The sequence below is a fragment of the Pseudopipra pipra genome, chromosome 6, assembly GCF_036250125.1.
Source record: "Pseudopipra pipra isolate bDixPip1 chromosome 6, bDixPip1.hap1, whole genome shotgun sequence".
In the NCBI taxonomy this organism is placed as follows: Eukaryota; Metazoa; Chordata; class Aves; order Passeriformes; family Pipridae; genus Pseudopipra; species Pseudopipra pipra.
The window spans coordinates 56765045-57026215 of record NC_087554.1 but is presented as its reverse complement, the minus strand read 5'-3'; the positions used below and the strand labels follow the sequence as shown (position 1 = coordinate 57026215).

The 261171-nt window shown below is 45.2% G+C and overlaps 4 protein-coding genes and 1 long non-coding RNA gene across 12 annotated transcripts; 2 read left to right on the top strand and 3 right to left on the bottom strand.

Annotated features, from left to right (window-relative positions):
* The first annotated feature begins 52229 nt into the window (after nucleotides 1-52229).
* Nucleotides 52230-126340, top strand: LOC135416312 (protein AHNAK2-like). Of its 2 annotated transcripts, none has more exons than XM_064659349.1 (7): nucleotides 52230-52372; nucleotides 101975-102051; nucleotides 102801-102890; nucleotides 103663-103719; nucleotides 104316-104457; nucleotides 105230-105405; nucleotides 106246-126340. In XM_064659349.1, the coding sequence occupies exons 1-7, from the start codon at nucleotides 52318-52320 to the stop codon at nucleotides 126196-126198; spliced, it is 20550 nt and encodes a 6849-aa protein (XP_064515419.1). In that variant the 5' UTR covers nucleotides 52230-52317; the 3' UTR covers nucleotides 126199-126340. The 2 variants fall into 2 exon arrangements, with proteins under 2 accessions (XP_064515419.1, XP_064515420.1); XM_064659350.1 differs by lacking the exon at nucleotides 52230-52372 and adding an exon at nucleotides 75123-75255.
* A 6294-nt stretch (nucleotides 126341-132634) lies between these two features.
* On the bottom strand, nucleotides 132635-147469 carry PLD4 (phospholipase D family member 4). The gene is made up of 11 exons (XM_064659351.1): nucleotides 147354-147469; nucleotides 144330-144419; nucleotides 142352-142560; nucleotides 141492-141675; nucleotides 140003-140123; nucleotides 139517-139644; nucleotides 139148-139348; nucleotides 138600-138739; nucleotides 135503-135668; nucleotides 134390-134486; nucleotides 132635-133100 (listed from the first exon to the last, which is right to left on the bottom strand). The coding sequence occupies exons 1-11, from the start codon at nucleotides 147354-147356 to the stop codon at nucleotides 132892-132894; spliced, it is 1548 nt and encodes a 515-aa protein (XP_064515421.1). The 5' UTR covers nucleotides 147357-147469; the 3' UTR covers nucleotides 132635-132891.
* A 4949-nt stretch (nucleotides 147470-152418) lies between these two features.
* CEP170B (centrosomal protein 170B) lies at nucleotides 152419-211004 on the bottom strand. 6 transcript variants are annotated; one of them, XM_064659342.1, is made up of 21 exons: nucleotides 210900-211004; nucleotides 209495-209630; nucleotides 197613-197702; nucleotides 194552-194630; nucleotides 192054-192112; nucleotides 190631-190769; nucleotides 182119-182220; nucleotides 180594-181070; nucleotides 178307-178369; nucleotides 176679-177442; nucleotides 174486-174674; nucleotides 174181-174289; nucleotides 170989-172761; nucleotides 167450-167699; nucleotides 165119-165278; nucleotides 161254-161292; nucleotides 160549-160692; nucleotides 158967-159055; nucleotides 158315-158408; nucleotides 157344-157395; nucleotides 152419-156618 (listed from the first exon to the last, which is right to left on the bottom strand). In XM_064659342.1, exons 2-21 carry the CDS (start codon nucleotides 209597-209599, stop codon nucleotides 156383-156385), a joined length of 5013 nt encoding a protein of 1670 aa, XP_064515412.1. In that variant the 5' UTR covers nucleotides 209600-209630; nucleotides 210900-211004; the 3' UTR covers nucleotides 152419-156382. The 6 variants fall into 6 exon arrangements, with proteins under 6 accessions (XP_064515412.1, XP_064515414.1, XP_064515415.1 ...); XM_064659344.1 differs by lacking the exon at nucleotides 161254-161292; XM_064659345.1 differs by lacking the exon at nucleotides 178307-178369.
* A 37713-nt stretch (nucleotides 211005-248717) lies between these two features.
* On the bottom strand, nucleotides 248718-255115 carry ZBTB42 (zinc finger and BTB domain containing 42). Of its 2 annotated transcripts, none has more exons than XM_064659341.1 (2): nucleotides 254881-255115; nucleotides 248718-253487 (listed from the first exon to the last, which is right to left on the bottom strand). In XM_064659341.1, exon 2 carries the CDS (start codon nucleotides 253471-253473, stop codon nucleotides 252046-252048), a length of 1428 nt encoding a protein of 475 aa, XP_064515411.1. In that variant the 5' UTR covers nucleotides 253474-253487; nucleotides 254881-255115; the 3' UTR covers nucleotides 248718-252045. The 2 variants fall into 2 exon arrangements, with proteins under 2 accessions (XP_064515411.1, XP_064515410.1); XM_064659340.1 differs by lacking the exon at nucleotides 254881-255115 and adding an exon at nucleotides 254225-254322.
* A 454-nt stretch (nucleotides 255116-255569) lies between these two features.
* LOC135416310 (uncharacterized) lies at nucleotides 255570-260798 on the top strand. The gene is made up of 2 exons (XR_010431535.1): nucleotides 255570-257465; nucleotides 258119-260798. It is a non-coding gene; the product is annotated as an uncharacterized LOC135416310 (long non-coding RNA).
* The last annotated feature ends 373 nt before the right edge of the window (nucleotides 260799-261171 follow it).

Here is a 261171-nt window from a genome sequence, read left to right as displayed (position 1 = left end):
AGAACCTTGAAGAATAAGGTGATTTGAAAACTTCAGATTTTTGAGTTTATTGCTAAGGCCTGGATACTGTTCTCCCTACAGTCAGTGAGATCAGTTCATTAGCTATAATTGGAAAAAAGATTGGGTCCTCTCTTTTGAAATAATGACACCAAGGTTTCTATATTCAAATAAATTTATATGGAACGGCTCGTCGGCAAAGGTATTCTGAAATACAGAGAGGATGAACTGAATATATTGTGAGAGTGTTAGTATTTTAGATCTTTGCCTTGTTTAATTTTTAATGTATTAATTTTGCATTTCTATACGGCATCTTTCAACACAGAAGTACTGGGCTAAATTTAGCTCCAGGTAATGGAAAATCCGCTAAGTAAGCAAGGGCCATGAATGCATTTGACAACATCTGTATGAGGGACTGTGACAGCACAAAGCTCCTTGCAGAGAGTCCCAAATGGAGGCTCAGAACCCAATGACATCCAATGGCAAATGCCTGCAGTCAGCAAATCTGGATCAGCACATCCTGACACCATTTGTTGCAGGGTCAGCCACAGTCAGGTTCAAGCTGCTGTTTTCCAGGCTGAATCCTTGTGGAGGACAGCAATGGAATTTTCCTAGGCCCTCAGCTGAGGCTGCTGGTGTATTATATGTGTGTGTTATGGTATCCTGTTTCCCATACTCCCCCACGGGGGTAAATTATGACTAGAAAATCTCATTGCAGGACTGCCGAGTACTGGAAGGGCCATTAGTGACATGGGAAGAGAAAAGCAGCAAGGTAGACCCTGTAGAGGAAAAAGCATCTGAGGTGGTTCCACAGGCTGAAAACAATCTTCAGACATAGCATGGCAAGGGAGATGTCAGTGCTGCAAGGGAAATGTCAGCTTAGCCAGGGAGCCACTGTGGTGGGAGATCTCTGTGGCTGTGGTTGAGCCATTGTTGTGCTCTGGCAGCTGCATTGCAGCTTTGCTGGGAATGTTTTGTGCCATGGCCATGGAAGTGGGTGGCAAGGCTGACTGCTGCTCCTCTTGCTGCAGGGATGAGGAACAGGCCCCCTGACACCACAGTCTACACCCAAATAGTTGGTTGGGTGCCTGCTGCCCACCCTGGAAGTCTCAGGATATTTGCTGGAAAAGATGATATTCATGTTGTTCACTCTTTGTTAGACGTGATGAGAAGAACAGGCTCAGATCTGCTTCCAGCTGGCAGTGCAGGTGAGAGAGGCTGACCCTCTTGTCCTGTGAACCACATGCCAGAATTTGCTGGTCTTACATCACAGGCATCCAGAGAGCTGGAGGAACTCCATCCCTCCATCCTACTTGACACACTGAGCAAGGCTCAGGGGTACTACTGGGCAGACTGGTTAGCTCAACTTGGCTCTGCCTCCCAAACTGGGGATTTTGCTAAGCCAGCAGAACATGAGCTCTAGGTCTGGGGAGGATCTGCACTCCGTCTGCTTGGATGTGGCTGCTGTTTGATCACACCCTGGGCACAGTGCTGTGATCTGCTGCTCAGGTTTCACCCAGCCCTGTGTGAGGACACCTCGTGCCTCAGGCATGCCCTGTGCCCCTCATGGGTTGTACACCCTGAGGGTGGGCTGTGAGAAGTTCTTTCCTTTCTCACTTTGGGCATGAGGATAAAACCATGATTAAGCCTCACTTGCTCCCTTTCTCAAACTTAACTATCCATCAGACGGTGCTTCATCCAAATGGATGCTTTGCACCTCATTCTCCAGACAGCCACACCAGCAGTCTGCAATCCAGAGCACTCCTAGTGAGACAATTGTCTGTTCTGTCCTGGTTTTGCTGTTATTTTTACCATTTTCTTTTACTACATCTCCAAAAAATCTGGAAGTCTTAGGTAATTTGGCTTAATTTACTGCAAGGATTTCAACATTCAGTGAACCAGACCAAATTACTGATTTCAAATGTCTGGTCTATAGCATGGAGAGAGTCTTGAATCAATTACAACCAGCAAAAATTATGTGTGTGCAGAAGTGCAGGCTGGTTCTAGCAACCGACCCCTTTCTGTCCTTATGCTTTTCCAGGAAACTGAAGAAATTTTTTCAATAAGACACAGAATCCATGATTTTACAACAGTGCTTTCTAGAGATCACTTTGCTGGAAGTCCTGAAGTCCCTGACACTAAGAAAAAAGGCTCATCAAGTGACTTGAGATCACTGTGTCTGACTGGAGCATAGATGTTGTATGAGGAGACACCCAGGGATACAATTTTCCTAAATTTTCTTTGTGAACAGGCAGTTACCTTCACAGCTGTCAAGAACCTCTATGAATAAAACCACACAAAGTGTAACTGGCCACTGCTGTAGTAATTTAAAGCAGTTTCAGCCATCAATAGCTCATGCTGCAAAACATTGGCTTTCTTAGAGCTCTTCCAGATGAGAAGCACGTGAGAGATTGAGTTGTGGCACCTTAATAGCTTTTGGTGCTTGTCCATACCTTTCCAATAATGGTGAGTTGTCAAGGTTGACCAGCTCATCCCAATCACAAGTGCTGTGTTTATAACAAATATATTCTGTGGCTACAGAGCTCTTCCCTGTGTGTTTTGATAACAACTCTTCCTTCATGTGCTTGGATTTTCTACCAGCTTTATCACAATTTTGTAATAGTTAAGATCAGGAAAAAGATTTGCAAAGACCATACTAAAATATTCTTCCCTCTTTTTAGGCAGCAATTTATTCTAACATAATATATGAAATAACTGTGTGATAGGATACATTCACATCAAACTTTGGTTGTTCCAATTGACCCAACAGTTTCCTCCAATTAATTTTTCTGTAATATAAAAATGAATCAGGCCATTTTATAGACTTGCAAGATGAGCTTTTGAATTAATTAATCCAGAATTTTACATTTCTGAGATGGATTCGTAGTGCTAAAAGTGTAGGTGTATGTGCAGCAGTTTAAATAATCAGACTAAATGATTCACAGTGTATATATAAAGTTGCAAAATAGTAATCTTAAGGAAAACACATGTTTGAAGAGCAGTTAATGTTTATTTTCCTATTATTTGAGTAATTTTGAAAGGCATTTTTCATGGATACAGAGTAAGAAATATTGCAGTAAGAAATATTACAGTATTTTGCCTTAGGGGGATCGTGTTCTTATCTTCTGACTTGCGAGAGGCATGGGGTGAAATGTCCAAGCTGTTCTAGCTGTCACAGCCACATAATATCCCTCTGAAGTATGTTAATATTCTCTCTGAGCTGTTCCACTGAAACCCTCCCACTACAAGTTGTCTTCAAACATGAGAAACAGCTCAAAGAACCCTGAAGCTGCAGGACAGTGTGATGCTGCTTTGGACATGTTGCAAAAGGGGACAAGAAAAGGCAAGAAATTAAAACTAACTGATGTGGTTAAACTGTGGAAATTCATGTGTCTCGAATTCCATGGGTTTACTTTAATTGGTGCTGCGATCTGTTTAGTTAAGCTGTCGTAAATCCTAGTGTAAGCAATAGGAAGGGCATTTAGCAAGGCTAAGACAAGGAAGACTTGCTTCTCTGGGCTCTTTCCACAGTCATGAGAGAGAGAAAAAGGCCTTTCCAAGAGAATAGCTTGGGCTGTGGATCCGCTGAATTGATCCCATGGAAAGAGCAATGTCTCTTCCTCCAGCCTGTCCACTCCCTCCAGTTTGCTCTTGTACTCACAAGCACCACCAGTCAGACCAGCTTTCTAACACCAAAGACAACAATGATCTGTTTTTCAGCTGCCAGGCTGGTGGTTGAAGTGGCAGTGGGGTGACCTGGCCTTCTCTAGGTTAGGCTCCCCCTCACAGGGTGATGAGCAGTGCTTTGAGTCACTGAGGATCTTCACAGAACTCTGACTTACAGGGCATGACCACTATTCTGCATTACACATATGTTCCTATAAATATATGTGTATATATACATACAGATATATACCAATATGTATATGTCTGTTTAAATACTAACTATGGAGACACACATCCCCATGTTTGCCTAAGAAGGGATTACATAAATATGTAAAAACTACATTGAGGAGCAGTTTGTTTAAAGAAGTGTTGCTATGGCTGCAGTGGCTTTTGTGTACAGTTATTTAAAATACGGGCTTATGCAGAATGAAGTGACAGACAGATTTGTATCTTTGTGTGGTCAAACTGCCACTGGTTCAGCTCTGCTTGTTAGTTATGACAGAGGACAGCATCTCTTGTGTCCTGAGTGAGCAAGACTGGAGCTCACTACTCAGCTCTCTTCAGGCAGCTGTGACTCAAACAACTCCTCTGAAGCTGTTTGTTTGCTTGAGAAAGGAGGTGGATGTGTGTCATTTCCTTGCATAGACACATAAGCATAATTTTCCTTTCTCGTTTTGTTTTCTCTTTTCTTGGTTTGTTTGTGCTTTTGTTGTTGTTTTGTTTTTTTTTAATGAGATGGCAAATCACTTGGGACAAGCAACGCAAACTGCATCAGAAGGACAAGGTTTCTGAGCACGAAAAGCTGAAGGATCTGAATTTTTTAATTGGTCTTCATTTGAACCCCTAAAAAAATGCAAGAGGCACCTGAAATGTCAAGGCACTTAAAATTGTTGTCCTTGGATTACGCAAGAGTGAAGCAGTCAGTGAGCCTATCAAACAAGTCATGAACAATTTGAGAAACACGTGAAGGAAATGTGGCGTGGAGCCTGAGGTTGAAGGGACTACAAAGGAAGTGATTTCAATGAAGAGCAAGTGAGTGTTTGGCAGACATGAAAGAAATACTTGTTCATCCCTATGGATAGTTCAGCCTTACCCATTTGTGATTCTGTGGTGCTCTGTACACACCCTCATCTTCCCCAGGAGTCCATGGGCAAATGTTGTGTGCAGCAAACAGATTCCAACCCCATGAGCTCCTCTCTGGTATTTCAGATCAGTTCTGCCAAAAATGTCTTCCAAAAGTCAATTTGCAATTGTTTCCATAGCTGTGTCTTTATAATGGGGTCATTAATTATCCTCCATGTTATTTATGGAACAATTCAGATTTGGCCTTTCTGTGCTGACATCTGTGCTCCAGAGACATATTGACCATTGCTCTGATGCCTGTGAGCTCCACCTGGGCAGAGTCTTGTCCAGGTGACCTCTCTGGAGATGTAGACCCTCCACTGAAGCAATCACACTGGACCAGGGCCCAAAGGTTTTGCTTCAAGAATTTCTAAGTGGAACATGCCAGAGCTGGGCAGAGGAATGTCAGAACAGCTGCTCTCTACTTGCAAAATTAGGAGAAAATGAGTGATCTTGATTTTATGGAGGAAATTCTTGGATGTAACGTGTATGGTGCATCCCTAGTGCATGCTCTGAAAGTTCATATGCCACCATATGAATGGAATATATCATGATCTGTTAAGTGCTGACATTTAAATACTTGTACTAGCTGAAGGTGTTATATCTTCTTTTAGAGTTGCTCACCTTCATAATTACAACCAGTACTTGTATTTCTCATTCAAAACTGTGAAAGAATGTTGATTTTTTTCACTTCCAGCCATGACATTATCTGTTGGACTCATCCAGCTTTTCCTCTCTGATGGGTACCTCAAGCAGAATTTCAAGTAGAAAGGATTTGTTCAAGCTGATCACTTTTTGGCAACAGAGGCAGAAGCACAAGTATGAATAAATTCCCAAGTAACTCCTAACTTAAGAGACAGGGATAGAGAGATCAGAAAGATAGTACTTAGTTGGTGAGGTTTTAGACTTGTTTGGCTAAAAAGGGACCCTTCTATCCACGAAAAAGATACTGCCTGTCATCAAGGACTTTACAACTTGAAATTCTGATTTCATTTGTGTGGGTGATAGTCTGTGCCCACAGCTGTGCCAGAGTTGCTATGGCTGTTATTCACCATCAGATGTAAATACTAAACATAAATAAATAAAATTTATGTCAATCTTTATCTGGGAGGAAGTGTAGCAGAAACAGAACATCTCCCAAGGGACCTTGGCACACTGTGAGGTAAACCAGGCACCTCCCTGAATAGACGCACGAGCCTCTGTAGTCTGAGCTAAATATTCGTTCTCAGTGAGTAAATAGGGTAAGAGCTGTGTCTGAGCACTGCACATGGTCATCCTCAACACTAAGCTGCTGATGGGCACCATGGCATGGTTTTTTCTGCCCATGTTCAGAGTTGCCAGGGTCAAGACTGCTCCTGCAGATCCCTTGATCACAGCCAACATGTCCCAGGCATAGAGAGAAGTGAGCAGTATCAATGAAGACTGTGGCACACCATGACCAGGAAACAGCCTGTGCACCATTTTATCTTCCTGCTTGGATGCAGCCAAAAATCCAGTGCTGAAGCTGAGCACTGTGGGTGCTCCTTGGCCTCTGTGTATTGGGTGCCACCTGGGAGATGGAGCAGATGGTGGTGTCCATCACACACTCAACACATTGGGCCAAGTGCATGAGTGAAACTGTGGAGCCTATAAAAGGATAACTTGTCTAAAATCCTCATTGGATATGGGTCTCAGTCACCCAATAAGATACTGATTAGGCATTTAAACGAGTAACTGTGGCTCTGAAAATCCCCCCTCAGTAGATACCAAGGTCCAGAGTATCTGAACATCAAAGATCCTTCATTTCCTGACATTAAAGTTCCTCTGGCTTTTGACCATCATGCTCTGGACCTGCAGATCTATAAACAAGGCACTTGTCCATGTACATCTCATGATCTTGACACAGGAGGCTATCACAGTACACTGAGGAGACTGACTGTGAGCTATGGGCACATATTGCTGTGATAATGACACACTTCCATCAGCTCCTGAGCTCACAGTGCTGCAGGGGTGCTGAAATGTGCTGGCTGGATGCAACCAACACAAACCAGAAGTCTACATCCCAAACCAAAGTGTGTTTTTCAACCTTAATAGGGAATTACCTAATTTATTCATAAAGCACTGTATGAGCACTTGGAGTTGTTAGTCATTGGAATGAGCAAAGACAATACTGTTGACTTGTCTCTTTTGCCCATCAGTTCCTCTATTGGTTATTAAAACGGTAAATGCCCACCGCAACCAGTTGAGGCTCCTTAATATTGCCTTTGTCCCCCTGAAGCCAGGGTAGGAAGGACACATGTCTGGATCATATGCAGCCCTTCTCTGTATATGTTTGTGTCTGTATGTGTGCACATATGCCTGGACTGACAAACACAGACCATGTTCTGGTTTATGTTTCAATACTGTACCACTTACAGAGTGATATTATCTTATTCCAAGCAGGCAGTATTTTGTAAGAATCAATAATCATCTTAATTAATAATGGCTAAAACCTTTACAGACTTTTTTCCAAAGATATCAAAGTACTTGGCAAGCAAAGAACAAAATCATGCTCCTATATCATCATATTGACTTTATTGGAAATGCTTATGTAGAGGAAGGTATAGAAACTTTAGCCTATTTCCTACCAATGGCAGCAGAAAAGGTGAGGGAACCTTGTGTAGTTTCTTTTCAGAAAGGACCTGGCATTCCTGGCTTGACTGAATGCAATACTGGCAGGCCATTTATTCTCTTCTTTGCTCTTATTTCTGTGAGACAGGGCTTCTGCTGGATCTTACCTTTCAGTGCTGTTGGTATTCTGCTGGATTAGACCATAAGTTTTACTAAATCAAGAGAGGTGACTCAAGATCCTTATCTTCACATTTGGCAGTGTGCTGGAGTAATCAAAAGGAAGAATTGCACTATTGAGAATTACACTGTCGAGAGAAGTGTATGAAGGCAGGATTAATGAAACTGCTCCAGACATCTTCTACTAGTGTGTGGCACTGCCTCCTTTCCTCTTATCAACTTGTGTAACACCCATCCTATGATTTTTTTTTTACTGCTGTAGTATCCCAACAGAAGTTCTCAGAGATCGGAAGGTCAATTAAACAAGCAAGCCATGATTTATAAGCAAGACATTTGTGAAGGTGAAGGATTGATCACTTTTGCTGGATGCCAAAATCATCATTCAGTAGACCTTCAATCTGGGCCAGACAAAATTGCTCTGAACCTCATCTAGGTTTTTGCTGTCTTCCAAGATGGATATTTACCATTCTCTGGGCAGCCTGCTTGCCCAGTGCTTGTCTGTCCTCCTAGTAATTTTCTGTTCCTTAGTAAGTGAGCTTCTCACTCTCCTACTTGTGTCCATTGCTATTTGTCCTATTGCTGTGCATATCCAAGAAAAATCTGACTGCATCTTCCAATACCCTCCCATAAGGTAGCTGAAGACAGCAGCAAAATCACCCTCAGTTTTTGCTTTTCAAGGCTGAACAAGCCCCGTTCCCTCAGTCCCTCCCTGTACATCACGAGCTCCAGACCCCTACCTATCCTATCTGCTGAGCCCCCTCTTCTCTCAGGCCTTTTTGAATCAAGGACAGATCAGTGCAGCTGGACAGCAACCCACTGTCCAAATTGTGCCCTGCTAGAGAGAGGAACAACTACACTGAGGTTACTGGGGCATTGTCAGAGCTATCTGGGCTCCAAAAACACTCCTAAACCATCAATTTTTAAAAGGCAGCAGTCTCTGGATCCAAAGTGCTCATGAGTGTGGCTGCCAAGGTAGTTCTAAATTTCTGCTCCTTGCAGTTATTGCTACGGGAACATTGCTGGCGTAACATTTTCTCCTGGAGCCTTCCTAGAGCACCTGCTTCTTTCACCGTGTGCGCAAACATCAGCCAGGACAGATGCTCAGGAAAGAGCTGAAACCCCAAAGCTCACAGGGCTGACACCCTTTATCAGAAAAGAGGCCACCCAAGTTCTTGATTTAAAGAGGGAGGCAGGAAAAAGTCTTTGAAGAAGAAGCAGCTTCCTTAAAGTGTTTAAGGAAACCCTTTCCAGAGAGAATATTAAAAATGCATGGGTGGGGTGGGAGAGAAAGAATTCTTATTTATGTATAAAGTTACACATGGAGACAATGTCCAAAATCACTGAAAAAAAGAGTCTGTGTGTCTCTGTTTTCCTGAGTTATGACAGCATGTGTTTAGTATTATGGCTAATACATTTTAGGAGCCAAAGTTAACATCTTCCAAAGCATAAAGGGTTTTTTGGTGTTTTTGGGGTTTTTTTTAAAGCTCAGTTAAATTCTAGCATTTCAAACCTACTTAAACATAGCAAAATAAAAATCTCTGAAAACTCTTTTTGTGATCAAAACAATTATGTAATTGGATAAGCAATTCGGTCAGTTCAAATTGGCGAAATTCTGCATTATGGGGCAGAAAAAATTAGATTTGAACCTGCAGAAAAAATTAATATAAGAAATATAATGGAGGGGTTTTTTCACTAAGAAAGGACAGCCACACAGATCTAGTCTAAGGGCACCTCAATATAGCTTAGGGAAGCAAACCTAAAGACTTCATGGGATGATGCATCGTGCACATCCCACAGCACAGAGCTGCCACAGGACAGTTGGATGCAAGGAAAGGTGGGTGTAGAGGGTGTCTTTGGAGGCTCTGCAGAGTTCTTGCACCCCACTGTATGACATTTCAGCTGCTGAGGCTGTTGTCTGTGGGTTTTCTGTGCTCAGAGTGTTGGAATGAGCAGGCTCTGGAGGCAGCAAGGGGGGATAGGAGCAGTTTGTGCCTCCCCACCCAAGCAATGCATCCATCAGATCAATAAGATGGTAAGGCATATGTGTTTCCCAAATGACTTAAGTAATTTCTCTTTAACTCAAACTTCTTTTTGTTTGTGGAATAAGGAATTTCACTTTTAATGAGATCACTTCAAATCAAGCTGCTGGGAGCTGAGAGTGTGCGTGTTTTGTCAGGGAAATTTTGTGGAGCTGCTGGTAGGAAGGTTGCAGAATTGGTGTTAGGAGGATTTCTAATGTAGGAGAGGGCACAAAGCTAAAAGGACGCTGCTTTCCCCAAAATCAGTTCTCCCACATCCTCTCCCCTCTGATGGCCTTCAGCTCTGAGCTGGCTGGTAGTGGCAGATCCCTGCTATGATGTCATACTGCCAGGAGATGTATGTGAGACACTGTGGGAGCAGTGGGCAGGACAGGCTCCATCCCCCTGGCTGGCTCTGCCAGGACCAGGTTTTCTGCAAGGGTCTTTGTTCAGGACTAACAGATTTGGCTTCTTTTTTGGGGGTATTAATTGCCCAAGAAAATATAGAACTTCTGTTTATTGTTGACACAGGGGTTTTCTTTAATGACTTTCTTGTCTTAGGGACTTAAAAACCAAGGCCAGGACTCAGTGCAGCACTTCATAATGCCTAGAGAAGGGGCCCAGTGACAGCAGGAGCCGTGATCCCTTCCAGGAGTCAGTTCTGGTAGGAGAAGGAAAGCACAAAGCTGATGGAGTTTCTCACCTCATTCCTCCCTCATCCAAGGACAGTTAATTCCATATGGTTGAAAGCAGGGAAATTGGACAAGAAGCGAAAAGGTCCCTTAATTAAAACCTGAGGGATTCGGCACGGACTCAGTGCCAGCCAGTGTCAGAGTTCCCATCCATCCAAGCTCGATGGGATCTTCCTGTAATTTGTTTCATCTCACCAAAACAGTGCATAACAAATCACCTTCTCAGATAGCATGAGGAGATAAGCTGTAATTCCACAACAATTGGAAACAAAATGTTATCAAGGACTCTTTGGGCAAAGAGCAACCCAAGCAGAGAGAAGATGAGTTCTGGTGGTTTTCTTTATGAGCTGAGCAATTCTGTTTTTTAATCCAGCAGAATGAGCGAAACACTGAACGGTTAACTTGATTGATGCTGGCATTGCCCAGGCTGCCAAATATCTAGCAGCTGATAGCTAATTTGTACAGCTTCTTTCATCTGACTAATCAAATAACTTTTCCAGAGTTTTAGGGGGTAACATGGCCAGATCCCATTTCTATGTTTTCAGAGAACTGACAGAAGAGACAAGTCCAATAAAACATGGGCATATCCTTTTTCTTCACAAAAGGCCAGGAGAAAGCAAAACAAAGGAAAACCCATGATTTGTCAATGCTTTCTGAACTGAATGGATCAGCTAATCTCTGCCCTACGAGCCAAGGCAAAGAGATTGGAGAACGTTTTACTACAGATCATCACTGTAATGGCAAAGACTTCCATGGAAGAAGATACACCTCACTTGAGTGTTTGCTTGGTTCTCAGCCTTGGCCCCTGAGTTTTACCTGTTCACACCTTCCTTGCCATTCCAGTCTCTCCACCTCACTCTCTATCTGAAACTCAGAAAGGAAATATTTTTGACAGCTGAAGGCCTGTCTGCTATGCAGGGATGTTTGGGTTTGTAAAATATTAAGATATTTGCTCTCTTCTGTGGTTATATTATTAACCCTGCACTTACCTGGCCACCATTTTCCAGTGTTATATACTCATAATTTGCAGTGGGAATTTGGATACACTCAGATGAATTTCCTCTAGGAGAATAAAAGCAGCAGTTTTGTAATGCTCACTGTTTCTCAAGCCCAGCTGCAAATCTCCCCATTCCCCATGCAGTTCGAGGCAACTTCAGATATAAAAGCTTTATAAGAACTTGTAGATTTGATTAAACAGATTAAATAGACACAAGGATGAAATTTGCAGTGATCTTCCTGGAAGGCTGAGCAGTGGATGTGAGCAAGAACCTTCTTACAAATTTGAGGTCTAATCACTTTAACCCTTCTGTATTTCAGAGGCCCAGCCAGCAGGCAGAGATGCTGGAGGAAAACCAAGCCCTCCAAAACTTCTGAGGGTCCAGTGAGTGCTCTACAACACTGAGCATCAACCTGTATTTACATAGCCTATTATAAATCACTTATTTAAGAGCCAACACAGCCTTTCCTCCCTTCACTCCCCTCTTAGAAGAACATTAAGTAGCAAAACTAGCTGGCCCCTGGCCCTTGGCTGAATGCTCTGCCTTTCCCCATCACAGTAAAACCCCGAGTACGTGACAAAAGCAGCACTCCTCAGTTGTGATTTTGCTCACAAAAACCTGTCACACAGCCTGGAAGCAAAGCAGATAAGTAATGGCACTCCCACACATAACTGACCATTGGTTTATTCCATACAATAGGAGTGCACACAGATCCCACACTCACAGCAGGCCCCCTCACAGAAATCTTCCCCTTAGGGGAGTCATCAATACAACCACCATTAGTTTCACAAATAAGGCTGTGTTGCAAAATACAAATGCTTTCTAAGTCAGAAAGTCCACCTAGCCTGGTCTCTTCTTTCTGACAGCGACTGGAAGTAGACTCCTGAGGGAAGAGGTAGGAAACACAGTAAGTACTAAGTTATCTATTCCCTACTTATGCTGTCCCAGCCTAGATCTCTGTAACCAGTGCTTTAGGAACTGTGAACTATAAGTAGTATCTGAACCATCTTATTCAATTGCTCTCAATGGACTTCTTCTCCCTGAGTTTGTCTAAACCTGTGTAGGCTTTTGGCCTCCACAACATCCTGCAGCAATGAGTCATGACTCAGTTATGCATTGTGTGAACAAGTACTTCCCCTTGTTTATTTTAAAATAAATCTGTTACTTGCTCTTTTCACTGGACACTCTTCAGACCTCATGGATGACAAATAATGCCCTGTTGTTCCTCATCCACTTTCTCTTGGTGACTGCAAAACCCTCTTTATTTCCCCTGCTTAATCATTCCTCATATCCTTCCTATTTATTGCAATTTGCCCCCCCTTGTACCAGGAATCTAACAAGATCAGTGTCCTCAAATATCATCCCATATTTTCTGCCTGAACTAATAATGATCCTTATGAAGTGGAATGATCACTTTATGACCCAAAGGTAGAAGTAATCATGAAAAGATGAAAAAGATTTCCTGATGTATCATTTTTGGATGGCGAAATGTGTAGAAAGATGTAGGGGCGGGCCAAAGGTGGCACAGAGGATGTGCCAGGTACAGAGCCCAAGGAGCATGCCCCAGAGTTAGTAAACTGGTTGGTTAAGAAAGTCACATGATCTGTAAGGATAAAAGGGCGCGCGAGTTTGAATTAAACCTCTTTGTCTCACCACCGCACGAGGAGCATCACTTATTCCTTGTTATACAAGGGTCACATGCTACATATGGCGCTCGAACGGGACAAATTTAGCTTATATTAAGCGAGATAAATATCCTGAATCAGGAGATTAGCCGGTGACTCCGGGATCGTCTCGATTTTTCGGAGATGGGAGTCTTTACCGCAAAAAACTTTGACGTCAGTAAACCCCGTAGTCTTAGTGGCATCTAAGAGACGGATAGTTAGTTAGCGAGCTCAAAAAAGATTAGGTAGTGCACGGAAGAAGAGAAGAAAGAGTTAAGGAAGAAGCCGAGAGGTCAGAGCAGGCAGCCGGAGAGAGCGGAGTGGGTCAACGCAACATCAAAGCCGGTGAGTCTGTCTGGAGCGAAACCGCACGTCTAAGACTGATCCCTGGGCGAGACGTGGCTGCAGCTCGGAGCCCCGAGCTGCGGAGCACCTTAAGATCGTCAGGGAAAAGCCTGTTGATTCCCTAAGTGTCGGTCGTTTGGTAAAAGCGGTATTCCGCTACCGACTGCTGCTGGATCACGTGCGAGAAGCTTTCGCTGCCGCCCGTACCATCCCAGCCCCACCGCGCGACCCCCGCATTGCCTTTCTGCCCAGCGGAAAGCGCAGAACTCCGTGCCCGCTGCACCGCCGGCCGGCACCTAGTGCCTGTTGCCTAGCAACTACTAAACCCGTAGTTTGAAAGTACCCGAGAAGCGGCCGAGCCAAGCACGTGTGCTGGCTGGCCCTGCGCTGTCTTGCGCACCGGAGGAGACTTGGCCAAACTCCTGCCGGCCCCTGCCTGTTAGTGACGATAGTGTAGACCCTTCAAGTTGAGGAAAAACCTTTCAGAAACCGCGGAAACCCCAAAAGAACTTTCCGCCGCTTTTCGCCGCCGGCCCGGCGCTAGGACCGCCGCGGCCCCGCGCCTCGCGGCGCCCGCCGAGCCGCGCGCGCCGGGGACGCCCCGCGTCTGCGGACGCCGCCCCGCGCGGCCCCGGCCCGGGCGCTAGGACCGCGCGGCCCCGAGCACGCCGCCGGAGCCGCCCCCGCGGGTCCTGGCCCCCCCGCCGCCGCCGCCGCCGCCGCCGCCACCGCCGCCGTCCCGAGCTTGCAGTCTGCGCCGGGACACCAGCCGCCAGCGCCGGAGCCCCACGGTCTGCCATCGCCGAACCAGCATCTGCCGAGCCTGCCCCCGCGCCGGGACCTGCCCCGAGCTGCAGCCGCCTCCAGCCGTGCGCAGAACCGCCCACGCCGCCGGAGCAGCACCCCCCTCGCCGCAGCCGACACAACCCAGACCTCCCAAAAGCCGCAGAAAAAAGACTGCAGTTAACCCAATCTGCTACAAAGGGACTCAAAACGTGTGCTCCCAGCCCCTCGAAATAAGGTAACATAAGACACCTGTTTCCATAGAAACCTCTGATACATTGAAACAAAACTCAGACTCTAGAGTTTTGCTAAACTTTGCAACATAAAGCAGTTTTACTCTGATAAACTCTGCCTGCACGAGGCACACAGAGAAAGACAAACAACCCACACCACACCCCCCCCGCACACACTGCTGAAAGCAAGCACAGCACAACATGATAACACAAACTCAGGAATCATACCGGGAGACACGTGAGCCACGTAAAACAAGTCGCTGGGAAGAGACAGACACTGCCATGCGAACTTCTGACCCCCGGGTCCACACAAGGCAGTCCTGTTACAGTGATGGGGAGAGTAATTTAAAGTATTCATCCCCTTTCGCTGCAAATGATCAGCGACCGCGTGCACAGCCATGGCCGCAGCCATTTTCCTCCCCCACTCAAACTGTACTCCAACCTTTCTTTTCCGGCCGAGAGCCCAGCCCCGCCCCCCACTCGCCACCTGCACCGACCACCATCCCCCCACAAGGAACCGGTTTTGCCGAAACCGAAAGGGGGGAGGGATGGGAGGAATGGAGGGAGGGGGAGGGGGAGAGGGAGATGGAGGGGGAGAAGGAGGGAGAGGAAGAGCTAAACATAGTTCCAACGGGAGGGATCAATAGGGCACAGGAGGAGAATTCAGCTAACATGTGGGAACAATGTCTGGACGAGGCAATACGAAAGGAAAACCTGAATATTATTCAGGCTTGCCCAGGCGATATGAGCCTAAGCCAGCCCCCTCAGAGTCGAGCCTTCTATGAGGCCGCAGAAATCCTGAGGCAATTGGTAAGTGGTTCTGGTCTGTCCTTAACCAATATATTTAAATATTTGGAGGCATTGAGTTACACCTACCCACTCACTACATCTGACTGGAAAGAACTGATAAAACTAGTTCTCAGTAACACCCAATATACAGTCTGGTTAGCTGATTTCCAGAAAAATTGTTCTATTCATAGGAAATACCTACAGGCAGACACCACGGCACACCAGTCAAGCGGGAAAGCAAATTATAATTTAGATTCACAATCAAAATACCATAAAGAGATAGCCAGACAAGCCCTAAAGGCTATGAAAAACATTATCACTGCAGATCAAAATGATTATCTATCCAACAGTGAAGGGTTACAAAGTTATACTGAGTTGAATTTAAGATGTTTGGACCAGCTACAGTCGACTTTAAACAAGCAAATTGAATACAATGAAGCCAGAGAGATGCTGTACAAGCAATTGGCTTTTGAAAGAGAAAATGCAAGAGCCTTGCAGAGCTCTCCTGCAAGGGAGAACTGTGACTTTACTGAGCTAGTGCAACCCTATCAAAAGGCTAGCTCTGAGAAGCAGCTACCTGCCTCTCTAGCTGCAGCTTTAGATGCCCAGATGAGAACACACAAAGAAGTCAGACACACAACTAGTTGTTTGAGTTGTGGAGAAATAAATCACTATCAGGAGAGTTGTCCCTGGAAACCCCTAATTACAACATTCCATAAACACCCTAGCAGCAGAGAAATGACTCAGTTGTACCAAGGGTGCCATAAACAAAACAAAAGATGTGCTACAAGTATTGTATTGCTTGTAATAGCATTGCTAGCTGTACTCTTTTTTAGCACTACTGTTCATGTGCAAAAGAGAAAACTACTTAAGGCAAGCCACACACCAATAACCAGCCCCCAAAATAACCATGTACCCTGTACCCCAAAGAAGGGTGACAGGTGGAAAACATTACAGATGCTAACAGCAGAACACGCAGTCAAAACACATGCAGAAGCCTTGCAGATTGGACTGCCTCTATTTAAAGGGTTTCTAGCAAATTTGTCACAAGTGGTAACTGATTCAAAAAACCTTTCCTTTACCATTCTCTGTCACCCTGAGGATGCCCAGAAACCCCTCTTTCCCATCATGGTTTTAAGCAGTGCACAAACTATTCAAACTCACTGCTGGGCTGTACCTCCTCAGGAGATGCAAAATACCTCGATGAAGTATCAGACAGCCATAATACATCATTATGCAGAAGACACAGTAATAACCAATGCCACGAGAAATGAACTGCTAATTGTTCCTGCTGTTTTAACCAAAACTGCCCAAGGTGCAGATCTTCAGTTTGTTTCAGGAAGGATCCAACGACCACAATTCTGGACTTGCCATGGAAAAGACAACACAGCAAAAAAGTTCTACACAAGTGACGCAGCTCGAGGTAAAAAACATTTGTATTTACAGGAGTTGCAGAAACCTCAAAGGACTACCAGTTGCTTAAAACCGGTTTTAGCCATAAACAGAGGGAACCTACAACCTCTCTTTGTGTTGCTAGGGGAGAACTCCAACTTAAAGTCTGACAAATTGTTGATTACAGAGGCAAACCAAAAATTAGAGAATCATACCAAGGTAACAAAGAACAAACAAAACAGGGGAGATCCTGAAAAGCAAATCTACCTAGTTTTTGTTTCCAGCAGGTATGAAGCATTGCAGCTTTGTTTCAGTGGGATCAAACTGAGAGAAGCCGCTGTTAGTTCTAAAACAGCTCTCTCAGTCATACCCCACCACCTAAATCTGTGTAAGTTGCTATTGAGTTTGTAAGCTTGTCATTTAGGGCAGAGCACAACTGAGGATCTGGACGGAAGAAATCCTGCCTTTACCAACATTCCAGCCTTGAAAGGACAATTTGGATAGGATGACAGCTGAGGACGCTGGATTTCAAGATGCCCTGGCAAGTTTTAGTGGTAATATTTTAATCCATCTCCTTAAGCACAGATTGTGGCAGAAATCAACAGTTTACCTTTAAAGGCCACACCAGATGCAAAACTGAACCAATGAAAGGCCTCAGGGCCTTCACATATGCATCTAGGAAAACACAATATGCTGCAATAGACTTAAATAAATCCTACCACGGAACAGTGAGAAAACTACAAGCCATGAACTAAGCTTCTGTATAGTTCTGGACTGATTGTCATTACCTTGGAAAAATTTAAAACAATCCTTTGATGTTATAATTGTGCTTATTATGCTATGAGGTTGATAATCTGTTTTGAAAGTTAATTTCCTTGAGATATTGTTAACCTTTACCTGTTTTTTGAAATGCGTTCTGATTGGTTCCTGTGAGTTACAAAAGGTATGATTTGTATACAAATGCACACAAAATCACATCCTGACCTGCCACAGCCAATGACTGACAGAAACAGAAAGCTGCTAAGCAGCAATGTTTAACACTATACCCAGAGTTTTAAAGCAAGCAATTGCTTCATTCATTCTCCATCAGAATACAGGTTCTCTAAGAGACCATTCAAATAACAATCAATAAAGCTACATCATCAAAGTATGCCACACTGTCAGGAAACCACCCTAGAGAGTTAAATGCAAATGAGGCTTGGCGATCAGAGATATACATTTTGAATTGGACATATTGAAATTGTACATGCAAATAGATATACATTCACAAAACATAACTGCCACTACATTCACTAGACAAAACACAAAAGTGTAAAACACATAAGTTAGTTGCTTAGCAAACCTTTGGTACTCTAAAATGGATTAACATTAATAATAAGCTGTTAACTTCCTATGAAATAGGAAAATTCTCACATCAAGCATTTCACACTAATCCATAAAACAGTAAAAACACATATTGAAAAACGTGCTAAGTTTAAACAAAAGGGGGGAGAACTGGTGTAACCTGTAAGAACATCTGGAAAAAGCTATGTATGTTATCAAATTTTGAGTTGTGACAGTGCTGAAAGAAGCAGGTCTGAAAAGCAGCACACACCTCAGGCGTTTGTTTCTCCAAAGTTGCTAATCATAGTAAGATTTGATTTCAGGACGATGGATGAGATACCTAGGTTTGTGACATGGAGAGAAAGCTATGCCTAAAAGTTATAGAAAAGAACTCAAGCAGGTTTCTTCCAGGTGTGTAAAACCCTATTTAATTATGTGACCACAGCAACAGGAACCAGAGCAACGCAGAAGTTTGGAAAAGAGTTATGTTATGTTTTCAAGTTTACATTAGGAAAGGACCAACGTGGTGAAAAGCAGTCTCTGGAGTGTGTGTGTGTGTGTTCATGTGTGTGTTCAGTGCGGTGGCCACCGATGTATGATATGAGTGTGTGAATGAAAATAGTTGTGTGATTGGTCAAATAATAAAAACCAAACACCTCACAAATAACACTACCTCAGCCACAGGTCGCTTTTGAGAAATTGTAGTTTGCTAAGATTACCCTGTTCTTAAATAAAGTTTGAAATCCCCAGTTATAAAAACCTCAGATTAAAAAGTTATAAGTTTATAGACAGTTAAGATAAGCCCCAAGTTAATAAAGTAATTATCCAAGTTGCACTACCCTATAGGAATATAAGAAGGTTTTAAAAAGGTTTACATTAGAGTTAAGAAACTGAGCAAGCAATGTGCCGGATCACTGCGAAGCTTAGTAGTTTTATAATGTTTTGATTGTTAAAATTGTTGTTTGCATTGTTGTTTGCATTTTTGTTCATACTGTTTTTGTGACTTCTTAATATAATTAAAAGAGGGGATGTGTAGGGGCGGGCCAAAGGTGGCACAGAGGATGTGCCAGGTACAGAGCCCAAGGAGCATGCCCCAGAGTTAGTAAACTGGTTGGTTAAGAAAGTCACATGATCTGTAAGGATAAAAGGGCGCGCGAGTTTGAATTAAACCTCTTTGTCTCACCACCGCACGAGGAGCATCACTTATTCCTTGTTATACAAGGGTCACATGCTACAGAAAGACATTCCTCACCTGCTTCTAAATGCACCAGCTCTTGTACCCCCTCCATTTTGCTACAGTAGTATAACCACAGGAAAACTGAACACATCAGGGTGAATCATCTGAATACTGGAGACAGAACTGTGTCTCCTGGCTAAAACAAACCCACCTTGACTTTGTTTTGTTCAGTAACGAATCCTTCGACCAATTAGTCCAAAGTACAACTCAATAGAATTCAAAGGAGTTATGGATGCTCAGTTATCATGAACTCTGACTCTACTTGTCTTTGAGTCACATAAATATAAGATGTTGGAAGTTTAAGGTGTGGAACTGCTATCAAAGCCCCACATCCCTTTTTGTTGTAACTGGAGCATCCTTTGGCTCGAGGGTTTGCTAAAAGAATGGAACAAACATCAAGCAACACAGAAATTTTTTGGGGCTGTATAAAATTAGCTAGTTATCCAACATGGGGCAAGGATTTTTTTATTAGAACAAGCAAATGCTTGCTTTATTGGCATCCCATGGCCTGTTAGCAAGCTGTAACACTCTTCTTTCAAAACAGTTTGACAATGCAATTTGAAATGAGTGTGAGACATGGGAGTGACCTCATAAGACAAATGGAAAATATTATAAAGATTATACCAAAGGAATCTGATAGATGTGCAGAAAAATTTGTCTGCCCTCTATGCCTATTGTGTATGTGCCCATATGAGGCAGCTATTTTAACAAAACTATTTTTTTTGCACATTCATTATCATTACGGCCAGGCTGAAGAAAGCAAAACTATAAAAATATGAAAATATTAAAAAATTATGAATAGTGGCAGCTGTAGATGAGCCCCTAAAATACTGTCAGAGGTCAGGTAGCATAAAGTAATCTCCTAACCTTAATGGCCAGGAACTGACAGAATCCAGGCCTGAAGTTTGGTAAAGGAATTTATTCTCCAGAAGTGATGGATTGAGGTTACTTTTCAGCAGCAAGGTCACAGCACTGAGATAAGGAAATACAAGGGAATCTGTTACTCATCATGGGTTTATCTCACTGTACCACAGTGTTGCTACTCCTAATTTACACCAGCACAAAGGTGAGCTGAAGGAGTTCACCACTGTGTGAGTGGTGTTGTAAATAAAGTCTTATGTGTTTCACCAGTTATGCCAACACTGATCTCTTCTTATGTCAATGTAGGGATTCCCCTCAGGGGAACGCTGGGTACAGAAGGGAACTGTGGTGCCCAAACAGATCTCCTGCTCCAAACAACGTGGGCTGTAATGGTGAAGTGTCACAGATTGACCTATGGCACAGTCTGGGCACAGCCCTCATCCCAGAGCTCTGCCCTGGTCCTGGAGGAGTTGTCACCATACCACAATTACAACCTGCTGGTGGTTTTTACCTGAGCTGGCAAGCCAGTGATGAAATCCTCACTGGAGAGCTGCGCCTGGCACCTGCAGCCAGTGGCATCTAACGACCCCATTCATGGTGAACTGGGTGCTTGGGCAAGGGTGGGATTTCCCCTGTGGCTTCCTGGAAGGGACCAAGTGAGTTTAGATGCCATAGGGATGGGGCAGCTAGAGATTCTCTGAAAAAAAAATACACGAAAAAATATTTTCTTACTTCACTCAGAGGAAAACGGGGTGACTGGAGACAGAAAGGGGACCAAGAAGCAGAGTTCAGATGGTTTCTACTGTTCCCAAAAATGCAGCTTTTCCTCTCCAGCCTTCTCAGGTTTTTCTGAGCCTTTCTATGCACTGTTAGCCTGTGGACCTGGGCAGAAGGAGTGGAACTTCTTTCATTTTCCAAAAAGCAAGAGCAGACTGTGCCCAGTGCTGGGAAACTCAGTATATTAACCCCAATCCTGTTCCCAGTGAAGCTGGAACAGAGTTAAGGCCCATAAAATAAGGCATACCCAAAAAAATGAAGGATGACTGAAATAGCCTCTACTCTGGATAGAACTAGAAATGGCAGAATTAAAAACTGCAGCTCCACAGCTTGATCCAGGAAGCTGAAATCTGTGATGGACTTATAACTCTTAGCCTTCAGCAATGGAGAAGGATGCCATGTTGATATTCTACTTGCCAGAGAGATCTCTGAATTCACTGCCCTGGCAAAATGCTGCCAGCAAGGAGTTTGATTGGTTTTATGTGTTGGGGTTTTTTCCCCCTCTGCTTTCTTTGGTGGAGAAAGTAATTTTTCTGTTTTCTGAGTTTGGAAGTTTCTGGCCTTTGACCCCCATCTGCACATGGAGCAGTTCAGGGTCAGCCCCTGGATGGGGAAGGGGTCAGAGCAAGGGATATCAGAAGGATAGCTCTGGAGAGCATAATTGCAGAAATTTTTGAAGGACACTGAAAAATGGTTCCTGCTGTGCCTGGTGTGGAGCCACAGCAGCCAATGCAGACAAGCTCTCGTGCTAGAGCCAAGGGTATGGCAAGGAGCTGATAGACAACTCTGCTCTACAGCTGGCAGCCCTTGTTCTCTCAGAGAAGAAAAAATGGACTTTCCCTTAATTTCTTCTGTCCATTCTCTTTGTCTCTCCCAATTCACCAAGATTACATGCTGGAGGATATACTTGGTTTGGTGAGGGTGGAGTTAATTTTCTCCATAGTGTCTCGTATGCTTACTGCCTGCCAGGGTCAAACTGTGAGAGAGGGAAAAGCTGCAGTTCCTCTTGCTTCGCTCTGCATCCTCACACCCCTTCCAGATCCTCTGGGAGGTCCCAAAATCTCTGTCTCACTGCTGGAGGAAGCTCCTGCAGGCAGCACCGTGGAGTGGGATAAAGCGTCCCACACCTCAAACTCTCTGGAGCTGAGAGCAGCCGTGCACAGAGGAGGCTTGGAGAAGCTCATTTTTAAGTCTCCTCTGGAATCTCTACTGCTCTACCCTAAATCAACCAAATGCTGGTTGAGAGCTCTGCTCCACCAGGGAGCTGAGACCCCATGCTAGACAGGATGGGAAAGCTTCCATCAGGCTACCCTAAGAGTATTTTCTTCACCTGTGAAAAGTCACTGACCTGCGCACTTGTGTTGGTGTTGCCATGGGAAGAACAGCTCACCAGGAGGAGAAAGCTTTGACGAACTGGCCCCAAAGAGTCAGCTCAGGCTGATGTTCAGCTGAAGAGCAGTCCTAAAGGGTTTTTGACCCCCAGAGTTATGCAGACCCATCTGTAGTGTGGACAGTTGCAGGGTGATGACTAAGCAAAGGCACTCCAGGAGGTATGTTTTGCTTTGTTGTCATACTCAGGCAGCATCTCCCAGGGGAGCATGGGCTCCCCCTGTGCTCCCTTATGGAGGCAGCTATAAGCAAACCACCACAAGATTCACTGGCCAGGACTTAAGTGCATCCTGGGTACTCTGGATATCACCAGTAGTGCTTCCTGAATGTTTGCTGTAGTTGCCAGCTTTGAGTGACAGCTTCATAGAGGGGTTCCTCAGAGGAACTCTCTGTGGATGCAGCAGCAGCAGCAGCGGGATTAAGCATTAGGATTTTGAACACATCCATATATAGTTGGCTGTGTGGAGGGAGGGAGAGTTGCAGAGCTCACTGGGGCTGAGGTTTGTGGGGGATGCACCAGAGGGATTTGGTACACCTCCATGGAGAGCACCTGCATCCAGGCCAGGCCTGGGAGAAGTAGGATGCTGCTGCACCTCCAGCCAGGTCTGTGCAGACAAGCTGGCCCCAGCAAGCAGCCTCAGCACCACCCACACAAATTGTGGTGCCTTCCCACAAGATCAGAATCAATCCCTTCAGCATTAGACTGTCATCTTGTTTGCTTTCTTACCCTTTCCCTGTATATCCCAGAGACAGTGCAGGGAAAAACATGTTTTTTCTGGTATGGCCATGCCTATGTGCATCTGAGTAAGCTGACATGGTTCCAGCCTCAGCCATTATAATGGCTTCAGGTTTAATCATAAAGCACTGTTATAAATAATGGATTGTGAGAGACGACATCTTCCAGTAAATCCCGCTGTGTCTGCTAATGTTTGGATCACTGCATTATGCTAAAGTCAGCTGCTCAGGAGCTATTGATATGGGGAGGCACGGAGTTGATGCAGGAGGGAGGGAGACAAGCATTAATTTGCTTTATTGGGTGATGATTTAGGGGCAGTTTGATACTCAGAGTGGCCTGACTCTGCTTCATGACAGACTGTGGGCAAAGCCAAGTCTAAGTCCAGTAGGAGGTGGATCAGGCAGCTGCGTGCTTTATTTGTGGTGTAAGAGGGATTTAAATTGTTGATGTTTGCTGGGATCTCTGGCAAAGGTGTCATTTAACTACTAGGTGAGGGACTGAATAGCAATCAGAGAAGCAGGAATATGGCAAGGAACTTCAGTCAGGGATTAAAGGATACTCCCTTCCACTTTTACAATGGATTCACAGGGATTTCAGGTGAGATCTGTTATTTCATCATGGCTGGGCTTCGCGAACGAAGATTCAGGAAAGGTCTCTACCCACGTTTGTCACAAGCACGCTGGTGGCTAAAAAGGCCAATACGAGACAGGCATGTCCGATTGCAAAAGGCACAGCAGAAAGACTCCTTAGGTGGTAAATTCTGCAAGGCACGACTCTTTCTGCGTTGCCTTTTCTCCTCAAGAGTGATCCTGCTGCATTCTCAAAGGCATCAGCAGCGTTATAGATGGTGTGTCTCCAGACCTCCCGATTGGAGGCCAGAGTAGACCAGTTATGTTGATCAATATGGCCAAGGCTGAGATGTTGTTTTAGAGAGTCCTTGTATCTCCTCCTCAGGGCTCCTCTCATGCGGCAACCGGTGGCAAGTTCACAATAAAGCAGGATCTTAGGGAGGTGGGTGGTCCTTCATCCTTGAGATGTGCCCTGCGCAGTGCAGCTGTGTTCTCAGCAACATGGCCTCAATGCTTGTGACTGCTGCTTGTTCTAAAACAGATACATTAGTCACATAATCTGACCAGTGGATGTTTAGGATTGTACAGAGGCAGCGTTGATGGAAGCGTTCTAGGAGTCGCAGGTGGTGGCAGTAGATGACCCATGATTCAGATCCGTATAAGAGAGTAGACAGCACTATGGCTCTGTAAACACTGATCTTGGTACTTTTCTTCAAGTGTTCTGTTAAACCCACAGTGAAAACGTTCATATTGTTCATACAGCTGGAACACACCACTCCTCAGGACCAGGGTACACAGGATCAGCAGCTGGAGCTTGTCCTTGCTAGGAAATGTCTTACATTACACTGACTGCTCTCTGAAAACAACACCATGATTAGACAAGGCCTGAATAGAATTAAACACAATTCATGAAGGGATTTCCACGGCCTCCTTTGAGCAGCACCCTGAGTTTTGATGGATTTAACGTAAAAACTCCCATGCAAAGTGCATATCCTACAGCTCCCAATATGTTACTGAAGAGCTGAAACACGAGTTGCTCAGGCACTGGCCCAGCTCAGCTTTGCAACACCTGCCTGATGCTGGTGAGCAGGGGTAGACCCATCTGCGTGACAGATGCTGTGCAGGGATCCAGAATGAGCACAGGCTGTGCAGGCTGTAGGACTGGAAGCCGTGTAGCCGGGATGTAGCACTGCTGTTCCCGAGGGAGCATCTCCCGGTGAAGGTGGGCTGTGCAGCCCCAGCCGAAGGAAGTGCATGTCCTGCAGCTCCCTGCTCCTCTCTCAGCGCTGTATGTGCTGCGCCTGTATCACCCTGACAGCCCGCCTGGCTCACTCACATCTCGCCGCACACAAATGCCCTGAATCTCCTCTTCAAAGGCAGCTCGGTGCAGGTCCCCCACCTCCAAAGGTTTGCTTTCACAACAACCCCGCGCACCGAGCCATGGATAATTAATGCCGATGGAAACAAAGGACTTCACAAGCCTACCCAGAAGTGGATGGATTGGAAACTCCTGCTGCTCACTAACCTGCTTTAATGACAGTAAACGACTCTAATGAAATCTCATGCTGTGAACAATCGCATGCTGGCTCTGGACTGACTCAGCACAATTCCTGGGGCTCTCTGAACCCTGCATGGCTGAAGGAGGCATCACCCCACCAGGCAGGCATCCTTGCCTCTGGCTGGAGGTCCAGTTCACAGACTCCTTGTTTCTGAGACGTGCACCCTGGGCCAGGCCATCCTGCTCCTCAGCCACTGCTGCCAAGGGGTCACTGTCCAGACTGGGGCCAGAGCCACAGGTAATGCTCCAACAGTGCAAGGCAAGGAATGCCTTGTGTTTCCAAATATCCCATATCCCACCTCCCTGAGTTTGACTCAGCCCACACCTAGTGACCTTAATTGTTATAGGAATTTGGATGGCAAATTATTGTAAGAACCTGAAATATCGTCAGTGAGCAGCGCTTTTAAAACAAGAGCAGCTGTGCTCTTGTGTTTGCTCTTCCAAACAGCACGAGAGCTCTGGCTATTTATTTACTTGTTCAGCACTCTCAGTTTGCAAGTAAAAACTTTATTCAATTTTGATGTAGAATGAAACATTTCCTGGTGTTTCAAGGCCATTCACATTTTTCACTTATCTAGATTTTTTGTGGCTGTTCCTCCTCCACTTTTCCATCCTGAATCCTCCTATCTGCCAATAATAAAACCTGGAGAAAAGGAGTTAAAAGTAAAGAAAACCATTTCATTTTTGTGTTGAAACACAGCTTTACTGGAGATTGAAAACATTCCAGGGGCAGTGCTAGATGGGTGGGAAGAGAAACATAAGTTGTTATAATCACCTTCTGACTAGGACTGCTCCCATTTCCCCCAGCTTCCAGTTCCCGAAGCCTTGCTGAGCAGGCAGTCCCTGTACCTGCTGAGGGCTGCTGCAGTGTCCCACACCCCTGTCTGCAGCATTTCAGCCTCCAGCCAAATGGAGAGAGCTGTAGACCTGAGTATTTAACCTTTCCAAAGGTTCCTCTTGTCTTGGAGATACACTGTACAAATCTTCACTACTTAATGCAAGTTCTTGGCCTGGCCCTGAAATATTGAGTGGTTATGGCAGAGAAGGAGTCTGTGATGGGTGATCAATTAAAGATGGCAAACAGGCTGTCAAAGACTGTTCCAGGAAATAAATTTTTATGTGAGAACATGAGGAGGGTAAGTAGGGAAAGCTAACAAGTGCATTCGCTTGGAATGAATAACATCTGAGTGAGATACACAGGCTTCCCATTAGCAAGCAGTAGAGCAGGGACATCCTCGAACCTAGTCTTTAAGAACAGATTAAGAATATCAAAAGCAAGTGATGTAACTACTGCAGAAAATCAGATTTTTTAAGACAGCATTCACCTCTGAGCCTGGGCATCAGCTTCCAGTTCACCAAAGCAAACTTCTCTTTGGGATGGCATTCTATTCTCAGGTCAAACCACACTGGGCCTGGAAAAGCTAAAGCCTCAGCTGGTTCAAATAAGCCATATCTCCACCCAAAGCTAAGGGAGTTAAGGTATTTACGCCTGTGAAGTCTTCCTCTGGAGATTTGATGACTGGTCTTAGGGAGTGCAGAGAGCTGAGAAAGGGCTGGACAACAGCAAAGGGTTTCTGACCTCCTGTCCTGACCCTGAAAGTTGCACCTAGTTAAGCGAAAACATAGGTATTAATATTGTTTCTCTCCTTTATTTTTCCCTTCCTTTTTCTCAGCACCAAGCAACTAGGGGCCCACAATGGGCTTCTGAGCCTTCCTCTACATCCCAGGGAGGGATGTACCTTCCCTCATCCAGTATCATGGGACTTAGGCCTTTCCTTAGGGCACAGCTCATCTCCTGGATGCACTCCCTGGCCAGCCCTCCAGCTACTGGAAAACAGGATCTCTTAATTGCTTTTAACAGTGAGCCTGGAATGGAAGCAGCATCAAACAGCAATGATGGGAGTGGGACAGCACAGCTACCAGGGGTGCTGGACCAAAGGCTCCCCAGAGCCCATCAACCCAGAGCTACCTGCAAGTGAGAGTTGCCTCAGGACTGCGAGCTGACACATATCTGTAGGCTGCTTGTTTGTGTATTTCTCTGTGTTAAATAATTTGAGGAATTTGTCAGTAACTGCTACAGTGAAAGCAAGTCAGCAATGACGTGATGCAATGTTCAGATTTATTTAACTATCTAATATTATCACAGGGAGATTTTCTCTACTGTTTACCGCCAACCCTCTTGCTCTTATCTGTCATTGTTCTTCGCCCTCTCTGGATCCTTCTTTTGCCTTTAGGCCATATTTTCTCTTTAATCCCACACTCCCTCATACTTGCCCAAGTGTACTGCCTGTCTTCTTCACCCTGACCTTCCTTTGTGCCATCTTCCATACCATCCCCTCCACCATGAGCATCATTTCCAAGGTGTGCTGGTAACTCTTCCATGAAACATCATCAATACAGACCCATGTGCCATTCCTCACTCTCGCTGGTTTGTGCTGTGTTTCTCCTCTACCTTTCCCCCTCTACTTCCCTTCTAGAGGTCTTTTCCAGCATAAACAATTTTATGATTCCTGTGCTCTCGATGAGGCGAGTGCACAAGCCAACCTCTTTGAACTTTGCAGCACAATTAGGCAATGACAGAGCTCCAGGGAGAAGGAAGCTCTGGATCTCTTTGGTGAGAACCAAGGTGCCCTTGGGCAGGAGCACAGCCAAAGCTGAGGGAGCTGTAGAGTTGGAGTGGGGCTGTGAGGGGTGTAACAGGAGGCCCTACTGCACAGGGGGGCTGCATAGTGTGCTTTACTCATCCTCCCACTTCCAGGCACTTCAGTATGAAGTATTTGTGATAATACTCTATTCCATTAATGATGCCACTGCTGCAACTTAAATAACTCCTCTTGGATCAGAGCCTGCTGTCTTCTGGATGTGACCCACCCACTCAGAAACGCTAAAGGAAACTCATAACAACATATATGTCTTTTTCATCAGTGAATCTTGTGGTGCTCTGTGAAATATGCTCAGACAGTCTCTTTTGCATAAGAGGGAAGCTGAGGCTGTTAAGAGTCTTGTCCAAAGTCACCCAGAAAGCCAGGATTCAAATCTAGGAAACCTACACTTCAGTGCAATGCTCTGAGTTGTAGGTCTTTAAACCTACATGAATGCCTACATGACATGAAATGCCTTTTCCTCAATTCTCACCTTCCTGGAATAACAAAAATTACTTTGAAGTCTCAGGTCACATTTCACACATTGCCTGCTCTGTGAGTGTCTGCAGCCACCCTCCCCTCTGGACTGGGACCAGTAGGATCATTCAAAGCAGCAGAAGAGACAATTTCATGGACAAAAGCCCCTGGCATGGACACATTAGGGTTATTGCAGGTTCAAAAGCCCATATGTTCTGCTGGCACAATCTGGGCAGGAAATTTTACAAACATGCCAACTTTCTTGTGTAACTTCATCTCTCTTGACAGTGTATATATGCATGATTCATTCAGACATATCTTTACTCCATAGTTTTCCTATTCCTTTTTAATTTATTTGAACTATGTCTCTCTCTTCTTTCTTCCAGAGAATGCGCTGTCATTTCACTAGTACAGAGGAAAAAAATGTGATTTTTTTTTTTTAAGCATGAAGGGGAAAAACATCATATTTCAGTCTTTTTTTTGTGAGCATTATGATGATAGAAACCATCATGAACAACTTACAAATCAGGAGTCACAGAATCACAGAATCAATTAAGTTGGAAAAGACTGCCACAGTCAAGCTCTTGACCTCTTTTTTCCTTTCTTTTTTCTTTTTTTTTTTTAATATCCTCATTTATTCATTACAATCCCTTCTTTAACAGGTTCCTTTTCCCTATAAACACATCTTTTTATACCTTTTGGATCGCATTGTAAGTTTAGGTATGTATTTCTGTTTTCTTAAGGTCTGACACTGTACAGTCTAATACTTGCCATGGAGAATGTTACAGCTAGGGAGTTCTTAGCAGCCAATTAAGGGGGGATTAATTCCTCACCCACACACTTCTTGCAGCAATCCAGATCTGCTTATCTGTTTGGTATGATGACCTGGCAAAACATGCTGTGAGCTCTTGCTGTGTCTGTCTGTAGGGATAAGCAGCAGCTGCAGCAAAATGGCAAGGAAGGATCACTGGAGGTGGCCCAGCAGCAGAAGGCTTGTAAGTGGGACATTGGTTTGGACAAGTGAAACCTCAAGAGGTCTAAACAGGGTTAGTCACTTCAGAGGTATTTTTTTAACAGCTAGAGAGGTGACCAAAGGTGTATAAGCCTTCCATGACAACATCTTGTTTGACTGACTGTCAAAGACAGAAAGTTTTTCCACAGTAATAATTAGCATGTATTGCCTAACGTCTTTTTTGGAGGCAGATATTGTCTAGGATTTTGCAGGGGAGAAGCAGGGAGAAGAGTGTTTGGAAACAGAAGTTACAGCTCCCAGATGCCCAGTTTAGCTTATTCTGTCAGATACCAGAGCATCCAACCTGAGCATGGATCTCGGCCCAGATGACTGAGGCGCAGTACTGCTGATAACCTTTTGCCTTCTTCTGGCCAAGCCAGCTCCTGACTCAGTTTCCCCATTTGTAAAACAGTGCTAACCATATGTTTATTCCCTTTGTGAAATGCTTTGAAGCCTACTCGTAGTGTATGTTACCTAAAGGGCTGGTAATGGGCATTATAATGAAATTATAATCAAATTATATATACATATAATTTGTATATACATCATAATTAAATTCTAATTAAAACTGCTATTTAAATGTATTTTTTGCATGACTTGAGACAACTTATACAACAGTTCACTGTAGGCCAGAAGATCTCACATTCTTTCAGTATAGAGCAAAACTGCCATTTCAACCTGGAGTTTTAGTGTAAGCAAACCAACAAAGGAAAGCCTAAATTAAAGAAAAAGTGTCAAGGGATTCCAGGGTTGTTAGTATTCTACTGAACATCTGAGTTATTAAGCAGAGGTGCTTTTCAACATTGTTTTGACAAACACATTAAAGTAGAGGTAACCGAGTTCAGTCCTCTGCATCTAAACTGGAGATCCGGATCTGGTTTTGTCCACGTTTTGTCTGGTTTTTTCTACTTCAGCTCAGTATCCCTAATTCATAATTCAGACAGATGTGTTGACATTTTGTGAAACTGGCAAAAGGTTTGATTCTTCCTTAATTTAAGTGGCTGTTGGCTGCCAGTCAGAGGGAACTCTACTCCTTCCCACTGGTTTGCAGTATAAGACTAATTCAAGCTTTGCATTAATTTGAAAGCTCCTTCTTAAAACTCTAACTTCCAGTAGTTGTTCAATTTAAGAAGAAAAAAATAAACTGACATGTAAGACAGGTTGATTTATATGTGACTCAAATTCTCTGGGAACACGTTCTCCAAAAAAGAAAAAGAAAAACATTAGTATAATGCAGCAATGTCAGATGCAGGACACAGTTCTGTAGCTGAAGATGGAGCGAATTGTATTTCCAATTTACCAACACATCAGTCACCTTTGTTTCAGAGGCTCCGTGATATTTAATGAGTTTTACTTCTTAATGGGACACTGGACTCATTACAAAATTAGGGTTAGAGCCAGAAATTCATTTAGCTGCCTAATGCCTAATTCCCGTTAATTTCAGTAAGAGTGAGGTGCAAAAATATTGTTGTGAGATCTGTTTGCATTTAGCTGTGATGGCTTATGTGTTAGAGGAACAAAATGCAACCTTTGCTTAAAGTGTTCAACTCCCCACCCTTTTTTGTTTTTCTGCATTGCTCTGGCAAATTCACCAAATCCCACCCCAGCAATGCCCTCAAATGGGTGGATTCCCTTCAGACCCCTGGGCTCCCCAGCTCCCTGGCAAGAATGTGAAGGACAGAATGAGGGCCACAGTCATTGCTAACAGATCGTGGGACTCCCTTTCCACAGTCACCACCTAAACATCCCCCAGCAGTGGGTTGTCTTCACCATCCCTAATCAGACCATACCATGATGCTCCCTTGGCTTGCAAGCCTTGGATTTGTGCAGAAATTGGGCACAGTGAACAGGAAAATGATGACCATGCTGTGGTATCACTTTGTTGTGAAAAGTCTGTAGTTTGTGCCATGGACCACCCAGACCCCAGGGCTGAGCCCTTCCCACCCGCTGGATGTCACCTAAAGGATCTGGGCAGCAGCCACAGTGCACATAAAGCCTTTTCCAGCAACAGGCAGAGAGAGCTCAGCTGGACTTGGCTGCAGCTCTCAGGAGTTATTTGTAAAACACTTGGTATGTTTAGAAAGATGCCCTCAGCTCACCTGCCTTCAAATGCCTCTCATTTTGCACACAAGAGGTGCTGTGAAATCACACCAGTTCTCCTGAATTCTCAGTGAAGACAACACAGTTCCCACAGTCACAACCCGAATGTTGCTATTACTTTAGGAGAAACTCTTGACATGTTTATCTCTTTGTGCTGAGGCAGCTGTCAACATGGCTCTGCTCTACGGCTATGTGATTAGATAAATCACTGTCTTGTGGAAACTACTCCTGGCTCACACTTCTGGCTCAATATCTGGGGGAAAACTAAGGCTTATTTAGTTTATCTGCTGCAAGGAGATCAAGTGCTCCGTGCAATTCTCGAGTAGGCATGAAAGCTTTGCCACCATCTGCAGTTTAGGACTGCTGTGTTGTGATTGAAGGTGTTTTAGAGCCCCAAATTGAGCCTAGAACTCACCTTTGGTGGATGCTGCAGTGAAGACAGTGTCTGTCACCCAGTCCAAATATATCTAAATAAGCAAGGAAGTCATCAGGAGAAAGGGAGGACTGCACAGGCTGGGCCTTGAGGCAGAGTTGGACTACTGCAGGGTCAGTACATCCCGACCTAATTCAGTGGGAATTAGGAACCTGGGAATTTGAGAGGAAGTTTGGTCTAAGGGACTTGCTGAAGATCACACAAGGAACCAGGGATACAACTAGGAACTGAAAGAAAATGCCAAATTGTTGGTCAGGGCCTGGACCACAAGGAAATTATCTGATAATGTTCTTTATTGTGCTTTTACAACGATTTCACAGTTGCACAATAAAGAGGTAGAGGGCTGGGTCTGACATAACCCCTGCCAGCTTTGCTCTGTGAGAATTTGCCCTTTAGGTTCCTTCTTTCTCTTATCTCCAGGGGTACCTTGGCAACCATTAATCCCGAGTAAGTGCTTCCAAGATGTAATTTCTAGAAATTTAGGCAATTATTTTTGCCTTGAGTTGCTTTTTCCAGCAACAGCTGCCATTGGAGAGTTTTGCAGTGGCTCAGGTAGGAGAGACTTCAATGGGGGAAAAGGTAAAGAGGGTCCTGGGAGATCTGTAGGGCCTCTGGGTTGAGAAATGAGTTTTTGAAGAAGGAGCAAAGATGACTTTCTCCATAAGGAAGGAGTGTGAGCAAGCAGGAGCCACACACTGCAGCAAGAGACTACGGGTAACAAGAGTTGAAAAAGGTGCTTCATTCTGTTGAAAACTACTTTATTTCACTGAAACCCAGTCAGGAGGAAACATCACTTTGGATGAGTTTCTTGTTCTCAACTCCAAGCGAATCTTTCACAGTGCCACTAGGCTACTCAAGATTTGAGTCCTTTCAAGGCTCAGGAATACATCAGGTGTACCTTTAAAATGGAGAGAGGTTTTGCAAGAACAAGGAGAAACCAAGATTTAGCATGTGAGATAAAGGTGGAAGCTGCTTTAATTATAGATTCAGAGCACATTGCATTAAGGATTACTCAATGATGAGATGACCACTCAGTCCCCATCTAACCTCATTAAAGACTGATAGGCTTGTCTTTTAAATATGTGCTTTTTCCTGTGCCAAATCTTAAATGCTTCTCTCCCGGTAATGCAGCTGCACCTGTTCAGCAGACCTTTAGCTTTTTTTAGGTTATTGAAGACGCATAAAAAAATTGATCTGCAATGCTTCAAATCTGGGATCTTAAACGCTGACTGCTCAGCCTCTCAGAGGGCCTGGGGAGCAGCTGCTGGACTTCTAAAGGTTGAATTCTGCAAACAAATTCCATTATGTTTTTAGCAACTGAGCCTGGCTGGCTCAGTTACCCTCCTGATGAGTGCTGCAGTGGCAGCCCTGCATGGTCAAAGGTTTGGATCATGCCTCATGTCTGCATTTCTGTTTGCAGTTGCTGTCCCTGGATCTCTCAAGATCTACAGAGTCTTTCTTGGTGGTTGTGAAAGGACCACAGGGGATGTGAACCAGCCATGACCTAGTGAAAACTCCAAGAGAGTGGAGGAGAAACACTGAATGCTCTCCACTAAACAATACCTGGGTGTTTCAATCATCCTGAATGAGCTTAGCACATTTCTTATAGGAAGAAAAAAAAGTCTTATGCATCTAGGACACTGTATCTAGAGGCAATGCCACCTTTTCCACATATTATTCCTGTGACTTCAGACAAATAAGTTACCTTTTTGATGCCCCTTTCTCAGGTAAAATAAGAATAACAAAATTCACCTATGATTTGTCTCCATCCGAAGTTGAGGTAAGCCAAGAGCATCTCAACTGGAGTCAATGGATTTTCAAGGATGTAAAAACAGGAGAAATAAACAGTGATCAGCTACGAGTCTACTCAGAGTTGAGGTGTCCCTGGCTGTGTTTACACCTTGGTGCACAGTGTGTATATAATACTTGGCACACTATGTCACAATCTCAGCTGGAGTCATTGGATGATTCTATCCTATAATTAATAAACACTGTTGTCTAAATATGACATGCAAAACTTCTAACAGCAGAGTATTTTTCATCCAAGAATCTCAAAACACTCTCAGAACAAAAACCTAATTTCTACTTAAAAAATCTGCGCTCTTCACTGGTCTCATGGAAAGAAAACAGACCTTCCCCTTGTCTCTCAATCTAGAGAACATAGGGAGAAATGGCATTTATATGTCTTTGCATTCCTGCCAAAGTGATTATCAGTGTCTTCAACATTTACAGTATTTTGAAGTGAATCACCAGCCTACATCTCATCTGAGCATCTATTTTTTCCCCATAATCTGCTTTTAGAGGGGCTTTTAACTGCATCAGGTTTTTCTTTCCCATTAAAATGCTGTCTGGATGACTGAAAAATAGAATAGCCTGTCCTCATTGCTTAGTTTCCATAGTGAATGTCTGGAGCAAAGGTCTGTGGGATTATTCAATTACTGCAATAATGGCCTTTGACCTGGTAAAAACAATCCAAAAGACAGAATTCATCTATTGGATTATTTTTAACATTAATCATATTCTACTTAGAAATCACAGTAGAGCAGCTAGGGTTGAAGACAGACTGCAAACTATTTGTGTGTACTTTATTGAAGTGGCTTAAAGTTTTATGTGCATAGTTACAGAAATGACGTCTTCAGGGATTTTTCCCCCCCTCCCCACATTTATACACTTTGCTAAATGTGCTTCAGACTGCAAAGCCTCCTCTCTCAGCAGCATGTTACTAAATGCAATGACCAGCGTGATCCGAGCACTCTGTGTAGATATTAAATTGCAGATAAAGAAATGTTCTTGATCCTGAAACTGCAGAAGTGAGGGAAAGCAAAAACACCTCACACTTGAGGCCAAACTGTTTGTTTCCATGGACTAAATGAAGAGCGAACAGACTCAAACAACTGTGTCCCCCCTAACTTTGCCCCATGTCCACATGCCATAACCTTCCCCATGACTCCACCTTTTGCAAGACACGACTTCGGAAACGAGTGAATCCCTGCTCGGAAAGAACTTGTCCCTGGACAAACTCCAGGGAAAGATTCCTGGGATCACCAACATGTGTGTCATCTAGACCTGCTCCCCTGACGTGCCCCGAGCCACCGACTGCCACCGCAGCAGAGCTGTGTCACCACTCCCAGCACACAGAGCTTACTGACTCAAAAACCAGGCCCTCCCAAGGCAGGAGGAAAGGCACGGGGCTAGCTAAAGAGGTCTACGGGGCTGTAAATCAGGATTAGGTTTTAAGTTCAAGTACCAGTTGAAAAGCACTCACTATTCTTGCAACCTAACACAGGATCAGATGCCCTTGCTGAAATTTCGGGAGGTTTTTATTGGCACTAAGGCTACACACATAGCAAGGACGCATTAAGGACACTGGCAAAATAAACAAACATCCGAAAAAGGAATTCACACAGCAGTATCAGCTGCTGGCAACACGCAGCTTCCCACCCAGCTGTTTCAGAAACTACAAAATACATCTGCTTGGAAACCTGGTGAGTGTAAAGAACAGGAGCATAGTGCCTGTTTTAAACACCTTCATCCTGCTGTGGGAAGAAGTAGATTTATGTTTTGGCAAGGGAGGCAGTGATACCACGGGCACCTATCTCTCCATACAGTCCCTCATGACAGGAATCACCATCCAGCTGCTCACAGCACGTTTGCTGGATGCCCGACAGACTTGCTGAGTATATCTCACTGGTGGTATCATCATGTGGCAGTATGTCTGTTACTGTAAAGGCAGTGGTCCCACTGGGATGATTGAGAAGAAGGGATGGGAGCACCCTTCCCTTCAGTGAGATCTCCCTCCTGCCACGTCTGCTCATATCCAACAACCTCTGCTGGCCTAACACCACTGCTCCTGCTGCTCCTGCTGCTCCTGCACCCCTGTGACCACCAGGACTCTGCATGTGCAGATGTGGATGCTGCTTTTGTGTTGTCTCATGACAACAAACATTTCCAGTGGAAACTTCCCCATCAGGAGTGTATTTGAGGGAGATGTTTACTTTCAGACAGACAGTGAAACGAAACCTTCATTGGTACAAACAGAGGTCTGCCCTAGAGCTCCGCCCGGGAGCTCCTGAAATAAAAGGTGAGAAAAACCCTGCAAATCGCCTACTACCGAGAGATCTTTACACTGCAACGTTGTGACTGCATGGCTGTGCCCTTACACTGGGGCCAAGTAGAGTCCAAAAGGGTTTAGATGCTCAGTCTGTCCTGGCTCTGCCCCAGGGCTGGATGACTTTCAGAAACCCTTTCAGCCCTTATTTTTGATGATGCTGATGCTGTGATAAAATTTGAGAGGATGAAGAAAAAGTATAACTTTTTTTTTCCTCTGAATGTAAACGAGTAATTTCTTAACAGAGTCATTCCCAATAAATCAGGAGTGCTCACTCTGACAGCAGAATATATGGCACCCTGTGACAGGTCAGTTACAAATGGCCCAGCAGAAGTTTACGCTGGGTGAAATCAGAAATAATTCAGTCAGAACAGGTGACATGAATTTGCTGAGGGGAAAATCAGATGTTAGAAATATGCAGTTACCTGGAGGAGGAAGAGCTGAATTCAAAGGGGTTCCTAAAAGCCCTGTTCTTCCCTGAGAGGCCTCCAGGTCCCTTCCAGCTCACTGGCAGCTTCACCGCTGCCTCTTTCTTGGCACGAATGAGTGTGTGCATGCACGTGTGTTTCTGAGTGTGTGGCCAAGATGCACGTTAACACTGCCCCCAACGGCACAGCCCTGGTTTATCAGTCAGCCTCGCTGCTGATAAAGGCTCTGTGCTGAGAGCAAGGAGGTGGAGAGGGAAGATTCACATGATCTGAGGGGATGGATGCACAGAGCACGGTTTTGCAAAGAGATGGTTTTGCTTTACCCCCTCAAACGCAATGGGATGGAAAAAGCAAAGGAAATAAATCTGAAGCTCATGGCAGTGTGCTGCAGGAATAAACTCCAGGGAAGAAAGGGTGAAAGTAAACCTGCAATGTCATGTCCCTGCCTGAGGAATTGCCCCACGAGTTTCAGTGGTGCAAGGACGAGAAAAAACAGCTGATACACCGTGCCAGGCTGGTACAAATGGAGTGCTGCCAGATCCCAGGCTGGCCATCCTGGGATGAGCCCCTTGCTCAGCTGGGGATGGAATTAAAAACCGGCCCCTGCACAAGTATTGTGATGGTTGGTGCAAACCAAGGCTGTGTCCCAGCCCATGGGTTGCAGACAACCCTCAAAAACTGGAGTCTTGCAGCCCTTCCCAAAACTTTGGGCCCCGTGGCAGCAGTTACATGCTGCCTCCACCCGTATGCTGCTTTCCAAACCCAGCACTGAAAATGAGACTTCTGTCCCCAGACTGCTGCAAGCAGGGGTTGAGCTGCTGAGCACTATCAGTTTCTCTCTCGGGTTCAGGGCTAACCCAGGGATATTTCCATTTAAAGTGATGGCAACTCACTATGAGCTGTCATCACTTGATGTCCAAAAACTCCTTATCTTGGGACTGGGAAGTTCCAGTGCCCTGCCTCGGAGCAATGACTTTGCAGCACCTCTGCCCAGTTACCCAGCACCACACCCAGTGCTCTTGGCCATCCAACTGTTGGAAGCAGTACTTGGAAAGAAATCAACGGCTTCAGGATGGGAGATGTACAGACAGATTATAAAAGAGCCAAGCAAGCACACACTAGCACAGGCTTCTGTAAAAGCAGGGAGAGCCAAGGCATCTCACCGTGAAAGAGCTGCTTTTGATAGGGCTCTAATTGGGAATTTTTATTCAGCGTTGACTCTCTTTTATCAACTCCTTGTCTGCATGAGGTTCTTTTAGGCATGGTAAAATGAGATTCATATTACCACATTTCTGCTCCTTCAGGCATTTTCACATCATTTTCCCCCTCTGCAGATGAAAAGCAATGCAGTAATAAGTGGCATTTCTGTAGAATATACTGCCTCCAGATACAAACTGTATGCACGATTACTTCTCCCATGGGGAAAAAAAGGTGACTGAAGATCTAATGATAACAGCACCTTGCCTTCTCTAGGCTGCTTTGATCCCAGAGGATCTCACATATTTCCAGAAAATCTCATCCTGAAGCAATAAATCATGTGAGCTGGGCAAAGCATTTCCAGGATTATTTTTTTAAATACAAACAGTGGTCATACACGGACAAAGCCCAAGAGGCTCCGACTGTCACATGTCTCCCATCACAGCTTTGCACAAAAAGAGTGAGAGAGAATGAAAAATACCCATGGATTACCATATACTCAAACATTCTGTGTTTTTCTTAAAAACTGAATCCCTTACTTGAGTTTCCTACATTATGGCAATCTGCTGCTGACTAGCAAGAGATGTGCAGGTAGGGAGCATGGCCAGCACAAGGATGCAGCAGTAACGTACTGGGCATAGCACAGAGATTTGAAATAAAACCCTTTTGTTTCCTCTGCAAGGGACCTATCTAACTGTGGGGAGACTTGAGTGCCCATCTCTGCTCCTGGAAAACCCTTATCCCAAGTATCGTATGGCCTGGAGGCTGGAGAACTACCCTGCTGGAGAACTACTAGAGAGCTGTTTGCATTGTACCGTGTGGAGAAGGGCTTTGGGCATGTGTCTTCTGAATCCATAAGTACAAACTCTCTGAGAGCAGCTGGAGCTCCATCCCTCTAAGTTCTTGTTTTCAGGGCACAGGTAGACCTGCACAAGCCCAGAAAGAGAAATGTACATGATAGAGAGGATCAGATTAGGCAAGAGCTGAATGCCAGTGGAATTACACTTTTGAATGTCTGTTTCCTTTATTAACCTAGATGTCAAACTGATGCTTTGCAGTCAAATAACACAAACTTAGTGCCTGGGATATCCTATTGCAGTAGTTCTAGCTGTAGTAATTCAGAAAACAGCCTGAACCACCTACCCAAGTCACTGACCCTATCTAGTATTTTAGGAGCAAGCTGTAAAGCAGAGTAGGGTGATCTAATAAAAACTTCTGGTGATCTGGCTCTCCTTGAATAATAAAATAAATACAGAGAGCCTGTGTGTGAACAATATACTTCACAGCCAACTGGAGTTTCTGACCACCGAGTCATGAAAGGACATGCTGTAGAAACGCAGAGATGCTGCATGCAAATTCTGCCATCAGCAGAGCTACAGGTCCTAGAGTTTCCTTTGGTCTCACACTGTGTTGGTGGAAAATTTTACTTCCATCCCCTAGCTCTCAGCCAGATTTCTTTTCAACTTGCTTTTAAACAGCCTCATTAAACCATTCCTTAGGTGGCTTTGGTTGGTACAGCTTGGCTTCCTGAGCTGAACTGAAGTGAGAAGGGAAAGCCTAAAAGGTAAGGCAGGACGATTTTTCTTATCAGCTGCAAGTAGGTGGTTTTGCAGGCCCGACTAGGAAAGTCTTCCCAAAATCTGATTTCATAAGCTCTCCGATCTGCTTTCCGCTGGCTGGCTGGTGGATACTTTGCTGGCTCGGTAATGAGCTGTTATAAGTGAGACTCCTGTAAATCAGATGACTCTGTAGTCATTTGATGCTTATATTTGGCGTGCTGAGTCATAAGGACAGGGGTTACATCATGTCAAGCTAATCATGCAAAACGAATTAAACAAGATAAAACAGCAGCACTGGGGTGCGTGCAGGGAAGGTGCGTTTGTGCTGCACGGGTGGCCCCGAGGTCTGGGAGCTGGGCAGCCACGGTCCTGCCCTTCCTTACCCCCTCCATACCTCTCTGTCAACGGGGCTGTGTCCCCCACTTGTGCTCCTGGCACAGCCCTTCTTCCTCTGGTAGGAATGTCTCCTGCAAACAGTATTTATGACAGATCTCTACAAGTCCCCCGCCAGATAATGTCTGGTCACACGCCCAGGTTCAGAGCAGGGTCAGACAAGGGTGTACACGGACTTACACAGAGGACACTGTATTTTTCTTTAAAACAGAATGGCCATATTATGTTGTTTTGCAGCGCAGTGTTCCCTCTAACAGCCCGTCCCTGACCCCGCCTGTTGGCTGTACACCTCCCTTCTTGAGCTACAGCTTCATCCCTGTCATTCCTCCTCTTCTGTACTTTCTTGCTCATGGAGTGGTCCCCAGCCCTGTGCCCTCTGTCTCCTCGTCTTCATACCCATGTGCTGACTCTTACCCTCTGATAAATGCTAGGCAACCTTTAGACTTCCTATAGATAACCTTCATTTAAGGGCTTAATGCAGTAGGGAAGCCTCTCTCAGAAACATCTCTGGATAATTAGAGTCACTGTTAAATACTGCCCTGTGCTGCAGCTGGAGGTACCCACCTTTCCCATCGAACTGTGGGATCTCTGTACCTTTGGCTGCTCAGAGTTCACACCAAAACCACGCAGGCAGGCTGAGTGGAAAACAGCAATATTAACACCTCTATTTTTCATAGGGGTGGGGCAGTTTAGAAGAAAGAGCGTTTCACTGCATTTGTCTTAGGGTAGTCTTCCATCATGAAATAACTCAAAAACCTGCAAAAATCCCATAAACTCACCAAAAAGCAGTGGTATTGGATAATGCTATTCCAGTATTCCCCAGTGAAATATTTCACAAGTTACCTCTGACAGGACACTCTTTTTTTCTTCAGATTGCAGAAAGCAAGAAAACCTCAGTGCAGGCAGCAGGGGAAAAATGATGACTTTGATGGTTTAGCAGTCAAGCCACTCACCTATGAGAAGGGGCACTCTGCTCCAGAAAACCATTTCCTTTTTTTATGTGCTAAATATTTAATGCAAAATGCACAGCGAGGTTTGGCAGCCACCAAACCTTGACCAACAAATCACAGTCATATTTGCAGTGGTGCCCTCTCTATCTGATCACAGTCTGAGTTCCTTGCTGAACAGCAGACCCATTTTCAGAAATAATGATGGGAATCCTCACTAGCCCCCACTGGACTAAGTGGTGAGCAAGCATTTGAATCCCTTCACTCAGCAAACATGGCTCCCCCAGTTCTTGCATCAAAGCTCCAAACTCTGTGTAATCACTGGAAAGGAGGAATAGATTAATTTGGAAAGGAAAGCAGCAGCTCTGGTGAGGTGTGGGAAAGGTGGTGTGTCTACACCTGCCTTCAGGGAAGGGCTCTGGGTGGTGGATCCCAGCTGGGTGTAGATGTCTCCTCGCAATCCTGAAAAGGACACTAGTCCCATCGAGGGGCAAGTGTTCAGGTATTGCCTGTGCTGGGTGGTGAAACCCCTGTGGCAATGTCAGCGACTGACAGTCAATGTGAAGAAATCAACGTGCTTAATGGGCCACTTAAAGAAAGTGGAAATGGGGAGAAGGGCAGAGGACAGGTGGCCAGCAGACCCTTGCTGGCTCTTGGACAGGGCTCTGTTCCAGCACAGTCACAGAGTCTCTGCCTGAATGCTCAGAATCTCTGCAAGGCACAGTGTGGTGCTGATGCACCCTCAATTTCCATGGAGCAGCAGGGGGTTATTTCTTAGGGAGTCCCACTATCTCTGTTGGTACTGGAGTTACCTTCCCTCTCCACAGCTGTTATCCATACTCCAGACATACACATCTTTCAGTTATGAGACCACTTTCGTGTTTGGGATCACCCTTTGGTTCACAAGCAGAGTATTTTCCTAGGGAGATCAGTTCAAGATCACATGTTTTGAGTTTTGTCCCTAATCTCTGGAAAACAGCGCAGCCTGCCTGGCAGTGTCAGGCCAACGAAGGAGGAGAAGAGCCCTCCCTGTGAGCCCTCCCAGCTGGCTTGTGGCCTGAGACGATGCTGTGCGCAACCACGGCCCCTGTTAACATCAGAGAGGGAACAGGTCCCAAATTTTTATGGCAGCTGATGAGCAGTGGCTGCAGCTGATGGTGTCTCCATGTGTGCTGGTGGCGTGGCCGTCCCTCCCCTGTGCCTGGTTGCAGCTGCAAATCCGTGTGGCAACAGCTGAGTCACTCTCATGCTTTCCCTTCACAGAGGTACAGCACACAGGAAATAAAAGGCAGCAGCCCTGCTGAAAGGCTTCTGCTTTACTGAGGACCAGGTCAAAACCCCAGTCAGCAGCGGGATCACCCCTTCTCTCCCTCCTCAGAGCTTGCTCTCCCTGCTCTCCTCTGTGAGCAAAGAGGGGGCCAAAAATCCCACTGCCACGGCCAGTCCCCATCCTGCTGGGAGAGGGGATGCCTGGGCTTGGAGGGGCACAGGTCTCACTGCCAGGGAGAGGTATGAAAGTAGAGTAAGGTCTGAATGAAACCTCCTTCAGGGCTTCAGGATTTGGCCTCTTTTAAGCAGGGAAAAAAACTCTCTCCCCTCAACCCTCTGAGAGCCCCTGGGGCGGGAAGGGTTTTGCAAACACACAAGATGTGGCAGCTCCACCCAGAGAGATCAGCAGACATCGGCCCCAGAGCTGACCTGAGCATAAGCAAGCAAAAAAGAGAAGATCCTTGCACACAGGGAGCAGCCACAGTGCTTGCTGCAGACCAGTTCCTGGTCTCCAGGAAGCTGAGTGCATCCCATGCTCTGAATATCCGATCCCATGTGAGTCACAACTCTCTCCACTGTGACATTGCCTGGCGAGCCCACAGCAAACAGCTCAGTTGGATGCTACAGAGGTTTCAGCACTGAAAAGATCCTGCAGTCCTGCTCTGCGTCCAGGTCTAATAGCAGCCCTGGGCGCTGTCCCTCCTCTCTCCCCAAGCAGAGGTACTGTGCAATAGGGAAGGGCTCTGGTCTTTGGAGAAGAACACCATGTGCAGCTCGATCTCCTGAGGATAAGTAATTATAACGTTGTCTCCTGGTGCCTGTGGGGACCAGCAGTGCATGTCTTGGCAGCGCTCATGTGTTGTTCAAGGCAGATTTCCTGCATAGATCTGGGCTCTGGCTGACAGCCACAAATAGGAGACCAATGCACCCGCTCAGGAAATGACAAAGGAACCAAGTGAACATTTTGTTTATGAAATATCATCATTTGGAGACCCATGAGACCTCCTTCCAGAGGCAAAGGCAAGACATGGAATCACCAGCAGCTCCTAACCCCATGTCATGTGTTGGGTCTGTGAGCAGCGTGCAGGAGCAATGGCTACCACAGTGATGGCAGCATCCTGAGCTGGCCATGGGGCAGAGAATTCCCTTGCCCCTCTGCCACTCTCACCTCTGCCAGGGGCCCCATCCCAGCCAGTAGGGATTGGTGTCAGCACCATGAGCCAGTTCCATGGAGTCACAGAGGGACACCACTGCTGTGATGTTTTGTGTTCAGTGATCAGCAGTGGGAAGAGACTGACTGCAGGTCTGTATTGGTTGAGGTCCCAATGCTAAGAGCTCTTATCACCTCAGCAGAGGAGTCCTGAGCAGGAATGAATTTCCTTGCCAATACCTTAACCATTAGACAGTTTTATCTTACATTAGCACTTGCTCTGGAAGCCACTGGCTTGAGCCATAACAAAGATTTACTTGAGGCGTTGCAGGTATTTCTATAATCCTCAGTCACTGAGGGTGGCTCCTAATTAGCTCAGATGTTACCTTTTGCTGGCTTTTTGTTCATTTGTGCAGTTTTCTTCTGGCTTACTGGGTGCTTCTTGCCACCTGATAGGCACAGACTGAATGTAAAGTGCACACACAGCAAACCAAATCCATCAACCTTCCCTGCCTGGTCACTGAGGAATTCCGGTGACTCCATGAGCTGTGCAGGCAGGGAGCCAGCACAAGTGCATGGCAGTCAACTGGCACTCAAAGGGCATTAAATGCATTGTCACTCCTGAGTGGTGGTCCCTTTGGGAATCCCACTGATGAGGAAGGGAGGTGGCCAAAAGGATCCACCTGTTATGAACTCATCTCTGTAAAAGTAAAATATTTTTCTTTTTTACAGAACCAACCCTGGGAAATCAGGCACGGATGAAGCTGAAAGAAAGAGAGAGCAGATGCAACACAGGCTAATGAAGTGGCATATAAGTCTACAGCAGATAGAGAAGACGTATTAGCAAAGATGGACTGGTCAGATTTCAGCACAGGCCTTTTTCATGTGGGAGACTACTTTGCAGGGGTGAGTCATGAAAGACTCTAATCAGGCATCCTCCAAGCCAGCAAGCTCTGGAAGACTGTCTCTGCAACACCAGAAGAAGAAGAGATGCCCACCAGCCAAAGCATTGTCCCAGACATGCCAGAGCCCAGCTCAAATGCTTTCCCTGCTGGGTTGAGGGATGTTTTTATGCAGGGCATAGTCCCTCTTTCCTACTGCACCACTTCTCCATGGTGTGGCCAATGCTCACAAGGCTCTTGTACAGTAAGAGGTCACCTTCAGGTGCCCTTCTCCAGGAAATGGAGGGAATTGCTCTTCAGCTTCTCGCCTTCCAGAAGAGTCCTGCAAACGCTGAGCTACTGGACAGCTCCCTAGCTGTGCTTTGTGGCAAAAGGGTGGCTTGGATATGATCTCCAGGAAAGAGTTTATGGTTACAAATCCCAGGTGTGAGCAGGTACTTCTACACAGAGCTAAGTGTCTATATCATTTTGCAGGTCCCTGCTACTCTCCTTGCCATTTCCTGCAGGCTAACTTAGGTGATTGCTCCTTGTTTTCTTTGGTGAATCCCACTTTTACATGTCCAGCTCTCCCAGAGTCTGCACAGGATTCAAATAAGAACTGGAGAGGGAAACATAAGAGGTACAGCCTTGAAATACTCAGCCCTGCAGCCTCTGAATCCTTTCTCTCTGGGCAATGCATGTCACCCAGGTAGGTAATTACCATTACCTTTTGGCTGGTTAATGGAACACCATCTGATCTGACCACTGTGAAAAAAGAGGTCTTTCTGCACTGATATTTCCTCTTCACTGGGAAGAAGAGATTGGGAAACAGAGCTGTGGAAAAGTAGCAGATTTTAGGTAACCAATGGACATTTTTTCCAAGCTCTCAGTACCTCTTCATACCTTTTCATAGGGAAAAAACAGTGAAAAATGTGTCCTCATGAAAGGAAAGAAATTTCTGTAATGGATTTTCTGGGACTTAAATGGCTGAGACAGAAGGAGAAAAATGAACTACCCTCCTAAGTAGACAAGTCAGATATGCAGATAGTTTCTTGTAAAAATGAAAGGTTTGATATAGTTAAGGTTGATATATATTTCACTCAGAAATGTTCAGATAAAAAATGAAACTTTCAAAGTACTTTTAATAGAACATTAAGAGTCTTTCTGGGTAAAACATTGAGATGTTACACCTAATTGTCTCAAAAAGGAAGCCTGAAAGTGAATGTATTTTACTAGGAATATCTGTAATGCACTTTTGCATTACTATAGTGTAACCACAGTGCAGGAGACTAAACCTGGTCTAAGTCTTTCCCACAGTTTAAAGCAGTGAAATCCCTTCTGTCCAAGCCTTGATCTCTGCCTAAAGGCTTAATCAGAGAAGGAACAAAGAAGGAACAAAGAGCAATAGTAGAACTTCTCAAAAAAAAAAAAAAAAAAGAAGAAAAAACTGGGCAGAGAGGGCCCAGTTAGCAGCAAAATCCAATATCTTTACAAATAATAACCATGGAGGGATAAGTCTCTACAAGTCTTGCCCAGTCCTCAGTCAGCCTAAGACAAATGCTGAACTATATTGAGATGTCCAATGTCTAAATGGCTTTGAACAGCTGGTCAGTAGAGCTTGGCCAAAAGAATGCCTGAGTCAGGACATCAAAAAATGACCCTACAGAAATTCACTGGACACTGCATATTTTCTTTCTTCCCTGCACCGTAGGTGTACCAATACATGCTCACATGCACGCACCAAATATGTACACAGAAAAGAAAAAGGACAAATGCACATAACAAGATCCTTTGCAATCAGGAACCATATTCTGGAGTCTTTGCTCAGTCTAGCGAAGTGGTGTGGCCCCAAGTGACTAAAGCCTGGAAAAGATCTGAGGCCAGAAGGAAAACAGCAGTGCAAAGAGCAGTCTCAAATTTTCTTAGAAAAGGTCCATTTTTTTCACGCATCTGGACTGTGCATGGTAAAGGCCAGTGCACCTGGGCTCCTTTTGCATTGGGGGGCTGCAGCAGAAACCATAGGTGTCTTGGATGTTTGCTTTGGATACTCCACATGCACAGCTCCAACAGCTGAGCAAATCACAGACTTATTTGAAATGGAGGGATGGGGATGAAAGGCAGAAGTTTAGAAGGTATTTTTTTATTTAAGGCAAAACATTTTAGTGTTTTGTATCTATTTTTTCCATGCAGAAATATTAGCTTTGCTTGCCTGTAGGAACAGTTTCAGACAACTTCTAAACTTGCTCCTAAGTTCTCCGTTCTGATCTTCCTGTATTGCTTAAAGCAGCAAGACATGGCAGGAATGAATGACACCCGTTTGGCTCCAGAAAACTTTGTTGTCTGACTTTCCCATTGCATTTGTGCCAGGAGAGGTTTGTGCATCTGAGATGAGAGCAGCTCCCTAAGCAGATTTTTACCTTGGGGGAGTGATGAGCTGGATGTTACCAGCAGAGGAGATTGTGCAACTCAGCAGATACCAAATCACAGAAGTGAGGTGGGAAAAGTCACTGGAACTTGTCCATGTCACGTAGACTAAAACATCTGATCATCTAGAAAGTTAAGTCAAACATCCTAGAAAAAAAGCACAGAGGCAGGTATAGCTAACAAGACAACTGGTAATTCAGGAGACATTGCAGGATCTCAAATAACTGAAGTAGCCAGGGTATTAATCCAAGCAGAAGACATCCAGCAAATAAGAATGATCGCACTTCAGGAGGCCATTGGAGCGGAGAGACTGAGGAGGGGCTAGCTGGACCTTCTATTGGTCTGGCACTGTGAACATGTTTCCCAGAATAATGCAGCTCCCCTCTGACCCCAATAGACCTCAGTGGAAAAATCTCCTGACACCCATTTTCCATAACTGTCCATGGAGTGGCAGCACCGTCTGACCAGTAATCAGCAACTGTGGGTCAGTGGTAAGGAACAGACCCCTGCTCTGAGAATGAGGAAAAAGGAAAGGAAGAGAGAGGGATCAGGACCTTCAAAAGAGGAAGGGCATTAATTTGGAGTTCAGCGTGCAAATGCTGAAATGAGGGTAGGAATTGAGGCTGGGAGATAGCTGTGCAACCTGGAAAGTTATAGTGCAGAGTGACAGTGACATCCAGTCCCATGGAAATGAAGAAGCTGCTCCCACCTCAGAAATGTATCACTGCAGAGCAGCTGGAGGGCTGGAGAAGACACTGCAAGTCTCACACAGCTGGCCCTGCTGAGAACAGATGCTGGTGGCTCACCAGCCTTCCTCCAGCTCTAAGTTTCAAAGGCACTAGCTGTGTTCCTCATGTTTTGCCCATGTAATTGACGATCAGGGAGGCATTTGGCCCCATTAACCTTTCAGTTAAAGGAAACTGCAAAGCAAAAGGACAGCTGAAATTCTTCCTCCCATACACACGGACCTACGGCAAAGTCATCTGAACACACGGGTGTGTGGAGACATGGTGAGGGCTGACCTAGCTGACACTTGGAGGAATTGCTCAGGATACAACATGGACCTGCTGGAGTGGGTCCAGAGGAGGGCACAAAGATGATCAGAGGGCTGGAGCACCTCTCCTATGAAGACAGGCTGAGAGAGCTGGGCTTGCTCTCCAGGGAGACCTTATAGCACCTTCCAGCACCTAAAGGGGCTCCAAAGAGATGGAAAGGGACTTCTTACAAGGGAACACAGTGATGGAGCAAAGGGGAAAGGTTTTAAACTAAAAGATTAGATATAAAGAAGTTTTTCACAATGGAATTGGTGAAATACTGGAACAGGTTGCCCAGAGAGGTGGCCCATGCCCCATCCCTGGAAGTGTTTAAGGTCAAGTTGGATGGGGCTTTGAGCAACCTGTTCTAGTTGAAGATGTCCCTGCTCTTTGCAGGGAATTGGACTATATGGCCTTTAAAGGTCTCTTCCAGCCTACTCACTTCGCTATTCTATGATTCTGTGATACCTGTAGGAAGTATATTTCTAGCCCTTACTTTCTGGTAGCATTTATATTCATGGGAAGACTATGGTGTTATTGTGCAAATCTGCGAGCTGGGGAAGGAGACCAGGTGTGCTGCAGCCAACGCCAGCCAGCGGCCGGGCTGTGCCCTGCTCTCACCCTGCCATCGTGCTCCTGCTCAGGCTGCCCTGCTCCAACAATGCAGAGGGAACATGGTGTGCCTGGACAGAGCCATAAATCCTACTGGAGGAGTCTCAGCTGTGAAATGAACTAGATCACATGTCCAGAGAAGGAAGTTTCTAACAATAAGCCAAAGTAGTGTTGCTATTGAGGAAGCACATACGGAGATAACAGAAATACAAGCTCCTTTGAGGAGCCATCTTCACTTGTGCTGCAGTGTTTGGAAGCACTGAACTGCAAGGGAAAGAGGAAATCAAACAGAAGAAGTAGGACATAATGTAGAAAAATAAATATGCATCTCAGAACAATTTCAATCCACCCATTATTTGAATTGTCAAGATCCAGAACAGATGTGTTGACTCAGCTTTAACAATGTAAAAGTGCAGCCTCCTTGGCTAGGTTCAGCTGTCCAAACAAAGGCAAGTGGTGCTCTCTAGGGTGACCATGATATCCAGCCCTGCCTTGGCTGGCCTCTCTGGAAGGGGACAGGTTTATCCTGGGTCCTGTGTCGGATCTGCCAGACCCATACAGATGTCTGGGAGCCCTAAGGTGGCTGGATGGGCACTACATACCCATGTGCACACAAGGAAATGGAGAAACTGGACCAAACCCACCTTCCAGGCTCTCTGTGCAGTAACTGAAAGGTATGTGTGTCTTCAACACTGGTGGTAATCTCCCCTCAGAGGTGCATTTCTCTTTACAGAGACTATTAAAAAATACTTGAAAATTAACTTGCAGTGTATGTGTCCCTCCTTGAAAATTAAAGTTATTCCCTTCCTTAGTCATGCAAACATGCTCCCTCAACACCTCGCTTTTGGGTCTTTGTAGACTCAGTGGGAAACATAGGGCCCAGAAATACCACACCACCAGACTTCTGATAGGTGATGACTTTGCCTTGCTCTGGGACACTGCTCAGCTGGTGGCCTGGTCAGGCCTTGCAGCTCTGCCATACCATGGCCAACTCAGCCTGGTCTAGGGGACATGACAAGCAGTAAAGGGACACAGACCAGCACGGCTGCACAGCAGATGGAAAAAGGCCCCCGGACCGGCAGTTTTCCCAAACTACATCTCCCTGGGGTACTTGCACCAGGGGCTGCTCCTCCCCCACCCCAACCCTTCTGGGGTACAAAATGTCACGAGAAAGGTCTGGCATTGTCTTTTTATCTTATTTTTGTTCACAGCCCCAGAGGGAGTGTTAGCACATTGCAATTGCTTTTCCCTATTCTTCTGTCATCTGTGCATATTTCCATGACACACTTTCCCTGAGGCCATCAGACCCAGCTGCCAGCCCTGAGGGCTTCTCCACCTGGCTAGACATAATGAGCAATGGAAAGAGGACATTTGCAGAGGATAAGACACTTGGATTTTACAGAAAAAGGGCGTGCTCAGAAAACTGCAGTGTTAGTCCTATTCACAGGTTGCAAATGCTTGCAGAGAGCAGCAGGAAGGTTGAGAAGAGCTTTGGGAAGACAGGCTGAGCTTTGCGCTGGCAGAGGTTGGACAGCAGGTCTGTGTGGTTGTGCAATTCCAAATCTTGGTCCTTTCCAGTAGCATGTCAGATAACCCCACGTTTCAGCAGTGACTGCCACCGTGGTGACATCTGGTCCAAGAGCAAGGAGCTGCTGATTTATGGCCATTTCATTCACGAAGGAGCTGTCACCTTCCCTCCATCTGCATTTGTGAAGACTCTGATGGAATGCATTCAGCAAGAGATATGGACCTTTCCTAATGGTATCAAGAGAAAATATTTTCTAGATCCTATGCAGCTCCATCTTTATGTCTCTGGTTCTTCTGAGATAAGGAAAATGTGGATCCAAACTCTCACCCTCACAAAGCAAGGACAGAACTGAACCCAGACCACCTGTGTGCCAGGAGAGTGCTCCATGGACTGGTTTGTTATGACAAAAGTGGGTGCCACTCTAAACCACTGCAGGTGGACAAACCCAAACCTGCTACCATGGATAAATTATGCTCCAAAGACACATAACAAAACATGTCTGGAAATCCAGTCTGGATCCTCAGATCATGTCTGAAGCCTCAGCAGGCTCAGGAGACCAGATCGACTAAACTTCTCCCATAGGACATCTGTGGGCCCATCCAGGAGAGATCCAATCTCTTGGGCAATAGAAATTAGGTATCTCCAGAGTGTATTTGTGTTCAGCATGAGACAGCAGCCCAAGCAGAGAGCTGGGGTGCCTGGCAGCACAGTGCTGGACTAATTTCTTCACATGTCATGATTCAAGCTCTGAAACCTCATTTAAATCTAGTCTCCAGTTATGGATCTCTTCCAGGTCCTGCCCTGCTGCTTCCTGTGCTGGATGGTGACATATTGGTGCATTCTGTATCCTGCACACTTTCTGCATATTACAGGAATTCACCACCAACATCAGAAGCAAAAATAAAGCTAACCAAAGATGTCTGCAACAAAAAATATTTTGGCTTTGTAGGTGCAAACACATGGCTGAAATGAGTAAATTAGGGGATCTTCCAGCTGAGCTGTTCTCCTGTGTGTGCATGCACATGTGCTTGCATCTGCATTTTTACTTCAACTGTTGTCATCTTCACTAAATATTTTACTATGTTCAAAAGCATATTTTTAAAAGGGCTTTCAACAGTAGGAAACAACACATGGATTTTTATTCCCCTGCTGCACTAAGAATAATTCACTTGTCAGATGCCACACTGCTCTCTTCATCAGCTGGTTCTGCAAATAGAAGAAACCACATCCTATGCTTACAGAAAATCCCTGAGTCACCACTCTATGTTCTGATCCATCTTCTCCATGTTTGAGCAATGACAAGCTGGGGGCCTTGGACTGCTCAAGGATTTATGCCATCAGGTATAGTTAGCAGAATATAAAGCTTAGAGATATAATTAACAAAACATTTATCAATTGCCACTACTGCTCCTACCCAAGTGGTGCCTCTATAGACTGTGCTGAGATGGTGCATATCCTCATTTCAGGCAGAGCAGTTGTGACCTTACACTGACATCCTATAGTGAAGGCTGTGTCTGTCACAGGCACTGGCCCAGCACTGTGGCACTTGGTTAATATGGGCTGATTTATTTAACACAGGCTTCAGTCTCATCTCTTGATCCTCTGCTCACCTCATCACAGGCATCTACAGTCCCACAGACACCTGTGGTGGCATTCCTCTCACCTAACTGTGAGTAACTGTAGGTCTGCACACCTAAGCTTGATATCTGGGCTCCCAGGGCGGTTCAAGGATCTACAGTCATGGAGTCAAGACTGTAGGTTGCATGGTCAATACAGACAGGGAAGTCAGGGGCACAGTCTCTTAACAGCCACAAATGGCTGGATGACTGTAGTCCTTTGACAATGGGTACGTTTTTATTCTGTAGACATCTAAAGCCATGGGAGTTGAACCCTGACCTCACAAGTCCACAGACCCGACTTCATAGGGAGTCACCTCTCCTATGATCTTTGAGACACCAAAACCCCACAGTCCTGGTTGGGCCCAGTTAATCGGGTGTCATGGGGGTTACGGTATTCAGGAGGAATTATCTAAGGTGGGTACCATAAGCAGTCCAGCCACATGTGTTGCCTTCCTTGACATAAATGCCAAGGAAGCCAACTCTAGCATGAAGCCTTGAAGTCTCTTCCTGTCCCGTGCTCCTCACCAATACTGGTGCCACACTCACAGTCAGAAAACAGGGGTGATGGTATGGGCAAATTCCCTGTCTTTGGCAGCACTGGCCTCCTGGCTCATGCTGGTTACTCTAGTTTTCTCCTCAGCTCCCACTAGGATCAGGGAAACTTGTCCCATTGATCTCAGTGACCACTGGATCAGACCTAATGCACATTCTTGCACAGCAGCTGCTTTTGGCCCCAGGCTGGTTGAATGTGGACTGGGCAGCATGATTTCCATGTTTTGTAAAAATTACTAATTACTAATTACTAACGAAATGTCTGAGCATAAGTTCAACACAGAAAATCTGATATATATCTTCTTCTTCTTCATCCTTGGTGGTGGTAAGTAGCTAGCCAGGAATACAAGTTCATTTCCAAGATGTACCCCAAACCCCTTCCTCTGATGTGTGTCCAGGGATTAAGTATGTGATTTTAAGCACTGACAGATGAGTGGGATCTCCTCTGCTGGCTTCAGGGGTGGTTGGGTCAGGCCTTGCCTCACAGAGAAGTTAAAATCCCAGTGTCTGCTCACCCTCCTTGCACGCTTCCCTGCGTTTTCCCAGGGAAGTATGCAGAATACTTCCCCATTCTGCTAATCCTGGCTCTCTCCATCACTGGGAGGCTGCTGTGCTCTCGTGTCAGTGTGGCCTCTCAGCTGGAGCCTGGGGAGTGCAGCAGCCAATCGGGCAGCCTGGCAGCCCTGGCATCCTTCATCAATCTCCCTAAGTGTCTTCAGACTCTGTTAGGAACATCCACACCACTCCTCCTCTCTCTGCAATGACCTGAAGCTCCAGCTCTGCAAGCAGTGATCAGTGATGCATAATGCAATGCAGGGCAGCCCGGAATAATCTGGTTGGCATCCAAGGATGTATATTCACCGAGAGGCTGGGGAGTGTGTCAGCATTTAGTTTCAGTCTAGCTGCACTTTTCCTGCAGCACAGAATCACAAAGTCTCCGTCTCCTCCTCTGGATTGGGACTGATTCTTCACCGGGAGCCTCTGAAAAGACAAAGTTTTCCTCCCTTGTTATTGCTGTACCACCATAATCTACCAAGATGTGTGACTGCTTTCATCTAGTTCTTCCTAACTGGCCAGGATCTCCAGCCAGTGGTGGGCTTACATTTTCTATAATTTTCTGTATTCTGCTTCTGCTTTCCTGTGCTCTGCTCTCGCTGCGACTCAACCTCCCAGGCAAACCCTGCAGCTGCTGGGGTGTGGCTTTCTCTGATGCTGCATGAATCAGATAAGGAAAAATAGAGTTAAGAAAAGCCTGTCCTTACCTCCTCTAAACTTTCCTGCATTATGTTGAAGCTATGCTTAAAGGAACTTTTGACTCAGTAAACAAATTAAATTCAGCTGTGTCTAACTTACCTGTTTTGGGTTGCATGCCTTAATTCACGAGCTTGCCCTTCATCTCTCATAGCAGCTAGGAAGCAAGTAGCAGGAGTCAGTGCATGATACAGCCCACCTGGCATTTACAATAGATAAAGCTGTGCCATGTAGTGTATGTTTGCAAATTCAACGTGTCCTATGCTCTGTATTCGATCTGTTGGCTGGACAACACGGCACTCTGGGAGAAGGGCTTTTTTTCCTGGGTTTCCCTACTGCAGAGCAGAGGAAATTAGTGATTTAACCTATTTTTTTTTTAAAGGGGAAAAGATACATATTTTAATATAAAATATCAGTGAAGCAGAACACTGATGACTGGAGGAATGAGTCAAAGGAGTAATGAAAAACAGTTCTTAGCTGGCAGAAGAGTATCAATAAATTACAAATCTGCTCTTTAGTTTATGCAGAGATTGACCTGTTTTAAAATAAGCAACTTGTAGTCTTAAAGTTGTGTCTACAAAAATGCCAAGAATCTGAAATTTCTACAGTATCTTTTTCTCCCTAAAATATACAAAAAGCTGTGTTTATCTACATTCTGCAATAAATTTCCTCTCTATTTATTCTTGTAGAAGAAGTTATAATCTACAAAACACAGTCTGTAAACATTTTGATAGCCTAAAAGTAGATAGCTTTTTTTTTAAAAAAAAAGTCTGATTATTTCTGTTTTCTTTTGTAAATAGTTAGGATTATATTTTCCAAAACAATGGAAAGTCAGAAATTGTTTGTTAAACTCCCAGTCCTATTATTTCCTAAATTGTTTTGTTGAAATCAAGGAGACAACTCAAGTCATATCTCTCCATCCAACAAAAAGATACAGTCTAACTCCCGCTTGTTACCTGGTGTTTAGATTAACTAATTGAATCGCTATAAGGTTATAGCAAAATGTTTTAGGACTACACTCTGACAGTATTTTAATATGATTTATTCAAAATATGTTTGACATAGTTCTGGTGAAAATATTTTCTTTTATAAATGTGACTTTTCCAGTAGTATCATTTTCTTAATGTTTGTCTGCCTGTACAGATTTACTTATTTAGCAAACAAACTAGTTTTGTGGCTCTTGTGACTCTTACTATTTACCACATCAGAGACCTTCTTGGGACTTTTGGGTGCTACCTAATAGAAACAAAATCAGAACACTAACAGAGCACTCCACAGAACAAACCTCCAGGTTTTCCTCACTGATCAACAAAAAGGTTTGGGTTGGATTTTTGGTTGTTTTTTTTTTTTTTTTTTTGGCTAAGGAATCAAAACTCTACCAAGTAATGAACATGGGTTGTTATTTCTCTGGTACCAGTTTTCTGGTGGTGTGAAAGGATGCTGTTGTGGGTTACACACAAGGGGAGCATCTTCTGCACTGGGTCATGCCGCAGCATCAACTGGATCCCAGTGCTTGGGAGGTGCAGAGCAGGAGCAGGACCATGGCACCTACAGCAATGTCTGTGCTGGGAAAGGACGGGGCAGGGAAAGAAGGCTGCATGTGAAATCTGACAGGCATCTGTTTTCCAAACAGTTATTGCTGATGTTTCTTGACAATGGGTTATCTCACCCTCAGAGGTCAGGGTGTGGCAGGGAAAAGCAGCTCTGTTTTCCTCAGACAGGTAGGCTGGCTGGCTGCCCAGGCATGTAATATGGGTTTGAGAAAGGAATATCAGCATGGTGATGAGGCAGGCTCATCCCAACGAGGGTGGGGGAAACCACACCATGGATCCCACATCAAGCAGTGCATATTAAATGCCTCGTTTCCTCCACAGCATGGAAGGAGGGCTGGTTAAAAATAGGCTCATTTTGCAAGCTGCTGTCTCTGCTGGCTATATTCATCTGCCCTTGCTTTAGCTGACTGCCATGATGACACAGGTGAGAAACAGATAAACAAAAATTTGCCAGTTTTCTTTATCAGCCAGGCAAGCACAGGCATGCACTTGGATCTGACATCTGGAGGATGCTGGGAGCACTTTGCACTTGTTGATGAACATGTTTTTCATGGATAATTTTTGAGTTGGAACAAGAAGTAGGAGAAGAGAACGTCTGCATCAGCAAACTGTGGCAATTGGCCAAATCCCAAAATATAAAGGTCCTTCTAGCACAAATATTTTCTAAATCTATTCTTTACCTTGTTTGGGGCATCATCTAAATCTTCAGAAGCTAATGGCCATTTTAAAAGACCCCCATTCAGTAAGATACTCGAGCAAGTGTGCAGGGCCTCTTGATTGCCACTGGATTGGAGCACAGGGTCAAAGCAAAATACGTGCCTTAGCCCTTTGCCTGAATGGGCACCTGAACGGGCACCTGAACCGCAAGATTGCTGCTTCTCAGCTGTCGGGCTCATCTTTGCACTGTGTGAGAATAACAAGTGGGTTCCTGAGATCAGCTGGAGCTGTGAAAGTTCCTGAGCAGGACTCCATTGCAAGCTGTGACATCCTGAAAAACACTAAAAGCCCAGTGGCATCCCTTTTTCTCTGATTTTATTTGCCATGCCAAAGGCTGGGTGTCCACTTCATCTTAAGAGCTGCTGAATATGGTACACAAATTTTGAGGATCTAAAACAAAATGCCAGCTCAGTTGCACTTTTTTTTCTTAGAAATATTTTCTCAAGATGTTTGTCTATGAGCTGCAACAGCACCTATTCCAGCCCCATTACGAGACAGAGATAAACAAAACCTGTAGGAGCCAGACCCCCAGCTTGGGTGAGGAACACCCTCCCTGACTCTCAGGAGAAGCTCTGACCTGGCACACCAGCATATTTCATTTTTCCTCCCTTTACTTCTTTCAGTGAATATAATGTTAATATGACACAAGTTGTTTCAGTTTCAGCAGACACTCACTCTCTGCCCAGTAATACTTCCCAATATCTACTCTTGTTCTACCCATGGTGACACCAAAATAACTGTGGTGCCAGCACAGACTGAAAGGGAATCTGATTCATCTGGCTCTGGCAGGGAGCTCCCTGCCAGCATCATGAATCAGGCTCAGTAAATTGCATGCCTCTGGCTTCTCTCTGTCTTCTCTCCCTCCTGACTCATCTGGTTCCCTCCAGAGTTTATATTTTTAGTTATTAGTTTCACACTTCTATTTCCAATGGGTACGCACGGGCCCTTTGGTGACTTATGAGCACAAGTGGAAAAGAAACATCGGCATGGCAGAGCCCCACAGGCAACAAAGCTTTCTTTGTCCATCCTCTGTGCAATGAAGTGTGTTGCTGTTCTCCATCTAGCTGCAAGAAATGGGGATGGTATGTACCCGTCAGAGGCACAGCACATTGTGTTTGCCACAGCTTCTGATTCATGTGAGGAACGGACATACCCCAGCAGCAAACCAAAACCAGCTGAAAAATGCTGATTTTTCTTTACTGCTGCATTTCAAAACTTCAAGAAGGAAGAAGAATCAACAGACATCTCAAGTCCGCTTTGGTAGAGTGCTCTTCCCTGAGCAATTTGAGCTCACAATGCATTTTACCCAGTGTTTTGTGCACCATCTGTTTCTGTCCAAGGCACTCTGGCTGCAGCAGCCTCTTTTCCAGGGCCCTTGTTACTGTGTGAGAGGTGGAGGAATGTGAAGCAAATGCCAGGGAGAGCCCCCACCAGCCAGTGCCTCTGGGGCTGCTGCTATTGCTCCTCGATCTGCTGAGCGCTGTCGCCAGAGATAAATGACACCCTCGCTTCAATGTGGGGACTCGCTGCCAAGACAAACAGTCAAACAAACAGCAAGGCTGGGATTGTCCATACAGAGGAGTGGCTGCAAAATAATCCTGGATCCGAGCTTGCAGCACACATAGTCTCCCAGTGCTGGTGTCCTGTGCAGATGAAGTGTTTTCCAGAAGCTCTGTGCCTCACACCCTTGTCCCAACCACAATCCCATCCCCAGTGCATCTGTCCCGTAGCGTCTGCCAGTGCAGCCACCATGGGTAACCTGGATGTGTGGGGTGCTCAGGGCTCATTACTTAGCAGTGGGATATCCCCATGAGGTTTTTGTTGGCAGTGAGGTTGCAGGAGGGTTGTTTTCTCCCTGGTCTAACTTAGAGTGAACCTTTGGGGATGATGTGGCAGTGAGGAGAGGGGATAACCAACAGTTCCCACGGGCAATGTTGCTGTGAAAGAAAAGGCACAAGGGAGCTTTCTCCATCCTGGCCAGCCAACGCTAGAGCCTGTTCATTCTAGGAAGTGAAGGCCACCAACCCCTAAAACACCAAAGGATACACCCCTGCCTTTATGGCAACACAGACAATTACATAATTCTGTTCAGTCACGAGACACAGATGAGTTTGAAAATGCCCACCAGATCCAGATTTTTTTAGACTTAAACCTATATGTATACTAGGGTTATATGACTATGACTAAATAGTAGTGTCTATGTACCTTGCTGGCGTAACACCCTCATTTTGTGTCGAAGTATTTTGGGGCCATAAGAGTTGCACAACTGTAACCTTTCATTCCTGTGTCTCCATTAGTTTGTTCCTCTACTAACCCTGCCAGTCCATGTGCCTGCACAGAGCCTCGCCGTGAGGAGAGCAGCCAGGTTTGAGGTTGGAGTAATTAGTCCTGGCTGGGCTTGCAGAGTTTTCTTCAGTACAATTGCACCATTAGATTTCTATCAGTGTGACTTCCTCTGTCAGAACAGGCTGTAAAAAAAAATTAAAAATAAATCTATCTAGTTGTTAGAATCACTGTGGGAGAAATATTAGTAAATTAGTGCTAGTAAATGAATTGTAATTACATGGTTGCATTACACATGCACTCTTTTACCTGCATTTAATGCTATGTTCATAGAATTCATAAGAGACAAAATTGTTTCATCTTCACTGCCACAGGGCTTTCCATCTCACCTCAACACAAACTTTTTCTAATGAAGCACACAGCAAACTAGCAGACCAGCAGAATAGCCCAGTGCGAGAACATGACACACACCTATGGACAAAAAAAGAAGAGGAAACAGCCCTACCACCTTCACCCTTTTCTTAGGGCACAGAAGGCAAATGCACTGCACCATCTGGGAAGTTTTCCAGACTTCTGTTTGTTTTTTTTTAAAATTCATGACACACAGCATGGGGCAGAATGCTTTAAGCTACTGTGGCATCAGATGTTTTTCAGGAGAGATGCTGTGGATGTGGATGAATCAAGAACAGATCAGGTTCTTCACACTTTTGTTTTCAAAGCCTGGCAGTATCAAAGCAATGCTCAGCTTGGACTGATGATCAACATCAGTAAATCCCTTTGGGACTCAGCAGTAGCATGAAAGGGGTAAATCCACCCCTGAATTCTAAGGGATCTGGAAGCCTGCTGCCATGGAGTGGAAGGGGAAATGTGATAGCCCCCAGAGAAGCCAATGCCATATGGAGTGGCTTGTCACAGACAGTCATATTCAAATTTCCTCTGACAATATTTAACCAAACAACAAGAAAGGATTTCTCCAACAACTCCAAATTTGACACAACTGTGGCATGGAAAAGACGCAGCACCCATTCTGTGGCACCCATTTTTCCAGTGGGACCAGCATTTTGGTAGGACAGGGACGAGAGTCAGGGACTTTTCTTTTGAATTCTATTGCTGATTTTGAGCTAATAAATTCAGTGTAGGATTTCACCACAGCTAGGCTGGACTCTTGATATGTGCCTTTGATATTGGCAGACTAGACTCTTGATATTGCTGCCTTCCTAGTGCCTCACCCTGAAAATGATAACCCTTGTCTTTATTGGGCTCCTATATTTAATTAATGGCTGAAAAGCATCTGGAGAAGGTTGAAGTAGGCAAATTATGCAACTTAACTCCATGTCTGATGATTAGTATCACCATTCCCAGACTACAATCTCTCTTTGATATTGGGAACAGTAGCAAGAAAGATGCTGACGATGGTGACATTGGTTTTGGCTCTGGCTCATGGAACATACAGTCATCTCATATCTTATAATCCCAATTACACCAGCAGATTTACTCTGGATTCACACTAGTGTAACTGGAAGAGGTAGTTGGACTACAAAAAGCTTTAGTGAATGGGGATTAAAGCTGTGATTAGAAAACCAGAAAGGATTAAAACAGAAGGGATGGAAATGATGAAAAAGGTGATTCTCAGCAGCAAGGTGTGAAGAAGCTGGATCTCAAGCTGTTGTGAAGAACAGAGCAATTGGTGATGTGGCCCAGCAGTCGGTGTTTCTGAGCCTTCAACAGCTGTTCTCTGTATTTCAGAGAAGGGCCAACGACATGATAAGAAGGGAGAAGCATGGTTGGTCTTCAGTCCCTACACACATGAGGAGAAGCAGAAGAAAATAGGAGACTTGGAGGGAACTACACAGATCCTGCATCACCAGAAAGGCAACAGTGGCATTAGAGGGAGGAGGAAGAAAACATCCTAGGAAAGCTTTGCCATGAATGATCATGAAATTATGTCAAGCAACCCATAAACAGTCTCAGGGAAAAGCAAAATAACAAGACTTTTCTTGTCTCACTCCCTTCCCCTTTGTGTCCTCTCTTAATCCAGAGAGACCTCAGCAAAACAGCACAAGAATAGCTGGGCTCCACCTAATTTGGTCTAAGGACAACTTACCTCCTCCCTACCCTATTTCCAGTTCTTTGCTTGACTTGTGTCATGCTTGTCTCTTGCACTCTGATCTCTGTTCTGTGCCACAGCAGGAGTGAGTAAGGAAAGGAGATATGTTAACCTTTTCCTTGTAAGCAGAACATGGCTGGTATGAGGGGGAACACAGTGCCTTTGCTCGGCCACTGATTTAGTCAAACAGAGGAAAAGCTGCCATTTGCATGCCACTACCCTGATTTCCAAAGGGGAAAAACTCATAAAGGAGAATATGCCTCTCAGCACCATCAATCCTGCAATTAAACTGAACTTTAGCAAAATATTTGCTGGGTTATGTAATAGAGACAGATTACAACAGCTTGCCACATGGCTGAAAACTGCAGTTTTAACCCCTGGACAAACTGCCTTCTGGTAGGTAAAGACAAGCAACATCATGGGGCTTTAAGAATGGTCCAGCTTCGACAAACTTGTAAAACGCAGTTTGATGGTCCATCTGACAGAATCACTTCAAATATCTGAGCCTGTTTTTCTTCCTGATTTTCTTGGCTATGCATGGCCTTTCTGTCTTTCTCCCTACCTCTCCTCTGAGCAGTCTCAGACTATTCCTCCCATTCCTCAGGTGCTTCTTCCTCAGTCTTCTCACTCTTTATGGCTTCTGAGGAATCCTTGGAGATATTCCCTTGCAGCCAATGAGTTTGCAGTGTCATCCTCTCTAAGTCCCAGCCACTCTATGTCCCTGCAACTGCAGGTGTTGATAGCGACCTCGCTATTACCTTAATTCAGTGATCTGTGCCAGGACTGGGAGCAAAGATGTGGTAGTTTTGGCTGCAGGGCACTGCAAAAACCAAGGTACAAACCCTACCATGACATTAACCCCCAAGCCACCATGTCTTCTCAGATGTTCTGTGCATCCACTGGATGAACCTGCCATAGGCAGAGAGCACCCTCCTTTTCTACCATGGCTTCAGTCTGGGCTTTAAAGTCTCTCTGTGTCTGATCAGATATTATTTGGGCAGCACTTAAAAACTGGAGAGGCTGAGCATTGTAGCTAATTAATCGAGCCAGAAAGACACAAAGAATGTTTGAAACAGAAGAGAAAACAAACGAAGTCTTGGCGAGCACTCAAAAGTAAGGCAGACTGTCTGCAATTGGCCACTCAACACACAGAGAGGCTCCCGAGGGTTTGCAGAAACATGAGAGACGGGAGTGGCCTTTGGGAAGACCTCACCAGGAAGGCTCACATGATGTGGGGCGGGGTTTGGAGCCAAAGCCTCCCCACTGGCCCCACCCTGGGACCTGGGTGCATGAATGACCCAAAGCACCTCATTCACCTGAGCAGGGACAGCTGTCAGCCAGGAGACTGAGACCGGGACTGAAACCTGCCCACGGCTTCCAGGTAGGAGCTCCCATCTTGCAGCACACCTTGTTGCTTTGCTGCATGTTGCCTTGCTGCTGATGTGCAGGAGGAGAGGCACCTGGTGCCCTCAAGAAGATGCAGTGTCTTGCTTCTCTGAGCACATACCACATCAAGACTTTCTACCTGTGTAGATTTTTAGGTTAGGTTTCTTCCCTTGCTTTTCCCCGGCTGCTGGGGTTTGAAAATCTTGTTGGATGTGTGCTAAGGTGATAAACTGGTTTTATTTCCCTTTGCCTGGTATTGCTGTCACGGCAAGCAGAGAAAAGTAAGATACTCCCCATCCTGACAGAGCAACCTAGGTGCTGCTGTGGCATGTACATTTGCTTGCTTTACAAATGCCTGCAAAATAGCGAGTGGCAAGGAGCTTCTTGAAATGGTTATGCATCACTGAACTTAACTGGCATCCACCCAGGCCCCCAGATGGGAGAAGAGGAGCTTTTTCTAAGCCCTTCCCACATTCTTGTGCAAATAGAAAGGATGAATGATCACCATCCCCAGTGCCAGACAGTTTTCTGGGCCAAATTCACACATAAGCCTAAGAAAGCCAAGGGGAACTGAAACTGGTGTAGTTCTCCCTTCCTTCCGCTTCTCGCAATGACTATATTTCATATATTCAAATCCTTCTGGGATTGCTTAGACTGACTTTGTGTAATTATTTTCATCCTTGGATTAAACAGGCCAAATATGTAAGCTGGATCTCAGCTTGCTGAGATCTTTACACCATATTTTGTCCCTCTGGCATATATATTACACAGCAGCAGATTGCATTTAAGTAGTTTTTTCAGAATAGAAGTCTGTCTTGGCTTGAGGGTGTCATTTTTCTCGTAATTCTTGCTGCTCTGTCTTGTATGGATACTTCAAAGGATCATGGAAGGATTCTAACCAGGCATCAACCCACACTGGCTCTTGGTATTCTCAGTCTCACCCTTCTCTGGACTAGGAGAATGCACAGACTTCTCAGCCTAGAGGTTGGGTGAAGGTGTGACTTGATGCAAAAGCCTTTAGCTACACCCTTATTGCTACCAACTGTGCTTGTCCTTCATTGTTTGTGATCACTGATAGATGTGCAGATTTATGAATGTGCCCAAACCTGAGGGATATATCCCTGTTTTGAGGACAGTGGTGAACTGACATTATTGAAATGGCTGATTGAAATGAAAGACAAAAGGATACAAAAGGCTGTGAGACCCCCAGGAAGGATCACTGGCTTTGAAATCAGCTTTTAGTTGCTTTGTGAGATGTCAGTAGGTACAGGAGAAAGGGTGGCCATTCAGTGTATCAGACTGTGTAAAGTCCTGGGTCCACCCTGTACGGAGGGACACAGTATTTATGTGTTATGAAACATTCAATGTGTTCCATCTGCCACCAGGTCAGTGTCAGCAGGTGCAGTCAAAATTAAAACCAGTATTTTTTTATTTGCACCACCTTTCTTTCTGCTGGAAAAGTGCTACTTTAAAAAGCTTACGTCTTTCATGAGTGAAAACCACTTGTACATAGATTTCCAGGCTTTCCAGGGAAATTACAATAGTTCATGAATTTCCAGCTGTGGGTCCTCTGTGTATTGGTCGGTCCTAACTTTTGTCTTGAACGCTCGAGGTCTAAGATAGGAATTGTGTTGTTTGGCCATTACTGGAGACACCTTGGCTAGAGAAGCCACACCACTCAGTTTCTTCATCTACTATTAATATACGCACAAGTTCTTCCTGCAGGGTCTTCCCTATGAACTTGTGTGCTGGAGCATTTGTGAAATGCAGTTCTGGTGGGCAGAAAGTGCACAAGGCAAATCTTAGCTACAGAGCTGAGAGGATTGTTTCCCACCAGACCCATCTTCCCAACATTCTCTTCCTCCTTGTTCTGCCTATTAAATTCCAGCTTCTGCATTGCCCACATCTGTCTCCAAAAGCTCTTGAGGTTTCCATCACATTTCTCACGCAGTCCAGGTGAAGATGTGCTCTCCTGGGCCAAGCCTTGACTAGGTCAAACCTGTACTTGAGCCTAATCCCTCCACCCTACAGTTTCTGTCTGTTATATCCTCTCTCCAGGTTTACCATCTGCAAGACTTGTCCCAAGCAGAGGCTTATGTGCTGCCATCTTCTCCTGCCCCAAGGGATGGGTGCTCCTGGTAGCGACATGTTCTGTCCAGAAACAGGGAAGTTGTAAGGGGGAACAAGTAAGGCCACTGAACTAAGTTAGGTAGCTAAGAAAATCTTGCCGTGGTTGGGAATGAAGGGCTGCTTCAGGCTCCTGTCTGTCTCATGTTGGCTGGATCCGGAGCGCATACCCAATGTTCCCACCATCTTGGCTCTGGCACTGTTCTGCTGCGCCCAGCTCCTGGTCAGTTTGGTCTTCATAAAGTGGTTGTTTCTTAAAATTAACGTGCAGCCTTGCTGGAAGGCTCTAGGTAACATCTGGCAGGATGACTTTTTCCTTTTGCAGCTCACTAGATGATGACTGTGGGCCTTGAGCTGCCGATTCCCAAACCTGTTCTGGTTCATAGGCACCCCAAGGGCTGTTCTGAAGTGCTGCTCTGTTATAACTTGTTCCTTTCTTAAAAGTCAAAGGCTGCTAGAGATTAAAAAAGTGTAAACTAAGAAAATGAAAGACTAATGCTGTACCTGAAACTCATCCATTTTCCCAGCTGTCTTTTAAGGTCTCAGTAAGGCTTCTCCTCTGTGCAGTCACCCAGAACCAATTCGTCCATGCTCTTCCTCCTTTGTCTCACAACCCTTGGTCCTCCTCTCTCCAATTTTTCTGTAGAGCTAGGTGGGTGCTACAGATCACAGATAAATCTTTGAAGCTATTGCTTGCATCTGCACTCTCCCTCCTTCCTTCAAATCAGTGCAGGGAGTTAGATTTGCAGCTTGGTTGAGATTTAGGCATTTCTGAGGTTGCAAATAAAACACTGTGTGTGATATCCAGGTGTGGTAGTTCAGGCTAGGCCTTCCTTGGCGACCAGTTTGTAGCCAAGCAAGGGTCCAAATTTACCCAGTATTCCCTACAATTTTTACGTAGGCAGGCTATAAGAAGAAAGGAGGGAAGGCCTTTGCTCTCTTTCCTTCTGGCGGTTTGGAGGTGCAGGTTCCCTGCTGTTGAGTCTGTCGTGTTGGGGAGCGAGGCCTGGTGAGGCCTTGCCGACCTTGGAGCAAGTGGAGGTTGCCGGCGATCGTTCCAGAGCGACTCTCGGTTGTCCCAAGGAGAGTAGTGAGATATTTCTTTGCTAACTCTTTTAGTTAGTATTGGGCTACTAATCGGGATATATGTATATTTTATTTTGATTTTGTTCCTTTTCCCTTCCCCCTTCCCGTTCCCTTGTGAAATTGTATATATATTTCAATTGTATATAACTGTAACATAAGTGTAAATATATTTATATATATATTACTTTAGCTGTCTCTCTCTCGTTTCAGGTTTTCTTGGTTGTTTTTCTCTCTCTTCTCCCTGAGGTTTGGGGGGGGACGGGGGACACTTCTTGTGGTAAGGTTTGGAGACTTGGCAGGGAGCCAGCTTCAAACCATATCACCAGGTCATCTGGATTTGCTGATTTTGCACTAGGCTCATGCTGCTGTTTAAAAGTGAATTGGCTGCCCTGCCTCATCTCTTCCTGGGTAGCATGACTCACATTAGAAACCTCCTCTTGAGTATCTAATAGCTTTATTATGGGGTGTGCACATGCAACATCTTTTTGATGGTCTCAGAGTTTGTGAGATGTGGCTAGATTTTCACAGAGACCACACACGATATGATAATAAAACTGACTAACTGGGCATTTGGGATGTTTCACTCCTTCATTCCTTTACTAGTTTTTAAAGTTTCAGTTTGTTGCTTGTGGACTTCCCATCGCCTCCAAGGGCTTCTGGTTTTCTGTAGTGCATGATCAGTTTGGAGATGGTTAATGGGTCCTTCATTTCTCACTGAAAGATCTTTAAGGAAGGAATAAAGTTCAAAATCCAGGAGAGGAAATTAATTCTTTTTCCCCAGAGAAAAAAAATCCATTTCTCTTTGAGTGAGAATTTTATATCTGAATATAAACCATGTTTCATTTGCTTTTCCCTGTTGAAACTTCACTGTTCAGCGAAGAGATGAAAGAACCTTTACAGCAAGGAGTGAGAGAATAATCAGACAAGCCATTCTGCAGCTTTTCTGCTGTGATTCCTTGGAAAAATGGACTATATAAATATTCTAATGCAGGGAAAGAATAGTCCAAGGCCACAGCATTATGGATGTGTTTTCAGAATTAGTCTTGGAGCTGAAAATTATGAAAGCAAGGCGAGCAGAAAGCTGTCACTGAGGGGGTCATGCTGGAAACTCTGAACATCCCATGCAATGTGCCCAGTCCTTCCAGCTTCTCCTGCAGCTCTGCAGGAGGCAGGTGGTGGAATTCATGTTTCTTACAGAACTCCCCCAGAGGAGAAGGGCTTGGAATAGAGAGTGAAAAAGAAACTCTCTGAACCCAGCATAACTGGAGATGAGAGAGGAGGGAACACAAGACAAATCAAATCTGGTTAATTGCTGTTATGTTGGTTTTGCATGCTAGGCAAAATCTGTTCTGCCCTCTTATCCCCATGTTCACAGGGGAAGAACAGAAATCCACCTCCCTCAGCCATCTGGGAGAGCTGAAAGGCACCTGGGGAAGTCTCACCCTGGGTGCATGTGCATTTTTCAGGACCGAGAGCAAGCCAACTGTTGTTACTGAGGTAAATTATTAGCCCCTGTAGTTGTACTTAATTCTACAGAGCTACAGACCTACACCCAGTGAGGCCCATTTTCCACACAGCATGAATCACTTGCTTGGTTTTTGTGCTCACTAGTTTCACGTTTTAATTTTCCATTCCTCTGGCTTTGCTCATGCGGATGAATAATGGATCATTTATAATACATCAACAATATCAGAGCACACGATTATGGCCTCGCTCCGTGTAATCCCTTCAGACAGTTCGCAGAGCACGAACGCCTGTCGTGCAAAGCCACATCCTATTTCCACAAAGAAAACAGAGGGGGGATCCCAGCCTGGCAGCTTCTCCCCTCTGCCACTTGAACAGCGCTCAGGAGCTGAGTCATGAAGCAGAGCCCAGAGTAACGGGTGATTCCTTTAAGCCAGGGACAATAATCAGCTGTGCTAACAATTACAGATGGAGTTGGGCTTCAGGCAGTAGTTTATCACAAGACACCCTGAGCCCTTTTATTGCTGTAAGTGAAAAAAAAAGAGGCAGCCCGGGGACTGAGCCTGTGCTGTTTTCCCATGTTGCTGCAGGACCGATGCTGGGTACTGTCGCACTCAGCATCCTTCTTATTTGTGGATACTGCTTAAAGGATGACTTGCTTCTCTTTGTGCATCCAAAGATCTTCATTAAGGACTAACAAATCAGACTTGAGCAGGCGATGCTAATTGCAGTTCTGCTCTTCTATTTCCTTATCACACCTTTTCCTCTGTCATCTATTTGTTGAATATTTGGAAAAGTTTCCTGAAACCAGGATTTTGAGTTTGGTAATCTGTAGGGCCAGTGCTGCTTCACTGAACCACTCTATACATAGGATACCATCAGCAGGAGAAGGTGATGGATCATGTGTCTGTTTAGTGTGAAATTGGAAGCCTTCACAGAGCTGCTTGTGAGCTGTCACATGTGTTTGTTTCCTGAGTCACTCATATTACTCAGAAACATGGGTTGGGATGTGGCACGTGGGTCTGCCCGGACAAGACACTGGTCCGTGCAGGATCCTGCAGCTGCCAGAGGGGCTCAGAGGGAGTTCAGGACTGTGTGAGCAGGAAGGATCACATAAGAGTTACCATGAGGAGCACTGCAGCCTCCATTTAAGTTCCTTGAGCAAGAACTTAGCAGTGGCTAAAAAATACATTTAAAAAATTCCACAATAGCTTCTCTTTTACCCATTCTTATTTTAAATGAGTGTACCTATGGATGAAACTTTTAAGAAGACATTTTCCCATTTTTTAAAAATGAAAGTGTTTAAACAAAGCTAACATAAGTAAGCTGACCAAGCATGAGATAGAACACAGCAGAGCTACATACCCTTTCCCTTCTCTTTGGTGTTGTATTTTGTCACTGATCAATCCAGGTACTTGAGATTCTTTTAATGAATAATATAATTTCTTATTTGAAACAAGATTAAGAAAAAGCTAAACTGTCAATAATTCTTGATGTAGCTTTCCAAATCCTTTCATGAACACTGTGTAAAAATCTTTAAAATTCAGTTCTCCTCCTACTCCCCAAATACTTTCAATACCTTCTTTTTAGGAAAACTAAAACTAAATATTTTTATTCACAAGTAAAGAAGGACTCAAAGCACAAGCACTTCTGTGAGATAACAGACTGTGAAAGAACAGGACTCACTGCTGGCAGTTTTCAGTTTGCTGTGCTCCCAGAGTAAGTGCTCTGCTCTGCTCCTGACCCATTTTGGGCTCTGCAGTCTTTCTTCTCAGCCTGTGTTCATGGGGTTTGCATCAGCAACTGAAAGCACTTCTGCTGTCAAAACTCCTCAATATATGTAATGTCTCCCCTTAAAAAAATATGAGTTATTTGCTCTCACTTCATGGATTCCTATCTATTGGCAAGTGCTGCCAGATCCAACACAGCACCATGTGCTGTGCAAGACTGAGCAGCGACTTTGTTTACCATTAGCATCACTGTCAAATTAGAAGGAATTAATTATTACACATTGGGTTTATTTGTTCAACCAAGTGGTTGGCAGCTGAACTCAAAGACACCAGTGCAATGGTGGGGAGTGGTTCATTTCAGTGTGTCACAGGTACCAGGGCTCCTTCCTCCTCTCCACTTCGCACACAAATGCCACCTTGCAACTGAGCGCTTCATCAGAACCCAAGGGAGTCCTATTCATACTGATCAAGCTGATTTTCTCTGCCAGCAGCATCAAGCAATGGTTTAAATTCAGTTTCTGGATGTCTATCAAGGAGCTGGGCAGTTTCAGTAACATTTTACTCTTCTCCAGCACTGGCTGGAGAAAAAGGGGACATGAAGTATTTCTGACCCCTATTTGAGGTCGATTCTGCTGTTCAGAGGGAGAAAGTCGGGAACAAAGCATTTAAAGGCTCAACCTTGCTGCCATTAAAGTCAAAGGCAATACTCTAGCTGATTTCACTGACAGCAAATGGGATGAAAAGTCCTGAAAACTACAACCCGGGGTGCTGAGGTACATGTACCAACATCCTTAATACCCAAAGATTTAATTCCAACTTTCAGGATGCTGAGAACTGCACAGGATAAAGCCAACAGCATCACAAATGCAGTGAGAAGAGCACTCTTTTTCTTGCTCCCTCTTGGCTGCTGTTTCCCACAGTTTTCCTTTCTGGGGCACCAGTGAGCCAGTTCAGCTGAGTAAGCTTAAGTGCAGAAGTGAGATAACTGTGCTGATTATCTGATTTTACTTACCCTGTACTTCTGGCTTTTCCCTTTCCAAGGGAAGGCTTATTTGTAATAGGATGTAGGGCTTTGAGGTGAATTTCATGTTGTCGGAAAATCAGTCTCAGCTCTGTAAGGAAGGAGGAGACTTCGAAGCCCCAGATGGAATTAACCTAATGTATTTCCATCTCTTACTGATGTTGTTTACACAGTGCAAGCCAGTCAGGAGTGGTGAATGGTATATTTAAAACGAGGTCCTCTAACACTTGGATCCACCCCATCACTCAACAGATACTTGATACCGATCAAGTGACTCACTTCATTAAGAAATAAACCCTGCTGTGTTGCTGACATCCTACGGCAAACAGTGAGCCCCATTGTCATCTGCTGAGTCCTTTCTCTGTCTCAGGCCACGCCCTGAAGATGCACACCGAGTCTCAGGCAGAGCAGCAGCACTGACCCTGTTTTTCCATGGTGGTGTGTGCCAGCCACGGGCACACAGCAACCCCTGTGTGCGTGAAATACCCTCGTTTAATGCCCAGACTCGCTGTGTGCCCCTGCAGTGGAGGGGCAAAACAGGGTGAGCATTCATCATCCGGAGGAAAACGGTTTATTTATTAGCAAGACAGGAACTGGTGCTTGCTCGTTCCCCATTTGAGGGAGTTTCTCCCGTTTTTCGCGTTCACCTGGGCTTCTTGCTTTTTGTCAAAGGCAGCATCTGCCACCTCCTGCCCACCGAGCAGGACACAGTAACAGCTGCAAGTGATCCAGTAACAGGTGGCATTCCAGATGCATGTGAGGGCTTAGATTAAAACAGTCTCAAGAAAGAAGTAACTGTAAGAAATGTCCCGCCCCGTCCCCGTGCCCAGAGCCACTGCCGGCAAACAGCCCTCTCCTGAGCGAGGCTGTGTGGGGACAGCCAGATCCCCAGGTGAATATTTCCACCACCAAAAGCAGGTTTCATCAGGACCCTGAAGCCAGATGAAAGGGATTATTTCAGTGCAGTTCCCAGTTACTCCTTTATCTGCTCCCCTTCAACAAATGTACTAATCGCTGGTTCACTAAATGCCATGGAAACCCCAGGGCACATAGTGAGATCATCTGCCAGGACTCTTTTATTTTAAGATTTTTGTTCAAGCGCTATTCTTAAGGCTTCGGAGAGAAAAACAACAAGGGAGGGTTCACTGAGAAGCATTTCCACAGCTGGAAATAGACTCTGTCATAAGCCACACAAGCCCCCACAAAACCCAAGCGTTTATGTTCCTCCATACAGGGGCTGGTAAAAAGGAAAAAGGCAAAAAAACCCCACAAAAACATACCAAAAACGTAGTGAAGCATCTGAAATGTGTTTTTCTATAACAAATGGAAACTTTTGCTTTTTCCAATGGCATCTGAGCTACTACATTTAATAATTATACTTGGCTTTTATTGCTGTCTGCTTCTTATATAAGATCTAGAAACATCAGTGGTAGCATCCTTTAACTTTCAATTTGATAGGAAAAAAGTATCTTGATGAAATACAAAGAATGTCCCACAAAGATTCTTAAAAGTTCTCTTCAGAAATATCCATTCATTAGATGGTCGAAAATACAGAGTTTGTCAATGTTGTGTTCACAGTTTTGGCAGTCTTTGGGCTTTTTTTCCCTGGATTTCGAAACTTGAGAAAAATGACTGACTTGGTGATAACCAGAAGTACCAAAACTGGAAAGAAAGTGCTTAAGGCAGCATAATGTCATTGTAGAAAGAGAAATAGTTTGTTTGAAACAGTTCTTTTTCAGATGCTTGAGCATTACCACCTAGTACAAACAGGTTATTCATGGGTAATTAACGCCTATCTTTACAGCTTGAAAAGATGCTTTTGTTTTCTTGGTATCGGCTATTTGTCACTAATATTCACTTTTCAGGGAGGAGCCCAGGAGTGCTTTCTATACAATATCACAGGTTTTGAAATAGTAAAATAATAAAGGTCAACGGTCAGCCAGCTCTGAATTGTAGCTGAGCGGCAAGCTAAAAACAGCAGAGAGAAAGGAATGAGATGGTTGGGGGGAACTTAGAGTAAACATTGACCTTTAATTAAAGCCCTCCACAGCACACAATCCCGAGATGGATCTCCACCAGCAGCAGAGGTGGATGTTGATGGTTAGGTGACTCATCAGGCCAAGGTGCTCTGCTCCCCTCTGCTCTGAACGATCTAATACTCAGCTGCAGGGCAGGAAGGCAGCAGCTCCACGAGGATCATGTTTGTTGTACGAGCCTTGCTAATTATAGCAGTTTTCCCCCAGGTCCGTGGCCGTGGCTGTGTTGCCCCTTGCTCTGGCTGGCTCCTGTTTTTCTGGTTCGTTCTGTCCAAGCTATTTTGGCTGCACAAGGTCAATGCCAGCACTGTCAGGGCCAGTGGAAATGCATCTGGGGGACAAAGGGAGATGGAGCATATGCCTGAGGACAAAGTAAAAGCAACTGTCCAGAGTGAATTAGTTTCCTTTTTCTTTTCCTCCTGTTAGCTAAAGGATTGGTCTTGAAAAGGTCTCATTTGGTTTCTAAATAATGCTTTCTCTGTTGTTAGTGGGGGTTTTGTTTATGCTGGTTGCAGATCAGCATTTAAAACGTCCTTTTTTTTTTTCATTAGCAAGAGTATTAACCACTAAATTGAAAAAATATGTATTTAGGCATCCCGGAAGAGAATATTTGACTTTCTGAAAATAGACCCTGGGTTTGTCTGGGCTATTTTCCCTTGAGTTTGGATTTTACTACTCTATCCCTGCAACTGTGTGGTTGACATTTGTTTATCTTCACAAAGGAGAAATGTCTTACTATACAAAATACTAGCAGTTGCATGTTGGTGTCATTGCAGCATGCAGACAGTGCTGGTAGAACTTACCAAGAGCAGGTAGACACAGGAGCCTCTTTTGAGTAAATTCTCAGATGAAAAGGTTATAAAGAACACAAGACTAATCCCTTTGGAGGACAGACTTCAGTTAGGTTACGAGATACATGAATGACACCCATTCACTTTTTTTTGGGGGGGGGGAATTCATCTGAATTGACTAACTTCAGAATGAGGTCTTTGAGTCCAACACTGAAGCTTCTTAAAAGATGCAGTGATGGAACCTCATTTCCATTTCTGGCGCTCTCTCTGTTTGTGAGGTTATATGTCTACCTGCAACTGGAAGAGTTTTATACAAAAAAAAAAATGTTGAAGCAAATCAATCATATTAATGGCTTATGTATTGCAAGAGAGAAGAAATCCAGAGGAAGTTTGTGTGGCTGGCTTAAATCCTTTTTAGTTCAAACTAAGTGACTGTAAAATAGATAAATATATGCATTTCCTTGTCGTAACAAAATGCAGACTCATGAGAGACAAAGCAGAGGAGATGTCTGTAAATGGTGATTAATGTTACATTTATCTTCCTTTGGGCTTGAACTGGGAGTTGGTGGCCACATCCTTCCACAGCCATCCATTCATTCCTTTCATTGCCAGTCTGACATTCAGTTCCATCTACTCCTCTGCATCTTCTGTTCACACTGATCTTGGCTTTCCCTTCCTTTTTCTTTCTTCTGTGGTCCCTTCTCTTGGCAGTCCATTTTTCTTTAAACTGGAGGTCCTCAGTTTTTTAACTCCCTTATGAATTGTGCAGACAAGTTCACTTTCTTTAGCTGGTCTTCTCTGCAACCCAGTCTTGTCTACTCTTGGAAATTTGTGGCTTCGTAATTTTCCCTCAAATATTTAAAGATTCCTAAGTGCTAAAAAGGAAAAATAATAGCAATGATCACCCTTGCTACAATAAACTACAGAAATTTGTGTTTCAGAGCATGCTTTAGTATAATCTCAGGGAACATGTTGTCTCTCTCTCTTTAGGCCAAAGAAAACACAAGAAAATTCCCGTTGTTTTTCATCTCGTTTTTCAATTACTAGTAAAGCAACACACCCTAATGCGTAAGTCTAACATCAGTCCATTCACAGGTCAGAGTGTGAATAACACTAATAAAAGAAAGCTTGTGTCATTCAATTGTATGTTCCCAGCCTTACCTGTGAACAGAGTAAAGAAAACTACGTTGTAATTCAGGGAAGTTGGGAAATGGGGTTAGAGGTGGGATAGAGAAATTTGAGTGGTGCTCCCTGGCAAGGCAGGAGAGCAGAGAGGAACATTCAGTATTGCCGCAGCATAGCTCAAAGAGATTTATCTTTTAATATTTAGATGTCTATCAAGAAGAGTAAACACGAGGGCTATTTGGAGTATGACCACTGAATGAGTCATCTCTCTTGTGCTCCAGTCACTCAGAGAATTGGAAATTATCGTTCTGATAGCAATTTTTTTAATAGCTCAGTAGACAAACTGGATTGATAAATATTTAAAAATAAACCAAGTGAGCATTATGCATTCATATCAGTCAAACAATGTTGAAATGATTTGATAATCACAGAACTGCACCATATTGCCTGACAAGAGGGGAGATTTTAGACTTGAAGCTATGTGAGGGTAGATCAACACAGGAGTTGTCTTCATTGGAGTTAGAGCAGCAGGGCACTGCTCAGACACTCAGGCTTACACCTCCAGTTCTGAAACTGGAAAAAAGCCAGTGACAATGAACGTAGATTTCCCAATACCATGAAAAAGAATATAGTCATTTCTTCCAGGTTTATGGAAAAAACAGTTGGTTTCTCTCAACTTAGGCAGGATTTTGTCTCATGTGGGCTTTAAAAATTCTTGAAAGATTGAAGCAACGCCCATCCATATATTCAGCAAAGACAGCTGAAATACAGCATTGAATGGGGATGGAGCACACTGCTGCTGTCACCCCAGAGCCTGTGCCCTACTGAAGTGCTGCTGCTTGGCATGGCTGGCTCTGGAGGGACGAAGCAGATTTCTGCATCCAAATGAGCTGTCTCCACATCAATCCATGATGTAGGTTGCGCTTCTTGTTTTGCATGTCTGTTTCTAAAAATATATGTTGTTTATCAGGATGTTGAAAGGTGGTTCAGAAAGGCTGGACCTTGGTATAGTCCTAAAGACTGGGGATAGACTTCTCTGGGTGGCAGCAGAGAAAGCCAAAAGCTTGCTATTAGAGAGGCCTTGTTCCTGTTCCCAGCCATCTCAGTTTACTTTACTGCTGTTGACCGCACCTCAGGAAGCCTTTATTGCTTCTGGTTGCCTCCATCCTTGAGGCAGCTGTGGGATGTCTCTCTTGAAACATAGAGTCATGGAGTGGTTTGGGTTGGAAGGTTGGGTTGGGTTGGAACCCCCCCGACATGGGCAGAGACACCTTCCACTAGACCAGGTTGCTAAAAGCCCCATCCAACATGGTCTTGAACACTTCCTCGTGCCACCTTGAAGAGTCTCACATGCCCTGTGCTGATGCAGTCCCATTGCCTCATCTTCCTCCTTTGCAGCCTTACATCCCTGCATTGGCTACAGCCAACCTATTTTTTTTTATTTCTTGATGTGGATGCCACACTCACGAGGAGACAGAGGTTGTGTATGAACTGCATAGTCCTTCACAACATATTAATTATATATTATTATCTATATAATATATAGTCACACAATATATGTGATTATATATTATATAGTTTATGTGGATACCCAGTAGAATCATAGAATAAATAGACACGATTTATGGTGTTATTCAGTTCATATGCTGACAAACCACATATATTAATTAGATTAAATTATGTATAGTATTTCTAAGTTGTTATATATGTGATCTTCTATAATTAATATATAATGTATAATTACACATTATATGCATACATTAATTGCTCAAATTACAGTATTTTCTTTAATATAAATACTGTAGTTCTGTGAAGACCTGGTTTCATAAAATGCCTGTGTTGAGTACCCACACAGGATGGAAGCAGAGCTCTACACTCAGTTTTCCCTCTCAACTTTCCACATGACCTCTGTAGGAACCGTGTGTGCCCATTCTAAAGTTGGGTCCAGAAATCCAACATCTGCAGAATTTCAGGGCCAGCAGCATAAAAATCCCTACCACAGCATCTGCCTCAACATGAAGTGAGGCTGATCTGTAAACACAGGAGTTTTCCTTTGGCCGGTGTTTTTTACCTGCTCTGGGGCGTTGGCAAAGCGGCCGGAGCGATTGCAGGACACTCCCAGGGCCGCTTATGTGTTGTTTGTATTTTGCACCCTCTCTCACCTCACCTCTATTTGACAGCATGCAAACGAGTAGCCAAATGCCTCTGTGACACACGGAAACCCACACTGAAATCTATTGCTCTGATTTTTCAAAGCTTCAGGGAGGAGGAGTCAAAGGATCAGTGGAATTCCTTAGAGAGGGAGGAATCAGCTGTATTATAAATTTCTTTCCTATACATGGGGTGGAGAAATAGAAACAGGTGAGAGGAGGGGCTGGGAATTTTCATAAATCCATTTCTGCTGGCGCTAAGCAGCTTTCCTCAAGTGTAGAGTATCAGGACACACAGAGGAGGCAGCACTAAAGCACACTGGCACTCCCACCCTGCGAGCCACCATAACGCTTCACTTGGTGTAAGGACTGTCAGCTCAGCATTCAGGGATTTTTTTCGGAAAGAATTAAACAGCTGACTGAAAGTGACAAGGAAAAACGAACTTAGAGAGGACACTAGAGCAGCCTTGAAACCCCTTTGAACCGCGCTGTTGTGACAGGCTGACAGGCTGCATCCTGTGTGTGTGCATGCTTGCATGAGAGTTTACTAATACGTATAACATTAATTACCCGGTTATGTCCTGGAGCGAAGCTGGGAATGAATTTCAGGAAAAGAGATGTTTGTTTTGCGCGGGCGCCCACATCCCATATACTTTCAGTCCCGCGGAAGTTGCTCCGCATCTCCACCCTGTGTACACTCGTGCCTGTGGCTGTAGGCAGTGACCTGGGAGAAGACACAGAGTTTACGGAAACCCGTGTCCCCCCCATTCCCCAGCATGGAAAGCCTGACCAGCAACAAGCCCAGGGTCTATCCGCCGCTCCCGCCTCAGCTGAAGCCGTACAGCTGTTGCCTGAGTAGAGAAAGGGATTGGATTTCACAGGCTGTGTAATCTGCGACAGCGCTCTTTGGCTTGAGGAGAGAGCAACGAGCCTCACCCAGGCTTAGCCATCCCCTTTCTGCCCGTAGAGGAACGCCCCGGTCGACATAGAAGGAAAATTGTTTGCTTGAATTTCTGCACAGCCCTCCTTCCAATTGCTGGAGAGAGAGAGGGGGAGTGAGAAAGAGAGAGAGTTTAAGGCAGGCTCTGCACTGGTGTTCTGGGCTATTTCAACTTCAGGGCAACTTTAGAGAACTTCAGTTATTTTTGGTAAGTTTGGTTTTTTGTTCTTAAAAGACAAACCTCTCTCTCTTTCTTTCTTTTAAATCTCTGATGCAGATTGCACAAGTTTGCAATAGATGATGGTCTTTTAAAAATGCAGAGAGATGTGGGTGTGTGCATTTTGCGTCCTTTGATACAGAAACTGGACTTTCTGATTGTAAAGACACAATGTTCCCAGCGGCTAGACTTGATAAGCGAAACCTGAAGGTGTAATGTGTTAAACGATACCACTGGGGGAAAGTGTGCCCACAGCTTCAACCAAGGTGCATCCCACCTGGCGTAAAGCTTTGCCTCTTTCTGGTGTATGGGAAGAGGCGAGATCAGGGATGAACAACTGCGTTCAGCTTGATAAAAAGTTTCTGATCCATGTTTTTAAAGCAGGGGTTTCAAGCTTGTGCACTAAGCCTCCCAAAGCTTTCAGAGGGATGTTGGTTTTCAGTCCTATACACACCCCTCCATTCAGTAATCTCTATTCCAGATCATGCACGCTGTTTTTCTTACTTCCTCTGTCTGTATACTTAACCCATCCGACGATCTCAAAGATAGTGAAACTCTTTTGTAGTGCAAAGAGCCAGTCCCGGTTGTTGCAATGAAACTCAGGGTGCAAATAGCAATTATCTTACAGTAAAGTTGGTTTCTGACGAATATGAGCTCTCTGTTATTTGTTTTTTCCACTAGATATGTTTGGATTTTTATAGTATCTGTGCTTCTACAAGAGGAATTCTACTTGTGTGGATATTATATCTCAATAGATACCATTCGCAATATATATATCTCAAAGTATACTGACTTGGCACTAGGATCTCTGAATGTTCATGGAATTTGAAACTAAGATTAACCTTGAAGCATTTAAAAAGCAGATCCATAACCTTGTCAGTAGAAGTTGGATCCTGTAAGTGTCCACTGTGAGGCTGCTGAGGCTAGTTCACGAAGTCCTGGGAAATACACAGGGTAAAATTATTCTGTCCAGCTGTCTAGGTTCTGTGCCCCATCCGTGTACCCTAATATGTTTCCGAACACATGAATACAGGTGATCAGAAGTAAAATTTGTATCTGTAGCCACCTGTAGAGAAAATGAAAAGTATGTTTTCCTAAAGCTTTGATAGAAAAGAGAGAAAACATTACTCACGTGAGAGAAAAGACCAAAAGTCGCTGCTACAACAAAAATAACCATCATTCTTTATAATTTATGACACAAAAAGCACAGAACATTGGAAGGTGACTTGTAAGAGACATAGTACTTAGCTTATGATCACCTGTTGCATGCATGAGGGAAAACATCTAAGTATTGCCCTGCTATATCTCTTTCTACAGTAAAGAAAAACTATAAGAAGTTTTGCATATCCAAGTAAATCAGAAGTAAAGCAGCTTAGAACAGCCAATTTGCTTCCAAAATCTCTCCTAACATAGGTCAAAGGTCCAATATAAAAAAGTTTGAGATGTTTTTAACAGCATGGTAAAACCTATAATGTCTCAGAATTTACTGGGTTTTATTAGCTATGTTTAAAAACGATAAGTGTGACTGGAACTTTTAATTGCAGAAAGCCTATAACAATGGACTTAACAATAACTCTTCAGCAGTAAACTGAAAACTATAAATCCGCGCCAGGCACTCTGCAGTGCTGACATGCTCCATGATGGCTGGAGCTTTTCTGTGGAAGCATGTCGATTTGTTAGCTAAAACTGCATTTTACTATCTTTGGTGTGGCACTCTCGTAAAGTAAACTCTACTATTAGATTATGGGGCTTGTGTAAATCTCTGACTGAATTCGGTTTGACTCTAGTCAGTGCTCGTAAGCAATCCATCGAGGATGGCTGCCTTCCAACCTCCTCTGCAGCGGGTGTTAATGTCTTTTCAGTCGGACGGGGCAGCGGTAACTTCTGGCAGTGCCTCGCCAGGGGTTTGGAGATGGCACGTATTCTCTGCTTTTAATTGTCTTGGACCGCTCAATCTGTATTCGCAAAACTATGAGGTCAACGTGCCTCTATTCGCTTTTGGCTGTACTTGAAGCTCATCACTGAAACAAAATCCAACAGTCTGTAATACATGGTTATGGGAATAGCTACGATCTGAGTTAACCTCCTGTTGGCTTCGGTGGGTTCAGTGCCCCGTGCTCAGAGGCACCCTTCTCTGGGAAACCACACCACGAACTTCCCAGGCAGTTCACTCAACGTTGTCACTGTGAGTGGAGGGAGCAGGGCATACAGCAGCAGGGGTCTTACTGGAGTGTCATGTCCTGTATGAAGCCACAGGAATGTGGCTTTGAATCTCTGAATATAGAGCTTTGGGTTGTTTTTTTTCCTGAAGTTTTCTACTAGGGCAAAGAAGTCAGTTCATCCTATGCAAGTGTGAAACACTGAGGGATTTAAGTAGGATTTTTTTCCCAGGGTTCCTGACATTCGGAGACCTAAATAATCAGAATATAAGGCAGTGTATCTGAAAGGTTTGAAAGCTTACAATCTGATTAAATGTTTTAGTAAATAGATTCCATCTATTTTTTACATCTAGCTATTTTTGCATTCCATAATGTCACTTATGGAACATCAAAATATGCACTGCAGAGTTTTCACCTCTGAAAAAACATTTCACTGTGTTTCTGGGCTCTGTATTGCAGGTTCAATGCAAGCCAGTAAGGCTGCAAAAGTCCTCACCATTAGCCCTGTTCTGAGCAAGAAGGGGCCTGGCACTATGCACCAGCACAGGCAGACCCAGCAAGGGCAAGCATTTGCTTTCAGGCAGTTTGCCATGTCCCTGACCCCCAGCACACTAAAAAACTTTTCCTGACAACATCTGCTAACAACTACTGCCTTTTCTGCTTCCCTTAGCTGTAACTTCCAATCTGCCCAGCAGGCTTTTCCCTCCACAGCCAAGTGGTGGAACAGCACTGAAAGATGTAGGGAATTCAGCTCTGGATGGAGCTAAGATTAAACCTTACCAAGACTGGGTTGCCATCTCTCCACATGCAACAGAAGTCAAGGCAACACTCTTGTGGCAAGAAAGGTCCTTTGGGTGACTCCAGCTGTGTCTAGCCATGGTGTGGGAGGATTATGGCTGCACCGAGTGAAATTTGCTAAATCCGTGCTTTCGTTCATCTCACGCTGGCCTTCAGAGTCAAGGCTGGAATTCCTTATTTTGTATTGGAAAACAAAACTTCAGGCTAGGAGAGGACCTTTCATATACTCAGTACTTCCTACCAACATGTTTACTTCCTGAGAGGAGACTACAGGTAGCCAAGTATCTGAAAGTAACCACTGACTTACTGCAGAGAATGGGTCTACAGTTTTCTGTCAGGGAAGGGGAACCCATGGGTTCACCATCCAAACCTGACCAAATGTGTAGTCCAGAGTGACTAGAACAAGTCAAAATATGTTAAGGTTATTATGCCATGTAAGTAATAAATAAGCCAAGATAATTGATAGAGGACTCATCGGTTAGGGACAGCAGCTCTGCAGGGAGTGAGTCCCAGGCCATGGTAACAGCCCAAATCACAGCAGAATTCCATGAAGCAGGAATGCAAGTGCCTGAAGAAGAGCAGGCACCAAGCCCACTTCATCTGCCCAATAAAGATAGCAGTGTCTTCAGAGGGCAAAGTTATCTGTTTTTCAAAAACACAAACAAGGAGATAAGGTTTATATGATTTCCAAGCCTGCTGATAAATACTCAAGACTCCAAAGTCACAGTAACTGCTCTTCACTGCTGGGCAAATGTTGTTTCTTCTCTGTAGTTAAGAGAACAAACATCACTTGATTTTCATAGTGGTGGTCTGTGCCTGACATTCACGGAGTCAGGGGAGCAGCTCTTATCCATGCAGCCCTCTGATTTTAAATACCTTTCTACCTGCCCACTGACCTCCCAGTTCTTTCCCCTTGAAGAATGGTATATTTGCAGCCTCAGCCAACTGAAAAGCAAAGGTTTCAAGCTGCACATATTTCTTCCCATTTCTACAAGTCCTAGCTAAATAGTCCAATGAGCTATTACACATATAAAATATTCCACCTTGCAATGAGTTCTGAAAGCTCACTCATTTTGTTAGTCCATATATCCCCGTTTTTCCTAAGATTCCCATACTCCATACCAGCCCTAGAAAGCTAGTGTCATTTGGGTTTCCACAGGTCCCCTTTTCATTTACTTGCTGCATGATTTGTCCCAGCTTTGACAGATCTTTGACTGTCAGCCAGGCACAATGCTGTACTTATCCCTCAAAATAAGTACATGAGGGAGCTTTTCCTCACCTCCTGTATTTCTCTTTTTAGAGCCAAAGAACCAGCCATAGAACAATTACTTGGAGGAGTGATTTCCAAAATGGGAATTTCATCCTGAAGAAGAAACTCACAGGACATGCATGCAGGAGCAAAAATTCAATGGGATAGTAACTTTTCTATGCAGCAAAGCTGAAGTTTGAATTATATTCTGAAGGGGGGAAATATCTGAATGGGATTAGGTATTGTCACTTTGAAAATTAGAAATCAGCTTTTGGTGAACCTCAAAGAGGATAGCAGCTCTTTCCAATATTAATGATTCTATATTTCCACGTGTGTGGGCTTATTGTAAGATGTATGAGATGAAGATCTGTGAAACTATCACGAGAAAGGTAGTGGCTTCAATTGCTGATGTTTCCTGATATGAGATGAGCTTTCCCTATTTCTGCTTTTAAAGTCAGCCCAAAGCACATAATTTACAAGAACACAAAAATGTCATTAAGCATTCCCCAAATATTTTCACATATGTCAGAGCTGATCTGATTTATGCTTCAGTGAAAGGTTGCATTGATTTTTATATGAACTGTGTCCTCACACTACTTAAGGTTGACTTTTTCACATAATGGGCTTCATTATGGGAAAAAAATTGTTTGCACAATGAATAAATAGCTCAGACAACTTAGTGCCTAAATAATGAGTAAGGGCCCATTTTGGAGGCAAATGGGGCATTTTCACATGAGAATGATTATATGCAGCACTTGGGTTCAGGTTGTGATGCCAACTTACTACTCAGGTTTTCTATGAACAGACTAGAGTGGTCATGATGGGTAATATGTTCTTAGGCTCTGCTGTCAGTCCCCTTTTTGGAGCATCGACTATGTAAATGGTGTAAAACAGACTTTGAAAGTTATTTCGCATACAGGTATTTATGAGGGGACATTCCAATGATCTACAGAGCTGAATGGAGGCAGGACCCCACAGAACTGCTATGAAAGGAATAAATTTAGTAATGGCACTGTGATCTTACATCTGTATTGGGATTATATGTTTGCAGTGGATTTAACCACTGCTTCAGTCAGTCTAAGAGCAATCTGTGAATGAAAGGGTTTGGATAGAGATAGTAGGAGAAATCATGTTTTTCTTCTTAAAACTATCCTTCCTGAGAGATTAAAAGAAGCTTTCGGATAACTGTACTGGGTTATGCCAGGAGAGCTCATCATAGAGATTAGTGCATTAACTACATAATTATAATGTATACATTGCATTCCTTACCAACCAAATGTATAAACCTTATTTAGTCTAAATAAACCTTAAAGCCCAGAGAATAAGCCTAGCACTTGCAGATAAGCTCAAGCATGAATGTAATCTCTCCTAAATAGACCAGCTCTTTTCTTAGAAAGAAAACAGGGTGCTCAGTGAATGTGACAACAAATCATCCCTGGGTCTAATGGTGAGGAGATCAGAGCAGCCATCAGGAGTCTCCAAGGAACCCAAGCAAACTGTCCACAGCACATTTTCCTCAGAGCTCTGCCTAGTGCTTCCCCCTCCTTCTCCCCTTTCTCCCTTCTTCTTCTTTCCTACCGTGGATAAACAGCCCCAGTCCTGCAGAACCACTCACATCCCAACCACATGGTCAGCCCTAGGCCATGGGGCTCCTCCTGGAGACCTGGACCATCATTCCCCTTCTACTGCTGAGCACAGCAGTACTGAGAGCATGGCAGGTATATGGATGCATGGAGTATCCCTGTTCAGATGTCAGACTGCTCAGAGGAGATCGGAAAACATATTCCAGACTGGCAGGATCTTAGCAGCAGTAGGTAGGGGGAATCCAGTAGCACAAATGTTGTTTGGAGGGCAACAGTGTTTTGTCATTTTGGGGCCAGCATGAATAGGTACATGTGTCAGCAGCAGTTACTGTGCATCAGTCAGTGCCTGGTAAGATGATGTCCCAGCCAACCCGTGGGCTCTGGAGCACTTTGTACAAATTCAGAACTACCTCTCTCTCCTGGTTTAAAAAGTGCCACAGTCTCTCTCTTTCAGCATAGGGAGGCTTTTCCAGAACACTGCACTGTGCAGGAGCACAGAAGGCTGTGGCAGGCAGATGGCAGAGCAGATGGGTGATGGTGCAGCAGGTTGGGTGTTTGCAGGCAAGCAAATGGTGCTCAGAGTGGCAATACAATGCTGGCAGGGTCATTTGGGGCAATTGTCACTGGGAGGACAAAAGGTGCTCTGGAAGAGAGGGGTTGAAGTAGCTGAGTCAGATTAACTTGTTGGATGTGGACCATAGCTGATGGCAAGGCTTGGGTAGGAAAACCTGTGGAAAAAACCCTGACTTCCTATTTTCAGTTTCAAGACTTTTATTCTGAAGAAAAGTTTAAATTCATGCAGCATTTGTGAGGGAAGTTTGTGACAGGCGCACCTTGAAGTCCTTTAGAGGCTGGTATCTCTGGGATCAGTCGGTTTGGCGGAGGCAGTGTTGAGGGAAGATACCTTGGCAAAAAGACAGGATTAGGAGTAGGAGAGACCACAGCACGCCCTGCTACCACAGCCTGCTGCCTTGGCAAGGCTGCCTAAAGGTGCCTGCAAACCCTCGGGATGCTGTGGAATCAAAGACGGCTCCAGAACAGGGGCAGAAGCAAATGGCATGGAAAGAAAACCAGTGATTCTGGATTATTTTTCAAGGGCACTGAGAGAGCAGCCAGCAGGGTCACACACAGACACGTCCAGCCAGACCAGTGAAAACCAGTGTGGGTGAGACAACCTCATGAAGCAAAACCTCCTCCTTGCCCCCTTGGGCAACCACAGCTTTTCTAGCCCAAGGAAACTCCTTGTAGGTGTTGCAGCAAACACTGGTGCTGTGGAGCTGTGTTGCACATCAGCAGACAGACGCACCACAGTCCTTGCAGTGGTTGGTGTGTGTGGGGTGTTTCTGCTGCCCCCGCCATTCTCAGCTGTGTTTTATTAATTTATTTACACTCCTTTATGTCTGGGGCTTATTGCTGGTTCACTTGCAGTCTCTGCCCTGCTTTGAAAGATAGGGATTGAAGTCAGCAGATCTCCACCCTGACGTTTGATAGGGAAGCAGTGCTTTTGCAATGCTCTCCCAAGTTGTGAAATGCACTGAAAACTGGTCTTCTGCCAGCAGTCCTTTGTATGTGGGACTGCAGGTAAGCTCAGGTGCTGCACAAACATCTCTCCACTCTCACACTGTTATTTCATGGCCTGGGCTGAGAAAAGTCAGGCCCCTGCACAGCACTCACAGATACAACCCACGGGTCTGGGGCTTTCATTTTCAGCAGGGCAAAGGGAGGGCAAAAGAGGTATAAAACCCATCATGAGTGTTTCCCCTTTCCCACAAATCCTTCTTTTTTAAATGCCCAGTAAGGGATGTAGAGGGAGGGAAAACGGTCATACTCTAATCCAAAACAGGAGCTGGCTGTCATACTAGCACAGACAGACCACGCCAACTCCTGCACTAACTCTGCTCTTGCGAGGAGACAGAGATGGACTGCGATAAGGTTTTGGCTCTCGGACACACTTGGAACTACGGGCAAGGCCAGCCAGAGCCTGTGCACTCAGGGGAAGGGAGCTGGGACTTGCTAAATCAGCACTGACAGATTGCAGCAAGGAGCAATGTCCTTGACCTGGCTGCAGTAGCTTTGAGGAGAAGGAGTGAGAGCTTCTTGCTCTGCACACAGCAGTGTCTCAGGCATGAGGGCAGGCTCAAATCTGTCAAACTTACTATTGTTGCACAAAAATGGCACAACCCAGCCATGTTTGTCAAGACCTATTCTTGTCATTTGTTACTGCTGCAGACCGATGGCAGGTTAAGGTCCCCACTGTGTTAAGTGATATGTAGCCTCCTGCCCAGGTGTGCCTTGGAGGACTTAGAAGCTTTGTGTCAAGCAAGTTGAGCAAAATGGAGGTGACAGTAGTGAGGAAATAGTGGAAACAGTTCTACAGAGAAAGAAGGGAGGCTTTTTTGGGCTGCATTTTTGTTTGTTTCATTGTCTAGAAGATCTCAGAAATTCTTGTTCATAATAAAGCCGTGGTGGCGGGAGCAAAGCTGTGGATGTAGTTATCTAGTATGTGGGTTTGTGCAAAGTGCTCATGGTTGGAGGCACATAGTATAAGAGCATATAGCAGGAGCAGGAGGACTGTGACCTTACCATGTGTTGGATCTCCTGCTGCTGTTGCGCAGAGGAGCAGAGGCCTCTGGCAGGAGACTTGAATGCAAAATCTGGAGGATATTTGTTTTCTAGGCAAGAAAAACGAAGGACCTAAAGTGTTTTAGGCAACCTGCAGCTGCTAAAGTTTTTGTTTCCACTGTCATGCCCCTTGAGTATTCGGGGGAGAGGAGGATACAGTGTGAAATGCCGTGTTTCTTTTTAACTTCTGTCCAGCTCCCCTGAAGTGCCTTTGGTAGGCAGAGCAGCACATTGGCAGTGGAGTTATAGCAACAGCAGCACAACACCTACAATCCCACCTGGATTTGTATGATGACAGGTAGGAAAAATGGAATGGCATTCACCTTGAGGGCAAAAAACCAGGCAAGTAAGAATGTGTTCAACTGCTCAGAGACATGGACTCACCTTGGGCTGACAGCAGTAAGGATATTTTGCTGACAGGGCATGACATATTCCATGGAAATGGGATTTACATTGCTTTTGGAAAATATATGGATGCGACCCACCATATACAGACACCAGAGATAGCTTAATGAGCAAATTTTAAATATTTGGACATTCTGTTCACAAAATAAATGAATGGAAAATTAATGCTAATTAGCTATCAGTCCTTTGGCAGACCTGAGTGGGTTCAGTGCAAGAAACATCCTGACAGACCTTCCTACCTTTCCACAAAGTAAAAAGGTATAGAGGCTTGTTTTAAATCTATACTTACAAAAATCATGATGCAGTATTTTATTTATTTTTTTTTAATAATAGTTGATTAGTCTATTCACTGCTTGGCTGAGCTGCTGTCATGGTTTAATCACAAATATCAACTCAGCCCCACAGAGCCTTTTGCTCATCCCTCCCCACGTGATGGGATGGGGGGAGAATGGGAAAAGTGAGAAGACTCGTGGGCTGAGATAAGGACAGCTTAATAGATAAAACAAAAGCCACACATGCAAGCAAAGCAAAACAAGGAATTTATTCACCACTTCCCATTGGCAGGCAGGTGTTCAGCCCTCTCCTGGAAATCAGTACTCCATAATGGTGACTGGGCAAGACAAATGCCATGACTCTGAATGTGTCCTCCCCCTCCTTTTCCCCCAGCTTTATATGCTGTGCAGACACCATATGGTCTGGAATATCCCTGTGGTCAGTTGGGGTCAGCTGTCCCAGCTGTGTCCCCTCCCAGCTCTTTGTGCACCTCCAGCCTCCTTGCTGGTGGGGTGGTGTGAGAAGCAGAAAAAGCCTTGACTCTGTGGAAGCACTGCTCAGCAATAACGAAAACATCCCTGAATTATCAACACTGTTTCCAGCACAAATCCAAAACACAGGCCCATACCAGCTACTATGAAAAAAAATTACCCCAGCCAAAACCAGCACAGTTACGAAAATCGTATTTTTATAATTAGTGGTTCTTTGCAAAGTCATGATATATATATATATATATATATATATTTTCAATATATATATATATGCCCAGTGCATATCTGTATAAAAGCAGTATGTGCTTAAATGAATTTTGCACTGATAGGCTACTTGGCAAAGAAATCACTTCTAGTTGTCCATTAGGGCTGGATTCAATAGAAATGTTGGCTGACTTCACTGCAAGCCTTGGAAACCATCAGAGTATTCAAGGCTTAGGCAGTCAGATGCCTGCTTTAATTTCTATTGACAAAGGAAAAGGAGGGATGAGTAAATGTAAAACATTTCCTTCCAGCATTGAGCTAAGAGAGGCAGCATGGTGCAGGGAGGAGGTGGAATCCAGGACATCTGGGTTGTATTTATTGCTGACTCTGCTGCCAACTTGCTTTGTGACTTTGAGCACGTCTTTTTTTTCACTTTGCTATCTTATTTTCTGCGAGGTGGGAAGAGTTTGCCTTGTTTTGCATGGTGCTCTGGGCAGGTGACCACGATCAAGATGCTGCAGCTGCCAAGCTGGCATATTCATATGTGCCAGGCAATGCTGTCTGGGTGAGAGATACCTCAGAGGGATGTGAGGGGTAGCTGTGCCTTTTGAGAGACCAAAGAGAAAGATGTTAATTAAGTAGCACCACACCTGCTTAAACACATATCTGTAAATATAAGTAACCAGTGCCTTCTGTTACTACTGATCGGAAAGTCATTTAGACCCGGAGTTGGGTTGGCAACCTCTACCTATGATCTCTTATTTCATTTGCTATAGCAATCCCAGGGAAGAGGCAATTGCTTTTGGGATAAATCACAGGGAGTGAGGTAGCTGTTTTGAAATGGTTTCTGTATTGTGCTTCCAGTACCCAAAACTGTTTTCAGGATCTCAGCGCGAAGGAAAGAAGCCTGGCAGCTTCCTTTCTTTCTTTTCTGTATTATGTGTTTTCTGCCAAATGTGAAGAACTGAAGAAGCATGTGAAAGCAGAGAGAGTCATATATGGCCTTCTGCATGTCACCAGCAATGGCTCCATAGTCCAGCAGTGATATTTAGGCTATAGCTGGAAAACTTCTGCCTATCTCTTATTTGCCTTTGTTTCTCACTTAATACAACAGTGATGTCTTAATGCTACTTGCTGTATACATCCATAGAATTCATGGCTAATCTACAAAATGCTTGCATTCTTTTGTAAAAGTATTTACTCTCACAAGGATGCAGGCATGATTGCTGTGAGCAGTGATGTGTGCTCTGCTGGATTTTACAAGATGGAATCAAAACTGATCTCAGCCCATATCACAGTCTGAATTACAAGATTAATATGATGTAACATGCCATGTATCAGCTTCATTGAGGCCAGTGGATGTCTTGCTTGAGTAAGCACAGAAAGAAATCTCAGTACTTTCAGCATTTGATCCTGTGGCACTAAATGACCAGCAGGTATCATCTGAGTCCTACTGGTTTTTGCAAGCTTCCATTTATGGCAGTGTCCTGATTATTCTACTGATGGGTCAAGGTGTCTTTCATGAACCCTTCTGGAAATACCTGAAACACAAGAGCTTGGGCAGACCTGCCTCTCCACAAAGCTGTACATGATCTAAAGACTCTGTAGAGTGTCAGGATAGATGATGGAAGAACTTGCCATGGGTTGTGATAATCATGTGCCTTTATGCACAGTACAAATCTGTGAATAAATATGCAATATACAGTCTAGAGCCAGAGCAATTAATAAGAAAGCATTAATAGTAATTGATCTGATCTATAGACTCTACAGCAATATTCCCCTTTATTTTTTTAACCTATGAAGGAAAGAAGATATTAAGAATAATAGGGCAACACTAGTATAAATTTTGCCTGGCAAAATGTAGCTTTGTTATAAACTGTTGTAGTTTAGCTGTATTGATTTTCTCTCCTCTGCAGGGAACATAAATGTATTCTTCTTCCAACAGGAACATATTTGGCAACCTGAAACAGTCAATTGACCTGGGGTGCAAGACACCTGGGTTCAAGCTCTGATTTGGTGGGTAATGCAGTTGCATTGCCTCTCTGCTTCCCACTCTGTCCTCCTCTCCCTTTGGCTCTCTCTGTTAGTTTGACAGAAAGCCCTTTGGGGCCAGCATTGTTCTCCATTGTGTATTTGTACAGCATAATGAGGTGTCAGTCTTGGGACAGGCTCTTGGAAACTACCAAGGTATAAATGGTAATAGAAATTAATTAAGTGAATACCAATGTCCTAGGTGTCAAGGCAGAGTGTAAAAATGATCTCAAGTGAAGTGGTCTGAATGTTTTAAAGTGTGATACAAAGCTTCTCCAGAGTTCAGAGGCTTAAATCCATGCCTTAACATGCAGCCAGGACTTCCTGCAACATTCTGTCGTCCTGCGCAGGCAACTTTGTGTTGTGAAGTAAAAGCTCTGTTTGAATCACCCTGGGTTAAAGGTGGTTATTCCCACAGTTCCCATCTGCTAATGTTTTCCACTCATGATGTTCTCCTCTTTTAATGTTCATAGTAACTCATGCCAAAAAAGGTGTTTCCTATCATGTTCTCCTCACATTGTGTGTTGTGGTTTTGGGATTTTTTTTATTCCCTATTTTAAATCCCCAGAGAGCTAAGGTTAGTCATAAACACACTTTTGGCTATCAGATTCATGTGTGGTTTGCTATAGCAACAAACAAAAGCATTAGTCAGAAACTGGCATGAAGCTATAAACACATATTTTTTTGTGATATTACCCAGAGTGAGCCTAATTTATCTGGTACACTGTTGCCACACAACTGCATCATATTTAGACTATTATCCTTGTTGAATAGGAACTTAATAGAAAACCCAAATAATGTGTTACAGAGAAATAAGCAAGTCTGTTAACTGATGTTGTCTGAAGATGACAGCCAGATTCTCTTACTGCACTGCTGTTAATTCAGCTGAACACCTTCAGAACACAAATTTAGGTCAGAGAACAAAGTCTGAATCGATGTCTATGAAATAAGAGGAAGATTATAATCAAAAAATAAAATCTTGCTTTGCCTTTGCTGTTTTCACCCCCATAATTCTACTGCAGCAAAATGATTAGAGGCAGGTATTATCAGATTGTGGTAGATGATTTAAGTTTGCTGCCAGCACACTTGGAACATGTTATCTGCAGCATGGCAGGGAGAGCAAGGCTTGGGTAGAGATAGTCTCCCTCTGGTTGTGCCTACGCAGCACCAGGAAGGTGCCATTTGTGCAGAGCCAGTGTCAATCCAGCCCGTCTGGGGACAGGAGGAGTGGCTTGTGTAGCAAGCACTGGCTTCCCTGGGGAGTTGGTTGGGTTTGTGCAGCGTTCACTGAAATCCCACAGCTAGAGAGCTACTAGTCCCTGAGCCAGCTAGTTTAAAGGTTGCCCTGAAGGCTCTACAGAAGTGGTGATTTTTTTGCCTAGGCAGAGTAGGCACATTCCTGCTTTATTCCAACCATTTGTCTTCTCTTCCCTGCACCTTTTCAGGAACATGAGCCCTGCTCTGTTTTGACAGCTGCATTTAATAAAAAACATATGCATGAAAAATGTGTTTTCCAGTATTCCTGAGCTGGCACTGCTCTGCAAGGAGAGCTTAAACTTCCCTAGAAATTGTTCAGACACATTTTCAGATCCCCCTCTTCAAACACGGAGCTGTGAAGTGTTCGTGACCTCCCTTCTGCAGAGGTGTGCAGAGTAACATAGATGTAATACTCACACCTACCCAAGTGATACGAGTAACAAAACCACCAGAGCCTCCTAGTACCAGCCAATCCAGAAAGTTAACTGGCCCAGTGGTTCCAGCTGCAGGGGATAAACCTGCAGTAACATGTTACTTTGCACATGTGTGCTGAAGCCCTCTGAGAATGGGCCTTTGAAGTCCAGGAATCAAGAACCAGACCTAGCACCAAGCTTTGGCCAAGCTGTGTTTAAAAACAAAGAGCTCTTTTCCCAAATCAAACTCATAACAGGAGAACATGCCCCAGGAGATCCTGCATTTTAGCCCTGACCCTGTTCACTGTGCTTTGCTTAGTGTTGTTGATCTGGGTCCTATACACTTGAGACCCTGGCCCAGGTGTCTTTTCAAAACCTTTTGAAATAATTTTTCCATGGTAGATTTACCTGTTGTAGAAGTGCAAAAGGACATGTTTTTTACTTAGCAGCTCCTGAAGCAGGACTTCAGGAGGCTTTGAGCAACTTGGTCTAGTGGAAAGTGTCCCTGTCCATGGCAGGGGGGTTGGAATGAGATGATCTTTAAGGTCTCTTCCAAGACACTCCATGATTCTATGATTCCATAACTTACTCTGGTCTATGTGTTGGTTGTCTTTGCCCTTGTCACATCTGTGCCCATTGCACCAAGCCCTGCACTTGATTTCTCTGAAAAAAGGAGAGTTCTGGCTGTTTGTCTTCTAAGATCAGCAGAGCACTTTTCTGTTTCCTTTATTTTCTTTTGGTCAAATGGGGACAGACCTTCTCCACAAGTGTTCAAACTGTGATTAAGTAGTGTTCAAAGTAGTTGCACTGAAGAAACAAATTCTGCTCTCAGTGTAGTTGCAGAATTCTGTCAAAACTGGCCCCAACACCACTATATAAAGCAAATATTTCAGTCACCGCCAAAATGTTATTGAAATCTCAGTCCATGGAGGGCTTTTGGACTGCAGTATTTAAAAATGTCACAGTAAGACGGTGGTGGAACTTTTTGTTTTAGACAGGATAATTTCACAGTAGCAATTGTTCTCCTTTTCTGGCTTTACTGACTACAATCTGTGCACAGTGTGCATAAGTTGTGCAGAGTGCAAGGAAATATGCTGAGTTGGAAGGGACCCACAAGAGTCCAACCCTTAGCCCTGCATAGGACCATCCCTGAGAGAATGTCCCCCCATGTGTCCAAGAGTATTGTCCAAATTCTTCTCGAACTTAGGTAGGCTTGGTGCTGTGACCCTTGGCAGCCTGTTCCAGTGCCCAGCCACCCTCTGGGTGAAGAACATTTTTCTAATATGCAACCTAAACCTCCCCTGACACAAATTCAGGCTGTTCCCTCGGGTCCTGTCACCCGTCACCACAAAGAAGAGATCGGTGTCTGTCCCTCTTCTCCTCATGAGGAAGTTGTAACTGCAATGAGGTCTCCTTTCAGTCTCCTCTTCCACCTTCCTTAGGAGAAAGCAGTAGTCTCTCTGCTGCACACAGTGAACTGCAGCTCACAGAGAGCAGAGTCCTCACTAGGGCCATTGGATCAGGCAGGGTGCAAAAGAGCTAAGTAGTAGAACACCATTGGTTTAAAAATACTCTTTGCAAGGATGTCCAGCAAACCCTACAGATGGACTTAAGGGCATCTCCAGGTGCCTCCCATTCTTTCTTCTTGCACTCAGACTCTTCACAGTTCCTCAGATCAAGGTGGTCATTGCTATTCTTCAAAGAGCAGACAAGCCACTGGATTTAAATGCATGGATTTAAATGACTCTCAGATCTGCCGCAAATAGGTGGATCTGATTCTTCCCTCTGGAGGCTTCTTCAAAGACTATAACTGAAGTCCCTGGAGTCTTCATTTTGCTTATACTGGCTTTGTATTGGTACAAGGCTGTTTTATTTCAGTGGAGCCCTTGATTCAGCTGAATAGCAAAATGTAATTTACTCTCCTTTATATATTAGTCTGAACCTAGCACAGCTGTTCATTGAGAAAAACCTTACCATGTGCCTTTAAAAAGAATGAGTGCTTTTTTAACAGAGTCAAAAAATACTTAAACCTGAGCGTGAACAGACCATTATGATAAAGAAATAGTCATTTTCATAAGATATCATGATTTTTGTAATACAGAGAGGCTCTGAATCTTTGGAATCAGATTTAGGGTTGATAATCAAATCCAAGAAATATTTCTCTTAGTGCTTTCAAACAACTCCACCCGTCTCAATTCATTCACCAGTTACTACATGGATGAACCACAGTGTAGTTACTTTCTTGCTATTTGTACAAGTTTCGAGCTGGCTTCCTGCCAAGTCCCCCGAAACTTGACAACAAGGACCCGCCTCCCAGAGAGGGAAAAGAAGAAAAACCAAGCAGCCAAAGCTATAGCAAAAAATATGTATATATATATATATGTATATTTATATATAAGACAGATACACGAAAGGGGAATACCACACACCAGGGGGGGAAGGGGGGGGGGGGGGGGGGAGGAAAAAAAGGAGAAGGACAAAAAGGGGCAAGGACCGAACAAGTCAAACAGCCAGTCGAAGGCAAACTAGCAAGAATCTCACCACTTCCCTTCGAACAGGCAGGATGGCCAGACACGGTCCTTGGCTCTCCCCTCACGCGTGGCAGATAACGGCAGTCACTGTAGGCCTCGGCTCCAGATAAGCCCAACCGAAACAGGGACCCACCGTTCTCGAACCTCGCCGGAGAGGAAAGAGGGCGAACTCTCTTATCAATGCCTTATTTATACCCTGGGTTACGTAAAGGAATAGCATGGAATACTTCCTTGGTCACCTTCCTAGTTCCTTCCTGGTTACAAGCTGGTTTCCAGGAAGGCCTAGACTGAAACCATCACACTATTCTAGTCTCTAACCAAAAAGAAATCCAGAACTGCAGTAATGAGTCTTTGAACAAATGGTTTCTCCCTATTGTTTATACTACTCTGTGTGAAACACGAAGCTGAAATCTATTTCTTTAACTAAACTGTGTTTTTCTCTAATCTATTAGGCAAGCATGCTGGTTTGTTATTTTTGGGTGCTAGAAGGCACAGAAATAGAAAATCAGTACTGAATTATTTAACAACCACATGCAAAGATTAATTTTTTTTTTGCAAAAATATAATGCACTGACAGTTTGTCGTCATCATCAATTTTTCCTTCTATAACTTAATATGCACTTAAAATTCCAGTGCTTTTCAGTCCTACATAATTATTTTTAATTTCAAAAAGTAAAGATTAAGTTCACAGATTTTATTTGGAGAAGAAGACAGTTATCAAAAGACATGTTTAGAAAATGTTGAGGCAAGGTATACATATGTTAGGGAAAGATGTTCAAAAAAGAGGTACAACCCAGTGGACCAAAATCAAGAGACAACATTTTTAAAAAGAATTTGGTAGGTGACCTATTCAATTCTTTTGAAATCTGACCTTTTTGTGACTGAAAACCAAGTTTATTATCCATTTATTCAGATTTGAATTACATTGATGTGGACAGAGCTATACTAATTTATTTATTTTTCTGACTCAATTTATCTGTAAATGAGCTTTTATCCTTCTGTAAACCCACAGTCCAGAAATTCTCTCAAATTCTGAAGAGAATATCCTACTACACAAAACTGAGAAAAAGTGAGCTGTGCCAAATGCTGTTTTGCTACCACCACTGTTTATTGACAGAAAAGATTTTTATCTTAACAAAGCGAGGGAACTGTTAACTTTATCTTTGATGTAAAATATTTTCCCATAATAATTTTCTGTCACCTTTATCCCATATCTCTTGTATTACATATACATTAAGGAATTTAAAAGCTTAAAAGATATTTTTTCCCTGTGGTGATTTACATCCAAACAAGTTGCAGAGAGAATTTGCTCTCAAACTGAAAACCTGTTTCCAAGGGCAGATATTTATATAAAAGCCCCCATAAAAGGTTGTGGAAAAACTACACTTTTTTTTTTTACTGCATTCCTGTTTTGAGAGGGGCTATGCCCAGCATACCAAAGAGATGGCCAAAGTAACATCATTAATATTACTGTATCTGGGCACCTAATTGTGCACTGAATTTTATCAGTGGAGTAAAAGTCTTCCTAGATCTTCAGACCATAAGGATCATTATATGTACTTTCTCTCTATATATGTATGTATGTATATGTTTATATTTATCTCTAAATACAAAAATTTTTACTGGGCATTGATTCTGATGAGGATATTTTTTAAGCAGTGGTTTTGAAGAGCGTTTTTCAGCAGTTTGGGCTAAAATGTCTGTTTCTAATTTGGAGTGGTAAGTGCCATTTCTATAAAGCCTGCATCAGTCGCTTTGGGCTTTTTGCATAATGTTCGTAGATCCTCTATTCTTATTCTTCTCATGAGACTATTCTTAGGGAACAAACGTGCTTTCTACCAAAACCACCGAAAATTAGCATCTTCTTTTAATGTGTCAGAGAGAGGACAAAGAATGGTCAGCTTCCCTTGCTACCTCTCCTGGTCAGTACTGGGCTACCTTAAGAGACAGCTTTGGGTTACAGCCACTGCTTCTGAAGAAATACTGTCTGAGGAATTGAGTCTCAAGGGCTGCCAATCAAGCCTACACAGGCAGAACGATAGTTTTCCATAAATGTATTCATTTGATTCATTTATAAATCTGAGCAGGGCTGTGCTTTGGCAGTAGAACAGGCAATCTGCTCTGGGAGAAGCCTGGATTCTTGGAGGGGTGAATCAGCGAGGAGAAGGAATGTGGAAAAGTTAATTTGTGTGAGCTTTATGGGCCTTATCTGCAATAGGCACCCACCTGCCTCCGCTTCTAGGCAAGTCATGGTAAGAGCTGAATTCACAGCTATCTAACAGGAAGGACAGTGGGAGTCAACTCCTCACTCTGAGAGGAAGGCAGCTGTGCTTCGCTTTCCAAGTCTAGTTTGTTGTATAGGTGAAGGAGTTTCCTTCTGCGGGAAGAAAACTGTAGCGTGCCTAATCAATATATTGGATAACCAAATAGCTGCAGAGTAGTTCCCACTAGGGTTTCTGAAGCTGGTAAGCAAGTGAGAGCTCTTCATTTGCAACATGTCCCTGAAGCCCTTCTTAAAACCCAGACCATCCAGATGGACAGTGACACCCCAGGAAATTCTAGCTGGGTATCCATGCAACTAACTATTTACAGCGTGATAGAGACTCAATTAAAGTAAAACCAGTATATCCCAAGAGATAAACTGTTGAGAGTCCCAGGAGATAAAATTGTTGAGGATTACAGTGGATTAGACAAGTCTTTATTTCTTTATTTGGCTATGAATTGCTAACTTGCTTTTGCCCCGTCCAAAAGGGTGGTAAGCAATTTTGGTTCAGTCCAGGAATTAGAGCATACATAAAAAAATTGCTAAAAAGTGATTCCCTTCTCACACCAAATTTTTGAGAATAGAAGCCCTGCAATCCTGGAAAAATCAGAATTGATAATTATCAGAGAGGGTGATAATTCACTCCATGTGATAATTTACTCCATTATCACAATAATTATGCAAGGGAACACTGTAGGAATTCATGCAGGAAGTAAAACACAAATTGGAAACCCATTCTGTCACGTAAAACCTGAGAGAGAGGAAAATTCCTGCCTAAGACAAGCAAACACAGAGACACAGGGTAGGATGTTACACCTACCCTCCAGGCAATCAGACAAACTGTGGAGATGATAGAAAACTTGAGCTTCTGAGTCAAAACCATGGCACAGGAGAAACAGCACTGAACCTCGGGTTGTTTGCTGGGTGCCATGAACATTTTCTCTAGCTGTCCTTTTCACTCTGCCACTTATAGCTTTCATCTAGCAAGAGGGTAGATAGACTGGGAGAGACAAATTCAGGTATCAACCACTGCTGACTGCTTTTGCTGTTGCTTTTGGACATCGCTCTATTCATGTTCTTGCAAGAAAATTTGGTTAAGAGCTTGTTTTCAAACTCTATGAAACGTTATTCTGTTTTAGTTAGAGGTGAAATATCAGACTAATGAAATACTTTTGTAAATATCTTATTCTTGTACCAGAAGAATTATGTAGATCTGGCCAAACTACACTTCCTATATAGCCAAGTAACCAATAAATGGTGATAGCTAGATGAAAGTCATTAACCCGGGATCTGGGAAATTTCAATTTGACAATTGAAGAAAAAAAAATTCCCTTGTGCTTTTCAGGTTTAAATGTGACTCATTCTGAGAAAGTCTGTGCAGAGCTTCACCAGAGTGATTTATTCTCATGCTCTGAACTGTCCTATGTATTCTATTAAGTTTATCTTTGCCATCAGAGGAAAGGTGGACCAGTGTAAGAATCAAGAGGTCCTTTCTGATCAGTCTTCCTGAAGGTTTTGCTCCTATTGTGAAGTGCGAGCAGAAATGCTTTTAATAGTTTCAAATCTGTGGGCAGAGCTTATCAATAAACACACACTCACAGGAAAGCCATTCACTCTTCTTTTCATCTGGGGGCTGTTAGTTTCTCTTTTTATGGTAGTGTTTATATCTGTTCTTAGTTGCCAGTGCTCTTCCACATCTTTCCTGATATTAGTCAACCTGTAGAAAATGCTCTATAAAATCCTACAGAGTTCAGTATGGTCTGTAAGGAACCTTAATTCCCGAGTCATTCCTCTACTTGGATGTACTTGGCAGAGCAGAGTACTGTTCCTTTTGATAAAAGCAGGCGCTAACTTCATGGACAAGCCTCTGGCTGGGCAAGGAGGCTCATGATTGTAACTTACATATATATTCTTTTTTCAAAAGGTTTTCAGATGAAATGATTTGAAGGCTTTTAATGAAGTACTCTAACAGCCAACAAGGGCAGCTTAACATACCAAGGCATTGAATCAAAACATCTTGTTCATGCCTTGAATGGAAGGAAACTATTCACACGTTGGTTATTTGGGAGTAGCTGCTCCTTCAGCACAACTGTGCCACAAGCCTCTGCTTTCAGCTCCGAAGGCTGAGCTACATTCATCACAGCACAAGTATGCAGTCCAGGGACAGAGTGCAGCCAAGGGGCATTACCAAACCAATGCAAAACAAAGGCAGGAGTATAGCTTAAACACCGGCCCAGCTGGTTCTGATAGCATCCCGCTGATAATAAGGCCTGTTAAACCCCTTCAGCAGCAAAATCTTTATCTTCATTCCACAGACTAGCCTTTTGTCTTCATCCCACAGAAATTTCAGGGCTTGGTGGGGAGGGTTCCACTCCCAGCACAGGGCAGAGGGGAAACACTAAAGGGGAGGTGCTGATCCTCACTTTATCACCTTTTCTGAGGCAGAACGGTTGCTTTTTCCACTGTGTCAGTCGTTCATTTCAGAGCTGACAAGCTGGTTCTTCTAGGTGGAGCTACTGGGTGCCCCCGCTGTCTCCCTGGCTGTGGTTCAAGTGAAGTAACATGACATTCCTGCGATGGAGGGCTGGGAGAGGCAGCCTCCTCCGTGACATTGCGCCCGCGTCTCCCCCTTGCCATGTATCCTGCCCAGATAGAGTGACAGCCGCGGCATTCCCGCTGCAGTCCTGCCATGCCCCGGAGCCCTGCCCAGCAGTTGTTGTAACTCAGTCCGTGGGATCTTGCAGGACAATGGAATGAATCCAGGTCTCTGGAATGCACTAGGAAAGCTCAGTAGAAGATGGGTGTCTCGATTTTTTTTCCTGACGGTTTTCCCCAGCACAGTTGGAGCTGCTTACTGGGAATGCCATGAGCCTGCTGGAGCTCATGGTCAAGCCTACACAGACTGTGCAAAAGCCTGTGCCATAAACTGTGCTTTAAACCTCATGGCAGCTTCCTCTAGGAACACAGTACATGCGTAACAAGGTTTATTTGCAGACACTTTCAGATTCTTATCTTTGCAACTGATGCTTGCAGGATCATTTTCCTCCATCATTGCTTGCTTGAAAGTCAGGTGAACTTACCTATCTGAAAAAGTGCTCTTGAGAGGCCAAGATGAATGCCAGGCATGTGCATAGTGTTCCTGTTATCAAGTGCTTTCCTGAACTGGGACCCACAATTTTAAATATTCTAACTATTCTAAGTATTCCTTATTTCAAATATAAGAAGTGAATCAGAATGGGCTGCAGGACTTCACAGCAGCACTTGCTCAGGCGACTGTGAGAGCTCTGAGGGAGGAAAAGGAATCCCAGTAATTCCGATACCTGCAAGAGAAGGAGAACAAGCTGTGGGGGAAAAAAATCAGGCACACCACCCCTCTTGAGAAAGGGATGCAATTTTAAAACGAGAAGAGATTCTGAAGCAATTAGCAGTTACTAGCCATTCATGCATGAGAAATAGCAGACCCATGACAGGGTGCCTGAGGGCAGAGGGACAGACAGACTTGCTGGTACAGGGAGTGATGGTTGCAGGAAGAGAGGTCTGATACAGGAGCCAGCTGAAACTGTCCATGACAGCAGCCATGCACGTCTTTGTTTACAATAAGACATAAGCACACGAGGGAGCCCCGTGAAAACTGCTGACCTACATGTACGAATTCTTCAGTGGGTCAAACACAGTGCCAACAGTGACAATGGCATTAAATTATTACTGCTGTTGTTTGTCTTGCAATTACTCACTCCTCCTTCTCCTTGTTAATAATACAAATCAGGTTAGGTGCCTGGAGTACTTTGCACTGTCAGAAAAGACCTGATCTAAAGATGTCCCAGCCTTGCCCACATGCCAAGGCACAAGTCTTCTCGTGCTATGGACTCACAGCTATTAATTTTCACAGTACTGCACAATCAGGACTTTTAGTTTCTTGTCATAGCTGAGAAATGGTAACTAACATACACCAAAATCCTGATAAAGAAAAGGCACAGGTTGTGAGCTCAAGTAACAATAAATGAGTGAGCAAAGCATAAAACTTTTCACCTGTGGACAGATATTTATCATGGATCAGATTTCTATCTGTTAAGAGAAGCTGTTTGTTGAAGTAAAGTTGAAGTTGATGCAAGGAAAAGTAATATACTTAAAGATAAGAGCAGGTTACTTCAATTCACTATTCATATGCAAACATAACCTTGGTATAAAATCTTAAAAAGCAGAACCCCAAATCTAAGAATTGCAGAGAAAGGGATATAGTTTGTAAGCAAAACTGGGATGATCAGCAAAGAACATTTTTGTTTCTTTTATTAACACCTCTGGTATTCTCATTTGCTGTTTTATTTTATTTTAAAGTGTACAGATTACAGTGATTTTATATTCCAGTGTTCCAATTAAAGCTAGGTTTCTCTTTATACAATACATTAAAGTGCAGTTGATTTGAATTCAATGACACTGTCCTACTTGAAATTTATTATATTGTCTCAAATGTGGTTTTGGAGCCTGTTACTCTCTGAATGTGAATACCGAAAAAATAACCTGTTTTTATTTTTTCTTTGTGGTTTTACCCAGAACAGTCCATCTGGGTTGCTAGGCTAAAGATAAAATATTTTTTAAAAATTGCGTTTCGAACAGCAAATACAAATTTCAGTCATATGATATGAAAACGATCCAGCCTATATAACTCCTACTGCTTACTTTCAAAAAATGCCCTTGTTCTGAAGTCAGTTCAGTGGTTATTAGAAGTAGTCACTGATGTAAATTCCATCTTGTTTATGAAAACCTTTTGAACAAAGCATTGATTGTCCAGGGATCATAAAAAAGTTAAAATCTATAAAATGTTGGCATTGCTACTATTTGGGGCATGAGAATGACATGCATATAAATCATAGTTTATTGGCACAGGCTTTTATACTCAGAAAGAAGGCTTTGCTGAAAAGGTACTGTAATTCCTCTCTTTTATAGATTTGTTTCTAAAGTATTCTGAATCAGGAGAAAAATCAGAAGCAAATTCTGGTCTGCGGTAGGAATCAAGGGCACAACAGGTCTTTTATGGCATGGGTTAAACAACTGTAGATGGGCAGTTTAGGCAGAGTTTGGGGAAATCAGGGTGTCTGGAAAGGCCTTGGTGTGAAGCTTTGGGAGGGAAAGTCATCCATGTAGCTGCTGTCCCTCCATGCAATCTCAACCACATCTCTGTTATCCTGGGGACAGTAATCTGTTGTTCCATTTTGTAGGAGAGGGCCCTACTATCATCATTTAGGAGAGATAATGGTTTATTAAAGGCTTTCAGAGGAGTACTCTGTCCCATTCTACCCATCATGAGGTGGGTGAAAGAGGGCTTTTATGCTGACAGATTTTCCTCTTAACAGGAGGGGATTTTTCCAGGGACATTTTTGCAGACCTTGATCTGTAGCCCCTCCAACAAGGACAAGGAGAGCAATCTCCTGCCAATACTTGGCTAAGCACATGAAGGCCCCTTTGTGCCTCATACACCACTGCTTTTCTTGATCCATGGCTGGTGAAACTACTCTCCTGGTGCAGTCCCAGAAGAGACGTCATCCTGGCGAGGTCTATCTCTCTATATCGACACTGAACAAGAACTGGCAGTGTTATTTGTTGGTTTAAAATGGCATCATGGTGGAAAATAAATGTTCAGGTCTCACTGCACAAAGTGATCTAATTCTCTTGGATTTTATGGCAGGAAGATTTTAAAGGTGTTGGTCACCTAATCGTTCTAAGAATGACTTAATTTTAGAAGCTTCAACTCAGCTAGAACTTGTAGGATAGCTGCAGAATCCCAGTCTCAAAGGCCATGCCCCACTGAATAGTGTAAAATCAACATTACAGACTGTACAGGACCATTCACGTCCTGAGATCAGAGCACCCCGTTCTGGCATTGCTCCAGTTCCAGACAACAGAACTGTCACTGAAGTTACACCAGAGTAAAACTAGAGAAACAGCAGTGAACCAGCCTAAGAAGCCTCACAGCTAAGTCTTTCCTGTTTCTTTTCCAGTAGCAAAATTATTGGCAGCCACCAGGGATCAATGCTGTTGTTAGCATTGAAGTGCTGCACCGAAGAGCAAACACTCCAGCGATCCAAGCAATTTTCTGTTAAGTCATTCTACTGGACTGCAGGGCTTGTGGGTGGGATTATCCCAAGTGAAAAATATGGCAATGCCACAAGACTAAGTCCTTACTATTTCTTGGAATTTTAGTAAGAGCCATAAAATTCGTTGTTGGCACCTGAATCTTTAGAAGCACTAAGCAAATTAAACAATCAAGCCTCAATCCTGCAGCTCTTCTCCTCATATGATGCTTATTAAAATTCATGTGGTGAAGTGCTCCTTGAATGGATTCCAAAATTTTCAAGCAGAAATGCCTAAAATCAGGTTCATAAATCCATATCTAAATTTTTTAACAAGGTTATGCTCATTTTCCAATTTTCTTGAGCTTCTGAAGATTGCAAATTCTAGACCTTTAGGAAAAAAAAAAGAAAGCCAAATTTTAAGAAGGTTTTTAAACTGAATTAGAGTCTGCATTAAGACCATTTTCTAGCATTTTCTGGAACTGTCCATCGTATGTGTCAGGACTAGTCCTGTGAAGGCTAAAGGAGGCATGATCTAGCAGCCCTGTTGTGTTCTGGGTTAATTCTAGTTCTCTGGAGCTAAGATACGAAAGGAGAGCTGATTAAGATGCTGTGCATATGGCTAATGAGGATAACTTCTGTCAAGTCTGAGACTTGACCCACAGACAGTTATGGGATATTCCCACTGGAAGCACAATATTTCTACTCCCCTTAACAAAGTGGCCCATCACTGATCACAGGCCATGACTATTCCACAACTGTAATAAATAAGTTCATCCTCAAAAAAAGTCAAGGAAAAAGTAAATGTAGGAGATCAGAAAACTGTGAAGAATGGCTAGTAAAATCACAGCCAAAATTTTACAAGAGCTTGACCATATGTGTAAGTCAGAGCCATGGCATACATGCCTAAGTTGTGCCAGTTTGTCTGCACACACAGCATGTAATAACCACATCCAGAAATGTTGTGTTACAGCCCAAGGATTCTCCATTTAAAGGAGACAATTAATGAGTTGCACAGTTCTTCTTGTAATTGTCTTCTCTAGTGTTTGATCATATTTTTAAGCCAGAGGATCTGTTCAGGAGAGCCAAAACTATGTATAAATCAAACAGAATCACAGGATATGTTGAGTTGGAAGAGACCCACAAGGATCATCGAGTCCAACTCTGAGGCCTGCACAGGACCATCCCCAAGAGTCACACCATGTGAGTGCCTGAGAGTTACAGAACTGGGTATGAGGGAGCTAGACAGCCTGCTGACCTGGCAAAAACAACGTTGAGACAGGAAAGACATAGTTATCAGGACAAGGACTTGTGCATATGTTAGATTAGCTGGTGTATCAGGGAATGTGTAGCTCAGCCACACTGTCCTCTACTGGCTCTCTGAAAACCATGTTTTCATTCATGCTGTTTTCATTCTTTGGTGCCCAATTTAAAGCATTTCAACAGAATCATACTTTCAGAGAGCCCAGCTTCTTCATCTCATCTCTCTCTGCCCTCAGTACTTCTAAAAACCAAGAAAGCAGAGTCTTTATGACTATGAAAGCTTCATGATGTTTACTCTCCAGCTTTTAAGACCTTTGTCAGAAGCAAGGAAGAGTTTCAATATGCTCTGGTGTAGTCTTCTCTTTCTCCCTCCTCCTCTATTTATGTTGTCTCTTTTTCTTGGTGTTTATCACTCTTTCTTACACACATTTTCACAGAAGTGACGGAAACTCCTCCAATCGCTTCAGCAAAGTGGAGCTGACTGCCAACACCGCATGTGGCACAGGGTGGTCTGTGACCTCCTCCTACAGAGACCACCCCACAGCCCCCCTGCTGCCAAAGCCCTTCAAATTCTGCCCAATACACGGCTCAAGCCCCCCTTGGTAATAATAACACAAAAATACGGCAAACTTACAATTGTACACGTTCTCCAATCTGGGGATTTTTTCCATCACAAAAGCCTTCCTTCCCATGTTTCATTCCTTACCTGGATATGAATATTCCTGATATCTTTGGAAAGATTGACCTGACAAGATCTAAGATAAGGAAAGTGGTGAGACACCGGCACAGGTTGCCCAGAGAAGCTGTGGATGCCCCATCCCTGGAAGTGTTCAAGACCAGGTTGGATGGGGCTTTGAACAACCTGGTGTAGTGGAAGGTGTCCCCGCTCACGGCAGGGGGTCAGAACCAGGTGATCTTGATGATTCCTTCCAACCCAAATCCTTCTGTGATGCTGGGAATCTAAATGAAAGCAGACCTTTCTACCGCTGGCCCATGCATGTCCCCTGGCATGCTGCTCCAGAGGTTTTCAGCTTGCAAGCTGACTGCTCTGTGCCCTGTGGGGATCCTGCAGACACCAACAACCTGTGTGCTGCTTTCAGGTTCTGGACGACAGCTGAGACCAGCTGAGCCCCCCGGAGATGCTGATGCCGATGCGGATGCAGAGGATGAAGATTCTGTGAGTCTTTTAAAGTTTTTCTGTGATGAGAGTTTGGCAAAATGAGATCCTAAATATTTTGTTTATAGCTGGATCTTGCTGGTGATTTTCCTCCCCATTAAAAATCCCCGCTTGGGATTGTCCTGCCAGCTCAAAAGTGAGAAAGTTGCTTCAGTAAAAAGGCTTCTGCTCTTTGCCATGATTCACCAGCACAAGTTCACTACCAAGACTTAGGAAACTATTACATGGCTGTTAACTACAGTAATTTTTCTTTAAAGGTTTAGATGGTTTAGGTTCTCTGTTGTCTGACTCCAGAAGGAAGCATGCCAAGCGCTTGTCAGCAGAAATTCCTGCTGGGACTTTTCCATGGTTTGCTTGGTTATACAGGGCAATAAAGCTTGAAGCCACAGGATGCAAATAAAGCAGGGGAGGGATTTTTTTTGCCTTTTTCAATTATTACTTATTGATCTGTCAGTATTTTCAGTCTGTTCCATCTGTAGATGCAAACAATACATAAAGAAAACCAGGATCAGTGTATTGCTGTTTTTGTCTCTCAGGTCTTTGTCCCTTGTGTTTTTGAGTGCTTTAACATGAGAATTTTATTTGATTTTGACCTAAGAAAAGAGTTATTGGTTATTTTTCATCCAACATACTAATGAAAGATTTACACTCAGAATGAGACTATGAGTAACTAGAGAAACTCTCCTAAGAAAATGAGTCACTGTTAATTTGTTGATGTTTCTTTACCACCACTCATTTCTGTTCCACAGGTTAATGAAGTGGCAGTAGAAGACATTCGTCCAAGGCCACAGGGATCCTCTCCAGTTTATGAGTATCCCACAGAAGAAGAATATTTAAAGGCAAGACACTGAGTTTTTCATGCAGGCATGGCTTTACCAAGTTGATTCAAGAGGCTTTAACTCCTGCAACTTGCAGAGACTCATATGTGGTATAATGGGATGTTGTTGCAGCCATATTGTCTTCCTGTCCGCACCAAAATGTGGTCTGTGTTCATTGATGGTTTTATTTCGTACTGGATTTGCTGGCCATGTTCTTGTTTCTTGGCAAAAAAAAAATTTGACTTCATTCCTTAAAGGACACGGGACAGAGCGTGTAAAGAAATCACAGTGTTTTTCCTGTTAGAATATATAAGTGACTTGAATCTAGCAAATAAGTGTTTCAAAATTACCTGTACCTCTTGGTTATTCAGTGTTAGGGATTTAATTAGTACAGCCATGTTAAGATAAGTAGGCAGCAGTTTGAAATTCATACTGAAGTTGAATAAGTAAAAAAAAAAATGCACATTTACAAAGATAAAAGCATGGGCAATGTGCTACATTAAGACACAGAAAAGCTCCCCATGTCTTAAGACATTTGATCTCTGGCATTCAAATGAATTAAATAATGTGAATTTTGGTACAATGAAGGGAGGCCTTGGCATCTAATTTACTACTGGGAATAGCATATTTAAATCATTCATGTTGTACATTGCACTTACAGATCTCAATTTTGCTCTGTTGCCATTAAAGTCAGCCTCAGTTCTTAGTCTAAACCAGGACTTTTAACTGACTTTTGTTGTACCTGACAACAGCATGACTTCTGAACACTAAATAGTTGAAAATTATTTTTCAGCTTCAAGAAGAAAACAAAAAACATTCTACAGACAAATCAAAACAGAGTCATCCACAGGTCAGTCCTAAAAGCACTTGTAGGCATGAGCCTTGCAAAATAAAGTTTATTATTACACACAGATATGAAGGATGGACAGAAGGAAGGACAAATGGGTGAAGAATCACTTTAGACTTGGTTTGACCAGGAACTTCACAAATTGCCTAGTTATGACACAGGCATAAGCACCTACTTGTCCTATTCAGGGTCCTTCCATAATTCTTTTTAGCATTCTTCCTTTATCCTTCTTTGGTTTGAATACAGTAGAGCATTAACTCTTAGTCTGTCTTTTTTGGTCCACTGACTTTAATTCAAGTGTTAACCATCTTAACAGAAAATCTTTCAACCCTAAAAGATTCCATGTGTTCCACATTTTAAAATTATAACATGTTTTCCCTGTGGCCTTGATCCAGCATAACCCTAACACGTGCTTAATTCTAATTTAGAACAGAATTGAATCCACACTGAATGTGAGTGGGTTATCTCCATTTTAGATAACCTTTCCTGAGCTATTGAAAATATACCTCGTCAGACTCAACTTTTTATTGTAGAGAAATGTAGAACTCTTTGATACAAATGAATAAAAATGATAAATTCACACCTTTTTCAATCTCTAGGAGACAATGGAAGTAACCCTGAAAACAGAAGCGGAAGCTGGTGCTAGTGGTTTTAGTGTGAAAGGTGGAGGAGATGAAGGAATATTTATTAAAAAAGTACTTAAGGAATCTCCTGCTTCAAAAATATTTAGTCTTAAAGAAGGTACAGTCTGATTTTTTGTTTTGTTTTGATTTTATTCTATATCTTTAAATAATGAGATATATAGCTGTGTGTGCACATAGATACCTGCCTGATCTGTCATCTCTTTAGGTAACAAAAATAGTAGATTGCAAACCAACTAATGTCTATGTGAGTGCTTAAGCTGTCTGTATTAATAAATTGAAAGATCACTTGCCTGAACAATAATGAAATATGATTTTTTAGTATGTGATAAAAAAAATTTTCACTGGAACAGTGAAAAAGACACATAGAAAGTGGTATATACGCAACTAAAATAAAAAAAAAAAGGCACAACTCATGACATGCACGAAGAACCTTCCTTTGATTCTTTCGCAAAATATAGCATGCCACAGAACTGCAATAAATAATGGTTTAAACAAGAACAAAAGTCCAAAGTCTAAACACTGGAAAATGTAAGAAAAAACTTTGTTACTGTCAGGGTGGTCAGATATTGGAACGGGTTTTTCAGAGAGATAGTGGCGTCACCATCCTTAGAAATCTTCAAAACCTGACTGCACACAGACCTGAGCAACTGCCTGTGGCTGACCCTTCACTCCGCAGGGCAGTTGGACTAGATGATATCCAGAGGTCCTTTCCAGCCTTACCTATTCCATGATTCTATTATGTGAACATAATTTCATATTTTAAATAAAAGGATGTGATAATTATTTTTTTTTGAACATTGTTTCAACAGAATTTGAAAACCTGTAAGAATACACAAAGTAATTAAAATGATGCATGATTCCACTTGCAGGTGATCAGCTTCTAAGTGCTACAATATTTTTTGATAACATCAAATATGAAGATGCACTCAAGATTCTCCAGTATTCCGAGCCGTACAGAGTCCAGTTCAGCCTCAAAAGAAAAATTGCTGTGAAAGAAGAGCTGGAACATTCTACAACTCAATACAAGAAGGAAAGAATAAGCCAGGTAGCTTTTGATTAGTTTACAAAGTTTGGATAACATAGTGTAGCAACGTGGAAATAGATCAGAAAACACACTTGTGTCTTCTTAAGACTGAGGTGTGTGTTTAAACTTATCAGTATGACTATTCATGACCAAAAAAAAAAAAATCCCACACAGTATTTACAGCTTTTTAAGTCCTGAGTGAGACCACAGATTTTATATAAATACACAATTTTGTGTTAGGGTACAAAAGTATTCTTTAGTGAGTCAGTCTTTTTTTGTTCTTTATTGTCGACTGATAGAACAGACTCAGGTAATCTCTGTAATAATTATATGCAATATTTTCAAAAATGTAAAATATCAGTAAACATTTTTCTCCAAAGGTCATCCATGAGATTTTTTTTTTCTTAAAAATATGTGTTTAATCACTGATATCTTGATAGACATGATCTGTTCATAGGTTTCCATCACCTTAAAAATTATTTTTTCTTCACATACCTCTATATAAATAATATAGAGGTATTATTACATATATATGTAATAATTTATTAAATATATATGTACATAAATAGACAGAAATATATATAGAAACCTCAGTTTAGTGCAGTGTTTTGCAAAGAATGTAAACCTTCAGAAATCAATATATTACAGCCATAGAATCCATTTGTTTTGTGTAATTTCTTCCTGACACTATATACATATATACATATATATATATATAATTTTCATTATTTTTTTACATAAGAAGTAGATACTATTAATAAAAAGAACTTTTTTCTACCCATTTTACAGTATGTCTTTTATTTTCTCTTACACCTATATTTAGGTTACTTCTAATCTTCTGACTACTATTTGTTCTTTCAGGAGAAAGAACTCAGTGAGAGCATTCCTGAAGAAACACTTCATGTTTCAGGAAAAGCCATTTCAGAAGAAGACAGGGAAACATTAATTACAAGCCAAAGAGTAGGAAGAAGCAAGAGACCTAAAAAAGACAGATTATCATGGCCAAAATTCCAGTCAATCAAAAATAAAAAGATACTGAGGCACAGAAGATCTCATAGTACATCAGATGCATATGAGCCTGCTGTACAGGATATTTCTCCTACAAGCACAGACACAGAGTCTCAATTTCCACAAGAAGTCCATACCAAAGAAAAAAAAGGAAGCCAAAGGAAGCTGAAGTTCCCTAGCATTGGATTCAGAATGCACAGGTCCAAAACAGACCTACAAGAGAAACAAAAAAAAGAAATAAAAACTACACTGATCTCTGAAAGAGAAAAAATACATGAAGAAGATATTAGCCTGGAGAATCCTGAAATCCTGACTGTTGAATATAGCACATCTCCTGCTTACAAAATGAAAATAGGGGAGGTACAGGAAACTTTAACAAAAGACTTAAAAGATATGAAAAATGGCATCCCATCTCACGTAAAACAATGCCCTGAAGTTGAAATAAGCATTAAAAAAGAAAAAGACAAGGAATCAACATCAAAATTTAGTTTACCTGAGGTACCAGACATAACAACAGAGATACCAAAGCCCAGTTTAGAAACACCTGATCTGAAAGCAAGTCCAACTGAAAAAACATCACAAGCATCATCAAAATCCCGAAAAAAGAAACAGAAAGGAACACCAGTTAAAAAAGAAGGAGAAAGTGAAATTAACATAGACTTGATGAGTCACACAGCTAAAGGATCTACCCAGGTAAAAGGCCTAGAAATAGGAACTGCAAAAGCAGAATTAAACACATCCGACACACTGGAAGCAGGAGAAATTCAAGCAGAAGAAGACACAAAGATACTAACAATTCAGAAAACAAAATTTGAGATTTCAGTGCCCAAGAGAAAAGAGACAGAGACTGAAACCACCAAACTCGGAGGTGATGTTCCACATTCAGAACCAGAAAAAACAATGGATGCGACTTCAGAGGATGGCAGGAATTTGGATGTGAAAACACACATACCTGATGCAGAACCAGAAGTATCTTCTTGGAAAATACAAATGCCATCATTCAAAATGACCAAAACACCTAAAACTGACATGAAAATAACAAGACAAGAAACCACAGGTGAATCAGAAGATACTGTAAAAAAGGAATGGATAGAAGAAGATGGCATGCCCACAAGTGACAAAACCTTAAAGTTAGAAATTGAAATGAAGACAGGTGAGAAAGATATAGAGGGAAAAGAAAGCAAATTCCGACTCCCAAAGTTAAAATTTCCTACATTTACTTGGTCAAATACCAAGGATGAAACAGGGAAAACTGAAGGACAGATAAGTGAAATGGAAGGAAAAATGCCAACAATAAAAGAAGGAGCAGAAGCAGAGATATGTGGATCAGCAGAAGAAATTAAGGTACCAAGTGTTGAAGTGAAAACTGAGATATCAAAAGAAAAAATAAAAGAAAATGACATCAAAGAAAAGACAAAGGTCCAGCTGCCAAGTCCGAAAAAAATAACTATAAAACCTTGCAAGGTAGAAAATGCCTTTCAAAAAACTACTGGACAAATAGTGATGTCAACAACTGATATTAAAATAAAAACTGGTGAAGAACAATCAAAAATTGACATGAAGCCTCCCAAGGTGGACATCAGCGTGCCCTCCGTCGACGTCACCCTTCCGAAGGCCAGCGTTGATGTGCAGGCGCCCGAGGCGACCCTCAGCCTGGAAGGAGAAGCAAAGGCCCCAGAGAAGGAGGCCGCCAAGAGTAAGGACGGCAAGTTCAAGATGCCCAAGTTCGGCATGCCTTCCTTTGGCTGGTCCAGCAGCAGAGAGGCCAAGGGCAGCGTGGCCGCTGAGGTGGACGTCAGCCTCAAGGAGCCCCAAGTGACGGTGCCCTCGGGAGCCGCCGAGGTGGACATCAGCCTCAAGGAGCCCCATGTGACGCTGCCCTCGGGAGCCGCCGAAGTGGAGGTGAGCCTGCCCGGCGCCGAGATCCAAGCGCCCGGCGTGGAGGTGACGCTGGAGGCGGCCGCCACGGGAGAGGGCGAGAAGGGTCGATTCAAGATGCCCGACATCAAGATGCCCGACGTCAAGATGCCCAGCGTCAAGCTGCCCAAGGTCAAAGCTCCCCACGCGCAGGTCAGCCTGCCAAAGGCCGAGGTCTCGCTGCCCAAAGGCCAGGAGGGCGAAGTCGCCCTGCAGGGCCCCGAGGCCGAAGGCGGCCTGGAGGTGGCAGCTGGCAAAGTTGAGGGCGGCGGCATGAAAATACACATGCCCAAAGTCAAGGTGCCCAGCGTGGTCTTCTCCAAGCCCACCGTCAAGGCTCCCAAAGTGGAGGCAGACGTCAGCCTCCCGCAGGCAGAGCTCAAGGCCGGCGCCGCCGACATCAGCATCGCGGCCCCCGACATCAAGTTGCCCTCCGTCGAAGGCTCCCTCGAGCTCCAGGCGCCCGAGATAGACCTCAAAGCACCCTCCGCTGAAGTCTCGCTCGACGGGGCCAAACTGGAAGCCTCGGGCCTGAAAGGAAAGTTTAAGATGCCCAAGTTCGACAAGCCCAAATTTGGAGTGTCCTCCCCCAAAGCGGAAGGGCCCGAGGTCAGCCTGCCCAGCGCAGAGGTCGAGCTCCCCTCCGCCACCGTGACGGCCGCAGGAGAGGGCCCCGGCCTGAGCCTCAAAGCCGACGTCCCCGGCGCCAAAACGGAAGGGGCCGGCTGGAAGCTGGAGAAGCCCTCCCTGAAAATGCCCAAAGCTGACATCAAGGCTCCCAAGGTGGACATCAGCGTGCCCTCCGTCGACGTCACCCTTCCCAAGGCCAGCGTTGACGTGCAGGCGCCCGAGGCGACCCTCAGCCTGGAAGGAGAAGCAAAAGCCCCAGAGAAGGAGGCCGCCAAGAGTAAGGACGGCAAGTTCAAGATGCCCAAGTTCGGCATGCCTTCCTTTGGCTGGTCCAGCAGCAGAGAGGCCAAGGGCAGCGTGGCCGCCGAGGTGGACGTCAGCCTCAAGGAGCCCCAAGTGACGGTGCCCTCGGGAGCCGCCGAGGTGGACATCAGCCTCAAGGAGCCCCATGTGACGCTGCCCTCGGGAGCCGCCGAAGTGGAGGTGAGCCTGCCCGGCGCCGAGATCCAAGCGCCCGGCGTGGAGGTGACGCTGGAGGCGGCCGCCACGGGAGAGGGCGAGAAGGGTCGATTCAAGATGCCCGACATCAAGATGCCCGACGTCAAGATGCCCAGCGTCAAGCTGCCCAAGGTCAAAGCTCCCCACGCGCAGGTCAGCCTGCCAAAGGCCGAGGTCTCGCTGCCCAAAGGCCAGGAGGGCGAAGTCGCCCTGCAGGGCCCCGAGGCCGAAGGCGGCCTGGAGGTGGCAGCCGGCAAAGTTGAGGGCGGCGGCATGAAAATACACATGCCCAAAGTCAAGGTGCCCAGCGTGGTCTTCTCCAAGCCCACCGTCAAGGCTCCCAAAGTGGAGGCAGACGTCAGCCTCCCGCAGGCAGAGCTCAAGGCCGGCGCCGCCGACGTCAGCATCGCGGCCCCCGACATCAAGTTGCCCTCCGTCGAAGGCTCCCTCGAGCTCCAGGCGCCCGAGATAGACCTCAAAGCACCCTCCGCTGAAGTCTCGCTCGACGGGGCCAAACTGGAAGCCTCGGGCCTGAAAGGAAAGCTTAAGATGCCCAAGTTCGACAAGCCCAAATTTGGAGTGTCCTCCCCCAAAGCGGAAGGGCCCGAGGTCAGCCTGCCCAGCGCAGAGGTCGAGCTCCCCTCCGCCACCGTGACGGCCGCAGGAGAGGGCCCCGGCCTGAGCCTCAAAGCCGACGTCCCCGGCGCCAAAACGGAAGGGGCCGGCTGGAAGCTGGAGAAGCCCTCCCTGAAAATGCCCAAAGCTGACATCAAGGCTCCCAAGGTGGACATCAGCGTGCCCTCCGTCGACGTCACCCTTCCCAAGGCCAGTGTTGACGTGCAGGCGCCCGAGGCGACCCTCAGCCTGGAAGGAGAAGCAAAAGCCCCAGAGAAGGAGGCCGCCAAGAGTAAGGACGGCAAGTTCAAGATGCCCAAGTTCGGCATGCCTTCCTTTGGCTGGTCCAGCAGCAGAGAGGCCAAGGGCAGCGTGGCCGCCGAGGTGGACGTCAGCCTCAAGGAGCCCCAAGTGACGGTGCCCTCGGGAGCCGCCGAGGTGGACATCAGCCTCAAGGAGCCCCATGTGACGCTGCCCTCGGGAGCCGCCGAAGTGGAGGTGAGCCTGCCCGGCGCCGAGATCCAAGCGCCCGGCGTGGAGGTGACGCTGGAGGCGGCCGCCACGGGAGAGGGCGAGAAGGGTCGATTCAAGATGCCCGACATCAAGATGCCCGACGTCAAGATGCCCAGCGTCAAGCTGCCCAAGGTCAAAGCTCCCCACGCGCAGGTCAGCCTGCCAAAGGCCGAGGTCTCGCTGCCCAAAGGCCAGGAGGGCGAAGTCGCCCTGCAGGGCCCCGAGGCCGAAGGCGGCCTGGAGGTGGCAGCCGGCAAAGTTGAGGGCGGCGGCATGAAAATACACATGCCCAAAGTCAAGGTGCCCAGCGTGGTCTTCTCCAAGCCCACCGTCAAGGCTCCCAAAGTGGAGGCAGACGTCAGCCTCCCGCAGGCAGAGCTCAAGGCCGGCGCCGCCGACGTCAGCATCGCGGCCCCCGACATCAAGTTGCCCTCCGTCGAAGGCTCCCTCGAGCTCCAGGCGCCCGAGATAGACCTCAAAGCACCCTCCGCTGAAGTCTCGCTCGACGGGGCCAAACTGGAAGCCTCGGGCCTGAAAGGAAAGCTTAAGATGCCCAAGTTCGACAAGCCCAAATTTGGAGTGTCCTCCCCAAAAGCGGAAGGGCCCGAGGTCAGCCTGCCCAGCGCAGAGGTCGAGCTCCCCTCCGCCACCGTGACGGCCGCAGGAGAGGGCCCCGGCCTGAGCCTCAAAGCCGACGTCCCCGGCGCCAAAACGGAAGGGGCCGGCTGGAAGCTGGAGAAGCCCTCCCTGAAAATGCCCAAAGCTGACATCAAGGCTCCCAAGGTGGACATCAGCGTGCCCTCCGTCGACGTCACCCTTCCCAAGGCCAGCGTTGACGTGCAGGCGCCCGAGGCGACCCTCAGCCTGGAAGGAGAAGCAAAAGCCCCAGAGAAGGAGGCCGCCAAGAGTAAGGACGGCAAGTTCAAGATGCCCAAGTTCGGCATGCCTTCCTTTGGCTGGTCCAGCAGCAGAGAGGCCAAGGGCAGCGTGGCCGCCGAGGTGGACGTCAGCCTCAAGGAGCCCCAAGTGACGGTGCCCTCGGGAGCCGCCGAGGTGGACATCAGCCTCAAGGAGCCCCATGTGACGCTGCCCTCGGGAGCCGCCGAAGTGGAGGTGAGCCTGCCCGGCGCCGAGATCCAAGCGCCCGGCGTGGAGGTGACGCTGGAGGCGGCCGCCACGGGAGAGGGCGAGAAGGGTCGATTCAAGATGCCCGACATCAAGATGCCCGACGTCAAGATGCCCAGCGTCAAGCTGCCCAAGGTCAAAGCTCCCCACGCGCAGGTCAGCCTGCCAAAGGCCGAGGTCTCGCTGCCCAAAGGCCAGGAGGGCGAAGTCGCCCTGCAGGGCCCCGAGGCCGAAGGCGGCCTGGAGGTGGCAGCCGGCAAAGTTGAGGGCGGCGGCATGAAAATACACATGCCCAAAGTCAAGGTGCCCAGCGTGGTCTTCTCCAAGCCCACCGTCAAGGCTCCCAAAGTGGAGGCAGACGTCAGCCTCCCGCAGGCAGAGCTCAAGGCCGGCGCCGCCGACGTCAGCATCGCGGCCCCCGACATCAAGTTGCCCTCCGTCGAAGGCTCCCTCGAGCTCCAGGCGCCCGAGATAGACCTCAAAGCACCCTCCGCTGAAGTCTCGCTCGACGGGGCCAAACTGGAAGCCTCGGGCCTGAAAGGAAAGCTTAAGATGCCCAAGTTCGACAAGCCCAAATTTGGAGTGTCCTCCCCCAAAGCGGAAGGGCCCGAGGTCAGCCTGCCCAGCGCAGAGGTCGAGCTCCCCTCCGCCACCGTGACGGCCGCAGGAGAGGGCCCCGGCCCGAGCCTCAAAGCCGACGTCCCCGGCGCCAAAACGGAAGGGGCCGGCTGGAAGCTGGAGAAGCCCTCCCTGAAAATGCCCAAAGCTGACATCAAGGCTCCCAAGGTGGACATCAGCGTGCCCTCCGTCGACGTCACCCTTCCCAAGGCCAGCGTTGACGTGCAGGCGCCCGAGGCGACCCTCAGCCTGGAAGGAGAAGCAAAAGCCCCAGAGAAGGAGGCCGCCAAGAGTAAGGACGGCAAGTTCAAGATGCCCAAGTTCGGCATGCCTTCCTTTGGCTGGTCCAGCAGCAGAGAGGCCAAGGGCAGCGTGGCCGCCGAGGTGGACGTCAGCCTCAAGGAGCCCCAAGTGACGGTGCCCTCGGGAGCCGCCGAGGTGGACATCAGCCTCAAGGAGCCCCATGTGACGCTGCCCTCGGGAGCCGCCGAAGTGGAGGTGAGCCTGCCCGGCGCCGAGATCCAAGCGCCCGGCGTGGAGGTGACGCTGGAGGCGGCCGCCACGGGAGAGGGCGAGAAGGGTCGATTCAAGATGCCCGACATCAAGATGCCCGACGTCAAGATGCCCAGCGTCAAGCTGCCCAAGGTCAAAGCTCCCCACGCGCAGGTCAGCCTGCCAAAGGCCGAGGTCTCGCTGCCCAAAGGCCAGGAGGGCGAAGTCGCCCTGCAGGGCCCCGAGGCCGAAGGCGGCCTGGAGGTGGCAGCCGGCAAAGTTGAGGGCGGCGGCATGAAAATACACATGCCCAAAGTCAAGGTGCCCAGCGTGGTCTTCTCCAAGCCCACCGTCAAGGCTCCCAAAGTGGAGGCAGACGTCAGCCTCCCGCAGGCAGAGCTCAAGGCCGGCGCCGCCGACGTCAGCATCGCGGCCCCCGACATCAAGTTGCCCTCCGTCGAAGGCTCCCTCGAGCTCCAGGCGCCCGAGATAGACCTCAAAGCACCCTCCGCTGAAGTCTCGCTCGACGGGGCCAAACTGGAAGCCTCGGGCCTGAAAGGAAAGCTTAAGATGCCCAAGTTCGACAAGCCCAAATTTGGAGTGTCCTCCCCAAAAGCGGAAGGGCCCGAGGTCAGCCTGCCCAGCGCAGAGGTCGAGCTCCCCTCCGCCACCGTGACGGCCGCAGGAGAGGGCCCCGGCCTGAGCCTCAAAGCCGACGTCCCCGGCGCCAAAACGGAAGGGGCCGGCTGGAAGCTGGAGAAGCCCTCCCTGAAAATGCCCAAAGCTGACATCAAGGCTCCCAAGGTGGACATCAGCGTGCCCTCCGTCGACGTCACCCTTCCCAAGGCCAGCGTTGACGTGCAGGCGCCCGAGGCGACCCTCAGCCTGGAAGGAGAAGCAAAAGCCCCAGAGAAGGAGGCCGCCAAGAGTAAGGACGGCAAGTTCAAGATGCCCAAGTTCGGCATGCCTTCCTTTGGCTGGTCCAGCAGCAGAGAGGCCAAGGGCAGCGTGGCCGCCGAGGTGGACGTCAGCCTCAAGGAGCCCCAAGTGACGGTGCCCTCGGGAGCCGCCGAGGTGGACATCAGCCTCAAGGAGCCCCATGTGACGCTGCCCTCGGGAGCCGCCGAAGTGGAGGTGAGCCTGCCCGGCGCCGAGATCCAAGCGCCCGGCGTGGAGGTGACGCTGGAGGCGGCCGCCACGGGAGAGGGCGAGAAGGGTCGATTCAAGATGCCCGACATCAAGATGCCCGACGTCAAGATGCCCAGCGTCAAGCTGCCCAAGGTCAAAGCTCCCCACGCGCAGGTCAGCCTGCCAAAGGCCGAGGTCTCGCTGCCCAAAGGCCAGGAGGGCGAAGTCGCCCTGCAGGGCCCCGAGGCCGAAGGCGGCCTGGAGGTGGCAGCCGGCAAAGTTGAGGGCGGCGGCATGAAAATACACATGCCCAAAGTCAAGGTGCCCAGCGTGGTCTTCTCCAAGCCCACCGTCAAGGCTCCCAAAGTGGAGGCAGACGTCAGCCTCCCGCAGGCAGAGCTCAAGGCCGGCGCCGCCGACGTCAGCATCGCGGCCCCCGACATCAAGTTGCCCTCCGTCGAAGGCTCCCTCGAGCTCCAGGCGCCCGAGATAGACCTCAAAGCACCCTCCGCTGAAGTCTCGCTCGACGGGGCCAAACTGGAAGCCTCGGGCCTGAAAGGAAAGCTTAAGATGCCCAAGTTCGACAAGCCCAAATTTGGAGTGTCCTCCCCCAAAGCGGAAGGGCCCGAGGTCAGCCTGCCCAGCGCAGAGGTCGAGCTCCCCTCCGCCACCGTGACGGCCGCAGGAGAGGGCCCCGGCCCGAGCCTCAAAGCCGACGTCCCCGGCGCCAAAACGGAAGGGGCCGGCTGGAAGCTGGAGAAGCCCTCCCTGAAAATGCCCAAAGCTGACATCAAGGCTCCCAAGGTGGACATCAGCGTGCCCTCCGTCGACGTCACCCTTCCCAAGGCCAGCGTTGACGTGCAGGCGCCCGAGGCGACCCTCAGCCTGGAAGGAGAAGCAAAAGCCCCAGAGAAGGAGGCCGCCAAGAGTAAGGACGGCAAGTTCAAGATGCCCAAGTTCGGCATGCCTTCCTTTGGCTGGTCCAGCAGCAGAGAGGCCAAGGGCAGCGTGGCCGCCGAGGTGGACGTCAGCCTCAAGGAGCCCCAAGTGACGGTGCCCTCGGGAGCCGCCGAGGTGGACATCAGCCTCAAGGAGCCCCATGTGACGCTGCCCTCGGGAGCCGCCGAAGTGGAGGTGAGCCTGCCCGGCGCCGAGATCCAAGCGCCCGGCGTGGAGGTGACGCTGGAGGCGGCCGCCACGGGAGAGGGCGAGAAGGGTCGATTCAAGATGCCCGACATCAAGATGCCCGACGTCAAGATGCCCAGTGTCAAGCTGCCCAAGGTCAAAGCTCCCCACGCGCAGGTCAGCCTGCCAAAGGCCGAGGTCTCGCTGCCCAAAGGCCAGGAGGGCGAAGTCGCCCTGCAGGGCCCCGAGGCCGAAGGCGGCCTGGAGGTGGCAGCCGGCAAAGTTGAGGGCGGCGGCATGAAAATACACATGCCCAAAGTCAAGGTGCCCAGCGTGGTCTTCTCCAAGCCCACCGTCAAGGCTCCCAAAGTGGAGGCAGACGTCAGCCTCCCGCAGGCAGAGCTCAAGGCCGGCGCCGCCGACGTCAGCATCGCGGCCCCCGACATCAAGTTGCCCTCCGTCGAAGGCTCCCTCGAGCTCCAGGCGCCCGAGATAGACCTCAAAGCACCCTCCGCTGAAGTCTCGCTCGACGGGGCCAAACTGGAAGCCTCGGGCCTGAAAGGAAAGCTTAAGATGCCCAAGTTCGACAAGCCCAAATTTGGAGTGTCCTCCCCCAAAGCGGAAGGGCCCGAGGTCAGCCTGCCCAGCGCAGAGGTCGAGCTCCCCTCCGCCACCGTGACGGCCGCAGGAGAGGGCCCCGGCCTGAGCCTCAAAGCCGACGTCCCCGGCGCCAAAACGGAAGGGGCCGGCTGGAAGCTGGAGAAGCCCTCCCTGAAAATGCCCAAAGCTGACATCAAGGCTCCCAAGGTGGACATCAGCGTGCCCTCCGTCGACGTCACCCTTCCCAAGGCCAGCGTTGACGTGCAGGCGCCCGAGGCGACCCTCAGCCTGGAAGGAGAAGCAAAAGCCCCAGAGAAGGAGGCCGCCAAGAGTAAGGACGGCAAGTTCAAGATGCCCAAGTTCGGCATGCCTTCCTTTGGCTGGTCCAGCAGCAGAGAGGCCAAGGGCAGCGTGGCCGCCGAGGTGGACGTCAGCCTCAAGGAGCCCCAAGTGACGGTGCCCTCGGGAGCCGCCGAGGTGGACATCAGCCTCAAGGAGCCCCATGTGACGCTGCCCTCGGGAGCCGCCGAAGTGGAGGTGAGCCTGCCCGGCGCCGAGATCCAAGCGCCCGGCGTGGAGGTGACGCTGGAGGCGGCCGCCACGGGAGAGGGCGAGAAGGGTCGATTCAAGATGCCCGACATCAAGATGCCCGACGTCAAGATGCCCAGCGTCAAGCTGCCCAAGGTCAAAGCTCCCCACGCGCAGGTCAGCCTGCCAAAGGCCGAGGTCTCGCTGCCCAAAGGCCAGGAGGGCGAAGTCGCCCTGCAGGGCCCCGAGGCCGAAGGCGGCCTGGAGGTGGCAGCCGGCAAAGTTGAGGGCGGCGGCATGAAAATACACATGCCCAAAGTCAAGGTGCCCAGCGTGGTCTTCTCCAAGCCCACCGTCAAGGCTCCCAAAGTGGAGGCAGATGTCAGCCTCCCGCAGGCAGAGCTCAAGGCCGGCGCCGCCGACGTCAGCATCGCGGCCCCCGACATCAAGTTGCCCTCCGTCGAAGGCTCCCTCGAGCTCCAGGCGCCCGAGATAGACCTCAAAGCACCCTCCGCTGAAGTCTCGCTCGACGGGGCCAAACTGGAAGCCTCGGGCCTGAAAGGAAAGCTTAAGATGCCCAAGTTCGACAAGCCCAAATTTGGAGTGTCCTCCCCCAAAGCGGAAGGGCCCGAGGTCAGCCTGCCCAGCGCAGAGGTCGAGCTCCCCTCCGCCACCGTGACGGCCGCAGGAGAGGGCCCCGACCTGAGCCTCAAAGCCGACGTCCCCGGCGCCAAAACGGAAGGGGCCGGCTGGAAGCTGGAGAAGCCCTCCCTGAAAATGCCCAAAGCTGACATCAAGGCTCCCAAGGTGGACATCAGCGTGCCCTCCGTCGACGTCACCCTTCCCAAGGCCAGCGTTGACGTGCAGGCGCCCGAGGCGACCCTCAGCCTGGAAGGAGAAGCAAAAGCCCCAGAGAAGGAGGCCGCCAAGAGTAAGGACGGCAAGTTCAAGATGCCCAAGTTCGGCATGCCTTCCTTTGGCTGGTCCAGCAGCAGAGAGGCCAAGGGCAGCGTGGCCGCCGAGGTGGACGTCAGCCTCAAGGAGCCCCAAGTGACGGTGCCCTCGGGAGCCGCCGAGGTGGACATCAGCCTCAAGGAGCCCCATGTGACGCTGCCCTCGGGAGCCGCCGAAGTGGAGGTGAGCCTGCCCGGCGCCGAGATCCAAGCGCCCGGCGTGGAGGTGACGCTGGAGGCGGCCGCCACGGGAGAGGGCGAGAAGGGTCGATTCAAGATGCCCGACATCAAGATGCCCGACGTCAAGATGCCCAGCGTCAAGCTGCCCAAGGTCAAAGCTCCCCACGCGCAGGTCAGCCTGCCAAAGGCCGAGGTCTCGCTGCCCAAAGGCCAGGAGGGCGAAGTCGCCCTGCAGGGCCCCGAGGCCGAAGGCGGCCTGGAGGTGGCAGCCGGCAAAGTTGAGGGCGGCGGCATGAAAATACACATGCCCAAAGTCAAGGTGCCCAGCGTGGTCTTCTCCAAGCCCACCGTCAAGGCTCCCAAAGTGGAGGCAGACGTCAGCCTCCCGCAGGCAGAGCTCAAGGCCGGCGCCGCCGACGTCAGCATCGCGGCCCCCGACATCAAGTTGCCCTCCGTCGAAGGCTCCCTCGAGCTCCAGGCGCCCGAGATAGACCTCAAAGCACCCTCCGCTGAAGTCTCGCTCGACGGGGCCAAACTGGAAGCCTCGGGCCTGAAAGGAAAGCTTAAGATGCCCAAGTTCGACAAGCCCAAATTTGGAGTGTCCTCCCCAAAAGCGGAAGGGCCCGAGGTCAGCCTGCCCAGCGCAGAGGTCGAGCTCCCCTCCGCCACCGTGACGGCCGCAGGAGAGGGCCCCGGCCTGAGCCTCAAAGCCGACGTCCCCGGCGCCAAAACGGAAGGGGCTGGCTGGAAGCTGGAGAAGCCCTCCCTGAAAATGCCCAAAGCTGACATCAAGGCTCCCAAGGTGGACATCAGCGTGCCCTCCGTCGACGTCACCCTTCCCAAGGCCAGCGTTGACGTGCAGGCGCCCGAGGCGACCCTCAGCCTGGAAGGAGAAGCAAAAGCCCCAGAGAAGGAGGCCGCCAAGAGTAAGGACGGCAAGTTCAAGATGCCCAAGTTCGGCATGCCTTCCTTTGGCTGGTCCAGCAGCAGAGAGGCCAAGGGCAGCGTGGCCGCCGAGGTGGACGTCAGCCTCAAGGAGCCCCAAGTGACGGTGCCCTCGGGAGCCGCCGAGGTGGACATCAGCCTCAAGGAGCCCCATGTGACGCTGCCCTCGGGAGCCGCCGAAGTGGAGGTGAGCCTGCCCGGCGCCGAGATCCAAGCGCCCGGCGTGGAGGTGACGCTGGAGGCGGCCGCCACGGGAGAGGGCGAGAAGGGTCGATTCAAGATGCCCGACATCAAGATGCCCGACGTCAAGATGCCCAGCGTCAAGCTGCCCAAGGTCAAAGCTCCCCACGCGCAGGTCAGCCTGCCAAAGGCCGAGGTCTCGCTGCCCAAAGGCCAGGAGGGCGAAGTCGCCCTGCAGGGCCCCGAGGCCGAAGGCGGCCTGGAGGTGGCAGCCGGCAAAGTTGAGGGCGGCGGCATGAAAATACACATGCCCAAAGTCAAGGTGCCCAGCGTGGTCTTCTCCAAGCCCACCGTCAAGGCTCCCAAAGTGGAGGCAGACGTCAGCCTCCCGCAGGCAGAGCTCAAGGCCGGCGCCGCCGACGTCAGCATCGCGGCCCCCGACATCAAGTTGCCCTCCGTCGAAGGCTCCCTCGAGCTCCAGGCGCCCGAGATAGACCTCAAAGCACCCTCCGCTGAAGTCTCGCTCGACGGGGCCAAACTGGAAGCCTCGGGCCTGAAAGGAAAGCTTAAGATGCCCAAGTTCGACAAGCCCAAATTTGGAGTGTCCTCCCCCAAAGCGGAAGGGCCCGAGGTCAGCCTGCCCAGCGCAGAGGTCGAGCTCCCCTCCGCCACCGTGACGGCCGCAGGAGAGGGCCCCGGCCTGAGCCTCAAAGCCGACGTCCCCGGCGCCAAAACGGAAGGGGCCGGCTGGAAGCTGGAGAAGCCCTCCCTGAAAATGCCCAAAGCTGACATCAAGGCTCCCAAGGTGGACATCAGCGTGCCCTCCGTCGACGTCACCCTTCCCAAGGCCAGCGTTGACGTGCAGGCGCCCGAGGCGACCCTCAGCCTGGAAGGAGAAGCAAAAGCCCCAGAGAAGGAGGCCGCCAAGAGTAAGGACGGCAAGTTCAAGATGCCCAAGTTCGGCATGCCTTCCTTTGGCTGGTCCAGCAGCAGAGAGGCCAAGGGCAGCGTGGCCGCCGAGGTGGACGTCAGCCTCAAGGAGCCCCAAGTGACGGTGCCCTCGGGAGCCGCCGAGGTGGACATCAGCCTCAAGGAGCCCCATGTGACGCTGCCCTCGGGAGCCGCCGAAGTGGAGGTGAGCCTGCCCGGCGCCGAGATCCAAGCGCCCGGCGTGGAGGTGACGCTGGAGGCGGCCGCCACGGGAGAGGGCGAGAAGGGTCGATTCAAGATGCCCGACATCAAGATGCCCGACGTCAAGATGCCCAGCGTCAAGCTGCCCAAGGTCAAAGCTCCCCACGCGCAGGTCAGCCTGCCAAAGGCCGAGGTCTCGCTGCCCAAAGGCCAGGAGGGCGAAGTCGCCCTGCAGGGCCCCGAGGCCGAAGGCGGCCTGGAGGTGGCAGCCGGCAAAGTTGAGGGCGGCGGCATGAAAATACACATGCCCAAAGTCAAGGTGCCCAGCGTGGTCTTCTCCAAGCCCACCGTCAAGGCTCCCAAAGTGGAGGCAGACGTCAGCCTCCCGCAGGCAGAGCTCAAGGCCGGCGCCGCCGACGTCAGCATCGCGGCCCCCGACATCAAGTTGCCCTCCGTCGAAGGCTCCCTCGAGCTCCAGGCGCCCGAGATAGACCTCAAAGCACCCTCCGCTGAAGTCTCGCTCGACGGGGCCAAACTGGAAGCCTCGGGCCTGAAAGGAAAGCTTAAGATGCCCAAGTTCGACAAGCCCAAATTTGGAGTGTCCTCCCCCAAAGCGGAAGGGCCCGAGGTCAGCCTGCCCAGCGCAGAGGTCGAGCTCCCCTCCGCCACCGTGACGGCCGCAGGAGAGGGCCCCGGCCTGAGCCTCAAAGCCGACGTCCCCGGCGCCAAAACGGAAGGGGCCGGCTGGAAGCTGGAGAAGCCCTCCCTGAAAATGCCCAAAGCTGACATCAAGGCTCCCAAGGTGGACATCAGTGTGCCCTCCGTCGACGTCACCCTTCCCAAGGCCAGCGTTGACGTGCAGGCGCCCGAGGCGACCCTCAGCCTGGAAGGAGAAGCAAAAGCCCCAGAGAAGGAGGCCGCCAAGAGTAAGGACGGCAAGTTCAAGATGCCCAAGTTCGGCATGCCTTCCTTTGGCTGGTCCAGCAGCAGAGAGGCCAAGGGCAGCGTGGCCGCCGAGGTGGACGTCAGCCTCAAGGAGCCCCAAGTGACGGTGCCCTCGGGAGCCGCCGAGGTGGATTTTACCCTTCCGGGGGCCGAGATCCAGGTCCCTACTTCTGAAGTTCCTGTAGATTCCTTGTCTTTTATAGAGGACGAGATGGGTAAATCTCGAAGTTCTCTATTTAGAATGCCTAAAGTTTCTCTTTCTAAGATTTCCAAACCTCATGGAGAATGTAAATCGAGAGCTGATATTTCAATGTCAGAATCTCTTAGTTGTTCTGTAACAGAGGATACTTCTTCTGTTCTTTCAGGTAGTGTCGCATCTAAGCCTTTGCCTGACTTAAAGGGAGATAATATATCTAAAAATACTAAGTTCAGAATTCCTAGCTTGGGTTTCTCCAAGGTTGATTTGAGTTCATCTGGAATTGACCATGAGTCCTCATTTCAAAAAAAGGATATTACGCTTACTAAATACCAAATAAATCTAACAGAATCCGAATCAAAAATACCATCTCTTGCAGATGAAAATCTTTCAGATTTTGAAATTTTAAATGAAGATGGTTCTGTGGAGCAAGAAGGTCTTAAGTCAGAAGTTAAAACAAGAGCTGGTGATATATCTTTGGGTGATACAGATGTTACAGTTAAAATTCCTAAGTTCCGAAAACCAAAATTTGGAATTCGATCTAAGGGTAAAGCATCAGAAAGTGACATTGGTTTCAAAGTGGAATCTGAAATTTCCAGGGAAAGGATAACATCTGATATAACTGAACCTGATACTGGAAAACCAACTGAGATCTCTGATGTCAAGTTAGGTGTAAAGTTGCACAAGCCTTCACTTGAAGTTGTTCTGGATGCACCAATACTGGATCCCAATCTCTCACCAATGGAAGTTACCATGCCAAAATCAGAAGGAGAAATCCATAGCACAGATTTAGACTGCAAGGCAGACCAGGAAGTAATTTCAGGAGAGAAGGATGCTGAGGAGAAAGAAAACAAATCTAAATCATCAAAATTCAAACTGCCTTCATTTCGTTGGTCTCCAAAGAAAGAAGCTATTGTTCCATCTCAGGCTGAGAAACATCTGGAAGAACCGCCTTTGTCTACTTTATCTGGAGACACAGACTCTGAATTAACTTTTCCGACTTCTGAGAATCAATATGTTCATGTAGAACTTGATACATCTATAGAAAAAGATGGTGAAAAGATCAGAAACAAGAAGTCCCAATTTACCATGCCAAAGATCTCATTCCCTAAAATTAAGGGTCAGAAAGTCCAAGTCTCTCTGCCTGTACTAGAAACTGATATTTGTGGTCCCAAACAAGAAAAAGAAGGTGTTTCAGTACAGAAATCTGAGAAAGAGATTAGTGGGGAAGGGGCTGGAATGAGCATAAAAATGCCAAAAGTTACGGTCCCAACTTTGGAATTTTCCAAACCAGAAGTCAAAGCTCCCGAAATAGACGTGGATATTAGCAGGCCTACAGGTGAAGTCATACTTAGTATGCGTGAAGAAGATGATCTAAAATTGAAATCAGCTGCTGCTAACACCAGCCTCTCCACCTCAGATATTAGGACGACAACTGAAGGTTCACTTAAGATGAAGAGTCCTGATGCAAGTGTTGAAAGAACATCAAGTGAAATTGCTGTGAGTGATGTAGAAATAAAAGCTGAAGGTCCTGAAGGGAAAACAAAAATGTCTAAATTCCAAATGCCGAAGTTAGGAATTATACTTTCTAAAGGGAAAGGGCCAGAAAAGGAGGTCAGCCAGTCCAAATCAGAAGTCAAGGTTCCCCAGCTAAAAGCAACAGTAGAAATATCTGACATTGTTGTCGAAGGACCAAACTTGGAGGTGGAATGTGGCACAGGAACAGAGACTTACAGCCCTCAAGTCAAAATGACCAAAACTGACAGTAAGGCATCAGAGGCTGATGTTCACCTCCCTTCAGCTGACATTTCTATTCCAAAACCAGACAGTGATATTCAAGATTCAGATGCAGCACTAAAAATCAAAGGGGAAATAAAGCCAGATGGAGATGGAGAAGAGAAAGAAGGACATTTCAAAATGCCAAAATTCAAACTTCCATCCTTCAGTTGGTCACCAAAGAAGGAAACAAGTGTTAAACCTGATTCTGGAGCAAATCTGGAAGACCAAAAGCTTGCTGTAATGTCAAGCAGAATAGATACAGAAGTGAGAGGAACTGGAATGGATGATGAAGGTAGTGGGACAGCCCTTGATCTGGAAATATCTACAGGAAAAGTTGAACAAAAAAGTCCAATTAAAAAGCCTCAATTTGTCATGCCTAAAATTTCACTGTCCAAGATCAAGGTTCCAAAATCTCAGTCTCATTCGTCAAAAGTTGAAGTTGATGCTACTCTTCTTAAAACGGAAAGAGAGGGTGATGATTCAATTCAGATACCTGATATAGAAAGAAGTCATTCTGAAAGGACTGAAGAAGGGGCACAAATAAGCATAAAAGTGGCTGATCTTAAGTTCCACACTTTGGAGTTTTCTAAAATAGAAACTGAAGCTTCTCAAAATGAAATGGGAATCAGCTCAGCAAAGATTGATGCTGCTCTGACTCCCTCAGAGGGGAGTTTTCAACAGGTTGACCTAAAGTCAAGTTCTACTGATGAATGTAACATTCAAAAACCAGGTATTAAGTTCCCCAAAGGAGAAGCTTCAGTTGAACTGAAGAGCCCTGATATAGTAATAGAAAGATCATCAGTTGTGGATGGAAGAAAAGTGAAATTAGAAGGTCCTGAAGGGAAGATTAAAATGCCCAAATTCCAGAAACCAAAGTTTGGAATCTCCCTAACAAAAGGGAAATGCCCAGAGGCAGATATCAGCTCTCCAAAAATAGAAGCTGAGCAACCCCAGCTAAAAATTGCTGACATTGCTGTGGGAGTTCCAGCATCAGAACTTATATCTGATATATCAGATCCTGGAGTAGTTGTTTGTGAAATAAAAACACCCCAAGATCTGACTGGTGGCATTGAAGCTCCAAAAGTAGACATAAGCCTCCAGTCAGTGTCTAAACCAAGGACAGAGGGAGCTATTGAGAGTCTTGAGGACAAAGAAATCAAATTAAAAGAAGAACACGAGATAAAAGCTGAAGAAGTTCAGACTGAAGAACATCAGGGATGGTTTAAAATGCCAAAATTCAGAATACCTGCATTTGGCAGGACATCCTTAAAGGAAAAAAAATGTGATGCTGATATTGAAAGTATGGAAAAAGCTCAGGCGAGCATTCCCTCTGGAAAAGTACAAACTGAAACAAGTATTCCTGAAAATACCTTCTCATTACCACATGCAGTTGCTGAAATTACTATTGGAAAAGAAGAGATTAAAAAAATTGAAGATTCTGTGAGGAGTTCTGATGTTAGCTTGTCGAAGATGGAAGGAGATATTTCATTGTCCACAGAAAGAACAGATAGTAGAGTGAATATTCCAAAAACTGAAACTTATGCAGACATAGTTAAGTGTGGTGCTGAAGGACAAAAAATGCATACTTCAGAATTCACAATGTCTGCAGCAGAAGTGCCTAAATCATACCTAAGTGCTTCAGAAACTGACAAAGACAACAGTTTAACAAATAGGTTTTCTACAGGTACTCTGACTTTTCAAGAGCATAAAGTCAAACCACAGGATATGGAAGTTCCAAAGGTAGAAAGTTCCACTAAGTTAGAGACTTCAGGAGTAGGATGCAAACCGTCATCAGCTGAAATTACTCTGGATGCAACACAGGAGAAAACAGATGTTAGACTTCCAAAGGAGGAGCTTGATATTCAAAATAAAGAGGCAGCAATTAAAAAAGGAAAGATAAAGGGTGAGGTGAAAATTATAGGAAAAGACAGTGAAGAAAGTCAGTTAAAAAGGACTATGTGTGAATGGTCTACAACAAAGGGATCAGAAGATGGTACTTATGTTACTGCTAAGCTGGAAGATCTAAAAGTAGAAGTTCCAGGAGTGAAGACGAATGTTAAAATTACTAGAGTAGATCCTGAAATGAAATTTCAAGTGAGAAGTGTTGAAAAGGATGTGTCTGCAGGAATGGCAGTGCAAGTAGAAGATAGAGCAGAAATAAGTAAAACTAAAGCATACAAGTTTAAGATTCCGAAATTTGGAATGTTTCATTCGGAAATCAAGGGTTTTGAAGGTGATATCAATGTTACAAAGTCAGAAGCTGATTCAATATCTAAAAGTGAAATAGGCGCAGCAGAAATGCAGTTACAGAAACCAGAAGGATCTGTTGGCCTGAAAAGTCCAGCTCTGGATTATATGGAAGCATCTACCAGAATAACAGGGGAAACAGTGGACCAATCAGAAAGTGGCCCAGAAGTAATTGTAAGAATTCCCAGACTAAAAATACCAAGATTCACTTTTAAAACTCTCCCAATTGAAGCTGATGTTTTAGTGTCAAAAGTGGCAACAGATCCAAAGGGATCTAGTACTGATATTGAAATAGTGCAACTGGAAGCAAGCTCTGCTATCTCTGATGAAACACCAGGGGCTTTAGAGGGGAGTATTCAAAAAGCAAAAAGCAAAATTCTGATGCTGACTGAACCTGACATTAAAACAGCACAAATGACAACTACCATAGAGTCCTCCCTTTCAAATGCAGGGCAGGACATTCATTGGTCTTACATAGAAGGCCAAGAAGTGAGTGAGAAAGTAGAACCTGAACACGTTGCTATTGAAAGGTGTGAGATTTACACTACTGAAATACTGAAAGAATCAGAGATTCTGTCATCAAAAGTCAAAACTGCTACATTGGGATTCTCATTGCTCAAGGCAAAGTTACCTGAATCACACAGTGACTTAGAAGTGCTAGTCCAGCAGCCATCTCCGACGGAAGGTGGATCAGTGAAAAAATCTACATGTGCTGGGGAAAGCTTTGGAGTAGCAGCACAGAGAACTGGCAGTGCTGAGCTTAAACTATCTGACAAACCACATCATGAGTCTGAAAAATTTAGTGGAGAAATAAGTTTGCCAAAGTTAAAAACATGTGCTGCTGAAGCAAAGCCTTCCAGTAAACTTGAAGAGGGTATTCCTGATAAATCACCAGAGCGAATAACTTCAGGTCCTCTCTCTAAAGATGAGGATGTAGCTGAAGCCATGGAAGGTGAAGAAAAAGACAAAACCAATGAGAAAGAAAAGACTGATAGCAAAAGATCTCCTGGAAGATTCAAGTTTTGGCTTCCAGGGATTGGCTTTTCCTCTTCTGGTGATGAAGCAAGCACAGATGTAAAAGCAGAAGTAAAAAAATCAGATCCAGAAGATATGAAATCTGCTGACACATCAGATGATTTCTCTAAGCAAACTGAAAAAACTGGATGGTTTAGATTTCCCAAGCTTGGTTTCACATCTCCTTCCAAAAAGGCTAAGTCTGTTGAAAAAGAAGAGATGGGTGATAAAGAGGGAAGAATCTCAGATGAAGATAGCCCATCAGATAAACCTGATGTATTTTTTGATGCACAAGAAAGCTTATCACCTAAAGAAACAACAAGGGATGAAAAAGTTGAAACTGATGGAGCCTCATCTATTGTGACATCTTTGGCAAGAACTGAACTAATCTTGTTGGAGGAAGAAAAAGATAGTAAATCTAATATTGATGGAGATATAACCAAATGAAGGTTGTATTTTCTCAGTACTCAATGAAAACAAAATCATCTACATGCACAGAAAAAAATGTGTTTTTTTAATTTTCTGGTAACTGAAAATTAAAACCCAAAGCTGATGTTAATAAAAAGATTTTAACAGAATTTACCACATGCAAATTTTCAAGTACATGGATGTACTATATTGTGCACTAATAAAAATAATGATTTCTTCAAATCTGCCCCAAAGGCAAGAATTATGACAAGTACAGAGGAGCCCATAGTTTGATCAAAGTCTGAAAAAATATAACTGAATCATGAAAGTAAACCATTGAAAGGCTCAGTTATAGCAAAAGGCTTTTTAAATAGGCTTCTCAAAACACACAATGTAATTACGTTTGGATAACAGTTTATTTCTGGAATGGGTTATAAACTAGTACTATAAGAACTATATTTACCTCTTTAGATTTTGGAACTTTCTGACCTACTTTTGCTTTCTTATTAAAATGTTTTTCTTTATTTCAGCTAAAGTAGTATGTATATTCCACGAACATTTTAAAATATAAAATAAAAATTAAATACTAGTGTAGAGAGACTAACGCTTTACCTCTTCCTCTCTTCTGATTTTTTTATTATTGTGGTGGGTCATATTTAGCCTTAAAAGATTTTAAAAATACCAAAACAAAACCCAACAGAATAATTTCAAGACCAAAAACTTGTAACTAATTCACATTTTTAAGATACCAGAATAAAACATGCTTACAAAGAATAATTATATGAATGTGGATAAATAAATTTTAATGTATATATTTATGGGATAGTTAAATGATTAGAATGATCTGCCACACTGGTGGAATTGCTTCAAAGATTTTCTGGGAAAGGAGGTGTATATAATTATTTGCTTCTTTGTTTATATCAATGCTTCTCTCGAGGGCACAATGGAAACCAGAGTGCATATGTGACAGCCTTCACATGTACCATTAAAACACTGTCTGTATTATTAAGTCACAATAAACTCACCATATGGATAATAACTCGACTAGTGTGAGTTACTGACGTTTCTGATTCTGAAAATCCCAGCTTAAATTTGCAATAGGTCTTGTTACAGTAGTTTTCTAATCCTCTATTTCCTTTCTCCATGTTCTATTTAGTACAGGGAAAGCAGACACAGCAAAACATTTAGCAACTGGATTTTCAATGAAGTGTACTTGATCTAACCATCTGTAAGTTGAGATGCTATTCATTTCTAGGTTTCTTCATAGAATCATACGATGTTAAGGGTTTGAAGAGACCTCAAAGATTGTCTAGTTCCAATCCCCCTGCCATGGGCAGGAACACATCCCACTAGACCACATTGCTCAAGGCCTTATCCAGCCTGGCCTTCAATAGTGCCAGGGTTGGGGCACCTGCAACTTCTCTGGGCAACCTGTTCCAGTATTTCACCACCCTCATAGTAAAGAATTTCCTCCTAATATCTAACCTAAATTTCCATCTTTTCAGTTTGTACCCATTACTCCTTGTCCTACCAGTAGACTATTCCTGATGAAGGGCCCCTCTCAAGCTTCCCTGTAGGCCCCCTTCAGATACTGGAAGGTTGCTATGAGGTCTTCACACAACCTTCTCCACTGCAGGCTGAACAGCCCCAACTGTCTCAACCTGTCTTTTTAGAGGAGATGTTCCAGTCCTCTTATCAACTTTGTGGCCCTCCTCTGGACTTACTCCAACAGTTCCATGTCCTTCTTATGCTGATGGCACCAGAGCTGGATGCAATACTCTGGGCAGTTCTCACAAGAGCAGAGTAGAAGGGGAGAATCACCCCACTTGACCCGCTGGCCACACTGCTTTTGGTGCCGCCCGGGACATGGTTGGCTTTCTGGGCTGTGAGCGCACAATGCTGGCTCATGGTGAGTTTTTCGTCAACCATCAGCCCAAATCTTTCTCCACAGGGCTGCTCTCAATCATTTCTCCACCCAATCCCTAGGTGTGCCTGGGATTACCATGACCCAGGGCCTTGCACTTCACTTTGTTAAACTTCATAAGGTTTGCATTGGCCCACCTCTCAAGCATATCTTTGAGGTACACTTAAATTTCTGAAGAGAACTGCAGGCAGTTATTTTAGAGAAAACTCCAGTTATGTCTGAAGAGACTCGTGTCATAAGTGTTAAGCATTGTGTTATTTATTTGGATCATACAGAATTTCCCTGAAGTTTCCCTGAGTATACACATCATTGTTGAATAGACCCAAAATTACCACATCAGGCAACAACAGCACATACCAGGACTGAGGAAAACATTGCAAAGTAGACAGAAAAATTGAGTCCAGAAAAAGGTGATGTATACAATAAAGGACATGCTATTCTAACAGCAGCTCACATCTGCCTGCAAAGCAGCCTTCACAGAAGACGTTTCTCAGGTAGTGTCCATTTACTTGGGCCCACAAATAGGAATCCATGTGGGCAGCACTGACCATGAGTGTGGCAGCAGGTGACAGAATCAAGTCAATTGAACTCTGAGACAGCAGTGGCCACAGAGCAATGATGTTTTCTGTGATGTTTTCAAAGGATGAATGAAATAGTTAAGGGAAGAGCAGTAGAGAAAGGAAGCAACAATAAAACCTTCCTCCATGGAGGCTTCTGTCAGCTTTGGAAAAAGTGTAGGGTAGCAAAACAGGAACCAGGTTAACAAGGTATTACCCAAGGGTCTGACCACAGGAATAGCTAAGAACAGAGCTCAAAAGAGTGCAAGAAGCACAGTAACAAACCTGTAGCTCGTAGATATCTTTTCTGCAGGCTGATTCTGAACACACATGCACACCTTGTTTGAGATGCTCAGGTCATTCTTTTAGCTGTGGTAGGTTTCCTTGATTACTGCTACTTATTTTTTAACATCTGAAAAGGTGGGCTGTTCAGTTAAATATCTACGTTCAGTCCCCAGTCAAAAAACCCTGCAGCTGTGATTTGACATGCAAAAGAAGGTATAACACCATCTAGTTCCAATCTCCCTGTGATGGCAGGGACACCTTTCACTTGACCAGATTGCTCAGTGACCCATCCAACCTGGCCTTAAACCCTTCGAGGGTTGGGGCAGCCACAGCTTCTCTGGGCAACTTGTTCTAGTGCCTCACCACCCTTACAGTAAAGAATTTTTTCATAATATCTGATCTAAACTATCCTCTTTCAGTTTAAAGCCATTTAGAATAGAATAGAACAGAATAGCATACTTAATTGGAAGGGAACAACAACATTTAGTCCAATTGCCTGACCACTTCAGAGATGACCCAAACATAGTCAAAATGTTAAAGTTGTTAAGGGAATTGTCTAAATGCCTCTTGAACACTGACAGGCTTGGGGCATCAAACACTGCTTGAGACAAGTCTGTTTTGGTGTTTGACAACCGTCTTGGTAAGGAAATGTTTCCTAATGTCAAGTCTGAACCTCCCCTGATGCAGCTTTGAACCATTCCCACACATCCTATCACTGGATACCAGAGAGAAGGGATCAGCACCTTCCTCTCTACTTCCCCTCCTTGGAAAGCTGCAGAGAGCAGTGGTCTGTGAATCAGTGAGGACTCAGGAGCTGTCTTCTAGGGATTAGGGAGATATTTACAAATGTCAAGAAATTAAGTGTACCTTGATACAGCATAAATGGCAGATGAAATGTTTTCTCAGTACCTGGATGAAAACAATGAATGTATGTTTTATCTGGAACACTTGGTAAAAGAAAATCCTAGGTAACAGCAGGAAAAAAATGAAAGCAGACAATACTAAAGCTTTTGGAACAAGCTGGTGTCCAACATGTGAAGCCAGGTGGCTTTGCAGTCCTGTCAGTACTCATAGCCTGTGGAGCCAGCCAGGTCCTGTCTTGCTGTCATCTGCATTGCTGTCAGCAGTGCTGTAGCCACAAGGCACTGCACCAAACCAAGGGCTCTCAGAAATGAGCCTGCTGGGAGAGCAGTGCAGCAGCTCCACGTGAAAGGCACTGAGATGAAGCAGAGGGCTGGTTCACTCACGTTGTAATCATAACACAGGTACATGAGATGAGCTGATCAGACAAGAGCATCCTTGCTCAAGATCCAAGCCAGCAACTCTTTGTAGACATAAATAAACCAATACTGGCAAAAATCTGAACAGCCTGCAATCAAACTAGAAACTCATAGAATATTCTGAGTCAGAAGGGACCCACGATGTCCAGCTCCTGGCTCTACACATGACATCCTCATGAATCATGCCACATGTCCAGGAGTGTCATCCAAATGCTTCTTGAACTCTGTCAGGCTCAGTACCGTGACAACTTCCCTGAGTAGCTTTTTCCAGTGCCCAAGCATCCTCTGGATGAAGAACCTTTTCCTAGCATCTAATCCATTCAAGGATAATAAATAAATGCTAATGAATACAACTGGAGGCCCCAGCTTACGTTTGGTACAGTCCTCAGAAATCACAATCTAAATGAAAGAAATAAGTAACATATGCATGCATAGGGATTAGTATTAACTCTGTTGCATAAATGGAAAAGAAAAGAACTGAAACTCAGCCTGGTTATAATTTACATGATAATCTACTTTTTTAATAGAGAACAAGTAAATAAGAATCAAGTTTTGAAAGGGCCTAAAAAGTCTCACAAGAAACCAGGAAAATAAACTCAAGTTCATCTTAGATCTCATTAATTGTCTTAACTGTAAACCACCCCTTCATATGTAGAGGAAAACCAGCAATGGTTTCAGTAGAGAAAATAAAAGAGTACTCCCATAAATGTCAGTTTTTCCTCTATAAGCTGAACCTTAAACCGCATGAGTCTTGTATGGCCATAAGACAATTCTGCCAGCTTGTCCAAAAACTCTGTCCCACTGAACAATTAATCCAGCACTGTCAGATTTGAGCTCACGAGAGGGGGAGAAAGAAGTTTTCCTTTTGGTCCTGCAATATCTGCCTGCTCCAAAACAGGGAAAACACAGCTTCGAGTGCCATCTAGAGGAGTGCACACCTCTACAGAAAACTGTTCTGTTGGTTAAGGATGTAACTTCTCACAAAGATTTTCAAGCTGACTCTAGTAAGGATATATGAAATGAGAACGCTAAAAGCACCTGCATCTTCCTCAATATTTTTGCATGTATGTGAATACTCAAAAAAATTCAGTGATATCTGTAAATGTCTTAAAAAATTCTGCCTCAGCAACAAGATGTACTGATTTGTAATGATCCAAGGAATCCAAAGAATCTTAGAAGTGTCTGGAAAAGATAGCTAAGGAGCAGCCTGGGAACCAAAAAAATGAAAAATCTGTTGGGATCGTTTTCAGAAGTCCTTACTTCTGTGGGGATTTGTGTGTATTTGCAGAGGTATACATCAGTCCACACACAGAGGATCACAAAAGGTCCCTTTGTCATTCTCAGCACAGGGCAGGGATACAAAAGCACATCCTCTGGGGGATGGAGAGGTTGCACCGTGGTGGGAAGGCCTGTACTTCCCCTACCCAGTGCTGTGTCTGTGGCAAGTGAGGGACCTCCGAGCCAAAATGCAACTGAGTGAGCCCTGCCAGGCCAAGAGTGAAGCCATGCATTGCCACACACATTTGAGGGCTGGAAAGGTCTGCTGCATTTTTAGAGCTCAGAGATGGAGTGACAGGACAGGCTTTTCCCCAGTCCTTCTGTGGAATCCTGCTCTGGACCTCAGTCTCTCTCCCCTCTGCTGTACATCAGTCCCCAAGCGAAAAGTTCACTTTATGACTCCAATTCCAGTGTCAGGCAGAGGTGCACAGCCCTGCTAAGGCTCATGGAGCCCCAGCCACGTGTCAGTCACACCACTCCACAGCTGGAGCACATGCCCTGCTCTCCTTTCCTGTCACTTCAGAGTCACCCAGGGCAGAGACCACGCAGTGGTGGATATGGATGTAAGGCACCAGATGGCTCAGGGTTATGGCCCCTGTGTGACTGCAGAAGAAAAGGCAGCCAAGAGACATAACACTGGTCAGGGCCAGCACCTGGGCAGCCCAAAAAGAGCGAAGAGGCTCTCCAAGCACTGCCCCCAGTGCAGGTGGGATGCCTTTGCCGAAACAGCACCCATGCAGCAGCTTTGCTCTGCTCCCCCATCCTGTTTGCTGCACAAGACCAACACAGACATCCAAAAATCAGTCAGGGCTCCAGGGCAACTGAGTTGGAAGCTGGAAGCTGCCCCAAGGTTTAAATCCCAGGCATTTATCTCCAGCAAGTAGCCTGAACACTTAAAAATAGGTATTTCCCTAATTCCCTAATTCCTGAATGTTTTTTAAAATCTGCCCTCGCTATTGTAGGTGACCATATACATGGCTCAAATCTTAAAGTGGCCAGGAGTTTATTAAAAATATGCTTAAACACATGTAAGCAAACATTGTTAATGGAGCATTTAGGTTGAAATATATAATATCTTAAGATAAAATAGCACAGCAATAGTGGTCTCTGGTATATTAAGGTCTTCCACGTCTACATTAATATCAGACAGCTTGTCATATAACACTTGTCATATAACATTTTATTAACTCTGGGATAAGGTAATCACACAAAAAATTAAACATCACACACTGACTAATGGTTTTACAGGTATAGTCAGCTATCAGAAATTCTCGTATTATCAATGTGGACACCATGAGGAAGCGATTTCTCTGACAAAGACAAAAAGAAGAACGTTCCTTGATTTGCACAGGAACAAGGTTCAAATGTAATTTTTGGTTTTTATTTTAAGTGCACTTTTCAATTCACTTCAGAGTCGGCCTTGCCAGTTACAGTCTTTCTGTCCCTGCACATCTTCCAGATTCACTGCATATTTGGAATTCCAGTCTCGCTCAAAAAGGTTTTTTACCTGTTCCTGGATAGGCAGTTGCCTTCTTTGCAGATTGGTCCAATTCTGTTTGATAATTAGTCCCACGCCAGCTGTATTAGTGAAGTAATCTTCTGACCAGTTGGAAGTCCCTGTGCAATGGAAAAGTAGCTGATCAGAAAACATTCATTTCCCAGTGTTCTGTTGGATCTCCAGGCTTTGCTGATTTGCTGTATGACTGCAAATCTCATTAGGACCAATGAGGCAGCAAAAATCAGGTCACCTCCTTCTTATGCCAGACCTCAAGTTTCGGAAAGTAGGTATTAACTGCAACCCTGAAAATTCATAACCTTCTGCTTCCTTAGAGCCTGTGACAGAATGCACAAATCTACTAATTATAAATATGGGAATAGAGTGCAACACTTGATTATTAAGAGGGGTAAAAGCCACTGTTTGTCATGGGTTTCTCTGTTTAAAGAAAAGAGTCCTTAATGGACTTAATTCTCTTTACTTGTTGAAAGAAAACAAGAGAAGAAACAAGACCCTTGATCAATAAACCCTCAGGAGCTGTTCTGAGCTCAGCATGCAACGCCTGCTTCTAAACCAGGCAAAGCTGGGAATCCAGCTGCAGGCATTGTCTAGTCTCTCCCCAAAGCTACCTCAATTCAGAAAATCAAACACTGTGAAAAAAACAAATGTTTTGTCACTTAGCACTTCCCCTCGTGATTGCCTGAGTCAGAAAAATCTACTGTCAATTCCAGAAGGTGCTTAGGCATGAAAACAAATTATCTGCGTATCTGCCTTCAAAAGACAACTCAGTATGAAACAAGTTATTAAAGTATTAAAGGCAAATGGAGCTGCAAACCCTCAGCCAGTTGGAAAGATGGGCTATTTGCTGGTGTGCATTGCTTGGAGGATGAGCTGACTGAAATGACAGAGCCCTCTCACATCCCCTTTTTTGAGGGATCCTAATAAAAGAGTGAAACGTAAACACCATCCCAACTTTCAGGAACTGAGCAGCAATTGACATTACTGTTTTCTCATTTCCTTTCCTAGAGTTCTGTTCAACAAACAGTGCGTGGAATTAATTCCTCCCAGCAATTTCTTGTTATTAAAGCACGATAATGTTATACACTAGAGCACCAGCTATCACTGCGTCATTCTGAGCACACAGGCTGTGAAACTCCCACTGTGCTTGTCACAGGCTGTGCACTCAGCCTTGTCATGCTCTGTTCCTAATGGTTCACAATCATATGAAATAATCTCTTACTGAACTTGACCTACATTATCATCTCCCCTTCACATCTGTACTTCTTTACCCAGGACAGACTGCTTTATATGGCAAAATGAGATATTTTCTGATATTGCAGCCCATCCTGTCTCAGACTCAGTCCAATAGATCTGGAGACACTGTAAGTATTTGAAAGACTGGAATACGTACCAATGTAGGCTACTTTATCAGTGACCATGTATTTGTTGTGATTCACTCTCCCATAAGGAATGTTTGTGTGATTCAGAACTGGAACAATGAAGAGTTTCTGGAGGGAGAGAAATTAAAAATATAAACAGAAATACTAGAGTGAGGAACAGACTTCATGATTGGACAGTGCATGCTTTCTATAGTTTCAAAGAATAGAATAATATGAGGAGAAAAGAACATTCCACACTCTATTATTAAATATACGATAAAAGAAATTTTAGTCTTATCCAAGAAAACTAACAAATAGTACTTCCACTATACATAAAATTGGATAAGCAATTGCGATCAGATACAGATAATGTTTGCCTCACAATGTTCCATTAGTGGCACAGCTATTATCATTACAGGGCAGACAATTAAATGCAGTTTTAGACAGCTGTTTAATAGATCTGCATTTACCACTGATTGCTGCTCTTATTTTGTGCTAAAATGGGCTGATCACAGACATGAGGGGTACTGCAGGAAAAATGATGCCTAACTTTTTGTGTTAACTCTTACCAAAATCTTCATTTCTGTCCCTTTTTTTTTTTTTTTTTGACTAAAATCCTTTCTTTCTTCTGTGACATCTCTCTGTTGTGGTAACTGCATCATGTTGGGAGTATCCACACCATCCCCACTCTACTTGATACATTCCAGCCTAGTGCCTATGGCCTGTGCGTAATATTTAGTGTTCAAAAACAAGTCTATTTGTACAGATATAGCAGACCTCTCAATTGTAAAAAACTGATAGCAATTAGACCAATTTAAAATGCTCCATGCAGGAAGAGGTCTCTGAGAGGAGCACTAAGTTATCATATGAACTGTCACTGTCACGGTGCTCAGCAAAAGCAACTGCCTGGATAATGTCTCAAGTGCCACAGCCAGGCACATTCCTGATATCACTAGTGACTTGGGAATAGCTGCTTCCTCAAAGATTTTATCTTGGGCCTTATTTTCACAAGGATGTGAAACAGTCACTACAAAAACAGACAACCTGCTTCTCTAAAAGCACATGCAAACGGCAGCTTAGACTCAAAAATCAGTGTGGAGCCATATTCTCAAGCTGTCTTTCCAAAACCAGGTTTCTTATCATACCACGTCGACCCTGATGTGGGCATGTGGGTTGTTGAGAGCACGCAGGGACCTCAGATAGTTGAGCATGGCTGGGTCAGAGTGTGTCCAGCAGCTGGCCAGGAGCCGGACTTGCACTCTGTGGTTGAAAGCTGCACGTCTCAGAGCATTGTCAATGGCCGGCCAGTATCTGCAGAAAAGGAGGTTTGTGGAAAAAGGGATACTTTTTAAACAGTTCAGCAGAAAGCCATGACAACAAATTGAGACTACAAGTGACGCCGTGCACAGATGGGATCTCTGATATCTCGTAAGTGGAGCACTTGTGCCTTCCCTGGAGGGGATTTCGGCCTTTTACCAAGTCCGTTCTTTTCACAGTGTGTTTTGAGGCCTCCCAACTCTGCCCAATTAGGTTGGAACTGATCAAAAAGTTTAAAGCTTAATAAAGTGCGTGTACACAGATACATACACAGCATGATGCCATCATGCCCATTTCCTTAGGAAACTAAAAATAACGACAGTAACTCCAGTGTAAAGCCAGATCATGCAGCAGAGAATAAAAAGGACAGTGCAGAGGTCAGAGGAAAGTCTAAGAACCGTTTTGCAGAATATGGCCTTTTCAGAGACCTGGAGACTGTTTCAAGTGTCCACAGGGGTCCTGTGCCATGACCCTGCGTGGGCAGGCTCCATCCCTCCCCACCCCTCCTTGCCCTCTTTAGCATGCTGTGTGCCCCTAAGGTAACAGACACAGCTGTGCTCTCCTGAACACGGGAAAACCCGTTTTCCTGACACTTGTGTTGGCAGTAGCTTAGGGAAAAATTTTTAACATCCTTCACCCAGCTACACAACACTAAGAGCTGGACAATGCACATCTCAGGGCTCGTAACTCCAAACACCCACACAGCATTTTCATTCTATAGATCGTAAGAAGTGTTGCATGGAGGAAGACAAGCATCTTTAGTACAGATTGGAGGGCTGATACAGAGAGAGGACTGGCACTGGCTCACAGTCCCATGAGCAATGATGAATTAATTTGCCTAACTTAATCCTTTTGGTCTTATGTACAAAGGCCTGAATTCTCTAATCCTCCCTCGTGCATCATCCTATTGCGATCAATGGACTGGCCCTGTGCTCTCAGGCTCAGCTGACTTATAGATCCTGAAAAACTTTGAAAAACATGCTATTTGAAATGCTATTTTTGAACGGTTTTAATTTTTTAAATATATCAGTTTTTAGTTGATTAACACTCAGGCATTAGACAGCAGCTTTGTTTCCTCTGCCTCAGCTGCTGGAGGAACTTAACCTGAACTAATCAGCCTCAATTCATGGCACTACAGCTGGTTGCTGTGGAGATAGCCCCAGGCCCTGCACCACTTTCCCTGGGCCTTTCAAACTCTTGTTTGCATCTGATCAGCCCTAGATGTCACAAATGGTGGATTAAGCCTTCAGATGAAGAAAAGGGAGTATTAACACAATCCTAAGGGGGGAAAGAGACTTTCTGTGAACCTATTCGTGGCTAAAAGCAGGAGGTGAGAAGCCCAGAGACTCAACTGTATGACACAGAAACTGAAAATGCTCTAAGGTGTTTGATTTATTAAAAATATCCTCCAAGTGGAAGTTAGTCTTGAGATTTTGTTTCTTCCTGCTAACACACACATGCCCCAGCCAAACAACAGAGGCTTTACACCACCATGACATAGGACATAATGCATTGTATCATTCCGGCTTAATGGCAACCCAGAGCTTACCCTATTCTTTGCAAGCCACGTTGTACACAATTATTTCTCTTGAACTTCTTTCTCAGGTTATTTAGCTGTTTGGAAAACTCAGAAATGTTATAAGCAGATAATTCAGAGCACTTGGTTGCATGTAAAAGTCCTAATTCAAGCATATCTAAGAAGATTTGGAGTCTTAGTGCTGCCCCATGACTGACTAACTTTCTGTGTTACTCAGATTTGAGTTGATGTGCAGAGTCTGTATAATTCTGCTGTGACCTTGGGCAGCCCACCGGGACCGTGGCAGTGGTTCACCACATGCACGCTCTAGGCCAGGTTAGGTGGGGCTTTGAGCAACCTGATCTAGTGGAAGGTGTCCCTGCCCATGGTGGGGTGGGGGGAGGAACTAGATGATCTTTAACCCAAACCATTCTATGATTACTCCAGACCACCACTACCACCCTCTCTCTGAGAGCATGCTGCTGTTCATATCCAGAACTTGGATGTCCTTAGATGGAATTATTAGAAAGAAATTAAAAACAACACACCCCAAAAAAATCACCACAGAATTTTCTTTTAGAGACTGTTTCAGCTCTCATTGCAGAGGTCAGCAAGGACAGCTAGTTACCATCCTCTAAACTATGGGTCAAATACATCAAACAGGCAGCAGAGCCAGAAGTCAAGACTCCTCAGAAGTAAAGGACAGAAAAAAAGAAAAACAGGAGCAGAAAAGGAGACCAAAGCAATATTTTCTCTGAAAAGTCTGATGTCAGATATAGATCTCTCATATTCCCTTTCCTCTCTCTACTCTGTTGAACTCTTTCATAGAGCCCCTCTGCTGAACTTTGAAGGAAGCTGTACCTGACTAGTGTGGCACTTCACAGTTTTCTTGCAATGTGAAGAATAGAGGAGGCTGCTTTAAAACACTAGCAAAGCACATGGGCAGTATTGGATACCATCCTTCCTGTAGCATCAGTATTAGAACCATAGAATCCCAGAATCATTAACGTTGGAAAAGACCTTTGGGATCATCAAGTCCAACTGTCAACCCAGCAGCACCACCATGTTCACCACTAAAACATGTACTCAAGTGCCATGTGCATACCTATTTTGAACACTTCTAGGGATGGTGACTCCACCACTTCCCTGGGTGTCTAATGCTTGACAACCCTTTCTGTGATATTTTTTTCCTAATATCTAGTCTAAAACCCCCCTGGCACAACCTGAGGCCGTTTCCCCTCATCCTGTCCCTTGGTACCTGGAAGGCACAGTCCACGGGACAGTTGTAAGTGCAGAGCAAAGCCTCAGTTCTCTCCACTCTGAATGTTTTCATTGCAGAAAGGGGACAATAGTATATTTTTCCCTTAAATAGTTCAAGTCAACTTATTCGCTCAAGGTTAAAATTGTACCTTCTTGGATGAGTAAAACGGCTGGTGGGAAAATATTCCATAACAGAAACGTACACAAACTTCCGTGCCTGACTGATAATACTGATTATAGAATAGAGGTCATGGGTGCGACCTTTTGGACAAAATGCTGGAGGAGAAGCCTGTAAAGAAGAAAACACACAGATCAGTGATTTAAGTGTTTTTGGTTTTTTTCCTTGGTCAGACTGTGACTCAATTATATTCAGATCTGTCCAGTTTTCATTAAAATAGCACAAAACACTTGAGGTGGACTACTATCATTCCTCATGCCTTCCATGTCCTGATGGGTGAGATATTTATTGATTTATTGAGCCAAGGGGTGATTAAAAGAGACCTGCACACTGTTCCTGCCATAGTACCTGACAGCTGATGCTCGGTCGATCCTTATTCTTTGAGTAGGTCCAGAGAAACCTGATGAAAAAATTATTATCCAACTGGAACACAAGTAACTGAGGAATGCTGAAGAAACTTTCCTGACCATTTCTTAAACATAGTTTACAGTCTATTATTTTATTTTCAAACATACTTACAGAAAAATAGGCTTTTGTCAAGATTCCATTAAATTCTACTTCCAGAGGCCGACGGTTGTTAATGTGGGTAGAATAATTAAGAGGCCAAGGGAATGGGATGGTAGCATTAGCATATCCAAGATCCCAGTAAGTACTAAATGTTTTCCAGAGGTCTTTGGCCAAGCAGCTGCAGTTGTATATCACAGCACCAAACTCCTTCACCTGCAAAGAGAGCAAGATATGTCACAGCCCCAGAAGGAGCCATCTCCAGGGGTTTCTTTGCTGCTCCTTCCACTCAGTCAATATTTAATATCATTATGATTTTTCTCTGTTGTGTGCTAGAACACAAATTTTCCACCAGATTTTTGAATATGCAGCAGCAGAGCTTACCTGAGATAAAGACCTCCAGTCCATGTTTGCACTACCAATATATATGTGTTTCATGTCTACTATCCAGAATTTGCTATGCAACACTCCTCCTGTCAAATGTCCAAAATCAATCTTTTTCACATGAGCCCCTGAAGAAAAATTGGGAGGAGGGGAAAAAAGAATTTAGATAAAGCATGGAGATGGTTCCTCAACAGCCAGAACATGTCTGCATATCTAACTCTTGCAGCCAGTAATAACTACCAAAATTCACAAGCTCTCATTCCTGAGAACACAGTAATTTGAAGAAAATATGCAAAACGTGAACTTTCAGAAAAACCCTTAAGGGTGTGACAACATACAAAGAAACCATGAACTAGTAAACAGATAGTGCTTATCCTGTGAACCTGTGTAAGCACCATGATGGAACAGGCCCTGCAGACCAGTTTCCCTCACGTGTCTTTTTGAAGTGCTGAAGCTCTGAGTGTGTCACTGAAGGGAAATAATTACCTTTTTCCTCTAAAAGTTCAAGGTCTGTTGATTTTGTAGCCAAAGTTGGCACACTTGCTGCAACATACACAGAGACATTCTCTGCGAGTAATCTCTCAAACCTCTTCAGAATATCTTCACCCTGTGTAGTACATTGTTATTTTTTATATTTTGTTATAAAACATTTAGTAAGATATATGTAAGTACAGTGTTACTGATGGGCACTTCCTCTGAAGAACCCCAAGGCAAGGAAGGTCAGAAATTTCACCTATTTCATGAGTGTTTCAAGTAAAGGAAAAAGGGAACAAAGATTCTGATCCAACGTATGAATCAAAGTTTGTTTTCTGTCATTTAATGCTATTAGATATAATGTTTAAAACTATAACCACAAACATCCCAGATTTCAAAGGTTAATGTCCCAGTGCAGATCAACTGCTAGATCCTGATGCTCAGCAGATACCTGGGGTCATCTCTCCCTGAGGATAAAGTTGACAGAGACTGTCCTACACTGAGCTGTCCCTGAGCAGAGATGGGGCTCGGCCTTATGTCTGTCACTTTCACTTCTTCTCATGTGGAGTAAGTGACTCATTTTATACCACCAGAGACACCTGGGGAGGAAGACAAGAAGAGCAGTCCCAGAGAGTCCATATGGACAGTGAGGAAGGTGTGCCAGGAGGGAGGCAGAGGCTGAGGCCGCAGTAATAACCAACCCAGCAGCTGGTCCATCAGCAAACAGCACGATTCCCAACACAGCTAAGCTCCATACCTGCCTGAAACAGGGTGGCCTTATCCTTTCTATTTTCAGAACAGTCCCCCAGACCCTGCTCAGGATTGCCTGGGAGGTTGCTAGCTGCCACAGGCCAAAGTGGAGCCAAGGGAAAATTAAGCATGATGGACAGTTGCAAGGTGAGCCTGGGCCATGGCCTCTGTCATTTATTTCTGGTAGTAGAGTCAGAGAGGCCCCACAGGAAGCCTGGTCACTCAGGGTGCCCAGGAGGACAGCCCTGCAAAGTAGAATGAACCTCCTTAGGTGCTGTCCAATGGCAGGAGTCAGGGACAGCTGCACAGTGGGCAGATGCAGGTGCTGTGAGAGAAGCAGCCTCTGAAGCAGTCAAAAGTCCAGCAGACTTTGCTTCCTGACCCTTCCAATTAACCAGTGGGAACTGGCACACTCACTTGTGTACATGAGATCCTGTGGGGCTTCTCAACTCTGCCACTGGCAGCCCCTAGCATAGGTGGACCATCCACAGGGTAAGCAAGTGTGGGTTTGAGGCTGATCTCTGCTTGCTCTTAAAATACAGCATAAAAGTACTCAGAGCCATGGACAGAGCCCAGATGGAGTGTAACTTTACTGAAGAAGGAAGGCTGGAGTGTTGCTTCAGACTGGCATGGAAAACTTTCCTGGGTTTGCAGGAAGAGTCAAGCAATGTCCCTGAGAGACAGACCTCACAGCCAATCTGCCACATGTACACAAGAAATACAACCACAGATGTGCTTGATTTTATCTTACCTGCTTGGAAGATGAGTCATTGACACTGATATCCTTCCCGGTAAGAGACCAATAGTAAGAAGCCACATGAATTTTTTCCTGGGCTAGATCAAGCAACCTCATCCAAGCTTGATACAAGGGTTTGGCTGCAGTGCTATTTATCTCAAAGGGTAAGTCATAAGGAACATTTTCCACCAGGTCAAAGCTGCAATGGCAATTGGACATTATGAAGCAAGAGACAGTGACCCAAGCAGGACACCTGTCAGGCCATACAATTGGGCATTTCAGAAGTCAACCTCAAAATCAAATAAGCTGAGCTGGATAAACAAGCTGGGAGTACTCTCTATCCCTAGTTTTTATAGCCAGGCTTAGACTGTACATGCTGCAGAATGACTTCTCAGTAGCTGTTCCGAGCTTTTCATTTTACCGTCCTTAAGATGAGGAAAAAAGTAACCTTGTGGGGCTGTCTGTCACTTCAATACCTTCTCCACCCTCTCGCAGGACAGACAGCCCCTGCCATTCCAGCCTCTGAGAGGAGGTGAGACCAGCAGAGGTTGATTTGCCAGCTGGTCTCCTTGCTGCCTCCCACCATTGTCACAAAGGGAGGGTGGCTGGAGGTGGCACAGGAGCAACAGAGTTGTGCTGAACATACAAGCACAGGACTGGGAGTGGAGCTCTGATACTGCCCCTACTGCTTCTCATAGCAGGCAGCTACTAATTACCCAGTGCCTAAACAACAGCCACACTCTTCCCAAATTAATGTTTCTTTATCAACTTATAATACAACAGGAAGAGAACAAATTGCATACTGAAATTATCAGTATTGTAACTAGTTCTCCACCTGGTGACTGCTTGTCCACATGCCATCAAACCTGACTCACCTGCAGGAGTCATTGGATCTAATGGTGTCCTCCTCAGCTATTGTGGTTCTTGGGAGATCTCCGTAGAGTCCTTCTTCCTCCTCCAGCTCTTTGTAAATGCTGACAACTGTTTCTTCTCCGTTAGGATCAATTGTGCTGTCCACTCTCAGGAAGTAAACAGTCATCGCGACAACAACGCCAAGCATCAAAATTGCCCCTAAGATTTGAAACTAGAACAGAACCCATACAGGAAAAGATTTAAGTGATCACCAAGTCACTGATAACACCAGTGAAAGGATGACTACCTCTTCAGTTGAATAAATCACAATCTTTGAATAGTAGTTCTGCTTTCAGCTACTGCCAGACAGTGTTCTTAGATGCACCACTTAAAGTGAGGACCACTTGTTCAAGGTCAGCTTGGATAGGACTTTGAGCAACCTGATCTAGTTGATGTCCCTGCTCATTGGAGGAGGGTTGGACTAGATGACCTTTAAAAGGTCCCTTCCAACTCATACTGTTCTGCGATTCTATGACCACAAACTAGGTGAGGGTTGCTTAGTTTTGATTTATTTTTTTCTGTGCCAACATATCAACCCCCTGTTTTTTTCCCCAAACCTTTGATTAGTTTGACATTGATTAGTTTTATTTTAGCACAGGACCAGTGGATGTTCAACAAAATTTCTACCAAAATCAAAACAAGGAAATCCCTAACACAAGATTACCTGTGGGATCAAGCCCACCACTACCATAAAGAGAAAGTTCATGAAGTCAGGGGAGAAAAATCAGGTCAGAAGCAGAGGGAAGTTTTGTGGTTTCTGAACATGTTCTGCTTTTGTCGTCTAACTTAAACTCACTTAAGTGAAACTATAGAAATCTCATTTATCCATGTCAACAGTATTCCCTTGTCATTCTAGTGTTGTGAGTTAGCTTCATTTCCCTTTTGCTGTACTTTCAGGGTTTTTTTCCTGAATGTAGATTAAAAAAAAAAAAATACCCTGGCTACATTGCATATCCAGGTCTGGAATCCAGCCACTCACTTGCTGGAAAGTATAGCACCAGGCTCTAAATGCTGCCCTGTACTGAGGAGGAAAAGACAACCACCAGTGCAGATCCGTTTCCCCCCAACAATTATGATGTCTGGCTCCCTGTGGCAATTCTTGGGAGCTGGGAACATCCACCAGCCTGTGATAGGCAATGTGCACTTCAGAGCTGAGCTTTTGAACTTCTAGGCAGGAGAACCAAGTCTGGGGTGGTCGTGAGGCTGTAGCCATAAATCTGAGCTCCCAGAGGGCCACATGGGAAAACTGCACAGGAACCAGTGGCCTCCGAAAGTTTCTATTTTGATTTCTATGCGGATAAATCTTCTTTCTTTTAATTTTCTCTGCTTTTCTCATAACCTACAGTGCTGCCATTGATTTCAGGCAGTGACTTGAATGAGAAAAACATTTTAAAACTATCTACTTAAAATTTTGCCCTCTGTCTTGTTCTCCATCTCATCAAGGGCAAAAAACCCCAAACTCAGCAATTTTTGACAGTTCTGCATTTCATCCCATGAACACGCTGACAAGACTTAAACATTGCCCAGGTTTTAGAAGACATTCCTAAGGTAAGAAATCTATTTTGAAGTCACATCCTGGCTGTCACCATGCTACGCACTGTGATGTCCAGGTGCTCCAGGCATGCTGAATAAATGAATAAATGAATACATTAATAAATGCTATGTTAATGGTGGAAGTGAAGCTCTTTGTATGAGCGTGGTTTACTTCCTGAGCCAGACAGAGCTGCGGGATTTAGCTCCACATTACTCTCTCTTGGCAAGGTTTGATCAGTCTACCAGATAAATCAATGAGGGTTTTGTCACTCACTTGTTTACAAATAGGATTGAAACCTACATGGATTTCTAAAATGGGCAATAAAATCGTTCCTCTTAATCTGTTATTTCTTTTCAGAAATGTAATCTCAGCTCTTGTAAGCAAATGTAGTATATCCCCATAATTACCGTTTTGATGTCTTTTTGATTGTTCACGCCTAATTTCATGTTGGAGGACTCATTAAACCTCAGGGATGTTTTTAATGCCTTTTTCACAATCTGAAAAACAGAAATGTATGCAAGGGGAAAAATAAAGCTTTATGACAACATTTGTGTACAGCCAGTCACAGACAAAAAAATGCAGGTTACTGCCATTGCTTTATATAGTGCTCTGAAATTTAAGTACAGATCTGTGCAACATCCTCCCTGTATTATATGGATCTTGAGTGACATTAACAGATTCCAAAGTGAGAGAGAGAGACAGGTCCCTGCAGTTTTTCCCTGGTGCTGTCTACACACAAAAATCCCTGCAGTAATTGATGTGTAAACAACTGCATCGCTGCCTCTTCCAGCCATCCTTCAACACCCACTTTTGTCCTGTTACAAGTGAACATATTTGCCAACAAGCAGTAATTAAAGTGCAGAAGCTGTGGGTGATAGTGTACAGCATCAGTGTCATCCTTGTCTGACTCAGGCTCCTGCTCTCTTCCTGTGCCTGTGAGTTGCCTTCAATGCCAGTGTCTCTTCCAGAAGGGAGTCTGTTAAGAGGACAGGGACGAGGCTGAAATAAAAATTCCCCCTCTGCCCTGTTGCAGCCATGACTAGAAAATAAGTTGTCTTCTTTTCCTCTTCAGGCAATATTGCTCCAATCTTGTGTTACCACCAGCAGAGGCAACTGTAAGAGCAACTACCAAAATATGCCGAAATTCATAGCAGATGGTCAGGCAAGGGGAGTTGGCACTTGCCTGTTTTGCCTTCTCAAAAACTTGACAGATGCCCAGTGGGTCACTCGTCATCCCTGCATTGGCAGAGGTGAATTTACCCCATAGGAGTCAGCTGTCATTTTTCGTGCTCAGAGGCAAGAAGCACATCCTGGGGTGTGGTAGATTTCAGAAAGTGCTACCAGATGACATCACCACCTGCCCAATCCCCAAATTACCACTTCCAACCCTTGAGCCACTGGGTGTTTGTATCCTGGAGGATGGTATCGGATATGTAGTTGCTCTGTGGGTGGCCACACTCAAGCTTTAGGTAGGAAGGATCCTGCCAGACTTGTCCCATCCATCTTGCCATATGTTCACAGCTATTGTCACCTGAACTGGATGGGCTTATGGTGTCTGCCCTGCCCCACCAGTAAGGCAGCATGGCCATACACATTCATGCTGCATCCAACTCCTGCCCACTCCATCTTTCTGTACGGATGCTGTGACTGCATGGACCAGGCAGGAGTTGGACACAGTACAGATACAGCCCCAAAGGCTTCTTGTGGTACCCAACTCACAAGAACTGGTGGAGCTGAACCAAAAGGATGGAGGATGCCTTGGAAGAGAAGGAAGGTGAGTCTGAAACAGTAACTTGGGAAATGCAGAGAGGGATGTGAAAAGAGCAGATGAGAAAGAATGACAAAGATGGGAAAGGTAGAGATGGAAGAAAATGTACAAACACTCATGCTTAAAAGCATACTAGAGCTGCAGAGAGGAAAGCTATGTTTCCATTTCAGGGTCTGTTTGTTGCTATCATCTGTAATCACTATAGCAGTGTCCACCTCCCAAGGCAATTTTACTCACAATTTTCACTGTCACTTCCCTTTGCTGCCCCCAGGCTCAGCTGCAAGCTTTTACACTAGAAATAGTTATAAATGCTGGCAGGTAAACATCCATTCTCCCAGCCCCAGAGAAATGGGGTGGCTGCCAGCAGTGAAGGACACTTGGCCATTCCCTGGTTAATGTCAGGTCCCCATGCCCCCGAGATCCCAGTTGATGTTTTAAGCACAGTATGAAGACCCAATGTCTTACCCCAGAGAGCTGACAGTCCAAGCAGACTGGGGGGCATATAGCACACCATGCAGAGAGAGCTGTGTGACAGCAACACATATCATTCCCCACCCTCAGAGAAAGTGGTCACATACCAACCCAGAAAACTTAGTGGGAAGAAAGGGAAGAGAGAGCAAGAGAGAAGATCCTAAAGAGTTGGGTAGGAAACTGAGGCAAAGGGATTTTGAAGGAGGAGGAGAAAGGCAGCTGACAAACAGCAGCAGCTGCCCTTCAGCCTGGACCAGGAGAGCCCACTGAGGCTGCAGGTCACACTCCACAGCTCGTGGCTTTGGCACAGCTGTCCCAGTCAGCTGGGCTGGCCAGGAACAAACAGCTACTGCATGTGCTTCTCAGCACAGAACCAGAGCTGAGAGGTGACACCTTGTCCCTCTGGCCCCCAAAGTCACATTTGGTGACCCAGGCAGTGTCTTGGTAAGGAACTGCAGCTGTCAGCACACTTACAGACATGTGATGACCGCAGGAGGATAGAGCTTACCAGAAACTTGTTTCAGTTCTCTTTTTCAGCAACAGTTACAAGATGGTTTAAAATAGCAGCATTTTTCTTAAAATATGAAAGTGAACAGATCTTATACGTGCTGTCATAGAATCATCTATCATTTGGCTCAAACAAAGCCCTTCTTGACCCTATCTTTGACTGGTGATAGGTTAGAGTCCCACCTGCTGTACAGAAGTCATGAGAACTACACTAAAATAGGCAGTCTGATTTTCAAGAAGGAAAACATCAGAGACTCAGACAGAATTCTTAAGAATAATACTGTAGCTGGTCAGCAATTAGCTATGGCTCCCTTGAAGCTTTCAGGGCTTTACCAGCTGCCAATTTCAATGACTGAAGTTCATCCAAGAGTAATAAATACAAATGCTACTTAGCATTGCTTCACAGGCTGGAACACCAGCTAATACCAGGCTGCTGAGTATACACAGGAGATTGCTGTTTATAACATTAAGCTTGCTTTCTCCCTTCCCCCAGAATAACTTTTCATACTTCTTTTCTCCACCAGTAACACACTGTATGAAATTTTGGATTTTAAACACAAGGATGCGCTTTTTCACTACACAAAATCCTCCACAGGAGCTGTTTGAAGCTCCCCAGATGAACAAGGTGCGTTTCTCTCTCCATGTCTAACCCCAGCTCTCTCAAGATGATGGCAAATGTTCTTACCATCCTGGAAGATCTCCTTCTGTGTGGATGTCCTGCTGCACTCTGATGTTACTCCCAACTCCATGTACGAGGGGCAGCGCGCATGTTTCCGTCAGCAGATTTGTTTGGGGCTCTTCTGGTTTTTTGCCCTCCTCCTCTAGATCACTTCCTCTTAAACACCAAGTTTCACAACACGCACTGACAGAGTCCCAAGTTACCACCTAGTTGTTGTGACCCAGTTCTTAGACGCCAATTCACCTCTTTGACATAACTTTCTGCAGTGTCTGAGTTTGCCTGGTTCAAACTCTGTTGGATGGCCAAGTTCCCGCTCAGTGGTGTGAAGTCAGAGTCTACATCAGCACGAGAAAACACTGGTTGTGGTTGGAAGGGCTGCTCAGCTTTGGTGCTGTTTGCATCCTGGACATGGCAATATTCTCACTGCATCACTCTTAACCCACCAGAAGCTTCATTTTAAACAAACAAACCCTTCAAACCCACCTCTCTGCCCAGTTCCTCTTGCAAGCACTCTCCTGCTCAATCATCCTTGGACAAATATAAGGAAGCAAATTAGCTCCTTTGAAATAATACAGCTTTTGTCTCAAACACACGGCATTTGGAATTTGCAGTGATGTTGTTGAGGGGTAAGGTTACATCTGACATTGAGTTTGGGGCAACTTCTAAGAAATTATGTCTTCTGTAAAAATCCAAAGGCTGCACCTCAGCTGACACAACTCACTGTGGCAACACTGGTGTTACTCTGCAGGCAGCCCCTCATTCCTACTGAACCCAAGAATGCAGTTCCCTAGTTTAGTATCAGAGGAAGGATGCAGTAAGGAATCAATGGAGAGACAACTTGGCACATGAGGCTTTATCGTACCTTGTATTAAGCTGCTGAAGACAGAAAAGCTAAGAGGAGCCAGCAGATAGGCTCAACAGAAAGAGGCCTTTCTCTGGGAAGCTGAAGGTGTTGTTAGTTCTCTGCTTCCCCTGGGACCAAAACACAAGCACTGACTCCAAAAAGGGCAAAAGTTAGAGAAAAGAAGATGGTGGAGTAGATAGGACACCTGTCTGACCAGCCAGGTCTCTCCTGAATTTACTGCTGTCCACAGATCACTTGTCACTGAGGCTATCCCAAATCTCTATTGAAAGAGCTTAAAAACAAGGCAAAGGCTGCTGCCGTCCCTGTAGACTTGGGTTACCAGAAAGCTGGAGGCAGGATCTGCAGCCAAGGAAAAGAGACAGCTCCAGAGAGCCAGCACACTAAAGTCCAAATCGCCCCCAGAAGTGTCCCTGTCCCTCCGCTGATTTCAGAGGCTGAGCATCCCAACTAAATATTTCAGCTAAGAGCCTGCTTGTGTGCAGGACTGAAATCCTGGCACGAACTATGCCAACATAAATCACAAAAGCTCCCACTGACTTCATGATCATACCACACAGGCAGCAGCGTGAACTTTGTATCAAGTTCAGGACTTATCATTTATTGCTCCAATATCATCAGTTTAGGTCAAACTGGGGAGGCTGGGTTATATCAGGGGAAGAGTAGCTTCCAGAAAAAGGGCCTGTATTTCTACTTCTTGGCAGCTCTCTAACCACTTGCAGCACTGATACATTCCATCCTCGTCCTCTCCAGTTTGCAAAATCCTGCTTTCCTTCTGCTCACCTGATCTCACATACCAGCCCAACAGCAGTTGTACACTTCTATCTTACTAGCAGCGTTGTAGTTTTGAGAGGTTAAGTGTGGAATATGTGGAGAGAATATGATTCTATTTGACCAACTCATGCAACTGAAAGGAGGAAAAAAGCGAGCGGCAAGTTTCAGGGCAAAGAAGGAATCTCCTTTGTTCTGCCTCTTCCCCATCTCTCAGAGAAGGCCCCTTCTAGTTGCTCTGGCTGACTTGCCACCATCCCCCAGACAGAGTATGTACATCTCTGGCTGTATGGTTGGATTGCACTCTGTGGTTAACATACTCCCTCTAAAAAAGCATGCTTGGACTCCAGTTTGTCAGAAGGGTGCATTAAAAAACACAGCGAAAAGAGCTTTTTCTGCCTGTGTGGGAGATTTGTGAAGAAGAAACTGCCAGTTTAACACATTCTCATCTCCGAGAGCTAATTATAGATGAAAACATCACTACCACTGCAGAGATTACTACAAAACTACATTTTTTGTTGCACGAGAACAAGGAGGCTGGGTTCCAAACACCAACAGCCAACAGAAGGATGGGAGGCAGGAACAGCCAGGGTCCTTACACTTGAAAAGAAAAATTATTTATACTTTGTGCCAGAAGATTGTATACTCAAATGAGCTGGGGGAGGAAGGGGGGGAACCCAAAAGAAGTCATTTCAGGTCAAGAATTTGGAAGTGATTCAGCTGACAAGCCTAGAGAAAATGTCAATAAAATTGTGATCTGTTCAAAAATGTTTTTTAAGATTTACTCAATTTACACGTTTTAAAAAATTCAATAAATTCACTAACATATCTGACCATGGACTTAAAAAATTTAAGTTGAAATATTTAACTTATTTGGAATCATCTTATAAAATCTAAAATTAAATACTAAATACTTATGAAGCATGTTTTGTTTAGAAAAATATTTCAATTGAAAAAAAAATAAAAAATGCAGTGATTCGTGTAGCTCAAGGGATTACAGAGAATCCTCTGCTGTATCAGTGCTGTCACTTGTGTGGCACTCACTCTCCAGTGACACCTAGGAAAGAGGACTTGCAAGTATTAGGAAAAGCTTCAGTGTGTGCTGTCTTGAATATATCTGGCTTTGTATTACAAAAATTATACTCCTCTTTTATTTGCAAAGTACCTGCCAACCCAGGACACCACTGGCCTGATGCAGTCACACTCCTCATGTCCTCCTGGACATAGAGAGTAATTTTTTGCTTACAGAGAGGTTGCTTTCCCTGAGATGAAGGTGTGTCATGAGCTGTGTTATAATCCATCCTCTTCGAGCCTGCCCAGCTGTCAGTAGCTGGGAGGGAGATCCATTCCCTGGGAGAAACAATGCCCAAAAGTGACCTGCTCTCTGTGGTAACTGCTCTTGCTAAAGCCACAGGTCCTCTTGCTGCAACTGAATCTCACCCATGCCTCTGGATCCTTTCTTGTCTATGAAGTGTTCCCAGGTGCCAGGTGGATGCTGCATATTTTTTTTTGTGTGTGTTTGTATTATATTTTTTTCCTTCTTATGGTTCCTGCAAGTTGAATGTTGACAGAAATGTCAATGTTGAACAAACCATTTCTGGCACCAGCTCCTTTGGCAAGTACAGTGTTTTCAGTAATTTCTGCTCAGAGGAGGAAAAAAGGCTTAATCAGGGTTGCATCCTAGTGAGTACTATTTTCTTGTGTTCATTTTTCTCAGCCAGAGACCTAAGCAGCTGTTCCACTAAATCAACACACTTTTTCTAGGTAACTGCATAGGTTGTGCTCCCATGCATGGGTTCTCCGAGTCTTTGCAGGGTTGCATCCAAATGGTTTTACCCTGTTAAGGAAAACAACACACCCCCCAGCCAAACTGCTCACTGCTGCCCCACCTCAGCAGAGAAAGCTGAAACCAGCAGGGCTTTGCTCTTCAACAGTCCACAGGTGTCCTTACTGAAAAAAAAGCACGGTCCTCTCCCACCATCTCATGGGCAGGACCCAACAGACGAGGGTCTCCTGCTGGATTTTCACGCAACATCAAAAAATAAAAACCTGTCCCCTCCGACGGCTTAAAAAGTTTTGCTCTAAGGAAGGATCCTGCAAACCCTGCTCAAGGCAAAGCCTTTCTGGTGTTCCCTGCTATGCACACGTGGAAAAACAGGCTCTACTTCCCAAAGCAAATGAGGACGCTGGAGAGCCAGGCAGGCTTGCAGCTGAAGGCTCAGCAGGAAGATGCACAGAGGAGATCATTACTTTTCCCATCTATCCTTTATTTTTAAACTCTGCCAGATAGCAGCTTTCATTATGTTGCAAATAGTTTTGGCCACAGTTCCAGTCCCTCTTATGTTTATTCAGTCAGACTGTTAAAAATTAATGAAGTGGGTGCACTATTGATTTCAAAAGGGCACTTTGCACAGCATCCTGACTCAAACATGGCTCTGGATGCCAGGGGAGTCTGTGGAGAGGCAGTGTCGTGTGTAACCCAGCCCTGTATTCCAGAGAACACCGAAAACCTTCTCTGCAGACACAGCACATGCAAACTAAGCTTCAGAAAGCTTATTAAGAAAGGTAGAATTTTTTTTTTTTTTTGGACACAAAATCCCTCCCTAAAACTTTTAAATAGAAAAGGTCTCCTGTTCAAGTATCTAATGGAAGGGTCACCAGGGGCTGGAAAGTCTCCCACTGATTCTAGTTAGGGACTAATATTTTCTTCCCCTTTCTGTTTTAGTTATTGCTGGCAAAGAATGCCATGTTTTTATCAGCTGCTTCCTATAGGAGCTGTGCTAATGCAGAGTCTCACACAGCACCAAGCAGGGTGGGGGAGGCTGGAGGCTGTGCAGGGAATTAATGCCATTTCAGAAGTGCCAGGAAGGATGCAAAGCTCAGACAGAACCACAAGAGGGAAAGAGGACACTGGCGGAATGAAGGGAAAAGTAAAAAAAAATACTTCATAGACACATAAACTCCAATATATATATGTGTGTGTGTGTCTGTGTCTGTGTGTGTGTATGTAATGTGAGAGCAAAAGAGTTAAGTCTAATAGTGTTTTCCTTTAATCAGATACCTCCTGGGGAATGATCACATCCAGGCTGGATTCAACCACCACTGTTAATCACAGCAGTGAAACAAAACAGTACTAAAAATTTAATCAAGTATCACCATACCATACTCAGTGTACCACCCTCAGGTGACGGGGACTTAGGGACTTCAACCCTGTAACTACAGAGAGGGGAAAGGGGACTCTTGTTCTTTTGGAGAGGGATCTACCCCAGCCATATGTTGGGTGTCACCAGGACTGGCCCAGTTGCACTGCGAGTCTTCAGTTCCTGACAATTCTCTCATTGCACCACACTTAACACCAGTGTAAACAGGCAGTTGGAAAAGTTAGTCCACCAAACACATAATCCCCTCCAAATTAACACACAAAATCCATAATCACTGTCACATGATAAAAGAATGATTTATTAGAGCAACTTTATGATAAAATTATATAAAATAACAATTTGTTTTTTTAAAGACATCCACAATATCACCTTGAAACAAAATGTACAGATACTGCCTATAATCCAAACAAAAATAAATTACCATTCAAAAAAAAAAAAAAAAAAAAGAAAACAAACCAAAAGCAGAAAGAAATCAGGGCAGGAGAAACAAATCAAAATTATACACAGCATTTCAAGAGGGTGTGGAAAAGAGAAAGTCATTAATTGATTCAAGTTATACAAATGTGTTTCAGCTTTACTCTCAGACAGCTCAGCTTGCATTTGTGTTGCATGCAAATGGAATGATCCAGTGAACAGTTGAGAACAGCAGAATCAGCAGCATAACAACAGCAGAGAGTGAAATAGGCACAATTCAGCATGGGGCACATTGAAAGTGAACAGGTAGTTCTGTCTGGTCTTTGCAAAAGTTATACACATTTACCAACTTCAAAAATAGCTAGTGCGATCTGCAAAACAAGAAAAAACTAGTAGAGTCTTGCACTCAAATACTTTACACTTTTTCATCTATTTTTTTTTTCTGTCTCCTTTCTCGTCAGTAGGCTGTATGTAAACATTCCACTAGTTGTACCTTTACTGAAATACTCAGAGATGATGCAGACGTTCTTCTCCCCTGGAGCACGACCACGACATGACATCACTGCAGATACAGCCACGTCCTCGCTCACAAAGCTCGTACACATCCTTGCAGGAATTTACATTCACGCCATCGAAACAGAATAACAGGATTTTACATCCGAAAGCATCAGAACATGGTTTTCAAGTATAGTGGAAGAGCTGAGGGCTGGGATTTTGAAAGGTGCTCGGGGCATCAGGCACCCAAAGCATACGACCCGAAAGAACCCGAGCACTTGCTTCCCTAAGACTTTGAAAATCCCACCCTCCTGTTACATTTCTTTAGTCAGACACAAAACACATGAAAGCAATATGGTGTGAGAGTGACCCACAGGTCAGCGTCACCCCTGCCAAGCTCAGTGCAAGGCCCATCCGCAGCTCATGGAAGCCAACGGGAATCTCGTACACTGATCCTGGGCCACCCAGATACACCACTACATATCAGTTAGGTTCACACTGGAGTCACACAGGCATGTTTTCATGGTTGCATACAGTACTGCTTGTAAGAATGAACAATCAGCAGAGGAGTGGATAGCTCTTTGGCTTATCTGGAGCAGACAAGTGCAATGGGAGTACTTCAGAAGCAGTGAATACAAGAAAAAATATGTTGTGTTTCATCCTTGACTAGCAAAACCATTTTAAATGCAAAGATCCAAGGATGAACACTGTGTCAGGACACAGAAGCGTTTTATAGTTTGGCTGAGTCACAAATAAAACAAATCAAGCTGTACATCCTCCCTGCCTTCACACACACATTTCCAAATTATCAACAGACACTGATTGTTGCATCCTTATTACTCACTTGAAGAGGTACCATATTTTGCAGGTTGATTTAATTGATGCAAGGTGTCCGTGGGCTTGCTCTCAAGTTCAGAACAGAGCAACCAAGGAAGAAAATCCCTCCCTGATGTGTTCATGAATCAAAGAAGAATCAAGCAATTTTCAAGTGAAAGTAAACAGAAGTCCCATCAAGGGCATGTTGCAGAGAAACAGAATCCACTAGCACACAGGCAGGAAGATGTGGAAACAACAAATGATGACAGATGTCTTACTAATTCACTCATCTCTACAGCAAAACTGAAACTAACAGCAACACCTTATCTGTGAAGGTCCTTCAACTCCTAGTGAGTTGGGGTAGCACCTGGTAAGTTCAAACCCTAACTAAGAAGGGCTTGAAAAATTGTGTCTCATATGTCAGGAATGATACCACCACTTATGATATTCACCAAGGACACAGTCAGGTATTTCAAGAAAAGACAGATCAGAATAAACGACTGAATTGACACATTCAGATAGTGCGTATATTACAGGCAGAACAACATCAAGGGCAAATTCTTTTTCTATTCTGCATTCATCTACGTGAAATCCAGCAGATTTCCTCATGGAAGAGCATCTCCACACAAGTAGATGAGTCTTATAACCTACTGGAGATCTCTGAAGGATATTTGCACCTATTATTCACCAGCCAGCATCTTGCATGCTCAAAAAGAAACTAATGGTCTGTTGGCATACTCCCATTTTTGGGACCAATCCTCTCTCTGCTGAAATCAATGGAAAGCTCCCACTGGCTGCACCAGGAAAGCAATCACGGTCTTCACTAGTAAGGTTAAACACTTTGTGAGTATCCCTATTTATTTAAATTATTTTAACAGGTTCCCACAGTTACAACATTCCAGCAGAAAAGCTCAGGTAACTACTGAAGCTAACTAAGGAATCCACTACTCACCCCAAAATATAAAGTCAGCACACAAGACGCAGTCAAGCTTGGGAAACCATTTTCACTGGTTAAACTACATACTGTATGAGGGCAAAGTGGAACTCATCTGCTCACCTTTCCCTGTAAATGTATCCTCCACAGCTACAAAAGAATTTCTTTACCCGATTACTGTTTATTGACCTGGAAGAATGAAAAAGGAATCGATACAAGACAGAAAAAACTGGGAGCAAACACGTCTGGAAGAGATCCCCTCAAAAACAAAACTTTTGTTCTCAGAGCAACAAAAATTGCTTAGTGTTTTGCAGTTAAATACAAAGACAGAATACAAACCCCAACTTTTTTTAAATAAGAAATTGCTCAGTGCAAATGCGCACAATCCTTAATGGTTTTGGGATTTTAACAGACAAACTGAACGCAGACAAAAGTCCCAAACGTACCAAGTGCTTGACACTGCTGAATAGTTTCTGAAGAACACCACAGAATGGTGGTCTTTGCAAGCACTTTTGCATTGAAAAAAAAATTCATAACAGAACTAGCCATGAAGGTGGAGCTACATTGAAGCCAGTATTTTTTCAGTGCTGTCAAGTGAACACACCAGTTCACAGCAACTGTGCAATTAAGTTTATTTCATGAGCCATTGGAACAGCTGTTTTTCTTTGCAATTAGCTAACTGCAAACATCTTAATCTTTGGCCCAGCCAAGAGTATTTGTAGCTCAGTGTAAAAAACTGTATACTTAAATTAAAAAAAAAAAAAAGCTGCTTAAAGACAACATTTGTACCGAAATAATGAAAATTTGGCAAGCTAAACTGTAAAATATAACTTTTTGTACCTACCCCAAACTTTGGGTCTGAAATATCATCAAAAATAGTAACTGTATTAGTCTTCTTTACAGTTGTACCATTATTAACTGTTACCCTTTCCCAAGAGAGGAACAAAGGGTTCTTTCTGCCTTGTTTTGGTTTTTGGACTGAAAAAAGGGATGCACGACTTCAGTGTGGTTGCCTTTTTATGACTGCTGGAAAGGAATTCTTACACAACTGCAGTAAGAGTTTCTCTCAGAAACTCATGATATTTATTGCACGATCATTCTGTTGGATTTGCGCGTTGATCCCAACAGTTGTAATGCTTCACTTGTACACTTAAAAAAAAAACCCCTCAAACATGTAAATCCCAAACAAATATAGTACCAAAAAAAGGTGTCTTTTTTTCTTTTTAAAATTGCGCCTCATTACAACTGAATAATTATAAACAGGCCAATGCAAGAACACTTTAGCCTCGGCAGTACTGAATGGAAAATATGCAAAGCCTGTTTTCTTATGGCACACTGGAAGAGTGAGTAATTTTGTAAAAATCAGTTTGCCTCTATGCTGAATATGTGCTGCTCCACAGTGCTAGTCTTGTTTAAAAGGCATACACAGACTTTCCATTCACCCTCACAGCATAGATTTTTCTTTTTTGTGCAACGTGTTAGCAATCTAAACAACTGCTCCACACAAACTGTCCACAAACCACTCATACACGATACTAATGCGACAGTAGATTACAATATGACAGCAATACAAAATATTGTATCAGATCACGTATTTCTCTCCATCTGGAATGAAATTTGAATCTTGCAAGCTAGAAGACCCACAGTTCGATTTCTGAGTGTAGTTTCTCATCTGTGCTGGGGACAAAGTCTCCAGTGTGGACCCAGAATTGTTAGCAGTCCTGACTTTAGTGGCTGTAGATTGTTTAGCAGCAGAAGATGCTTTGTTACTGGCAACTATATCCAAGTTTCCAGTGGGGTCAATGATAGCGTTTATGACTGGGAAAAAAAGAAAAGAAAGAGACATACACAGACATATTAGCAGCACTCAGCAAAGTTTCCAAACAGAAGGTTGCTGCCTTCATTTTGAAGGCAGTAGAAATGCAGGTAGTACTTTTCTTCATTTAATCATGTTATTTTCCTCATTAGTACCTTCAGGCCCAAACAGCTTTAACAAGCAAAACCTCTCCCAAACCGAAGCTACGTGGACACTCAACTTTCTGGTTAAATTGGAAAAGACAAACTACAGCAGCCAAATGACAACCTTTTAGCAGGAGCCTAAAATGACGCCTGGATGTTTTCATGTCTTTATTAAGCTTTTAGATGATGCAAGAGCTTGTCTTGCTTTTCCTATTGCAGAGCTATATGTGCAAAATTCAAGTCCAAAAAGTATAGCAGAGCTTATTGGCTTAAAGAGCTGCTAAATATTATTTCATCAGAACAGACCTGTCCTAGTTTATCCTTTGGGAATATCTAATTATCACAAACAAAGCGCTTCCACAGCAACAGGGTCCACATTTCAAAAGTCAACCATTTTCTTAAAAATTGCCAGCACAAGATAAATCTACCGTTCATTCCATATGCACTCATCAGGGAGCACTGTGCTAACAAACTAAACTTCTGCATCCTTTCCCAGCTTTCAATGGAAAATCAGGTCACATTATTTTATTTTGTGCAACTTTACTGGCATTTGAGAGACATAAGGAACATTTTAGATGACCAACCTTCAAGCTGTTTTTGAACTCGCCTGAGCTCCTTCAGGATAGAACTGATTTCCTAGAAACAAAAGCATCAGAATGGAAAATTAAGCAAGAAAGTACTCAACTGACAAAGGAATCTAAGTCTTACTCCTTCTGCCTTACCTGATTAAGGAGAGTCAAAGTCAGCCCCAGCCTTGCTTGTTTAACAGACATGACATGCTTTTGGTCAGTGCACAGGGAACCCTGCTCTGCAGCATGTCACTAAGTGCTACACCACCACCCAGTTCACAGCCACAGTGGTTTTTAGATATGAAATGCTAATCAGGTTAACTGTATAAAGGCTCCTCCTTAATATTAAATACACAAAGATATTTGTAAACTCAACTCCTAGATCAGACAAAGCATTTGGCCACATTTATACTGCTGTAGCACTGAGCTACACAGGTCTTGCACAATGTTGCTTAGCATTAATCATATTTTCTGGGTCCACTACTGTACTTAAATCCTTACTGACAATCTCCATCAAGGACAATTAAAAGTCATGAGAACATAAACACCACCCTGAGGCTGAATCACTGGAGTGAATTCAGCCTGAGGTGAATTTTTACTGCCCTAGTATCAAACTGTTACAGGTGAAGAAAACAAACATTCAAGAGAAACACCTGTCTGAAGCTGTGGCAACCACATGGTAGGTGATCTTTTGGTAAATGTTTAAATGAGGCCTAATGACCCTAAGCTTCAGCATTTGTTAAGGAACTGGGTCTTTGAAGATGAATCTCAAACTGACAAGGGAACGAGTCTGGTGAAACATAACAGCTGAAGGAACTCACTTTGTCACACTTCAAACAGTAACAAAACTCTGCAGTTCAACACATGAAAATGAACCATAAATTTCAGAAATGGATTTGAGAAGGGCCAGAGATTGATGTTTTGGTTTCTTACAAAGCTTTCATGGACGAAAGTCTTTAGTATTTCCCTTGTTTGCATGGTCTTACCTTGTTTGAGGTCTTCAGAATTGGCACTTCATTTTCTGAATTGATTTTGGCCTCCATCTCCTCCCAGGTGCTTTCTGAGTTTTGAAACAGAATCCTGTACCATAAAAAGTAGAGCGGGTCTTAAAATTGCCATCCAAAAGCTCCTTGTTTAAAATACTTAATTATCACAAGATGCAGCAACAAAAGAGATTAGTGGATTAGCAACCAGACAAAGCCCCTTTCAGCTGATTTAGGAACAATCCAAAGTCCTTCCCTAATTGATGTCTTCTGAAGCAACAACAAACTTTGAAAAGATTTCACAAGCTTGGTGATCTGCAGGTTTTTACAAGAGCCTTTGTACAGAGAAGGAAAGAGGAAACAATCCACCAATTTTCTGCTGCATCTTTGCACAGGCAACATTTCAAAGTTAAGGCATCAACAGGCTTTACAAATCCAGCATTCCAATTCCAAAGGCCAAATGTATGAGGAAAAGAGATAGCAAATAATCATATTACCCCTGGTCCACTACACACAGAGAGTTTCCTACATCTAGATTCCCTGCACCTTGATAACAAAACTTTCCAAGACAACAATGAAGTATCTTCCACAAGCAGCAAATCAACAAACTCACCGGCAAGTCAGCATTTCAGGCCAGGGACAAAAAGTTACTTACTTCATTTTTTCAGCTAGGTTTTCTGTATTTTCACGTATTGTATGTGATAACTGGGACACTGGGTTCAACATCAGATTGTCGAAGATTACCTAAAATATGAGGACAAATCAGAGAACTTTTAGCAAAATGGCATTTTACAAAACTGGACTTTTTTGTACAGTAAATGATCTTCACTGAAGCATCATCATCTGTGTGGATGATACCTCAAGTTCAAGGGAGATTATGATGATGTGCAGCTTTGTTGCAGCACTTTGGCAAAAAGGTTAATACTAACTCGTTCAGACTTTATTTTCTAGAGACAGAGAGACAGTTGTCTGCAGTAACATAACTATTTAAGCACTTAAGACTTTCCAAGCCTCACAGACACCTCCTCTCCAAAAGAAAAAAAAAACAAACCCAAAAGCCAAATCATAACACAAGAAGCCACACAAGCAGTATCATTGAAACTGTCTAATGTGATTTACATGAGTTCAAGCCACCTTCACAGCCAGGTATCCCACCATGTTACATTCTCCTTTACTAAAACCAACAAAAAACAAGCCCACCAAACCCCAAATATTCAAGTCCTGTGGCTCAGCAAAGCCTCCAGGCTTCTGCCAGGAATGCCCACATCAGCTGGGGGCACTCTGAACCTGCACCTTTTATCCAGCCTTGGCACCTCTCTACAGGAGAGTGAGGGATTGCTTCAAGTCAGACACAGGACAGGAGCAGCACTAGTGGCTCAGCCCGCAGTCACCCTTCATCTGCTCATGTGAGTCACCTCCAGAGCAGCAGAATGACTGTGCTGGAGCCCAGCTCTCCCCTCCTGCCTGCACTGCCTCCCTGAAGCCTCTGCCCCAGCTCTTCCCTCCAACCAGAGCTGGCAGGCAGAAAGCAAGAAGAGACAGCTGAGTGCTGCACCAGCAGATTGCTCCTCGTTTCTCTGGCATCCTCACCCCACTACAGCCCTCACCCCAATACCATCCCCAGCCTCAAGTTCAGGCCAGGCTTCCTCATCCTTTAGCATCATCCCAGTGATTTCCGGGTTACCCTGTACTCTCAGCCCAGAAGAACTGCATCAAATGGCATACTTTGGAGGGAGCAGTGCAGAACAAGTGGCTTGGCAGCTGTGCCACAGCACTCTAGCCCAGCTGCAGAAACCCCTCCTAAGGTCCAGATTCTGCCACTGCTGCTCCATGGGCAGCTCTAACCAGGATGCCAGTTGCAGAACAGTAAGGCACCACTAAACTATCAGTGCTGCAGATTTCAAAGTTGAGATGTTTGTGTTTTTTCTTTAAAATAGCAGTCAAATAGCCTAAGCAGGCTCTGACACTGAATGCCTCCTCCCAAACAAGTGACCAAGCCTCATGTTTTAGTGGTGTTTTACACAAGAGAGGAAACTTCCAGTAAGTATTGGCAAGAGAGGTGATTCTGTTCCTCTTTTTTTAAAATTTTTTTAGAACATTGTTTCTATACCCACAAGTCAGGGCTCTTGAGCAGTGAGGGGGTTTGTTCTGAGTAGCCTCCTTTGGCAGAAAGAACAAGTATACATACTGCAGCTTAAAGCAATGTCATATAAAAAGTAAAGAAAAAGGTGGCCTGCCTCCTCACGGTTTCTTGTCCTTGTTTTTCTTGAGGGATCCTCTTCTCTATTATCATTCATATTTTGGTCAAAATCCTTCAGTTCCACTGATCCCGGAGGCACTTTCTGGTAGTTCAGACTTGCTTCTGGAATGTGCTGCACCAACTTGGAAATAATGAGTAACGAGTCATTAAATATTAGTAGGGAAAGGAGGCTCACAGGCGCTCACTGCAGGTATTGCAGATTTTTCAGGCAAGCCCAAGAGGAACACTGAGTCATTTAAGTCTTGTTCAGACAGGTATGGGCTCGTAAGCAAATTACTAGACCCCAATCCTGCAAGTGTCTACCCACTGGAGTCATACCACAAAACTCTGCAGGGCTGTTCTGCTTTATAATTTTGAGTCTTGAGCATATATTTGAAAAGTACATCTTTATCTTTTTTGAATTTAGCTAATATTCAAAAAGGCCCTGTTTCCCCATATCTTGTGTTTTAATATCTCAATGCAACATTAAAGACACACTAAAATTAATCAGAAACCATTTAGTAACACATGAAAGAGATGAAAAAGCAATACAAACCCACTTATAATGCACATAATTAACAGGAAGAACAGAAAAGACAAGACAGCTACTCCTGTTTGGTTTACTGACAAAAACTCTAAAACAAGGGGAAGAAAATAACAGTGACAAGACAGAGGTACAAAAATAATGGGATGGAAAGTGCACCTGAGATGGATATGCCAGCCGAAAAGATCTACGAGCAATCTGTGTTAAAACAGAAACAAAGAGGTCAATGCTAGTGAATGACTGTGACAGCAAGTATCAAAGAGAACACGTGGTTTGGGGTTATTTTGGGTTGACATTCCCAAAAGCGCATTCCTGAGGGCCAGCACTTGGTGCCCACCCCCATCATGCATGGAAGCCCAAGGAGGTCCTGGTCACCAACCAGTTCTGCAGAGGTGGTCTTGGGCAGCTCCCCAGTTACTTCAAAATGGACTGTGCTGAGTGCAATCCAGAGCCCTCCGAGGACAGAGAAAGGGCCAAACTTACAGCCCAGGAGGCTCTTTGGTTGGCAGAGCACACAGCTCTTGTGAGGAAACCATGTGCCATCCAAGGTCCAGGCTCCCCACACTGTACACGGTAGCACTCGGGTTATACGCAGGCAGAAGGTATGAGATATTATGGTGCAGGGGCACAGCAGCCAAAATGTTTAGCTAATAAGCTTATCTTCTTTAAGCAGAAACAAGAAGTTAGGCTGCTTGCAGCAGTGAAAACAGTGTCAGAAGGGAATGAGGTTTCTACAGGGAACGGTTCTCAGCACAACCAGCTGAAAACATGGTAAGGACAGCACCTGCTTCACCATCACCAGGAGATTTATGTACATGACCTGGTCTCTTCTCATGCTTTCTGTTCTGTCATACCTGTAAGCACTTCCTCTTGTCATACCAACACACCGAGTATGTTAAACAACAACTTAACAAAGATAATTGGGCTCTTTAGTTTTTCCTACATCATTATCAACTCTAAAGAAAAACAACAAAAAGAATTTTACTAAAGGGCTAAAATATGCAGAATTGGTGGGTGATTTGGGATGACCCAACTTGACTATACTTTCCAGCAGCTGAGCTTTCAGTTTGATGGCTCAGCTCTGCAGAAAGCTGGGTCCTGTAAAACCTACACACCCACAAGCCAAGGCTTCACAAACAACCCATAGCTTTGGTAAACAGGAATCATGAAGGTTTCACCCTTGTTGAACTCTTTTTTTTTTGTTGTTGTTCTGCTTGGGGTTGTTTGGTTTTTTTGATTAATTTGTAGTAGTATTCAGCTCTGTATGCCAAGAATCTAGGTTGTTATAAACTATACTGCTGAGGCTAGAAAAACAAACAAGAACACCCCAAACATGCACTGGGGAAACCGACAACCTCCCTGGCAAACATCCAAGCCAACACTGGACCTGAAAAGACAGAACATGAAGAATAAAGTTTAAATCTAAGGCTCCACCTTAATTTTTAAGAGGACACTCGTGATTTTAATCTTTAACCAAGCTTCTTAATAAAAGCAATTTAAAAAGCAGTTCATTTGAGGCTGAGAAATGCTGTGCCACACACTAGTCTGAAGTGAAGCTTCTGATACAGCATTAAACACTCAAAAGTGATTCCAGTATCAGTGTTTATTTTTCCTGCATTTTCCCCCTCTTTATTGGAATAGGTATAAATATTTAGTAGTAGAAAATCAAGAGCTAGCAGAATGGCATACAACACTGCATGAGCCAGAGCAGGATAAGAGACAGTCATACACAGTAAACTTTTCTTATTCGCATCCTTCCTTTTATCAGATGTTTCAATACATTACTATTATAACCATAGTAGCTATTTCTCATCACTACATCCTTTCCTAGAATATTTAATATAAAGCTATTTAATAAAAACTCACAAAATTCACAGCGTTTCCTATCGCACACACTGATTCTCAGATATTTCCTAACAACTTCCCTGCATTAAGCCAAAATAATCATTTTAGCACAGATTCAGCAGCACTTAGACTGTGGGAAGCAGGTCTGCTGATTTTGGTCTAGTTCCAAAGATGAGAAGTCTGTTTATTAAACCTACATCAGTTTATACTGCTCCCATTCATAACATGACCCCCAAGCTGCAATACTCAGGATCCCAAGCTATTCAGGAATCCAGCTCCAAATCTCAGCACTGCCAGCACAAAGTCCTGCTGATTTAACCTGTTACTGGCTATCGCTAACATAGGGCAGCAAAACTTACTGGGGCATTTTGAGTGTAACTCAAATGGCCTCCCAGCTGCTGGTCCTGCTGAAATCATGGTGCAATCCAATCCTATTTGGAGTGAGTCTCATTAGAAGCCCTTAAAGTGTTTTTAGCCACTGCTGCCTGAACATACCAAAGGTTGTGGCTCCTGATCTGTCTTCAAAGGCTCACACCAGTGCTTCTTTGTCCTTTACATCACTGTAAGACCTCAAAAACTGCTCTAGCAGTGGGTTCAGCTCAGAGCATTCCCTACAGCACAACACAGCCCTACATCTGCTCTCCTCACTATTGTGAGGGACTGACTGGCATGTCCCACACGGCAGCGCTGCAAAGCCACAGAAGAACCCTCAATTCACCCAGATCCAAGCAATCCTGGATTTGTGATTCTGCCATTCAGCATCACAACCATACACTTTGTAGCCCATCATTTTGCACAAAGCAGAAACACTGTGTTTTGCAGGTGTCTTCCTCTAGCAGCTGAGGACATATCCCTGTGCCTGAGCTGACTTATGGTGGTACCCTTCAGTGGCACTCGACAAAAAAAGTAGGTACATTACTTTTCTTTCCCTGCTTTTCTGGAAGCAAGCGGGTGCTGAGCAAAATGTTTCATTTGCAAGTCAGGAGTACAGTAGATTTGTCACCTTTACTGCTCAAAAAGAATAATACAAAAGGCAGTTTTGCAGGCGTGGCACTTGCAAGGAAACAAAGCAATATAACACTTTTATCTCAGAGCCCGAAGTTATTGCAAAACATTTGTGCACTGCGGCTCCAGAAGGCCCCAGGAAAAACCCCTCCCTGAGCAGGCTGCAGCTGACCTCGGTTTAGCACAACCACAGCCACACTCGCCTGATCTGGGTACCTCCTTAAACGTCTGCTTTGCACCTTCAGTGATGATCACAGCACGGTCACAGGGCCGCCAAGGACTCTCTTGGCAGAGTAACAGGTTTGTTCTTGAGCTTTGAACCCTGCTTAGGATGGGGGTCTGCAGACCTCACAATAGAGGGCCATCTGAACAACAGAGAGCTGTGTATTTTTTTCACCCCACACTGTTGGTAGACAAGAGGGAATTTGGATTTAAACACTAGCAAAGGCAATTTTGTTTTAGCAGCTGGACTCCTGGTGACCTTGCAGCCAAATCTGAGCTGAGCTGGTCCCTGCGCTGTGGCACCAGTGAACCAAATGAAGAAATTGCCTCTCTCCTCCCCAGCCCAGTGCAGACAAACTGTGCTACACAGTTTGGGAGGAAGCCACAGCTTCACTGAAGAGCTGGTGGACAGCACTTCCCAAGCTACCTGCCTGCCTTCCTGCCCAACTCCCTGGCTGGAGAGCGGAGTCCCTGCCCTCACCCACCAATACACGGATGGAGGGAAGGGATCTGAACAACACCTGCACAGCATTTCAACAGTTCTGGCAGAGAGGATACAGCAGAGGTACAAAACACACAGCTGACACGGAGCGTGCATCCAGAGCACGTGATCAGTGCCTTGTCTGAAACAAAGAGGAAGGCTCTGGCTCCCTGCACAGCAGCACAACACGTGCCCTCCATCCTGTTCCTCAGATGCAAATTTCAGGGACCAAAGTCTGAACAGAAGCCTTGAGAGCCTTAGAAAACAATATGATTCCCACTCCTTGCAAGGCTGGCTGTGGCACAGAGGACAAAATAAAGAGCACCTGGTGTTTTTCAGGAGGATGGGTGATGAGGGTTTTTCCATATTGCAGCAACTGGGGATGGTGCCCTGGTCTCCCACCATTACCATGCTCCACGTACTTACTTACTAGAATTCAGAGGCAGAGATTTCTGTCATTTGGGATCTTACCTCTTCTCTTGCTGATATGGTGGAAGCAGGAGTGTTGGGCACAGAGCTGAGGGAGGTGCTTGGTCCTGTCCCCGATGAGCTCTGTGAGTCCCCATCTCCAGCAACATCGTGAATCTCTCGAGCCAGGATGGCCACATCCTTCACCAAGGTCTGGCTGAGCCTAAAGCACAGGCAGTGAAGCAGAACCATTAGGACATGTGATGCAACACGACACTTATAGAAAATATAAAAAGAGGAGCCACAAAAGGTTTGTGGGAACGATGACCTCTGCAGAAGCTAGGGAAAGCAAAGGGTTTTGGGGTGCCTTGGCAGGGTGCTGAGAAACACTATGTCTGTATATAAAATAAATCTGCTCCTCTCCTGAGCCTAGCTTCAAAGTAGAGATTTGATACAAAGCAAATTCTAGTGAGTATACCCTACCAGAAAGTATTGGAGATAATCCATGAAGAAGTTTTATGTTATTGTTCTCCCTCACCCATCCACTCACTGCCTTCTTTTTTCTTCCTTTTTAAAATTTTTTTTAAATACAATACAGTTAATTTTTCTTCTTGGGAGTTCCTTTTTTTTTTTCATTAAAAAGTCCATACAGTGGAAAAAAAACTTTTTTTTTTTACTTAAAGAATAAAAGCTCAAATTTGCTTTCCTTCTTCCTTGTGGTTTATAGAATGAAAATCACAATATGCCTCCACATTCTCCAGAAGAGCTGAGGGATTACCAGGGTAAGCACAGCATACCTTAGAGTGATCTGGTTTTCAGAAACCAAGTCTTGGAACTTCAAGCCCCTTGACAGGTGTCCAATTAACACTCAGTAATGGTAGCACTTTGCTCTACCTGCTCTAGATCTTAAAAACAGTTTCTAAGTCTCTGGATTGTTGATAGCAGAGCTTTAAAAAAACCCTCCAGATCAGAAGCAGCTGTTGTGGTAATTTTAAAGGAAAACTTTCAAGAGAAAAAATAATCTTGCAGCTAGTCAGCTTCATCTGAAAGACACTTTCTTCTTTAAATTAAAAAAAAAAACCCGAATCACAGAATATTCTGAGTTGGAAGGGGCCCACAAGGAAAACAAGCAATGTGATAAAACTGTCAGTTAATCAAACCAGTTTGAGCTTCCTGCCTAAGGTACCCCCCTCTCTGTGCTGGTGGGGATAGACCTGTCACGGAACACTTCCATTATGTGATTCACTTACTGTAAACAAGTGGCATTTTCCCTTTTAACTCTCTGACTCCTCCAAACCCCTCCCAGTTAATTCGGGAGCAGCAAGGGAAATCAGAACTGCAATTACCAAGCAGACTCTGTGACCGAGCCCTGCAACGTGCAGCGCCAGACAAGTCTGACGCAACCATTTATTTATAGCTGCTGCGAGCCGGAGCTCTCCGGCACTGGGAACGCTGGTGGGAGGGAAGCCAGCATCTCCCACACCCACACTTCATGCAGCACAGGTAATGCAGCCTGGTTTGAAGGCTGACACACTTTCTAGCAGCTTGACAGAAATTTTCAGGCAAGAAAAGCCCTTTTGAGGTCAGCGCGGCAGCGCTGAGGGTGATGTGGAGATGCTGGCCAAGAGCAGACAGAAGACAGCTTCCTCAGTCAAAAGTATTTCAAGTATGGCCAGTACAATGGAAGACCAGTATTTCTGGAAAGCTGGTATAACACAGTTGCATATTAGGGATGTCAAACCTCAAATGCCACTGTTTAAAAAAAGGAATCTATTTGCTTTACTGCTGAGGTCCTCCAGGCAACCGTCGGACCACCAGTACACAGTAAGTCCCGTATCCAGGGACATCAAGCTAAGCAACAACTCATTTATATACAAGGTCTAGACAGATTTGGATTCAGTTGTGCTAAGCAAAGAGGTTTCTGCCCTGCAGCGATTACTTACTGCTCCCTCACCAGCTTCAGGCAAAGCAGCTACAACAGTTTACATATTCAGTCTTTGCTAACCCATTTGACTTCCTCTGCAGAGAATTAGGACAGTTCACACCAACCACACTGTGACTTCCAGCAGAAAGTAGAGATAAGCAGGTATAAACAGTTAGATCTTCTGACAGACTTCCCACAGCTTGATCAAGAAACAAACCAAGATACAATGCCCTGCACCTTGGCATTAACTAGAGAGAAGGTACAACCAGCACATCCTAGCCCAGGCTGCAAAGGTTTATTGAAACCTTCTGAGTCTGAACAAATTGATGTTCAGATGTAAAGGAGATAGGGGGGGCACACAAACAGGAGAGAGCCTCTCCTTCTACCTCCACACCGGGGTTTGTTTTGCACACCAAAGAAAACTCAACCCATTTTCAACACATGGGTCAACACATAAAGCCCCACCTCACCTGGCTATTTCGGCTATCTCTGCTGTTTGTGCTATGAAGTTGTAGGGGTCAGGGTGGTCATCAAAATCTTCATCATCATCTGTTTCTCTGCTGTTGTGCTTCTGCTTGCCCAGCCCAGAGCCACGTATCCTCGGTGTTTGTGTGGCTGTTGAAGTATGGGAGCGTTTGTGTTTAGGGGAGCTGTGATTTGAGCCATATTCCTCCTCCGAAGTAGAAGTGTAATCTGAACCCTGTGGTCTCCGCCTTGATGCTTATAAAAAATGAATTGGTTTCAGACCAAGGACAGTAGTAAAGAGTAACTACAAAAGGGCAAAAAGGTAACACAAAACTAGCCCAAGAGCACAAGGAAAGGAGAGTTTCTGTGCAGATTTTAAGTTTAAACAGCACATTCTCAGAGCTTATTTCCGAGTTGAGCCCCTGTACGGCTCCCATTCACTATAAAAATTTGGGGGAAATGCCAATGGAAAATCAAAATGACTGTGTTAACGACTCCAATGTAGTAAATTATTACCACAGACTTGGCTTTCCATGCACAGAAGCTCTGTGTATAAGTAGCACACATTTCAGACTCCTCATAGTCCCACAGAAGTCCCTGTCTAAAGAAAGCCCAATTTTCAAGCCTGAAGACACCTTTCCAATTAGCTGCAAGTACAAGCAGAAGGAGGGGTTTTTGAGTGAAGAGTAGACTACGGTGCTTGGTGTTATTTGCAAGAGTCCACACCCCCGTGTTCACCTCCTGCCTCGCAATTCCCCATTAATGACACTCTACAAGAGTGTTCACACAGTCAGGCCTGGCTCCAATCCCCGGAGCCAAGTGGAAGCTGCCTACTTATCCCAACCAGTTCTGCAGATCTGTAGACACCCAAGTCCCTCCTTGCATGGGAAGTATCAAGGTGTCCTTATTTGAAAACTGGGCTCCCAGTGTTTGCTGCCTTGCTACACTCTCTACAGATACCGCTTCATTCCCTGCTGTCTTTCCCTGGAGCATGAAGACCCACCAAACACAGAACCAGCAGACTTATTTAAAATTACAACAGCTAAAAGCTTCACTGTGTTACCAAGACTATCGTAACACTGAAAAAGTGCAACTGAATTAAGCCAGCATCATAGATCATACAAGCAAACCCAACAAATTTGGCATATAAGATGCAGGTAGAAACTACAGATAACTGCTGTATAGTGAAAGAAGTATTCCCAGACACTGGCTATCTCATCTACAGCTATAAAAATGCCTTGGCTTAGAATTTATATATATATATATATATATATATATATATATATATATATATATATACGGAAAAAGTAAATTTAGTGGAGTTGTATCTTTTTTTTTTTTAAACACAGTTTTAGAATCAAGAGGTCACCCTGTCACTGAACAGCAATTTTAAAATGAGGAGACTGATTTTCCAACCCTGTATGCCAAGGGAAATCAGAATCAGCACCCTCAGTATCATTTAAATTACACTGAGTAAACAAATCGTGTATACAGAGGAGGAGGGGAGACAGGCCCTTAGCTTTCAGAATTGGTAACTTGGGTTACTCTGATGTTATCTGTGCATTTCACAGAAAGTTACTTCAGGTGGCCCAACAATATACTGGCATTTCTTGTCTCATGGCTGTTTCTCCGCTAGCATGACTAACTTTCCCCCACTGGGAGAGTTGGGAACTACTGTGGTTAGCTAAACACTTAAAGAACTCCTGCCACGTCTGCCTCCTTACCCCCAAGGCTTGACACTCAGTGCTCTCAAGGGTTGTTATACCATGCTAAAAAACATCTTGATGGCACAGTGAGTAGTCCAGTTTATCAGCATTTCACTTTTGTTCCAGGAGGGGAGTTCTAGGTGTTGATTTACTGTATCTACAACAGCGTTAGTATGGGAACATGCATCACAGGACAGTAAGTACAATGAAGCATGAAACACACCAGTGTGTATTTAGAGCTTGCACAAGGTCCACAATCCTATCAAGGAATTAGGAGGTTAGTATTTTAAGAGTAACTAATTCAGTGGAAGGATTAGCATCATCTGCTACAACTACAGGCAAGGAGAGGTGTTAGCATGCTGCTACGGAGCTCTGGAAATCAAAAACCAATTCATTTGAATAAAGAACTGGCCAACACTTATCATTTTTCTCCGAATGATTTGAAGTCTGTGGTCCAAAGGCAGAGGGAGTGCAAAGACCGCCTCCTGTTCGGAAAACTCTGACCACATTATTTTGCTTTAAATTTGTCACTGTTTAACAAGAAGTTAATAATAGCATCATCTCAAAAAAGGCAAGAGAAGAGACTGCACATACTCTTTTAGCTTAATCACATTCTGATTTACATGCATATACAAATGTGTAAGAAAAAAATCATTACAATTAAAGAGGAAGCTGGATGCACTAAAACAATCCCAATCAAAACAAGCAGCAAATAACATTTTTAGCATGCAATAAAAATGAATAATGCAAGAAGGATAATTACTTCAGCTGTATGAAAATATATTAAAGGACACATCAAGAACTCCAAGACCCCCTACAAAATCACAGAACTGCTGAAAATAGCATCCCTCTCAACAGGACTCAGAAATCCAGCCAAAGGGGTTCTTCTTGTCCCTTTGGCTACCTAAGCCAAAAACCTAAGCAAACAGATTCCTAAAAACCTAAGCAAAGAGATCTGCTTTGCCACATCCATGGCAGGTCAAAGACTACAGGCACAGACCTGGAACTTAGACCAAAGTTGTTGGGGACAAATCTCCCAATAACAATTACCATTTCGGAGTTGTCATCTGAATTGGGCCCATCTCTTAATTAAAGGCTGATTTCAGTATGACAAATGTTGATATTGCAAGGGTTTGTTGAGTGCTCAGCTACAGGGCAAGACAGATCCCAAACCTCTGCCTCATGGAAAACAGGACTGCACACCTGCCTTACCTGTGGCAGAAGTGAGTGAAAATACACAGAAGTGAGAATTTCTTGGGGCAATCAACATGCAGTGTCCAGCCCCATATTCACATTTACAGGAAGAACAAGGGAACAGCTTTCACAACACAGGGATGTTTATTTCTTGTTCTCCTGTTTCAGATGCCTTCAAACCTGCCACCTTGGACATCATCTGTCACCAAAACCATTATAAGCTCTCTGGAAGCAAACTTTCAGTCTTAGAAGTTAAACAGGAACAGAACAGAATTCCTTGCAGAATTTCCAGCTGTAGCTCTGGAAAGGCATTAAATTCTATTTGTTTAATAGAAAAATGGCCAACGTGCCATGGTCAAATGGCAACTGGTTGTTCAAGAAACAAAGTCACTGGAGGAAAAAAAAGTAGCTGTTTGCAATATTCTCACAGACACCACCACAATATCATCTCACTGGGTATGAGAGATGCTCTGTTGTCTCCAAACCCACAGGAAATCTGCATTAATGAGCAGCATGGATGATGAGACTTTTGTACTCACCAATGCAGCTCCTGTACTACTGAGATACCAATCCTTGGCAACCATGTGCAGCCTGTAAGTCAGAAAGAGGGGAATATGGGAGAAACATAAAGCAAGAGCACTTACTGGATGAGGAGGAATACTTGACACTGCTTGAACGGGTCCTGCTGAAAGGCTGCTTGGCAGAGGCAGCAGCTGCTGTTTTCCTCGCTGCGGCTCTGACCTCCGAAACGCCCGTCTTCCGATAGGAATCCGCACTGCGGCCTGAAAACCCCGTCCTCGACTGTGCTGTCTCGGAGTCACTGGGCACTGTAAATGAACCTGCCCGTTTCCTTGGCATGGCGAGGATGTCCAGCCGGGAGAGCTTCTTTGTCTCCGTGGGCTGCTTGGGGCCCTGAGCGGCGGCGTCAGGGTTGGAGGCCGTTTTCTCAGCATCGACACATTCGTTGTCCGAAGTATCTCCCAGCCGCGCACGGCGTAGCTTGGAGGCCCGTGTGGGCCGTGGGGTGGATAAACTGTTGGAGCGGGTGAGAACCTGCTGGATTTTCTGCACATTGGAGGTCGTTTTGCTCTGGTCCTCCTTGGTGGTCTGAGTGTAAGGTTTCCTTCTGGGAACCGGCCGGGTTACTGAGTGCTCTTGGTCAGACACGACCGCGTCAGGGACTGACAAGTAGGGTGAGCTCGAACCTCGCTCATCATCCGTGAAGTCAAGAGACCCTCGAGTCCCAGCGCTCCGCTTCATCTGGAAGCGTTTGGCAGCCTCTGCACGGTTTGATGCCTCTGGTGCTTGTGTTTTCCGCTTCTCCGTCAGCCTGTCCCGAGCGCTGGGCTGCCCACACTGGTCCTGGATGGAAGGTGTGGAGGAAGATTTCTCCTTCTGCAAGCTTGCAACTGCTTTGCGTTTTGGGGCACTCGTCGGGACATTCTTGCCGCTCACCAAGCTGACCGTGCTAGCAGTGTCTACGTCTGAGTCCCCTGACAAGGAGTCCTCCAGCTGACCAGCAGTTTCTGAGGGCTCCAGCTGTTGGCTTTGACTAAGCAATTTGGCTTCCAATGCTGCCAAGGCAGTTTCAGTGTCCTTGAGAAGAAGATGAGTCTCCTGACTAAAGTCCATACGACTTGACCGAACAGCCTCTAAATCTTTAAGCAGAGGGTGACTTGAAATATGTGGGAGTTTATTTTGAGGAACACCACTGCTTGATTTATCTTTGGTAAAACTTTCCTGTCTAACAAAAGATGCTGTTTCCTTTCCTGATGCGTTTTCTTGATCTTGAGGAAGACTCTGATGAAGGGAAATAACAACTTTTCCAGCCGCATTTATATAAGCGCTAACATCTTTGACCGGTGGCTTTCCAGCAACTGGTGTGCCAGCACACTTGAAGGAAAACTCCTGATCCTTAACATCTTTGTCTGCTTGAGCATGGGACATGCTCAGAGAGAGCTTGGAGGGAACTCCCACATCATTGCTGTCATCGCCAATGTAGAATGAAGTAGAAACTGGTTCACTCACAGCTCTCACATGTGAGATCCGTGAGGCTCCTGGCTGCCGGCTCTCTGATCTATTGTCTTCCCCCATCTGCTCTGGCATTTTATTGTTCTCTTTATATTTCTTGCCTTTTTCCATGCTGAAGCCATCGTCAGATCTGCTGGCATCACTGAGGCTATCCGGATCCAAGTCTTCTTGGATGAAGAGGCGACTGCTGGGATCTCCATAGGCTTCCGTGCAGTGGTCCTTCCCGATGGTTCTCTTGGTAACCTCAGAATAGGACTCCTGGCAAACCAGGACCGTGGGCGTGGGGCTGTCTGATTTATCGCTGGGTGGGAGTTGGGGAAGAAGGCGCCTTGTTCTCGAGGGCACAGAGTTTTCTGGTTCCCCAGGTTTTGGGGCTGCACCGCTTTCTGAAGAGGATTAAGTGGACAACAATCAACTATTGTACAACTATGCCACTTATTTACTTACTTATTTAGTCCACAAAAGCAGTCCCAAGATGCACTTAGAACTAAGCTTTTACGTAGTATGAACATCAATAGGGCCTGGTTGCTCCTTGCTCCCTCAGGCTTATCAATACAGACAATATACCTAATTCCTTTGCTGAATCACACTGCTCAACACCACTCCTCTCTCAAGGTTGGATTTCAGATTCATTCTCCCATAATATACCTCTCAGTACAAGCACATACTTTAGAGACTAACTGCATAGCTGGCACCTATCTGCCATCAGTCAGGCCACAGGAATGAGTTGAAAAGCCATCAGACATCAGTGATCCAGTGTTTTAAGCACCATTCTAGACAATATCACCCATTTGACTAAATAGGTGGTGTTTTTCACACAAGAGTTCTCCTACAATCATACCCCACAGCAAATTCCCAGGAGAAAGACCCTGTAACATGTAAGAGGCTCTGAATTAGAGCTCACTGCCCCAGTGTGGGTGGACTTATCTGCAAGGACACACTTCATAGAAAGAGCACTCCTATTTCTCTCATGCCGCTGGCCAGGACTCCATATCTGACACCACCTTTAAATACCAGGATAACTGGTTATTTGGCTATGGTAATATTTCAAGGACTCCAGGAGTCAGGTTCTCACACGGTATGAAAACAGTAGCAATGACCCCTGAAACAATAGTTTCTTCTAATCTTTATTGGATCTATCTATAGGTGTTGATGTCAAGAAGGTTAATGACAGTACTTCTAAACAAAAAAGTTGAAAACATTTACAAAACCCAACAAAGTGTTTTTCTCCTTTCCTCACACACCAAGAAGACCAACAGGGTCTGTCAGCTGTCTTCCCAGTTATGATGGGAGTCTGATCTCCTCCCACTCCCCTTCTCCTCTCCATACATACTTTTCTGTGCTGATCTCCATGCTTCAAAGCTGACACTCAACAGTAAATCCCAGAACAGCCTAAATTTTCAACACAGCCAGACACAGGAGAAACACACCAAAAAAAAGCACAAGCCAGCAACTAACTCCAAGGAAACTTGCAAAGGGTTTTCATCTGGGATCATAAGCCAATCTAAAGAATCACAACTTGGGGCTAGTTAACACCCAAAGCCTCTCTCCTTCCCAGGTGCCCTTCAGTCATGTCAAACCTAACATTTAAGAACCTCTTGGATGACTCCAAAATGCAAACCAGAGGCTCCTTCTGTCTTCAATCCACTGGGAACAATTCACTCTGTCCCTCCCATCCCCAACTACACTACCTAAACCAAAAAATAAGTCACAGCCAGATGCACAGAAGCCCTTAATTTCTGCTTTTTGTATCATCCTGGCCTAGATTCAGCTTCCTTCAAACATCAATGCTCAATGAGACTTACCTGCACTTCCATCACCCTGCCCAGAGACAGATCCAGGCTCAGAGTAACTGTCTGCAAGGCTTGCCCATCTGGACACCCACTTCTGACTCCCTTGAGATGCTGCAGACATCTATAACAAGGTGGGGAAGACAATGCCAGAAAGAGGGTTTGTAAACAAAATCCCAGCCACAAAAACCTCTCCTCTCGTACACATATCACTCGGTCTGCTCAAAATGGGAAATCAAGCTACACGTCACATTTACATCCAGACAGAAAACCCATCTACACCTCCACCATCCCAGCAAATCCACCTGGACTGCCCGTACCTGTGCTTCAGCCTGGGACCCACTCACAGCTTTTGAGGAAAATGCCTGGAGCAGGGGTGACTTCTGACTAGTGCCATTTTCACTGATTAGATGCTGATGAGAACCAGAGTCGTCTTTTTCACCTTTAATTATTGGTCTAAAGGCTGAAGAGATTCTGGAAAATTCAGGTGACTCAAGAACGCCAAAAACCTGAAAAGGTGTTTGCATGGGAAAGATTAAACACAAGAAAACAGAAAAATATTAGCCCAAAATCCAAATCCATGAAGTATCAGTCACACACAAACTATGATCCCAAAGGGCCGAAAACACTTGCTAATGCTTCCATACCAACTAAGTAAATCATTGTCTTCTGTACTCCACAGCAGCAGCTTTAAATATACTTATTCACAGAATTCCATTCACACCCACCTTTCCTCTCTCCTTCATTATTTAGGTGCGTTGCCTTTAACAGCAGCAACTTTCACTGAAAAGGAGTCCTTTTTCATCCCTGAGAAATTTGGGATAAGTGTCAGGAAAGCTATTTACCAGCTCATTTGTGGAGAATTAGAAAGAAAAAAATAGGAAAGCTCCAACCCCAGGGCCTTTCATAGACTGTAGCAGCAAGTGGGCTGAGCAAAGCAGCCTTGCACTGCCACATGAGGACCTGGGAAAGGATCCTCTGAGATGAGTAAGTGTTTGAGCTACTTGGATAGATTCCCTTTGGAGATAAGCGGGCCTTCCTAAGGGGGTGAACAAGATCTATGCCTTAGCAGGGCTTGTTTCTTTTCCCTGACTACAAGAAGTTCAGAGGAAGATACAACCATGGAGGTGCCTTGCCTGGGCAAAGACTGCCATAAAGGTCTCCACTCTCACCTCTGTTAGAAAGTGTGTGGGCAATGGTGGGGGGATAAAAAGCACCTCAGAACCTAAGCAAGTCTAGAACTCATATTTTCCATCTTCCTGACAGAAACTCTGACGTGCAGCTGTCAACTGCACCAAGTCCGTGGCACAGACCAGAAGTGGCACAGGACAAGCATTTGGCCAGTTTGCCTGCCCAAGTCACATGGCTGCCAAGACTACTCCCCAGAAATATTTGTATTTTTGTGGCATTTTCTCGACCAGAACAATTAGTCATCTAATGTCAGGACTAGGACCTTGCTGTGGCTTTAAATACCCTGCCCTGAGAGCTTCCGATCACATTTCAAACAAGATGTAAAGAACGAATGGAATAAACAAAAGAGGGAAGCTAGATCCAAGCTCACGAAACACTGTATACAAAGCTCTAAAACCAGATTCAATTAAGGTTTGCTTTAAACCTCACCATCCTCCTGACTGCACTTCACTAAATCTTCATAGCAACTTGCCAGTTTTGTTTTCATAATAGACCGCAGATGAAAGTTAAACCTGAAAATCAGCCAAACTTTGGTTTGCCCTGCAGTTGCTTAGTTGGGTGAGTTGTTTTTAAGCTTCTCCCTCATCTCTGAGGTTCTGTTTTTAGGCTATCACTCACTCTGAAAAATCCAAACATGTACAGATCCATCTAGGATTGCCTCTGCCCTAGATCACACCCTTTTCTATCTCATCTAGCTGCCACTTGCCCTGCCAGCAAACATGGCCTTTCTAGCCAGGCAGTCAAGTACAGAAACACCTATCACTAAGGTTTATGAAGGATGAAGAGTACCAGCCCTTGGCATTTCCTTTGGACTACCACAGGATGCTCCCATCTTCCTAACAGTGGGCAGGAGGTGATACAACATCAAGGCAGAGGCTTGGGAGCAGACCTAGAGAGCAGAGCTGCTCCCAGCCAAAGCTGTCAGCAGGATCAGCCTGATCTTTATTCAGGTGTTGCCTTTCCTCTAAACAGATGGCAAGCCCACTCTTTCACTTTTGCATCCAAATCCCATTTTGGAAGCAAAGGCAGTTCTTTGCTGTGGGTTTATCTTGCCTTCTTTTACTCTGTGGATTTTTTTCATTTGTTTGTAATTCTGTTGTTTTGATGGGATTTTTTTGACGACCAGCCTCACAGTTCGTTGGGGCCTATCCTTAACACAGGTTACTCAGGATGATTTTCTACCCATTTCTAACCAGAACCACCTGCTGCACCCAATTACATCCCTTCATGGTAAGAGCTAATTTAGGTCCCCTGCACAAGGCCTGGAAGCCCAGGCCTTCAGCCCTCAGCATACTGGTCAAGCACAAAAAGGTAGCATTTACCTGATCTATCATTTTCCGTGCTTCCTCCACCTCTTTATCCTGCGACTCCGTCTCAATGGTGTATGTGCCTGTTTCGCTTATACTGTCTTCCTCATCATTCCTCCTGCCCTGGGCAGACTTCACCTCCAGAGGTGGGGCAGAGGCAGACTCTGGTTCCGATGATATAACCACACGTGGAGCCACTGGCATGGGCAGAGGGGCTGGTTTCTCAGCACTTGGCTTCCCAGATTGAGCAGTCTCACGCAAGTACTCAGCCATGAAATCCTGAGCCATTTTAGACTTCCTCCCAACACTCCCATAAGTTTTGGCTGATGCTCTGGAAGCAGAGGACGACGAAGAGTTGATCCGATCCTCAGTCTTCTCCCTCTTGAAGGAGCTGGTTCTTTGAGTCCCACAGGAGTTGCTATTGGGTTTGCCTGCCTGGGCTGTGAGGTGGGATGGCGGCACTGAATTTCCCACTTTCTCCGCCGGCAACGCATTCTTGCGCTTTTCAACCTTGGTCTTCATCCCTGGGTCTGTGTCGCTCTGGGAGGAGTGAGCGCTGTGCGTGAAGGACTGCGACCGCTTCTTCCGCGGCGTGTCCTCGAAGAACTCGATGACGAAGGCCTGCTTGTTGTGCAGCATCTCGTGGGGATCCCGCCTCATCTGGCGCTGCAGCCGGGTTTGCTCTGTCGGACGTTCGCTGCCCGCCGGTGTCTCCTTCTCCGCCTTGGGCGCCACGGGGTCTTCGGAGTCGCTCTGCGTCCCGTCCTCGTGCCTATTGCCTGGAAACAAGGCATGCAGATTTGACTTTCATATTCTCAGTTGCTGCGGCTCTCTCATTACCTCCCAGCTGAAATTTATAATCTCAGTTAAAATAAAAGCACCCTATAGGATTAAACAACTCTGAAGACATCTGTGTGGTACAGAGATTGTATCCCAACAGAAGAAATAAAAGAGAAGGCAGCTCTCTCCTGACCCCACTTTTTACCACTCATTGGCTATCATTTATTTATTTAAAAACAATTCAAGAAGTAATTTCAGCCACATGGGTTTCTGATTTTGTAATGCTGGTTGGTTTAGATACCTATGCTTTCTTTCTTTCTTTTTTCAATTTAAATAAAAATGATGACATTATTTTGCCGTTCTGCCCAATTACTGTAGTCTAAGATCACCTCATTAGGTTTTCTCTGCAGGATCAGTAAATAAAACCCTCAGAATGCATCCCATGAAACCAAATCCCCATGATCAAAGACCATATCAGTGCATTATAAGCAGATACATCTCTGAGCACCCACATTACCCTCCTCTACAAGGGGAAAATAAACCAGAGGGTAACAGAAAAGTAAATTTGCAGGATTCTTTACTTTTCCTGGAGATCTAAGAATCACACCATGACACCCCCACGAGTTACACCATCCTATCACCAGCCAAGCAAAGGTTAAATCATTACTTAAGAGTTTACTAAGCTTAAACTAAGTTTATAATTATTTTCACTTATGTTACAACAACCATCTTCACAACCACCCCTACATGTCAGTGCCTGCCTGACCCTCAGCACCTTAGCTCAGCACTGTCAGAAAGTAAGCTGAAGTAAAACAGAAACTTAAAATTAAAACAAAAAATTAAAAGTAAAACAAAAAACAAACCTTTTTTTGGAGAAGGAAACGGGTGTGAAGGCACAGAACACGATTCAGTCAACGACCAGGAACCTGTCATCGGGAGAACGGGGAAAGAGGTCTCTGCGCTCTAGACTGTAATATGTAGCAAGATATACTGGCTAAAATACCACGTGTTTGAAAGGAAAACTGCTCAAACCTACTTTGCAAGTTCTCCAGACTCATGGGTGAAGACCATTTATTACATCAAGTTAACTGTGAAAGATTAGAATTTAATGTAAGATCCATTCAACCCAGGAGTCAGTTCTGTGAAGAGTCTCCTAACACCCTCATGAAGGAAGCCAGCAAGCTTTGCATTGTGCCCCGAGGGCTGATAAGCTTCACCCTTGGAAGGGAAAGTTCCTAAATTAAAGGTCTTGGCTAAGAACTCTGCTGAATGCCAAATGTTGAGGACACAAGGAAAACATCCACCACGCACACAGATGCCCCAGCAGAACACGGTGCACATCCTCTCAAGCTGCAAAGACCTGACCTCTCTAGCTTTGATACCAGGCTTTACATTCACCACATTGTTCCTGGAAGTGAACAGTTGTTACTAATTAGCCCCAATGGTGGCACCTCTGATACTGAAGACCTAAACCTGGTAGGCAGTCAGTGGTAGGCTCCAAGATATCTTCCAAATTAGCCCTGCCAGAAGAACATGTTAGGCAGCTATCGCAGACAAATGACACCCTGTCCTCTGCCAAAGCAGAGGTGGATAAACTCCTCAGGCCACCAACACTGTATGCCTTAATCAAATGTCCAAAGGTTGATTTCTTGATATGCAAATTATGCATTAAATTAGCTCAGCTTCTCTCCATGCCTTATGGACTGTAGAGAGGCAAGTGTCATCAATCTAGTGTTCCCATGCATCGCTCATGAAAACCCTAGGACAAGCAACAGCTGCCCAACTCTCTAGTTTTCTCCAAGAGGAAAGAGCAAAACTACTGAAGCACATTTCTATGCATATTTCTATCCCTGACAATGTCCTCCAGTAAGTCAACAAAATCCAACATGACAATAACAAAAAATCCCCAACCCAAACCCCTCTATCATACAAGTCACAACAGACTGAAAATAAGACCCTAAATAACTAAACAGGGCACCTCAACACTGTCCCTTATTGGGAAGGACTAGAAACAAGTAATGGCAACAAAACAGTTCCATTTCCATGCCATCCCCAACCCCATGGCTGAATATGAGACCTTTCAAAAATATGTATCCATAAAAGCAAGTTGGAGGTGTAATATGTAAAACTCTTCATATTACTATTAGTTTTTTTATAACAAGGCCCAAGCAAATATTCCTTCAAGGGAAAACAAGGTATTGCTCTCATTTAAGTAGGACCTTGAGCACAAATAGGTCTTTTAAAATATGACTTCATCAGTTAAAGCTGCAAAACAATAGCTTTTCCAGAGGCAAGGCAGTGAAAATGCGGGAATCTGTGGTCTCCTGCTAGCTGTTCAGTGCACAGTCCAAGAGAGACACCCAAGCAAGCCTAAATCACGTAAAATATATTCAAATTTACATGAAAATCATGAGTCCCACAAGCTGCACTAAGAACTGGGCTCCAAACTACACTTCAGACCTTTGAAAATCCTCAAAGAACTCCTCACAGTGACACGCTTAACAGGACACAGGTCCACCAAATCTGATGTTTTTGAACAGAGAAGAATTACAGAGAAGCTTTAAGAGAAGTTTAAGAGAAGAAACCTTCTCTTATAAGCAAAACAATCTCCTTTATTTGGGATCATGTACATCTCAACTCTATCCATACTCTCTTTGTCAGGACCTCTTGTCATCCAACCAACTGGCTCTGGTCATTACAGCCATCAGGATGATCACACTTAAGACACTTCTGGACTACAGCTACAACGAAAAGTCATTCCATCAGCTAGGAGAAGACAAGAGAACAAAATTCACTGAAATACCAGTGTTTATCAGTCTGCCTGATCACATGGAAATTATTTTAGACATTTAAAAATCAAACCAGTTTTTTTTCAACCAGTTACTGCTGAGCTGGCATTATAGATGTAGAGCAGTCACATTAGAGTGTCCCCAGGCCAACATCACACATGACTTCAGGGCCAGGTGAAGAGCTTGCTAGCCAGATTCAAAACATTAACAGTCATTAAAGTAATACTCTTCATCTTGCAAATTTGGAGCAGAGATAATAAAGTCCAGTTCTCCTTGAAAGGAGAAAGGTTCTCCTCTTTTATTATGCAGCATTTGCACGGCCAACAGAGAGCTATGTCCACATGACAAGATATTCACTCACCTTTAAGTGTCCTCACATGAACTGGCAGGTCACTCTTAGTACTGTAAACATCATCTCCTGCAGACTGACGTCTCATCAAGCTTGGGTCATTCTGGACAAGCCAGTCAGCCACTTTGCTCTCTGCCGACATCACTTCTGTGTGAGCTGGTTCCTTACTATATGGTCTTCTCTGTCTGAGCGAAAATTTAGTTACGTGGTCTTTTATCTTTATTTTACCCGGGGTACCATCATCAAATTCAATGGTGAAAGAGGCATGACTCTGTACAACAGGGGCTACCACAGTATCAACATCCTTTGTTGGGATCTCATGGACCTGTGTCTCTGGAGATTTGGATGGCTGCTGAAATTCTTTAGTTGGAATCTCAAAATAACTCGGCTCTCTCCGGAAGGGAAACACAGATTGTTCCTGGGCATCTCTGTAAGTAGAAATATTCCCATTCAGTTCCTCTTCATGTTGGGTTATCTCTTTGGATCTCTCTGCAAAAGGAGAAAAAAGAGGCAATAAAACCTTAAATTCACAAACATCAGCTGAAATGGAATAAAGAAAAAAACACAAGTTCTGTATTTGTTAGCTTTGTACTCTGGCCTCATCACTGAAATTGGTGCCTTATGGTCTGACCACCAGTTGTTATATTCACTTTGTTCCTTCTTCCACTGCTCCCAAAAGAGAGAGCTGAGCTTGCACACACACACAGAGTTCTATGTTTTGACAGAACCTATGTGACTGGCACCATTTTAAGGTTTCTGTATGCCTGAGCTGATATGGAAGGAAGATCCCATTTCACTCTGCTGGATTCACTTACACAGGCACAGACACACACACATACACACAGACCCCCATTCAACTTCCACAGCTCAAAGGAAAAGCCTGAGTGTGCAAAGCTAATCACAGGTATGATTCTGCTGGATCAACACCTAAATCTCTAACATCACTAAGGATAAAACCATATTTTTTCAGTACTACTCAAACTTCTTGGCTAGAAGGTCACTCACTTATTTTAACCTCCTGGAAGGGCTATTAATCATAACCCCTCTCTGCTAGAGAACAGATACACGGTATGTGCACTGAAATATAACACTTATTTGTGCAATAGAGCACTATGCTTGACAGAAACATCAGGTTTACTGCACAAGCTGAAAAAGATGCATCTTCCATACATACAGATTCACAAGAATAGGAGTGGTAAGACAAAATGGCTTCCAAGGATGATGAGATGAGAAACAGATGCAGCACTGCTAAGTAACTAGGTCACAAAAAAGCTTAGTAAGGCCTTTCTCATCCACACTGAATTATTCCACAACTGCTGTTTCTAATGTTCAAATATTTTAGGGAAAACATTTTAATTCTCCCTTATTCCAGTTTCATCAGCAGCAACCCACATATAGGAACATGCAAATACAAGCACAAAAAAAGAAAGAGTGGTAATTAAAGCCTTGACACGGGATGGCTTCACACAGTAAACACCAGAAGTGTGCAGAAATTTTGTGTCCCCCATCTTCTCCCACCCCACATCGCCTCCATTACCTGAGTAATGTTCCTCTTGCCTTCTGTCGTCCTTGTTATTTGCATCATCCTCCCCCCACCAGGAGGGCTGCCCATAGAGAGGGGTGCGGTAAGTGTTCGTTTCTAGGAAGAAAACAAGCAAATACTTTGACACAGAAAATATCAATTTACCAGGTTCACAGAAGTCAACCACATGCCAAAAAGGGAAAAACAGCAGGGCCAGATGAGACCATGAACCTGTTGTACTGCAGTTTTAACAACAGCAAATTATATATAATAATATGTTCAGGCTTTTCTCTTTTTTTGCCCTTTTTTCTTCTTTACATTCTACTGCAAGATGGTGACTTCACCTCCCTTTGCTGTCTTTCATAGCTGTGTTTCCCAAATAGTGGCTCTTCTCCCTTTCTAGCCTCATTATTCACAGGAAGTGTAAGATTTTCGGCAGGACAGACTACAAAACACTAACCGCAAAATTGTCTGCATCTCATCAGCAATTTAGGTGAAAATCAGACTTTTCTCCACATTTTAATTGGGAAGACTTCAGTTTTGGCCCTTTCTTGCCCCACCATGTCCTTGGGTGTTTCGAGGTTAGAGATTTTTTCCACTATTTACCACTCCCACTCTAAGTGACACACATTCCACAACGGGAAATTCTTGAAGCATTACAAATTTAGGAAAAATGGTGAAACCATCTCCTTACACGTTCATAAAGAAGTAGAAAACTCTTGCTCTCTAAAACTTAAAGTAAATCAAGTGGATTCCAGAGTGGATTCCAGAGTCACTGCAGGACAGAGGTTTTTTTTTCTTGGAGAGGTTTCCCCTAGAAGAGCCAGTCTTGTATAATCTTCTCTGCTCAGTGAGCACTCACTGAAACATCAGGGCTTTCCTGCAACAACTGGTACCCAAAGGAGCTGACCCACTGCTTCTCATTTTGTACTCCACAAAATGAGATTGCATTTTGGCAGTGCCTTAGGCTGCTGCTATTTATGCAACAAATAAGAAGAATACACCCCCAATTTACCTGTGGTATAGTTATATTACGTTTTTTTAATAGTTTAAGAGAAGCAAATAAAGTAGCTTTTGTTCTTTCATCTAGAGGTGATAGAAACACCAGGACAGGTCAGGGGCTGAAGTTAAACTCTATCTTTGTTAGCTGCTTCTGCCTCTACCCGTAACAGCCGTCAGCACTGGCTTTACCAGCCACGTCTTAGCCCTGGCTCTGGCTCCAGAGCCAAAGCCGGGCTTCTACTGCCAGCTGCTGCTCAGCTTGTGGTTTTCAAACCACACACTGCTCTGTGTAAAGCAGCTCTCAAACAGTCCTGCAACTTTGCATTCCCTGCTTTAATAGGGACATGGCAGAAAGCAATCGTTAGCATAAGGGAAGTCAGGAGAGGAAGGGGGATTAAATAAGTCGAAGAAAAAAAAAAAGAAGCCTAATGTTATGCTGCTGTTTCTAAAGCTACACAGAGCCAGTGGCCACTACTTCAGAATATTTTTTTTCTAGAATCATTCTAGAAATATATAAGCTCATACACTGACAGTCCATAGGAAAAAAATTTTGCTTTACAGATGCAGCCCACAGGTCCTCTTCAAGAGATCTTCTTCGTGTTTCGAAATGAACCATGCAGCCTCCCTTCACATTGAGGATCAAAAGAGGCTGAAGGTATTACTCTCTGCCCAGAGTGTGTGGAAGATAAACCATGTTCCTATTATGTAGGCAGCCTGTGAAAGTTCAAAGGACGAAGCATTTCTCACCATGATAAATTGGAACTGCCAAGCAGTATGTTTCATAACTGAGGATGGGTAAACCACTCATGGGAGAGGGGGGTTAAAAAAGAAAAAAACAATTCACAAGGTTGTCAATGAACAGAGGCACTTCAGTGTAAGGTTTGGCTTCTGCTAGACTGAAACCTTCTGTCACACAGCCCAGCAGAAACCTACCACTCTCTCTCTTTATGTTATAACTTGCTCACTAGACCCCAGATCCAACCATGTAGGATCTGCTCTACCAACATCAGGCACTTCTTTTGGGCACACAATGGATTATCACCCTCTGACTTGCAGTACAGATCTTAGGGTTGATGCCCTAGAGGCAAATTGGGCCAGGAGAAGGAGAACAACACTTTAACACAAATCAACTAACAACAGCCAGTTATGTCTGAGCTAATTCGTGCCTAAAGATCAATGGGGCTCAACAGTAATGGGTTCAACTACCCTATACATGAAATACAAAGACCACCTGCACTCTTGCACAAGCAGCATCTTCCCCAAGGGTGGGTGCTGTAACCACTTGCATCTTGCAAAGAGTTGCCTCATCACATCCCAGCCCCTCACAGGATCACAAAGGCATCCTAGTCTAGAAGTTGCCAATGATCTATTCCAAGAAAATTATGTGGAAAGAGGCAGAAGTGTGTTAAGAGAGCTCGCACCCATGCTGCAGCACAGATATCTTCCCAGAAACTGCTGCAAGATCTGTGTCCCACCTGTGTACTGAACACAGGAGCCTTTGTCCCCCAGGAGCTTTTCTACTACAGGGAAAACGCAGTCAGGGGAGCTAGTCAGACTTTTGGTCAGACATTTTCTCTTGATGGGGAATTTGGGGATTGCAAAGGGGAAAAAAAAGTATTTATAAATAATAATGAGCCAGCTCCTCTGCTGTCTCAAATTTCCCTGAGCCCTAATAGGTGCTTGGAAATTCCCCGAACTTCCCCTCTGACAAAAGCTAGCACAAAGACAAAACCCCTGAGCAGCCAAGCAGCACCTAAAAAGCGTGCATCAGGTTGGCCAGAATGCACAGATCTGGATCCACCAGGGTGGGAGACATGAGAGACACTCCACTGCACTCACTGCATGGGAGAAGGCTCCTCCTGCCCCACAACACAGAGCTCATGTGGCCCCACCTGAAATGCCTGTTACAGCATCTGTGACAAAGCTGCACATTTGTGCATGTGTGGAGTTTCATTCCTTTCCTCTCCCAGCCTCCACAATAAACTGGAACTTCATTTTAAAGCTGCAAAAAGCACAGATGGAAAGCCGAGGAGTCAGCGACTTGCTATTTGGGGGCAGTTTTAATATTTTAAGAGCAATTAATGTCTCCACTGAGCATTCATATTAATTTGTATTTTGAAAAACATTATCAAGTGACACAGACACCATTATTCTTGGCTTCTGCTGAAAAGTGTTGTGGTTTAACCCCAGCCAGCAGCCAAGCCCCACACAGCCACTCGCTCACTCTCCCACCAGCAGGACTGGGGAGAGAAATGCAAAGATAAAAGGTAGAAAACTCACGGGTTGAGATAAAGACAGTATAATAGGGAAAACAAAAGCCATGCAAGCAAAGCAAAACAGGGAATTAATTCACTGCTTCCCATGGGCAGGCAGGTGTTCAGGCATCTCCAGGAGAGCAGGGCCCTATCACACACAACAGTGACAAACATTGTCACTCCAAATATCCCCACCTTCCTCCTTAATTCTGACACTTTATATACTGAGTATGATGTCACATGGTCTGGAATATCCCTTTGGTCAGTTTGGGTCACCTGTCCTGGCTGTGTCTCCTCCCAACCTCCCAGGCACCCCAAATTCCTTGCCAGTGTGGCCATACAAAAAGCACAAAAGACCTTGGCTCTGTGTAAGCTCTGCTCAGCAATAACGAAAACATCTCTATATTATCAACCCTGTGCTCAGCACAAATCCAAAACATAGACATACTAGCCACTGGGAAGAAAATTAACTCTACCTCAGCCAAAACCAGCACAAAGAGCTACATGAATTTGCTGCCCTGCTCATGTCAGAAGCTTCTGTCCCTTCTAATTTGCCAGTACAACAGACCTGACACCCCCCCTCCACTCCAGCTCTAACACAACAGTATTGTAGAAAAAGGGGAGGGGGTTAAAAAAGAAGCATGATAGGAACACAGCTAAAACAGATGGCTGTGACAGAAGTGGGCCAGGGAGCAGCTACACATGCAGTTGTGCCAGGGGGCTTTGCTCTTCACCAGCTGGGATGCATTTTGGGTAGCAACCTCAACCTGGACCTGCAGCATGTCTGCCTGTGTCCTGACACATGCAAACCACCCTGAAGCCACCACCTGTCTGCTGTGTTTTAGTGTAAGATGGATGCTCTTGCAAGAGCAGAGGGACTCAGGCCTTGCTTGGGTGAAGCAAGGAGCACCAATGAAAACAAACTCCTCAGTCATTTTAATGGTATGAGACTCCCTCCAATTGATGGCAGCTCGTTACCACCTCTCTCCACTCCGTGCCAGGCTGCCCAGATGGTGCCAATTCATTTAGACATATTTCTTGGCTCATCAATTCAGGCAGACAGCCCGAAAACCATCCTTTTAGATAACTGAATTGAGGTCAGCACAAGCATTCAGCCAGATAAATACTGAGCTACCAGTCATGGTGTAATACAGGGAAGGCCACTGACACACACATGTTCTGCTCCTGGTTTTCCATCTTTGGGGCAGTCACTCAGAAGAAAAAATTAAGGCTCTTTTAGCACAGAACAAGGGAGGTCCATTTGTTTAACAGTCTGACAAAAAAGTGGCCTGTTAAATTAATACAGAACTATCAGTCACCTGAAGGAGAGGCACCACAACAAGAGAAAATGAGACCTTTGAGTACAAGAGGCATGTTTATGGAAAAGTGAATCACACAGAACAACACAAGGGCAGGACCAAAATACAGCCCAGGTGACAAAAGGGAAAGGAGAAAGACTGTGTTGATGCTGCTTTCCAGCAGTGAGTGGGCAGAGGAGCTTTCAGGACAAGCATTCCAGCTCCTATTACAGAGGGGTCTGATTTCCCTTGAAGGTGTCTGTCCCCTGTGGTGAGGATAGGACTGAGGGGCTGTGCTTTCACCCAGGTCCTCACAAAGCTTCACACCATCAGGAGAGAGAGAGAGTCAGCAACAGCAAATTTCTTTGCTTACAGAAGCACATAAGGCTTTGAAGCTGTCTACTGCAAGTCATAACAAAAGCATGAGAAATCCAGCTTGCTTTAAGTCAAACTGTTTTTGATTCATTATTAATAACAATAATGTCCATCTTCAGAAGATGCAGAGAAGGCTTCATATGGCAGAGGCCTTGGGGAAAAAAAAAGACGATCTAGCTATAACATTTTAAAATTAATTCCTTACATCTCTGCTTTTTAACTCCTCTCCAAAATAGAGAATTCAGACTTAGTAAGAATAACCAGAAACCAAAATTCTTTGCTGCAGTATTTATTTCACATGTGCATGGCTAATCTAAGCCCCAGTCTTTTGTACCTGCTGTGAACATACACAGATCCCAGGTGCTTTCAAATCAGCCTGATAATCAAATTTATTTGTATCAGTGGCATGGTCAAATTTTTAATATACTGCAGTTACCACCATCACAGCTCAGGCAAAAAGCAGATACACCACCAACACTCCCCTAAATTAAAGGCTAGGGCAGAGCTGTGTGTCTAAATAGCTATTGCCATGATCTCATGGGGAAAGCAGCCAAAGACCATGGAAACCACTTGACAACTAGGCACAACTCCCGCTGCCTCCATCCACACTGCCTGCTGACCTCAGCCCTGGACATCAACAAGACTTTCAAGTCGTTCACTCTGTTGAGAAGACTCCCTATTCACACCGATGCTAACCTGGTGAGCAAGCCCATTTCACAGATCCTGGGAGAAGCTCGAGTCCTACTCCTGCAATTCGTGATGCCCATTTCAGCTGGACACTGCAAGCAGCCTCCACCCCTGGAAACTCAGGCCTGCAGCAGTTATTCAGAGGTTAGTCATCAGGTTCAGGATTACCTAGTCCCATCAGCCTGTGAGAGCTTTGAAAAAAGCAAAAAATTAAGATCAGCCCGAGGATTAACTGTGTTGAGAACAGAAGACCACAAACTAGCTTATCTCATCAAGTACCTCAACTCAGGTAGCAACAGATGGGGATAGGGATTGTGACCGTCTTGAAATCTGCTCAGTTCAAGGCTCTACCTGGCTTCCTGATTGCTTAAGGCTTTAAACATGAAAGCTGATGGTTATTTTTAGCATTAACTAGCTGAACTGTGGACACTCATATTCATATCTATATCCAACCCATAGGATTTGCCAAGGTCCTTGCCTCAAACATTTCACCAAGACCGATGATTTTCTGCTTACAGGCAACATACACCCGAAAGCTGCAAGTTCAACAGCATAAAGACTAAATTGGCTGTTTCCCATTCACTCCCCTGGATTTCTTTATCCTCAACCCCTCACCTCCTCCCATTTCTAAGCAGCTCTAATTGTTCACATTGTTTTGTTAAACCTCTTCTCTGAAAGCCTGCATTCCCTCCGCCTCTTTTCCACTCTGGGAAGCAATCCTTCAAAAGGCTTTTGTCACCCCAGACCTTGCTTTAATTAGTCAATGCAAATTCCTAAATACCTACAGGCTTAGCAAAGCAGCTCTTTCCCTAAAGCCTCTTTCTGCTGCCACTGAGCAAGCCCACTCCTGGTAAGAACACTACATTCTTCTTTCCACTGATCATTTTAAATTGCTGCCACTCCTCCGAGCAGCCAAGGAGAAACCGTGCACGTGTGCAGCTGAAGACAAGGTGAATTAGTCACATCGCAGATGAAAAAGGGACCCACTGATCACTCTGCTCATGTGACAGAGACGCTTTTTGGAGAGCGAGGGACTGGTTTAATGCTCAGGCTCCCTCCTTGCTTACACAGGCTTCAGTCCAATCCAGCAAAATGCTTCCAACAAAAAATCCTAATTTCCTCCATCGTTCAGTGGGGTGAGCAGCAGTTCACAGATTTTTTTAGATCTTCCCATCAGTCCCACTGCACGTGACACACTTTAGTGCTGGCACCCAAGAAGAACTCACAGCCCTTTTTGCCTTAGACTGGGCCCACTAAGGATGACAGAAACATAATGCTGGTCTGCAAATCACAGGCTAGAGAAATGGGTCACCTTGCTGAAGAGTCACCTAACATCCTGACTTTGAAAGTGCTCCAAATATCAACTGCTTATGCTTATGCTATGTAGGTTAAAACCAACCAGAGAGTATTTTGGAAGGTGGAAAGAATAAAAATGAGAATGTTCATGGAACCAGGCAGCAGCAGACGCACACTGGCAATGCTTTTCAAGAACCTCTTGCCCCTTGAAAGGCAGCTGGAGAGCTCTTCCCACAGTGGGGTTCACCTCTTCTCACCCTCCACAGTGTCACAGTTAATCATCACCAATTTGATCCCTTTAGCTGCACGCTTGTCAGGCAAAGTCCCAAACACAGTCACACAACACACAGACACAGCTAAAGCAACACAAAGAAAGGTCTTCTGGTGCAAAAAAATGGGAGTTGGGCACATGGAGGCATGTGCTTCCACACAGAGCTGGAGGAAACGAGGAGACCAGGGAGAAACATTACCCTGCTTCAGTACAGTATGTCAGCTTAGAGGGGTTTTCGTAAAGACAATACAAGGGAGATTAAGGTCAACTAACCCACTCCAATTAGCTATCATGAAGTCTTAACAGATTTGCCCCAAGTTGTACACTTTTCTAGAAAGCTGCTGTATCTATCTCTAGGTAACCTCACCCAAGACGCTCACCTCACTCTTCTACTTGCCCATCCTCTTCCATTCATTCACCTCCCTCATTCTTCCTCCAACAGACCCAGTGAGCAGTCTCTCTACTACCCCAAAAGCTTTTCAATCACTCTGCCATCCTGGAGCCACAGACCACCACTGGCAGTCATCTGTCACCATGCTTTAAAACCGTATTTGTTCCTCCCATGTACCAGCAAGCTCTAGAAGGCCACCAACTGATACCTGTGCAGAACTGGGGAGAGACCTGTCAGGGCAGTACACACAGGAGGTAAGAAGTTGGGTGAGATGGGTGAGATAAGGCTGCTGGGGAGGTCCTGGCACACCATGATAGGGAACAGGGAGGAAGTAAGTTTGACAAAGGGTCTTTCTTTAAAGGAAGGCAGAAGTTGGTAACAAAATGGAGAACAGAAGGAATTTCTCAAATGGAAAAAGTATGCAGCTGGGGAACAGTGAACATGAAGCAAACACCTCCCAGTTTGGCAGTTGGTTTCAATCCCACATACTGGCACATTAGGAAGTACAGCCACTTGAGACCATACAGGGCTTTTTGAAAGAAATGGCTTGTTGCTTCTTTGCCTGCCTGCCTGCCTGCCAGCACCATGCCACAGCAGCCATACATTTTCTGCTCTGAGTCACCGTCTCTGTTCAAACACCAGCTCACGATTAGGAAATTAAAAATAGACCAGACATGTGCCAGAGAACTTACCAAACCTGCTCAGCCCACAGGTTTTCCAGAACACCCACAGTGACAAGGCACACATGAGCCATCACACCAGCTGATATTTTTTGGAGGCTGAATCTCCAAAAGCCAAGAGTGTGGAATAATCAAGGGGTTTAGAAAGATGACCCTTCCAGAACTGCTCTCAGATGCAACCCACAACACTCCATTGTCAGAATCATGACCCAGCGCAGGGCTCAAGCTGCACTTTGTTCAGAATCTTGATTAACTGGTTCCTGAGCAGGTACCTGTAATTGCTTTCCTCTCTCCTTTCTCCAGCTTCGCTTGCGGGGACTCAGCGTAGACGCCATGCTCCATGGGCTGCTCCGCCCTCTTCATCGCTGTGCCTTTGTAATTCATCTGGAGCTGGCTGGTGTACTTCTCATGCTGCAGAGACACAAGCAACAGTGAACCCCCTCTTCCCCGCCAACAGATCACTCACAGGCAAATACTGCAGCTCTGTTCTGCAACAAAAATCATGCACACCTGAGTAGGTGCCACCGAACAGCAGAAACGCCAGCCAAGAGGCTTTCAAATACCCCATTTGGAAGCCATTAAGTGGCAATTCTAGTCCACGAGAAGGTCACTGTGACTTAGCTATGCAAAAAAACTAATTAGGAAATCCTTTAAAGAATAAACTAAGAAGAATCAGAACTCAGGCCATTTTCCATTCAGGACTCAAATCCTGAAATCCCCTTTGTTCTTAAAGGAACATTGTAATTTATTTCAGGGCGTTCATCTGCATTATCTCAGTTTTTCGGCAAAGGCAATTGAAATCTATTTTAATTATTTTTCTCCAGACCCTCTCTCCAGCTAGAAAGTGATTCTGCCTTAAAACAGGTTCCATATTAACACAGTAAATGAGCTATTTAGAAGTTGATTTATTACAAGTAAATTAATAAAAGGGTGTACACATCCAGATTACCTGAGTAAGTTCAATGAATCATCTGCCCAATTCTAGCTGCTACATTATGACCTTCTCCAAGTCCTAAACATGGAACCAGGGCTAAGAAGACAGTAGATGCTACTGAGCTATGTGTAGCACTGATATCCCAGTCCCAGAACTGAACATGACAGCTTTCTTGCCTAGAGGGGGTTAACTTTTCTGACTTAGGTAAGAGGATGCTTGAATATTTCTTACCTGCTACTGAACTGTGTTTAAAAAACACCTCACTCATAAGAGGACTGACTACTGAATAAGTAAAAATTGGGAGCTTGAAGGCAAAAACGAGATGATACACATGAATAAATTAAGCAAACTTTAGCCTGCTGGAGAAGTGTGATGCAGTTGGTCAAAGTCCCCATGCTCAGAAAAAGACACCTGCACTCCTCCTCTTCTGGGAAAGAACAAGGTCTGCTGAGCTTTACCCACAAGCTCATGTGCTGACTGTTCCTTGATATGTTACAGCTTTAAGAAACCTTTTATTTTGTTGGCAGTCACGAAATCAGAAGTAACTTCATCTACCTGTTAGCACAGGTTAAGAGAGATCGGCGCTGAGATAACTGGGAAATGTATCTCTCCTCAAAGGAAGGTTTTTATTAAGTCCGAGCCCAAGGAGAGCCTCATTTCACTGCCATCAGGAGTATTTTAATATTTCCCTCTGCTTGACCATCACTAGTGTACTTAAACCATTTGTTTTTAAAAATACACCTGCACCCAGCCACCCTTACCTTTAATGCCTCTTCCGGGACTTTGTGTTGAATTTGTTCCAGGACGTACATGTTCGAATGTACAGAACTCGTTAAGGAAATGACAAAGGAATTGGATGGAAAGAGAAGTGTAGCATTTAGTCACAGAATGAAAACAGGATCATAAAACCAGAGAATCTTAAAATACACAGGGTACTAAAAGTTGCCTGGGCTGCATCCCACCATGGTCTTTGTCTTGCATGGTTTGCAAGAGTGTGTGCAATCACATTTCCTGGTCAGACCTGTGCCAACTGAGGGGCAGCAGACAAGGGGAGCTGGGCAGAAGCCTGGGGGAGCACTAGCAACTCTGTGCAGGACCTAGGGGAGCAACCAGAGCCCTGACTCAACTCACACCCTGCTCCTCTCCACCTGGCTGGCACCTTCAGGCAGACTACTCGCAGTATCCTGGCCAAGACAGTCCAATCTCACATACTCTGGATAAGGGAGCAGTAGAGTTCAGCTCCCTGCCTGGATGCCTGGGACTTCGGTGCTCTCTTGCCCTGACAAGGCTTTCAGCCACTGCAATTTCCTAGATGAAAAGTAAATCAGGTCATGGGCTGTTGTGACCTCTTAGGAAGGGAGGCATTCACATAGCTGAGCCCAGGCAATAATCCTCAGCAACACCGTATTAGGGGAAAAAAAAAAGTGAAAAAAAAGTAAAAAAAAAAAAAAAAAAAGAGTAAGCATCTGGAATGTCATCATGGACAACCCAATCAAAGGGGAGGAAAAAGAAAGGATGGAAAATGTTAGACTAAAAATAAACCAAGTGATACTGGCCTAGCAGGGAAAACTCTGCACAGTCTGTAAGTGAAACTGTAAATGGAAAAGAGAAATGCTCTCGTGCAACAGAACACAGCTGACTTGAGACCTCAGGAGATGTTGCCATACACACTGAGCTGACTGCAGTGTGCACAGGAAGCAATGTTAAAGAGAGTGGCTCCAAAGCAGCAAAGGAGAGGAAAACATTGTAACTGCCATAGCAACTACACTGGAGTAGAAAGATGACTAAAACCTACGTTCTTTAAATTTTTCCTGTTGAGGGCAATAAATTCTACAATTCATAAGTGCAATCACTCATTTTACATGAATACCCATGTAAGGGCTGCAGGATTAAACACTTCAACTCAGCTGCTCTGAATTGCTTTCTATAAAAAGTTTAAACCTGTATTGCAGTCATTAAAACCCACCCACACTCCAGGCACTGGCTAATGCTTTCCTAGGACTACAGTTCACAGCAAGTCTTCTGTGAGTTTCTCCATATATAGAGAGACCAGAAGACACGTGACCAGCTATATCAAAAAAACTCATTTGTAAAGTCAAGAAAAACTACAACTGAGGTCGCTTATGGGACTGTAATGGGCTTCATTGAGGCTCAGCCTCTCCTCACTGCTTCAGCTCTCTGGGCTCCAGCAAAGCTTACAGTATTCCAAGGGCTGCAGCACGGCCAAGCACAAACTGGGGTCAATAAAAGGCAGAAGAATGTGGCCTTGAGGTCAAGGATGCAGAAGAGTCTTCCAGCCAAACATTTCACACCAACAAATGGTAAAACTTAGTCTCTGCCTCTATTCTCAGAAACGTCTGGACTGTTTTAACTGACGTTTCCCCAGAAAAGAAAAAAGAAACCTGGAGAAGACACTTGCTACTTCTAAATTCAGCTTGAGTGGGCAAAGTTTGGCAGATAGAAGCAACTGAAAAAAAGTGAAGAAAGTATTAGATTACATGAAAAGGCAGCAAAAGGAGCCTCTACTTACCACTGTTGCTCTGCAGGCTAAGAAAGGCAACATCTATGCTTAAAGCCTGTCAGGATAAAAAGGAAAGGGATGAAGGCAAAGGTGTTTTAGCAGACAACAGCAGGATTTGTGGCTCTGTAAACAAAGCAGTAACTGCAGCCTAGCTTCCCTTGATAGAGGTGAAACTTGCTATTGCTAAAGAGAGATTTACTCTTGCATTTTGTAGCAGAAGCAATTTGCACAGGCAAATTAATCAATACAGAGTCAAGGGTCTGACCACAAGCCCCACAGCCAAATGTTTAAGGCTGAAGGCCTGAAAATTGTCTGAAAGCAAGCATCTGGGTGAAATGACTGACAAAACCATTCAAGTTGGACGAAAAATAAGAAGGAAGATGTTAGTTCATACAAAAACATATGAACCATGTTTCCTCCCCTGCTGGTACCAGCTACAGTTGCCACACAAATAAAAAGAAAAAAATGCAACCCTTCCTAGGAGGAGACTGAAGAGGCACCTCCACAGTGCAGGGCCTGATTCAAAGTCCCATGAAGGCAGCAGGCACCACGAATCTGCTCTGCATCAGGTTCATGGTGGAGAAACGCAAGCTTATAATCCATCCAAAGGCTCCAGGAGACAAAACAAACATCCTTATTCAGCAGTCATGATTAGCCCTGGTAACTCTTCACACAGCAAACAGCACAAAACCCAGACAAAGACTTGAGTCCCACTCCCTCTTCAGACAGGAAGGATATCATAGCCAAAGCGAATGACATCGTTCAGTTTGAGGGTGATGTACTTCTGGTCAGGAATCCTCACATCATTGACGAACGTCTGCAGGAGAGAAGCACAGGAATGGGGTTTGACTGAGGGTATCAAGGATCTCAGAGGGATGGGGCTCCTGGAGGGCACCCATGCCCATCTGCCAATGGCACTGCACACGTTCAGGGTGCACTAGCACAAAGCCAGCCAGGTGAGGAGCTAAGTTCCCTGGAAAAACCAATGCCAGCAAGCAGCTCCCATGGGCAAGTCAGAGCACCCCAATTACGCTTCAAAGCACAGTGCTGTGAAGGGACCTCCAGGGAGATTTACCTTTCCACCAACTGCAAATGCAATTTGAGTCCCCGACTTGAACACGTAAATGAGGTGCCTGAAGTTAAGAACTTCAAATGCTCTCGGCTCTCCTACACCCTTCACAACCAGCAAGAGCAAACAGTGCAACTCATACTCTTAATTACTGAGCTGGGAATCAGTTTTCCGCTGGATGTCAAACAAGACCGGTGTCAGCCCCAAGGCCTGATAATTTAACAAGCAAAGCCTATCACAGAAGAAGGGGAAAAATATTTGCAGCGCCATCACCATGATATCTGAGGCCACACTGTCCATGACACCAAACTCCTCACACTAAAAATTCACATACTCCTTTTCCCCATGCTCCAGGCAGTTAATTGAGGCCTAAAGAAACTAACACCCTTATAAAGGTGCAAGAAATGTACTTCACAGCTGTGAACAAACACCTTTGATGTCTCTGCTTTCTGAGCGGACCCACTGTGAAGCAATTCTCGCAGAACAACTGAGGATCACATCAAGAAGTCATGGACATATTTCACAAATAAATCCATGTACTTTTGTAATAACCTGGGCCAAATAAATAAGAATCTCAGCTGAAGAAGCTCCAGGGTGCTGATGGGGATTAGGCACGGAGTTGGATCCAGGGCAGCCCCAGACACACACCTGACTTGGCAAGGTGGGATTCACCCAGCCTCTCGGACCAGGAATGGCTGCTGGGTCTTTGTATCCTCAGTACAACTGCAGCTACGGTCTGAGGAATCAAAATCATGCTAGAAAATGAATTTACATGCTTTCGTCACTGAGGCACAGCCTGCCTTCTCCCCTTGTCCTTCTGCCTTCTCCCCTCAGCCAAGCCAAACATGCATGATCAGACCTATTATTAACCACAGAGGAAAAATAAATGCTTGAGCAGGAAACTAGAACCTCAGCAGACAACAGCCCCCAGCTTCCTGGCAATTTACAGAAGAGCTGGGAAACAGGCCTGTAATTTCAGAATAAAAAACACTGTAGTTAGTTAAAAGGCACGGAATTCCAATTTATGTGCAAGTTTTAATATTTAAAAAACCCACAATAATCACATCTGAAACAGGAATAATTATTTGCTGAATTTTCTGCAAAGCAAAAGTCTGCAAGAAAACCCATTTTGATAGTTACCTATTTGTCCATGGTTACTTCAGATAAAATAACTCAAGGAAAATGCTTACTGCAGATAGAAGCACTACCTTCAAAACCAAAAAGCTCTGAATAGAGAACTGAAGAATCACCTGAACATTATAACAAAAACAAACATCTTGACAATTAATATGAACCAGATTATCCAGCAAAGCCATATAATGCATTGTTGACAACTCAAAGTTAAATACAAAATAAAAGGAAATTCTGAAAATGGATTTAAAATCAAAAAAGTCCTCAAAAGTGATTTCTTTAGTTTCAGGGGAGAAAACAAGTTTTTAATGACAATTTTCAAATAAGGACATATATTTCTTTCCTGCAAAGTGAATTTGGTTTGGCCACAGTCTTCTTCAACAGAAATTTGTTTGATCAGCTGCAGAAGACGACACTGCTGTAACTCCTTTTACTCCACTCGCCCTCTGAGAACAAGTCTATTATTAAAATGTTGTAAATTCATATGCTTTAGCATGTGAAGATATAAAAGAATTAGTGGTACAAGTCTTCCCTCTCTTGTAAACACAATTTTTAGCTGCTATTTTGCCACCATGAGTTAAATACCACAGGTTTTAAACCCAGGGCCCAGCTAGAGCCCAGACCAGTTACTGGAAATATTCCCATTTCAGCAGGGCTCTGTGCCTTCAGCTATTAGGCCGAGAAGGATTAACACTCATTCGTGCTGTGTTCAGATGCCAGAAGAGGCAGAACAGTTGAGGGCTGCTTTTGCCACTGTTTTTGTACAAGTTTCTGGGCTCCTCTTGTGGTTTAGTGGTTGTGATGGTGGAGGGCTTCTGTTTCTAAGTCCAAAACAATGACTGCAGTAAAACTCCCACTGGGAAGACAATTATGTGAATCGAGCTTAGACCTGCTCCAGCAGAGGAATAGCTCCACTGGTATGAAGAAGCTGCCAAAATAGAGGCATGCTATGACATTAGGACAGTTTAAACTGCAATGGTGTATTTAAGTATCACAGAATGCAGGTGGGCAAACAAAACCATCACTGAGCTGCCTAACACCACTGCATGACTCAGGAGCAGAGCAAGGGTTAAGATGGAGGCAGGTTCAGTTCCCTGTTCTGGGCTCACATTATCCCTTGGTCTTCACACAAACCAGGGGCAAGGCAGGCAAAAGAGAAAAAAAGTAGTTTCTCCCCAAAGAAATTAAATGTCTCATCATCCCATAAATCACTCCATGCACTGACAAATGACTTGCCAGAAGGTCACCCTGCTCATGCTGAACAGCCGCTCCAGAATCTTCATCGCCAGTTTAAAGTTAACATGCCCAACATGAAACTGAATTTATTTCCTCCTCTTTTGCAAGGGACTTTATGATTTGGGGAGCCCTGAAGCATTCTGCAAGGACACCGGGAGAAAGAAATACAATATTCACCAAGACGAGATGCCACATGACCTCCATCTCGGGCCTTGCAAATAATTATGTATGTTTAGCTTAACTCGTGCCAACAGCTGCAGTGACCCAAAAGGGCCTGACAGCAGAATTTAGAGAGCACAGGAGCACTTGCAGACTCAGCACACCCCGAGTCTGCCTCCGCCAGCCGGGAGGTTTGATACTTACGCCATTTAAGCTCCCGAGATCCTTCACCCAGTGCTCATCCTTCTCCTTGTCGTAGTTGATCACGGCGTGCTGCTTATCGACACTGCGGGACTGCCAATGGAAGCACAGTGAGCGTGAGACCGGTCAGGCATGAGAGACATGGTTAATCAAAGCAACATTTAGACATTAAACTAACTTGATACAGGGTAGGGGGAGAGGGGGGGAAAGCAGGAAGGATTAAATGTTATTTGCTACTGCAGATAATTGAAGGATAAGAAGTAAACGCTTCCACGGTCGTTTAAACAGTTCACTGAAGACAATACACTGTTTGCATGGAGAGGGGGAAAAAAAATTAAAAAAAAAAAAAAAAATCACTGAAGGCTGTTAAGACTATGCCATTATTTCAATAAATTATATCAATACACACTGAACAAAACCAGTCAAACTGAAAGCCTGGGGGGCAGGATCTCAGCCAGTGCGAACTAGAAGAGCTACATTTTTCAACTGCTGAAGCCAGCGGCCTCATCACTAGGGATGCTCCTATATGGGATCATTTCTTCCTATTTTTCAAAGAGAAAAAAATCAGTTTTTAAATTACAAACCAAACTCATTCCCAACAATGTATACTGTTCCCAGGATTATGTCCTGGAGTTGATTTAAAATTCTAGGATGTGTTCCAAGTTGGAGAGAGGTTAGTAGACCTGGAATGAGAAAGAAAGCAATGCCAGGAAAATTCAAATTTTAAGCTATGTTTGAGAACATTGAACTTGACGGTGACCTGGTGCCACTGGCTTTGCCACAATGCACAAGTATCATATGCACCTTATCTTCAAAACAGAGTATGACACTTCAGCAAGAATCGTGTCAGACTTCTGAGGAAGAATGAGATCTACGAATTATTTTGAAATATGGTGTGTTACAGCTATAAAGACATCAGACTGTTGGTATTTAGACCTACTCCCTCTTGTAACTTGAATTCTGGCTGCAGTTGACCTCAGCCAGACACTGGAACTGGTCGCTCCACCAGCATGCACACAGCACTGGTATTCCAGGCCAGAGGAGGGGAGGGCATGCTACCAGAGCAGGGAGACAAGCCAGGCCTCAAGTCAGCTAATCCTCATCTTCCTGGGCATCAACAAACAAGTTCTTGGTGAAAAATCCTTCCCTTTTCCCAAGTATAAACATGCTGGTTTCCACAGCACCGCTCTCAGCAGGCCATTATCTGCTTCCCTGCAAGCATGCAGAGGCAAAGATTGTTTCAGGGCATTCCTGGTGAAAACACAGAGGCTTTTTTCAGACAAACTGCTGCTATTTGCAGGAATTTCTTCTGGCCCTGCCAATGTCAAGCACATTGGTAATACTGCAACAGCTGACAAATGGCACCTCCTTTCCCTGCAGAGCACACATCAGCCCAGGAGATGTGTCCTCCAGGATAACCCTGAAGTACCAAAATGAAGCAAGCACACACCTGGCCAGAAGATTGCCCTTCCACCTTGCTATGTCCCTCACACCATTAGTGACATGACACTCCAAGCAGAGGCAGTGAGGAGAAGGGCAGTTTGGGTCCATGCCTCCAGCTCCTTTTCTAACACAGTTATCCATACACTACTGAACTTACAAGGCAGCACTTCATGCTTTGCTCTCCAGCTGGTGCTGCTCAGACATCAATCACCCCCCAAAGATACCAATAAGAACTGGTGGGACAGGCAGAGACAAGGTGGTTGGGAACATCCCACCTATGTTTCCTGCCTTGCTGAGCACTAAACATGGGAATCAACTCACAGCAATGTCCTCCCAGAAGGGGCACATGCAAATCCCTCACTCCCATGCCATCCCCACGCTTGGTGTCTGACCTGTGACCTCAAGGCTGGGCAGGGCTTAAGCATTTGCAGTGTGAAGCTGCTGGTTCTCCGTTACTACTCACATGAGATGCAGCCCCTCAGTCCATTTTGCAATTGCCTGAGTTGCTATGGCATGGTATGCAGTGTAAGGTAAGGATGGTCCAGGTAAGGATAGTTGAGGGATGCTGCCAGGCCCTGCCCCTCAGCACACGGCAGGAGGACAGGAATGTCTCCTGTCACAGTATCAGGTATCACAGCAGCTCATGCTACGCAAGCTGGGGTTGTTTCTGACCTGCCACGTGGTCCCTCCCATGCTTTGAGGGGATGTGAGCCCAGGGTCTGTCCCCACAACAGTCTGGCTGTGTGGGCACTGCACCTGGGCTGGGGCTCCTACAGGGTTCACCACAGCTCTCCTACAAAGGAGAGGGGGAAGACCATCCCTTCCCCTCATCCATGGCCATTTAAGTACTTCATCCTGCTGGACTCAGAGACAATTGAGTACAGGGCCTGCAAAGATGTGGTCATCCCTGGTCCCTCTGCTACCTGAAATTGTGGACATCACTGTTCCCAATGAGATGTGAGGGAACATTGATTAACTAGTGCAGCAATGTTTGCTTTACCTTTTTACAGCACGTCATAGAGACTCATTTAAAGATTAACAGACTTTAAAGGCAGAACAAACCCTCTAGTCCCCCTCCAAGTACAGAAATGCTTCCACCCCAAAAAGGTAACCCAGAAAAAAAATGGGGTAGATTTCATTTGGTATCTGATTTTAAAGGAATCCACAGGTCATCTAAATAAAAGTTTATTTCTGGGAACCAGCTGTCTCTCAAAAATTCTGTTCGCCCAGCATCTGACCCTGATGTAGGTCAGCACACCCTTCGGTCTGCTTTGTTTTACAACAGCTGACTACAGCCACTCAGGGGTCCCAAATCAGATGAGGGTCATCTCAGGGGAGCAGACATGTATTCCAGCAACATGATATTACCCTACATAAATGTAGGAAGAGGTCACCAAAGGAACCAATTTATGCCAAAACTTCCTGTTTTCCAAGGAAGTTTCAGCTGTGTTCAAGAAAGCCCATAACAAAAGGAGTAAAAACAATATGCAAAATCTGACCCACAGTCTTCATACAACCTCTCAGCACCTCTTTAAAGAGCACATCAGGAACACAGCAAACTGTTACCCAGATTGCACCTCTGTGAAATTTCATGCTTTTGTGGAGAAGAGAGGGATTTTCTTAGTTTTGTTTATGTTAAACCAGCAAACATCACAGGAACTGGCAGCAGGAGTTCCTAAGGGCCTGTCTCCAAGGAAACTCAACTTAAAATAACTAAATTCACACCTTATTTATTTCGATGCAGACTTGCCAAAGGTCACTCTTACTTGAGAACTGAGGTGTGGTTTATTTCAACATCAGTCACATTTAACATAAACTGCTCTTGTGTGCAGTTGACAGCAGCAACCCAGAGGCTGGTGGTGCCTTTGCTCCCAGACAGAGGAGCAAAGTGCCTCAATCCCACTTCCCAAGAAGAGACTAACCAGTGTCCAGACTGCTAACAACCGAGAGCCCGCGAACAGTCCTGCAGAAGTCACTTCAGCCTAGCAGGCCAGTGGTTTATAATATGTGACCCACTGAATCACAGAAAGTGATTTAGGAAACCTGAGTCAACATGTTATAGAGCTGCCTATGGGTGCAGAGCTGCAACTCCACTGTAAAGATTTTAGGCATTTATAAATTGAAAAACTGCAATTAAGTTGACTGAATCACAAACATAAGAAGACTCCCTAGCCTAAATGCACACTTGCACCAAATACTGAGACCTGCTTAATGATCAACCACTACCTCCACAACAAAAGGCAAGACTGATCCATATGTCAGGAGAGGACACAGAGGTCCAAGAAAAAAAAAAATCACAACAGAATTTCCAATAAAGTGTTGAAAAACCCTGAATTGCCTATATCCAGATGTCAAAAGCAGCAAAGAACCAGTACATCCTTGCAGTTAGTCTATTTAACGAGAAAAGCACTTGTGATGAAGCCAGAAGCACTCCTGAACTATGGGCAAGGATCACTGAGGTTTTGCTTGGATCCAAATCACAAAACCAGAGCTGGAGAGATTGAGAAGAGGAAAAGAAGGCAAGCAAGGGAGGTGTCCTCCTAAACAGCAGTGATCTGCAGGCAAGAAAGAAGGGTACATTCTGAGAGGCTGGGAATGAAGGAAGAGTACAGGGTTCTCACCATATCCCAACACTGGACCTGTTATCAAATGAAAACAACTCTCAGGAGAACACGTGTGCTTTTCTGATTAAGTACATTTACACTTCTCTGCAGGGAAAACATTGGACACTGATTTGTTACTACACTAGGCTCATCCAGGGCTGGCATTTCCAGACATTCAAATCACTTCCTAATATAAGGTTGTGCTGCTTCTCCGTCATACCATCTACAATGCCTCATGTTTTAAATACCTAGTAGACAAAACGCACACGCAGCATGTAACTGAGGACAGAGGTACTTTATAGCTCTTCTTTCTCTCAAGATCATATTAAGCAAATAGTCCAAAACATACACAGGAATGGCACCTGTGGGTCTGCCAGTCCCATACCAGTACTAAGATCTTGGATCACCAGTCTCCAATCAGTCATGCAACCAGGCAGCTTGCTTGTGATTCTCAAAACTGCACACATCAAATCAACAAAAGCCCCTGCTTGGCATGGGAGCAGCAAAAGCAGCTTCAGAAGCGCGCAGGAGTCTCCATGGAGGCACAAATCACGCTGGCTACGTGCGCTGCAGACACCCCACAGCTTTCTGTTTTTGGTGAAGGGTCTGATACATAGAAGAGGGCACTCAGGATGAAAGCAAAAGCAGAGACGCCAAGCAAAGCCCACAAGGAAACAAGACCTGCTTAGGAAGGCAGGAGGAGAAATACAGCCAGACAGCCTGCGTTTCCCCACAGGGCCGGGGAGCAGACGCAGCTCAGCTGTCTACACGGATACAGATGCTACTTTTTTCTCAGGAGAATTACCATGGGCGAGAGCCTCCTGCTCAGGGTTGAGATTTGGACCTCAGCCCTGCCGGTGCCGTGAGGCACCGTGGTATTGGAGATAAAATAAACAAACGAGAGCAGTTTCCCTGTTCCTCACTGCAGTCTGTTGTGCACGTCTGGCAGTTCTGGTGGCAGCATGCAATAAACAGTTGCTCAAATACTTTCCATAGTGAACAGGTTACATTTCTGCCAGTACTGTGCTCTGCACAAGTGTCCCAGTAAGGGAATACAAACCTCTGTTGGTGTCCCACTTTAGAACAGAGACAGGCAAAGCCAAATAAAAAAAAATAAATAAAAAAAATCCCTTGCATTCTGACCCAAAATGTGAATTTTGCTTCTCAAAAGTAAAAAGCTGGATAACATTTAATGATCCACAATGCATTTCACAGCATTGTGTGTATTGGCTGCTTCAGTACTTTTCCAGAATATCACTGAATGCTCTGTCCTGCCCCAGGCTGGTTGCAAATGTGCCACCCCCACGAGAGGCAGCCTGATCGCTCCCAGGGGCAGGAGCTGACAGCTTCTAATGACTCTGCCTAGGCAGACAAATATCTCTTCAGCAAGTGTAGCCACCTTATCCCAGGGATGGACTTGCTTTACAGCTCTCAAGCTGCAGAGGCTCCTGCCTTCAGCTTTGTTGCAGCCAAGATCGTGGGTTTTGTGGATCGATGGCAGGACCAGGGCCTGAGTATTCATGAAAAAATAAGGCACTGAACAAAAGAGAGAAATCCCCCAGGAAAATGAAACTGTAATCCCCACAGCTTGGCAAAGGGATTTGGAGGCTGGCATGGTTCCTGTAAAAACTTAACCCCTTATTTTGGGGTAAAATGGGTTTTTGCTTGCTGGTTCCCCTATTCCCAAAGTGAAGCACTGGTTCAGGTGATCCAGGGTCAGATCCTGACCACAGGCAGGGAACATACTGCCCACAGACACACTGGCTTTCCCTTTGTTTTACGCAGCCACCCAGGAGGCATGGAAAAGCATCATTTTAGGTGGGACAGAAGCCTGACTCTTTATAGTCCTGGATCGGGATCTCATACAGGAAAGGGGTCCCCTTTTTCTCTGCTCACTCCACAGAGGGACAAACCCTCCCTACACAAGCCCAGCTTCCAGCACCTTGCCAGCCCCGTGGAGCCCTCTCACTCCTAATAACCACCTGCCTCCAGTGCCACCATCACCTCTCTCCTTACCCTGCCTCCAGCAATGAACTCCCCTCCCAGGTTTGCCTGTCCTGCCATGCCTCTGGCCTCTTACGCCCACACTTCATCAGCCATCTTAATCCTCCCGTCAACTGCACATTAACAGAACACAATGGGAGAAGGAAGAGCCAAAAAAACAACTCTAGGCCTGGAAATACGGGACATGCATCCTTCCTCCCACAGCTGCTGCCCCAGCACCCGGAAACACTACCTGTCAAAAAGAAGCACCTTCCCAAGGCTAGATCCATTCCCTTCTGGCTGTAAGACACCTACTTCATTTGTAACACCTAACAAATTACTCTTGGCAATTCCCAACATGCAGGGACTAACTTAGGTGCTTGTTTACACCCTCTGGATAAATGCAGCAAAACAGCACAAGTGGGGCATTTCTCTATCCCAACTACAGTTTCCCTCTTCAGCCCTACAATTCCATGGGGAAGGAGGTCGGGATACAAAAACCAGCAGAGATTCCCCATGGCCTCTTCTGGGAGCTCCCAATGCAGGAAACCCGTGATCAATGGAGGGATATAACATCTGCACTGTGGTGAATTCATCTAAGAAATACCAGGTAAAAGATAATCTACCAAATTCACACCATCTGCCTCTCCCCAGCATAATCTGCAGACAAACTAAGCCACACCTATTCGCACTTGTTTATGTATGCACTCACTTAACTACACAGGAGAGACATGGTATTATCAAGTACGGACAAGGGAAGGCAGGATACATCAGGTCAACAAAACCCTAATTTGACCAGATGTCACACACACGCAGGGCTCATCTTCGCACCGTGTTATTTGCGGAGCGTGCCGTGCGCCCTGCACACCAAACACAGAACAGATCCTGAGGGAAAAAATGCCCGGTAACGACACAATAACAGATTGCATCTTCATGCCTGTGTACACAGGGGCAGAAGCAGGATTACACAGGCAGCCTTCGCATTAGTAATGTTGTAACTGCTCCGCAGTTATAAACACTTGACTTAGCAGCCATAGGAATATTCCTCCTATGCCTAGAATGCTTGTAATTCCCTAGCTTTTTAACAAAGCAAGCTAAAAAGAGGAAAACGCAGTATTATTACCTTTTATCTGACTCACCGGAAGAACGAACTTGTATGTTCAGCTCACAAGCCCCTACCACTTGAACTAATTGATATCATAAGCAGCAAGTGATGTACCATATGGACCAGTGACAGATGTTTGGCTAGTAGCTTTCATAAATATCTGCTGACACTAGAATAATACCACGTCTTGACCCATCTCAGGCCTAAGGGCGATGCTGCTCGGCAGTTACATCCTGCAATTCCCACTTGGCCCACACTGAACACCTTCTGCCCTATGTGCACCACCCTTCACTTTTCCAAGTCCTGTTGTTCCACCTCTCACTCTGCACAAATAACAGAATCCTTGTTGTACTTCCTCACTTGGCCAAATCTTAATCTCTTGGTGAAGTTTTATAGGAATCCAACCACTAGACGCAAAGATCTGGCCTCTGGCTTCCTGAAACACAGTCCAAGAGGTTGAACAAGCACTCTGGAAGTATTACACTCTTGGCTTGTCTTCACACTTTCCTCGACAGCTGCTTTGACCACTGCCTGAGTCAGGATACTGAGCTAGATGCATCTTGATCTAATCTAGTGCAGATGCTCTTACATCTATACCTCAGCCTTAAGAATCCCTGTACCCAGTTCCTCTTTGCCCAACTTGAAACAGTTCTCCAATCCATCTCTTTGCCAACCTCACTCCAAGATGAAATCACTAAAGACAATAGTATCAAACAAGGCCCTGCTGACCACATGCAAACTCCAGCTTTTCTTCAAAGGTTTGGAACTTGGTCAAACACATTTAGATTTTTGACTGGGGAGGCGGGGGGGAGAAAATCAACCACCTCCAACGTAAGCATTTACTCTTGAAAAGCTTCAGTGCCCCAGCTCTATAATGCCAGAACTTCAAAGAACAGGTTAAATATATTTTTAAATAATTGACATGAAGAAAACAGCATTTTTCTCAGAGCTGCTCACAGCAAAGACCAAAGACGGGAGATGATCACGTCCAGAACACACTGCCTAAAACAGACACCTGGAAAATAAACTCTCATCCCAAACAGTTACAAAGTTTAGCAGAATTATAAGCAATTGCAAACAGTGTCTCCTGATAGGAAATGTCAAGTTGTCTCAAAAGGCACACAGGACAAAGGCATAAAACAGAAAGCATCATGCTGTCTCCACCTACTCCTGCCATAGCTCACACTCGTGTACAAACTCATCCACGGTAGGACAACTGCACACCCAGACAATCACTTTAAAGGGAGTAAAATGCTCAAGGGAGCATTGGTTAAACATTTTTCTTTCTTAATTTTTCCAGTAAACAGCACTCTCAAACAAAAACAGGGAAATCATGACCCTGCTTTCCATTCTGCTAAATATTTACATTTAGGAAAAAAAAAAAGGGCAAAAAAAAATGTTTTGCTTAGGAGCAGAGGGTAATGTTTTAATGTTTTAATGGTTAAGTGAAAATTTTGAGTTTGCAGAATGTTTGTCCCCTGAGTAAATACCCATCACATTAAGCAAGTGATCAAAGCCGGTAAAAATGGCAACTAAGAAGGATGTTGGGGGGAGGGGAGAATTACTTTCTCCAAGATGCTCCAAAAGCTCTTTTAATTCTGGTTTAAAAAAAAAAAAAAAAAAAAGATCAAACCTTTTCAGAGCATTACTTCCTACTACTACCATCCTTCACATTAAAAAACCACACTAGGGCAAGTTAGAGGTCCAGATTTCCATACTCCTGCAGTTTGTTGACTGTTACCTGAAGGGACCAGTGAGACTGCTGAAATCAAGCATTGTTCTCCAGAAAAAGGACAGAATTGAGCCCTTGGCTTTGGTAACAACAGTGCATGCCAACCCATGCATTGACATTCAAACCCAATGTAAATCTCGCATTTACTCCTACAAGAAGCTTTAGAGTGCTGCAAAAACATTTAAAATATTTCTAATCCTCTTAGTAGGTACGGAAAATATCAAGGTAGATTATGTGTCCCTGCTATCAGACCTACTTAATTTTAAGCTTAAAGACTCTGAGTTTCTTCACCTCTTTATAAATCGGAAAGTAAATCCAACACCTGTATGAATTAAGTAAAACAAGCAAAACTAAAGCTTGATTATTCAGTGACAAAGCCATCATTTTTTTCTGTTTAGGGATCCGATACCTTGAGACACCATGTTCCAAGAAAATATCAAAAGACAAGACACTCCTAAAACAGTAAAATGAGAAAGGCAAGACTGCAGGACAAAGATCATCTCTGTGTCGTGTGTTTGCACACCGTGTTACACACATGGTCTCAACAGGGAACCACAAACCATATCACGGTGAAATCACTAAGCAGTAACAGTCTTAGAGATGAAAAAACACCAACCAGGTCATCAGTCACTGCCAGTCTGTGCCCAGCTGTGCACTTTAAAGGATTAAATGCCAGTATCTTGAAATATATATGCAAAATAACTGTGCAGCAAATATACAGTTTCAGGGTCAGCACCACAGAAATACTACAAGGTGCAAACAACTGTCACAAGAGCTATGTCCATCTGCTCTGATAACTGCCCTGCTTCTTAAGCTTCCCCCAAGACAAATGATTGTGCCAGTCTGCACAACGATTTTGTGACATGGACAGTCACAGTAGGGGAAAAGTCTATTTTTAGATCTCATCCTCCATCTGCTCAGATATCAAGTCTCTGTTCACAATCTCTGTTCTGCGTTGAGTCTTACTACAATCATCTCATTTGGAGCCCCAGGTAGCTCTGGAAAACATCTCTGTAAGCAAATGACTAGGAAAGTACTGTGCTGTGCTGTTCAAAACAAGACCTTAAATGTGATACTAGAAAAAGCTTTATCACTGGAGATAGTAAACTAGTTTATAAAGGGTCACATGTAGCTCACTCTGTGAACACAAACTGCTGGCTTTTACAGACAATCCAGAGCCTTCACTCTGGTGAAATAAAGGAAACTTCTTTTCATACTACCCAGCACCACCTATGAGCCCCCAAATACAACTGTTTTAAGGATCCTGCTGTCTCCTCCAGGAATCTCAATTCATTTACCTTGTAGAAAAGCACATGGCAAATGTTGAGTGTCACAAGGCTGCTAGTCCACAAGCAACATTGACAAGCCAGCTCAGACTTTCAAAGAAGCATGAAATACTCTGGTTGGTACAAAGTGACTCACAATCCACAACATCCAGTCAACCCCATAAACAAACAGAGAAACAAGCAATGCATTTTAAGCATAACTGGTATTTGGGTACTTGTATTTTAGGATGCACAGCTTCAGACACCTGACTGTCAGAGTACTGAAATCTGACAGTAAAAAAAACAACACTCAATACCTTCAAAAGATATTAAGATGGGCAGCTTAAAACTCAGGCCATTTCTGGAAACCAAGGCCACTATGTGTTTTCTCCAAGTCATGAGAGAACACAGCATTCAGGTGTCTGAGCAGCCAAATGCAGACTTACAGAAAATATCAGGACATTCTTAATGTCTCACCTTTACATGCCTCACCAGTCAGACATGTAGAAACATGAAATAAAAGATAGTCTGATTCATGGGAGAACCCAAACAAACGATCTGCTGTGGAACAGGAGCTTCAGACTCTACCACTGCAGCACAGCCATGCCATTCACTGCCAGACAGCAGAGCAGTACAAACACTGCAAGCTCTCCTTTTGCGGGCACTAACATTTTATTACAGCTAGACAGCACCTTGCCTTCCAAGTACACCTTGTACAAGAACTTCTACCTCCCTAAACAGACCTCCTGATACAAAATCTCTGCAGTAATAACAAATACAGTCTGCTCAGTAGATCATCAGCACAGCATTTAGGACGTATCTGTGATAGCAGTGGAAATTATGAGGGAGATCTAGCTGTGCAGGAAGCTTCCTAATTTTGCGACCAACAGACACGTGTGCCACCTTTGTAAAGGGGCAAGAGGGGGACAGGCTGGTGCAATCAAACATTTTTTGTGCATTTAAGTACTTGTGGCATGGGTCTAGCAGAAGCACTAATTTAATTCTGAGCTTCTATAAATTCCTGAGCTAAACTGCTCACGTCAAAAGCTCTTTGCAAGATTCCAGCTCCATTTGTTAGGAGTGACATCCACTACATGATACTGTCAAACATCAGACCACAGTCAACACTTCAGACAACGCTGGATTAGGTCCAGCAGAGACACATGCTGGTATGGAAAGCACTGACAGAAGCTGCAAGTTTACCCAAGTAACACAATTACTTTGGGAAGAGGCCACAACGCTACTCACCCCACCAGCTAGAGTTTCTCTGCTAAACATCAGTATTTCCTACCATGATAAAAACAGCTCAGTGAGAGATATAAGTGCTAACAATTTAATCAAACTTAAAGGGAAAAACTGGTAAACAAAAAACCCTCCTTGCATTCAAATCACATGTAAACGGCACATGTATTAACGGCTAAAAAACCCAGCAGCATAATCGCAGATCAGGACAGAATGGTATGTCTTTGTTTACTGCTTCTAGTAGCATCAAGACAGTTAATCTATTTGATTAATCTCCCACCACTACAGATCCTATCCATCTGATGACACGGCAATTTGAAAGAAACCCCACTTGAACTGTCACAAACATATGAAGTCTTCGTGGGAAACACAGACTCAGGATAAAAAAAGGAAGTTCCTTTTAAAAGATGTCACTTGAAGAAAGCATGGAACATCTCTACAGATCCCTAGCATTACATTCATATCTACTGAATCTTCAGGAGAAACAACAACAAGAAAAAGAGCCATGTTACCTGGAGCATCAGTTCACAGTCATCTCTGCCAACAAATATCATCTCCCGAGGGAGCCGATGGCGAATGCCAGTGCTGCTCACCAAGAACCACGAAGTCACGCTCATTTTGGCGCTTGGCACTTAACCTTTATACATCCTAAACACAAAAAACCACAACACACAATGAGTTATCAATGAAATGCGCAAGCGCATCAGTGCATAGCCACAGTGCCCAAATTTCCCTCTGCCATGGGACCCAGTGCTGCCTCTTCCACTCTGTGTTCATGTCTTAAATTTCTGGTGGCAACAAGAAGCTGTGAAGTGTGTCCCAGGACCTGCTGCCCATGTGCCATGTGTAGCAGCTCTGCAGCCCTGGAAATATTCCCACAGCAAAGTAAGACTAAGGGAGAAGTCTTAAGAAAGGATTGTTTAAAAAAATGAAGCATCCAGCTGAATCCAACCAATGAAATGATGAAATATAGTGGGGGGGGGAAGAAAAAACAACAAAGATCTCTCTTCCAGAACACTTTCTCATCGCTACCGCTGTGCACGGACCACAGCCTGAGCTTCCACCACCATCAAAAATCTGGACCAGCACATCAGTGAGGTGACATAACCTGGCTCCTCTAACCCTTCCCAGCGCACTCCCAGGAGTGGTTACACCAGTGCTGGGAGGGAGGAGACCAGCCTCCCTATTGCTCATCCCACTTCCACACTGATGTAAGTTGGGAGCCCGCAAATCCTTCCTTCCTTCCTCCCCCGCTGCATGAGCTGGTCCAAGCACCAGACCGCTCTGCCACCCCAGGACTGGAAGCACAGGCTGCGATTCCCACCGGGGGGTTTCGGCGCACACCGGGCGGGGGAGCGGCGGCCGCGACCTGCGTGCGGCACTTCCCGAGGACTCTCCCTGCCACACCTGTTTGTTGTCGCTGCCACAGCCCGGCTGCGGGCAGCCCGTTCCTGCGGCCTCTCCCACAACATCCCATTTTGCCCTCCCCGGCTGAAGGGAGGGAGATCCAGCGGCACACGCCAGGCTCTCGCCCTCCCCTCACCCACCTCCCGGTGGATCCAAGTTGCATTCCTAAGCGCACCGGGGGAAGGAGATCTCCATTTTCCCCGCGCTGCGCGGCGCTCCCGGCCCCACCGCCGCCTCCCCGGCGCCAGGCAGCGCAGGTGGGGACGGGCGAGCGACGTCCCCGGGCGGGGTGGGGGGTGACGGACCCGCCGCGCCCGCCGCGCTCCCTCCGCCGCTCCGGGAGCCCGGGCCGGTCGCCGCGCCCGTGTCGCGACAACACGCGAGCGGCCGCCACGCACCGCGGCCCCCGACAAAGCGCCCCGGGGGAGGGGGAGGCGGGAGAGCCGCCGGCCGAGCCCCTTTGTGCGGCGGCCCCGCAGCCCCCCGGCCCCCGCCCGCCGCCCGCCCTACCTGGTGCGGCCCTGGCGCGGTGGCAGCGGCGCCGCGCCCCGCCAGCCGGCTGTGCCTGCCCCGCGGGCCGCTCCCGGCGCCCGCCCCGCTCCGCCCCCGCGCCGCAGGTTCCCGACGTCAGGAGGCGGCTCCAGCCCTGCCGGGCCCGGCCGCGGCACCGCCGCCTTCACCCCCGGACGGACCCGCTGGGGGCTCGCCGGTGCTGCCGGGGCGCCTGAGCGGCAGGTGCCTGCGGGGGTTCTGGGCCGCGTGTCATCGGTGCGGTGTTATAGAACCGTGGGATGGCTTGGGTTGGAGGGGCTCTTGAAGATCAGCTAGTTCCAGCCCACCGCAGGGATGCCAGCCTCTAGACCAGGTTGCTCAAAGACCCATCCAGCCTGGCCTTGAACGCCTCCAGGGATGGAGCATTCACAGCTTCTCTGGGCAACCTGTGCCAATGCAGTGCCCTGGTTCAGCACCCCTCATTTCAGGCTCTCAGGAGGACTTAGCAAATGCCAGCGGAGCCTCTGACATCTCACTGACTGGAATGCAGCTGTCCCTGACTTGGGAAGGCCTAACACGTAAGCTTGATGCCATGGGACCAGAGATGCTGCCTCCACTAGCCACTGGAGCCAGCCCCAATGGCAGCCTCTTCTCCCACCCAAGTGAGCCTCAACACAGCCTCTTCTCCCACCCAAGTGAGCCTCAACACAGCCTCTTTTCCCACCCAAGTCCCCAACACAGCCTCTTCTCCCACCCAAGTCTCAACACAGCCTACTCTGCCACCCAAGCGAGCCCTAGCACCAGCCTCTCTCACTCTCTGCCAGGGAGCGAGTTGGCATCCATCTCCACATACACTCCTCGAGTCCTCTTGCGGGGCAGTACCTAAATGCAGTTGGCAGGACAGAGTTAATCTTGAGCATCTGACCATGGAATGAGAGCCTGAAATGGGTGCTGTGAAAGGACATGCCATTTTATGGGTTCTTTTCAGCTGTGGGTAACTAGAAAATCCTGAAGAGCAGTAAGTGCAGGGAGCGATGACCGCTTTTTTTCCCATTTTGAGGAACATTGAGTATTATGGCAATGGATCCAACTATATGCTGATACAAAAGCTTTTTCAAGAGAGCCCCAACTCCCGCAGATGTCAGTGGAGCTGCAAACAGCAGCAGCTTTGCACTGGCGCTCTGGCTCCAGCTGACACAGGCGGCTAAGAAAAGACTTCAGGAAGACATCAAGTTCATAGTGCTGTTTCCCCAGGCTCATATTCCAGCTAGAAAGGCAGCTTTGCGTTTGTACACTGCACATTTGGATTTGAGTATCGTTTCTCTCAGTCACATGCAAGAGCTTCCCTTGGTGTCTTCAGTGGTGTTCTTTAAAGCCTGATGGCATGGAAACCACAGGTCCAGCACACCACTGGCTGGTGGCAGTCCTACAGCCACATCACTCCATGGGTTTACTCCTAGTTTTCAGCTTTGCTGCAAGGCTGAGGAGCCAGGGAGGGCAAAACAAGCTGCAGCAGGACTGTGAGGTGGGAAGGAAAACAGCATTTCCTCCTTTTCCTCCTCTTTCTGAAGAGCAGTAGGACTTTGTCATTATTTAATTAATAGTATTATTACCTTCTTTAATCAACATTTGACTTCTTCCTTGGCAAATACGTCCTGCCCCAGGGTGATTTCAAGGTATGATTATCTTCAAAGTCTTTGAAGCTGGCTGAGGCTGCAGCATCTGTGTTTTATTGGAGTGCTCTAGGTCTCTCCTTGGAGTGGAGCACCACACCCTTGCAGCATGCCATGTCCCTTGGACTTTTGTCAGGAGGATGGAGTGAGCAGCTGCCACTTCCAGGCACTTTGAAGGCTTTTGCATTGAGTGCTGCCATGAGATAATAGAAATCCTTTATAAATAAAAATGGACTTCCACCATATTTGCCAGGTTATCCTGTCATTGAGTGATGTTTTATTATCGATTTAACTGACCTATAGCTTAATTTTTTATAAATATTATTCACTTCTTTCTGAACTACATCCGTTTACTGGAGAGGCTTTTCTATGAACCAATCTGTAGAGCATCTTTATACTGCTATAAGGGAGTAGGATAATTTACTTCTTTATACAAGCCTGCCATCTAGGCAAATCTTTGTTATAAGTTACTATAAAAGGGTTAGTGTTTGCTTTAGTTGCTCTTTAAGCCCAGTTTTACCGTTCATTTATCCCTGTGTATTTATTTGAGCAGTCAGTCAGTACTTCAGCATTTATAGAGAAGAAAAACAGTCCCTGTTCCCACCACGTGTCTTTTGACCTGATTGAAGATGCAGTTAAGGCCAATACCCTGGGCCTGGCTGAATGCTGCATTACAGCCTCTTTATTTTACTCCAGTGATATGAAAGGAAAAATAAGTTAATAAGTGGACTATTTCCTTCTCCTTTCTCTTCAGCCCACACCCCTCCAAAAAGAGGGGCTGCATGCAGCGTATTCTGGTGCTACACTGTCATCTTTAAATTCCAGGCAGAGCAATGTCTGTGGGGAAGAGAAGCTGTTGCACTGCTGTACTTTGAGTTTTACATTTTTTCCCAATTGAAACAAGCTCTTTTGGCAGCCAGTGCAACCCCTGGCTGCTCAAACCCCCAAGCTGACCAAACACACAACTGTCTTTGAAAATACAGTACTATAAAAGTGTCTTAAAACCACCTCTTCCTGCTGGGAGGAGGAAGGACCTGGGAAAGACCTCAAGAAGTCGGGTGCAGCAGCAGCACCATGCAGCTCATGCTCAGTTTGGAGCAGAAGGTGTTTATCATGCAAATCTCTCCACATTCATCTACAGCACTGTCACCTTCAACTACAAGGGACATGCAGTGGCTGTATTAACCTGTATGACCCAGACAGCAGGAGGTTCACTGTCCTGTACATTGTGCAGATGCAGAGTAATGACCAGTCCCTGTCCCAGAGCACTCATATTCCCAGTAAACAAGGAGATTGAAGGTAAGGTAAAATGTCCAGGCAGGAGAATAACAAATCACCGGGCAATTTATATCCAGAGCTGTTGAATCAGGTCATCTGCTCTACTGAAATACCTTCTGTCTGACACCCTGAACCCACAGCTATGACGACTTTGAGCAGAACCATTTTAGATCCCTGCTTCAAAACAAAGATCCCACCATCCCCAGAGGAGCTGAACTAAATCAAGCTCTTTCTGGCAGGCTCTGATGTGAAGGAGATTTTTGTCAGAGTTCCCAAATGAGAACTGCATCTTGCTGCAGAGTAGGCTTCTGTTTCAGACTGATCATGGCCTGATCCAGATATGCTGTGTGGCTTCCCCTGTGAAGGACAGTTTTCCCTGTGCATGAGCCAAGAGAAAGAAATAATTCTGGTTATTGCTTAGATATTGACATGATGGGTAGCTTATAAGTAAAGGTGTGCAGAACTGCTAAGGCAACTCAGCCTGATTAACTCGTCGCAGGCTGGATGAGATCCAGTATGTGCAGCTGCGTGCACATATATTCACAGGCACGTGTGCAGCTCATGAATTCCTGACTGATTTGCATCAAAGAGCTGTAGAAGCAGTTGTCAGGCACTGTTCCCCAAGATTATTTTATTTTGTCTTTGATAACTTACCTTGAGATGCATCGGGAGGGGTTCACAAGTAGGTCACGCAGGGCTTCTTAACCACTTCTTCACTCAGATGGATTCTGCTCCTCAGTGATAACTTTCATTCCCAAAAAGCCAAAATTGGACCCAGGCCAATTCTTTGGGCCCTGCTGCAGGGAGATGTGCGCTCCTGGTGTGTGCCTGCAGCATTCTCACTTCAGATGAGGATTTCTGCCTTGGTTTTTAATATGAGCAGGAAAGATCTGCGGACTTTTGCAAGAGCATGCTGCAGGTCTGGACCTGTCCCCCTCGTACAGCTAATGGTACTGTTGGCTGCCAACAGAAAGGGCAGGATTGAGCCCTTTCCTATGGAGCCTGAGACCAAAGCTTTTCATCACTGGTTCTGGGTATCAGCATGAGCTAGATCATCATAAAATGCAAATAACCCCCCTTCTGAATATGCATCTTAAAGGGCCATTTTGAAAATCTTTATCCTTTTTTTTTTTTTTTTGGTTGTTTGTTTCTTGCTGTTTGATGATTTTTAAATGAGTAAAAATATTTTAAATTATTTTTAAATGGATATTTATCTTAATTTTAGCCGGCCTGGTGTAGCAACCTTGCTGAACTGAGTTCAGACCAGCAAAAGCAATCTGCCCCTCCTCTCTGTCTAAGCACCAATCTTTCGCTCTGCCCAGTACCTCAGCCGTGCTGGTTGCCAACATTCCCGTCTCCTGTACAGCCAGGAACAGGCCCCAACCCTGTCCAGTCAACTGGAAAACAATAAGACTATTCATGTGCATGGTTATTCCCTGGCATAGATGTTTGCAGATACAGTCTGAGTGGGACAGGCCTCTGTCAGTTTAGATGGTTCTACAAGATGGCTTTTTACAATCCTACTGTTTTTAACCCGTTTATTAACCAGTTATAGGGACAGATCATTAGCTGGAGCATGGTAGCATTGCTCAAAAGGGCTTCAGTTTGGCATCCTTGTTTTATACCAGCTGGAGAATTTTTCTTGTACTTTTCTTACCCACAACGTAGTCCTGTGTACCAACATGAAACTTAATTTTGCTACTATGGAATTTACTGAAATAGAACCCTATATACATTAACACTTCTTTTCAGAATGTGCAGTATGGCCTTCTCCAGTATCCTCTTCTATTCCCCAGCTATCCTGCAAAAAGTATTGTATTTTTATTACGGAGAGGAATTTGTTCAACTATTTTTTATTTATGACCCTCATAACTTGGAAGGGGTGAGGCAGGAAGAAATATCAGTGCAATAAAAGAGTGGAGCTGGTGCAGTGTGAACATTGTCAGAATGTCTCATCTAGGATCTGTGTGGCATAAAACTTCGCTGAGAGAATTAAAACATACGCTTAAGTGATCTCGTTTTTGGGGGGTTTAATTAGTAAAAGCTCGGCAATGATGATGTCGTGCTGTCTGATGAGATTAGGTCAGATGATACATAGTTGTATGGTGTGGCATCTTAAATGGGAATCACCTTATGGCAAGTCGGAGCCATTTCAGTATCACATTTAAAGAAATAGCTTCTCGGGGAAAGTTGATTGGTTTCATAAGAGAAGCAGCAGGGTTTTGAGGCCTCCTGTGTGGGAGAATGGGAACAACAGGCAGCTTGAGATAGTCTCTATTTCAAGGTTTTTTTCCCTCTTATTCGTTCGATTAATTTTCATGTGTGTGCGTATTTCTTACAGAACAGGTTGCAAGCCTACTTAAACAGAAAAATGATTTCACATGGCCCAGAGAACCCAACACAACACACATGGCCAGAGGGCTGTACTTTACCCTCTCAACCATGAAAAAATTCTTTCTCCTCTTCCTCTGTGGTTGTTGTTATGATGCTAAGGCAGGAATATTCGATTGTATACCAGAAATTCAGGATTTCTTTCAGCAGTTTTGCTCCAGTAACAACCTCTTTTCCTTTCTTTCCCCTAGTACTCAGCTCAAGCACTTGCACATTTTCAGACCCAGCCCAATGTATTTTGGAAGTACATTCACTGCAGGGTCTATTCCATGCATGTGATCCTGTTACCCTATTCCAAGGGTCTGCTTAGTCAGAAGATGCTTTGGATCAATTTTGGATCAATTCTCTCATTGGATCAATTTTGTGCATTTCTAGGAAAATCCTCTTGGTATTTAGTTCACTGGGGCCATTTAATGGATATTCATGAAGAAGATAAAAATCCTAGTTCAAAAGTAAACATCAGTTTACAGTAAAGAAAACCAAGATTGTCATTCAACGGGATCTCACTGATTTATGAACTGCATAAAGTTGCTCCTTGCCTAAGAGACTTATTAAGACAAGACTTAGGGACTCAGCAAGGGGTGAATGAGAACTTGTGGAAGAGAATCCATTCCTGTATGTTTTGGTGAAATTCATGCATTTTACTGGAAATCCAAGACTGATAAACTTTTTTTGCTGGTCTCATAAAGAAGGCAAATAAAGAAGAAGATTTTAGGTTACCGTACAGTTGCATCTCTAGAGCAATCTTTACTCTGTAGACAAGTGTTTGCTCTGCTGACTGACACTAGATCATACCACTCTGGTTTAATGAAAATGTCAGTTCTGCTTGAAACTATCTTCTTAGTTTCTTACATTATCATTTTTGCCTGCAAGATGAAAAGCTTTGATGAAATATTTAATAGGTACATGTAAAAAAAAATATATATACTTCCCTTTCAGTTGCAGAATATGTCTACAATAATATCCAATGCAGCAGCAGAGGCCTTACAGGAAGAGAAGGTTCATAATTTGCTGCCCTGCAGGGAATAATTTATTGCATCACTTGGAGATTCACATATTTTCTGCCATGTGAAGTTAAAACCATACTCCACTGTGTTTAACTTCAGTAATGCTCTTTCTTCAGCTGAGACTGGTGGAAGAATGTTATGAATATGGATGAAAGGTCAGCGTTGTCAGGAGGAGCCAGCCTGCTTCGCTGGGGTCAACTGTAAGGGCAGCTTGAGTAATTTATAGCATGCAAGCCATCAGTTGGAGATTTATACGCTTGCCAGGCATTTTATGAGGACTCATCAGAGTAATATTTATTTCTTTGGGGAAAACAGTTGGATTAGCAGCACCATAGGAGAATAAAAGCCACAAGCAGGAGACCAGCAGAGCGGTATTTTCGAGTGGTAGTAGTGGTGTCATTACATGGTGACTCTTAAAGGCTTCAGTATACTTTAGTGTAATCTTCTTTAGTCAGCAGGTGCATGAACTCCCATGTGTTCCACATTCATTAAATCATCTTAAAACCCTGCAAAATGTGCATGTTTGCTTACTGCACATACATGCTCAGGGCTGTCCTTCTCACCACAAGAGTTTTGTAAGTAGAAGCTCCATCCATTTCAGGGAAACAGAGTGATCATGACTGAAAGAAGCTCTCAGGTAAGCTGGGCACAGATCATTGCAACACTCCTGGCAAGAATCAAGTTCCAGGGTATTTCCATGCTGGTGAAATTAATCCCCAAAAATGAGTTGTGAGTGGGTGAGATAGTTGATTGAAGAAGGCTAAGTGATATCTGAAATCAAAACGGATGTACCACAGTCTTGGTTATCTGCCAAGCATGAAGCAACTGTACACTTCCTACACACACAGGCTTTGTTTAAATTTTTCAGAAGAGACTCAGAATGCCTCTCACCTTTACTAAGTTTCACTATCTTGCACAATTTTTTTGAGATTAATAAAATTTTGGGCCCTTTCAATATTTACACCTTCAGGATGGATGCCTGCTGGGAGATAACAGTACCATCCAACTGCCTTTGTTAATTATCACCTTCAGTGCTTGGGGTTGAACTCTATTTTCTGCAGGAAAAGCTGAAACAACTCTGAACTGATTGCATCAGGGCACTGCAGGCAGAAGGACCATGCTGTAGCTCACTGGCCAGATCTAATATCAGAGGGCACAGAAGCTCTCAGAGGAGGGTTCAGTCATCAGCTTTGACTGATGCCTCTCCTTTTCCTGGGGCAGTACAGGTTTCTTCTGTTTTCAAAGACTCATGCTCCTCCAAGGCACTGGTTCCAGAGAGAAAAGGAGGTAGATAACACGAGCAAGCAGTGTCTCTAAGCAAAAACAGGGACTGATTACCAGTCAGTGCTGGTCACACCTGCCCAACAGCTGAGTACTTAGGGATGAGAATGGATTATACTGCTAAATCTCAGTAAGGGATTTTAGCCATCCTTTTCTGTCCTGGGACATGCAGAATAGGTTCTGCATCACATCAGTGGGCGCAGCCTTCCCCACAGCACATCCCCATCTCAGTCATGCCTAGCTCCATTTTGCCACTGGCTGCTACAGGTCAAATTTCTTCTCCTGGGATCTTGAAGAAACATCCTAGAGCTTTCCGCCCACTCACCATGAATTAACTTCGAATACAGAGACATTCATTAACACTGTATTTTATCTTAATTTCTCATTCATTCCCGAGGGTTATTTTCCTCACTCTACGTGAGACATTTCTCAGTACCTGGTCCTGCATATGCATCAGCTCAAACACATAGTGGAGAACAGAGGAGCCACAGAGAGATGCCATGCAGAGGTTCTCCAAGAGGTTCTCTCAACCGGTGTGGTTGAGACTGGATGATCAGGAAAAAACAAGAGCAAAAGAAAATGCAAGGAGAGCAAGAAGAAGGCTGAGGACAGTACACCTAGGTCTTGTACAAAACTGAGAGGCAGCAACAGCAGGTGGGACATGAGAATTGTCCCACTTTAAGCTTTGTCCATCATCTTTGGTTCTCAAGTATACTGCAAGCATTTTGAATCAGGGACTCTATGAAATACTGGGTTTTATACTATGCATTGGGCTTTTCAGCACCCGTCTAATACAAATATCATTCAACAGAATCTAATGTGTACTTGGTGAGGCTGTAAATCAGATCCCTTTAAGACCTCAGGTAAACTGGAGATAATGTCTTTATAGAAATTTAACTATGAAGACAATAAAGTGAGGAGGGGAGAGAGCTGGTGATATAGTTAACATTGATGACATCGTGTATGATTTCTTTATTTGTTGGACTGCTAATGGGTGAGTAGAAAAAGGATCACACTCACAACAAGTCATCCTCTGAGCACAAGGAGAAGATTAATAGGAAATTCTCCAGTGTGTAGTTCGACTGGTCCTATGAGCTGTTGTTCAGCCAGAAGCTGATTGCTTGGGACACGTCTGGACAAGGAGAGGAACTGAGGTTAACCTCTCTCTGTGGAGAGCTCGCTGTGCTCTTTCCCAGTGAGCTCAGCAAACTCCATGCAAATGCCTTTTGCACGTATTTGAAGGGAGGAAAGTAAGCAATACAATGGCACAACATAAGCAATACTGGTGGCACAAAAGGATTTTTGAAACTTCCAGTTAATACTTGAAAGCATTTTGAACTCTGCCTGGAGCATTGACCAATGATTTGCCAGGTTTCTTTGTTCCACCCTGCAGGGTAAAAAAATCATGCAGCGGTATGGCTTAGGCTTCCTTGCCTACAGATCTGCCTTTGCAAGCAGAAATGGGCACAACAGCTTCAAAGAGATGGCATTTCCTGCTTTAAAGCAAAAAAAAAAATCTCTCCAGACCAACCAACCATCCAACCAAAAAAACCTCCCAAAATACCCAAACTCCAACTCAACCCCCTACATAGCTGGCCTTTAAAACAATCTGTATTTCCTTATAGAAAAGGGGGATGGAGGACAGGAGCAACTGTATCATTCCTAGAGCCCACAGAGCCCTACACACAGTGAATAAGAGGAGAGATTTTGTGCTGGTGGGGCTGGGGAGCACTCACAGCAGCACAAATCTTGAGCCCAGGAATGCCCAGGAGAAGACAAGTCTACCTGATGTAACATAACCCCCATGAAGGGGTGTCAGTGCCTTCACAGCCCTAGTCACAAGTTGGGTCACAGACTGTAGATGTCAGCAGTGGCAGCGATGATGTCATTGGCCATCGGGCAGTTCTGACAGTGCACTTTTGTAGCTCTCTGCCATTTCTGTGCTGTGCCATCAGAGTTAAGCCATTTTCTTCCATCTCTGGGCTACAGCTGGTTAATTTTTTACATCAGAAGCTCTTAGAGAGGATGGTGCACAGAAACCAGCTTTTAAAAACATTATATGAAAGATGCCTGCTGTTGGGAAATAAATGTAAGAACGCCATTGGCTTAAGAAAAGTGCCGTGCTGCCTTTCAGACCAATTTAAAACTTGAATTGCAGCCATTTTTAGCTTTAACAAAATTGATAAGACCGTATGCTGTGTCAGTCATTGCCCATTTTAATTTTTGAAGTAATTTTGGCAGCAAGTAGCAACGATTATCAACATCTGGGAGGTTGAGTTCACCCCTGAAGATCCTCTGGGATTTCAGTGGGATTTTCATATTGCTGCAGTCTTGAACGATCAGTTTCTAAATTGGTCACAAGTGCATTACAAAGAACAGGGCAATAAGCTGGCATTTGTTTCTAGTTTACATTAAAGATGATGCTCACTTCAAAAACACTTTCATCACGAGGTGGAAATGGTAAAATTGATGATGATGATGTGAAAAGGACTGAGGTGTTCAATAAATATTTTTGTTCTGAATTTGGAAACAAGAAGAATCATGTACAAATGTCATGAGGACAATGCACTTTCCATCCCATTAGTAACCAAGGAGGCTATTAAACAGCATTACTAGAGATAAACATTATTACCTTAACAGGTCCAGACAACTGTCATCCTCACAATCAAAATGAATTGGCTCAAGGGATCTCTGACCCACTCCCACTTAATCTTGGAGGACTGCAAATGTTTTGGAGGACTGGCAGAATGCTGCGTTTTGGGTAAATCATTTAGAAAAATCACCAGGGCAATGTAAGTAATTCTAAGGCAGCCAGCTTAGCCATTCTGGGCAAAGTAATGAAATACTGGTATAGAAGTCAGCAGTAATGTCAGTGGAAATAACAGAGGTCAACACAATTTACAGGGAAAAAGTCTTGTGAAAGAAACTTGGCTTTCTCTTTTCCTTAAATTACTGGCCTGGTTGATAACAGCTACTAAGTAGATATAAGATAGTTGTCTTTTGTAGGCTGCTTTATTGTTTGCAATACTCTCATGAATTATGACAATGACATTCAGGTAGGTGAATGAAGAACTGACAACCTGGCAAACCCTGAGTAAAATACAGACTTCAGGAAAAACTCGGTGAGAAACAGAGTGTAACCAGGTCCTGCTACTGCAGCCAGCATGTCCCTGCTGCTTCTTCTGAGGTGGTTGGTTTATGCAGTTTGTGTAAAACTGACTCTGGTTAAAAAAACTGGGAATGTCATGGTTTGCAGGAGTGCCAGCTGAAGCCTGTTTTGTACCACTGCTTTCTCTGCTACTGGCTATGAAAAAATATCATTGTATAGCTGGTTTGCAGCTGGTCCCTCTGGGTATAAGAAATCCAGAGTGGTGTGGCACAGGAGCTCAGTCCTGCAGCCTCTTTCCCACAGAAGGGACAAGTGCTGGTTGGACAAAGAAACAAGTCAATCTGAACTGCTCCACTTCTGTACCCATGAGGAGCCCCCAGACACCCCTCTGACCCTCTTGGCTCAGGAGATCACCTGCTGGCTGGAGATGGGCCATATCCTCTCATCACTCCCAGAAACCTCCCAGTCCCTTGTGCCACTGTCCAGCTTCACGGACCCACTGGAGTGCAAGAGGCTCAGAGTTCAAGATTCTGGTTTTCAGTCACCAAAGCAGTTGTGTTGGGAGTATTTAGCACAGCTGAGCACTTCATCTGTGCTCTGGCTGCTTTTGCTAGACAGCATACAGTTACAAAGTTGAGCAGTAAACATGAAGATGCTGACATCTTTGCACAGCACGATTTCACATCCCTGAGGACTGACGGTCCAAGTGCCTCTTCTGGGGAGGAAGAAAGGCAGAAAAGGCTTTGGACACCCTCCTCTAGTAGGAACAGATCCCTCAAAATCTATTTATATTAGCAGAGGTTCCCACCATGGGCATTTATTCAGCTCTGCGTAATTACCGCTCTTGCCTTTTGGTAATTATTTTACTATCCATGAAGAATTATAAAGCCATTAACCTGGAAGAGAAAAAGACAAAAGCCTGGGCATGTGAGTAAGACTTTGAACACCAAATTCATTCAGTAGTTAGAAACAAAAGTGCATGTTAATTAACAAAAACTCTGTCTCAAGGCAACTTCTGCTTACTACTAATGGATATCATGAAAATTCATAAACTCAGGGCTCCCAACGGGAGGATTTGCTGACTGCTGTGTGGACCCACATCTCTCTGCTCCTTGCAATTGAAAGGTGGGGGATGGCCAGAAAAGCCCCTCATTCGAGTGAAGGGATAAACTCCTGATGACTTCAGCAAGGCAAGTTTTTACATGCTGTGTCCTTGTCTGTCAGGGACACTCATCGCCCCATGCTCAGGGAAAGGTTTAAACTGCAGCCTTTGCTATTTGAAGAGAAACTTAAAGCTCTTGACCTAAAATTAGCACTGCCAGCTGCATTTTGGGCAGTACACCAGATTTTGCTTTGCTCTTGATACGAGCCAGGAATGTCCAGACCACAAAAGCTCCAAATACCCCAGGGACCTGCTCCTACTGAGGGCAGCCACACACAGCCAGAGCCTCTGTGTGATGGCTTGTGCTCTTGGAAGTGATGGCTTCCCTGGGAATGGCCATGTACCATCAAGTAAAGGGCCACCTAGGCAGCAGTGCCTCTATGGCCACAGTCAGAGTGGATTCCTGGAGAAAAATGCAAAAATAATTCCTTGCCCTGGGTATTGCCCGGCGGCCAGCCATTCACAGCTCAGGGCCTTCCTGAGGTCTGTGTGGTTTCCCTCTGCTAAACAGCCTTTTGTGAATCTCCCCAGGCTCTCCTTGAACTCCTTATCATTTTTATCATTTGCAATATAATATTGCACCAGAGAGGTCTAAGGCACGTGGGGTCTGCCTTCCTTTAGAAGGGCACAGCGGGCTCCCCGATACTGGTGGAGGCAGAGGGGATTTAGGACATCTGTATTGGAAGGGCTCAGTGCATTTGAAAGCTGTTATAGATCAGCTTACACTGAGTTTTCCTTCAGGCCTCTATGCAATTACTGTGATTTCTTGGCAGTGAGCTTTAGTGATTCACCTGAGTTGAGTCATGCACAAGGCAATGTGGCTCTGGAAGGCTTCCCACAGCAATCGCTTTCCTCAGCAAGTCCATGAGGTGAATACAAAGGATCTTGCAACTGCTAAGCCTTCTAGGGAAGGGTTAGGGTTCTTAAAAGAAGTTCAGCCTGCACTGATCAGAAGCATAGGCTTCATAAATCAATCTTAGCTCCTTTGATGGAGAAAAGCAGCTTCTGAACTTGAAGAAAGATGGCATAGGTAGAAGGCTGGGTTTGGGAGACAGGGAAGGTAGGATAGATTTCCACAAAAATGACAGAAGCCAAGGAGGCAAAGAGCAACACTGAAGTGACTCCAGAGCCCACCTTCCTGCAGCAGGCGTGGGGCAAATAGTACAGGCTGCGTGGATGGGTAAAAACCTGGTTAGAAAGACAGAGGGCAGAGAGATACCAAGAAAGCACCAGAGGCAACAGCACTCCATATCTAGGGAGGAGCCCGGCAGTCAGTGCTGCAGCTGGCATTACCGGTTAAAACAGAGAGTGGAAGAATATATGGCATTCCCCAGCACCCCAATCCAACACCCATTCCAATCAGCAGTTAAGCTGCTGCTCTTTTCAGCAGGGCATGATGGAACAAGGCAGGGGGTTGAGAGATTTTGCATAAGGTGATGAATAATTCCAGCAACACCTCCCCTCACCACTGCTCTGCAGCAGCTCTACAGTCTAGATCAAATATTATTAAGAGGCTTTCTATTGACCAAATGACACATCATCTGGCCCCACCTGTGTCTATTCATGATATCTGTTTGTTGCAATGCTTTGACTGTCCATACCATCCCTCTGAAGCCACTGCCAGTATAAACTAAATGCTGCCGGTGTGCTCTCAAGGTGGGATTGCAGTAGGTTACTCAGAGGACACAGGATCAAAGCAGGGCAGGAGGTGAGTAATCAGCCCTGCAAGTCCATGTGCAAATATTCACACACACTTACATTCCCAATGCACAGAACCACCCCAGCTGCAGAAGGGAGGGCATCAGCAAAACTCAGCAACCTGTGATTCAGCGTCTTGAGCATTCAAAACCCAGAGTGGCCTTGGTGACATTAACATTTTGATTTTCAAGATATGTGTTGCTTGAACCTGTTTACCTTGTGTTTAGCTCCATAACCTGATTAAATCATGTCAGCAAAAAAATTATAGTGTATGCCCAGAAGTTTTCTTTAAGGTATTACAATAGAATAAGATAGTTCCAGTTGGAAGGGATCTACAGGGATCATCTAGTCCAACTGCAATATTTGTTTATGCATGTTCTCCTCAGAGCTACTTGCCTTGTCTAGTAGATATGCCCAATACCTCCCAGTAGATTCAGCTTTACTCAGTTATTCGTAGTTTTATCACAAGAAGCATTTATTTTAAAATTTGACATGCCAAGCACATGCCTTAGATTAAGTTTACTTAATTTCCTTGATGCCAGTGAAGATGGCTTTCTGGAAATCCTGTTTTGTCATGGCTTAAAATGGTGTAAAAGTACACACAGATGGGAAGCCTGAGTGTAAGAACTGGGCCATATTCAGGTGCTCTGGGTTCATCCAGGTGCTCTTTGCACCTTAGTAATCACAGGATCATTTAGGTTGGGAAAAAAACTTAAAATCAATGAGCCTACTCTGAAGACTAGAGCAATGGGAAATGGCAGGTGAGGGGGCATAGGTGGCAACTTGGCCATCTCCATGTGGTCATATGTCGGTGTGCCTGAGTCAGGAAGATGTGTCAGGTGGGGAAGGGAGGCAGGTGTGAAGACCAAGCTCCTGTCAGATCTCAATTCTTGTTGAAACACAGCACATTGTTATAGTTTCTGAAGAGAGTGGGTTGCCAGCATTTCTTTTCCCTTCCAGTCTTTCTTAGAAATAACTAAAAAAGAACCTTGGCTTCAGTTCTGGGCCTGAGGCAAAGAGAGGATAGAGGGGTTTAACCCAAACGACTAAGACTTAAACCAAATATAACTAAGTGAGAACAGGTTTATGAGAGGAAGTTAGAAGTAGCAGTGCCAGCCTTACCTATGAAAAGTATTATGTCAACTGTGCTCAATATTTCATGGTTTCAGTCTTTTCCAAGATTTTTAATAGGCTGTGAACTTGTTCCTTCATATATTTGATCACCTCAAGAGATACTCATATTTGGAAAATTAGAGAGTGTCTAAATGAAATAAGGGATTTTAAGATTCCCTCATGGATAATGGACTTTCTAAACTCCTGCTGTTGCTCTGATTCCTTCATCTGTTTCAACTCTGATTCCTTATAGGGCAGCACATGAATACCACAGTGACATTAAATACAAATATACAAATATTTGTATACACTGGTTTGTGCTTAATTGAAAAACAAACAAACAAACAAACAAAGAAATCCCACCAAAATTAAAGAATCTTTGGGAATGTGAACTCATTTTTTGAAAGCTAAATAAACTTGTTATAATGCAGCTCAGCAGTGCAAGGCTGGTTTATACCTGTCTTGGCATCTTCCCTTCCAAAAACACATAAAAGAATTGTCACAATCCCTTTTATACAGAAAACTGTGCCTGCATGAAAGAGGGAGATGGATGAGGAATTGTCTCTCATGTTGATGCCAGTATAGTTAAAGAAACAGAAATGTCAATTGCTTCTGCACCCAAGTGATTACATCTAGGATGTGATACAGAGGTGAAACAGGAGCAAGGATGCCTTAAAATGAGTCCTCCTTTGACAGTCACACTTGCTGTGGGATACACAGATGATTACTTCAGAGCACTCGCTCAAAATTGCCTTATTTAACTTCCTTACTGCTCAGTGTTTGATGTTCGTCCCTTGAAAAACAAATGCTCTCAAATTTCACATCCTTTTCCCTTCCCCTTTTCTCTTTTTTAGCACAGACTTCCTTAGATGTAATATAAAGCTTAGCTACCTCGCAGGCTGTGCCTGGTCCTCAGTTATCCCTGGGCAACTACATCACAGCACCCCACATATAAATAGATCACTCTCTACCCTGAACATTACTGTGGGCTTCTCTTCCACTCGATACTCATCCCCACAAGGACACTCTACCTGCTCCAAGAGTTAGAAGCTGGTTCATTCCCAGACAAAACTACTGATGGGAAGGCCAATGCCAGGATCTGCTGATCCTGGTGCCAGCATATAAACCAGAAGCCAAATCCTTCACCCTCCCCAGCACATGGTCGCCTCACCACACCACACTGCAGCAGTGTGGCCAGAGATGTGGCCACGGCCCCTTCACCTCCAGTCTGCTCTACGGGGCCCAGCTGGCCATCTCCAATATCTTTTGCATGAGAGATGATGGTGGAAGAGCATGTTCCATGCATTGTGACACCATCTTGGAAATAATCATTCATCCTCTTCCTCACCAGGGCTGCTGCTTCCCACCCCAGATACTCCTTGCTTGTGCTAGTGCAAAATTCACATTGAACACATAAAGAGAAGAAACAGACAAACAAAAACCAAACCAAACCAACAAAAAACCCAAACCAACCAAACAAAAAATAATAATAAGAAAACACTGTTTTATCCTGGGATGGGTCTTCAATGGCAGAACTGCTCCCTTCATTGGCCACACCACTTTCAAGTTCTGTTCTCTCGTTGCTTCCTACTCATGTTCCTTTCACACAAAGGACCAGACTGAGCAGATGAAGTCTCACTAACCTCTGTTCTGTGGCCTTCATCCCACATTCTATCTACTGGAAACACATCCTGGGAGTGAACACACCATCATCAAGGCCATGTCAGGTGGTAGATCTCAGTCCTCCTGTTCTCAGAGGAGGCACTGAGGTATTCTTCTTCCCAGTCACTCCCAAGTATTGAGTACCTGTTCAATGGCAGAAACTCTTGTTACTTCATGAGCTCATGCTCACAGCAACTGAATTTTCTCCCCTTCTCCTACTCTTTCCATCTGTGTCCTACTGAAACACACCATCTCTCCTGTACTGGCAATGCTGTCTCAGTCTCCTTCTGAGGAACTGCTCCAGCAGCTTCCTCCAAGGCCTTCCCTGCTACTCACGTTGCTCTGACCAGTTCCTTTCCCCACCACAACACTTCCCATCTTAATGCCTAGTTTCCCAAATGACACTTTATCAACTGCTCTGAGAGACAAGGCAGGTAATGTATGGATGCAGTAGATCTTACCTGGAAGATCAGTTCTCTTATCAAAGGAAGGTAAGAGGTTAGGCTGCTAAGAGGTGGTGGACTTCGGGTAAGATCTGTTGGATGTTATCTTATTTTCTGTTTCCTTCCATGTTGGGTGAGTATTTGTCCCTTCAAAGCTTCTTCAAAGCCTTTCATCCCATGGAGGTGAGATTAATCTCACCTGTGGCTGTCTTGGTCCCACCCTTCCTCTCTACTCATTTCAAATTTGTGCACAAATGGAGTGTGTTACTTGTCCTAATATCTGTGCTCCTCCAGATCAGAGCACTTCCTTTCAGCAGAAGTTTTCAGCAACATTTCACTGCAGGCTTTTAGCAGACAACAGCAGCAACCAAAAAACCCAACCACCCTGAAAATAGGATGGTTCCAGTACTTAAAGGGGTACTACAGGAAAGATATGGAGGGACTCTTTATCAGAGATTGTAGTGACAGGACAAGGGGTAACAGTTCTAAACTGAAAGAAAGTAGATTTAGATTAGATATTAGAAAGAAAATCCTTACTGTGAGGGTAATAAGGCACTGGAACAGGTTGCCCAGAGAAGTTGCGGCTGCCCCACCCCTGAAAGTGTTCAAGGCCAGGTTGAACAGGGCTTGGAGCAACCTGGTCTAGCAGAAGGTGTCCCTGCCCATGGCAGGGGTTGTTGGAACTACGTGGTCTTTAAGGTCCCTTCTAACCCAATATATGATTCTAAGGTGCAGTGAGGCAGGGAAGGGAAAATATGGCATCATTTCTCCTGCCCAGACACTGGAAGGTAATATGTTGTCATTGGCCATGTCACCACCTACCTGCAATAATTATACAGATCCCCACTGTCTTTTAGCTGTGCTCTCAGGATAATAGGTTATTTCCTTCTGAGGCAGTGAAATTAACTTTTTCACTCCATTTTACAGAACAAAAAATAAGGTACAAGGGGACTAGATTTTTGTCATATAGTACCATAATAGCATAAATACACATAATAGTCATGTAATGACTATTTTAAAATCTTTAGATGCACTCTGCATTATGCACCATTTTTCACAGTGCAGTGAAAATCAAAATGTGATTTTGGTTGCTCAGTGCAGGAGAATTGCTTACTGTTACCAAAAATACAAAGTAGGTTTTCCCAGCAAAGGAAAAAAAACCCCACGGCCTCAAAGGTGGTTTCACTTACCTTTTTTAGCAAAATACATTTGTACTCAACACACAGCCCTTACTGACTCTACTGTAATCTGTAAGTGCATAATATGCATTCAAAGTCATTTTAAGGTGTTTGTCTGCAGAAAGTCTTCCATTTTTGATGTGCTTGTCCACGTCAATACATTTGACATTAAGAAATGGTTGGTGCTCAGTTTCACTCAGGATTCGTGGATGAGAAGTACCCAACTGCTTTACAGAAAGGCTCATCCCGTGGGGTTTTTGGTGCTGTTAACTCCCCCTGAAGCCAGCCTTGAGTGGGAGCAAGCTCCTACTGCCTGTGTTTGCGTTCCCTCCCTCAGCGAGAACCTTGTGCTGCCTTTCACCACGAGCTTCGAGCGGTTCCTTTGCTCCTTTGCTCTGACAATGCTATTTTTCGTAAGGCGAGGTGTAAGTATTACCTTACATACACACTAGAGGATGCTCTTGGGTCATCAGTGAGAGACAAACCTCTTCTTTCCGCTCTCGATCTGCAGCGGTTCAAGACGTTTCAAGGCTCAGAAAGTGTTTCAAGGCTTAGCCAAGGCTTAGGCTGTGTTTCAAGGCTTAGAAAAGATAAGAAGAAAATGTTCACACAGGGAAAAAAGTGTAATGTAAATGACAAAGTAGTGACAGAAGCTACTCACCCTGCTCTTGCAATGCTGTTACCGCTCAGTGTACATTTAAAATCTGCATGGAGGCAGCCAGGGACTTAGATAAGCCCAGTAGTTTTTAATAGGTGGTTTTTGTTTGGTTTTTTTTTTTAATCACCTATTCATTATACATTATGTGGGACATAAGAGAAGGCTCCAGGGAGACCTTCCAGTGCCTAAAGGAGCCTACAAGGGAGTTGGAAAGGGACTTTTTACAAGGGCAAGTAGTGACAGGACAAGGCAGAATGGCTTTAAACTGAAAGGTTTAGATCAGATATTAGGAAGTAATTCTTGACTGTGAGGGTGATGAAGCACTGGCACAGGTTGCCTGGAGAAGCTGTGGATGCCCCATCCCTGGCAGTGTTCAAAGCCAGGCTGAATGGGGCTTTGAGCAGCCTGGTCTAACAGAAGGTGTCCCTGCCCGTGGCAGGGGTGGTAGAACTGGATGATCTTTAAAGTCCCTTCCAACCCAATTTTACGATTCTACGATTTTGACAGAGAATACGAGGCAAATACCAGCTAAAGGACACTTTTAAATACTCATATGCTGTGTTTGTTATTGTAGACAACAAGGAAGGAAATGAGGAAATTTGGGGGTGTTGTGCATCTCTGCAGTACTGTGCAGAAGCTCCCACCCATCTCCCAAAAGGCAGGAGCTCCTGAGACTCAGTGAAAATTCTGAATCTCACCCTCAGGGGCTCTCTGTGTTCAGGCCACCGAGCACAAATGGGAGCCCCTTTCCTCCTGTCAGCTCTTGGGGTATTGAGGGGATATTTCTGGGTCCAAGGTGCTCTCACTCAATAGCCTGGAGGATGGAGATCAGAGGTAAGTTTAGGCACACGCTTAAGCACCCAAGTGCTCCCATTGACCCAAGATTACATCTACCTGTATAACCCAGACACACAGCAGTACCTTCCCTCCCACCGGTAACAAGGGAACATCTGCAGAGGTTTGTGTTTATACCAAACACTTGTTTGTAATGGCAATAGTCTCTTGCTCTGCCATGGTTTTATTTTGCTGGTTTGACAGACTTTCTCTAAATATGCCCCTATTCCACAAACTGCTTCATTTTGCTACCCACTGTGGCACACGGGAACAAATCCAGTGTAACGAAACACCTGGATGCAAATTGAAACTGTCCTGTGAGATTCAAACTAATAATAGAAACAGATTTTGAATGAAGGGCTTGCAATTTCAGGTGGAGGTGGAAAACCCAGGGGGGAATTTTTTGTTTTTTTCTTTTTTAAATGGTCCCAGCATTCTCAAAACAAAAGTGAAAGAAAAACCTGCCATAAAAGGGCACATTAATTTCAACATGAGGTGACTAGAGGAGGCTGTGTCCATCATAACTATACTAAAACTTCAGTTCAGGTGGCTCTTCAGGGGCCCAGCACCTGCAAAGCTGCAGTCAGGAGAAACCTTTCCCAGGAACAAGGCTTCCTCCAGCCTTCAGCCTTGATAGTTCATCCAGCAGAGCTTTTTTCATACACAAAACTTCCTGTACTTTGCTCCTGTCTGAAGGGAAAGTACATTTTGACCTCTCCCACACCACAAAGCCACCCATCAGCTGGAGTGATGAGGGAAGCCACTAACTCCTTTGCTGCCCACACAAAATTGTTAAGCCCAGTCCACTGTAGTGCTGGTATGGCCCCAAGGAACAAGGTAACCTAAACTCTGAAACTTCTCTGGTGGGGAATTTTATGCTGCTGGGTGAACTGGTGGTAGGAAAACCAATTATGAAAACAGGTTAACAGTGCAACTGTTAGTCATGATGCTCACTTGGGACTGCAGGTTGCAATTCAAGGCCATGCTGCAGTCCAGAGAGCATCTTAATCACTCAGACTGAAGCTGAAACTCCTGCTCTGAACTTCAGAACCCCTCATTTAGATTTGAACCTTTTCCCTTGGAAAATCTGCTTTCCATGTAAATCCCCAGATACCCTTTCCTTCCCCAAAGATGTGAGAAAAGTTTGGCCTAAGCAGCTCCATGTGGTAACAAATCCCAAAGGCTAATTGCGTGGAAAAGCATTTCCTTTCATTAGATTTAAATTTTCTGCCTTTTAGCGCCAACTGCACCCTTTTCCTTGCATCATGGGAAAGCAATATTTAATGCACAGAGTTGGAAAGGGCCCAAGACCACCGAGTTGTTGCGTGAAGACCAGCAGGCTGCCAGCAGATTTAAACAACTGTTGATCATCACCACCACCACCAAATTCCAAACAGATTACCAAAAAAGACCAAGGCCAAAGCCCTATTTCTAGGCTAGAAAAACAGATTCTTCCAACTGCTGTTATGGTGAGGAATTCAGCTCGTTTGCAGATGACATGAAGAGTGGAGCTGTCAGTCGCTGGCAGGAGGAGAACACCCAAGACTTGGGAAGTTGTACCTTTCTCCTTTGTTTTGCCTGGGTACTTGCTAACACTGCAAGCAGCTTTTCTGCAGAAAATGCCAAATCAATCCTCTATTACTTGGAAACGAAGCAGGAGTTATTCTGACTTGCCTCAGCAGCATCTCTAGGAAGAGATCTTGAGGGCGTAGAGAGTAAGTCATGTGAGGAGCAGCTGAGGGAGCTGGGGGTGTTTAGCCCGGAGAAAAGGAGGCTCAGGGGAGATCTTATCACTCTCTACAACTATCTGAAAGGAGGCTGTAGCCAGGTGATGGTCATCCTTTTCTCCCAGGCAACTAGGAAAGGATAAGAGGAATTGGCCTCAAGCTGAACCAGTGGAGGTTCAGGTTGGACATCAGGAAAGAGTTTTTCACTGAAAGGGTGGTTAAGCATTGGAATGAGCCATGCCCAGGGAAGTGGTGGAGTCACCATCTCTGGAGGTGTTCAAGAAATGACTGGACTTGGCACTTAGTTCAATGGTCTGGTTGACATAGTGATGTTTGGTCAAAGTCTGGACTCAGTGATCTTGGAGGTGTTTTCCAGCCCTGGTGGTTCTATGATCTAGGATGTCTTTGCAATGTGGAAAGGTTTCCTCCTCCCTCCCCAGCTTCACTTTGTCCTCCCAAGCATCCGCAGGGGAGGTGGCTCTGAGAGCATATTAGGAAAAGCCAGACCAATGGACAAAGGGAGAACCTGGTAGTGCCCCTGATTTGCTCTTGCTAGGGAGCAGTGGCAGCCCTGGACAGAATTTGTTTCAAGCCCACCAGCCCAATCTGGCCTGAACTGCTGTAGGCCTGTCTCTCATGGGAATAAAGCTGGGACAGCAACAGAACAGGCAGCTTCAAACCACACAGCCCTCAGCAACCTGCAGGCAGGGAGTGGAGGATCCTGGATGTGGCTATGCCATAGGAAGGAGAGCACAGGCTCAGGCTCTCTTTCCTGTTGTCACCTCCTTATAGATGCTCGGCACTCAGTCTATGGCAGAAGTGGTCTCCAGGGATGGGGCAGGGTGGAGCACACCCCTCTTTTCCTGAAGAAACCCTAAAAGTAGCTCTGTGAAAGAGGTCATGCTCCCCAGTCCAGGCTTTCCAAGAACCAGGAGAGCACTAGCTATGCCAAGCATCCCTGTATCAGGCCTTCAAACACAGCTTTGCTCCCATTTTTGAAGCAGAATAATTTAAAAAAGTCAAACTCACCTATAGACCAATAAGTCAAACCAGTGTGGCCTCCCCAGCTCATTCACATGGCTGACACTGGCCAACAAAGCCATCATTCCCAGCTCCACCTGCTTCTTTTTGCTGTGTGCCAGCAGCAGCCAGCTGTGTGCCTCTGGCCACGCTTGCACCAAGCCCTCTCCTGGGCACAGACCCACATGTGTTGGGCAGAAGGGGCAGCAGGCAGGTTGGGAAGCAGCAGAGCCCATCCCACAGGGCTCTTGGAAAGTTTCCTGCCTCTGGACAAGGGCTTTTGTGTCTGGCCTCTGCAGAGCTCAGGCAGAGACACTGAGTTTGTCCCCACTGGGAGAGTGACGCAGGGTTTGGTTGGATCAGGCAAGGCAGAGGATGCCCTTGTACCTTCCTCCCAGCCCAGCCACTACCAACAGGGATGACATAACCCGCTGGTAATCCCAATGAAAATGCAATTAAAAATTAGGCATTACCACCCAAATCCTTTGCTGTAACAATGTACAGGGTAAGCTTACAGCAGATTACTTGACGGCTCCCAGCTATCCCGTATTCACGTGCATAACTCCAGTTTTCAAAAACAGCTGTTCCTGTAACCTGCATCCTCAGATAAACTGGCACTGCTTTACTCCTGTCCCTGAGAAGATGTGGCATGTGGGGGTTAAATACTCCTCAGAAGCAAGAAAGCTCTGGGGAAGTCCCCTTGTATTATCTGTAGGCTGGGAAGAGGTCAGCTCAGAAAATATCTGGCTACTACACATGAAAAAGTGGTGTTCAGGGAAGTTATCTGAAGGGCAGCAGCCTTCCCAAGGCACAATTCTGCATCCATTTTGGTCAATAAACATGCACTTCAGCTAAAATACTTAGCAGAGATTTCTTCACAGATCCCTTATTCAAAATATTTGGGTGAAAGAAAGTGCAATTATGATTTTTGTAGGTTTGTGGCCAAGAAAATATAACCAGGTTATTATAGTGGAAATGGTGTCACTTGTATCACCATGGGGACAATGTGAAAGCTGTGGTTGAGGCAGAGCTACGGATATGCATTTTTGGGGAAAAGTAAAAAATACACATTTGGCTCTACAGTACATCCAAACATAGAAATAAGTGAATTCCAAAAGTCAGAGTTCTGAGATTTTTTTTTCGTTCCTGAGGGTTATTTTTACAATTCATGTTTGAAAATGGCTGAATTACAGTTTCAAACACAATTTCCTTAATAACTGGTCTCATTTCCTCAAACAAAATTTATCTAGGATTAAAAAAAAAAAATCTCTGCTTCATTCCTCCTCACAGTTGTCTTAGCTTTAAAACAGCTTCCACACTAAGTTCAACACGAGCATCTTTTCTGTGCACATCCCACACACAGTCGGATGGGTTATGCACGTTCATAACTTCAGCAGATAAAATTTTGCTTAAACACGATTCATCTCAAAGAGCTCCAGAACAGCCAAATCTCTTGCCTGCTGTACACAGGCATCAGAGCAAGATCTGTTTGCATTCACATGTCATTAAAGACAATATCAATGAGTTGATGCAAGGCAAAATTGGAGAAAGGTATCAAACACTTAATGATAAACCAGGGACAATTTTATACTGAAATATAAATTTCAATATAAAATTGAGAAAGAGCTGCTCTAGTCTAAAGAAGCAGAGAAAGAAGTGGAAGCAGCAGCAAAAGTGCAGGCAGATGCTAAGGCAGCCTCTGCATGCAGAGGGGGAGATGAGGGAAGAAACTGAGCTACAGGTTCTGCTTGTTGTCAGTTAAAACCAGCAGAAGACACAGAGATAATTTTCCCATCCCAGTTTATTTCCCTTTCTTTATGCTTATGATGCATGTACCGATTCAAACGATTTTAAAACAAATCCTGAACTGTTGAATAAATTCGAGTTCTACAGATGATTTTGAGGGTTTAAAAAAAGACAAGTATATGAAATCCAAATATTAACACCTCTGGTTTCTTTAGGAGGGTAGAGGTGATTTTGTTTTGTTTCTCTCTAACAAATAGCCAAATGGATATTATTGTTTTGTACCTGAAAGGGTAAAACTCAGCCTGATTCATCCTGAGGCTGGGGGAGAACCCACATTCTGACAACATTCATCTCTGAGATACCTTCTGATTTATTTCCTTCTGCTTTTTCTGTTGCCTTCCCACTGCTTTTTCCCAACTGCCTTACATAAAGAGGCTTGTGCCCATCGCACCCTCATATGGGGGTGAAGGGGCTCACCTGGCTTGCTGACAATCTGCTGTCCCTTCTGTGTTGGAGTGAGACAGTGGCTTTGGTTTAGCTCAGTTTGTTGCACAGTTTTGCATCCACAAAAATGGTGGGAAATGGCACAACAGGCTCAGTTTGATTCTTTTAAAGGGATTGAGAGGTAATATGGAAAACAGCACATCAAGAATCCTCTGTGACCCAGGTTTCCTCTCCCACATCCCACGCTACAAATGTTTCATGTCCTCGATTTGGTTTCTGGGTTGCTCTGGCACTTCCCTCAGCCGCAGACACGGGGTACATGGAGGAGCTCAGCTCGGGGACTAGACCCTGCTCCATCACCCCACCCTGGGAAGCCCAGTTTGGCTGGGAAGTACTTCCCATGTGGGTGTGCAGGGCCAGGCACCCAGGGCATCCTCCTGCTGGGAACAGCAGAGTTCTCCTTCATTTCACAGAACCCAAGATTTCACCCAAATATCTTTTGCTGTTTGCCATTCTAGAGAGAAGGGGATCTCTGCAGAAGATGGCAGTACTGCAGAAGTGATTCCAGCAATACTGGCCCTACCACAGCCAAGAGACAAACACTTTCTGCTATTTGCCCCTCAAACTCTGGCCAATATTTACTGTGCTGCCCTCAATGCACTAGTTAAGGAATTCTCTCACATCCGCTGCTTGCCAATAAGCAAGTTAATTTAACTCAGTGATACAATTCAAAGTGGTTTGAGTCACCTACATCCCTGGCTATGGGTGTTCAGACACCGCATCCAACCACACATGCATTAATAAAGGCTTAAAAATAGACCATCGATTCCTCTAGACCTGAAATAACACATCTGATCCCAGAAAAGCAAAAGTCCCAAGAGGGACAATGTCAGCCGAGGGGGTGCAATGCAGGTGGTTTCCCTAATGTACCTTCAAGTGGTGGTGGGTGGGTCCTCCTGTTCTCCCAGAGCCTGCAGCTGGGGAGGGGGCACTGGAGATGCTCCAGCAGTGCCAGTGCTGCTCCCTCGGCTGGGCTTAGGTGCTGACAAACACCGGATCAATTATTCATCAGCTAAAAGGCAGACTCCTATTACAACAGATGTTTCTCCGAATGTTTGACACTGCCCATTAACTCACCCTTTAATTTTAATTGCTTAACTAATGGCTATGTTCAAGGTTAAATGAGCTTAAATCTTTATTCTTCTCTTGCGCCGCTTAATATAAAGATACTGTTGGACTAACAGAGAAAAGGGAGGGAGAAGGAACCAAACCAAGTATCATTTTTGACACAAACAAGTGGCCAGTGAATCCTCCACGTGCCTGCCCAGGGATGGGCACAACAGTCAGACATGGTTCTCTCTAAAGCAGAGAAGCAATGGAAGGATCCCTCAGGCTGAAGGTGTCTGTGGGGTTGCAAAGCCAGGCTGAACTTGGGACCACAGCCAGGAAGGAGTCAATATGGGGTGAGCATCTTTCCTGAAGCCAACAGAGAGAGGAAGCACCTGCTCAGGGAGGTAGGAAGCATTTATTTCCAACACACTGTTTAGGTACCCTCCAAACCGAGAACTCAAGTTACGTCATTTAGGTTTGTAAGTCACAGTAGTGCTGGCCTGGCATGGAAAGGCTCCTGTGCTTCCTCCTATAAATATTTATAGCCCATCTGAAGAGTGGAGTTTGCTGGCCAAGAGGGGAAGATGCTCTGAGGAAAAGGAGAGCTTCACCTCCCTGCCTGGGGCAGCAGGGAGGGATTTGTCTCTTGGAAAATACGACCCCAACGAAGTGCTGGGCTGCAGGGCATGGGACATGCTCCCTCCCTTGCTGCTGCCACTATGTCCTTCTGTCTGATTTCTCCACTCATTTTGTACCAGGCAGGACCATTCATCTGGTGCTTGGCATCTCAGCAAGGTCACAAACACACAAATTTCTGCAGCATGCATAGCCACAGCCTTGCTGTGTGCCAAGCCAGTATTTACCATGCATTTCAGCTCTACAATTTGGTACCCCTCTAGGAATGAGCAACATAGGTGCTGCTAATGCCACAGAACAAAGCATGCCCGGTCCCCTCACTGCTCCCCACTGCAGGCACAAGGATGTCCCCACAGCAGTACCTCACTGCCAGAATCAGTTCCCTCAAGTCACACCAGACGAAAACATAAGGACACATCCTGGAGAAGGCACATCACCAGGCAGGAGGCTTTTCCTCAGCTCAAGATACCCTTCGGCATCGCATCTGTTGACATAACTCAAGAATATGTTGCACCATTTTTCTCTAGCAGGGCATATGGATTTAGTTTGGATAGTTCAGATCTGCTCACAAAAAATAAATTACCAGTACCAGCAGGAATAATGGGAGAGGCAGGACCAGACCCAGCACTTCCCAGCCCAGGGAGCAGCAGCACCACAGCACTCCTATCCTGGGAGGGGGAATTGACACACATGGTCAAGGAAAACACTTCTTATGTTCTGTGTCTTACCACATTAAGGACAGGAGGGAAGGTAAGAGGATGCAGACAGAACAAGCTTTTTTTATTTTTCAACATAGAAAAGGAAGCACGTCTCCTTCCTTTCTGGCTTGCTTTCCTTCCTTTTGTCCCTCTCTCAAGAGCTGAAGGAGTGGAGATTAATGCAGACCATTCTCCAAGTTGTTGTCTTTCAGGATGTGTTGGTCCAAATATTTCTCATCTATTTTGTGAACAATTTGGACACTGAAAGGTGAGCAGACACCATGCTAGGGGACAGGGCCTCCTCTCTGCTTTCCTGGTGTAGCTCTAGTTCAGTTCAGCTGTTACAGCCAAACCAGACTCTAATATTAAATTTCTACTGGGATTTTGTAAAATTCCTTTGGTTACACCTCTCACTCAGATTCAGGAGGCCAAGTCCCCTCTTTTTGTCCTGGAAACATTGAAGGTCAGTTTGGATGGGGCTCCGAGCAACCTGACCTAGTTGAAGATAGGTACAAGGGCACATAGCAATAGAAAAAACAGGAGGAGTGGTTTTAAACCAAAAGAGGGCAGTTTTAGTTTAGATATTAGGAAGAAATTCCTTACTGTGAGGGTGGTGAGGCACTGGCACAGGTTGCCTGGAGAAGCTGTGGCTGCCCCATCCCTGGAAGTGTTCAAGGCCAGGTTGGATGGGGCTTTGAGCAACCTGGGATAGTGGAAGGTGTACCTGCCTATGGCAGGGGGGTGGGAACCAGGCAATCTTTAAGGTCCCTTCCAACCCAAACCATTCTGTGATTCTATGAAGATGTCTCTGCTCATTGCTGGAGGGTTGGACCGAATGACCTTTAAAGGTACCTTCCAACACAACTGTTCTATGATTGACCAAGGAGGTTATAACCAATTGCTTCACTATCATCATGCATCAGCCACTGGGAGCATGCCCGGGCCTTGTTGTCCATGTGGGAAGAGGGAAAACCATTAAAAGACATTAGCCCAGCCCCTGTTGCCACAACCAGCATTACACCACAGCTGTCAAGATCAGGGGTGGCCATGCTTAAACATTCCTCCATGTCCTACATGTGAGATAAGATGCTCCCTCCTTCCTGCCAGAGTCTCCTCCGCTCCAAATCAGTACCAAGGAAAGATAACTGAAAACCTGTGGCCTTCATGCATGCAGCAGGAATGTTTCCTAGCCCTTCTCCTCAGCTAAGCAATTATAAAGTGGAACAAGCCTCTTTAGCTCAGATTCTAAAGTGAAAAGAAGTTCTTAGCTTAAGTTGCTTTCTCCCCCCCCCTCCCCAAGCAGGCTCACGAGGACATCCACTCATTTGATTTTGGCTCCAGCTCAGCAGCGTTCGGTAGTGACAACCATCAATCCTGCCAGACAGCCGATGGCACAGACTGCTCGGAGTGGGCGATCTCAATTTTTTTTGCAGCTACACTGCAATTTGCGTGGCGGTTCAACGCGGGCTGGCGGGCAGCCAGGCGCTCAGCACCCTCCTCCCACCCAGAAAGGTGTCTCTGCAGAGCAAGGTGCCGGGGCTGCGCGGCGGCTGCCAAGACCGCGGCGTGAACCGTGCCAGTCCTGCAAATAGACACCGGATCGCAGAGCTGTTAATCCTACACATTTCGGTGTCGCAAAGTTCAACACTGAGATGATTTTTTTTTTTTTATTTTTCCCCCCACCCCCCCCACCGAGTTCAGCCCGAGTGGTATTAAGCTTAAGTTTATGGATGGTTCAGCCCAGCCCGATTTTTTGGCAGAAAAGGGGAAGGTTGCACCGAGCCCCGGCGATGTCGCGGTCTGGTTACCGGCTCGCCCCTACCCTTTGGTGAATATTGGATTTCTGAGTGCAGAAGTGAGGATTTCATTCTTTGTTCTTGAACTCATTCTTTCCATCCCAGGGGCCAGTGGAATGTAATCTCTCCAGATGCCAGCACCTCTTAGGAAATTGTAATATAGCAGCTATGCACTGTAAGTGGCTTATTCATACATGGAGAAAAGAATAGTAATATCCTTGGGGGACGGTTTTGAAATGGTGCATGGTGACACAATCCAAGGGACAGGCGGGATTTACTTCAGCTGAGGATCTGTCCCCAAACACTTGTTTTCAAGAGGAGTAGCAAAGCTGACATTTTGTCTTTTACTATTGGTTTGTTTAAAGTCTTTTCTTGCTGTTTAAAGCCACCAGTGCTTCCTTCCTGGGGAGGGAGGCAATGCTTTTAGGGTTACTGTAAATAATCAGAACCAGAGCAATCAGCTGAGCAAATTATTCTGTCCACTGACACTAACAGATTCCACCAAGCTACTAGGAACTTGACCAGCTTTTTTTCCCCTTTTGCTACTGCCATAATAAAATTAAGATCTGCCAAAAGAACCTCTTTGGAACAAAGCAAAAGAAATGCCTTGTGCAATTCCAAGGAGCATTCTCAAAACTGTCCTTGACCAACCCTGAATTCAGAGGTTTGTCAAGAAGAAAAGGCACACAGGAGAACAAGGGAGCCCAAAGAGCCAACTGACAGATTACCACACGACAAAGCTAAAAGGGAACTCCAAACCCTGCCAGCGCGGCTGCCCACAGAGCCTGCCAAGAGCCAGATGCTGCCACAGGGATAATATCCTCCAGGGCTGGGGAACCAGGCACTTCCCAGCCTACTAAGCTGAGAACAAGGGGATGGAGGGGCAGCTGTGCACCCCAAGCCCATCATATCTACATGAAAAAGCCCTGAGAGAGGAACAGTCAGGTCTCTTCAGAAAAAAAAAAAGAAGAAAAATGAAACCCACCAGGGCATCTGCTTCTTACCCTTGGGGAAAAAAATAAATAAAAGCTGAAAAAAAAATAAAAATTGGAGTCCTTCTGCATAGTGCCTTTGCTCCCTATGCAAAGCAAACTGCCACTGGCAGCAGGGGGAGAGCAAACAGGTCAGGCAGGGGAAGAAATGACACATAGCAAGGGAATAACCAGCAGGCTTTGCAGAATTAGGAACCAAACACACGCATGCAGGAGCCCAGCGCTCACCCCGCTCCAAGTAGACTTTTATGGGTAACCATCTCCGGTGGGTCTGCAGCAGGATTCTGCTGAGAAAAGGGCAAGTTAACACAGACACATCGGTGTCAACATTACCCTTGAATGGAAGTAGCATAAACACAAAATATTTGTTTCGCTGCTACTGTGCAACATCTGTTCCCAATGACTTACTCATTCCCCGCTCTCCCTCCCTGGGGGTTTCAAAGTACACAAGGAAGAGGGAGAGGCTCACAGGTAGAGCTGACACTGTTGTGCAACATCAGAGCCCGCTCTACAGCCTTTCGTGGGCAAAATTCTGCCCTGCTGTGCTGGACTTTGCCCCCCTGGGGCTGAGCTTCCCAGGACACAGCCAGCTATCCAATTCTATAGAAATTCCAATTTCTATAGAATTTCCAATTCTATAGAAAGTGTGTTATATTTTCTCCAGTTTGGTACCTCCACATGTGAAAATCTGCAGGGGTGGCAAACCTGAAAACTTTTACCTGAAAGGCTGCCAATCTAATACTTTCCTTAGCAGAGTTAAAAAACACAACTCTTAAAAAAAAAAATCAGACTTCAACTCATTTTTTAAAACCCACTGAATCAGCCAGCTTTGGCTGCAGTGCCAGAAGCCAGCGATGCAGTAAGAGCTCTCACTACATCTATTTTCCTTCCACAGAACCCTTTAACACCACACAGTTGTAAAAGCTAAGGGAGTTTGTGCCAGGTCATGATGTGGAGACAGGCTCTCCCAGGGAAACTCCCAGCACTGACATTTTAGCAGCAAGGCTTTTAGGTATGTCAGCTTGAGAGGAGAATTGAGAGATCCAGATATCATGACTGCGCATGAGATCATCCTGGGGGACAAATTCGGCTTTTGTAGTTACATTCCTGATACCTCCCTGCACTCCCCTGTGCTCCATCAACTGCACGCAGCCGCATCGCATACCCTGAAGACCCAGTGAACAGAGAAAAACACACACAAAAAGGCATGTTTTGAAAAATCATTTCCAAGATAAATCTCCCTAAGTTTCCATATTCCAAAAGCAGTTGACATTTTTTTGTTGGGTTTGAAATAAATGAAACAAAACCCCAGAACTTCTTATTTGAAGGTGAATATAAAGCATTGCAAGAACTTGCCAGTATGCTACTGGAGGCAATGTGAACACTTCGAGGAAGTCATTGGGCTCACACCATACTTCAGAGCAGTACTCAGTAAGTTTTGGCATCTTTTGATGTTTGCAAATACTGTAGAACAAAGTGTTGTCTGATCTTTCAAATTCTAGTTTTACAAGCAGCAAGGCTTAAAAAACCCGAGCCCAGTAAAGCAGGTGGCTTTTGTTGTTGAAAGTCTTGGGTGACTTTTTAGCCTAATTTTAGAGGTAACAGGAGTTCCTGATTATGTTGATGGTGAGGAGTTAAATGCAGCACTCAGAAGTATTGCAGCTCATCTGCCCCACCACGAGCCAGAGCACTTCGGCCCCGTTACACCAGCAACAAGAAGCAGAAGCACTATCACCACCATTTTAGGGTGAGACCATGGCCCAGAGCCCTGTGCTTTGCCCCAAAAACTGATCATACCTTCTCTGTTCAAGTCTGCAACCCACATTCTGACCTCCTCAAAATTGTCCTCATCCATTGGGTGCAAAGCCTGGCTCTCTCTTTCACTGTCTCTTTGGGCAAGTCTTGCCCTTGCGGCAGGGGATGACGAACCTCCAGACACTGCTGGCTGCACCCCAGGCAGTGGGACGCTCAGTAAGGCTGAAAACAGCATGTTCAAGTTCCAAAACGCTGTGAAAGGCTGAAGCTCTGCCTGCAACCCTCCCAGGCAAGTGCTGCTATCCCAGGCTTATTTCATTGAATGGCATCATTGACTCCAGCTCCTTTCCTTCCCCAGCTTCAAGAAGGTCCAGACAGGACAATACCGAGTGCTTGAGATTCTAACACCTCCGGATACATGGAGCTGAGTGGAATCCAGTGCTCCACTTTTATGGCACTGAAACTCAGATTGGATTGCAGCTCAGCAGCTCTGCAGAGCTCCCTCAGACCTGCTCCACACCTAAAGCAAAACAGCCTCCTGGGTAAACTTGAGCTTAAGCAAACTTGCCACACTCCCTGAGAGGCATGGAGCTGAAAGTTTGTCTGCCAGGTGTAGGAGAAGCAGGAGACAAAGTGCCCAGACCAGGGAACGACAGTGAGAAGGCATTAATCCTGCTTCACCCTTCCATCAGCCTGAAGCAGAGCAGAGATACAGGCACCTGCAGCACCAGGTCTCACAGCCCAGGTGTTTCTCAGCATTCCCCCAGCAGCCCTGGACCCCTTACCCTCCAGCAGTGAGTTTGTCCACCATACCCCTGTCAGCTGAGGCGCTCAGACCTTACCAGGCTGAAGGCAGGAAGGACCCTCACATTCACTACCTTGTTCACTTACCAACACCACCACAGGCTACACTGTCCCCCTGGTCCAGCGCCAGTCTAATGAGACTCACACAGTTAATAACCCTGGTGTAGCCTGGCCCCTGCCCCCCTTTTCCAAGCACAATCTATCTGAAGACCTTACTTTTGAATTAATGCAAGAGAAATTACTTTCATTAGTAAGAGGCTAATGAGGTCATTTCTGAAGTCAGAACCAGAGGTTCAGTTTGAAGGCTACAAAAAAAGGGAAGGCAATCACACCCGGGGTTTTCCCCCCCAAAAAAAAATTTAAATTGTGTTCATTAAAAAGAGATCAAAATTCTACCTTAAGCAAAAGTCTAAGAGAAGCCCCAGAAGAACACAGCCTACTGCTGGCCAAGCAGAGGTCAGTCCCTAAGAGTGTCCTGAAGAACAAACAGCCTTAACCTTGTGCATTTTACAGAAGGCACTTGTGCAGGCACTGACACAACAGCCCATTTCTCATGCTGCCCACCTAGAGACAGCAGCTTACGCCCTGGGGCTTCCTATATCTTACTGGCTATGAAATAAAACATCCAGGGGGCTTTAGAATAAGCTCCTCTGCTGCTTTGCCCAAGACTGCATCCAGGTCTAGTTTATAAACTGGGTCAGTCCCCCACATAAGCCCATTTTGCATCTCAGTCATCACAGTGCCAGTAGAGCCTCCCTCCTTATCCACCTGCAAAGGTAAAACATCAGAGCATAAGACCTGGACTAGATATCAGGGGGGAAAAAAGGGTTTTCTAGGCTAAGGGAGAGGTGGACATCAATAGAATGCCCGATGAGGGTCCCACAAGCAGGTTAGACACATATCTGTCAGGTAAAACTGCCCCGGAGCAGGACAGACCAGATGCCCAGACAAGGTCTCTTTCCCTCCTCTTCCAAGGATTTGGTGTATATCCTCTGACAGCAACATGGTGAAAGGGTTTGCTTACAAAATATTTTCAGAAACAAAATTGTTAGATGTGTAAAAGTGTCTCTGAGGAAATGATTACAAGGAAAACAGCTTCTTCTGACAGCTGATTAGACATCAGAAGGGTTGAAACCCCAGTCACTGTGACTACTCTTAGTACAACAAAACTAAGATATTTTTATCTAATTTACAAAATGAGGGATAGAGCAGCTTCTGCTCCTCCAAACGTCAGTGGCCCTCTATGAAACAAAGATACCTTCCGGTACATGAGAAATGTGATGTTCCTGGTCCTCTTTCCGTGCTCATTGCCATTACCAATTGCACAGATGCAATGGATTTTTGAACACAAAATCTATTATGTTTCCTGCCAGAGGCTCAGATATGTACAGGCATTGAAAACACTGCCAGGTAGTTACTCTTTATACCGACACAGTATTTGGCAGTTGCTGCCAAGCATTAGCTTGACTCTTACCAATAGGTTGGGAAGTCAGCACTGCTAACAAAATTCTCCATGTTATCTGAAAGATCATCTTCCCCCCATCCCAGAACAATATTCAAGCAATTCTCACACTCCCCAAGAACTGCCCCAAGGCAAATTCCTACACCAAGGAATTCCAGATACCCAAGGCAGAACTGGCTTTACCCTTTCTGCCCCCAGACAGCATTTGTTCTGCAAAATCCTGCTGGATTGGAGCTGCCTTACTGCCCCACAGGGGAATCCAGCCCCTTATTGCCCCCACCTTGGAGATCATGTATTTATGCACAGGTGCTTTTGAGTCCAATTGCTCTCAGCACGACCTTGGGAACGAAGATGGCACCGTGTTTTTCCCATCTTGTGCCAGCCAGGAAGTCCAGCGCCTGCCAAACACTGGCCAGACACCGCAGAACACCACAAAGTGCGAAGGAAGTTCTTCCCTTCCAAAGCCAAATCAGCCATTTGATAATTAACCACCCGGATCGAGCCAGACAAGCCACGAGGATGAGGGTGAAGATCGCTGTGCTCCCCCACACAACCTGCGCCCCGCGGGGCGGCCCGGAGGAGGTTGGGGGCTGACCCCAGACCTTGCTGGCAGACACAGTGGCAGATGTGCTGGGCTTCCCCACGGTCTCCCCCTTGCCTGGCAGATGCTGGCCTCTCTGGGAAAGCGCTAAATGGATTCTGCTGAATCACTGCAGCAGATGGTTCGTAACACCACCTGGATAGCACAGAAAAGAGAGAGAGATAAAGAAGGTTGGGGAACAGAGAGTACCTAGTGTGTGGGCTGAGTTATCCCTAGGGATAAGTAACCTGTGGATAAGGTCATTTGAACTTTGTTTTCTCAAATTCCTATGTTATTAAGACTGATACCATCCCTTTCCTAGCAATTCTATCCTGACATCTACAACATATATTGCTTAAAAACCCCTTGGGAAAAGCCTTCAAAACCCCTTGGGACGCCAGAGCCCACTCTCTGCCACTGAAAAACGCTGGCAGCACTGCCTGGCCCAGGCTGCTTTGGCTGGTGGTAGCACCACCCTTCATCCCCATCTGTACCAAACTCCTCTAGGTGGGGTAGGGCACATATGAGGCTGATGTACAAAGGCCCAAGAATATTAACGGGGGGTTGTGAGGGGTAGTTGGGTTTGGTTTTGTTGTTTGGTTTTTGTTGTAAAGCCAGGTTGGCAAGTACTTCAGTTTTCTGCAACACATCATTTTGAAAGGGCAGGGGAGCCAGCTGTGTACAGAAGTGAGCAGCTGTACAAGAGGGAAAAACAAACAGGAAACAGGTAACAATAACCAGTGTGTTTGCTCACTCTCCTCCTGTTAAACTGCAATTTTTTTTTTTAACTGGGATGAAAAGAGCGTGTCAGGAAGAGCGTAGGGCTACAGCACAAACACAGAGGGTGCATGCTTGGAAAGCACTTGGCATCTCTCTGCAGCGGCTCATCCCACCTCTGAAAAATAATAAACTGGGATCCCTCAGTTCAGTTGTTCCAAGACGTGTCGCTGGTCAAAGCTGCTCAACCTGCAGCATTTCCAGCCGGGTCCTCCCCAGCACAAAACATCAAGTCATTTGAGATAAAGATTTCTCCAGGCAGTCAGTCGTGGCTCCATTCGTGATTCCTCCTCCTCGCAGGACAAGGCGTATTCACACACCAACTGCACAGTAGGCTAGACTTGAGCCCAGCTTTGCCCTACATAGGCTGTTTTTGCTGGGTCACACCTGCCATTGATTCCCTCAGATAACCGCTGCTGTTTCATGTTCTGCTGTGCACCTTGCTCAGCAGAACAGCACAGAAAGACACTCGTGGGCAAGCGAAGTTCAGGGTGGCACAGTCTGACCCCACGCACCAGGGAAGCACTGGAAGGTGACAGTACTACCAACCAGCTGGGCAATATAAAGACCCCTCTACCCCTCCACCTTCTCATGGGGGACCTCCCTCATTAACGTGCCTGGAGGCCTATTTCACTTGCAAGAATCTAATTTGAGCAACAAATAAGATCTACTCACGCAGTGCTTCCAACAACGTAGGATCCAACAGCACCAGGGACCTCACCTGGTGACAACTCCCATGGATCAGCATGAACCCTCCCTCAGTGCTTGGGAGGCACTTGGTCCAAACCCAGACCCCATCACCTAAGCTAGGAAAAAGCCATTTCTCTGTGGTCTTCAGCTGCACAGCAGCATTTGATGACACACAGCCAGATGCACCTGGAAATCCACAGCCACCTCTGTGCATACCAAGGCCAGACCACCTCCAGAAGGCACTTAGCACTTCAAAACAAAAGCTAAAAATAAACAAAAATGTTTCCCAACACTCATCCCAAGGAGAACCAGGCTTTGCAAGGGCAGCAGGAACCCAAACTGCTGGCATTGGCAGGGCTGACCCTTGCCTACCTAAGGAGCCCGTGACATGCTGTAATCCTGGAAGATGACAGCCCTTGCAGCATGGGATTAGTACAGCAGATGCTCCCAGGGGTCACCCCCTTTCCCACAAGGAAGGGCAGGATCACTCCCAACATAGCCATGAGCTGGCAAGGCAGGGAATCCTGCCTAGAGCAATCCTATTGCTTATTTGGTACATACGCAGCCTGCACCCCCCCCCCCCCCCCCCCCCCAGTATCCGCTTAGTGGCCTGGTTTCTTCTCAAAGCTTTTTATATTTCACATTCCTAAGATTTAATTATGTTATCAGAACAACAGGCATCAGGATTTGGAGTGCCAGAATTCACATTAGCAATTGCTATCAACAAAGAAAATGGGCACAGCATGCCCATGCCAGAGGAGATGTGGGCTGCTCTCCTCAATCTACTCACAGTTATTTATAGTCTGTTTGCAAGCCATCCACCTCCCAGGTTTAGCTTCAAGCTTGCTTCCTTCTGAGCACCCTCGCCCTCAAAGAAAAGCCTTTTGCCTCCTCCTTCCCCAGCACAGCACTCAGATTTGGGTAAAATTTATGTAATTCTTTTTTGGGGCAGGGAGGAGATAGAACACCTTCGAATGTTCTTCCATACATCCAAAACAGCAGAAAAGAGTGGAAAGAGATCGCTGCAAATTAGCAGGGACACCCATCTCTCAGGGGGGGAAATTAAAAAAAAAAAAAAAAAAAACCTAAAAAAAATATAAATATTTATAGTTTCTAACACTTCACCACATTGCAGCAGGATCACCACGCATCTTCAGCAGCTTTCTGCCCTCCTTGCAGATGGGGATGGAGGCACAGGATCTATAAGGAAGGACACATGCTTGAAGGAAAGAAATAACCACCTATTTTGAGATGACTGCAAAGCAGCAGCTACATGATAGCGGGAGGGGAGAGATTGCTGTGCCTCCCCACCAGCATTAACTATAACCTGCCCACCCTTCCACCAGCAACATTTTGAGGCAGTTTGATTCTTCTGGGATACTTCACTTCCAAATAATTAAGAAACACAAGGCACAGTGCACACAGTACAGGCACAAACCAGCAAACAGGCACACCAGCTTATTGTCCTCCCCTGAGCAGCAGCTGGCAAGGACAGCTTGTGCCTTCTCCCTCCCAAGCCCAGCTCCTGCTGAACTCAGCCCAAGTTTTAAGGGGGACATTAGCAGGAGTGGATCAGACCTCAGCTCTGCCAAGGTTAGGAGAGATTCAGCACTTAAAGAGAAGCCCTTCATGCCAGTTAGCCCATGTGGTGTTGGGATCAGCCCACCGGTGGCACCAGTGCCTTTGTTGGGCTGTCCTTGGCCACCATATCACCTCTGCATTCACAGGTTTGTCACCTGGCCACCAGCACCCACCCGTGGCTGTCACAGCACCACTCAGGGCAGGGCTGATACACAGCTCACTCAAGGGACAGCTGAGCCGCTTCAAACATCCCCGGTAACTCTGGTTAAAATGCAGAAGTGGTGCTGGTTTAGGTCCAGCCCAGTGACTAAGGAAATGCTCAGTCAGGCTCTGACTGAGACATGGCAGCTCCTCACAGGCCTAAAATTCCACATGGCCCTGAAAAAGAAAGGAATTATTAAAGTATATAATAATAATTATAAGAAAAACAGCAAATTATAAAATATTTATAAATAATAACAAATATTAATGTGGAATAAAAAAACCCCAAACACCACACCCCTTCCGCTAAAGGGGGGAGGAGGCTCAAGCTTACAATTCTAGCACGTTTTATTTTGTGTAAATTTATAAACAACAATCCTAGTCACGATTGTCACATTGTACAGCACATACCAATACAGTTGCAAACAGAACTCCACGCAAAACTAAGCGCTAACAGTAGCTTGAATCACTCTTCCTGCGATTGTCATATCTAGACTAACAGTATTACACTAACACTGAAGGAAAAATAGTTCACTATAAAACAGTGATAGAACATTTTTATAAAATATATTCCATTCCAATAGCTTCTCTACATACTGTATACTATAAAACTCTCCCACAAAAATTAGTGTCTTTAAATATACATATTTAATCTGAACTGCACCAAGATTAAAAACAATTAAAAATATCAATGATTTTTTTTTTTTTTTACATTAACTTCACAGTATTTGTTTGTAGTAGAAGACAAATCCAGTGTTTAAAATGCAGAGCAGGACCGTTCCCTACGGAGACAGTAACCACCCCACAGAGAAATAGTTTATGAAGAGACAAGTGTTAAGTGTGCCATGTTTTAGTACTTCTCCGTAGAGCCATGAACCATTTTGAAAACATGCTCCAAGCTATTGCAACTTAAAAATAAGAGACACACAGAGAGATAGCCAAAAAAAGTCACCTTAAGAACAAAAATAAGTGCAAACATTTCTTTACTTTATAAATTCAAGCTATGAGGAGTGGGAACACAAATACCAGACTATGAGAACAGCGTGTTCATGATGTAGTCAAGAATGAGAAAGTCTTTTTTTTTTCCTTATTTAAGAAAAAAAAAACCAAAACAAAAACAACTTTTGCCCCATATTCACTGCAGTACAGAGCATGCTCATAGCATCAGTTTAATGAATTATTTCTATACTAAGATCAGACACAAACTTGTTTCAACTTTTCCCTGCTCCATACGCTAATGATGTTCTTATGGCACATCCTATTTTATGATCTTCTAAAAAAATAAAAACACACAGTAATTGAAGACTGAAATGCAAACAAAAGTGTCACAAGAATGCAAAATTAAGATTACCAGCTTCAGTAATGCTGACTCTACATTAAACTCTTTACATGTTGCTCAACATGCAAAACCCATTGTTATAAAATTTAAAGTGAAGTGTAAATTAACTAGTTTTGAAATAGATTAACAGTAATAATTCCACTTCAAAAACAAAAACAAAAAAAAATCTAATAAATACTATATCAAGTATCTTCAGGAGAAAAAAATAACTTAATTTTAGTAGAAAGAAAAATAACTTAATTTTAGTAGATTTTGTTCAGTGCTATTTCCAATCACAGCAAAAATAAAAAAGAAAAAAAGAAAAAACTGATTAAGTAGAATAAGACCACAGTACCAAAGCCACTTATGTTCAAGATACAGTACTCTCCCACAACTTTCATATGTAACAAGTTCAGCAAAAATATTTTACAGTTGAGAAATCAGACTGAAAACAAAACCCAAAACTATAAATAAAAGCAAAATTTCACATTACATGTACATTCATAGTTTAAGAGATGAATAATAAGAAGAGGCTGTAACAAGTATATCCTGATTTTCTTTAAAAGAGGAAGTACTTATTAAAAAAAAAAAAAGTCAATCCCATATTATTTATGTAGGTAGTGCTCAGTTTTTGGACCAGAGGGGGAAAGGCATTGGGAAGTTTTTTCTTCATAAGATACAATACAGTATTTTAAGCACAACTTTTTAAAATAATCTAACTCAGTGCTTCAAATTCATTTTAAAATAAATGCTTAAGTTTCACAAAACAACTCCAGGAGTGTCAGGAAAGCTGGTGAAGCAACGCTAATGCAGCAGAACGACATTCAAAACCCCCAGATATTATTATTATTATTATAGTTCAGTCCCATGTACATGTACCTTGAATGGGTAATTTGACTGGAAGGGAATAATCTGATATCCGCCGACATGCACAGACCAAAGGATGCTCTATTAGGCAAGAAACTGAGTTATCTGGAGTAAAACTGGCTATAGTTACAGGCAGCCTCAAACAAACTAAGAGGAAAAAAAAAAACCCTAAAACAAAATACTCCACCTAAAAATACCCCCAAAAACTTCCCCTGAAAAGGTGGGACACGGGGGAGAAAGTTAGGCCACGCTTTCCCTCCAGCGGTTCGTCTTCACGCTGCCCCTTCGAAACACCGCTGATTGCACGATCTGGCTCAGAGGGATTCACCAACTTCACAAAAAATAAAATAAAATATAATTTCGTGCTGCTATTTTAGCACGGCAGCAAACTTTTTGGACAAGACAGCAGGGCATCTCCTAATACACAAGGTACGAGTCAGCTTGAACTAAGAAACCCCAGGAGCCTGATATTGGGAGGGGTATTTGGCCACTTTAGGGCTGCTGTCCCCTCCAAGGGGGACAGGATCAGCCTCTGGGTTTCAATATGGGAATGAAAATATTCACTTATCGTATGATTTTTTTGTATGTCTTAGTGTGCATCCTTAATGTTTTGGGAGTGAATACGCTGTGGACAGAAAGAGTTTTTCCATCTACATTCTATGCTCAAAAGTAGCTTTTCAGTAGGTCAAGCCCAGTGAGAAGAATGGGTGGGAGGGGAAAATTTAAGTCAAGTCCCGAGGCAAAAACTTCTCATTTAGATTTTAGGACCAACTGTGGAACTACACTAATGGAATAAAGAGAATAAAAAATGAACAATACTAAAGACGCAGCCAGGAATCCTCAACCCCTTTAAAATTTGGGCCAATTTAATGTCTCATCTAACCATAGAAAATAAAAGTACGTCTGCTCACTCTGAGAAGTGTGGACAAGTTTCTCTACACCAAAATGTATTTAAATCATAGTTCAACTCTTCAGATGATTCTCTGCAACACGCAGAGAGCATTAGGGGAGCTTAAAGGAATCCAAATTTTTCTCTGCAATTTGCTGATAATCTTTCTTCAAGCTAAAAAAAAAAAGAAAAAAAAAAAAAGAAAAACCAAACCAACAAAACCCTGACCACGAAGAAAGTACTTCCAGTGTGAAAACAGATGCTAAATCATTGCAGAATTACTTAAGATCATTTCACATTAATAATGTAACATGGGTGCGCAAGAGAAGACCTAAAGGACAGTGCTGGGTAGGGAGGGTGGCAGGGGAAGGTGGTAGTTGGAGAGGTGGAAGGATTGCATTGAAAGGCCTCTGGAGTGTATACCTCTGCATCTTTTAAAGATCATATACCTGAAGTGAATATCACCAAAATAAAATAAAGGAAAGGGGGGGGGAAATTAAAATTCAGATGCTGCCTTTTTTTCCTGTTTTGTTTTAAAAGGGCTGGGGGGGGATATTTAAAAAAAAAAAAAAAAATCACACATCTCAAACAACCAAGGACTTTACAAGGCCACAATGAAATTTGCGGATATGTCTGTACAAATCCCCAGACTGCGTGAAGCGTCTCTCGCACCACTTGCACCCGTGGGGCTTCTCCCTGGTGTGCACGACCGCGTGGCGGCTGAGGTTGTGGGAATACTGGAAGCTCTTTCCGCACTGGCCGCAGGTGTAGGGCTTCTCCCCCGAGTGAGTCCTCTCGTGCCTCTTTAACGTGTACATGCAAGAAAAAGTCTTTCCGCAGAGGGTGCAAGTGGGGACTGACCCGTCGGGGGACAGGCGGGTCCGGGAGCCGTCCTTGTCACGGAAGTGAGAGCTCAGGTGCAGCTGAAGGATGTGTGGGCTCGGGAACACCTTGCTACAGAGGGGACAAATGCAGATATGCCCAGGAGGCACGAGGACACCCGAGGAGATGTCCGACGAATCCATGTCGTCCTCGCTCTCGTCTCGCTCTTGATCTATATCCTCCTCTCGGGCATGAGAGCTGCCATTCCCCGCGAACATGTGTCCTAACCCTGTCACTAGGCTTTTGGCTGAATTCCCAAAATGCTGACTCTCTGGACTCCTGGCTTCACTGTCCTCCTGATCTGACAGCAAGTCTTGTTCATCTTTAACAAGTGGCTCGGTACCCTGCTGCTGGCTGTCGGAAGCCAGCTGTCCAAAGACATAGGAGGGGTGTAAAGAATCTCTCCCCGGCACGGGCTTGAAAGACAAATCCAGCGCACAGTCCACATCACTCGAAGCCAGGGGATGGTTAACAGACCTTTGGGACAAAGGTCCTGTGGAACTATTGACATTAGCCTTTGTTTTTCCAGCTGCTGCGGCGCACGGTTCTGCCTCTGTCGGCACAGAGCTGACACTTATATGATCAGAGGACCAGGCGGGGTGACTGCTGACCTTTTCTTTGCCTGCTGCTCTCTCGTATTCTGCAACGCTGAATTTTTGTTTGTTTCCTGGGTCAAACTCGTGGACCAGGGGCACTCCGGCGTCTAGAAAATGCTCCGCTTTCTCCAAACTAGCCGCCTCATCATTAATCTTCTCTTCCGGACATAATTCTTTATCTTTCAACTTGCCCTTGCAGACTTTCACAATGTCATACATGTGAAGGTAGCTCGCCGCAGCCAGCACATCTTCCACCGGGAGACTGTTGAATTCCAGCTTTCCCTCGTACATGAATTCGAGCAGCAGGCTGAAGGCAGGGGCTGTGACAATGTCACTGTTCAGATGCACAATATCCCTTTTGTCTAACTGGTCCCTGTAGAAAAGATGGAAGTACATACTGCAAGAGGCAAGAACGGCTCTGTGAGCTCTGAATTGAGCTTCTCCAACTAAAACAGTACAGTCACACAGGAAGCCCTGGTGACGCTGCTGACTCAGACACTGCAGCAACTGGCGGCTATGGTCTGGAAACTCCATTCTTCCTTCATAACCTGTTCAAAACAGGAAAAACTTGAATGCTACTGTAAACTAAAGCCTCCTAGCAGCTGTAACAAACAGATCGGCTTTTTGGTAACCCAAGCCAAAGAAACAGCCTTGGAGATAACGTTTACTGTTAATTGTCTGTAATAGTTTTATTAAGGGGGGGAGGGAAAAAAAAAAAAACCAACACAACATGCTTCTCATCCTTTCGCACCTGCTCCGAACAGGAAAAACTTGATTGTAAGTAAACAAAAGCTAGTAAAGCAGCAGCCCCTCCAACCTTTGTTTCTCCCAATAAGCACTTTAATAAAATTAAGCGGAGGAAAGCACACATACACACACCCCGAAAAGAAAAAGAAAAAACCGTAAACTCCCAGGCTGTCTTCCCAGCAACGCTAACTTGGGGCATCTTTTAATAAAGCATATTCTCCGCGTCACGCACACACACACACACATAGACGCACGCACATTTAAACTTTATCCTCAGTCGTTATGCACCGAATCACAACAAAACAGCGGCGGCTGGAGCGGCGGATCCGCGGGAGGGGGGCGCGGGGCGGGAGCGGCCGCGGCCCCCGCATGCGGAAAGGGGCGGGCGGGGGGCTGGGGTGGGGGAATAAAAGAGGGGGGAGAGGAAAAAGTTTCCCTTGAAGTTATTAAAAGCTAAGGAGGAAAATAAGCGTCGGCAGGCCGGCGGGAGGGCAGGGCTGGGGCTGCAGCCGGCTGCGTGCCGCGGCCGGGCGCTTACCTTGCGCGGGGCGCGGAGCCGGGCGGGCAGGAGGGAGCGCGGTGCGAGTGCGAGCGAGGCGCGGCGGGAGGGAGGGAGGGAGGGGGGAGAGCAGGGAAAGAGAGAGAGAGAGAGAGAGAGGCAGGCGGGAGGGAGGAGGAGGAGGGAGGGAGGGGAAGGAGGAGTGCTCGGTTTGCTAATTACACCGCAAGCTGGAGAGTCAGCTGCTCTGACTTCACTGCGATGGAAATGCTACCTCCAGCTGTGCGCCTTTTAATGCCATATGTTACTCCAAATCTCGCTACCAGCCAACCACAGCTTGCTGCCTTTTAAAGTTCCAGCAGCCCCATTTATAGCCCGCGATTAAATCCCACAAACTTGCCCCGAGCCCGCCTCCCCCCACGGACACTCTCACCACCACAACCACCACCCCCAGCACCCCCCTGCTCCGCAAACCGGACCCTACCTCCCGCCGCAAAGTTGCTGCTCCCCGCACCCCGCCGCGGTGACCTTCGCCGGTGCGAAGGGGTGTGTGGGGGGAGCACCGCGGAGGCGCTTTTGGGATTCCCTCCCTCTCCCCCCCCCCGCTCGCCCCCCCACACCTTTTTACACCCAACTTTGCGGGGAGGACTTTCCCCAGGCGGGGCGGCGGGTGTCCCCCAGCCCGCGTTACTCACCGGCGGGCGGCGGCGGCGCTCGGGCTCCGCATGTGCGCGGTGGCGCGGGCGCTCCGCGGGCGCGGCGCGGGGCTGGGGAGCAGGTTGTTCGCCGGCCGCTCTCGCGATACTTTCGCCGCCGCCGCCGCCGTCGCCGCTGCTGCTGCGAGCGGCGGGTGCGGGCGAGCGCTGAGGGCGCGCGAGGGAGCGCCGTGTCCCCGTCTGGTGCCACACAATGGCCCCGCCGCCCCGGCCAGCCCCGCCGCCGCCGGCCGGTGCGCGCTGCCGCCTGCGCCCTCCCCCTCGCCTCCTCCTCCCTCTCCTCCTCCCTCTCCTCCTGCCGCCGCCGCCGCCGCCGCTGCCGCCGCTGCCGCCCTCTCTCCCTCCCTCCCTCCCTTCCCTCCCGGCCGCTGCATTGGCAGCGCCGCCGTCCCGCTCCCAACTCCCCGCCCGCCCGCCCCGCTGCAGCCCGACGTGCCGCGGGGGCTGCCCCGCCGCGGGGACGGGGCGAGGGGCGCGGGGCTTCCTTCTCCCGACCCCCCCTTGCCCCCCGCCCCGAGGGGTTTATCTTTAGTTGCGCGCCAGCTGAAAAATCCCAGATGCTGGCGGATTTTTTTTTTTTTTTTCCAAGATGACCTTTTCGATAGTCGATTTGAATTTTAAATTTTAATTAGCCGTGATCGCATCAAAAGTGAGCGCCGCGAGTGAGTGAGGAGGAGGGTGCGGGGTCGGCGGGCGGGGTTCCCCGCCGCGGTTCCCCACCAAGGTTCCCAGCGCAATTCCTACCGCAGCCCGGGATCGGACCCGGCAAACGCCGCTGAAACCCACTGGGAAGCTGCGGCTGCCGGAGCCGCTCCGGCCCCGCTTGGAAGCGGCGAGGATGTCGCCGCTGTGGGTTGTCCCGGAGCCCCCGGGGCTGCAGCAGCGCCGGGAGGGGAGGCAGAGGCAGGGAGCGATGGATGGAGGCTCCGGATCGATGCTGAGGTTTTTGTTGCCCTCGGAAAGAAAAAGGGATGAATGTGAGAGTGCTGGTGGCTGCGGGGTAGTGGAGAGGGAGCGGAGCGGAGCACTGGGTTCTCTTCAAAGCTCTCCTGCGCACACCCTGCGTGGTGTCAGCCGGAGTCTCCAGCCCGTGCTTTAGCCTCCAACAAGTACAGCGGGGAAACTCCTTTCCTTTCCTTCCTCTAGGCTGCCTTGCCTGGATTGTAATATCCGCAAGGTAGCAACTTTTTAGGTATATATAGGCATTTTTTCCACAATTTTCCGTAATTTTCCACAGTTAGCACCTTAAAACGTCAGGTTTGTTGATTGGTATGTTTGTTACTAATTTAATCTGTTTCTTTGATGTGTTATCTTTAGGCTCTTTGTCACTGGAGTCGGGGTCTGCATCGCCGACACCACTTTTCTGTCACGAACCTCAACTGTTTAACTCCATTAGCAGCAAATGCCAGAATATTTGGGTGGTTTTGAGCGTTAATGATTGCATCGTCACAAAGCTCTTCTCAGAGTAATAGTATTTGGTAATACTGTCATTCCTACAGTTCGAATTGGAAAACTCCAGCCCAGAATGTGGAGGTGCCCTGCTCCAGCAAAAGAGTTAAAGGTCTGTCCACCATGGCAGACATGCTCCGGGAGCAGGAGCTGTGTCCCTTTAGAGACTGTATCATCCCACAGTCGCAGCCTGATAGTTACAGGCTCTACCAAAAGTGGAGCAATTTCTGCCCCAAAGTGCAAGTGCAGTTTCCATGAAGTTGCTTGGTGGATTTGTTAACTTGTGGAGTTTTGTTGCCTTTGTACACTGAAAATGTTAGGCAGAATCTTGTGTTCATATGAATTATGCTACTTGACAGAAATCCCTTATTTTATATAATTAATTGTTCATTTTGCCCTTTCCTCTTTAATAAATAAGTTGAGAAAAAATAAGATTACAAAAAGAAACAAGGTGTTAATTCCTGTTTGGGTGCTGTGAACTAGGTATACTGCAATCTAACAGTGTCTTATTTTTAGTAAACCAATTACAATTTCACAGTAAGTCTGTGGTCATTAGTGAGTTCGAAATGTCAGACAATACAAGAGCATTCCCATTTCTCTAAGTATCCATTTGGCACATTGCTGGCTTGCTTTTTCAGGACTCAGAAATACTACACTCAGCTTCACACCAAGGCAACGTTGGATACAATACAGGTGTTGTACTGATTTACCTACGGTTGTATAAAATACTGGTAGTACAACTCTCTAATGTAAACAAGCACAAAGTCATTACTGGAAGCAAGGCAACAGGAAGAACTGCCCCAGAAACTTTATTCCAAGAGCTCCTGCGTTTCTGACAGCCCTTGTGACAGCACAGTGGGGTAAGCAAACCATCTGCTTTCATCTCCCTGGCCCCTGAGCCCTTCTCAGGCTGAAGGCTCCCCTACTAGGAAGCCCAGAGGAGGCTCCTTTTTCAGTCCTTCCTCGAGGGAGCAGAGCCAGGCAGAGCTGCTTGGCCAAAATAGAACTTTCTGGCTGGTGTCCGTGCTCAGAAGAGATCACAACCACTGTGCTGCCAAACATGAGGATGGCTGAACGTGAACAGGGACTGATGGAAGGTGTTGGGAGCAACCACGGTGGGTATCTTTGTGCAGCTGTATGCATTCCTGGGTCTGGCTAAAACCCTTCTGGCCTCCAATAAGCCTTTTGCAGCTTATGGAGCCTTCTAGAGTTGAGCAGAAAGCCCGTGTTTAGGACAGAGACAGTAAAAATCAGTGGTGCTGGCAGGACTTCTACTTGCCAGGCAAGGCTAGCCCTGCTCCTGGTTGTTTCTGCTGTCTGGACACCAGCCAAAGCCCACAGAAATTAGTAGAAAAACCAACTGGATCAAGTCCATAAAGCCCGAGGACTCGCTTCCATTCTTACCCCTTTGATCCAACAAGAGTAGGTATTTACCGAGCGGGGCCTCTCCAGCCCTCTTTGTTGGCCAAATGCAGAAGCGGTAGCAACAGGTTTTTCATGCGATTTAATCATTTTCTCTCTCACCGCATTGGGCAGAAGCCTCTTTGTGTTTGTTTCTACATAATTTCAGTGCTTTTATGTTCTTTTTTTTTTTTTTTTTATAGGGCATCTTCTTTGTGATAGTCCAGTTGCGTTTCAGAGGGAGAGTCAGGGCCTGAGACTGTTTGATACTTGCAGGATTGAAGCTATTTTAAGTGCATTGGTCATAGAGAAGTTTATTTGCAGAAGTTCTTCCAAACTTTTTCAAAGGCTGTTTTATCCCTTGCAGACAGCAGCGGGCATTAGAAAGACTGAATGCTTCATTCCCTCCTGTGAAACTGTGAGGAATTTAACCCTAAAAGATGGTGGTAAGACAAGGAGCTGCCATAGGCATCCATGAAGCTTCCCCAATTAGCAATCTCCTCCAGCACTTACCCTGCAGTCAAATCCAAGGTCAGCATTTGGGGGGTTGCTCAGTTTGCAGTCAAGTCATAAAAGTGGGCACGACCTTCCCAAAGATCTTTTCAAGCACGTCATCCAAGACTCAAGAAAGCATTAACTTGCACTGCTGCCATGCCAGACATTAATCAGAGCATATATTGCAGACAGTCTCCTCAGCAGTGTGCTTATGTGAGTCGTATTTGTTTTATGGCTGTCCTGCTGATTTCTCCCTGATAATGAGACCCTGTGTGCACTGCAGTATTTGTGAGTATATATTGTAGCAGCCAGGGCAGTTGTCAAATCATCCTATCACATGGAGAGGCTCATGGCACTAAGCTGCATTTGTAAATTACATATCGTTCCATTTGCTGTAACGTTGTTATCAATAAGGCTACACCAATCCAGCAACGGGCATTAAAATCAAAAAGGACTCTGCAGAGGTGCCACTGGCACAGGTCACATTCGGCTCTGCAGTGAGAGCTTGCAACATCCCTGTCCGAGCCAGCGAGGCATTTAATATCACACCTGTACCTCAGCTCCCTTGTCAGTGGCTGGGCAGCAGCTCCTGCTCAGTTATTCGTCTTCCACAGTTGCACTCAGCTTGCCTAACCCTCAACTTCTGGTTGTTTTTGTGACAATCTGACGTGTTCTGGTTTTCTAGAAATGGTAAATGAAGGTAGTTTTTCAGCCTTTATAAATCCACTGGTTTTTTTTTCCATAAGGGGAGCATGCTTCTTGCTTTGCAGTGGTGAAGGAAATTGATATGGCATTGATAAAGGCACACTCTCTTCTTGCAGGTTTTTTTTTTTTCTTTCACACTTACTCGTCACCTGTATTTTAACATTGCATGGGTTTTCTTGGCCAAACTAATTTAAAAAATATAATACAATCAATCATGGTATCTACTTTTTAATATTTGTTTTATTTATTTATCAATGCCCAGGAAGGAAATCTGAGAGCCCACATTATAAATTACCAGGTGTATAGAAGTTTGTAGCAGGGTGTATAGAGAATGACAGTGAAAGGCCATAAATACCAGTGGACAGTAAGAGACAAAATTGGTGTCTGCTTTGGGACCAGACATAAGATTTATCAGACCCAGACAAAAGTCTTTAAATCAGAAGCTGATGTATCCTCAGATAAGCTGAGCAGCACTGGTAAGGTCCAGCGTAGAGTTACTAATTTCTTATTAAAGGAGAGGATTTAATTGGCGTTGCTCTATTTGTAAGCAAATAATACACTGTGTTAACAATGCACTTTATTTTAGTAACTCCCAGAAGAGAGCTAAATACTGCAAAAGTGTTTTGCTATATTAGGATGGGGAAATCTCAGGATGAAAATACTTACTAAGCAAAAACATAACCTAAAATAAAGGGTTTCATACTGGAGATGTTCTGATACAATTTTAGCAGCTGTTCCTCAGAATATGTTTTGTCTCAGGATAAATCCATTTTACCTCCAACTACTGCCCTGAGATTTGTAAGGCAGCAATCTGCCATACTTACCCCATTGTCTGCAAAAGGTCTCTTAAGCAGGATCCATTCCTCTCTTGGGACTCGTGGGGTTGGCTGAAATTATTTTTATGACAAGTGTTGTGTTCTTCATTAGATAAATCAGCAATCTCAAAGCATAAAGGATTCTGTCTTTTCCCACATCTGTGGCATATAATTTTGGTCTTCTCTTGACTTTTTCTTTTCCACGGGGTTTCCAAATCAACCCAGCCTAAGCACGTATAAGCACAAGTATCCCAGATGCCAGTTAAAATAAGAATATCCCAAACATCTCACTATTCTCCATTGCCCATACTAAAACCTTCATGTGTTACACAGTTCACATTGTCATTGCTACAATCTCTGTTGGTGGCCTGGGTGATACCCACTTCTGCTGTCTCAAACCCATTCTGATAGTTGCAGCAATCACCTCTACTATTCCTTTTTTATCAGGTACTGAATCAAAACCAAGCTTCTTGCTCCCACCTCCAAGAACCTCTGTAATTTGGAGTGCTCACACTGGCATCATCTTCTAACCCTGTTGCCTACCCTCCCTGAATGTTTTCTTCTTCCCTCACCCTGGTATCCTTTTTGTGCTGTTGTATTGGCCCCTTCAGCATGGGCATCTGTCTTGCTCTTTGCTATGCCTCAACATTGCCTTGATGTTGTTCACAATCTAGTCAGAGCAGTTGGGATGAAGATTTTGGTGGCATTGGATAGGAAGGATTTTGGGGTGAGTCAGGGAGCTGTGTGCAGAGAGAAGTTGGGCTCAGTGGGCTCCCTCTGCTTGATTCCTTTGGGAGCCTGAATTCTGAACCTGTGCCAGTGAGAGCATTCCAGCCCCAGGTATGGAGAGAGGGAGGCTGGGGAGGAGGAGAATGAGACAGACAATTTTTCTGGTCAAAAAGAGCTGCTGTCATCTCAGGGCTATACAGTAGCCATCTCACTGGTCGCTCCACTTCCCTCTGATGTATTCCAGGTGGAGGGGAAGTCCAGAGAATGTCATGTAAGAAATGCAAATAAAAATGTCTTTCTAGACTTCCTTCTCTTACGTACTGTCTGCCAAAACCTTTGCTCCCCTCTTTTACTATTTTGCCTATGGATGTGTTTTATGCTTTTATCTTGCTCTTCTGGTAAAAGAAGAATTACTTGCTGTGAGTTTACATAACTTGCCTTTTACTGCTCTGGAAATGAATGTGGAACTTCAGCCTTAATTAGACTTTCAGTGTAAGTTCTGTTTTAATGAATCACTGAAATATGTGAATAACATTAAGCTTCAGAGTATGGCTGCAGAGTTGGATACCTGAAGCTGATTGCTTGACTGGGTCTATGGGAAGACAAGCACTTAGTACCCAGGTGAAGGTGCAGTGAGGGGGAACAGACTCCCTGAAACCTGAGTAGGTTTGAATTT

Excerpts from the sequence above, each read along its gene's own strand:
- CEP170B (XM_064659342.1), bottom strand. The coding sequence starts at position 209,599 with ATGAGCGTGACTTCGTGGTTCTTGGTGAGCAGCACTGGCATTCGCCAT. Across the intron at positions 192,113-194,551 it reads TGTCATTCGCTTTGGCTATG|ATTCGAACATGTACGTCCTG; the intron begins ATATCCTTCCTG and ends CGAGTTCTGTAC. Across the intron at positions 174,675-176,678 it reads CACGGAAAATGATAGATCAG|GTTTTTGGCGTTCTTGAGTC; the intron begins GTAAATGCTACC and ends ACACCTTTTCAG.
- PLD4 (XM_064659351.1), bottom strand. Across the intron at positions 142,561-144,329 it reads ATCAAAAAGACATCAAAACG|TTTCAAATCTTAGGGGCAAT; the intron begins GTAATTATGGGG and ends GTTCTGTTCTAG. Across the intron at positions 133,101-134,389 it reads TGATAAAGTAGCCTACATTG|GGACTTCCAACTGGTCAGAA; the intron begins GTACGTATTCCA and ends TCCATTGCACAG.
- ZBTB42 (XM_064659341.1), bottom strand. The coding sequence starts at position 253,473 with ATGGAGTTTCCAGACCATAGCCGCCAGTTGCTGCAGTGTCTGAGTCAG.
- LOC135416312 (XM_064659349.1), top strand. The coding sequence starts at position 52,318 with ATGTGTGACTGCTTTCATCTAGTTCTTCCTAACTGGCCAGGATCTCCA. Across the intron at positions 52,373-101,974 it reads GCCAGGATCTCCAGCCAGTG|GTTCTGGACGACAGCTGAGA; the intron begins GTGGGCTTACAT and ends TGCTGCTTTCAG. Across the intron at positions 105,406-106,245 it reads AGAAGGAAAGAATAAGCCAG|GAGAAAGAACTCAGTGAGAG; the intron begins GTAGCTTTTGAT and ends TTGTTCTTTCAG.